Below are 288,358 nucleotides of genomic sequence, written 5' to 3' on the forward strand. Positions count from 1 at the left end.
ACGGCGGGGGGGAGGGGGGGTTCTTTTCCTTCCACTTCCTCCTCATTTTCATCAAGACTCTGCTTTTAACAGCTTCCACTTACCTTTTGGTTTTTTTATTCCCTACCTGGGTGGATATCCTGTGCCCTCTTGCTAAGGCTTTTGATAAATAGGATCTTCCCTAAGGGCAATTCGTAAGCAGAAAACTGTTTTCCCATGCTGGGCCCCCACCACTGCTTTTTCTTGTTTCTATGGTAAAACCATCTTCAGCGTACATAATTTTGACTTATCATCATCTGAATGCATGCATAAGGGCTGCCTGTTGTTTGCTAGATGTTTCATATGTGCATATCTTATTTCCCAACTAAATTGTAGGCTTCTCGAAGGCCATGATCACATCTCCTTTATATTATTCCCAAAGTCTAATACAGTGCTAACCATACAGAAAGTAGTTTTTGAATGAATGGTACTATAAAGATCTGTGATTTCATTATGGTAGACACCTACGAAGGTATGGATGGGGTGAGATCTACATCAGTGGAAGGAATGTGAACAATGAAGATGGAAACCCACTTACACTTTGTTTCAAGAATTGCTGTGACCAGTTGTCTGGAGAGGACCCTTTCTGAAGTTACTTCAGCTGGTCCTTGGATGACAACATTTATATTTGAAGTCTTTCAAGCTTGGTATGACCTGTAAGAACTTGTGCTTTGTGGTATACATAGCCTTAGAGAAACTGGGGTTTCCTACAAACCACAATGAGGCACCAGAGAATAATATTTATGGAGGATGAAATAATGAAAGGATAAAGTTTATTAAGCTTTCACATTGTAATGCAGATTAAAGTACCCTCCCAAGGAGCAAGCATGGAATGAGCCTATAGATACTAAAACTTCCTCGTCTTAGTCACTTCTGTGGAATCACCTGCTTAAATCAGATACTGAACTTGTCAATTTGGGACAATGCAACAGACTCTAGATAGTCCTTTAGTCTGTCATCCTGGTGATAACTGAAGCAGGGTTGCATCAGATAGGACTGACCACTAACCCCGGAGGAATGACTTGCTCAGTGTAATTTAATTTACTCAGCCCCTACCTCTGTCTTACTTTGACCTTCTAGCTGGCATCTACAATTTCCCACAAAGTGGGAAAGAGTAAGGGCATTTGGTGCCATCCTCCTAGGTCCCCTGAGCACATGACAGTTAAAGACCATATCCTGTTTAGGTTTTGAGCTGCCTTTTGTGTGTGTTTTTCCTGATCTTAGGTAAATGAGCATTGATCACAAGATGGACATGTCCAGGCTTGGAAGTTCAAGACCTATGCAGTCAGAATAGGCAGGAAAATGAAGGGGAAGATCAGAAGTCAGAAGATTGTGGTTCAAATCCAGACTCTCCCACTTAATGCTTGAATGATATTAGGGAAGTCACTTAAATTCACTGATCCTTGCAATCTATCCTTCCCTTCCAATCTTTCCTGTGTAACTTGGAAGTTCAGAGGCCCTGGATTCTTTGATTGGAGCTGTCCCTTGATGTGTGTAACATGAATGCCAAGGAAAGCTTTGTATTCCTTAATGACTTGCATGTCAGAAAATATCTAGACTAAGGTATGACCAATATGGTCCTTTTGTCAATTTCACTTCATCCATACAGTTGCTTCACAACTAGTGAAGGAAATGTTTCAATTATTCCATGTCTGATTTGGTCACCTGTACATGGTGATCAAATCACAGTGACACAGGCAGCTTCCACCTGACATACTCTGAATACTGTGGCCTTATACAACTTTTCCTCAACTCTTATTCAAACTTTAAATAATTTTAATTTTTTCTGCTTCCTTTACTCCACAGAAAATTCTTTCAGGATAACTGGTCTGGTTCCTAAGGCCACTACTTGAAGACTATCCTTTCTGGTTTGCTGTTCCTCAGTCTTAAGATGAAGGAGACTATGAAGTTAGGCTATTCTCTCTCCATAATAGTCCATCCACACTACTGCAACTCATACATAGGCAATCCTTTGCGCTTGTCTCTAAGGAGATATGCCAAGGATCCAATCTGAAAACTGGGCTCCACACATGAATTAGGAGTAAAAATAGACCTCAGAGTACAAGAAGAAACAGGGCTGTGATGATGACCTGACAATGTTGATGATAAAGTTTCTGCTCTTAGCAGATTGTAGCACTTTTTACCTCTCATTGCAGTATCCCATTCCACAGACTTGTCATGGACTCTGGGTACTGTCTATTGTCTAGTTCAACCCTGTTATCTTACAGAAGAGAAAACTGAAGCCAATATAGGAGACATGGCTTGTCAATAAATCATAAATCTGTTATATTTGTACATGTTTTATTTCTCAACTAAATAATGATAGTTCATAAGAAATTATAAGGAGGGACAGCTAGGGAGTACAGTGGATAGAGCACCAGACCTGGAGTCAGGAAGACTTGAGCTCAAATTTAGTCTGAGACACCTACTAGCTGTATGACCCTAGGCAAGTCACTTAACCTTGATTGCCTCCAAAAAAAATCGTAAGGGAAGAAACTGTGACTTCTTTTTGTATCTCCTATAGTTTTTGTAACATTGTGCCCTTCACACGGTTGGATGAATGAATGAATGAATAAATGAATGATTTTTTTTTCCGCCCTGCCAAATAACAGAAGAAATAAATCACCAAATCTCATAGTTGGAAAGGATCGCAACAGCCACCTATTTCAACCCTTTGTTGTGTGGTAAAAATTATTTGTGGTAAAGATTAATGTCACAGTTTCAGCTGAATCATTTGGGAGGGGCCACACCTGGCCCACCCCGAGGTTACATAAGCTACTGAGGTCCAAGGAGAACTCTCCATAGGCAGCTTTTGAAGGAACTCCCCTTTTGGGGGAGGGGAGATTGAACGCTCCCTGAAGGGAGACAGGCTGCTTCCAGAATGCTATACGTCTTCCAGAACTCGGTCCTTTTCCTTCTTGGCCCTTGCACTGCTGGAATGTTCGCTTTCTGTCTGGCAACTCCCCTTGAGGTGGCGTGTTGGCTGTTTTGGTGGTGCAAGGAACTGTAGACTTTCAGGTTTGGTGAGCTAATTACAGAAAACGCTAAATTCCTTTGAACCAGCTTAATTGGGAATGGTCTGGGCAGTGAATAAGTTAAGCTTAGAGTTAAGAATATTTATCTGTATTTCTATTTTCCCATTTCCTTATCTTTGATTTTTATTAGTTTCACCTTTGTTGTTTAATTAATTCCCAAGTAATAAAATCTGATCTTTTTGTGAACTAAAGCTTAGAGGCTCCTTTCTTATTGGCCTGGGAGAAATATCTAAAAAGGGCAGTTCAGAGCAGAGGGAGAACCTAAAAGTTCCTTCATATTTTTGGGACCCCAATGTTAAGATGAGTCACCCAAATAATGCTTCATATATCAAATTTTGGCCCTTACAGTTTAAAAAAGAATCTCCTCTCCAATATACCTGATAAGTGGTCATCTGACCTTCACTTAAAGCCCCCTGGTGTAGAGAGAATCAAACTGAAGTGCCCACCACCCTGATAGGGTCCTTAGAGATGTGTCTTGTCTTCTCCTTCAGGCTAGCTTTGCCCCATGTAGAAGCTCTAAAGTTAAAGTAACTATTTTAAAAGATTCACAGGGGCAGCTAAGTGGCACAGTGGATAAAGTCCCAGACCTGGATTCGGGAGGACCTGAGTTCAAATACAGACTCAGACACTTGATACTTACTAGCTGTGAGACCCTGGGCAAGTCACTTATAACCCTCATTGCCCTGCAAAAGAGAAAAAGAAAAAGAAAAAGAAAAAGAAAAAAAGAAAGACAAATATTGTGCACTGGGTTCTTTTTAGTGTAGCCTTTAGCAAAGCCATAGAAATAGCCCAGCCCAGCCTAACAGGAAGAATGATATAGATCTGTTATTGTTAGTTACAAGACCCATAAGTCACTAATCACGCAGTGTACCTTGTACACAATGATAACATAACTTGCCCCCCACCCCGGTTTTAAGCAGGGCATCCAGCTACACTCAGAGAATTATGATCTCCTGGAAATGTTTTTTTTTTCCTGTTAAAAGGAATTAGATGTTTTAATACAATTATGTTTTAAACAGATATCCAGTTTAGTCATAAAAGTTCTATTAACAAAGCATTCTTTGAGATTTGATTAGACTGATCTTCTAGAAGCAGGGAAAAAAAAAAGCTGCACTCCTGGGATTGGGCTGTAAATATAGGAGGAACACATTATATCTTTGTAAATTAAAACCCAGCAATATTCTATAAGCAAATTTAGATTTATTTCTATTTGGGTGCAGGGAGGAATAATGGAGGTACACATTCTTCATAAGCACAATAATGTAATGATCCAAGGGATTTGATTGAAGTACTTTTTCTTGAACAGCCAATTCAAAACTGCCTACTGAAAATTCCTCTGTCTGGCAAGAGAGTGTGATGGGAAGAAAACATTAAAGATTACATTTATGAGATATGAATGACTCATTTCTCCCCAGAAATCCTTCTGACATTTAAAACTTTCCTCAACGTCAGAGAAAAATCCATCTTTACTTATATCAGTGATTGGCTCTTCAGGTCTAAGTGCTATCAATGAATTATTTAGATTTTATATTTTAAGACCTTATATCATGACTAATTTTCAGGTTAGTTCATGCATTTTTGGAAGGGAAACAAATATATTGGATAGTTTTAAGACTTTCTTTAAATAATGTGAAAACACAGTTTCTCCTACCTTAAGTGGACTTGTTTTAGGTTTGTGCATATATAGGAATGCCCCACTCCACCCCCACCCCACAGTTGATTTTAGAAACCCCTAAGATGAACTAATAGAAGTACATGGAAGATAGCAGAAGAAAGAAAGTCATGGCTGGGCTATGATCTGCATTATCTGAGGGAATTACCACATCAGTGACATCACAGATCTTTCTGAGTACTTGAGTTATCCATTTGTCTGGCATACCTCCTACACCTAAATTCTCTTCTAATGCCTCATCATGGCATGGATCTGACCTTGCATTCTCAAATGATATATTAGCAGAGCCCATTCTCTGGACAATCTTGGAAAGGATTCAAGCATTACCTAGAAACAGATTGAATTTACCAGCCAAGGACCAGCCAGCCGACTGAGAAGCATATGACCAGAATGTGAGCCACCTGGTTGGGATTTTCTTCATTATTCTAACAAGTCAAGAATTCTATCTATCTATCTATCTATCTATCTATCTATCTATCTATCTATCTATCTATCTATCATCTATCTATCTATCTATCTATCTATCTATCTATCTATCTATCTATCTATCATCTATCTATCTATCTCTAAAGACCTACTCTATGGCAAGTTAGTCCCAGGTCAAAGACCTACTGTACACCCCCAGCTTCGCTACAGAGATGTATGCAAACAAGACTTGAGGGCTTTGGGAATAGACACCAGCAGCTGGGAGGAGATGGCCAAGGACGGTGCCCGATGGAGTTCAGTACTCAGGAGCAGCTTGCATGAAGCTGAGATGGGCCTCCAAGCTCTGGAGGAAGAAAAATGAATGAGAGGCAGGAACCGACAGGCAACAGAGAGCACAGTTTTCCAATGTCCTCATTGTGGCTGGAGCTGCAGCTCCCGTATCGGACTGCACAGCCACACTGTGGCCTGTGGCTCTTCTAGGAGCTGATCCATAGTCATCCACGACTGGCAGAAGCCTAATATATATATATATATATATAATATATATAATAAATATATGTATATATGTATATTTATATGTATATATGTGTGTATGTATATGTATATATAAACACATATATGACTATATATATGTAAACACATTTTTTAAAAACTTGGCTAGAGACCCAACTTAATAAAATAACAGAGATTAAGGAAGAACTGGAAGGAGAACAACAAAGAGAAGGAAAAGATCTGTAAAAACTATGCTTTGTAAACTTTTTTTTTAACAAACCAATACAATTCAGTTTTTAAAAAATCATTATCACAAGCATATTATGATGGTGAGGGAAGGTATGATCATGTAAGTTTATCTGAAAAAAAATCTAGGAGTTTCCACCGGACTTCATACAACTAAAACATTTAATGGATTTTTAGGTTACATTGAAAGGCATAATGTCTAGGACTAGGGAGTGTTTATTCCCATTATACTCTGCATTGTCCAGACTACATTTGGAGTACTATGTTCAGTTTTGAGTAAACATATTTTGCTAAGGTCATTACTAAACTATGATGCTTTCATTGAGGTACCAGGATGATGAAAGTCCTTGGGATTATACCATATAAAGATCATTTTAAAAGACTTGAGATGTATAGTCTAGAGAAAAGAAGACTTAGGAGAAACATGACAGTCATTTTAAAGTATTTGATAGTCTGTCACATGGAAGAGGGATTAAATTTGTTCTTTGTCCTAAAGGGAAAAAGTAGGACAATGGGTAAAAGTTGTAGAGGCAGTTTTTGCCTCCTAAATTCCTAACAATTAGAATTATTCCTAAGTGAAGTTGGAGGTATTGGGAAGTATTAGGTTTCCCATCCTAGAGGTTTCTTTAAATTTATTTATCTATTTATTTATTAATAAAAGTATTTTATTATTTTCCAGTTACATATAAGGATACTTTTCAACATTTGTTTTCATAGGATTTTTAGTTCCAAATTTTTCTCCTACCCTCCCTTCCCTCCCTCCTCCCCCAAACAAAAAGCAATCTGATATAGGTTATACATGTACCATCACATTAAACTTATTTCTGCATTAGTCATATTGTGAAATAAGAATCTGAGCACAATGGAAAAATCTCAAAAAAGAAGGAAATAAACCATAAGTAGAAACAGTATGGTTCAATCTGCATTCATAATCCACATTTCTTTTTTTTTTTTTTGGATGTTGAGAACATTTTCTATCATGAAGTTCTCTGAAATTGTTTTGGATCGTTGCACAGCTAAAAAGAGTCAAGTCTATCACCATTGTTCATCACACAATGTTGCTGTTACTGAGTACAATGTTATCCTGGTTCTGCTCCTCTCAGTCAGCATCAGTTCATGTCAGTCCTTCCAGGTTTCTCTGAACTCATCCTGCTCATCATTTCTTTTTACTTTGGTTTTTAAAAACTTTGTGTTCTAAATTTCTTACTTCTTCCCTCCCTCCTTGACCTTCCCTATGAAATCAAGCAATTCAACATAAGTTATACATTTGTAGTTATGCAAAACAACTTCACATTATCAGGTTGTAAAAGAAAATAGACAAAATACCTTTAGAAAGAGGAGCTAACAAATAAAATTATACTTCAATCTGTATTCAGATACTATCAGTTCTTCCTCTATTGATGGTGTGCATTTTTCATACTTCCTTCTGATATCATCCTGCTCATCATTTCTCTCACTATTACTATTGTTAACTGTATTACCCTCAATCTTATTTCTTCCATTTGATATTTATTCTATTTTCTCTATTTCTTCACCCTATCTCTCCTTGAAAGTGTTTTGCTTTTTACTGCTCCCTCCCCCAGTCTGCCATTCCTTCCTTTGTCTCTCCTCCCCACCATCTCCTTCCCCTCTCACTTTTGCTCAGAGAAAAAGTTATTACTATACTCACTTGAGTGTGTATGTTATTCACTCTTTGAGCCAATTCTGATGAGAGTAAGTTTGACTCACTCCTTCCCCATCTTCACTTCCACTCCATAAGCTTCTTTTTTTCTTTTATTTGAGCTACTTTGCCCATTCCGCCTCTCTGTTTCCCTTTCTTCCAGTGCATTGCTCTTACCCCTTACCTTTATTTTAAAGATGTCATTATGGGTCAGCTAGGTGACACAGTAGACAAAGCACCAGCCCTGGACCCAGGAGGCTCCAAGCCCAAATCTGGCCCCAGACATATGCACCCCACCCTGTCTTCCCCCCCAAAAAAACAAGCATAAACAAAAAATAAATGCTTTACAGATATCATCCCTTCATATTCAATTCACACCTGTGCCCTCTTTCTAAGTATATTCCTTTCAGTTTCCCTAATACAGAAAAAGTTCTTATGAGTTAGAAGTATTATCTTCCCATGTAGGAATGTAAATAATTTAATCTTTTAATATCCTTCATGAATTCTTTTTTCCTGTTTACCTTTTTATGCTTCTCTAGAGTCTTGTATTTGAATGTCAAATTTTCTATTCAGTTCAGGTCTTTTCATCACAAATGCCTGAAAGTCCTCTTTTTCATTGAAGTTCCATTTTTCCCCTGAAAGATTATTCTCAGTTTTGCTAGGTAGGTGATTTTTGGCTGTAGTCTCAATTCCTTTGCCCTCTGATCCTTTAATGTAGATGCTGCTAAATTTTGTGTTATACTTACTGTAGCTCCACAGTATTTGAATTCCTTTTTTCTAGCTACTTGCAATATTTTCTCCTTGACCTGGGAGCTCTGGAATTTGGCTAAAATATTCCTGGAAGTTTTCCTTTTGGGATCTCTTTCAGGAGGTGATTGGTGGATTCTTTCTATTTATATTTTACCTGCTGCTTCCAGTATATCAGGGCAATTTTCCCTGACAATCTCTTGGAAGATGCTGCCTAAACTCTTATTTTGGTCATGGTTTTCAGATAGTCTAATGATTTTCAAATTATCTCTCCTGAATCCATTTTCCAGGTCAGCTGTTCTTCCAAGGAGTTAATTCATATTGCCCTCTATTTTTTATTCATTTAGATTTGCTTTACTGTGTCTTGGTTTCTCATAAAGTCCCTAGTTTCCATTTGTTCAATCATAATTCTTAGGCAACTATTTTCTTCAGAGAGCTTTTGTATCTCCTTTTCCATTTGGTTTTTCATGCTGTTGACTTTTTTCTCATGACTCTCCTGTGTTGCTTTCATTTCTCTTTCCATTCTTTCCTCCTCTTCTCTAAGTCTTCCTTCTATCTCTCTTACTTTCTCTTCAAAGTCTCTTTTGAGTGCTTCCATGGCCTGAGACCAATTCATATTTTTTCTTGGAAGCTTTAGATGTTGCAGCTTTGACTTTGTTATTATCTTCTTCTGAGGGTGTATTCTGGTCAACCCTCCCTCAAAGAAGCTGTCTATTGTCCACTGTTTTCTTTGCCTACTCATCTCAACCTGGAAGCAGATGTCTGATTGAAATCCAGTTCTCTATGGTTGGAAGCTTTGCATGCCTGTGCCCTTCCCCCACTGGGCCGCCACCACTCGATTTGGCCCACTGTTTCAGAACCAGGACGCTTCACCCCAACTCCAGCAGAGATCACAGCCACTTCACCCTGGTCAACCACCAAACCCCCTCACTGGTCCGTGAGCCAAGCATCAGAAGAAGCCACTGGTGCTGAAGACTTAGAGGCCCTGGAAGCACAGTCTGTTCCAAGCTGTGTCCCACAGGCTGAGCTCCTCTCTCATCCTAAATAGCAGGTGATCCCAGTTGCGGTCTTTGACTGGAAAATAGTCTCACTCTGTTCTTATGTGGGTTAGGCTCCTCTGGGAGTTGTCTCATAATATTATTTATGGAGTGTTTGGATTATTTATCGGAAGCTTGGGGAAGTCACAGCCTTTCCTCCACCATCTTGGCACAGCACCCCCATCCTGGAGGTTTTTAAACGGAATGAAAACTCACCAAGGAAGTTTTAGGGGATATTCCTGTTCAGGAATAGATTGAACACAATAGACTCTGAGGTCCCTTCAAACCCTGATTCTGTGATTTTAGAGTCTTTGGCCACAAAGTAATTTCTCTTTCCAAATATACATCCTCTTGAGCCTTATAATGTTTACTTCCCATTTTTCATACATGTTGTGAGGCTCAATGGGATGCCTTACTGTAAGTGCTTCTGATATCTGAAGAAGAAAGCAATCCCCATTTATTGTTGCTTTACATTATCCCACTCTAGTCATTTGGTACTGCCTTATTCAGGCCTATTTTCTACTTCTCACCCTTTTTACCCAGTAGTCTTCTGATTCCCATTGGCAGCCAAATAACAACCTGCAATGATACTTCATAATCCTGGGAAGGTTGTATGTGTTAAAAATTTCAAAGAGTCTCCAGAAAGACTTAGATAAATTCATGAATTATTGACCAATCCACAATGGAATATTAAGGGCAATTAGGAAACTTAATCAGACACACCCCTTTTCTTTTGAAGTCACTGTTGCTTCAGGCAGAACTGGATTCAGAGGAGCTTAGATCAGAGAGTCATGGCATTTCTTATATTTTCACATTCTATGGATTGGAACGATTGGGAAATTCTGTATTAAGGCATCACATCAAAAGTATAGGATGTTCATTCTGTTTTCTAAAGAAGGAAAAGGAGACAGAGGAATATAGAGAAAGACAGGCACAAGACATATGGAAATTCTTCAATGATTATTCACCTATATAACCATAATGGAAAAAAATGTGGATATAATCAAATGAGGTTCTTATTATTGTTGATGTTGTCCCCTCCTCTGAAACATATTTGTTATATAACTGAGGGCAAGTCACTTAACCTGTCAGAATCCCAAGGCAATTCTCAAAGACTCAATTATAGATCAAATACAGATCTACACTTGTAGGAAGAGTTTCCTCCCAGGGTTCTTCCTACACAGATGAAATCTCACATCTGGACCACAACTCTATACCCAAATCAAATTCATTGCTTTAAATTCAAAACTGTGTCTTTCTGGTAAAGGCCTCATTAATATGCTTTTGAATTTTGAATGAAATCAGCAAATGGGGGAAAAAATAAGACAAAAAGAGGAGCTGCCAGTTGATTATGCTTTCAAGAGTGTGTGAAACCTCCCCCTCCTCTATCTAAATCCATAGGGCTTCTTAATTCAAGAGGTGGTCCCTGGGTAATGGAGTTCTCTACCATAAAGGGATTAGTAAGGAACTGAAGCAGATTGCTCTGTGATGGGGGCTTCATGGAGACTGAGCAGGTACTGTATAAGCAATTTCAGAACTTGTGCAAGAGTGCTGAGACTAGCAGGGAGCAATTAAAGTTTGGCCTTAGTAGTTGACCACTGCCTCTAAGAGGGGTGAGGGGGAAAATTATGAGTGGGGGATTGGGGGTTGGAAGGGAAGAGGAAAGTGTGTTGGAAAAAAAGAGGGATGCATTTATCTCCCCAAATCCTTCACTTGTGTGATGGGTACCAAAGTACAGCTGGGTACTACAAGCTTTTTAATTTAAAAGCTAAGGGATTTGATGATGACAACATTCTGGGAAGACTTTAAATCTGAATGTATACACTCCAATCCTGAAAGAGTTGCCTTCTAAAGGCTGCCAAGGGAAGCCACACAGTGAGTGCCCTCATCTCTGTGACCTTAGGCTCAGTTTGGGTGTGTCTGCATTTGTGGTGCTGGCTGAAAGTCAGAATGCTGTTTCTTTGGCTCATTCCTTGAGGTCTTAATTCTCTTGCTCCCAGAGAGGGGCAGCATAACATAATGGATAACTAACCAGACAAAGACCTGGGCACAAATTTCCTCTGACACATCCTGGCTGTGTGACCCTGGGCAAGTCACTTAATTTCCTCAGCACTCTAGGCAATTAATTCTCTAAGACTATTATTTATGGGGGCAGTACCAACCTGAATTCAGAGAGGAAATTTGCTCATTTGAGAAGTCATTGAATCAATGAAATCACACATATAATCCCTATTCTCATCCCAGGGTTCATGGAACTGGTTAATAACAAACTACATTTTCAGTGTGTTAGGACATTATTGCAGGGTAGCTCCAATGAGATCTTTAAGAAGCAGAGCAGAGGGAATGGACTCTTGTTCAGGTTGATAAATGCATCGGGAGCCCCAGGTACTCACAGGACACAACTGGCTGCTTCTATTCTTCCTTACTCAGACAGAAACTCACTCTCCCTTTTCTTACCCCCTCATAAAGGGGTGTGTCAAAACCAGCTCATAAGAGAAAGTTAACTATTAGGTGTGAGCATTTGCACAGGGAAAATGGAAAAGGAAATGGCAAACACTCCAGTGTCTTTGCCAAGAAAACCCCAACACACACACACACACACACACACACACACACACACACACACACACAACTGAAAAATTTATTTCCCAGAAATTGGCAAATGCTACAAATTAGGACTTGAGTTATTGTTTTGTTGGTTGTTCAGATTTAAGAAAGTGAGGGAGAAAAGATTAATGACATGGCTTGAACTAGGAGCTGGATGTTAAATATTTACTAGCAATCCCCCTGGAGGAGGCTTGTGAGACAGGACAGGGTAGCATCTGCAGACATATTGAGGGTGCCTTAAATAGCTCTAAGTACATCTCAGGCTTCATTTTCTTGAAATTGTGGGCAGGAATGTAATGGCCTAAGAATAAACCTATGGGCCCTAAAATAGACAATTGCCAAAGCTTAGACAACATGACTTCATTGCTAGCTAATGGAATTTATTCAAAGCTTGTTCTGGATTAACTAACTGGGCCAAGTTCCTTTTTACCATTTCATTTACATTCTGATTTTGAAAGTATATTAGAACAAGTACAAAAGGGTGGGTACAGAAACAAACTTTGTGGCACTGACTTCCTCACATGTTCAGAGATGATATTTGTTAAGTGCTTTGCACAGTGCCTAGCACATAGCAGGCACTATATCAATGCTTATTTCCTTTTCTCATACACACTCCCAATCAGCCAGGCTGAAAGTTGCTTTTTGAAAATTTCTGGTAATTTTCTCTTTTCATTAAGAGTCAGAGTTCCCCTTTCAGCTAGGTTTTGGAACTCATCCCTCAACCTGGGGAGGTCTCTCTCTGCCTAAGTAGATTGGTTTAATGTGAACCTATGGATCAGAAAGGAGCTGGAGATGATTTAGATCATACTTACAAAGGAATTTCAACAGTTCAGGGAAGGGACTTTACAAAAAGCAATCTACATAGACCAGCTGGTGCTTAAATTGCTTCTTAGAACATTTTTAGGTGTATAATGTCTTATAAAACCAATTACAGTACAATTGGTGGTACTTTGCACTCATTGATGTTGGGGTCAAGGTATAATGTTTTCTACTGTGGATGATCAGCTCAACACAAGCTTGGAAGGTTCTACTACAGGCTAGGCACAAATAGTCCTTTTGAGCAATTGGGATTGAGATGCCTCTAGATTTGTGCATCTCATGTTTCCTTTGTGCTACTATGATTATATTGTGTTCATAGAGCACAACACCTTCTTTGATGTGGACATGCCATTCTAGTCAGTCCTCTGCAGCATCTCCCATGTCTCATAATTGTTACTAATGTTGTTCAGAGAGACCTTGAGATGTCTTTGTCCCATTTCTTCTGACCTCTGTGTGAGTATTTGCCTTGTGTGATTTTCCAGAAAATTCTCTTTTAGATAAACAGACATTTGGCATTCAAGCCGCTGGGCCAGCCCATCGAAGCTGTGTTCTCTGCAGTAGAGTTTGAATGCTTGGCAGTTTAGCTTGAGAAAGGATCTCAGTGTCTGGTACCTTATCTGGACAGATAATCTTCAGAATCTTCCTAAGACAACTCAAATAGAAGTGGTTCAATTTTCAGTCAAGGAACTCGCAAACCGTCCAGGTTTCACAGGTGTAGAACAATGAAGTCAACACAATAGTTCTGTAGACTTTCAGTTTGGTATGGAGTCTAGTACCTCTTCTCTCCCATACTTTCCTTTGGAACCTCCCAAATGCTGAGCTAGCTCTGGCAATGTGTGTATCAACCTCATCATTTATGTAGATGTCCCTAGAAAATATACTACCAGGGATAAGGGAACTTATCCACAACATTCAGAATTTCTCCATTTGCTGTAATGAATGACTCCACATATTGGTGGTACAGTCTGGCTGGTGGAGCATCTCTGTTTTCTTCTCATGTAGAAGAGGGCCTGGTGCCAATTCCATCCCAGCAGAAATTTACAAGTCAAGGGGATCCACTGCTCATACAGAAGCTGAAATATTCTGGGTTACATGACAAAAGAAGCTTAGCCTCCATTGTCCATCTCTATAAAGGAAAAGGAAACAGGTTGTTCTGTGACAGTCACAGGTGGGTCTCTCTCTTTTTTTTTTTTTTAGTGAGGCAATTTGGGGTTAAGTGACTTGCCCAGGGTCACACAGCTAGTAAGTGTTAAGTGTCTGAAGCCGGATTTGAACTCAAGTACTCCTGACTTCAGGGCCAGTACTCTATTCACTGCGCCACCTAGCTGCCCCCAGGTGGGTCTCTCTTAATCATTGCTGGCAAGATTCTTGCCAGAGTCCTCTTTAATAGGCCAATCCTTCACCTGGAAGATGGTCATCTACTTGAGAGCTAGTGTGGCTTCAGAAAGGGCCAAGGAAGGGTCAACATGGTGTTTGCTGCCCAACACCTTCAGGAGAAATGTCTAGAGTAGAACAAAAGTCTGTATACAATGTTTGTCAATCTGGCCAAGGCCTTTGATACTATCAATTGTTAGGGCCTGTGGAAGATGACAGCAAAATTGGTTTGCCTGGAGAAGTTCATCAATATGGTATGCCAGGTTCATGATGGCATGCTTGCATGTGTTCTAGATAAATAATGATGCTCTCAGGAGTGTGTGGTAAAATAATGGAATTTGGGCAGATGCCCAGGGGTCCAACTTGATTGACTTGGTAGTGTTTGAATTGGGTGTGAATGAAAAACTACTAAGTACCCACTTAAAGGGGATTAGATTTTTGACTCTCGGTCTCTCTCTGGCCTTGGAGGAGCATTTGGAATGGACTAGAGACTGGCTGCTGACTCCCACAGAAATTACGGACCCTTGGTGGTGAGTTAAATCCAGCCCTTTAAGTGAGCTAAGCTGTGAGTTTGGGTTTTGAGACAGCCTTTGATAAAGCCAAGGAGATTATCTATTTTCCTTTTTCCCAATTCCCTTGTCCTTGACTATATTAATTTCACCTTTGCTGTGTATTTTATTCCCATTAAATAAAACCTGATTTGTTTGTGGAAAAGAGGCTGTTAAGCTTGGGAGAAATAACTAAAAAAGACAGTCCAAATGGGAGGAAGCTTTGGACCTAGAAGTCCCTCATTATTTTCTGAACCCCAATATTGCTCTCCCCATATTAAATTTGGCCCCTACAGGTGGCTAGGTGGCACAGTGGATAAAGCACTGGCCCTGGATTCAGGAGGACCTGAGTTCAAATTCAGCCTCAGACACTTGACACTTACTAGCTATGTGACCCTGGGCAAGTGTCTTAACCCTCATTGCCCTGCAAAAAAAAAAAAAAAAGAATGATGCTTTCATGTTTTTCCAGTCACCAGTGGAATAAAGCAAGGCAGTGTGCTTGCTCACATGCTTTTTAACTTGATGTTTCCACAATGTTGTCAGATGCCTTAAATGAGGATGAAAACAGCATTGAGGTAAGTTATTTAACTTGAAAAGACTATAAGCCAAGAGACCAAAGCAGAGGGAGAGTTAGTGTGCAAATTTTTGTTCACAGATGACTGTTCACACTATGCAGCCTCTGAGGCTGGGACACAACAGAGTATAGATCTCTGCTGCTTGTGCTAATTTTGGCCTTACAATCAACACCAAGAAAACAGAGGCCCTCCACCGGCCACAGTACATTAAGTAAAGCCAAGAGGTCATAGTGAGCCCTTCCTAAGGTATTCCACAAATATCCATTTTTTCCCTCTTCTCAATCAGGAATAAGATGTTGCCAAGGATATCATAGAGGAGTCCAGTTTGTACCAAGAATATTGGAAATGTAACTTGGGAAAGGAAATTTTTCTCAGCTTTTGTTAGTCATATTTCTTAAAACACTGACAGTGTATTGATACCCAGGATCCTTCTGTAGGAAACAAAAATAGATGAAAGGGGTCATTATAACTATAGAAGATGCTGCCACCACCATTGTTTACAGTGGTGATATGTACACCACTGATGTATAACAAACTGTTGAATTGAACAGAATTCATGAGTCAACAATAATAGAATAATAGAACTGCAGAAATCATGAGGACCTTAGAGTTCAGCTGGTCATTTTATATTCTACCCAGTATAGAAACCTGCTTTTCCTGACAGTATTCTTGACAGATACTGAATGGTTAAAAAATAATTAATAAACATCATTGCCACAAAAGTTGAAAAGTTGATGGAATATGCTGATTATGACTTTCTACTCTACACAGTGATACTGTGTGAAAGAGGCCAGCTAAAATTTGGAAACAATGTGACATAGTGGAAATGGGGCTGACTTTGAAGTCAGGAAGACCTATGTTCAAGTCTGTTCTATGATACATACTGGTTGTGTTTGGAACATGGTAGATACTATATAAATATTTTTAAATTTTGTTAGCTACTCTAAATTATAGAGGAGTTGCTGACCTATGTTGACAGGAGTCTTTACACTGGGAGTTGCCTTTCTGTTGTTATTGTTCAGTCATTTCAGTCTTGTCCAACTCTCCATGACTCCATTTGAAATTTTCTTGGTAAAAAATACTGCAGTGGTTTGTTATTTCCTTCTCCAGCTCATTTTACAAATGAGGAACTGAGGCAAACAGGGTTAAGTGACTTCCCCAGAGTCACATAGCTAGTATATGTGCAAGGTCAGATTTGAACTCAGGAAGAGTCTTCCTGACTCCAGACCACTCTATCCACTGAACCACCTAGCTTTTAAACAACAACAACGACAAAATACCGGGAGTTCCTTACAGTTTTGAAATCATAAGTCCAGAACAGAAAAAAAATCTATAAAACTTATTAAATCTCGGGTATATTACCTACTGGGCCTTTTCCAGGCAATTAAAACATAGTCCTTGATCTTATAGTAAATGAAGACTTCTTAAAGTAGTATGAGTATGAAAATGAATGAACAGGAATGGTTTCTTCCTTTCAGCAATTCACCCAGAACTTGGTCTTCCTCTTTCTCATACTCCACTTCAGTCTTAGGCCTTTCAATCACTCACTCAGCCAATCAACAAGAATTTAAGTCCCTGCTATGTCTCCCTCTGCTGTCTCTAGTCATTTGTGTCTATTACTACCATATTCCTCCCTTTCTTGCCCGTAAGACTCATTGCATCTTACCTTTCTTGTATCCCATTACCTCAGCACTATGTTCTTTGTGCCTTCCAAGGTGTCTGACAAGCCATGCTATGAAAGCAATGGGAAGAGAGTCAGTGCGCTTCAATCCACTTTTTGAAAAGGTAGATTTTTAATAGTGGCCATCCAGAGATAATGCTCCCATACTTGTTGTCAGATTCCAGTTGAATGAATAATGGAGGAAAATTAACCAAAGTTATCATTTTGACAGCTGGCTCTATGAAAATGAACTAACCACTATAATTACATAGATATAACTAAAGCATGATTGTCTTTTATTATTAAATCTCTCTCCTAATCAATGGTATTGGCCTCCCTAGGTAGGGCTATTTCCTCCCTTTCATTATGTCTTAAAATTCCCATGGTAATTTCCATAACTTTGTAGGTATAATGAGAACATTTTCCCACTTAGCCTTCACATTCCCTGTTCACTTTGTTCCCTGGTGGTACTACAGCTTTTGGGGAGGTTAAAACCTGCTATAGCCATAAAGACTTGCTGCCACTGTGATGAACAGCTAAATGTACCATTGTAATAAGATGCTCTTCTCTATAGATCTCTCAGTCATAGCTAATGTACCTTCTGTGGTCTATCAGCTGTGAAGAATATTTCCTGCTATATAGGCTCATAAAGCAAGTTTTTCAAATACCCAGGGTACTGTTAACATTTTCCTAAGTTAGGCTCCAGCCTCTGAAACTCTTAGAAAAAATATCTCTACTTTCCATTCTGGAAATATATATATTCTTCCTGAGAAAAGGTATATTGTACCTGGAACAATCCCTTCAAAACAAAATAATTTATCATTAAAAAATTAGGGGGCAGCTTGTTGGCACAGTGAATAGAGCACTGGCCCTGGAGTCAGGAAGACCTGAGTTCAAATCCAGCCTCAGACACTAAATACTTACTAACTATGTGACCCTGGGCAAGTCACTTAACCCCAATTGCCTCACCAAAAAATATTAGGATAAAATATGTGGTTTTAACATTATGCTTTTAAAAAGCCACACTTCCAAAATTTTATTAGCAGGCACCTTCTTTTGTTTTTCCATCATCATGTCAAAAGATCATTCACCCAACGACTCTGGACTGCTGGCTGTTTTTTTTCCCCAGGAAGAAAAAAAGGTATCTACTGTTAACCATGAATGACTAGCTAGACTAGTATAACTCAGTAGAGGAGAGCATTTGGGAAACTACTGGATTCATGTGAAGGTAGCTCTGGGGCACGTACCTTTTCAGTTACTCCTTAGTCTTTCTCCCTTCTATTCTGTATGCAGCACAGGTGGGTTGGGACTCATTTTTCTGAGCAGTGAAACTGTACAAGTCTTCATCTCAGCATTTTTCTAAGAATTATAAATCAAAAGTTTCTTGCTATAATGAAAACTAAACTTTGTTTAAACTGTGAGAAATTATGGAAGCAGAAACATTTTTTGGTAAATCTTCATCTAGGAACAGGATGAATTCGAAAACAATTTTCAAAAGAATAAACTATCTGGTGTCAACTGAATTCAAATGTATAGAATTGTACAAAAGGAAGATAATAAAGATGAATGCAGACAAATTATGTGTCCCGTTAGTCAAGAATATGTTGACATTGATTGGTAGCGGAGACTTAACATAATACATTGAACACCAAATGTTGACTTGTGCTTCTGAATAACTCTTTACATTATCTATTATCAACAATTATGTTTTATCAAAACCCTAAACAAGAGATCAGAAGCAAAACAAGACAAAATATCAAAAGCATCTTTGTTATATTTTAGCATGCATCATCTAAAAAAGTATTAGGAAGTTAATAATGGAAATATCGTTGTTCAGTGTAAATGAAGTAATCAGCGGTTTGATGTAGTGAAAAGAATGGAGAGGACCTGAATTTGTAATCTTGAACCTCGCTGGGACTCAATTTTCTTAAAGGTAAAAAGGAAGGCAATTGACCTGGATGACCTCTGAGGTTCTTTCTAGATCTTAAGGCTGTGATCTTGAGAGTTCCTATGCTAGAGGCTTCTGATATTTGTAAAAGGAGAAATTAGTTTCCATTATACACATAATGCCTTCCTTGTATAATATGTTCAGTCCTCATTCCAGGAAGGAAATGTTGAAAATGCTGTTTCACCGTCAACTGTGTCCCAATATTTTTTTGTTGGTTACTTCCCAAGTATTGACAAATGGAGGACTGCTTAATATCTCTTGTTATCTATTATACAACCCCTGAAAAAAATAAAGGCATGATGGTATCAATATCCATGGATTTGTGAAGGATTGCTTGGAACTGCCTATTTCTCTAAGTAGATGAAGAAGGGCTACCACATTTGAAAATGAGCTACTGAAAGGAGTTATACAGTGAAGATCATAAAATAACCTCTGTCTTTCAAGACAGGTTAATTTTTATTTCATTGGACAAGAGTAAATTATATCCTGCCAAAGAAAAGGAAAGAGAATGGGTAATCTCCTCAGTTCTTCCTAGGAATCTGGTTAGAAAATCTCTTTTAAAATTTGGAAAAGAGATATTTAAACTATTTTCAGTTGTTTTTCTCAATGTAAAACGTGATTTTCATTGACTTGTTTTATTTTATTTTGTTCTATTGTTCTGTTTTGTTTTTTGGAGGGAAGTTGGGATGTTATGCTGTCCCCCTTTGAAATTGTATGTTTATATTTATGAAGTGGATTTTTCCATACGTGGACTGATAACGAGATTTGTTTTTCACAATACTGAAAAAAAATTCTATTAAGCAGCAGCCTGTGTATTCTTTGGCTTGCTCTGTAATAACATTCAGTGTCCATTAATGATATACTTCTTCCTCCTGAAGCCTAAGGTAATGTTCAGAGAGGGTACAACTTTTATAGGTCTGAAGTGGGCATGGGTATGTCTGACTATTATCTTCCTGTACCACAGATAATTATAGACACATGCACTGTTGCTGGGAAAGGGGAAAGGGTTATAGGAGTAGAGAAGACTTTGCCAAGTGGATTCTCTCAGTGCATTCCCATTCTGCTAAAGTGTCCATTCAATATAGAAGAATTCAGGGAAAGGATCTAGTGCCTTCTTTTTCAAAATTAGCATTAGGCTTAAGTCAGTTGATCTGGATCCAAGAGTATAATCTAATTATCAGGGCGGGCCAGATATGCTATTACTCTGACACCTAATTTGTGTCTGGTCTTTTTATTATCCCCTTAGAGCATTGGAATGTAAAGCTGAATGCAAACAGTATCTCTAATTATTTTTCATTAGATGTGGTCGATGATTTTCACGAAAAAGATAAACTCATATGTACAAATGATTAATTGCTATCTTTGGCAGAGAATTTTGGAATATAAATGGGTGTAGGGTTTTTTAAAAAAATATAATCTATTTCTATCATCCTCCATTTTCCTCCTTCCATTGTTTTTTCAATGCATAGCTTAATCTTCAAGTTTCAGTTCTCACCTTTCTGCCTCACTTGAGTGTCATTTGTTCTTATTGGCAATAATATTAATTTGAACAATTGTAGGACTTGTTAGTTTGGTATACAAATGGTGTTGGCAAATATTAAGTGTTTCATTTATAACTATTTGAAAGTTATTAAGTAATAATGTGCTTTATAATAGCACGTGGTTTTTAATTTATTCACTAATCAAACCTGATTCTTCTAATCAACAATTTCAGAGTATTTCTTAAGTACCCACATGTTCATGTTTATCTCCTCATTTCTCCAAGAATTATACACCGAAATTTATTATATGCTTCAAGAGGTTTAGAAAAGTAGAAAATTCACAAGTGATATTAGTTAACAAAATTTCCCAAGGAATAAAACTGCTGGCTTTTGAAAGATGTGTTGTTGTTTTTCTCTTTCATTTAATGAATGGCTTCAAGTTCATCTCAGCCTAGCATGGCACCAACCTTGGGTTATCAAGGCTTTTGGTAGTAGAATATAAGGTCTGGCAAGTCCTACCATGTTGTAAGGGTTATATGTACATGCACCTGGCAATGGATTGTATGCCTGTTCTCAAGTGCCAAAACAGGTAAGTTGGTGAAACTGACTTGTCAATAAATGATTGACCACCAGGTGGCCAAGTTTTTCAGCCATAGCAACTTATGAAGACCACTGCTTATGACAAAGAATGATCAACATCAGCATTTGTGGAATCACAAACTTTTGAAGCACCGATGTTAATAATAGGTGGTCATTATAGTAAACTAAAATAAAACTTTTCTTTTGGGGGGGGCGGGGCAATGAGGGTTAAATGACTTGCCTAGGGTCACACAGCTAGTAAGTGTCAAGTATCTGAGGCCAGATTTGAACTCAGGTCCTCCTGAATCCAGGGCCAGTACTTTATCTACTGTGTCACCTAGTGTCCCCAAAATAAATCTTAAAAGCTGGAAAGATAATTCTTTCAGGAAAAAGTTTACTCACCATGAAGATCGTTAAGATGATTAATGAGATATAGAGCTCCCCCCAAAATAAAAGTCAGTAAAGTTAATAGAATTGCTAGTTAACAGAAGCCAATTTGTTCTCAAAGATAAGATCAACTAGAAATGTCTCAATTATTTAAGACATGTAGCATCTCTGTCAGCTTACTGATGTGAAAATATAGGATATTTCACACACAGAGATGAAAATTTAGCTCAATTCAGTGACAAGTAGTTTTTAAGGTTAGAAAGCATGTCAGGTGAAATTCTGCACAATGACCCTGTGTCACCTCCAAATATACACTATGCTACCATATAATCTGAGGAAACAGAGTACTTGCAGAGTGCATACAAATACACAGCTGACTCAATTATTTGGTAGATTCTTTAGTACATGTCTGTAACCACCACCTAAGATCTTTCTCTCTCAGTTGCAAAGCTGAAAAATTACACGTAGTGCAAAAAAAAAGTTTGGTAAAAATATATTTAAAACAAGCAAGAAAAATATTTTTGGCTGTAAGGATCAGTTTCTTCATTGTATCCACTAATAACATGTAAATTATATTTCAAATGATTCCAAGTACCAACTTATAAAAAGATGCCATAAATCAGAAAACAAAGAGCAGAGGGACTTTTTTTTTTCAGAAAATGTATTTGCAATTCCATTGTTCATATAAAAAGCATAAATTTTAAAAAGTTCATATATGTTTTTAGAAGTGCTGTGGTTTCACCATTCATTGCAACTACATTCCACAATGCTGTTTCAAAGGTCCACAGTGGATCAGCCTTACATTTTCATTACACGGAAGTCACTCTCATCACAACCTCCCCCGAGCTGTTATCTTCTGACAAGTCTTCATGGGGCCTCATTCGATTGAACAGGTGTAACAGTACATAGCCACACTGAAATCTCGGTGAGGTTAATTGGGTGGGGTGAACTAAGTTTCTATTTCGCAAAGCTGTCAGTGGCAACCATAATGTCCTACTCGTTGAAGACTCTCCTCGGCTACTTTCTTCTATGTCTGTGGCTTTGTCGTAATTTAATACATCCCAGTGCAAATTAACCGCCCTCCAGCGTTTAAACACTCTGTAAACTGCTGCCCCTTCATGAACAATGAGACCTGAAATCCAGGAAAAGAAAAGGCCAAGTTACAATCCAGAATTTAGGAGCATGATCTTAATGGACAAATATGCAATTCAAAGTCTGGTCAAATGCTCTGTTCCCCAACCTGGCCAAGGAATAGAGTGTTCTTACCTAGATAAATATTGTGGTTCATAGGAAATTCTCTTAAATACCGTGAATAGATTACCACAAAGAATAAGAATACAGGAAAATACATTTTACTAAGAAGAGAATGAACCTAAGTATGACTTTCTTTGATGTCTCAGTAGGCACTTTCGGGTCTTTCATCTCCTTTGGGTCATCATTATGAATGTGCAATATCATTATATAACCTTAATTAACTACAATGTTCAGGGAATATGAGCAGCTCTGATTCCACTTTGCATCTGTTACTCTGCCTGGTTTCAACTCCATGGAATATGCTGCTCCTCCCAAATTAAGCTCATTACTTCTAAGTGTACCACGTGGCTGCTAGCAAACCCTGAATGACACCATCTCCCTGAACCTCTTTACAGGGCAGAGGACCAAACTCCTCCACCTTCCTTCATAGAGGCCAGAAAACAGACTTTAGATCACTTCACGCTGCTCTGCCTAGTTACAACTCTATGGAAGATGTCCCAGGCTGGGTACCCCCTGGTGTCCTTTCCCCCTTCCTCTTTCCTGCCTCCTTTTGTATGTTGTCTCCCCGTTTAGATTATAAGCTCTTTGAGGGCAGGGTCTACTTTTCTTTTTATGAATTGTATACCCAGCACTTAGCACAGTATTTGGCACATAGCAGGCATTTAACAAATATTTATTGGATTGAATTTGATTAGTTAGCTGAATACTCTAGTTGCCTAACAGATATTTTTTTCAGTTTCTATTGCTGAAAATCTTTCTACAGTATATACTTTCCTGAGAGAATAAGTACTATAAAGTGAACATAATTTAATCTTTCTTTGGTGGAGTGAGACTTTTGCTCATCTCAGGGTTATTATTCTGAATATCCATTTTTCATTATGTAGAACCAAAGCTATGTGAGGGAGAGTAATGGTCAGCACTCTAGAGGAGAATTTGAAGACCTGGATTATAGTCCCAACATAGTCACTAATGACCTGTGCCACCTTGGGTAAGTTAACTCAAACTCTCTATGCTCCAGTTTCCTATATATAAAATGAGATGATCTCTCAGGTCCCTGCTAGTTTCAATGGTTTAGTTCATCTATACTAATGCCAGCACAGGTCTTGGAAATAGTGCTGTTGAGTAAATTCCTCCCAAGGGCTTCCCCAAGGTTTGTGTCTATAGTCCAAATCATGGAATCCAACAAACATTTACTGAGTATTCACTTCATGCAATTCATTGGCCAATGGTAAAAGATCTACATAAAATGCATTGTAGAGTTGTTACTCTATGGGTGATTTATTGAAAACATGGACCAGAACCATATTGGATAAGAAGGCACAGAGGGGATATAATTTCTATCAATACAGGGAGAGTATGAATTGGTTAAAATTTCAAACGTTGCCAAGTACTACATTCAAAGGGCTATGCTAAAGGCTGTCATAAATTTCCTAAAGCATACATGTGCAGAGATGCTGTCTAATAGAAATTTAGAGTTAAATCAATTTTTATCATTTATGTCCACAAAAATCTATCCAAATATCCATGAATATCAAATGATGGATGTCTCTTCACAAACAATTAATTTAGGAATCAATCAACCAAACCACAAGAACATGTGTTTTGAAATGGCTACTATGTGCCAGGTACTGTGCTAACTATTGGGAGTACAAAGAGAGACATGAAACAGCCCCAGACCTATCTGCTATTGAGGTACAGTAGATACCAAATCTCTCTGGGCTGCCAATCTGACACCAAAATACCCTGGTAAAAATTTGAGAATTCAGTTAAACAGTAAATTGTGCCAAATAATTTTTACTCATTTTATTTTACATCAGATTAGTAAAAAAAAAAGTTTTTAAACCAAATTGACAGGATGTTTCAGTGTCATAGATAGAAAGCCTGATTCAGAAAAACTGGCTTTTAATTGCTACTTTTATGAATAGTGTATTGAATTATCCCTTAGAGTTATTTAACCTTTTGGGTTTAGTTTGATCCCCACTAAAATGGCAGCTCTAATAAGGGCCCTTTGCCTTCACCAGGATGGTGATAAGGCTAAATTAGAATTCATCTGCCTATTATAAGGCACAGAGGCAGAAACTATATAAATGTACAATGGTATTCTTAATTTTTAAAAATTGGTACTATGCAATGAGTAACATTTATTCACATTTGACAAAGTAATTATATCATGAAATAGATAGGTTCATTGTGGGTACTTGCTATGATTAGGAACCATTCAATTGGAGCCCCCCTCTGATTTTGTAGGACTCTATGATCTTCTATTGATTTCCTGGGCAAGGACAGAAATCAGAATAATTATCTACACTTTAAGTCATTTTCTGGCGCTACCTTTCCAGCAGCTCTTTTCTAAATATGCAAGTCTATCAAATGATGAGCAACAAATCCCATAGATCTTTAGAGTACATTTAAAAATTAATTTGAAAAGAATCTCCTATTTGAATCTCTCTTGAAAGCACAGTCCTCTGGAAATTCTGGGTCTGTGTTGCCTCCCTTTAATTGCATTTTGAGATATTAGTGGCATGTTTAGTTTTCACAAATACTTTCCATTAGTATAGAGACAGAATCTTTGCAGTCTAGAAACTTCTAATTTACTAAAATAAGGTCAATGTCAAACATATGCTACATAGCCTTTCTCTTTTCTTCCTTTTTTGAGTTTTCTAGGAGCAGACACAATTTTTTTTTCCAACTAACATTCCAGAAAACATGGCATGACCCCTGTGACCTCTAAAGTCTAAGGGACAGGATTCACTTCAATATAACTTCTAGAAAGAGAAACTGGTTTGTTTGTATTTTATTTTGTTTTTCAAAAAAGCACACATTAGCAACATTGGTTACTGATAATGAAATCTCATTGTGAGAGGGGGAAAGGCTTGTGGTAGAGGAGAAATCGCAATCTTTTTGCCTTGTGTTTTCTGGACTTTTGCCACAATCACACCTTAATATCTGCTTATAAGAGATGGGTTACATGTTCAGAAAATGGCAGCTCCTCCAATGTGGTATTCTTATCATAAGATCACATATCTAGAAGCAGAGGAACTTACAAGGCCATCTAGTATAACTTTCATTTTATGGATGAGGAGCCATAGAGATAATAAACTCATTAGAAAAAAAATTATACTACAACTTTTTTGTATGGTGCTAGTTATATAATAGCATGAAAGGCTCATTAAGACTCTGCATATACTGTCCCCAACTTAAGAAAAGCATTTTATTGCCCTCTGGAGTTTTCAGTTCCATTATTCCCCTTGCCAATGCCATCTGATTTGATTATCCTCCTCAGAGGTATGAGCTAAGATCTCAGCCTAGAGAATCATTTTTAAAACTAACACAGTTTTAGCAGTAAATAAATCTCATATCATTTGAATACCAAAAAAGAGCTTGTTTATAAACTACTTGTGCCCCGAATTATGGGACAAAGCATTTGGCATGAGATTGAGTCTTACACAAGAGCTAGAGATAAGATAGTGACTAAAAGACGAGATAGGGGGAGCAGCACAGCATCATTTACATAAATTCATTTCAAATTCCTAGCTCTCTGATTGTCACACACCGTGCTAAGGAGACAGTCCAAATACATGTAGAAAAGAACAGAATTTATTTTTTTACTTCATCTGTACTACTAACTTACTTGTTAAACAATTTTGTGGACATCACTTTATTTCAGTTTTGTTAAGTAAATACTTCCCCAAGATCAATAGCCTGGATATTTCTCAGAAACACTGAGTATTAGAGCTTGGACCTTTAATCTAATATACTCCTTCCTTTTCTAGGTGAGGAAACAGACCAGAGAGGCTGAGGGCATTTCTAGTATCATGGAATAAGCTTCTTTGACTTATTTGTTTGAAGACATTCAGAAGAATGATTATGATATGCTATTAGATATGTTTTAGAATTTTAGAACCATCTTGTTTTATCTGCAGAATTTCAGATAGGTGAGAAGGGCTGGCCTATCTGTACAAGCACAACATGGACTGATGAGACTGTCAGCTGTTAGGTATAGCCTCTTCCAAGGCAATAGCTATACTGTAGCCCCTGTCAAGTATTACATTGGAACACAGGCCCCCTAATGAAACCAAGTACAAGCTAAAGCAATTTGAGAAAGAAGGGCCCATGGGAAGTCCAAAGAACTCTGGGCAACTGCATACAATAAAAGGACCTTCTCTGTGGAGGTACCCAGGTTTTCTAGGTATAGATTGGGATACAAGATGTTCCCTTGTCCTGAGATGAAGAATATGGTGTCTTCTGTGCTGTGAGTATATATACAGTGTTGGTCACTATTCTTGGCAATTCCATAAGTACCTATGCTACATATTTATGTAACATAGATTAGTAATAACAATAATGATAATATTTATATAATGCTTTATTTAAGCTTTGCAAAGCATTGTGTATATATCAATTCATTTGATCTTCACAACAAACTCATAAGGTACTGGTACTAGAAAGCATTTCTTGTTTGTTTTTTTGCAGGGAAATGAGGGTTAAGTGACTTGCCCAGGGTCACACAGCTAGTAAGTGTCAAGAGTCTGAGGCCGAATTTGAACTCAGGTCCTCCTGAATCCAGGGCTGGTGTTTTATCAACTGCACCACTTAGCTGCCCCCACTAGAAAGCAATTTGAAAGGAATGAGTAATCTATTTCATGGGTTAGCTGTGGAGACTAGGAAAGTCACTTGGGAATCAGTCACATATGCTGGATCCCCATTATAGACTCCTTCATTTCTGCTGAAGTGGTAAAACACCGAAGAGCCCCTATAAGCAGACTGACATAAAGTAAGTAAAAGACTCGTCTTTGTTGCCTGGCGAACTACAATGCAAGCATTCACTTTTTTTTTTTTTTCTGTGAGAGATAAAGAGTTTTCCAGCTAGTAATCTCAGCCACCAGCACCTTTCATGGATATATCCTGTGTTCCTCATCAAGTCGACCACCTCTCACCCCTGACCCCTTTAATGCTCAAAGAGGTACAGGTAACACCAGAATGAGCACAACGATAAATTTGTGTGAATTTTTTGATACGAAGGAGATAAGAGGCTACCACACAAGTAATAAAGTTGACAAAAATAGAGCTAGCTACCTGAAAGTGGCTATTTTTAAAGCTAGTCCAGCTTGAGCCACACTGCAAGGATAATGTGTACCAGTCACCCTTGCTTGTAGGAAGCAATATGTCTCAGCTGTTTATCACACAGAATCAGCGTGGTAAACATATTACATCATCAGTACATCTAATTTCTATTTGTCAAAGGATGTATCGATTTCTCTACTGGTATAATAATAATAATAATAATAATAATAATAATAATAATAATAATAATAATAATAATAATAATAATGGCTAGCATTTATATAATGCTTTAAAGTTTGCAAAACTCTTTATAAATATTATATCCTTTTATCTTCTACCTGGGAAGTAGGTACTATTATTATCCCCATTTTACTATTGAAGAAACTGAGGCAAAGGTCAAGTGACTTGCCCAGGGCCCCTAGTAAGTGTCCGAGTCTGGATTTGAACTCAAGTCTTCCTGATTCTCGGTCCAGCTTTTTATCCTCTGCAGATTTCACTCCTGATGCCCAACACTATCTGTGTGGCCTAGACCAAGTTACTTAATCTCTCTGGGCCTCAGTTTCCTCATCTGTAAGAGGAAAGGGCTGAACTAGTTAAAACTATGAGATCCTTTCCAGGTCTAAATCTATGACCCTAGGATTCTTGTAATTGCCACGTTTAAAGTAAAGAAAACTACTCTGGGTCTCCCTCTCATAGGCTACTGTGACATGTGAGCATCATTCAACAGATTTATATTGCTGGGGTGGGGAAGTGTGGTTGAAGGGAAGTGAATGTGCTTCACTCTGATGCACAAGTGTTCAAAGGAAACCTTTTAGGGGGTGGAGCCAGCACTTACATAAAGATATTGATTTTGCTATACCTCTTAAGCTGTTGGAGACCTGCTTTCTTGTATGAACTTCCTTATGAATTGGACAAAGCAAACTTAATGTTCAACTGCTAGCAACCTCCTTGGCTAGAGAGGGTTGAAAGGAATAAGCTCTCTCCTCCTTCTGACCTACAGGGTACACTGCAGTGTCCTCCTGAATGAAAAAGAGAAGCAGAATCGTGCTTGCTCCTCACAGCTTTTGATCACCAATGAAAATGCAAAACCTGATCTGAATGCAAGCAGGGTTCTGGCTCTAAGAACTCAACAAAGCACATATTCTGCAAATGAATATTTTCTGGGATTGAGGCTTATTTGTGTTAGACCATTTTATTTTATCTGTCCACCCTAGATGGATTAGCCTAGAGCCCATTTCCTAGAAAAAGGTGTCAGTGGACTTGTCCTTGTAGCAAGCAAAGGGGGAACAGCTGTACTTAATTATCTCTTACCTCTTCAATAGCTGAAGTGTCTGGCCCAGAGTCTCAGGATTTGAGTATAACATTCTTTAGGGCAAATCATACATATGTACATTATTGGTTTCTTTTGGGGGAATATTTTAACAGATCTCAATTGAAATGTCTAATTAAAACTCGTAATCCTTGCAGCCAACAGGGGACCACCTATTTGTTTGCCTTGTCTTTCAGGTTTAGGGTACTGGGAATATCTTCAATAATATATGGACTATACAAAAATACAGATCAGAGACTACCATCATATATAGAGCTTGGAAAGGTGGGTAGGAAAGACAGGTAGCACCCCCCTGGGTCCTGACACACAAAAGGGAATGACTGATGAGGACTGCTTTTTAATATGTTTTCTAAATACATGTCTGTTTAATATCAGAAAATTCTATTCTATGTGATATGAGATTTTTATTTTGTTTAAGTCAAGTTGTATGTGTTATAGTGAAGACTCTCCCTGGTAGAAAGTAAAAACCCAGGTGGTATGATGTTCCAACTTTGTCCAGCACACACAAATGCCATGTCATAGCTGCAATTTTGCATTTTTCTTATTTCTTTCCTGGAACAAAAATTCTTCTGTTCATTTAATATCAGTGAGATTCTTTACTTCAGGTCAGGAAAATGGGAATCAAATAGGATACACAATTATCCAGACTTGTTTGCTTCTTTCATGATCTATTCACCAAGTCCACAGCTGAGACACGAGTACTTGACACAGATAACTCTCATCAAAACAACCTTTTGCCAATCAAGGGCTGTGGTTTCTGGTGCAATGAGTCAGATGTTTTCCCTTCTCTTCGCTGATATGAGCCATTGTTAGAAAACATTCCTTTCTGTATTAGCATAGATGAAAGCTTTTGAGACTGGACAGACCAAACCACATTACCCCTAGGTTTTTAGAAAGAAAATATTCTTCATCTATGTCTATAATTATATAAGTATCCACTGAGACCTTGGGCGGGTGTTTCCTGTAAGCCTAAATAGGTATGTGTTCCTTTGCCACACATTGCCATTCTGAAATAATATCCTGAGAACAGGGCTGTGCTCTCCTTGGCCAGAATGTCTGAGTCATCCCAGGCCCTTGCTTCATGTATTTAGAGAAATTTCTACAAAATTCTTTTACAGCCGAAGAATATTAATTTACACTAATAATCTTAGTTCTTGTAAACACGTCTGAAACATTTAGATATCTCTCAAGGCCCACTTCTTGGGAGGTAAATGAGAAAACAGGTGGCTCGCATTCTAAAGCCTTGTATTCCCCCTGTTAGTGTTTCCAGCTAAGAAATGTTCCTGACCAGTTGAAGTCTTACAGGTGAAGAATGTTCATTGAGCTGCATTATTACCAATATCATTGATGCTATTAAATGAATGATTCCTCTGGAAACTGACCATTTGGATACTATCAGCTTCTTTATCTGCAATTTTCCTCCAATAAAACCACAATTTGTAGAAATTAAACTACTGACTTTTCACTGGTTCAAAAAGTTCTAGTTACAGAAGAGAATGAAGGGATGTAAGCTGGAGTTATAAAAAGATTCACCTTTAAAGAAATGACCCAAAATGTTTAGCTTTTAGGGAATCATCTCTCCTGTGCCCTCTTGGATGATGTCAGAATTCTTCTTCAGACATAGATTAAAGCTACTATAATAAAAAGGCACACTGTAGTATTTTTCAAGAGAAAAATGTCCTCTTCAATTGATAGATTTGTACAAGCTGGTCCCCACTATCTTTCACAAACTTATGATAGGTTTTTATAGTTTGAGACTGTCTACTCATACTCAAGAGACTTGCTAGGGAATTCTAGTGCCATCACTTCTACATCTTTCTTCTTCCCTAACCACTGCTTTAAATTCAGGTGAAACTAACCCCTTTCTAGGTTAAAAAAAAAAAGTTAAGGAGACAGAAAAACTGCAATTTCAGTAACGTCCACAAAATTGGGAAAGAACCCTATGCCTAGTCAGATTTGGCCTCCTCTATATTAAAAACTTTTTAAAAGAAATGAATATTAATTTCTTTAATAAGCCTTGAAAATCAACAAAGCCATACCAGAATGTAAATGCTGCAAGGGAGGTTTTTTCAGGCGACCGCATAAGAAAATCATTCAGTCATTAATAAGTTGAGAAACTAAAGAAATGGTGAACCTAGTACTAGAGATTAAGTTCTAGACTCAATCCCCTTCTCTCCCAGGGAATAAAAAGTAACAAATCAATGGTAATCCAATGAGATAATGACCTTTAGAGAAATTAATAAGCATACTAATGGAGGCACATAAAATCCTATAATTTATAGCTCAGAAAAAAAAAGGATTGCAATGACTTCCCAAAACAGGTAATTGAGATAAAAATCTCGTATTACCATTATATTTTAAATAACAAAGAACACTCTCTTTCTGTGCCCTAAGGAGACTTACTATTTTGAGTTCCTTTTGCAGTCACTGGGAAGGTCTGCTGCATTCAAAATTCAGGAAACCTTTAGAAATAGAGAACTGCCTAACACAATCACTATATTACTGTTGTAAGGTTCTGTAAGATAACCTTTCCATGTAATATTTGGGGCATAGGAGTCCCACTGACATTAGGTTACAAGATCATTGTTACATTTCATGGCCTGTGACTGCACTCAAGTTATATGGAAATACATGAAATAAAGTGCTATTTGTGAGTGTGGATAGATGATAGACACAGATATCCATCTACAAAGAAATGTTTATAAAAATAAGTAGCAACACCTGATAATACAATATAAAACCAATTTTTAAAAAAACAAACATTTCATCTAGCACAGTATCAAAAAGTAAAGGAACACATAAAATGTATAAACTAATGGTTAAATAAAGCCTACAACCTCTTATGATAGATCCTTCCAGCACCTGTCAGGTCTTCTTATTTGTTAGCTCAGAGTCTGTACAGATATTATGAACCTGAAGAATAGTCTCTATCAGGAATGCTGGCCTCTATCATTGAACTCAAGTGTGTGTGAGTGTGAGTGTGTGTGTGTGTGTGTGAATATATATGTAATGTATGTATATAATTAAGATGAAGAACTATTATTACCAAAAGAACACTCTATTCCCCTAAAGAACCTAACATTGGAAGAGTTTGAAGCTCCTCCAATGGTAAGGCCTGCTGTGTTGGGGGGTGGGGTGAGGGGCAGGGGAGGCAGGGTTGGGGGGAGTGGGGTGCTTGAGTGTGTATGTGTATACACAGCAAAGACTAGATCTGCTAGTAGCCATAAAAAGATCAGATTTAGTAATCTAATAACAACTACAATTTAGCCCAATTTAGACCCTTTTCACACCTTTTGAGGGCAAGCCCTGAAATTTAAGCCAAGGGTTTAGGAGCAATTTGTCTGTTCTCTCTGCAACAGCAAGGAGCTGTTGTTCTAAAGAACACATTGTAGTGATTCGTGGAGCCAGAGGAAGATCACTCTAGGTAACTTTCCTGAAGGGTCTGACACATGCCCTTAAAGCCCAGTGACTTTTTCCTCTTGACTGACCTAACTACAGACTGGATGATATCTGGTTAGGGATATTGAAAAAGGGATTACTGTTCAGATGCAGGGTGGGCTGCATGGGCCCTGGGGCTCCTTCCAACTCTGAAATGCTGTTCTTCTGTCCTTCTAGGGGTCAATACTAGACAGATGCAACAACCACTCATCTCCTACCCTCTGCCTTTCAGACCCCCACCCCACCCCAGGTCATGTTCTCTGGAAAGCCTCCTATACCTAAGCCCCAATTTTGTGGACTTCCCTTACTAGTTTTTAATGCCATTGTTTCCAAGTGATGTTTAGCAGGTAAAAGATGGGAGTCCATCTCTTAAAACAAATAATTTTATATTGGGCAGAAGAAGAAGATCAAGATTAGCTCTCATCTACCCTCTATAGCTCTTTGCATGTACTTATTTACATGTCTCTCCCATTAAGACTATCAGCTTCTTAAGGGCAGTGAGTGTTTTTGCCTTTCTTTGTATCCCCAATACTTAGCACATCGCCTAGCACATAGTAGGTACTTAACAAGTACTTTTAAATTGACTGGATTTTTTCTGGTGATGTCGATTCAGAGACTCCCACTCTTTTCTGAACATGAGCTACTTGTGACTTCCCTCAAGTCTTAGGAAGTGTGGGGAGATGTTATGCGATATGTAGATGTTTTGGGAGGCCCTTGAAATTGTAGGAGTTTGATGTCTGTGGCTGCTCAGGAACCCAGGCAAGGGGGATGGGCTAGAGTTCCCTGGCCTCAGAGGGCTGCCCTGGTGGGACATGACCTTGCCAGGAGGAGGTGCTAGGAGGTGCCATCCCTGAAACAGAACCTCTGTCTGGAAACATAGACTCCCAGAGGACTGGTTGCTGCTGAGGCCGTCTATCTCACCCTCATAAAAGGGCTCTTGATGTTGGCTTCCAGTGAGGCGCTGAATCCTGAGAGTCTCCCAATCTTTCTGCTCAGAGCCGTGAACAGCAACTGCGATTGCTTCACCAGTAAAAAAAACATTCTAAATTCAGAAGTGTTCAATACATTTCATATTCATTCTAATTATTTTGTAGCTTGAAAGAAGCCACCTCCAATGACCCAAATGGTGGAATACTTAACAACCTTTCCCAAAGGCTGATCTTTTATTTAGGAGGAAAAGGGATTTTTTTTTAATCTTTTGGTGACTTTGAGGGACCATTTCTGCAGCAAAGGAGGTCATCCAAACTCTTTCTAGTGACTTTCCCCAAGAAATCCCCTTTTTGATGGAACTTGCTTAATCCTTTTAAATCAATCTCTATACAGTATATCAAATTTCCACTTCCAGGGCCAAGTTTCCGGGCCTCCCTGGCTTTTGACTCCTAACGAAAATCTCACTTTCTACAGGTAGCATTTCCCAATCCCTCTTTCTTCCAATGCCTTCCCTCTGTTAAATTTTGTTGTTGTCGCACATTTATTTCCCTGTTGTCGTCCTCATTAGATTGTAAGCTCCTTGAGGGCAGGGACTATCATTTGCCTTTCTTTGTATCCCCAGCCTTTAGGACAGTACCTGGGACAGAGCAGGTACTTAATAAATACTTAGTGATAACTGACTAACTCCTCTCTCTCAAACTGTGTTCCTGTCTCTCCTCCTGTACTTTTTAGCTTACAATGCCTCAGAAAGCTGTGCACCCTGGAAGCTCCCTCCAGCTCTGGACTTCCTACTTAGGAAGTTCCTTCCATCTTTGTGTTCCCTCCCAGAACAACTTAAGGAAGTCGCCCACGTACGTCTTCATTCTTCTCCAGGCTGCCTCCTGGCCCTTCTCTTGGGCTTGCTCTACTTTCTCTTCAAGGTCCCCTTTGGGCATTCTTCTCCCTCCTCCTAAGGCAGCCAGGTGGTGTGGTGGATAGAATGTTGGAATAGTTCAAATCCAGTCTCAGACTAGCTGGGCAAGTCACTTAACTTCCATCTGCCTCAAATTACTCAACTGTAACAGAATTTAATAACAGCACCTACCTCACGGGGCTGTTGTGAAAATCACATGAGACAACATTTGCAGTGTGCCTAGCACAGTGCCAGGCACATTGCAGGTGCTACATAAATGTGTATTTCCTTCCTTATAGCTTGCTTTTATGTATTGTCTTCTACCAAAAAAAAAAAAAAAAAATCAAAGCTCCCTGAGGGAAGGGACTTTCTGGATTTTGTATTCCCAGCTCTTAGCACAGTGCCTTGTACAAAGAAAGACCTTAATAAATGTTTGTTGACTTGACAAGAACATTTTTCTAGAAAACTGACAGGCTGTAATCACATTTAGTGATCTGAGTTAATGTACAGCCAATAGTCATCACCAAGCCATCCTTCCCATGCTTCATAGGCATTATTAACAGGAAAGGATCCTAAGACCAGAAGCCACTAATAGCATTTATAATATTTAACCTTTTCACCTAAACCCCCAATCATTCATAACAAAAATGTATTGAACACTTTCTACGTGCAATCCACAGTGCTATATGTTTCAGGAGATGACAGGAAATGTTTAGAATCTATTTTCGTGGATTAAATAGGCCCATTTTTAATGTATTTTCACAGATGATCCACAAGAGTAGATAATGTACAAATCTTGTTATTGTTGTTTGGAATACATGCTATGTTGTGTGTTCTTTTCCTTAGCACTAGATACTTTCCAAATTATGTTTTGTTGTAGCTAATAACAACACAGGGCTGCATTCTCTGAACCATGGGAAGAAATGTCCTAGGAGCTACTAGAATTAAGAATTTACCATACAAAACCTACAGACAGTAGATAAACTATATGTAGATAATTAATGGTTAGATGGATCTATAATTAGATGTGAAAAAAGCTTTCATTACTTGTCCATGTATGATGTTCTCATGTTCCCAAAGAGCCAAGAAATATGTATTTTCATTCAATGATGCCAGGTACTATGCTAGTTTCTAGGATATAAAAGAGAAAAAAAGAGGTCCCTCCCATCTAGGAACATACCTTATGACTAGATTTTAAGCTGTGTGGTTAGAAGGTTAAAATCATGCTATTTTCATTTCTTTGCTATTAAAATAAAACAACAGATGCTGAATTATCAAAAACATAAGGCAAATGCTGACCCTTTAAAAGGTCAATATTCATGTAAATGTGGCCTATGACTACAGAACGATGCTGTGTTTACTACTGGGTGCTGAAATGCTCAATATGTTTTCCAGTTTGTGCATATCCTTAAAATAGATTTCTTATGCATCCCCAAGTAGCCATGGCTGGATAAATTATGAATTATTTTAAATTGATTTTCAAAAAGGCTGCAATATATGCCCATAGTGTTTTGCATGGATTTCATTAAACTATGAAAAGTCCTATTACAACTACATAAAACTGTCTCTTGATAAATATGACTTTACTAGAGGGAAATTTTTTTTAGTTTATATTACAATTAGTGTAGAAAGGTAGAAATATCTCAACCTGATTAACTTCCTAGTACATTTAAATCAAGTAAAGAGGCCCATCTTTTTTTATCTCTTAATCCCTCTAGCTTAAAAAAAAAACCCAGCATGAAAAATTCAAGAGGACCTAGACAGATATTTTTATCACTGGGAATGGGTAGGTTTCCATTGATCACTTTCTGTCCTGACCATTTATTCTTTAATTTCAGAAATAAGGTAATTATTGCACATGCAATAATAAAAATCTGTAATTTAGCAACAGAACCTTATGGAAGCAATTTTTCTTAAAACAATTTTAGGAAGGACTTCTCTGCTAAAGATAAAAAGGGTCAGTGATGAATCCCATCAGATTTAAAATACATATGATAGAAGAAAGTGACCTAAGCTTGGCCCAAGTATCTTGGAAAATAAGGGGCATTTGAGCAGCAGAGCCCTCATGGAAACCTCTCCAAGAACTCTTATCAATCCTCCTTAAGTCAGTCTTTATGAGAGACTGACAGAAGACAAAGCTGAAGTGTTTGGAGAATCAAGCAATTCTTAAGAAAAATTCAGGGGGCAAAATTAGTAAATAATAATAATAAATATTAAATAAATAAATAATCAACTGATTTTGTATGGCAACCTATGGCAAATTTCACTTTTCCGGTTCCTTGGCAGTCAACATCTTCAAGCACTAGCTTTGTTGACATCTTGGCTCTTAATCTGAAATTCCAACACTTAACTAACAGCCATTTTTTCTGCTCTCAGGAAGCTTTAAGAGAGAATAGCTCCACTTTAAGGCTAAAGGTCTACATCATTAAGTCTGAATGATGTTCCCTACTCCTAAAATGGAGTACATTACGAGGATGATTTGAGCTGGTCGAGGATGAGAAAGCCAAACTGCTTTCTGAATACTATGTCAGTTCCGCAGTGTAGATTAATACTTTGATTTAAATTAAATTCCCTGAAGACCATACACATTTACATTCTAATGTGAGTAGTACTAAAATCAAATTGAATGATACTTAGATTTTCCTCTTCTTTATCCTCCCACCCTTGCCATTCCATTGAGAGTTCAGATAATCAAGGGTTGGCTATTTATTTGCATTGCAATATACTGAAATTGAAAGCTTACCTCTCATAGTGACTACCTGTGTAGCTTTGGACAAGTCACTTATCCTACCTGTATCTCAATTTTCTTATCTATAAAATGAAGGGGTTTTTCTAGATGGCCTCTGATGTACCAGGGAAGTGTTTAAGGGTCATTTTCTAGAAAATATTCTTCTCTCTGTAGTGATCAATCAAAAACATCTTTCCACTGCTAAGTACCCCCAATATTCTGAAATGGGTCCTCTTCTCTTCCCTTTCTCTTGGTGATCTCCTGGGAATCTCCTGGGAACCGAAGCGTTGAGTTATAATTTGGGGGCGGGCGGGGCAACGAGGGTTAAGTGACTTGCCCAGGGTCACACAGCTAGTAAATGTCAAGTGCCTGAGGCCAGATTTGAACTCAGGTCCTCCTGAATCCAGGGCCAGTGCTTTATCCACTGGGCTGCCCCAGTTTTAATTTCTAATAAGATGACTCCAAAATTTCCATTCTGCTCTCATCTCTCTCTTCTAAACTCCAGTTCAATATCAACTTGCTAGACATCTTCAGCTGGATGCTACATAGATATTTCAAGCTCAACATGTACAAAACAGAACTCATTCTCTTCCATTATTGGTGTAGGACCAATGACCCCAGTCTTATTTCCTTTGTTGTAAGTCTGTCGCTTCCTTCTTTTCATTAGTAACAGATACTAAGGCACCGGATGGTAAAATCGGAGGTTGTATGGACCAGGTAGGCCAAACCACCACCATCTGAATAACAAACTCTTCTTTGTCATTCAAAGCTCTGCACATTTTCACTCCAACCTGCTCTAGACTGAGTTTACAATACTTTATGCTCCAGCAAAACTATTCTACTGGCTAATGCTTGTCCACAATATTTCATCTCTCACCTTTGCACCTTTGCAGAGTGCTCCTTCTTTATCACCAAATTAAAAGTACTTGGCATGTCTTCTAAAATTTTCTTCTTTGTGTAGATGCTTCCCATCTAGCTCCCCAGTGTAATTATAAGTTCCTCAAGGACAGAGCCTATTTTGCTTATGTCTTTGTATCTCCAACGTCTAACCAGTGACTGGTACATAGTAAATGTTTTTTTGGTTTTTTGTTTTTTTTTTTTAGTGAGGCAATTGGGGTTAAGTGACTTGCCCAGGGTCACACAGCTAGTAAGTGTTAAGTGTCTGAGGCCAGATTTGAACTCAGGTACTCTTGACTCCAGGGCCGGTGCTTTATCCACTGCGCCACCTAGATGCCCCCATAGTAAATGTTTAATAAACTCCTGGCTGATTAGGATTAAGTATCAAACCGATCTCCCTCTCACCCAAGTCTGAATTCTACGAAGCTCTGAAAACACAGATAATCTTAGTTGCAAACATCCATCTTTATGTGAAACGGCCAATCACTTCTGCTTTCTCTCCCTTCAAATGTATTGCTTATGCCAGTACCAGAGAATGCGAGCACCTTCAGGGGGAGGGCTATTGGACTTTTATCTTTATATCTCCAAGGTACAAATGCCTTGCACATAGTAAGGATTTAACAAATGTTTGTTAAATTGAACAGAATACCTTCAGGTTTTTTCAAATCTACAAGGTCACACAAAGTTTCATTCTCAGGCCTAATTTCCTTTCTACCTTTAGCTTCAAAGTCCATAATTATTTATACTTTTTCATCTTAACTAAATGAACTGAATATCCAATCAATTTAAGCTGGATTAATGGAGAAGACTAGGCAAGCAATGGCATACTAAGGGAGAACTGCTGCCCTTTTATATGGACTTCTGGGAAACTTCCCTCCAACATAGGAGTTGAAAGCAAGATTTTGCTGCTGTTACTCTTTCGCTGGTACTGATGCTTTGAAAATTGGAGGAATTGAACAAAAACTCAACTAAGGTTGGAGTGAGAAAAATCAGCAAGTTCCTACTGAAGTGGTCACCTTGCTTATAATGATAGCCAGCTACTGGGACTTATTTCATAAGCCCCAGGTAATAGTATTATGCGCTTAAAAATGATATATTCCAGTCATAAAAAGACCTCATAAGGACATGAATTATCTATTTCACTGTCTACACTAATTAATTCAATTGTATTATTACTTTTCAAATGGTAATGGTTATTGATCTAGCCATACTTGAATGGCTGATCAAAGTCAGAGGATAGTATGTGTCTACGAAACAAGGTGAAACTAAATGCTTAGCGGCAGCTAGATAGAGCATTTAATAGAATACTGGGCCTGAAGTCAGGAAGACCAGAGTTCAAATACAATTGTATGATCCTGGGAAAAATACTTAGCTTCTGCCTCAGTTTCCTTAACCTTAAAATGAGGATAATAATAGCACCTAACACCCAGGAGTTGTTGTAAGGACCAAATGTGATAATATTTGTAAAGCACTTGGCACAGTGCCAGGCACATGATAAATATTTGTTTCTTATCTTTCTTCCTTCTTTCACAGGGAATTTAACTTAGGACTCATCAAGTTTCTTCTCTAACTAATTAAACTAAATCATCACAGACTTTAATGCTAAAATATTTCTTGCTCTTTTGGACATCAATGCCCAGAGTTTAAAAGACTACTTTTAACCTCATAAACACATCATTATCAAATTTCATTGAAGAACAACTCTTTTATCTTTGAATATCTTTCTCATTTAGTTATCTGACATTTTTAACACAATTTAAGCCCCAGATTGTGTGTATTTCTGTGTGAGGGGATAGAAAAGAATCCCAGTGTTAGCAAGTTATGAGATACTTAAAGATTAGAAAATATATATGAACCACAGATTGTGACCTAGAAAAGTCGGAGATCGCTTCTTGAAGACTCTGGTCCACTGTGGTACTAAAATTAAGACAAAAAACAAAGACAAACAAAAAAAAATCTTTGGCCTACATTAAAAAGGGCCCTGAAAATAAAAACAAGTGTGGCATCCTTGCCCTCCTTCTTCTGAACAGGTATAGATACCCTCTATGAGGCAAAAAAATGAGGGCATTTTTCATTGATGGCAGAACTGTAATTCTGAGGATATGCCAAAGAGGTCATTCCTACTCTTCAGATTTCTTGTTCCTGCTGACCTCAAATTATAAAGACAACTCTCTGAGCTCTGAGGGAGGATCCCTCCAGCCTATGAGTGCCTGGTCTCCTGTGCCAGCCTGTGTGACTGGGATGGAGCTGCTTCTTGTTTGTGTCTTCTCTTCCCTTCCTTTAGAACACTATGAGTCTCAAAAGGTATCTCACATCTTCCCCCACCCAAGGCAATCAATCACCAGATCAGATTCAGCAAAAATGGCAACAGTGGTAGCAGCAGACCCACCAAGATAAAAAAGAGTTGCCCACAGAGAGAAACCACCAAAAAAATAAAAGAGTCCCCTTGGGATTCATCAGGGCATATTTAATAGAAGTGATACAGAAAACAGCAAATGAATAGCCCTGGTGTAAATGTCCAAAGGAAGCTCATATATTAACCTGCTAACTGATTATGATCAGTCTATGATTTGTTACTGCTTATCACTCCTTTTCCATAACAGAATAAACCTTCCTTCTCCATACCTGATTCATTTTTGCATTCTGGGTAGCTTTTTACTTTCCCCCCACTCACTCAATGGAACAGAATGCCTTAAATAAGAGCCCCAAGTGGAACCATTCCTCAAGAAACGTAGGTGAAGGTGAAATTGGAACACTGGAGAGCTTAGTTCCTTATGGAAGACAGGCAACCCCAGAAGAAGGAACCCAACATAAATGGAGAAGGTAGGTAAAGGAGATGGATTGGAGAAAGAAGGTTGCCAGCCCTTCTGGCTTCAGCCTAGCTGTTCTTGGCTAGCCTGTTTCCTAGACAAAGAGTATTCTATCCCTGTAAAAAAAACTATGGTATGTCTGTATCTGGAATGCTGTGTGCAACTGTGGCCACTGCATCTTCAGAAAGCTATCTGAGAAATAGAAAAAGGCAACTAAAATGATTGAGGGAATGCAGTATAAAGATGTGAAAAAACATATAGCTCTTGGGTCTCAAAAGAAGTCTAGGAGAAGATATGATCAAAGTCTAAAACAACTGTGAAGACTGGAAATAAAATGAAGACGTCTCGGCTCACTAAATTCCAGAGGGCACTAACAATGGGACCCTCCTGGAAGCTTAAATAAGGTCAGTTTAGGACAAATTTAAAAAGCAGCTTGTAAATGCAGAAAACTCATTCCTCCCAAGAGTTCTCATGGAGTCAAAGAAATGTGGTGCGAGAAGAGATCATTTATTCCAACCCCATCTTTTTATAGACAAAGAACTCGGGCACAAAGCACAAAATGACTTACACAAGTTCACACTCCTAGTAAGTGATGGATCAGGAAATAAAACTCGTGTCTGCTAACTCTTGGTCTCATATACCACATGGCATACACTGAAATATAAATAATGTAAAGAAACAGTTGAGATAAAGGAGATAGAGCCACAAGAGATTTCCAAAGGAAATTGAGATGTTCGTGGAGTTATCATAAACAAATTGGAGAAGCATGGAAGAGATTACCACTTACATTTATGGATAGAGGAAGAGGTCGTGACCAAACAATAGAGAGGTTCACAGGAGGTAAAATGGACACTTTTGATTAAAATAAAATTTTATAAATTTTTTCACAAACAAAACCAATGTAACTAACAACTAGAGAAACAGAAAATTGGGGGGAAATGTTTGCATCAAGTTTCTCTAATAAATCTTTCATTTCTAAATTACATAGAGAAATGAGTTAAATGTATAGGATGAAGAGGAATTCCATAGCTGATAAATGGTCAAAAGATATGAATAGGCAGTTTTCAGAGAAAAATATCAAAGTTGTAAATATCCGTATGAAAAAAATGCTCCAAATTAGAGATGCCAAACTCATGGCCTAAGTGTAACCTGAAGCAGATTAAAACATAATTGAGAAATATGTTTAAAAACATGTAAAATGCAACAGCAATGTTAATATGTGGTTTTCTAAGTTGATTGTCAACCTATAGGGATCTTCATCAGGGTTTAGTGGCCCCTCATTTCTATTTGAGTTTGATATCATTGCTCTAAATCACTACTGATTATATTAAATTAAATTAAATTAAATTGTAAATTAGACAACTCTGAGGTACTACCTCACCCTAATAAGATTATTTAAATTGACACCTCCTCCCCCCCCCAGCAAAAAAAGGGATAATTACTATTGCTAGAGGGACTATGGAAAAACAGACCAGGACTGCATTGTTGGTGGAGCTGTGAATTGGTCCATCCATTCTTGAAAGTAATTAGGAACTACACCCAAAAAAGCTTTTCAATTGTGCATACCCTTTGACCCAGCAATGCCACTATTAGGTATCTGCCTCAAAGAAAAAGGAAAAGAATCCATACTTACAAAAATATTTATTGCAACTCTTTTTGTGGTAGAATAGAATTGGAAAATAAGGAGATGCCCATCAATTGGGGAATAATTAAACAAGTTATGTTAAATGAATAGGATGGAATACTATTGAAATGTAAGAAATGGTGAAGAGGATACTTTCCGAAACATCTGGGAAACTTGTGTGAACTGATATAGAATGGAGTAAGTGGAACAAGGAGAATCGTTTATATAATAATAATAATAATATTGTAAGGACAAACTGCTTTGAAAGACTTAGAAACACTGATCAATACAACCACCAACCACAGTTCCAAAGGACTCATGATGAGAAGTGATATACTCAGACTGCTCATTAAAATATATGATGCTCTCTTCTTCTGCCATTTCAAATCCAGGTCTATATAACATGCCATTGTTGTGACTCCTTCTCATTGCCACCTGTCCCTGGCTGACATGCCTACTGCCATGGAGGACATGGATGAGTACTGCAACATGGAGGAGTTTGCTGACGGCTCCAAAATCAACAAGAGCAGGAACCAGCAGGATGATGATAAATGTCTATTAGACAGCTAAGCAAGAAAGATCTCAGTATCTCTCTCATTTAAGACAGGTTGTAGACTACACAATTAAAAGAGATCATGGAAAGCCCAGAGGATTTGGATTTGTGCTTTTCAAGCATGCTGCTAGTGTTGAAAAGGTCCTGGAACTCAAAGAATACAAACTGAATGGCAGGATGAGAGACACCCCCCACCCCGGCAAAGGGTTAATGTTTTAAAAGGAAAAGTGCCCCTCAAAAAAGTATTCGTGGGTGGACTGAACCCAAATATATCTGAAGATGAAATCAAAGAATATTTTGGAGTATTTGGAGAAATTGAGGATATTGAACTTCCTATGGACAACAATAACAAATGAAAGAGGAATCTGTTTGATCACATTCACAGACAAAGAACCAGTAAAGAATTTATTAGAAAACAGCTATCATCAAATTGTTTCTGGGAAGTGTGAAATCAAAGTTGCCCAGCTCCAAGAGGCATACAGAGCACCAAGAGGAACAACCTAAAGAAGAGAGGGCCACTGTGGCTGGTGGCCAAGGTGGCACTAGGGCTCGTGGCTGAGGTCAACAAAGCATGTATGACGAAGCATCCTGAGGGGGTGGGAATCACCAAACAATTACCAGCCATATTAAGAAGTACATGGAGAAACAGGTGCAAATGCTAGAGCAACTTATCTTGAAGAATGACAACAATGAATGAAGAGTGGTCTTCTATTCATCCAAGATGACTATTTTGCAAAAGACATTTGTGTACATGACACAACTGTGTCCAATTGTATGTAGATGCCGATTTTGATTTTTGGTTTGTTTGTTTTTATTTTGTCTTTGCCATCTGTTAGGACAAATGTGGTTTTGGATCTATACAAATTTTATTTGCATAATTTCATGTTAAATGGATCTCAAAAATAAATTACTTTGTCATTTTTTTCTATTTCAGGCACAAAATATATCTGTAAATACATAAGTTTAAATAAGTAACAACTGAGGTACAGTTTATTTTCTAGAGTCATAGACAGTGGGGAAAAGCAGTGGTCCTTTATAAATCGTGAGTAGCAAACTTTGCTTTAGTTGACTAATTGCCTAGAAAAGGATTCCCTATGCTAGGGATTCTTGTCCATGTTTAAAATAACCACAGCTTGTACTGGGCAATCAAATAATATTTCTCTCCCACGTGCAATCTTTAGATCTTTGAGATGAGACATTAATTTAGCATGTTATGAATAGCTTGAACTGTTTCTATTAGGCCACAAACACTCTTATTTTTATTTTTAAGCAGAGTACCTTTATATTAGACACCATAACAAGGCATAGTTAATAACTGCTTTTATGAGTTGACAAGATGTTCTGAGCCTATTTGTAAAAAGAAAAAATCTATCATGATTACTTGGTTTTGCATTGAATAAATCTGACTCAAATAGGCTATTTTTATATCCATTGAAACTGGGTTAAAGATTAATATGGGCAAGATTTTCACTGCAGAATTGAAAGTGAATGATTTTTACTTCAAAATAGTGCATTATGTCACTGACACTGACAAACCATCAATGGCTATTTCCTGTTGGAATATTTATTTGGAAAGTTTTAGTAGCATTACGGTTTTTGTCACAAATGTTTTTAGAAGTCACAGAAGCAAATGGCATTAATTCATCTATAGTTTTGTACTCTAAATAAAGGTTATTTTTCATTAAAAATGAAACATGTTGGGGGCAGCTAGGTGGCACAGTGGATAAAGCACCAGTCTTGGATTCAGGAGTACCTGAGTTCAAATCCGGCCTTAGCCACTTGATACTTACTAGCTGCTGTGTGACCCTGGGCAAGTCACTTAACCCTCATTACCCTGCAAAAAAAGAAAAAAGAAGCTAATGGAAGAATCTGTTTTTCATAACTATACATATTTGTAAAGGGACTTGTTTTTCTTGATTTCTCAATAGGCAGGGGAGAGAGAGTAGAAAGGAAAGAATTTGGAACTGGAAATAAAATTGAATTTTGAAAAAAATTAAAAAGCAACTAATGATTTCAAAAAAAGATGTTTGTGGAACAGCTCTCTAACCTTTGAGAGATATTTCAAGGATAAAAACTATGTTTCCCCAACATATCTTTGTTGAGCCATGAGGCTGAACACATCTGGCAAGTCTTGTGGTCATAAAGTGATTTAATGCAAAACATTACTTTTAGAAATTCTTTTTTTTTTTTTGGATAGGCAATTGGGATTAAGTGACTTGCCTAGGGTCACACAGCTAGATAGAGATCCACTGCCCCACCTAGCTGCCCCAATTTTTAGAAATTCTTAAAGAAAACCAGCAAAGTAATATTACATGAATCAACAATAAGATACATTTTAAGCCACTATTTTTTTTTCAAAATTTTAATCCAAGATATTTAATTTTATAACAATAATTATTCTTTCTCAGTGTCTTAGGGAGAATCAAAACATTTTCCAGACATTAATTATGACATTAATTAGGGAAGGATCAAACAGCATTATCCTTATTTCATAGCTGTTGCTCCTGAATCAATATGCCATTTTATTCATTAACTGCAAAAAGGACTAGATAAATTTAAGACTGCTTCAAAGCAGTTCACCAAACAGTATTTGTATTTGCACTTAATATATACACATATGTATATATAATTCATATGTATATTATGTATGTGTGCATACATCTATAGTAACCACCACTGCATCAAGTAAATGCTGAAATAATATTCTGTTTCTAACTAATCTTTTCACTGTGAAATTCAGTAGCCCATGTTAGTCCTCATGCTATTTGCCCTCTTGGCAGCTTTTGACACAATTTAACTCCTCTTGGATCCTCTCTCTGTTATTGCTCTCTCCTGGTTCTCCTCCTCCATGAAATCCCCTTATCTGACCATAATCTGATGACTTTTCACCTCTTCCTCTGCCTTCCCTGACATAATCCTACTCTTCATCCTCACCCTGATCTCCAGTCCTTTGATCTTCTCAGGTCTCTCCCAGGTCATCTCCCCTACACTAACCACTCTCTCCTCTTCCCATCTTGACTCCTTGGTGAATCAATTCAACTTCTCCCTGTCCTCTCTTCATACTGTCCTCCATATTCCCTGTCCTCTATCATACTGCTGGTTATTCCCAGCCCAGCCTCAGCCTTAGATAACTCCCACAATCCATCACCTTTGTACCTGCATATGTGATGCTGAACAAAGGTGGAGAAAATTACCCTCATTCTCTCAGCTAAGAAACTTGCCTCCTATTTTACTGAAAAAATTTAGACCATTCACTGTGAACTCCCTCTTTTTCCCCTCTTCTTCATCTCCTATCGCTTAAATGCCTTCTGTCACTCTTTCCTCCTTTACCCCTGTTTAACATGAAGTAGCCTTACTCCTTACCAAAGCTAACCTCTCCACTTGTTCAAGTGATCCAATTTCATCCCATCTCCTCCAAAAGACTGCCCCCTCTGTTTCACTTATTTTCAATATCTCCCTCTCTACTGGCTCATTTGCTACTGCCTACAATGCCTACAATGCCCCTCTCTCCCCAATCCTGAAAAAGAATTCTTACTTGATTCTTCGATCCCTAAGTATCATCCAATTTCTCTTCTGCTCTTTCTAGGTAAACTCCTTGAAAATACTGTCTGCCATAAGTGCCTACACTTTGTTCCTCTCACTCTCTTCTCAGCCCCTTACAATCTGGCTTCCAGCCTTATCACAACACTGAAATTGATATCTCCAATCTCTTTATTGCCAAATCCAAACCTCATTCTCCTTGATGCTGTTGATCATTCTCTCATCTCTCTAGGCTTTAGGGAAACCATTTTATCCTGGTTCTCAGCCTATAAATGTGATTGCTCCTTCTCTTTTTCGTTTGCTGGACTCCCCCCTCCAGATCATGCCCTCTAACCATAGGTGTCCACCGTTCTGTCCTGGGTCTTCTCTCCCCCCTCCATACTACTTCATTTGATCTCATCAGTTCCAATAGATTAATGATTATCTTTATGCTGATGATTCTTAAATCAACCTTTCCTGTCCTAACATCTCTGCTGACTTCCAATCTGTTATCTCCAAATGTCTTTCAGACATCTTGAACTAGATGTCCAGTGGACATTTTAAACACAATTCCAAAACCAAACTCATCTTTCCCCCTAAATCCTCCCCACCTGCTACCTTTCCTATGATTATAGACGACAACCCCATCCTCTCAGTCCCTCAAGCTTACAATCTAGGAATCTTCTGGGATTTCTCAGTATTTCTCAACCTCCATGCACAATCTATTCCCAAGGTCCACTGATTGTACCTTTATAACATCTCTCTAAAATGCCTCCCTTCTGACACTACTCTTACACTGACACTACACTGGTGCAGGCCTTCATCACCTCTTTCCTTGATTACTGCAAAGCCTGCTAGTGGGTCTTCCTGTCTCAAGTCTCTCCCCACTCCAGTCTATTCTCCATTCAGACACGAAGTGATTTTCCTAAAATGCTGGTCTGATTATGTTGCTCCCTTACTCAATACAATTACAGTGGCTTGCTATTGCCTCTAGGAGCAAATACAAAATGCACTGTTTGGCATTCAAAACACTTCATAAACTAGTCCCCTCCTACTTTCCAGTCTGTTTTGTTTTGTTTTGTTTTTAGTGAGGCAACTGGGGTTAAGTGACTTGCCCAGGGTCACACAGCTAGTAAGTGTCAAGTGTCTGAGGTCAGATTTGAACTCAGGTACTCCTGACTCCAGGGCAGGTGCTCTATCCACTGCGCCACCTAGCTGCCCCACTTTCCAGTTTTTTTACATCTTGTTCCCCAATATGTATGCTTTGATCTAGTGACACTGGTCCTTCTGGCTGTTCTACAAGTAAGTAGGGGTCCCCCATGGCTGGAATGCTCTACTTTGACTACTAACTGGCTTTACCTCCTAAATAAAATCCCACCTTCAACACAAATTTTTCCATAACCCTTCTTAATTCCAATTCTTTCCTTCTTTTAATGATTTCCTATTTATCCTAGATATCGCTATGTATGCATGTACATGTGTAAATATGTATGTATGCATGTATGCATACATATACATATACATTTGCATGTTTTCTCCCCTATTAGATTGTAAGCCCCTTGAAAGCAAGGACTGTCTTTTACTTCTTTTTGTACCCCCAGCACTTTTCACGGTGCTTAGCACATAGTGGGCAGTTAATCAATATTTATTTAATTGGACTTAATTGTCTTAAAGCTCCACCTCAGTCTATCTATAGTCCATCATCAATTTGATGTCCTGTTGTCCCCTAAGCATTGGTGTCCTCCAAGGTCTCCTTTGATGGTCTCATGTAGCCCCATCTCTCTCTCTCTCTCTCTCTCTCTCTCTCTCTCTCTCTCTCTCTCTCTCTCTCTCTGCTATTTCTTTTGCAGGGCAATGAGAGTTAAGCAACTTGCCCAGGGTCACACAGCTAGTAAGTGTCAAGTGTTTGCAGCTGGAATTGAACTCAGGTCCTCCTGAATCCAGAGCCAGTGCTTTATCCACTGCGCTACCTAGCTGCTCCCCCTCCCCTGCCATTTCTCTCTTGAGCACCTATTCTGTATAGCCAACTTGATAACTCCATCTGAATGTTGCATTGACATTTCAAGCTCAACATGTTCCCAAGAAAATTCATTTTCTTCCCTCTTCCAAATCTACCTTTGACTCTTCCTTCACCCTGAACTCCTACAACCAATCAGTGGCCAAGTCTTCACAAGTCTCCACAACTTCTCTCTCATCCATCCTCTTATATCCACCAACTTTAAAATACCATGACCTTGACAACTACAACAGTCTCAACATTGGTCTCCCAGCTACTTGTTTCTCCACTTTCTATCCTACACATAGCTAACAACATGTTTTTCTAAGGCCCAGGTCATCTTTTTAAAAAAAAGTACCTACATACATAGCTATACCTCCAGAGCTACAAATTCCTCAGCCTGGCATTCAAAGATCTACACAATCTGGTTCCAACCAGCTTTTCCAGGCTTATGTCATATTATCCCCCCGTGTGAAATCAATGTTCCTGCCAAACTGACTGGCAATTGTTTCCTAACTACACTCTACTAATTCTCATCTCTGTATTCCATACCTGGGATGTAGGCACTTTTTAATCTAAGCCTCTTAGAATTATTAGCCTCTTTCAAGGCTTTAATCAGGTGAACCAGGAAGCATTTCCTGGTCATCAAAACTGTTAATGCTTTCTCCCTCCTCATATTACCTCATATTTACTTAGCTTTGTCCATGATGTTTCCCTTCTCTTTACCTCTCCCCGCTTACCCCCAGTAGAACAAGATCTTTGTGAGCAAGGATGGTTTTTCATTTTTAACTCTTAAGGCCCAGTGACTAGGACACAGTGCCCTTGCTTATAGTAGGTATTTAATGATGCTTGCTAAATTTACTGAATTGAATAATATCACAAATACATTCCTCCTGTGGCAAAATGCTTTGCTACTTAAATCATGTCTAATGGTAGTTTCTTCTTTAGCACGTGACAAATAGGATGTTAAAAACCAAACCTTGGACTAAAAGTGTTACCATACCTCCAAGCCTGTATTTTCACTTCAATTTATTCCTCAATTTGCTAATCTTCATTTGTACATAGTACAACTCTTCTTAAAAGGAATCCAGCACAAGAGGTTTGGGTTATTGCTTCTTTCCAGATTACTGCCACTGAATTGCAATGTTTGCAGTGATTTAAATCTTTTCTATTGGTTTTCTTTGTGCATGACCATAGTCTGAATGCCACCTATTAAAATATTAAAAAGAGCCTCCAAAATATAATATAAAATTATATTTCTTTGCATTTCCATTATTCTAGTGGTGAAGTACAGTTGATAAAGTAGTGAGCTATAGAAATAGCTCAGAGATTGAATTTGAACCTAATCCACAGAAGTATCACAAGAAACGTTAGGAACAGAAAAAGGCCATCTGCTGTACAGGCCTGCTGCCTTTTATGGATTATCTCTCCTCTACCTCCTTGCAATTACTCTCTAACCTTGAATACCCTTCTCCAGAAACTGTTGAGCTCATTCTTCCTTTAATCATTTCTCTTGGAACGCACAGTTCCATTGCCATTTAGAAAATGCAAACCCATTTATAGGAACCAGATAACAGTTTATTGAGCCATTTATCCATTTATCAATCTATCCACCTATCTATTTCAATCCCGTAATATCTAGATCCTTGACACTTCCACCAATAAATTAATATCAAGAGAAAGTCAAACGATGGAAAAGGTGAACAGACATGTCATCAAATATTTAACAAAGTCCTCAACAACCAGAATGTGTCCATTTTGAAAATATATAACCAAATTCCTACCCAAATAGCTGCCTTTTTAAAGAAATTATTAACTATATTAACTATTTGGCACTAACGATTGATAACTCATTGATGGCTAGCTGGATGGTTTGAACAGTATCTTTCATATATGTAAAGAATCAGAGCTTGAAAGGAAGCCTTTAGGAGGCTAATTAATGCCCTTTCTTCAGCCTTCAGATGGAACTTCATTGTTTCCCACGCCAACATAAACAGATAGCATTCCATTTCCCCCCATGACCTCCAAAGAATCAGGTTTAACTTCACTCTGTAACTTCTCTGATAGCCTTCATTGTCAAAAAGTTTTTACTTACAGATGACCTAAGTCCCTAATGTTGAAGTTGAAGCTCATTTGTACTTGTCTCCTACTCAGTAAAAATGAAAAATAGGGGCAGCTAGGTGGCACAGTGGATAGAGCACCAGCCCTGGATTCAGGAGTACCTGAGTTCAAATGTGGCCTCAGACACTTAACATTTACTACCTGTATGACCCTGGGCAAGTCACTTAACCCCAACTGCCCTGCAAAAAAACAAAAAACAAAAAAAAACCAACCCCCAAAACTGAAAAATAACTTGTCAGACAACTTCTATATTAACTTTGGAGATATTGCTAGAATATTAAAAAGCAACAGGCTTCATGGTTCATGGCAGGTTTTCTTATGTTTCACAACTTTCAAAAAATTATTCCATATAATATAATTAAGGCTGCTACGTGGTGCTGTGAATAGCCTCAGACACTTAGTAGCTATACTCTGAGCAAGTCACTTAATCCTGTTTGCCTCAGTTCCTCAAGTGTAAAATGGGCTGAAGAAATGGCAAACCACTCCAGTATCTTTGCCAAGAAAACCTCATATGGGATTATGGAGAATAGGACATGACTGAAATGACTCAACAACAAACAATAATAAATGATAATAATCAGCTATTTTAACAAAATATTTTACAAGTACATATATCATGTGAATACATATGAGACAGAGGTTGTGGTTTCAATTTTCTTGCCATTTTTTCTCTGAATAACTCTGGTTTAACCTTCTGCCAGACAAATATTACTTTCCTACCTCTTTAAAGGTGTCTTTGTGCCTCTCCTTGCAAGCTTCTCCCACTTCTCCATATTTCTTTAAGATTTGGAAGCCGGCAGATTAAAATGAGCATATGGAGAGACACTAAATGTAAGATAATCCTTTCCACATTCAATGCTTGTTTACTGATTAAAAGCACACTTGATTTTGCTTTAATCCCTAATTACAGGACTGACTCAGTTTAGCTCAGTTCCCACATATGTCACTAAGTTCTCAGAGCATCTTACACGTATTAAGCCATGTGTCAGACAAGCAGACAGACTTTAGTACTTAATAAATGTTTGTTGATTGACTGGCTTCTTCTGAGTCACAGGATAAAAAGAATCTGTAGCAAGTGCTTCAGCTACTTAGTGAAATCCTTTCAGCTTCCACTGGCCTAATGGGGATGCATTCACTTCCCCTCTAAGAAGGAGTATCGTGGAATCCATAATACCAACCAATATCCCCTCCAAACAGGAAGACACTCAAGACAACCTCTCACTCAGAAGATGACACTGGTGGCTTGCTCTCATTGCTCGATGTTCGGAAGGACTGGAAACAGAACAAACTTCCATTCAAAGGCTTGCTTATTAAGATCATTTTTCACTCTAAACAATTTAATTCAGTTTGATAATGTGATCATTTTAGGAGCACTAATATTTAAATTGATTTGAAATGTCAGACATAGTGGATGCCATTTACTCTAAGGAGACAGTATCGCTTATTGGCTAGAGTACTTGACTTAAGTATTGGAAAGATGTGGGTTCAAATCCTACCTCTGAAATCCACTAACAAATACACTAGACTATGGTCAAGAGGCTTAGCCTCTCTGAGACCAAGTTCCCTTATATGTAAAATAAAGGGTTTGGCCCAGACAACAACAGGTACCTTTGAGCTCTAAATCTAGGATCCTATGAACTTTTATTACAGACACTTACTAGCTATGTGACCCCAGGCAAGTCACTTAACCTCTATTTGCCTCAGTTTTCTCATCTATAAAATGGGAATAATAATAGCACCTACCTTCCAGGTTGTTGTGAAGACCAAATGAGATAATAATTGTAAAGCACTTAGCAAATTGCCTGGAACATTGTAATAAGCACCACATAAATGTTAGTTGCTATTATTAATTATTAATACAGTAATACTGGCTTGCAAGTTCAGTGAGGTCAGCAATCTTGCCTTATTTTTTTAATCTCCCATGGTACTTAGCATGGTATCTTGCATATATATTAGATGTATAATAACTCTTGAATAAATGAATGGCCTTAAATAGAGGTTCACTCTATTTTGAACTATTTTATACAGATTTATGAGGCTGCCAAGTGAAATAAATAATATTTTAATTGTGAATTCTTTCATATTTTTCAGAAGTTTCAGAATAATTTAGTGATATATGAATCTGATTTATCAAAAGATTTTGGAAAGTACTGCCAATATTTAAAAAATGCTGAAATAATGAAAGTGTTTACTCCCAAAAGATTGATTCTTCACGAAAATAACAATAATTGCTATATTATTGATTACCTGCCAAACCGTGCTTTCAAAAAATTACTAAACACTTTATAAAATATAAAATCACTTATTTTATATTACTAATACTTATTTTCTATTATGTTTAAAGTTCAAATTATTAAAATACTGGATTGAGGAATTAAAATGTTTTCTTAGGACAACCAACAATTTTCATCAGTTATTTATATCACAAGAAATAGTCTTTTGAAAATTGTGAAATGTAAAAGAAAAACCTCTTCTGACCCATGAAACTGATTGGTTTTTAGTATTCTAATAATATTCAGAAACTGAAAAAAGATTCCTATTTGGGAGGTTGGGGAAAGAAAAAAGTAATTAAGTTAAAATACTGGTGTTGAAGAACAGGAAAACTCCTCCTTTAATAAAAATGATTCTGCAAACTGTCCAATCAATTCAGTCTTCTGCATTGAAAGCAAAGTGCAGTAATTCATGCAAGGGGTAACTGAACTGTTCAGGTAGTGACTGTCCAGTTTAAAACTTATCCATCACCTTTATGTCCCCTTCCTTTGACCATATCCATGAGACAACAGGGGAAAGGAAATGAAAGAGAATTACCACTGCTTTTGTAGCTTGTAAGCAGCTCACTGGTTTTGATGGGAGAGAAAGTAGAAATTAGTTAAAATGAGGCTTGAGTGGAAACAGTAATGTAAGTGACCAGAAAGGGTTAATGTAATTCACTTTCTAAAGCTCCTAGATCAAGGATATATCAACACTCTAAAAATGTTCATTCTATATGTTTTCCATTATCAGCAACTGAGCTGATAACTGATAACTGAATCTTTGGGGCCACACTGAGAGGGGTCTAATATGCATGACTGGAAAATTACAGGTAGCCATTTAAAAGTCTCATTTTAACCAAAAGTTTCAACCTCATTCTCCACCAAGCCGTTTAATTTACTAAATAGTACCTTGTGGCTTGAAAAACTAATAAATCTTTCCTAGGGTGTCCAATAATTTCTGAGAGTAGCTTATGCCATAGGAGAACCTGGCTCAACTCATGAAAGACAACCCCATTGTCTCCCTAAATAGTATCAAAGTCCCATTCAAATCAGTTAGAGCATATAAAATATATGAAAGATGTCATTATCCACTGCTATTTCAAAATGGAAATCCTTGTCCTAATATTATCTATCCGTGTAATGGTTTCTTAGCCTACCCATTATTTCCAAAATGCTTCCCTACTCTACCCTTTATTTACAAAATGGCAAACACACTTCTGAATATTATGTTTTTTTTCAAGGGGGTGGGATGGATGAACCTAGGGAACTATTTGTTCTACTTAGAAAAAAAATAATTCTATATTATTTCCTTTTTTAATTTTTAAGTTTTACATTAATAATATTTTATTTTTCCCAATTACATGTAAAAATAATTGCTATATTATATTCAAAAAAATCTCCTCTTCCCCTCCTGCCACCCTCAAATAAGTTAATGACCTGAAGAATCAAGAAAACGTGAATCAGAACACACTGCTGTTGACATAATTTGAAAAAAAAAAAGAAGAAAAGAACAAATATATTATTGACAGTTTTCAAAGTTTGATGTCATAAGCTTACCTATGCACACTAGATCCATAAAACCATACATCCCATAGCAGATTTGGAAGAGGATGTCCTTCCTTTGCCACACCGCATAGGGGCTGAAGGCTGACCACAGAAGCCAAGTCACACTTGCTATTAAGAACAGTGATCCTAGGATTACAGCAATCATCTGAACTTTCTCAACCAGTGTTATAGAAATGCTTTGCCACTAAAAGAAAAACAGAGGCATGTAAGAAGAAATACTATTTTCACCCCCTCCAAAAAAACCCACCAAAAACCCAAAAAATATTTTCAGCTCTGTATATGTCTTGAAAGCCTAGACCACTGCCAATAGATTTGGCTTCCAAATGTATGGTGCTGTTTCATCAAGATTAGAATGGAAATAGATAAATTGATTAAGATGAATGAATTTCTTCAACTTCATTATTTTCTGTAATTTACCAGTCTTCAGGAGTTAGTTTCATTATGCCCCAGATAGTAGTACTACATAGCAACAGCTCAGAAATATTTAGCATCTGGGAATCACATCTATTATCTTTCACACATGCATGAAATTAACTACTATGAAGATACATGAGGACTCCACTATCTGCACTTCATCTTGCTTTTCTCAAAGTGCCTGGATAGAGGACAAAATGCCCCCTTTGCTTTCTGTTTGAAAAACAAAAATCAAAGGAATAAACTCCACAGGATTAGCCATGGAACGATACTTAAGCTCAATGTTTCCCAAATGAATTTGACCACAGAGTACTTTGGAGGTTGCACTATAGACAGAATACAAAAAAAGCACTGGGCCAGGGCCAGCAGTAGAATTTGGAAAAGCCCTGTAAACAAAAGGAATTTGGGCATATTTTGTGCAAGCCAAAGGAAATTAAGCCTAATTTCATATTAGAAAAGAATAAGGCACAACTTTTTGATAACACAATTTTATACTGAGTTTGGGAGGGGAGGCAACATGAGCACAGCAATTTTCCTAGGGGACCTTATTTATGTCATAAAAACTGTTTGGAAAATGTTGTTTTTGTGGAACACAAAATGATACAGATAATCCTTGAACTCTAAGGCTTATTTTGTTGGCTTATTTTGATTTTCTTCAATCCAATGTAATCAAAGATTCTATGGAGATCAACTGGGCAAATTTTTGCAAGTATCTAAAATTTGTAGGTATTTGAATGGTTATTGAAACATTTAAATTGTATTAAAATAGTTGTTCTTTTTCTGAGACTACATCTCCCTATCTTGACCAGATTGGAAGAACAGTCCACTCATGGGCCCCATCCCACCGCTAATCAGTACAGAAGCTACAGTCTGATCTATTTCTGATCTGGGCCACTTCATCCCTCCTTCTGCAGCCTGGTGGCCCCTCCACTCATAAGAGTTCCCCATATTGATGCCAGACTTAGTACAGATAGTAGAATAGCATTAGTCCTACTGCAAAACTCAGAGTCCCTGAACTCAAGTGATCTGGGAGTCCCAGCCTCACAGTAGTACATTAAATCCATGTGTGCTTCACCACACCTAGCTCAAGATAGATTTCAATGAAAAAATAATACATGTGTTCTTAGTAACAGCATTTGCCAGTAACAATAGCATAAATGATCAAGAATCTGTGAAGGGCACTATCCACTTTAAATTTTTAATTAGTCATGGTCTCACTTTTATCAAAGTGAGACAGAAACACATTTGCAATTGCTGTTATGATTTGATAGTAACTAACCCAAGGCCCCAAACCTGCAATCTTACAACACACTATGAGAAACAACTTAAGTTGCTATATAACAAGGACCTTCCAAGAGAATTAATAATAAATGTTTCAAAAAAACTTTACTTTTAATAAAGTAAATCTTAAAATAATTGGTCTAAGTTAGAACCATCCGAATTTCCATTAAATATGCTACTCACTAGCTGTATGACCCTGGGCAAGTCACTTAACCCTCATTGCCCCCCCCCCCAAATGCTACTCACCTGTACCAGTCTAAGCTAGTTTGCTGCAGGCCTGACTTCCCTAGAATATGTTACCATCCCAAATTATTCACCTACATATACATATGCATATTTACATGCAAAAGGCATTATGATATGATGGACAAAGAGCCAGCCTTGGGGTTATGAAAACCTGGGTTCAAGGTCTGCCTCTCACACATACTACTGGCAACTCACTTCAATTTTAGACTAGTTGTTCATCTGCATTAGTGGAGGAATTTTCCTTATTAAGCATTCTCTACACTGATGAAATCACAGGTCTAGTTAAAAAAATAGAAATTATAGACAAAGGTATATGTATATACTATGTGCATTCACATAAATGAAGAGAGAAGAGACAGGAGAAAAGAAAGTAGAAGCATGGTCCCTGCCTTCAAGGAGATATGTGTGTGTGTGTGAATTGATTTTTTTAAAAATTGTAATAATAAGAGCACTTTGAAATATTTCATATTATAAGCAACTTTACTTTACTGAGCCATTGCTTTAAAAGTGCTAAAATTCGGGGACAGCTAGGTGGCGCAGTGGATAAAGCAGTGGCCCTGGATTCAGGAGTACCTGAGTTCAAATCCAGCCTCAGACACTTGACACTTACTAGCTGTGTGACCCTGAGAAAGTCACTTAACCCCCATTGCTCCCCCCCCCCAAAAAAGTGCTAAAATTCTATCAAGGCATGAATGTAATTATACTAATTTTTAGGTAAGCCAGATGGTAGTATCATATTAAGTTTTCAAAAAGAAGTTTTGTTTCTTGAGATGAAAAGCATTGGATTTTTTTGAGGCTCTGTGAGCAAAATAGGTTAGAAAACTGACTTTTAGTTTACAATTACAACTTTCTAATCTTTCTTGGTATCCTGGGAAATGGTAAGAATTCTGTTTGAAATATGACATGATCAGAAGTATGGTATACTAAAATAACCATTATCGGAATGGAAGGGCTCTAGTCTGCCCGATTTCTGACATATCTCTTGCAAACAAATAAATCTTCTCAAAAAGATAAGAATAACGATTATTTTAAAGGCCCAATGTAAGTTAATTCTTTTCATTAATATTTATAATTATAAGAAGCTTCCTTTCATCACACTGCTTTGGAGAAATTGAATTAAATTTGTTTTTAAAGTCAAATGTATTGTTATTCTGTTTTAATAAAATAGATCAACATATTAAAAACAGAACTGGATGTAGATAGGGAAGACACTAGCATTTCATACTTTAGGCAAGTCATCAAATTTCTGGGCCTTTGTTTCTTGATCTACAACATGAGAGGACTGGACTAGTTCATCTGTAAGGTTTCATGCAATTCTAAAAACCTCTGCAGAAGAAACATTGCATTTGGAGTCACAAAGACAAGAGTTCTAGACCCATCTCTCCACTTTTTTAGTCATATAACATGAGGCTAGTCACTAAGCATTCTAGGCCACTGTTTTATCAACTATAAAAAAGAGCATAACAGAATCTCAACTCACTCTCTTCTTCACAGAACTTTTAAAAAGTGTTTTGTAATTCACAAAGTACTATATGAAGGCCATTATTCTATAATAATGTATCAGCTTTCACTGCAGCAATGGTTAGTTTTGGGGGCTCTTTTATTTTGTTTTTTATTTTGTTTGTAAGTCTATTAAGGATAGAATGCCCCAAATTCACAACTAAATTGCTGAATTTTCTATTTTTCATAACTTGAGCAGTGATAAACATAGATAATATGTGTTGTAGGACAACAGGGTGGCAAGGCTCAACCCGAGTTTGTGACAATATAAAGAACCACTGAAGGATAAGATCTGAGTTTGAATCCTGACTAGGACTATTACTAGTTGTATGACCCTGAGCAAGTCACTCAACCTAAACTTCCTTATCTATTAAACAGGGATAATGCTAGTACCAACCTCATAGGGTTTTAAGAACCAAATGATATTAGAGAAAGTGATTTGCAAAATTTAAACACACTACTTAAGTGCTAGCTGTTATCATTAACATTGATAATAATTATTAGAATGGGGGATCACCATGGTAACCATTTAGATATTTGAAGAATTGTTCCATGGATGAGGCTTTAGACTTGGTCTGCTTGGACCCTGAAGACAAAGGCTCTACAAAGGGCAAAAGCTGCAGAGAGAGATTTTGTCTTACTGTAGTTTCCTGATAACCACAGCTATCCAGAGGGGAAATGGGCTGCCTCTGAGGAGGTACAGTGGATAGAGAACTGGGCCTGGAATCAGGGTGACTCATCTTCCTGAGTTCAAATCCGCCTTCAGACACTTATTAGCTCTGTAATCTTTGGCAAGTCACTTCACCCTGTTTGCCTCAGCTCCTCATTTGTAAAATGAGCTGAAGAAGGATATGACAAACTATTTTAGTATCTCTGCCAACAAAACCCCAAATGGGGTCATAAAGAGTCAGACACGACTGAACAACAACAACTAAAAAAGTACAGCCTTAAAGCAGGGCTGTGTACCCCCTTGTTGGAAATGTCTTACAAGGGATTATTTATCAGCTCTGAATTAAATTACATGGTCTCTGAGGGCCCTTACATCTTTTAGTTTGTTTCTGTGATCAGAATGGACAAATAAGATGGACAAATCTGGTAGATTCCTAAAGATTAGAAGGAATTCATTGAAATGTTAGAAAGACAAGTCTTATGGGTATGGAAACATACAAATAAATCTGAATACTACCAACGTGACTTTCTTTTATGAACACATATCATTTTGATGTTTTTTTTTTTTAACATGTTAGCTATCCCCACACCTTTGTCAACATCAAGCAAGCTTTTGTATATTCTTCCCATAGGAATGACCCTCATTTTAAAAGATGGGTAAATGCCCTACTATCCTTGTCCTCTGTAGTCATACCATTATATACTGCAATCAACTATCAATTATATGTGCCAATGCTTAATTAGTATAGATTTAATAAAATAGTAGATAACCTTCCCAAGGTTTTCTTCTCTGTACCAGTAGCAACTGATTTAAGTTTGAATATAAGTTTGCAGGAGTCTTCTGAATTCTGAAACCAAATATTACCTTCTTTCACAGAATTTATAAACTGCTAAACGTTATAGCATGCTTTGACATAAAAATATATTTACATCTCTTCAGAGACATAAAAAATGAAAGATGGAGAAGGACAATAATTTTGTAAATAATTGCCAATATTTCTTTTTTTTCACACTCAGATATTTACTGCCATTTTATATTCCCACAAAATCTACTACTTTTCATCAGAAATCACTGGAACTAATGTTTTTGAGCTTGGAGAGAACAACTGGGTCACTTTTGGGGAGGCCCATTCCTCCTTTTAATGTAGAGCACTTAGCATAGTTTCTGATAGCATGTGCTAGTTAAATATTAGTTATTATTATTATTATTATTATTATTATTGTTAGAATTACTGACCATGAATTTTCAAGTTTTCTCACTCAGTGAATGCTTTAACAGCAATAATAGAAACATGACTTTAGCTCATAAGTTGATGTGTTTTTCCATATAGGCATTTGTATGTCAACCTAATTTGAAAATGTGCAATAGATACAAATTCTTTTTAATTAATCCATCCATCTTTGTAATGTTCATGTCTGATGCTGAGAAGTTCTGCTCTTGTCCAGGAATGAAACAACTTCAAAGAACTATTCTAATCTTCATTAAATATTATTCCCTTGATAGATTAGATGCACCAACTCTTTCTTTCAGCTCCTACTGCATACTGGGATGGTTGTTTGGGAGGGTAGTAGGAGCAGTACATGGACAGGGACTCTTACTCAGGTAAAATCTGTTCAGGATTTGAAGTAAAAGAGGCATCATCATGATCACCACCATCATCATGGACACTGCATTTTGTGGGTTACAAATTGCTTCCAAGGTAATGATCCTGTGATGGAGCAATTACAAACAATATCCTTTTAGAAGAGGAAACTGAGACTCATAGAAAAGTGACCACATTATTTTTTCACATCAATAAGGGCAGGAGGGGTTGCTCACACTTTAATTCTTGAGCATTAGTCACCTTAAAAATGTTTATTAAATATTGTTGGTGAGAGGAAAGGTTAACACTGTATTGCTCTTTTTTTCTTCTTCTCCTGCCTTCTCTGTCCCCACACTATCCTAGTTCTTGGGTCTTACTCCACTTTGCTTATAATTTTCCTTTTTCCAGCCTCTAAACAATGGGTGTTTTCCAAAGTTTAGTCAGTCAGTCCTGGCCTCTTTTATTCAATAGCTACTGCTGTATTTTTAAATCCAATGGGAAATTTCCATTTTGACTTTTCATCATCACTATGTATTAAAAGTCCAACATGGGGCAGCTAGGTGGCGCAGTGGATAGAGCACAGGCCCTGGATTCAGGAGGACTTGAGTTCAAATCCAGCCTCAGACACTTAACACTTACTAGCTGTGTGACCCTGGGCAAGTCACTTAACCCCAATTGCCTCACTAAAATTTAAAAAAAAAAGTGTCCAACATAAAATATCTTCTCCTCAAACCATCTTCCCCTCTGGGTCACCATTTCTGTTGTACCCCCTTATCAGCAAAGGAGCAGGTGGGAAATAGAATTTTTCCCAAGAGGATCATAGCTGTAAGGAAGCACCTACTCTAAAATGGTGAGTGGACCCTCCATCAAACATGTCCAGCACCTGGCTCACCTCTGTGCCAACTAACCCTGCTGAGGGGAATATGGCAGGACAAGGGGGGACTAAACTATCATTGCCAGTCTGTCAGACTAAGAACTTCTGTCTCCTTGATTTCATTTTCCACATAAAGACATCAAGTTCTGATGGCTCTCCTTTTTCCTTTTTCCTTTTTCCTTGAATTCACTCCCTTTCTTTCCATATAACCACCTTGTTCTAAGTTCTCATTACTCTATCCTCTATCTGGGCCATATTCCTAAATGTTCTTCATGTTTCCATCTCTCTTCTCTAGCATCCCACCTTCCTGTTAAGATTTAAGACTCTCAACTGGGGCAGCTAGGTGGCTCAGTAGATAGAGCATTGGCCCTGAAGTTGGCAGGACCTGAGTTCAAATCTCACTGCAGACATTTAATGCTTGTGTGACCCTGGGCAAGTCACTTAACCCCAACTGGTTTAAACATCTTGGGTCGTCTCTAGTCGTCTTGATGTATGTATATTTTGCCACTAGATCCAGATAGCTCTGGAGAAAAGAGGATGGTGCCTTTGCACATCCCTGCCTCACTTAAATCCAATTCACTGCAAGTCATATCATCACCCCAGTGTCATGGTCCTCTTCTAGAACAGAGGAAAAACAACAACACCACCACTCTCAATTTACTCCTAAAACTAAATGATAGGAATTTCAGACAAATATTCTATCAGAGATGTTTCCCTAGACTATTTCTGAAGGGTCCTTATCATTTCTTACTTGATACCAGAAATCATATATCACATATGAACACCCAATGGGAAATTACCAAATTTAGCTATAGAACACAGATTCCTAGAGGGAAGAGAAATATAAACACAGCTCTTGGGTTACCTATTCAGAGATCAAGTATCATTGACCTAGGGAAAATACAGAGTCATAAACTCTTAAAAACAGGGAAATTCTCTTCAAGGGGTCTTGGCAATACAACCACCCTCTTCCAAAACTCCAAACTCATTTGGATCTGAGTCACTTTCCTAAGGAAACTGTTAAAATTTATAAACACTAGCATTATAAGTCCTCTCCTTCCTCCTTAACTCCCCTACTACCCACTATTCTGATACATCCATAAAATGGAAATGCCAACTCAACTGTCATCAAACTAATCCATCCCCTTTCAAGATGCTGACTTGGCTCAAAATTCTCACACTGCTCATTGGCCTATGGGAGTCCTAACACCACCTTCCAATGTAGCTTGCATATTGATAGCAAATTAATCACCCTAATATAAAGCCTTGATCACATCGGCCTTCTATTCAAGAAACTGTAATAGGTATCTATTGTCATACTAAGCCTAAGCTCCCCGGCCTGGCATTCATGCTCTCTGTGAGTGAGATTCTACCCTATCAAGCCATCCTTATCCACAATAAAAATAATTAATATTATTAGTAACAACAACGGCTCACACATGTTTGCAAAGGCCTTTTCTTCCAACTCAGTAGAGTCCTACACTCTGCCCTGTTCCCCACACAAACCCTGCTTCACTTCATTGTCTTATTTTTCCCCTTGCATTATCATGCTCATTCCTGCTTCCAGGATTGTTATTAACATGACCCCAAATGAACTCTTTCTTTTTCTTTTCCTATCCAATCCTACTCACCCTTCAATAGCACTCATTTCAAGGCCACCTTTCCCCATGAAGGTTTCTCCAACTGGTCACACCTACACACTTTCCTCAGGTCTCTGAATACTAGTTATACTATTCTGTACACATAATTTATCACTTAATTATCTATATTGTACTATATTATTCTCTGGTTATTTCTTGTGCATTAATCTTTTCACAGTCACATTATAAATGTCTTAAGGGCAAGAAGCATGTCATGCTTTGGCATCTGGCTCCCCAAATCTGATGATTATTAATTGAATTGATGACATCTTCAGTATTTGATGCTGTTGGCCACACATCCTTTTTTGGAACTTCTTCCCTTGGCCACTATGACAAAATCCAAAATTATACTGGTTCTCTTCCAAATTTTCTGTTTTCTAAACCCTCAGCCCTCTGCTCTACTCTCTCAACACTCCCCCTAAAAGAATTCATTTATTCTTATGGTTTCAATTATCACTATGCAGATGACTCCCACATCACTATCTGGATGCCTCCCAAATCTTTATCTTCTTCCTGCATCTTCAACGGCCAAATGAATATTCCTACCTTAATGTCTGTGCCTCTGTCATCTCAAACTTGCTATATCTAAAACCAAACTAATATTCTTCTTTCCAAAATCAGTTTTCCCGTCTGACTTCTCTGTTTCTTATCCATTCAACCAGTCAGTCAGATAGTAAACAAATAATTATTACATGTCTATTATGTGCAAGATGCATGCCTGCCACTAAATCAGGGGGACCATCTTTCTCCCAGTAACCCATGATTGACACTTGAAATTCATCTTCAATTTATCCTTCATCATGGCTCCTATTCAGACTACAGGATATTAATTCTTCTTTTGTACTAGTAGCTCCTCCTGGGTAGGAATACGATCTATTTCTTCTTTTCCATTGTCACTACCCCCTATTTACATCATATATCCTCATACCTGGCCCATCACAAAAATTTCTGAGTATTCTTCCTGACTACAGTCTCTCTCTCTCTCCATCTTACACACTCCCTTGCTTCCCAATTAATCTTCCTCAAAACAATTCTTCCATCATGTCATTGCCCTATGGTTGCTCATTTCCCACATACTTAAGTTCAGATTTTGCAGTTGGCTATCCACATCATATGGACCTAATTTAACTATCCAAACTACCTGTCACTACTTCCCAACATGAATTCTGTAGTATACCTAAATCTTGCCTCCAAATCCTTTGCTTATCCACTTCCTTACTTAACATGTCTTCCTCTCCTTAACTCTGCCTTTGCGGATGCTTTGAATATCCTTGGTTCCCAATTAAAAAACTTCTTCAACTCCCATGAACTACACCTTCGGCCTATCTCAACCATACACATTTGGTCAGTGTAGTACAATGGAAAGGACCTGCTGTATAAATCAGGAGAATCTGGGTTTGAATTTTGCCTCTGTCACTTACTACCTCTGTGTGACTTTTAGAAAGTGACAGATATTAATCTGCAAGCCTCATTTTCTTCAGTTGTAAAATGAGGAAGTTGGATTATATGATCTCTGAATTACCTCCCTTACAACTCTAAAATTATTGTTGTTGTTCAGTCATTTCAGTTAGGTCTGACCCTTCATGATCCCCATTTGGGGTTTTCTTAGCAAAGTGGTTTGCCAATTCCTTCTCCAGCTCATTTTACAGATGAAAAACTCAGGCAAATGACTTGCCCAGGGTCACACGGTTAATAAATGTCTGAGGCCAGATTTGAACTCAGGTCTTCCTGACTCTAGGCCCAGCACTCTAGAATCTAGAATGTACATCTAAAATACATGATTTATAACCCTGATCTTGTCAGTCTTTCCCTGTCACAATTGATAACTTTAAAATTCCTTTCTCTGACTATTAACCACCAACCATTTCAGCTCTCCTAATGCCTCACCATTCTCAAATGTATTCTCTATCTTCCAAATAACATCTAGTCACTCCAACCCTTAGTTCTTCCCTAGGAAATCCTGCCTCATTTATCTTCTTTCAAAATCCTAACCCATTAATTAACCAGACTTGAATACACTCCCCTGCTCAAGAAGCTTCCATGGTTTCCCATTGCCTCTATAATGAAACACAAATTTCATGGTTTGGCGTTTAAAACCTTTCACAATATGGCTCAAAACCATATTTTTCCAGGCTGACTACATGGTCTCCCTCAATGCCCCACCCCTTAAACTATACTTTAGTCAAATTGACCTTCTTGCTATTCCATTTCTGCCTTTGTGACATCACACATTCTATTTCCTATCAGTGCAATGTTTTGCCTTCTTATTTCTGTCTTTGGGAGATCCTAGGTTAATTCATGTCCAATGTCAACTCCTTCAAGAGCTCTTTCTTGATTCTACCAATTCTTATTCCCCTCCCCCAATAATTTTGAATGTATTTTGCATATATCCTATACTTATATATCTGTGAACATGTTGTATCCCTCCAATAGAATGGAAACTTCCTGAAGGCAGGGGCTGTCATTTTCTTCTTGTTGTTATTTGTATGTCCAGCACCTATTACAGCTCCTGGCACATTGTGGAACTTAATACAATCCCACTGCTTCTCCTTCTGAAAAGTCTTTAAGAGCTAGAACATGTCCCCGATACTCCAGGAAGTGTTTTTTGACCAGCCACTCAAATCCATGGCTATTTTTCTCTTCTGAATTCAGTGCCTAAAGTACTGATTTAGCACTTAGCATGTATTACCTTGAATTACTTACAATCTTTTCCTCTTGCCTCTTGAACAGGGTTATAAATTCTAACTGAAAAATTATGGAGCAGTGGGAAAGTGCTGGATTTCGTTTTTTAGTTTTATAAGGTCAAATGCTGGCACTGTCACTTACTACATGCATGGCTTCGGTCAAATCCCTTAGCTTCTTTGGGCCTGGTTTTCCTCAAGTGTGAACTGATGGAGTTGGATTAGATCATCTAAATTGGGAGTTCTATGATTCATAGAACTTTCGACCATCTCCACTGCATGCCACCTACCATCCAATAACTATCACTACTTATACCTCAAAAACACCTCCAAAATTTGGACTGTGACCTTGAGGAGGATGGGCTCTGATAGGTGACCTTTCACCTTATCATACCCAAAACTCCACACTACTTCCTGGCCATCTCCCATCCATTACTCTTCATCCACTCTCCTCCTCCAGCCAGCTCCTCCTTAGGTATTGTCTTCCCTAATTAAAATGCAAACTTCTTGGGTTAAGGGAATGTCTTTCCATTATTTTTATACCTAGGACTTAGCATATTGCCTGACACATAGTAAATGCTTAATGAATACTTTATACATCTCTTATCTATCTTTTTTGGTTAGGGTTAGGAGTGACAGTAGCTTTCTCCAAATATTTTGAAGGGCTAACTTGCAGAAGATTTATTCTGCATGGCTCCAGAAAGCAGAACTAGATGAAATGGGCAGAAGGTACAAAGAGGCAAAATTAGGCTTGAAGTAAAGAAAAACCTCCCAATAAAAAGAGATATCAAAAAATTAGGGGGCAGCTAGGTGGCACAGTGGATAAAGCACTGGCCTTGGATTCAGGAGGACCTGAGTTCAAATCCAGCCTCAGACACTTGACATTAGCTGTGTGACCCTGGGAAATTCACTTAATGCTCGTTGCCCTAAAAAAAAAAAATTGAAAGGACTGCTTTTGGAGAAAAAATGCATTTTCCTTTACTAGAGGCATTTAAGCAAAGGCTAGATGCCACTTGTTGGGTACTTGTATTTGCAAATTGTGTGACCCTAGGCAAGTCATTCAATCTCTGCCTGCCTCCGACTTATTTATAAAATACAGATACCTCTACGGGCTGCTGAAAGGATGAAATGAGATTATAGTTGTAATGTGCTTTGCAGACCTAAAAGCCCCATAAAATGCTAATTGTGATGATGATGATGATGGTGAAGAAGAAGATGAAGATGATGAAGATGATGGTGGTGGTGGTGATGATGATGATGACGACAATTCTTGTTCAGGTGTGGTTTAAACTAGATGGACTCTGTGGTTCTTTTGAACATGGAGATGCCACAAAATATTTTGTTGTTCGGACACTATCTAGTATGTAAAGAAAGGCCAATCTGCACTAAGATAGACTTAAGCAAATGTACATCAGTAGGAATCTGGTAACATTAAGCTTGTGGGCTTTGTGGTTTAAGGTCCTCTATTACTCTAGGGGAAAGACTTAGGTAGAAAATTGGAAGGACATCGTGATCATTATAGTTGTCAAGCATTGTTGTAAAAATAAACTCAATGATGCACTGTTTACCAGTAAGTTTTGTTCTTAAACATGGAAGGCAGGTGAAAATAAACAGTATTACCCTCATTTTCCATGCAGGAAGTGAGACCCAGAAGGTTGAAATCAAAGGTTCAAGATCAGACAAGAAACAGATTCTCAGCTTACATGTCACAGTTAGCACACATAAGCTCTAGGGGAAGCGAAACTTCTTTCAGCCTCCAGAACACCATTTGTAACGCTGCTGTTGTTCAGTTATCTGAAAGAGTTAATGCACCTTCCCCACACACTACCTAAATTCCTCTCTAAAAATAACATATGCTCTGGACAAACTGAGCTAAGTACTGCCAAAAAGTAGATTCATTCTGTCCTTCAGTCCAGTGAGCATTAAATCATGCAATCTATAATACTGTTTCAACTTTGTTTTTACAGAAGGGAGGCCAGATATGAATCATAACTTAATAGATTTGTAGTGCAATGATTTATACTGCTCAGTAGTGACAGGTGGGATTACTCACTAGTGTCACAAGAGAGAACACCTGCTCCTAAGAAATGGCCTCCTTCGAAAAATGTGTTTAGCTTCAATCTATTCTTTAGGATGTTTCAATTGTGTCACTGAATTAAATTGTGTCACTGAAGGAGGACTCTAAAATGCTGGCTGAAAACATTGCAATATGTAATCAATTTGACATGTGGATACAACATTCAGTTAATTAAATGCCTATTCTCTATTGTGCCATATTTATATACAGCATACTAAGAGTGATTTCACGGTTTGGTATTAGACTGCTCTGCTAGAAAAGCACTAATCAAAGCTTTGCTGAAAGACAGGGAAGGGGGTAAACTTGCTTTGATTAAGAAAGACACAATCCATAATCTTCACTTCTGTAAAAGGGATGATTTTGCATTTCTCTTATATGTAATTAATGCTATGATAGCCACTCAAAAATCTGCATTGAGGATATGTGTGATGATGGCTAATACAGATGTGTCCACAAAGTGGTAACTAAGATGATTTTTCCAGCACTAAGCTCCCTTTTATACTCATTTCTCATTATCCTCAGGCAACGGCTTGGTTCAGACTTGCATAGGAATCCTCCAAGGGGACAAATAAAAAAAGAGATGGAGATGGAGATCCTGAAGTAATATCCCCTTGCCTGACTTATTTTTCACTAAATCCTTCTTCCTGTAACGACAGAGAGGAACAACATTATCAACTGCAGGCACATCGGTGTTCTGATATGTGGGCATATTATCCTTCGTGGAGCTGAGTCATTGGAGATTCTGAAACTTACTTGAAGCTAGACAAGCTCTTCCTTCTCCTTGAATTGAGGGTGCCTCAGATACAAAATATCCAGCATGCCCCTTCTGTCAGGAAGTTTCCAATTTTCTCAATAATAAAGGCTGCTTTAATTTTGAACTAACTGGTAGAAGAACTAGTCAGAGCTGGAGAAAGGTTAAAATTACAGGGTTGTTTTTTTTTTTAGCAAAAAAGAAGTTTTATTATTTTCAAGTGTTTACAAAAACTCAAACTAAGTTAACAAATCATTGCCAAGTAGAGGTTTTTAGAGGACCCCTCTTTAATGGGTTTGGATAAGAATGATTTGCAATTAAAGCTTTAGGTATTTTCCACATAAATGGGTGTTTTTGAAGTATTTAAAACTCTATTCCCTTAAGCAGTTTAAATAGCCTTCCCCCTTTTCATCTCTCCTATATTCATAATTTAGTTTTATTCAGAGAGAGAAAAAAAGTAAACTGCCAAACTAGCAAACTTTCATAATTAACGACATGAACTTAATCAACAAATACTTTCTAAGTACCTACTATAGTAGGGTCCCATGGGGGACACAAAGAAATGTAATATTTTTTTTCTTCAAGGGCATTAATAATCTAGTTGGCATTATGAAAAAATTATGTCTAAAAGACTTGTAACTATATAAAGCAGCATTTGTTGAATTTTGAGTGCTACATAGGAGGAAGAAAGTGGTATGAAGATGAATCAGGGAAGACTTGATGAAGGACATGTGACTCAAACTAGGCCTTCAAGAGTAGAGAAGATTCAAAAGCAGAAAGTGAAGTAGGATTAATGAAAGATACACTCAGGACACCATAAGCACAGCAACTTGGCTGAAGTAGTGGGTTGTTGGATGATAGTAATGTGGTTTTATTGCGTTAGTAAGATTAAATATGTATTATAGTGCTCCAGAATACCTAAAAGTTCTTTAGACATCTTCTTCAAGACAATCATGAGGTTTGAAAGAAAACCTAAAAGCTTTACAAAAGCAGGTGTTCTTCATTACTGTCTATATCACAAGGGAAAATGAACTATTCACTGAAAGTTATTATCAACCAATTATTAGTCACTGAGGTGATTATAACACCCACTGATGAAAGTCAAAACCTATGTCATCATTGTCTTTGGCAATCTCCATCATGAGAACAAATCCAGATGAAATTTCTTTGCATTACAAGTTTATAAATGTGGACCTCTCTCTCTCTTCACTAGCTCAGTAAAGACTTCCCTCTTGAGGTGGTGTTCAAAGGACAAAATAGAGTCTGAGTTCATTTGGATTCAATTCACCAAATTTTACAAAGTTGAATACTGTGCGTTTTGTGTGAAGTACATGATAGAGATGAGACATAGTCTTTGCCTTCATGGAGTGTACATAAATGATTTAAGTATGAGACATATTGACCACACTAGAAAGGTATAAGCAAAATCCCCAGTAAGTTTTGTGTTGTTGTTGTTTTTTGGGGAGAGGGGCAGTGAGAGTTAAATGACTTGCCTAGGATCACACAACTAGTAAGTGTCAAGTGCCTGAGGCCAGATTTGAACTCAGGTCCTCCTGAATCCAGGGCTGGTGCCTTATCCACTGTGCCACCTAGCTGACCCACCCAGTAAGTTTTTTTTGTTTTTTTTTTTTAGTGAGGCAATTGGGGTTAAGTGACTTGCCCAGGGTCACACAGCTAGTAAGTGTTAGGTGTCTGAGGCCGGATTTGAACTCAGGTACTCCTGACTCCAGGGCCGGTTCTCTATCCACTGTGCCACCTAGCTGCCCCCCACCCAGTAAGTTTTAAGGGAATACTGCTTGAGGGATCAGGAAAGGCTTTCTCCAGGAGGTCTTACTTTAGTGAGAATTTAAATAATGGGTAAGAATTGAATTGGAGGGGAGTATGGAAAGGAAATAGGAGATCATTTACATTTCCCTGATTAGATAGTTTGAATGTTTCCTCTTTTGAAAACTGCCTATTCATATGTTTTATCTTTCTGTGGAATGGATCTTATTAATAATTTTTTTCTAGATTTAACTGTCACATTTTTACCAGAAATGCCTATTGCAAAGGTTTTTTTTTAAGTTAATCTATTTCTTTGGCTCTATTTCTCTTATTTCTTATTCTGGATGGATTATTTTTACTGAAGAAAGTCTCTGTTTTTATATAATTAAATTCATCCATTTTGTCTCAATGTCTTGTATATAATGAATGTCTGTGATTGTTCACTTGGCAATTGCAAGAAATGTAATATTCTGTTTTACTTTAATTTTTATAATGCATTTTCAAATATTTAGTTTGGGAATTTATTGTGGTATATGGTACATGATGACCACTATTCATTTCACTGCTCTCAATCCCCCATCATTCTTTATCTCTTATATCCACAATCAAATTATTCTTTGCCTCTTTAAAAAGATATTCCTCTTAAAATTTTTTCTCCCTCTTGGCCATTTATGGTGATTTGATTATTACTCAAAACAACAACTCTAAAACACACTATCTGTGAGACCCTAGGAAAATCACTTAACCTTCTTAGTCCCCCAGGAAACTCTCTAAGGCTGTAAATGGCAGAAAAGGTACCATCTGCCCTGGTAAAATTTCTCACCAGGAGCTCCCTATGCTAAAGAAGGTTGTTTTATTCCTAAGCCTCAACACTACTTACCTTGAGCAGGTTGTTCATCCAACACTTCTGTCACTTTGTTGTATTGTATTATGATTGCAAATAGAAAGTTTTAAATCTAAACAACATTCTTGATATTTTCCTATCCCTTGAAAGGATTTACAATGAATCAATAATAGTTATCAAGCGTCCTTTGGATTTAAGTTAATGAAATTCTGCAACTTGGTGGAATTTCCTATCAGCTAGGAAGAGTGCTGCAGAAGAAAACAAGATTGGTCTATCCCAGCCCAAGCATCCTCAGCTGTGTAGTAGAGCTAAAGTCAATTCTGTGTCTACTTAAGTCTGGTACCAATTATGTTAAACCCCTTGAAAAGGGAGATCACCATGTTGCCTAAGGATGGGTAAACCCATCTACGTTGAAAATGATACAGGTCAGAGCTTCCCTGGCAATCAGTAGTAAGATTAGAACCATGAAGGGCTGCTACACTTCCAGACTAAGTAAGATTGGGAGATCCAGTCAAAAACCAAAAACGATTCTGAAACTAGACCAGCTCTTTATAAACTCATAAAAAGTCTTGATATTATTAAATGATTGTCTATCATTATGCTCAGTTTTGTGAAGAGCTGGTGTGGACACAAAATTTTATTTCCCTGATATTCTATATATCATATTCTAGTTTTTGTTTTTTCTCCTTACTCATCCTAAACAAAAAATCATGTCCAATTTAATGTGCATTGGTAGATCATGTTTTTTCTTCTTGGTCACCTGTCAAATGGTCTCCTTATCATTAGATTCTCCAAGTAAAAAACTGATGCATTTGAGTGAGTTGCATCTGAGGTTCATCCCATTAAATTTTGTTGATCTATTCCCTGTCCTTTTATTTTAATATTTTTGATAAATTTTCTCATATAATTTTCTGAAATAGACATTGGATTCTTCATATTTTTTGTAGAGTCTAAAAACTCTTAGGACATCTCTATAAATGCTGTACTCAATCCACTACCTTTTCTTATAAGCAAGTTAAAAGTATTCTTCCAGTTGTGTTGTGTTTCAACTCTATCTTTTTGATTCCTTTGCTATTTCTACCATTCTTTCTTCCAGCAGAGTATTTCTATTTTTCAACATATCAAAGCCTGAAAATGCCCACAGAGACTCCAAGATGAGTTCTATGGTGACTCAAGAGAGATTGGACCAATAAGTCACACAGGGAAAAAAATGAATGAAACATGTTGATTACCTTAGCTATTATATGCAGTTAAGTAGACAATTCATTGAGTTCATCCCCATAGATATGTACATACAGATATCTTGGAAAGATTCTGAAGATGGATAATGATCTGGACCAAAAATTGACTTGAAGAATAATAGAATGAATTGTGTTTGGTAAACTGTGTGTTTTCAAATAATCCTAAACAGCTATCCTACACAGAAACATATATTTTAACATAAATTCTCCTTGTCATTCTTTTTTTTTTTTTTTTTGCGGGGCAATTGGGGTTAAGTGACTTGTCCAGGGTCACACAGCTAGTAAGTGTTAAGTGTCTGAGGTCGGATTTGAACTCAGGTACTCCTGAATTCAGGGCCGGTGCTCTATCCACTGTGCCATCTAGCTGCCCCCTCCTTGTCATTCTTAATTACTACAAATATTGTAACAACATGGATCTCCCAAAATGAAAATTGTTGGTAATGGAAGTATATAGTGCCCAACATATTACCAATGATGAACAACCCAAAAGAAATGGTTGAAAGAGATATCATGTAAGAAAGGTACTTTAGAAAGAGAAGTGGGCTGGATATGTAGCAGCAGTGAAGGATAATAAATGAATAGCCAGAGCGCTATATAAGTATCCATGAAATGTGAAAAGATATAAAAGCCCTTTTGTATATGGCATAGATCCTTTAAGGAAGACTCATGCAAGTTCATGGACAAGTATCATTCAAGATGAAAAATCATGGATTCTTTGTACTTTGTACCAATGAAAGAAGTCAACAATGAGCTCATGGATTCATGGAAGTACACTGATGTAATGGGCATGAGTAAACTTTTGCCAGATGATGTATTTATGATATGCAATGGTAATGGATACTGGAGAGTGTAAATTTTGGGAGGAAAAAGGACTTGAGTGAAGGTGGTGGCAGGGAGGGGACAGAATGGTGTCCTAAACATCACTTATCTCTCTGTTACTTTATATATTGGATTTATGCCAGGAATTCTGTGCCATATAGGTATGGCCTCAGGAGAATATATCAGCACATTAATTTAGTAGCAGGGTATGGCAGGACAGACCAAAATCCAACAAAGCTACTGATTCCTAACAAGAAGTACAGGACTAAGCCAAAGAGAAGTCACTGGGTTGCCTTAGAACAGTAAGAAGCCTAGGAGTCAACTAATGCTACATGTGAATGATTTTGACATTGCCTCTCCTTGCCAGAGAGAGAGAGATGAGCTTTGCTTTCACTCGGTTCCTGACCAGGAATTGTTGGTTTCTGAACTTCTGGGGTTTTTCTTATGCCTTCTCCTGGATATGTGTCATGAGCCAGTAGAGTGCACGCTGGATATGTTGACATAAACCTGCTTTGATATACTGTTGTGATTTGATTAAAGCTTTATATAAGTATATCTTTGCATGAGGCTTTGAGCCAAGTACACTAATGGACGGGAGAAGTAAGTGGGATGAGCTTTGAGCTTTGATGGAGTGACACAGACATGACCCCCTAGATTAATGTAGGAACAATGAAAGCACTCATGAAGCGGCACTGCCAATGGATGTGTGACATCTAGATGCTTTGAGAGTCTGGGAAAGTCACAGGGAGTTGGGTAGATTATCCAAAAAGCCCCCTGGTGCTAGGTGATTTTTTTTTTTTTTAGTGAGGCAATTGGGGTTAAGTGACTTGCCCAGGGTCACACAGCTAGTAAGTGTTAAGTGTCTGAGGCCGGATTTGAACTCAGGTACTCCTGACTCCAGGGCCGGTGCTCTATCCACTGCACCACCTAGCTGCCCCCACTAGGTGATTTTTAATTCATTGTTTGGCCCTTTCATTGTCATAAGGTCACTCCTATCTTTTTATCAAAAACCATTGCTGATCATGATCTCAATTCAGGGCAATTTGATGATGTATCAGTTGAATAATACAGTTAGTACTATGTAGCTGTTATATCTCATGATCTTATGAATGAAAAGTGCATCTATAACAAATATATACACTTATTACTATACATGTTTTATATTATGTACAGTCATATGTTATATAATGTATTTTACATGTTCATATGCTATTGCAATAGTTAATGTTATTACAAACATGGGCTCCCTGTGTATTCTATGTTCAAGAACTTGAATAGTAGGTGTCATCAGAGTTATATTAATATGTGTTCTCCACAAAGGGTTAAATGCACCTTAGCTAAAGGATTTCAATGAAAATTTAATCTGAGCATTGTTGTCTTTTTAAATCTACTTTTTGGGTATTGTTTTCGCTACCCCCCAAAATCTGGAAAATCTTGGCTCATTTAGACAATGTGCTTTCATATCTTTGAGTATCGATTGTCACTTTGGTGATTTAAGGATCTAAATTCCACATATATAGAGATCAGCACAATTTGTGTAGTATGTTTTATAAAATCAATATCAAAGCATTTTTCTTTTGGTAATTAAATAGTGTCAATTGTGGATGAAATGTTAAATATATCTAATTTTTAATGACAGATAATTCTTGGGGTCAGCTAGGTGGCGCAGTGGATAAAGCACTGACCCTAGATTCAGGAGGACCTGAGTTCAAATCCAGCCTCAGACACTTGACATTTACTAGCTATGTGACCCTGGGCAAGTCACTTAACCCTCATTGCCTGGAAAAAATGACAGATAATTCTTGGATTAATGATTATTTCATTCTTCATCAATAATACTACTCTTTCTTCAAAAGGTCAATAAAAAATTAAAGGAACTGCTACTGTGGGCCTGATAGTGTTCAATAAATAAGAAAAGGCTGTTAAAGTAGAAATGATGGAAACTTTAAGTAAGGTGAGCATAGCATCTTGGTGTTTATTAAAGGAGGGAGAATTTTCAACTTAACTTGCAGTAATTTGGTTGACAAAAAACAATTTTGAAAGATGAAAAAAAATGGAAAGTTGTATAAAGAAACTGTTATCAATGCCAGGAAAATCACTGAGAACTTAATTTTCCAAAAAAGAGTGTAAGACATGGAAGCAAGAACGTATAACTGAGGATCAGTACAAAGGAGAAGAATTCTACCACAACTCTACCATAAGAGTTAAGGATCAGAATGAGGCAATTCTGTTGATTCGTTTTAGACTAAAAGGGGCTTCCTTAGCTATGTAAGAAGAAAGAAGATCAATCAAAGAAGGACATGTATGGGATAATGAAAATAATGGAACAAAACTACTCGACTCTTTTACTTCAGTTTTCTTAAGCAAAGCAAATGAATTATCTTTGGCTTCAGAAGAATAGCATAAAATGGTTAACATGGAATTGAAACTTGAGGATGTGGTACAAGAAGTATCTAATTGACCGCAGTTCAAGTTGTCATGCCTGGTTGAATTTTCAGGGCAAATGTGATTACTGAACCAGGGTCAACGATCTTCAAGAGACTGGGAAGAATAGTATAAATGACACAGAACTGGAGAAGGGTAAATGTCTTTTATTTTCAAAATAGGGAAGTGAGCAGAATCTGCAAGCTATAGATCAGGAAGTCTGAATTTTAAATGTACTACTTGAGTAGTTTATGATCATTTATAAAAGGAAACACTTATCACTAAGAGCCAACATACCCTCATTAAGAACAGATTATAACAAGCTAAACTCATTTCTTATTTTGACTCTAAAATTGTACTGATAAGTCAGAGAAATGCTGAGATCTCCAGTGGAGTAGTCAGGAAGCAATCCTTGGTCCTGTGCTATATTTTTATCAATAATTTGAATGAAGATATTGATAGAATTTTTATGAAAATTTCATGATACAATGTTGGAAGGTATACATAGTCAATATACTCAAAGACAGAATCAGGTTCCACACAGCTTATGAAAGTTTAGCACAAAGGGCTGAGGGAGCCTGGTTCTGGACAAACTAAGTCAAAAGCGCAATAATCAGAACTAGCCTTCTGTGGGAAATGAAAATTGTATTTAATAACTAACTGTATTAGACCAAAGTTTTCCCCCTTTTCTACTTCTTCTTCCAGAAAACAACCAATTTGGAAAATCTCTTTTAAAGATTTACCCAAACCCAGATCTAATCAGAAAGTAAAAGAAATTCTAAGTTTGGACTAATTGGGTGTATCCCTGCTCATTGTGTTTGTTCAGACAGGTGTGGGGAAATGCTGATTCTTCCTTTTGTCAAGACAGGTGCTATGGAAATTGATATCTCTTTGACCAAGATTTGGGTGACGCAAGTAATATACCCCTAGACTCTCATTTAATATAGCCTACCACCCATTGTGTTAACCAATCAGAGTTAAGTGGCACACTCTCCTCTTTGAAAAGCATATAGTCTGTGAGCCCACCACCATTAGGGGTCTTTGGTATAAAAGGGCTAGCCAAATGACCATTCTTTTTTTTTTTTTTGGCGGGACAATGGGGTTAAGTGACTTGTCCAGGGTCACACAGCTAGTAAGTGTCAAGTGTCTGAGGCCGGATTTGAACTCAGGTTCTCCTGAATCCAGGGCTGGTGCTTTATAGACTGCGCCACCTAACCGCCCCTGTTCTTTTATTAATAAGTGTGCTGAACTTATTAACAGAATGAATAAATTACCCAGAAATTATGTGTCTTGAAACATTTTAATTGCCACACTTCCAAGGGGCAGAGCCCTGGGTTAGGGTCAGGGGAGACTAACATTCAATAAGTACCTGGGGGCAGCTAGGTGGTGCAGTGGATAAAGCACTGGCCCTGGATTCAGGAGGACCTGACTTCAAATCTGGCTTCAGACACTTGACACTTACTAGCTGTGTGACCCTGGCCAAGTCACTTAACCCTCATAGCCCCGCCCCCCCCAAAAGTACCTACTGTACACAAATGCAACATAATTGATATTATGGAGGATACAAAGATAAATAATACCCATATCTTCTGCAATATGCTTCAATATCAATCACAGCTGGATGACAAACATTTTTAATTCCTATGAAAGGGTGAAATAAAATCAAACAATATTATCTCAGTTTCAGTAAGGAGATGAATTCTATTTCATTAAAATATACAAAGAATTGACCCACATGTACAAAAATATTTATAGCTGCTCTTTTTGTGGTGGCAAGCAATTGGAAATTGACAGGTTGCCCATTGATTAGGGAATGGCTGAACAAGTTGTAGTATATGAATATAATGGAATACTATTGTGCTGTAAGAAACAATGAGCAGGCAGATTTCAGAGAAACACGGAAGTACTTGCATGAACTGATGATGAATGAGATGAGCAGAACCAGGAGAACATTGTACACAGTATCAACTGTATACTTGATTCTTCTCAGCAATACAATGGTCCAAGATAGTTCCAAAGGACTCATGATGGAAGGTGCTCTCCAAATCCAGAAAAAAAGAACTGTGGAATCTAGATGCAAATCAAACCATACTATTTCTATTGTTTTTTGTTGTTGTTGTTTTTCTTTTCTGAGGTTTTTCCTTTTTGCTCTGATTCTTCTCTCATAACATGACTAATGCAGAAATATGTTTAATGTGATTGTACTTATATAACCTACATCAGATTACTTGCTATCTTGGGGAGGGGGGAGGGATGGAAGGGAGAAAAATTTGAAAGTATAGATCTTATAAAAACAAATGTTGAAAACTATCTCTAAATGTAACTGGAACATAATAAAATATTTATATAGAAAAAATGAAAAGAATTACTTGAGCCAAGATAGATATATTTACCACATTAATTTTTTTAATCTATACAACATAAAACAATATAAAAGGAAAAAATTAAAAATGGAAAAATATAGTAAAGATAAGATTTTAAAACTCAACATTTAAAATATATAAAGAACCAATAAAAATTCAGTGGTGACTCACAATACACAATAAATAGATGGTCAAAGAATATAAACCAACAATTTTCAAAGAGACAGGTTTTAACTCAGCTTGGGAAAATTGGTAGGATGTAGGTAAACAGACAGGTACAGGGGAGAGGAGAATGTATTCCAGGAAAGAACAAAAGTAACATAGGTTCTGAGGTAAGAAGGAACATGGTACATTCATTGGGCCAGGAATTATAAAGGAGGCCATATTTACTTGACAACAAAACAGTCATTTAAAAAGGCTTTTGTTTGTTTTTTTAATCAATACTGTTTTTTAATGTGATACAAAGTGGTTTTATTTCCTTTACTGATTAGATCAATTCATTTTTAGACTGAAGTTGCTTATTATTTTGTTATCACCGAGACATAGCCCAAAAGTTACTTTGTGATTCCAATTCATAAAAATAAATCCTTAAATGCAAAAACTAGTATTCTATTAGGTTTATTTAGTTTTGTTTGTGAGTGTGCATATGTATGTATGTATGTGTATATATATAGACACATACACACATATATATGTGTCTCTTTGTGTGCATATACATGTGTATGTGTCTATATGTGTGTGTGTGTGTGTGTGTGTGTGTATCAGCTAGGTGGCACAGTAGATAGAGAAGAGATCTGGACCTGGATTCAAGAAAACTCATCTTCCTGAGTTCAAATCTGGCTGCAGATACTTACTAGCTGTGTGATCCTGTACAAGTCACTCACCCCTGTTTGCCTCAGTTCCTCATCTGTAAAATGGGCTTGAGAAGGAAATGGCAAACCACCCCATTACCTTTGCCAAGAAAACCCCAAATGGGATCACAAAGAGCTGGACACAACTGAAATGAATGAACGACAAAAATATGTGTGTGTGTGTGTGTGTGTGTGTGTGTGTAAGGCATGAATGCCTTAAGTACATGTGTACTAAACACATGCATATATGTAGCCAAAGTGTATATTGTACACATATACATGTGTGCATACATTTGCATGTGTGTATATACATATAATGTCTGCATATTTGTACTTAAGGCACCCAAGCCTTGTGTACAAGGTGCCTTGTATCTATGCACCCTACGTCTGTCTCTGTGTGTGTATATTTGGACTTAGGGCACCCTTGTCTTTATAAAGAAAGTATTGAAACACAACTTTATTCTTCTAAAACCATCCAAAACATCCTGTATTTTCTGGGAAAGCAAACCCCTACTAGGTTCAATGTCTGTCACACATCATCTCATCAGATTTTATATTACATTACCAAGTGACTATAGACTAAAAATGCATTTAATAATGGACGATGTGTTCAAAGGTGCTGAAGACAGACTTTGACTAATGTACCAATACTTTAATGGACTTGGTGTAAAGCAATTTCTAAATTTTTGTTGTCCTGTAGGCTACATGGCTGCTTGTGTGCACATTATATCTTCATTTATTAAATAAATGATAGTTAGAGCAATGAAATTTGAGTGGCAGAGAGGGAACTGTTACTGACTAGAGGATGTCCTCTTTATATAGAATACAAATACTTTCTTGGTTATAAACTGTAGACGTAACCCTAATGTGAGCTGCATAGCCAAGGTAAACAGAGCATCGGTGTTGTCACATAGCAATGCTGTACCATGTCTTGGGATCATGTTTCTTTTTATTGTAATGAGCTAAAGTCAGAAAGATATCCTATTGGTCTCTGTGGAAAAATGACCCCTTTATCCTTCACTAAGTACCGGAAAGAAGCAGATGGGTGGGTGCCCTGATGTCTGCAAGCTTTGGAAAACTGCTGAGATGTGAATATTTGGTTGTAACAGGGCCAAGCACATTGTTTAACAGTCCAATTTTCCCCTGGGCAAGAGCTTTCTGACAGAGTTATCAGACCTGGAGCTCTAGAAGAACTTCAATGGCTATTTGGAGGGGGAGAGGTGTCCTTCCTTCAGACAGGAGAAAGTAGGAAATGGAACAGGCTCCAGGATGAAGTGTGTACCCACCTACAGTCCCAGAAAACATGCCAGCCCAAATACTTGTGGTTAGTCTTCAAATTAGTTTGGAATAAAACCTAGACAATTTAGAATCTTGTACTCCATACAAGATTCCCACTTTCCTGTATTGCTACTGGTTGGATTTTCTTTCTGTTCTTGCTTCTGTTTGACTAAAAGAAATGGTGTAACTCAGAGAGAGACGCTGGAGAGGTAGGAGAAGGAAGGCAGGAGAGAGAGGGAGGGTGAGAGTGTCCATTCTGGCCAACCCTGCCAGCTCCAGAGAGCTGGGAGAGAATCTGAGCCCTAGGAGTAAAAGGATGTGGTACCAACTTCTCCTCCAGGATGCTCATGTCCTTATACCCACCCTTCCTCCTATGGGCAAGTTTTATTACAGGCAGAAGTATATGAGACAAGTAATTTTTTCCAAGGTTCTCACAGAAGATACTGTCTGCATTTTTGTCTTAGAAAATTTCTGTAAACTTGTGACTAGACTAGTTGAATCAGGGAAACATTATGAACATAGTAAAAGCTGGATTTCAGCAAGACATGTGGCTGTCTCTCATGTTATTGTAGATATGTCAGAAAAAAGTGGACCAGGTGCTATTGTAATTAGGTACATTTCAGAATTGGTTTAGCAACCCTCTCATGTACTCATCAGGGGATATTTTTTGTGTCTTACTCCCCTACTAGATTGTAAAGTCAATGAGGGCAATGTTCCTAGCACAATGTCCTTTTATGCACCAGATACTTAATAAATGTTAATGAAAGAATGAATAGAAAAATGGATGAATGAGTGTTAATTTAGAGTGAGATTTCTGGTGACACACCATGGGACCTATCTTCTTTCCTGGTATTTTCAACCCTCTTAATAAATTATTTGGATGAAGACATAGATGGCATACTTATCAGATATGATAATAGCATACAACTAGTGGTGACAGCTAATATATTGGATGACAGAATTAAGATCCCAAAAGATACTGACAGGTTGGAAAGAAGGGTTGAGTCTAATTATGTGAAATTTAGCTCAAGACACCAAGGAGTCCATGATCTCATTTATGTGGATATTCACTCCACCATGACAAATTGCAATTTATCTACCTTTTCTCATCATCTGAGATTCTTAGTTATATACTTTAGTTCCTCTACAGAGGATTTTTTCCAAAATGCCAGAAGCTTTCCTCTAGTTACTGTCATACATCTGTAATGATTGGAATGATGCCACCTACTGGAGACTTGCTGTGGGAAAGCTCCACCATGAGGAAAATGCCTCAGAGGCATTGTGGCTTTTCCTTGGCGTCAGGAAATGACGTTTGCTCATGGGTGCTGTCTATCAAGGCTACCAGCCAATCAACTTGAGGAGCCTCCTATGGTCTGGGAGGAGACAGGAAGGAGGAAAGGGGGCCTGCGCAGAGAGCACTGGGCCTTTTGGCTTCCTGACTTGATGGTGGTGGCGGCAGAGGACTTCACAGGAAATTTGAGGAAAGATAGGAATGCCAGACTGTTAGAATTCTGTTCTCAATCGTTTTCTTTCTATTTTCCAATAAACCCTTAAAAACCTAAACTTGTTTTATCAGTGATTTTTAGTCAGTTTCCCCCAAACTGGGGGAACAGATTAGAATCCACATTTAGAATCTTAAATTACACACATCACAGAGACCAGACCACTGCTTTTGAAAATTGCCTATTTCCTTGATGATGTCATCTAGGCCATTGAAGTCATTTTAAACCTTTTCCACTTGCAACCCCTTTTTGCCTGAGAAATGTTTATGCGACCCTGGCTATATAGTTATATAAAGTAAGTATACATAACCTTTTATTGTTACCAATTTTTTGTAACCCCCCCCCAACCTTCAGTTATTCAACCCATAGTTTAAGAAGCTAGGATTTAGACTCGTTTTTTGTTTTGTTTTGTTTTGTTTTGTTTTTTTAGTGAGGCAATTGGGGTTAAGTGACTTGCCCAGGGTCACACAACTAGTGTTAAGTGTCTGAGGCCGGATTTGAACTCAGGTACTCCTGACTCCAGGGCCGGTGCTCTATACACTGCGCCACCTAGCTGCCCCTTAGACTCGTTTTTAATGGCTAAGAAATTGCTGGCAATACCTACCACACATTTCTCCATCTCCATTGTAGTAATATGCTAGGTTGTATGTGTGAAATGACAATGATCTGAAGCTGACCCCTGATAGGAAGGCCCATATTTTAGACACCAACACCGTCCTGGTAATACTATATGGATTCAAATTAAGGAACATCCTACCTAAGTTCATTTATTTATTTAGTGCCTTACCAATCAAACTATCAAAACAATTTTATAGAGCTAGAAAAAATAATAACAAAATTCACCTGGAAAAACAAAAGTTCAAGTATATTATGGGAATCAATGAAAAAAATATGAAAGAAAGTGGTCTAGTCTAGCAGTACTAGATCTCAAACTGTATTATAAAGCAGTAATTTTCAAAACAATCTGGTACTGGCTAAGAAATAGAGAGGTAGATCAGTGGAATAGAATAGATAGAAATTATGCTATCATAAATGACTATAGTAATCTAGTATATGATAAACCCAAAGATCCAAGCTTTTGCAACAAAAACTTATTATTTGACAAAAACTGCTGGGAAAACTGGAAAACAGTATGGCAGAAACTAGGTATAGATCAATATCTCACACTGTATACTAAAAGAAGGTCAAAATGGGTACATGATTTACACATAAAGGATGTGTAAATACCACACCATAAACAAATTAAGAGAGTATGGAATCATTTATCTGTCAGATTTGTGGCCAGAGAAAGAATTTAGGAAAAAAGAAGTTATAGAAAGTAAAATAAAATGTAAAATAGATCATTTTGATTATATAAAATTTAGAAGCTTTTGCACAAACAAAACTGATGTAACCAAGATTATAAGAGAAGTAGAAAACTGGGAAAGAATTTTTGAAACAAATATCTCTGGTAAATTCCTCATTTTTCAAATATATAGAGAACTGAGTCAAATTTATAAAAATACAAGTCATTCCCCAATTGATAAATGGTCAAAGGATATGAACAGGCAGTTCTCAGACAAAACAATCAAAGCTATCTATAATCATATGAAAAAATGCTCTAGATCACTATTGATCAGAGAAATGCAAATTAAAACAACTCTGAGATATCACCTCACACCCATCAGAGTGGCAAATATTACAAAAACAGAACATATTGGATGTTGATGAAACATAGTATCTACCTCCAAAAGAAGAACTGATATTGATGGAACAGACTGACGCATGTTATTTTTCACTTTCATTTTCTTTTAATCAAGTTTTTTGTACAAAATGACAAATATGGTAATGTTTTATATAGTCATACATATATAACCGACATCTGATTGTTTGCCACCTTGGGGAGCGGGGGCGAAAGGAAGGGAGAGAGAGGGAGGGTTAAAAATTGGAACCCAAAACTATAAATAAAAATGTTTATTGTTAAAAGAAACAAACAAACAAATTAAGGAACACCATGATCTCAAAAAAAATAATGTGGGCAACCAATAAGCTTGAAAGTAATATTCAGGAGGCATAAATGAATTATCCTGAACTTAGATTCAATAAAATTAAAAGTGAAAAACCCAAGGGATATAAATATGGCTAGATAGCAATACCTATGCAAAAGACTTAAATGCTTTTATGAATGGGCAACTCACATGATTTCACAGACTGACATGGCTGCTAAAATCACTTATTAATATCTTAGCCTATATTGATAAAAGTATAGTATTCACAATGAAGATGATTAAAATGCTCTGGTGAGGATGATAGAGTTCTAAACTGTCTCAATAGTCGATAATAAATATGTATTAAGTGTCTACTATGTGCTAAGCACTGAGCATATAAATATGAAAAAATAAAGTCCCTGCTCTCAAGGAGTTTACGGTCCAATGAGGAAAGGCAACACAAAAAAGGAAGTTGAAAAGCAGGAGAGGAAACATGGGAAAAGGTACAAGATGCAGGGGCATGGAGGAGAAATCAGAGAGGTCCTTGAATAGAAAAGCCAAGTGAGAGATGAGCACACAAAGCAAAGTACTTACACACAGTAGGTGTTTAATAAATGTTTTTTCATTCATTCATATGCTATAATAAAACGTGGAACTCTTTAATGAAGATTTCTCTGCTGTGCTATTGGATTGGGAGCTAAAAAGCAAGAGGGGATGGGGGCAGGGAGAAAAGTACCAGATGTGGGGGGACAGAGGAAGAGTCAGAGAAATTCCAGAATGATACAGCCAGGTGAGAGATGTCTGAGCTGATCTCCCTCCTTAAATGGAAGGTTTGGGGGATTATGGCTCCACCAATCCAGGAGGGCAGAGTACAGTGATTAGGGGAGTACTAAAGATGATGGGATCTCACAAGATGGTAAGGTTTTCCCAGTAATGAATTTCCTGGGCCATGGTAGAAAAACCCGAGAAGTCTCAGAGAAGTGAAGTTTGGTGAGAAATATATCTGTGTGTTAAATGGGGACATTAATGGATTGATATACACCTAGGTAAAGGTGACCATGTTCATAAGACCCCATCATATGCTGGCTGAAGGGACTTGGGGTTTTTAGCCTAGAAAAGGAAAGAAATGGGGAGATATAGGAGGAAGATCAATGGGTAGAAGTAACTGATTAAATTATTTTCATCTAATACCTGGAAGAACTTTTTAACAATTAGAGGCATCCAAAAATGGTGCTGCACATTCTCTATACCTTGAAGTGTTCAAGAAGAATCACAATCCTTTGAAAGAATCATCAAGGGAAATCCACATATCACCACAAGGTTATGCTAGATCAGTTGGTTTTTTTCTCCAAACCCAAAGTATAGTACATAAATGCTTTTTTGTTCCTTCATATACTATAGTAAAATATGTGAACTGTCTAATGAAGATTTTTCTGCTGTGCTTTTGGACTGGGAGCTCAGAGAGCTGGGACCAAGAGCCAGGAACAAGGACATGAGGAAGAAAGGCATCAGCCAAAAGGAGAGGAAAACAAGGAATCTTTCTAAGTACCTAGAGTTTAAAAATGAGGACCACTAATAGTAAATATTTATAGACCCTTGAAAATTTGCTGTCACCTCACAGCTGGGACACTTGGCTAGTGTTTCACATTTCAAAACAACAGCAAACTCCAGCGAGGATGAGCCCAAAAGTCACTGTCCACTGAGCTCAGCCGTTAGGGAGCCTCAATAATTAGTTAAAATAGGAAGTTTCCTCCTTCTAACCACAGACCAAATGCATTCCTCCCTGATACAAAAGCCTTAGTACCCACTTCCCCAGAAGCTACCTCAAGGTGTCCTAAGGTCTTTAATATAGCTCTCCACATTCCTTACCCCATCTCTGACTCCTACTGAATCAAGGGATTGTTCTGTGCAATTTGGCTTAGTTGCAAAAATTGCTAATTATGATTGGCAAGGTGGGCTTCAGGCAATAGAAGAAGCTATAGATGAGATCAAAGAAAAGCTTAGTGCAATAGAGAGCTGAATTTGGAGTCTGAGGATCTGGGTTCAAAAATTTTTTTTTTAAGTTTATTTATTTATTTTTGCAAGGCAATTGGAGTTAAGTGACTTGCCCAAGGTCACACAGCTAGTAAATGTCAAGTGTCATAGGCTGGATTTGAACTCAAGTCCTCCTGACTTCAGGGCCACTGCTCTGTCCACTGCTCCACCTAGCTGCCCCTGGGTTCAAATTTTAACATTGATTTTTACTAATTGTGTGACCTTGGATCATGTCATTTACCTCAATGGGCCTCAATTTCTTCAACAATAATAGTAAGGAGGAGTAGATTATATGACTTCTGAAATACCAGACAGTTTTACACTTAGCTCCTAGAAACTAGGCCTCCATCAGTCTTGGCCAGTCTCCTACAGGAGGGAAAAGGCAGTATAATGATGGACCTTCTGCCCCCAAACCAACTCCATGTCCAACCATCTGTGTGATAATGAACAAAACTCTTAACCTCTCTGTGCCTTAGTTTCTACATCTATAAAATGAGAAGGCTGGACTAAATCATCTCTTAAGTCCTTTCAATTCTAAATCCTTGGATCCTAAACTGCTGACAAAGTATTACATCAGTTTTGTTTATCTATGCCTTTTCCCATTCTAATTTATTTTCAGGAGCTCCTCTGACTTTCCAAATACATATCCCAACATCCTTGCTGATACCCAAAGTTCATTGAATTGGGGAAATTAAAATTTTATACTTGTCCTTTAGGAGATAAAAGATAAAATTCAAAAACATGACAAGTTAAATTTTAGTGTAGGGTTACATTGTTGAACTTAAAGTCAAGAAAATAGAGGTTGAAATTCCACTGTGACACTTCCTATATGACCCTAGGCCAGTCACTTAAAAGAAGAGAAGAGAACAAATATTCATTAAATACCTTACTATTTGCTGGATACTGTGCTAAACACCAATAGCCCATTTGATGCTCAACCATGCCAGGTGCTATTATTTATCCTCATTTTACAATTGAGGAAACTGAGACAGAGATTAAGTGGCATGTCTAAGGTCACACAGTGTCTGAGACTCGATTTGAACTCACAACTTCCTGAACCCAGGCCTAGTATTCTATCCACTTCACCATTTAGCTGTCTTCTAGAAAATGAGCATTAACTAATACTTATAGAACATGCATAACAGAATTGTTGTGAAGATAAAAGAAATAACATGTAAAAAGTGCTTCACAAACTTCAAATCTTTAAAACACTATGCAAATAGTTCTAATTACTGAAAAAGCTTTAATTAATGGGTAATCAGTCAAACTCTAAGTGCAAATGACTAGTCATATATTCCTTCCCTATTGTGTTAGGGAAAAGAAGAGCAAAAAAAGATCTGAGAATAAATGCAAAATACAAATTATCTCAGCTTTTCAGGATTAAAGAATATTTCAAAGGGACAGAGCCAATATGGCAATATGACCTTCCAACATGATCAAGATAGAAACCTCCAAATAATCCCATAAGACAATTACTGGAGCACCAGAACCCACAAAAGGACTGGGTGAGATAATTTTCCAGTCAAAGACAGGTTAGAAGGTCGGCAGAAGGGGGGTCTGCTGTGCCGTGGTGGAAATGTAGCCCAAACCCACAGGCCTTGCTGACACAGATCCAGACCAAGACTTCACAGACACAGATACAGTTCCCGGCAGGCCCTGCCAGAGAAAGAAACCCCCGGAGACTGAATCGGCTGCAGCACAGGGGCCTTCTGGAACTAAGCTCATGGTCAGGTGTGTAATGATTGGAATGAAGCCACCTACTGGAGACTTGCTGTGGGAAAGCTCCACCATGAGGAAAATGCCTCAGAGGCATTGTGGCTTTTCCTTGGCGTCAGGAAATGACATTTGCTCATGGGTGCTGTCTATCAAGGCTACCAGCCAATCAACTTGAGGAGCCTCCTATGGTCTGGGAGGAGACAGGAAGGAGGAAAGGGAGCCTGTGCGGAGAGCTCTGGGGCTTTTTGGGTTCCTGACTGGATGGTGGTGGTGGCAGAGGACTTCACGGGAAATTTGAGGAAAGATAGGAATGCCAGGCTGTTGGAATTCTGTTCTCAATCTTTTTCTTTCTATTTTCCAATAACCCCTTAAAAGCCTAAACTCGTTTTATCAGTGATTTTAGTCAGTTTTCCCCAAAACTGGGGGAACAGATTAGAATCCACATTTAGAATCTTAAACTACACAGGTGAGAGGGCTGAGTGGTTTGCCAGGGGGAGATTACAGGGTTCTCTGCTGGTGCTGACCTGCACAGGGAAACAGGAAGCAGTCTTGAGTGGCAGTGGCAGCCCAGCTAGGGGAGGGACTCAAGCTCGCCAGAGTTCTCAACCTTAGTGAAACCAAATTTTGTTTCCTGGTTGGATAGCAAGTAGGCCTGGGGTTACTTACAGACCAGAGAACAGGCCAGGTGAGTGAAGAACCTGCCTCTCCTTAAATTTTACCAACTTGGAACCCCTGAAGCTGGGGATGGTGCATCTTGGAAGCAGTGCCCTCACTTTAAGAAGGAGTTAAAAGTCAAGAAATAGGCTTGTGGCAAGATGAGCAGCAGAAAAAGATGCAGCTCATAGAAAGTTTCTTTGGTGATGAGTAAGATTGAGGTACACCCTCAGAAGAGGATAGCAACAGCAGGGCTCCTAAATCCAAAGCTTCCAGGAAAAATACGAATTGGTCTCAGGTCACAGAAGTGGTCAAAAAAGGACTTTGAAGATAAAGTAAGAGTGGTAGAGAAAAAAATGAAAGAGAAATGAGAGTGATGTAGGAAAGCCATGAAAAAATGTCAACAGGGGGAAGCTAGGTGGCACAGTGGATAGAGCACTGGCCCTGGATTCAGGAGTAGCTGAGTTCAAATCCGGCCTCAGACACTTAATACTTACTAGCTGTGTGACCCTGGGCAAGTCACTTAACCTCAACTGCCTCACTAAAAAAAAAAAGTCAACATCTTGAAAAGCCAAATGGAAAAGGAGATACAAAAGCTTCTGAAGAAAATAATTGCTTAAGAATTAGGATTAAACAAATGGAAGTTAATGGCTTTATAAGAAATCAAGACATAATAAGGCAAATCCAAATAAATAAAAAATAGAAGGTAATATCTCCTTGGAAAAACAGCTGACCTGGAAAATAGGACTACCTGAAAATCATGATCAAAAAAGAGCTTAGACATCATCTTCCAAGAAATTGTCAGGGACAAGTACCCTGATATTCTAGAAGCAGAAGGTAAAATAGAAAATGAAAGAATCCACCAATCACTTACTGAAAGAGATTCCAAAATGAAAACTTCCAGGAATATTATAGTCAAATTCCAGAGATCTCAGGTCAAGGAGAAAATATTGCAAGCAGCCAGAAACAAACAATTCAAGTACTGTGGAGCCATGGTCAGGATAATAGAAGATCTATCAGCTTCTACATTAAAGGGCCAGAGGGCATGGAATATGATATTCCAGAGAGCAAAAGAATTGGGATTACAACCAAGAATCACCTACCCAGCAAAACTGATTATAATCTTTCAGGGGGAAAAATGGGACTTCAATGAAAAAGAGAACTTTCAGGCATTTGTAATGAAAAGAACTGAATAGAATAGGAAATTTGACTTTCAAATACATGACCCTAGAAAAGCATAAAAATGTAAACAGGAAAAAGAAATCATGAGGGATACTAAAAGATTAAACTGTTTACATTCCAACATGGGAAGATAACATTTCTAACTCATAAAAACTTTCTCAGTATTAGGGCAGATGATAGGAATAAATTTAGACAGAGCGTACAGGTGGGAATTGATTATGAATGGATGATATCTGTAAAATATTTATCTTTTATTTATCTTTTTTTTCTGAGGCAGTCAGAGGTGGGTGGCATGCCCAGGTTGCGCATTTGGTAAGTGTCTTGTGTCTGAGGCCAGATTTGGGCTCCAGTTCTCCTGGGTCCAGGGCAGGTGCTTTGTCCACTGTGTCACCTAGCTGCCCCATCATGAAATCTTTAAAATAAAATTAAGAGGTGAGAGTATTATACTGTGAGAAAGGAAAAGGGAGAGGTGAAATGAGGTAAAATATCTCACATAAAAGAAGAAAAAGCTTATGGAGTGGAGGGAATTTTAGGGGAGGAGCAGTGGAATGAATGAGCCTTACATTCATCAGAATTAGCTCAAGGAAGGAATAACATACTCACTTAAGTGGGTATAGCAATGTATCCTGCCCTGTGGGAAAGTGGGAGGAGAAGGGAATTAGAGGGGAAAGGTGAAGGAATGGAGGCCTGATTGGGAGAGAGGCAATTGGAAGCAAAACACTTTTGAGGAGGGATAGGTTAAAAGAAGATAGAAAATGGAATGACTATTATAGGGAATGAATAGGATGGAGGGGAACAGAGTTAGCAATAGTAACTGGGGAAAATTTTTGAAGCAGAGGCAAGAACAATGGAAGATGAGGATGAGAATGATGATGCTGATACTTGCTTTGCTGGACTATTGTGAAGAAAATTCTTTGTCAGGTATAAGGTACTATATAGATGTTGGCTATTATTGTTGTTTCAATAATCAACCTAATGGGTGTTTTGTAAGGAAATCCCCCTTTAATGTACTATATAAACGTAGTCTACTATTTTTAAAAAAAGATGAGCAGGATGCTATCAGAAAAAAAACCTGGAAAGACTTACATGAGCTGAAGCAAAGCGAAATGTACTGTATACAAAATAACAGCAATATTATAAGACGATCTCCTACAAATGACAGTTATTTTCAGCAATGCCATGATCTAAAACAACTCTGAAGGACTTATGGAAAAAAAATGCAATTCATCTACAGAGAAAGAGCAGATGGAAGTATATTTTGTTGTTGTTGTTAGTTCCTATTTATAAAGGGGTTTTTTGTCTGAAATGTTTTGCATGACTGCACATGTATAGCTTTTGTTAAATTGCTTGAGTTCTTAAGGGGAGAGGGAGGGAGGAAGAGAATTTGGAACACAAAGTTATAAAAATCAATGGTACAATTTGTTTTTACATGTAAGGTAGAAAAAAATTCGAAATTAATTAATTGAGAACAAACAGAATATTTCAAACTGCAAAAACAAAAAAGTGCATTTTTATAAAGTAGCTTAGTTATAAAGGAATTTATTGCATCATCTCTCAATAATATCAGAGTCTGTTTCCACCTACATAAAAGGTGATCAATAAATATTCTTTGAATGAATGAATTTTAATGGGTTAATGGAAGAAAATTTGCTGAACTCAGATTCAAGATGCCAGGATTCTAATCTCATAAATTCATGCCATGGAGTACAAGGTTGAGCACCTTAGGTTGGTGAATGATCCCATCTGGACCCCATTCTCCTATCCCCCCTTAAAAAAAACCTCTAAACATAGTATAATATATTCATATCAAATCTGTAGGTATTTTTTCCAATTTTCTCTTTTTCTAAAATAAAGGTAAATATTTATTGCTCAAACAGAAAAAAAATCATCTTGAATTTAGAAAAATGTTTCAAGACATAGAATATATATATTAAATAATCAATTTGTTCAAGTATAGTTTATATTTCCTCTCAGATAGCTATTTAAAGAATGTGTGATTTCATAGGCATAGGTAGTCCCTCTATTAATGCAAACAGCAACTCCCTCCCCCACCAGATATAATGGTTTTATGAGTTGTCCTGGCCAAATGTTCATCACTTGGCATAGGAAAACATATACATGGACATAGACTATAGACATGCATATGCAAACACGTATCTGGAGAAGAAAATGGCAAACCACTACAGTATCTTTGCCAAGAAAACCCCAAATGGGGTCACAGAGTTAGACACAACTGAAACAACTATACAACTATATATATATATATATATATATATATATATATATATATATATGTGTGTGTGTGTGTGTATGTATGTATATATGTATGTATGTATGTATGTATGCATGTATGTATACACACACACACACAGTATATCCATTCAAAGATATCCTTTTTTAGGACTCCAGTCTCTGTATCAAGGAGCATTCTGAATTGTTTTTTCTAACTGAATGATATAAAAAAGGGATTGCTTTTTCTAATCAGAATGAAGTCCAAATGGCATTTAAATGAGGTAACAAAGGAAAAATGATAATTTCTCATCATCTCAGTGTTACATGGTCCTTATGATATTTTTCACATTACAACCTCCAAAATTCTCTCCCATCTTTCCAGTGTTGTATACTAAGAGAGGGCCTGGGATTTTTGTTGTTTACTTGTTTGTTTAAAGAAAGCCATTTTCTTCTTTCACATAGTTTAATGAAATTTAACAAACATTATCTAATGTTTACTATGTGCAAGATCCTGCGCTAAGAAATGGTTAATGTCTCTTTGGTTTGTTTTTGTTTTTGTTTGTGGGGCTATGAGGGTTAAGTGACTTGCCCAGGGTCACACAGCTAGTGAATATCAAGTGTCTGAGGCCAGATTTGAACTCAGGTCTTCCTGAATCCAGGGCTGGTGCTTTATCCACTTCACCACCTAGCTGCCCCCAGAAATGGTTAATATCTAGTGTCATAAATAAGAGCATCTAATACTTTGGTTTGAAATTGAAAGTTCTGGTTACACATATAATAGACAATTAAAAAAAAATATAGAGTAATACTGAAATCTTGGTGGTGTTTAATATTTTTTACTGACTAGCCTAATTTGGAGGGGACTGATCTATGGAGGACTAAACTGGGGACTTTTGACTATTTGGCTATCTGACTGCTATTAATTTAATGTGGGTCGTTTATAAAGTTCCACCACGTTGCTCTACTCCCAAATTGATAAGCAAAATATTAAGAAGGTTCTTATCTAAATAATCAAAGTAGAGTTTATTTATGAGATACTATTTAAAATTAAGAATACAGGGAAATAAAATGTACAACCTGACTGCTTTCCTGCCGTCTCTTTCCACTGCAGCTCTTTCCCACCTGCTGTACTTCGAACTTCTTGAATACAATAAGGGCCTTAGCAGCCTCCGACCTCAGGGCACGTTACACTTTCCCTGCTCAGCTACTTTCTTCTAACTCCGCCTGTACCCTTTCACTTTGTAAATCCCCCTGCTTCTAACTTTCCTCTCCTCCTTACTGCCACCGCTGAACCCGTGTTTCTCCCTCACCGACCTTCTGTCTGTCTGCTCCGTCAGTCTATGCTTCAGCCTCTCTTTTCCCTGCTCCTAGTCCTTCTCATCTTCTCCTGCGTCCTTGTAGCCCCGTCTCTAGTCCGATCCTCTCTAATCTCATCAGCCCCCGTACCTTGTCCGAACCCCCTGCTGTCTAACCCCCAGGTCTATATATACCTTTTCTTCTCTCCACTCAAATCTCAGGGCTTCCTGCACCCCCACAGACCAAGCTCATCCACCAGCCAGGGCTGTGGCTGGTGGGGGGTGGGGTGCTGCGCTCCAGCCTCACACGCCCCAGCACAGGCCATGCCAGAGCCCAGCATCTCTCAGATACCTCCGCTCAGGGCAGAGGGAGTTGGGGGCTTTTTTTCCCCAGCTGTCTGACCTGGCATCTTATACGGCTTTATGGCTCAGCTGAAGCAGAGGGGGAGGGGAAGAGACCCTGAGGGCCTAAGGCTTTCTAATCTCAGCCTAAAGGTGGGGTCCCCAAATCAAAATAAATTTCCACAGTGGGAGGGGGCAGGTTTTATGCTTTTTTGCAATGGCTGCATCTGGGTCAAATGCCAATATTTCCTACCTCTCTTGAATTCACTATTACCATCTTAAATAAGACTTCTTTAATATTAGTAGTTTTGAAGTGATATTCTCCCTTTTTAGCCCAGAGACACCCACTGCCTTGTCCCACTGCGGTCTAAGATCTAATAAAGCCTTCCTATACTTTTAAAAAGATACTTAAGAATTCTATGATTTCTTGCAGAAATTCTTCTGCAAACAAACAAAAAAGTGTTAAAATATGCACATAAAATGAGATGTGTTTGCCTTGTTTTCTATTTTAACAACTTCTTTTGGGCTACTAGATTTACCAAAGATCATTTTAGTTACAATTTTTTAAGAATAAAAGTGACTTTACAGAATTGACAATCATTTATCCAGCTATCTAATAGGCTCCACTTATTTATAGCATTTTACTACACACTATGTCTCATGCTGTTGCAATTATTTCATCTTTTAACACTGCATGAATTACTTGCCATCAGATGAGTTCATGAATAAGATTATGAGTCTTAACATAGCAGCACCATTTTTAATGGAAGTTAATGTTGGGAGACTGTAAAGGGCATTTTCCAAGCAGAATAACATGGGACTGAAGATTAATTCAGCCTGGTTATTAAAATAGAATTTGTGAACCTAATTTAAGCCATTATATCTATAACAAGTGTACCACTCATTTTTAATTTGTTGATTTGCTTCATAACTTTAAGTTAGACGTATGCTATTTTCACATATATCTCTAAATTTCTTATTTTGAACTACTGACTTACTGTTGTGACAAGAAACACTGTCAAGTGAAAGCTGAAATTGCATTTTCATAAACTCATGAAAAAAGAGGTCTGAATCAAAGTGAAAAAATGAGCTGATTAGTGAATCTGAGTTAAGCACATCAGAGGGAAGAAAAACCCAATAGCAAAAATGTAATTTCATGCAAAGATAACACTTTCCTCCAAGAAATATGTTCTGCATTAATTCTTACTGTTCACCTAATAATTATCAGTTGGAACATCAAGTATGGAGGGGTGAAGAATTTGCTTTTGTAAAACTGAGAATTTGTTAGCAAAACAATGCAATGAAGTACCTTCTTTGTCACTCAACGGAAATTTCCTATGATTTCTTTATAAAAGAACAAAAAAGTTTTGGGTTTTTTCTATTTTAACTTTTCTTTTTTGTGGTTTTGTAGTTATTACTCTTCTACCATACATATTACTGAAAATAATTAGAGATACAACTTAGAAGTCAAAGTTTGGGGTATGTATAGTTGCATAAATAAAGTTCTTTGAGGTGTGTATGGGATTTTGATGGTATGTTACATTGGTTAGGTTATGTCTTACTACTACTCACCTCTTTGGTTGGGTTACCTTTATATCAATCAATCAACAAACATTTCTTAGGCTCCTGTTATGTGTTATGCTCTATGCTTAGGTGCTGGGAATACAAATCCAAAGAATAAAACAATACCTTCCCTCAAGGAGTTTACATTACAATAGTAAAGGTAAGTACATAATGAGATTGTCCAAATATATACAAAACAGATAGTTAGAAGGTAGTTAGACAGTAAAGGCATTAGTTGTTGGGTAGAGGCTGGTCAAGTAAGGCTTCATGTAGAATGTTGTACTTGACTGAGTCCTGAAGAAAAAGAATTCTACGAGGGAAGACCCAGTAAATTTCAAGTACAGAGGAAGAACAGTCCAAAGACACCAGTTGCTTCCTTCTCCTGCCATACATTTATCTATAGGATAATAACCTTAGACCTGAAAGAGACCTTAGAAGCCATGTAGCTCAGAGGGGTCAAACTTAGCTGCCAAATCTCCCTCTCCTCCAATGTAATTGGAATATATTCTAAAAAATAAAAATATGACATGAATAAGGTTACTTTGTGTTTTACTTGGTCAATATGCCATGGATGGAGATCCACTTCTATTTGAGCTTGACATCACTAACCAAATCCCTCATTTCACAGAAGAATAAACTGGGGTCCAGAGAGGTTAAATAATTTGCCCAAGGTCACACAGATAATTAGGGGTAGAGGTGAAATTAAGAGTCAGTTCCTCTTTCTCCAAATCCATTGTTCTATTCAGTGTACCATGTTACTTCATTGCTCTGATAATATCTTCTCTACCACTTCTGCCCATTTCTTCTCTAGCCAAATGTTTGAGCCTATTCACACTCATCCTGTATCATTCCATTGCCCTTCAATAGCCTTCAATTTTCATTCTTCAGAAGCTGTAATACCACATAATTCACAACCATAAGACATCACAGGAAGAATACTGGTGTTAGAAAGATGAGATTGGCATCATTAAAGGATACATCACAATTTCCCAAGTATAATGTGACTTGCTCTCATTTCTGTCGGGCCAAATACCTTGTTCATCCACAGTGTCTATTCAAGATACTTATACTGCAATTATCACTACACAATTATATACTTTTGTGACTTCATTTAAATATCATGTTATTGGCTGTCCATACAACTCCATGTCATAGTCTGGGAGGATAGTTAGACCAAACTCCTCTGAAAGCTTATGCGTAGCTGTATGTAAAACAAATACAATGTGATTGGCAATGGATCTTTGTTTATAGGGGATACACCATGCAGTAGAAATTAAATTGAACTTGCAGTCAAATCCTCTTGGGTTTGAATTGTAATACCAACATCTACTGGTCATGTAGACATAAACAAGTGACCTAACTTCCCAGAGTCTCAGGTCCCTCACGTGTAAAATGGGGATAAAGAAACTTATATTATCCATTTCACAGGGCTGTTATGCAACAAGTTACTCTGTAAACCCTAAAGTGTCATGGAAGTATGTATTATCACTCTTACAACTGACGTAAAAAGCCTGGACTATCAGCATCAGGAGGAAACTGGCATATGGTCCCTAGACACATGTTCAAAAATTGCATCAGTCAATAGGCAATAAGCATTTATTAAGTGCCTACTATTCACCAGGCACTGTGCTAAATGCTGGGAATATAAAAAAGATGAAACAATAGTAAGAGAGCTCACAATCAAATGGGGAAGACAACAAGCAAACAAGTAGATACAGAATAAATAGGAAGTAAATAAGAGAAAAAAGGAATATTAATTCAGCAACGCCATTTCTTATGTATCTACTGTATATACAGGAATTTTCAATAAGCTTAATCTAGATTCCAAATTGGCTTACAAGGATCTCTGTGTAGCTTTCTCTGAAATCAGTCTGAAGCACGGGACCAGGAAGACAAGAGATGATGCTCATATTCTACATATGGATGAAAATCCATAGAGATGAATTAAAGTTGGCCAACTGGAACATTTCGGGGAAGAACTGGGAGAATGACAGAGAACTAGACTATGTAGAAATTATCCTACTAGCAATTAGAATTTCAGAAAATTTTTTAAATTACAAATTAGAAATACACAGAAAAGTCCTGAAGAAGACAAATACACAAATACTGTAACTATAGTAGGCACTTCCAGGCAGCTAGAAAAGGAGCCATTGGAAAGTAATGAATAAATAAGGGCTTAAAAAAAAGTATATCGCTACAGCTGTTCTACTGAAAAATATCTTACTTAATATACAGCTGAAGTTTACTAGGAAAGAAGCAATAAAGCTTTATGGGTATTGTTCTCAAATGTTCTCTTTCTGTAATATATAAATAAATTATGGGAGGTTGTACTGAGTTGTAGTATGATTCATTTGGGATGACCTGAATTGTTAACACCTGAAAAGACATCCATTAAATAAGTTCATTCTGAAACTAACTGGAAAAATGGTAAGGGTGACTCCAAAACGAAACACAATTTAAAATTTGAAAATGACTACTTTGGAAGAAAGGAAAACAGCTTCGCCATTTGCCCTCCTGGGCCCAGTGTTCATCGATGTCGTCCGAATGAAACATGTCGATCTAAAACCACTGCTAAGCACAGAGTTGAAGATAGTTCTTCAAGATGACAAAAGACCCTTAGCTATTTAGGAGAGACTTCTTTGAAGTCAACTGTTCCCCGAAAGATCATGTCCCAACTTGAAAAGTAATCAGAAAATGAAATTAAGGCACAATCATCCTAGATGCTATTTGAGCTATGATCATCTCAGTTACCAGAGCCATAAGACTTTAAGCTGTTGAGTTCTTAAATTGTTAGAGGATGCCTATTCATGAACACCATTATGACTAAAATATCCTAAAGTCCTATCAGCCCACAACAGAACATTTGCTTTATAGACTTGCTGACAAAACCATTTAACTGTCCCAGAATTCTCAGTTTATTCCAATGATTATTCCTCTAAGGCAAAAACCTAAAGGCTTTACATTTTATTCCTCCTATTTATAGTACAAAAAAAACCTCAACCCACAGAATTCAAATAAACAGGCAGAATGCAATGAAACAAAATGAACTAGCTTAAAACGTATTACTAAATAAACCTTCACAAATTGCTTCCCATAGATTTTATGGCTATACATATGCTGTTAAGCATATATAACTCAAGGATGGTTCAGCTCCAGCAGATAGCAAAAATCCACCAAGAAGAGATGCTGCCTCTGGACCCCAATGTCAGATATGGGTTATCCTTGGTTTTAGTCATTTCTAAATCCTAAATTGGGCAGCGAGATGGCATAGTGGATACAGTGCCGGGCCTAAAGTGAGGAAGGCTCATCTTCCTGAGTTCATATCTAGCCTTAAACATTTACTAGCTGTATGACTCTGGGAAAGTCACTTAACCCTGTTTGTCTCAGTTCCTCACCTATAAAATGAGCTGGAGAAGGAAATGGCAAACCACTCCAGTATTTTTGCCAAGAAAACCCTGAATGGGGTCACAAAGAGTCAGACACAACTGAAACAGCTGAACAACAACAAATCCAAAGTTCAGTAGGTTGTGGTGAAAATAGTAGGGCTAGCTATTAAGTCAGAGGACCTGAGTTCAAAACCGGTCTCCAACTCTTACTACCTGTATACCCTTGGGCATTTGCCCATTTATTTATTTAACTTTACAATAATTTAAATTTAATTTTACAAGAATTTTATTTAACTTTACAATCCTGTATCTAAAGTTTCTTTTTCAGGAAAATGAGGGGATTGAACTAGGTGGTCTTTGAAGTCACTCCTACCATATGCTAATTCTATGATGCCATGCTTTTAAGTAGCCTTAGGGGTTTATCCAATCACCAGGGACTTAGCCCTCCAAAGAGTATGCTTCGGTACTATAGTAAGAGGTAGATATAATAGAAATCACTATTCAATAAGTATGTTTCCAAGAAAGAAAATTCTTCTAAATCCCAAAGTAGAGCTTCCTTCTAAATTCCAAAGTTAGTGATCAGGCTGATTCTCAGGATCACTGCATTCAGCAGAATAATCTTAGGAAAATTATTAACGTAGCTTAGAGATCATCCTGTTATAAGGGTTCTTAACCAGAGATCTGTGAACTTGTTTTTTAAAATATTTTGATAACTGTATTTCCATGTAATTGCTTTTACAAAGAGGCCCATGGCACAAGAAAGGGTTAAGAACCTCTGATCTCATACAATACCCTAACTTTATTGATAATATATGGATGGATGGATAGGTGAATAAAGCAATAGTAAAATAGTTAAATGCTTACTATGTACCAAGAAATGTGCTGAGTGCTAAGGATACAAATACAAACCAGAAAGATAGTACTTGCCCTGAAGAAGCTGACAATCTGATGAGAGAGACAATACTTAAAGGGGAGCTAGAAAGGGCAGGACAGCATGGCACAGAGCTGGTCCTTAAGTGTCATGGAGGCCTGGCTCCAGGCAAGACAAAAAACATTTCACCTATCAGAGCTTTGTTCTAGACAAGATAAAGAGACTGCACCCATGAAAAGTTCAGTGACATACCCAAAGTCACTAACTAGTTAGTGGCTGCCCATTCTTAAATCCAATTCAACAAATATCTATTAAGCATCTACTTTTGATAGGTGTTGAGATAGGATGCAAAATGAAACTACGGTTATCCCTTCCAGATCATGACTTTCCCCATCACAGCTTCAATATATCTAGGGTCAGCATAAGAAATCAAATGGGGATTTTGGGGGAGTTTTTGGAAGCCAGATGACACATGAAGGCCCATAGATGACACAGAGCCTATTACCAAATACTTAACCCAAATTTTATAATAAGGTGTTGTAAATACCCTATAAAAGAAAAAGAAAAAAATTCAGACTTCTTCTCTGGTATGAAGGGAGGGTCCAAAGATATTATGTGCATGCAGATTTTTTTCAGATCACAGGAGTGCTGGGCCCTTAAGCACGCCCCCCACCTCCACCCCTATGATATGGAAGGCATAACTGTAGTACCTTCCCTCAAAGGGCTTATAATCTACTAGGAAGATGCATTTATATATGATTAAGTTAAGATAAAGTGTACACAAAGTTATTTCCTATGAGAGAGAATGCTATTAACTAAGGACATCTACAAAGTACTCATGGAAGAAGTTGGACCTGCACTGTGTTATGAAGTCAGCATGAGTTAGGTGAGGGGGAAGTGTGTCCTAAAGAAACAGAGGCAAAGGATGGAATGCTATCTATACACAAGTGAGAGCTCACAGGCTGGTTCAGAATAGAGTGCAGGAAGCAGAGCAACATCACTTAACCAAAAAATAACAATAAAACCCTGAAAGGATGAGTGGGAGCCATATTACAGAGAGCTAAGAATTCTGTATTTTCCCCTCAGACAATAAGGAAGCATAAAAGATTTTGAATAGTTAGGAAGGTGACAGCGTCAGTTTATTATTTCAAGAATACCACTTTAGGGGGCAGCTAGGTGGTGCAGTGGATAAAGCACTGGCCCTGGATTCAGGAAGACCTAAGTTCAAATCTGGCCTCAGACACTTACTAGCTATGTGACCCTGGGCAAGTCACTTAAGCCCAATTGCCTCACTAAAAAAAAAAAAAAAAAAAAAAGAATACTGCTTTGTGGAAGGCGGTCACTTCCTTTCTCAGTCATAGAGGCAGTTGCTGGTGTAGTAGATAGGGTGCTGAGCCTAAAGAGTTCAAATCCAGCCTCAGACACTTAGAAAGTGTATGACTCTGACCAAGTCACTTCAACTCCATTTGCTTCAGTTTCCCCAACTATAAAAAGATGATGACAATAGCACCTACCTCAAAGGGTTCTTATGAGGATCAAATAATATTTGTAAAAAGATTTTAGCATAGTGCCTGGCACATAGTAGGTGTTTTATAAATGCTTATTCCTTTCCAATCTGCCATCCCCTGGAATTAAAACTGCCTGCTTCCCTTTCCATTGCCATTGCTTACTAATTTCTCCCCTAGGGCTTCTCTTTTGGTTTTGGCCCAATGCTTATTATTGCCCTAATTTTCCTCTTCTCATAACAATGCCAACACTTATTCTCCAATGCTGTGCCCTCTCTTATTTCTCTCTAATTAGTACATTCCTGACAAATCTCTCTTCTTTACAGTATTCAAGTCATTCAATCAATCAACAACACATTTAGGTGCTATGTGGTAAAGATGGCCCCAGGTTGGGTGAATAGAAAGATGAAAATGATACAGTTCCTGTTTTCAAAACAATTACATTTCACAGGGGAATACAAGTATTTATACACACATATGTGTCCTACATGTACATATACAAGTGTATATGTATATGTATATATAAGATGCATAAAAGCAGGTGCAAGGAAACTTTAGGTGAAAAGACTCTAACAGTTGAAGTTCTTCTACAGAAAGTGGTCCTTCCCAGGTTTAAGAACTCATGTACTCTTAGAGGGAGAAGTTTAAAAGGAGAGCATTCCAGGCATGGGGAACAAGCAGTGACAAAGTATGAAACCGGAGATGGGAGTATTACATGTGAGAAATAGCCCACAGGCCAGTATGGATAGACAGAAGAGTGCACAGAGGAGAGTGATGGGAAAGAGGACTGGAAAGATGGGAAAGAACCAGATGGTGAAGAGCTTTAAATATCAAACCCAGGAGTTTATATTTGATACTAGACATAATAGGGAGTCATTAGTGTTCACTGACTAGGAGAGTGATGTGGGAAGGCCTGTCCTTTGGAGAAATTGTTTTGACAGGTTTGGGAGTCGGGTGGATTGCAGCAGGGAGAGAACTGAAGCAAGATAACTGATTAGGAGGCTATTGCAATAAACCTAAAGGTGATGAGTGCTTGGATGAGAACGGTGGCTGTGAGAGTGAATGGAAAAAGGAGACTTGTGTGATAGATAAAAACAAGATTCAGCAAATAGTCTTATACATGGAGTGATGGAGTGAGAAGTCAAGAAGAATGAGATTTAGCACATGGAAATCACTGGTTACTTCCAAGAGGACAATTTCAGTAGAATGATGAGGTCAGAATATGGGTTGCAAAATGTTAAGATAATAAAACTATTAGAAATATAGGCATCATGGGGCAGCTAGATGGTGCAGTGGATAGAGCACCGGCCCTGGAGTCAGGAGTACCTGAGTTCAAATCCGGCCTCAGACACTTAACACTTACTAGCTGTGTGACCCTGGGCAAGTCACTTAACCCCAATTGCCTCACTAAAAAAAATTTAAAAAGAGAAATGTAGGCATCAGTTGTAAGCTATTTTGGCTTGGTTTTTTAGAATAGGGAATACTTATGGCTCTGTGGGGAGAAGAGAAAGAAATAGTAGAAAGGAAGAGACTGAAAAATAGAGAGGAGAAAATAGGAGAGGAAGATAAGTTTAAGGTTTGGCCTTGGCAAGGAAAAGGTCCACCTTCTCATCAAAGACTAGAATAAAGAAATAAAGATGGGTGATGAAAGGGCTATGAAATGAGAAGGAAAGAGGAAGAAGCTCACAGCAAGCAGTGTAATTTTCTTGAGGTCTTTACCTGAGAGGTTGAGCATTGGGACTGCTATTGAAAGCTTGAGGAGAAAAGCTCTCAAACATCCCCTGAGGAGAGTGAGATAGACAGACAATCAATTAAGGAAGAGTAGGACATCTCTGTTGCAATGACAGCCAGGAGGAGATCTGATACCACAACATAAATTAGTAGTGGACTCAACATAGTTGTGAGAGTTCCTCCAGCCTCCTTCATCAGCACACAAGGAGGAACAAAGGAATCATATGATGTAAGTAAAGCAGGGCTGGGGTTTGGCAAGGCATGAACAATGAAAGGACAAGACTGCAGGAATTTGCAAGTAAAGAGTAACGTAAGTTGAATTGGTTCACTAATGAATCAAGACTGGAAAGGGAAAAGAGAATATTAAGAGGAAGGGTATTCACTTGGGAAAGTACTGAGCGATAGAGGGACTGAAGCTCATGAGAGAATGAAGAACCGATTTGCTTGATGCTTTCCCTGTTGCCTTTATACATGCTCAAGTCTCCTTCACCATTTAAAAAAAAACCTCAGTGGATGATACTTTTGTTGTGCTATCATTCGATATCTCCACTCCCTTTCTTAGCTAAACTTTTAAAAATTTTAATATACTTTATTTTAACATTCATTTTTTAAAATTTGGAGTTCCAAATGCTCTCTCCCACCTATTAAGAATGGCAAGCAATATATCAGTTATACATGTGAAGTCAGGCAAAATATATTTCCATATTAACCATGTTGAAAAAAACACAAGAAAAATAAAGGAAGTAAAAAAAATGCTTCAATCTGTGCTCAGAGTTCATAAATTGTCTCTCTACCTGTGAATAGCATTTTTCAACATCAGTCCTTTGAAACTCTCTTAGGTTATTGTTGATCAGAGTAGCTAAGTCTCACAGTTCATCACTGTTACAATATTGCTGCTGTTACTACATACAATGTTCTCCTGGTTCTGCTCACTTTACTTTTCATTGGCTCATCATCTAAGTCTTCCCAAGTTTTTCTGAAACTATCCTGCTCGTCATTTCTTATAGTACAATAATATCCCATTACAATCATATACCAAAACCTGTTGAGCCATTCTCCAACTGATGGGCATCCCCTCATTTTCCACTTCATTGCCACCATAAAGAGTTGCTACAAATATTTTTGTACATATAGGTCCTTTCCCCCTTTTTTATTTCTTTGGGATACACTAGTAGTGGTATCCTCAGCTAAACTTCTTGAAAAAGCTGTCTACATTAGATACAATCATTTTTTATCTTGTTTCTTCTGAATTCTCAGCATCATTTAACTGTAACTGCTCTATCCAAAGCTATCATTGATCTTTTAATTGCCTTTACTCAATCCTTGTCCAACCTGGCCTTTCTGCATCATTTTACACTGTTGATCACCTTCTCCTCCTGAATAGTAACTCCTCTTTGGGCAGCTATGATGCTGCTTTCCTTTGAGCAGATTGGGTCATATTTTTAGACATGGCCAATGTGGGATTTTTTTTTTTGATTGTTCAAGTTTGGAAGAGAGGTTTTGTTTTTCTTGCTTTCTCAATGGGACAGGGAGGGATCAAAGGGAAGTATAGATGAGAGAAGGCAGAACTTTGTTGGAAAATATTTTACTTTTAAAAATGAATTGGAGGGCAGCTAGATGGCGCAGTGGATAGAGCACCGGCCCTGGAGTCAGGAGGACCTGAGTTCAAATCTGGCCTCAGACACTTAACACTTACTAGCTGTGTAACCCTGGGCAAGTCACTTAACCCCAATTGCCTCACTAAAAAAAAAATGAATTGAGTGAATTAAAACTGGAACCTCACTGTTAGGGCTGTTAAATGACAGGTTAAGGAGTCTAAATTTTTCCTCCTTTAGAGTTTCTTCTTTCCCTTCTGTAGGGAAGAGAAGGATCTTGCAGTAATTCTCTTGTGTTCTCAATTTGAACACTTCTTCCTATTCTCTGGTGGCCTAATAAAAGGAAATCACTCTTTCTTTAGTTGGGTGGTATTATGTCAAGGTATGCCCACTCATGCTTAGAGAGGATATTGATATATAATTTAATTTTATCCTCATTAAAAGAATGCTTGTTTGCCTGTATCAAAGTTATTAAAAATTATACCCTCACTTGGTAGAGACTATTGTAATCGTTTAGGTGAATGCTAATTAGGATATGAATAAGGGTAGTAGCCATTTAAGTGGAAGAAGAGATAAGTGTGAAATATGTTATGAAGCTAGAACTGAGAAGACTTGGCAACTGATTGGATATAAGGGGTAAGACAATCATTCCACCTTGTATCAGCTGTCCTGCTGGGTTTTACCTCCACAGAACAAGATGCCCCTCCCAAGATAAGCTGATCACTTCTAAATTCATGGCTATGCTGCTAACTTAAACCTTGACTGACTTCACCTCCCTCAGCCTCCTCAACCCTCTGTTTAGAAGACTGGAGGGCAGAGTTTCTACCTCCTTCCAATGCCTTCTTTTATAAAGGGTAGAAACAGGACTCTCAGATCATGCCACCTTGCATCTGTTGCCCTGTCTTCTCCATGAAACAAGATGCCCCGGTGCCAGATACCCCCCAATGTCCTATCCCTCCCTGCCTTTCCTGCCTCCTTTAGAATATAAGCTTACTGAGGGCAGAGACTTTCTTTTTATTTACTGTATGCCCATCATTTAGCACAGTGTTTGGGATATAGTAGTTGCATAATATATGTTTAATAGACTGAACTAGAGAGGGAAGAACCAAGGATATTTGGTGTTGTGAAATTCGGTGATTGGAAAGATGGTGTTAAGTGAAGTGGTTTTGTTTGTGGGTTATTTTGTTGTTGTTGTTTAAGAACCTGGAATACCTGGCAATAATGTCTGAAAAGATCAGGAGGCCATTTCAGTCTTCAGGGTGAAAGGGGATAAGGGCCTGAACTAAGGTGGTGGATGTATGAGTGGAGAGGTGACAGATAGATGTAAGAAATGATATGGAGATGAAATCAATATAACTTAGCAACCAATTTAGCATGGAGGGTGATTGAAAGGGAACAGTCAAAGATGACTCAGAGGGTCATCAACCTGGGTGACTGAAAAAATAGTGGCATCACTAACTGAAAGAAGTTAGGGAGTTTATTTGATTAACTTTTCTTAGAAGGCTCTGTGGGAGGATTACATGTATATAAGTTAACAGTGGCAAAGGAAAGGTGCCCCTCAAATCAAATATATGAAACTCTCAGCCATGAAATCTGCAAAAGAATAATGAAAATACATAAGAAAATGTTATTTTGAAACATAGATTATAAAGAGTTGGAAGGAAAAGGATCCTTAAAGAGATGTATTTACCATCTAATTTTACCAGTGATGAGTATAATTATCAAATCCAAAGCAATAGTTAAGCACATACATGTGTTATTTCTCTTTTTTTGCACCTATAGTTTTAGCTAACATGTTTATTTCCTCTTTAAATAGGAAAGATTTTTCCTACCAATATCTGTCCTCATGAACTTAAGAGAAAACAATACCTATGTCTTCTGAAATCAACAGGTATATTAATATTAACCCTTTGCACACACAAGCTATTATTGCAGAACAGTCTGTTATTCTGCTGAAGTATTTCTAATTTTAGCATTGCCATTCAATCCTGCTACCATAGCAACATAGACCCTGCAAATTGTTACATGCATTTCATGCAACTGACATACAATGATGTGGTACTGTTGAAAAAGTATTCTCTCTTTGCCCACACACTGTTTTCTGTATTCATATTTCAGAATTGATAGGTTTGTTCAAATGGGTAAGATAAATTTGATCCTATTAAAGTTATTTACCAGCTATATTTAAAAGCAAAAGATTTTGCAAAGGATTGGAGATTTCAATATGGTTTTTATCATTCTTACTATGATATGGATATTTATTTGGTTACATATTTTTAGTAATTCTTTTTTTTCCAGTAATTCTTAGCCAAAAGGCCGAGAAATATATGTTTGCCAAAGGCATTCTCTAGCATCACCAAACACTCTGCATGAGGTGCAAAAACAAATGAGAATTTCTTATTGCTGGTCAGCTTTTCCAAATGTTTCCATTCACAAATAACACACTGGGCAACACATAAAGTCCCAGAATAGGAAAGAACACAACAGAGGAATCAACAGTAATAATTCATTGGAAAAAAATATAGTGGATGAAAAATATAGATCGCTTATGTAATTGCATATAGCTCAATAGGCTACCTTCAATATGAGTTGATATAAAGGTGAAAAATAATGCAAGCCCTAGCCTACAGGATCTTGTAGTCAACTAAGGAAATATAACATGCACCCAGAGAAGATTACCTAAGGTAGAATGCAATGAGGGAAAAGGAGAGGAAAAAACAAAGTGTCCTGGGGAAATCTGATGAAGGAGATCAGTTTTTCACCTGAAGGGATAAGAGGTGGTACTGTGGAAGATGTAGAACCTGAGATAAGCCTTGATGGAAGAGAACAATTTTAACCGGCAAGATGAGGAAAGAGCATATCCAGTCTTAGAAGATGACATCCTGGGGGCAGCTAGGTGGTGCAATGGATAAAGCACTGGCCCTGGATTCAGGAGTACCTGAGTTCAAATCCAGCCTCAGACACTTTACACTTACTAGCTGTGTGACCCTGGGCAAGTCACTTAACCCCCATTGCCCTGAAAAAAAAAAAAAGAAGAAGAAGACATCCTGAGTTTAGGGGGGAAAACAGGCAAACTGTGTGGAATAAAAATTATGCAAAGAAGAGTACTGTGAAATAAGTCTTCAAAAAGTGAGTTAGAGTCAGACTGGGAAGGGTCTTATATTTTATCTTTTTGGCAGCAGGGAAACATGAAACATCTCTCTCTGATCAGGAGTACAAAAGGGTATGATTTGTTCATTAGGAAGATTATTTTGGCAGTTGCATGGAAAGATGAATGAATGATAATGATAATAGCTAGCATTTATATAGTGTTTTGACTTTGGCTAAGCACTTTACAAATATCTCATTTGACCTTGACAACAACCCTAGAGAGTGCTATTATTAACCTCAGTATCCTTATCAGAAAACAAGGATAGGGGCAGCTAGGTGGCACAGTGGATAAAGCACTGGCCCTGGATTCAGGAGGACCTGAGTTCAAATCCGGCCTCAGATACCTGACACTTACTAGCTGTGTGACCCTGGGCAAGTCACTTAACCCTCATTGCTCCGCAAAAAAAAAAAAGGGGATAAGAGTCACACACCTATTAAATGTTTGAGGTTGGATCTGAACTAAGATCTTTCTGATTCCTAGAGCAGCACTCTCTCCACTGAACATTGTAGCCACTGAACTTCCCAGATGATAATATCAAACAGGCCATGGTATATTACCCATGAAGGCTTAGGAGCAAGAAGCAGAACAAAAGTTATTTTAGAATGTATCAATGAGGGCAGCTAGATGGCGCAGTGGATAAAGCACTGGCCTTCAGAATGACATGAGTTCAAATCTGATTCAGAAACTTGATACTAGCTGTGTGACCCTGGGCAAGTCACTTAACCCTCATTGCCCTGTCCCCCCCCCAAAAAATTACATGTAGAATGCATCAATGGCCAGAAAAAAAAAAAAAAACAGGTAGGCTGGTCATGGAGTAAGAATGAGTGACAGGGGGGTGGCTAGGTGGCGCAGTGGATAAAGCACCAGCCCTGGATTCAGGAGTTCCTGAGTTCAAATCTGGCCTCAGACACTTGACACTTACTAGCTGTGTGACCTTGGGCAAGTCATTTAACCCCCATTACCTCGCAAAAAAAACAAAAACAAACAAAAAAAGAATGAGTGACAAATGATGAACGAACCCTGTGACATGCTCTGAGATACAAAATAACAAGAGGAAGGTCTCTAGTGGGAGGATGGAATAGCTCTTCAATGATGAACTTACGGTGAAACATACAAAAATTAAACTGGAAAGGAAGGGTAGCAATCTGTTTCAGTGGAGGGCCTATACCCACAATGCAATCTTAAATGTATCAAACAACTTCTACAAGAATACATGCATGCTCTTAAATAAGCCTAAATCAAAGATAAAATTGTTTCTCAGAATCATGCCTTGATGATGTCTGGAAGTCCTGTAAATTATTTGGCATGTGCTGTTCTGTTTTTGCAAAGGGTTGGTAGAAGGTGGATGACACAGTGAGCTCTGGGATGAGCCACCTCATTCCACAAACAAATGCTCTAAAAAAGAATATTCAGAAATATAAATTTGAGTCCCATTAATAGTAATCCTGACGACAGCATTTGGGAAGATACGTAATGAAACAAATGATACAGTACAAGCAAATTCATGGCCTAGAGAGCCATAAAGGCAGAGAGTAGGGAAGCTCCAGGGTGTCAGAGCAGGCTCAGCATGGAGTCAGGGAAACTGGATTTGAATCCAAGCTCCTTTTCTATGGAGTTGTGTATGGCCTTGCAGAAGTCACTCAACCATCTTTGAGTCTCAATTTCCTCATTTCTAAAAGTGAGATAGCTTGTATTAGCTATACATAGAGACAATGTAAGACTAAAAAAAACCCCAAACAAACAAAAAAAACCACACAACCCTAAATCAGGAGTTCTCAACTTCAGGCCCATGAACTATAAAAGAAAAATGTTTTGATAACTATTTTAATACTTGCCTTCCATTATTATCCTACAGATTTTATTTTCAGCATTTAAAAACATTCTGAGAATAGGGTCCATATACCTCACCATATTGTCAACAGGGGTCACTCAAAAAAAGTTTAAGAATCCCTACATTAAATGGAAAAGGCTCAAATATGAGCTGTTTTTGCTGTTGTTGTTGTTGTTGTTGTTAGAAATTGACAGAAGAAGTTAGGGATACCAAAAATACAGACCTGACTTTTTAAGGTTATTACCCTGGAGGGCAGTCATACAATCTTATGAAGCATCATCCTTTAGCTTAACTATCAGAAAAAGATTATTTCCCTATGTTTTTACCAGGTATCACATTTTCCATTGCTATTAAAATCTTCTTTGGTTCAGTGCCTGATGTGTTTGTGTCTGGCACGGTTTCTTTCAGGCTCTGAACTTGAGGGCCCATTTTAAATTTCCATGTGGTTATGTAATGGTGGCTTTTTATTTTTTAAGAGGCAGCAGGATCAAATGAACACTAAATTAGGAGGCAAGAGATCCAGGCTCCTCTATGACCTGGATGGATGACTGGGTAAGTCACTCAACCTCTTCAGTTCAAAGTGTCATAGACCTAGAGGGAGAAGAGATCCTAAGAATTGATGGGGCCCCAGCCTCCTCATTTTACAGATGAGGGCACTGAGGCCCAAAGAGCTTAAAGCACTTTCTCCTAGGTCACATAATAATTTAACAGAGCAGAGATTTAAATTCGGTTCCTCTGCCTCCAAGCTCAACATGATCTCCACTTCAATGTACTGCTTCCCTGTCTTAGTTTCTTGATCTGTAAAGTGGTCAGGGTTGACTATTCCAAAGTCATGATAATTACATGATTCTCTTTTACAGCCATGAGAGGGTTTAGAAAATTTATTAAGGAAAGTTAGCACTGGAAAGAACCTAAGAGACCACAGAACCCAGGGGTTCTTACCCATTTTCATGCCATAGACCCCACTGGCTGTCTGATGGGGCATATAGACTTCTCAGAATAATTTTTTTGTTTGTTTTTGCAGGGCAATGAGGATTAAGTGACTTGCCTGGGGCCACACAGCTAGTAAGTGTCAAGTATCTGAGGCTGGATTTGAACTCAGGTCCTTCTGAATCCAGGACCGGTACTTTATTCACTGTGCCACCTAGCTGTGCCCAGAATGATGTTTTTTTAATGCAGAAAATATATGGCATTACAAAAGATACCAATCACATTAAAATAAAGATGTATTTTTTCCATCCAAGTTCACAGAGTCCCTGCCATCTAGTCACAGACTGCTCAGGAGCCCAGGTTAAGAAACTGCTTTAATCAGACCCCCTTATTTTAAAGATGAAGTTATTGAGACCTGTCAAATGACTTGATCTAAGTCACTCAGCTAATAAATGGAAGACCTGGTAGTCTTCTTACTCAGAATCCACCCTGATGCCTCTAGGTTACTTTATGTCTTTCTAAAGTCCTCCATTGATTTACCAAAGTTTGGAGACAATCCTGGAGTCTTGTAGACTATGTCAGCAGAACACTGACAAGTCTTCATGTATAGATCTAAGGATAGGCTGCAATTGAGGACTTAAGTCTACTTGAGCAGGGAGAATTTCACCCCAAGAGAGGCTAGCAATTAGGTGAAAATTTCTTTTGCAATAATAAATCATAAAGTCCATCTTCTAAAGCATAGAAGAATTGCAATCAGCATTGGAGGAAGCAGTGCTAACACTGATGAAGTTACAGATCTTTTGAAGTGCTAAATAAATCAAAATTTATTTCATATATATGAATGTGTATATACACATACATATACATATATTCACATATATATTTTATTGAGTATATTTCATTCTATAGACAATGATGGAGTATTTATGAATTAAGAACAATTTCTAAGAGTTAAGAATAATGATGATAATGGCACAAGAGGGAAAACCATCTTAAAAGTAACTTTAGATGTTGATAGCAATTTAGGCCCTCCTAGACTTTAGTTCCATGTCACCTGTACTCTGTACATCATCACCCCTTCCTGGAACCTTAGAGCATCCTGCCTACCCTGAGAACACTGTAGGCTCTTACACAAAGAAAATATAAAAATCGTTTTGCCGTATCTCAGCCAGAACCAGGCTTCCTCATCATTTCTTAGCCACCATCTCCAAATCATGAACATTCTACCCCACTGACTCGGTAAACACCAGCCCCCACTTGGTATATTGTCTTCCTACATGTTATTAATAAGCTCCTTGAGGTCAGGGGCTCTATTTCTTGACTATTTGCATTCTCAGTGTTTAGCAGAGTGTCTGGCACACAGTAAGTATTTAATAAACGCTTTCTATATCTGAATTTTTTTAAAAGGAATTTGAGTCAGAGGTTTTCCCATAACTTTTTATCATGAAGGAGATTATGTGAGAGAACTAAAAACTGATCCAATAAGTTGTATCACCAAGTTCAAATGAAATGACATTCCAAAGAACTGCTTACAGATAAAATAGCTTGTTTCTGCAAGAGTTAGTTTAGCCAGAGTTCAGTCTAGAAGATAGGGAGAAGGATGCTTGAAGTACCTGATTGGTGTTAAAATGCTATGATTTGACAAGTGCTTAATGCTACCAGGAATACCAGTGAAAGATGAAGGGACCTGGACCAGAGCAAGACAAGAGTAAGTGACAGCCCAGCAGGAAAGAAGGCAGTTTGAAGAAATTCCCCCTTTTGAGCTTGACAAAAAAGATCTTAACACCATCATTTTATATTTTGGAAATGAGAAAAGAGAAGCTTGTTTCCAATACTTATTCAGTGGGTCTTTGGGGTTTTTTTGTTTGTTTCTTTCTTTTTGGGGGGCAGGGGGTTGGCCTACTTGTTCTTTTCCTGAAGCTGACAAAACAAGGGGGAGGTGACAGGGTAAAACTCTTTTTTCTTAAGAGGTAGATAAAAAGAGAAATGAAGAATTGTGCTGTTCATGAGAGCAAGGCTCTGGAGACCAAGAAGGAGCAAGGTAGACTTCACAAAACTCCTTACTAACAAGATAAAGAGCTGGAGAGCTGCTTCCCAGGAAGCCGGGGTATATTTCTTGCCATTGATACAAAGGAAGGACAGGGCTGAGCCCATTGTAGGTGCTTATAATGCTCAAAGATTGATTGTCTTGTTGACTGAAAGACTGAGGAGGTTGTAAAAGATGACAAAGAGGAGATTCCATTCCATCTAATGCAAGAAGACAAAGAAGGTTTAATCCTTGCCAGGAAGGGAAAAAAGGCTTCTTGCCAGGTACCCAAGCCAAGTGTGGATGGAATCATTTATGAAATGTTTGTATAGATGTGATGCTATGTAATATGAAGAAACATGAAGAAAGAATCCATGACTGCTGTGCTTAAACTGCTAGGGGAATAGAATTGATTCTTAGCCTGATGTTCCTTCTATTTTTTTTTTTCAGATGACAGGCAGCTGGGTAGCCCAGTAGATAAAGCACTAGACCTGGTGTCAAAAAGACCTAAGTTCAAATCCAGACTCAGATACTTCCTAGTTCATGATACTAGGCAAGTCATTTAAACTCTGCATACCTCAGTTTCCTCACCTCTAAAATGGGGATAGTAATAGTAATACCTCCAAAGATTAAGATAAAAATGAGATAATGTTTGTAAAGTATTTTTCAAATCTTAAAGCACTCTATGAATTTTATAACTCTGTGGTCCTTGGCTCACTCTCCTGACCACTCCCCTCCCCCACCCCCATTTCTGGTAATAATACTAGCAGGCCCTGAAACTTAAAAGCAAATTTGGCTCTTCCCTTTCTATCACCTCCATGCATCCAAAAAAACCAACAAGACCTATCACATTTCCAGTTAGGAAATATCTCTCCAATAGATTCCCTTTTTCCTAGCCCCACTATCAACAGTCTTGAATGCCTTTATCACCCCTGGCCTGTGCCGCTGTCTCCAAATGATTCTTCCCAGACTCTCTCCCCTCTCCAATGTATTCTATGCATTACTATCAGATAAATCTTCTAAAATATCATGCTATCCCATCCCACTCCACTCCCAATTCGGATGTCTTCACTGAATTAAAATTACCTACCAAAATATAAATTCTGGGGGCGGCTAGGTGGTGCAGTGGATAAAGCACTGGCCCTGGATTCAGGAGGATCTGAGTTCAAATCCAGCCTCAGACACTTGACACTTACTAGCTGTGTGACCCTGGGCGAGTCACTTAACCCCCACTGCCCCACAAAAAAAACCCAAAACAAAACAAAACAAAAAAAGTATAAACTCCTTTGCCCAGAATTTAAGGCTGTAGCTACAAAGATTTCACTCATTGGTGAAGTCATCTCCTATACCTGGCATGTTCTCCTCAGAATCTCCACTTTGAAAATTGTACGACTCTTTCCAAAGAAAACTAGATGTGACCTGTGTCATGCAGCGTTCTCTGATCTTCCCAGACAGAAGCCACCTCCCCCTCCTCTGAACAACTATACCATTTTGTTCCTTACTTTCACATTCTACCTTGTATTATGGAATCTGTAGTTCTTGTTGACCCCACTAGAATATAAGCTTCACAACAAGAAGTTCTTGCTTCTTTGTAACTCATAGAAAATAGCACAGTGCCTTATAGGGAGAGGATTAAATTAGAAAAAAGATAAGAAAATTATGGAAAGAAGGGAGGGAGGGAGGAAGGAAGGAAGGAAGAGACAGAAAGGAAGGGAGGAAGGGAAGGAAGAAAGGAAAGAAAGAAAAAGGGAGGAAGGAAAGAGGGAAGGGAGGAAGGAAGGAGCATAAGAAGAAAAACTATTTGTAGAATGTAATGAAGTAGTATAGCTATGAATTCAACCAGAGCAGATATATGTGAAATTGGCCTGAAATAGGTACATTGGTCCACTCTGATAAGTTTCCATTAATTTTTTAGACCAATTGCTTAGATATATAATATCAGTTGTTGTTAAGTTGATTAGTCATGTCCAACTCTTTGTGACCCCATTTTGTATTTTCTTGGCAAAGATATTGGTATGGTTTGCCATTTCCTTCTCCAGCTCATTTTACAGATGAGGAAACTGAGGCAAATCAGATTAAATGACTTGCTCAGGGTCACACAGATAGGAAGAGTGTGAGGTTGGTTTTGAACTCAGGTCTTCCTGACTCCAAATACAGCCTATCAACTGCAGCACCTAGCTCTATCCATAATTTCAACTTATAAGTCACATAATAAGGGGAATAGAAAGTCTGGATTTGAACTCAGGTTTCCTCACCACCACCACCATCACTAAAATAGGCTGATGAGAAGGGGGAAGAAAAGGAAGGGGATGGAGTAGGGAAGGAAAAGGGGATACAAGAGCAAAGGCACTGTGACAAAGGTGCTGGAACAGAGAGCAGGGGAACAGAGAAGTATAAGAAGAAGGTTCAGGGGAATAACATCAGTAAACTCCATTAATACAATTGTATGCACATTTTAGGAATAGCTGGGTGACTCAGTGGAGCTGGGCTTGGAGTCAGGAAGACTCATTCATCTTCCTGAGTTCAAATGTAGCCTCAGACACTTACTAGCTGTGTGACCCTATGCAAATCACTTAACCCTGTTTGCCTCAATTTCCTCATCTGTAAAATGAACTGGAGAAGGAAACGGCAAACCACTCCAGTATCTTTGCTGAGAAAACCCCAAATGGGGTCATGTAGAGTCAGACATGACTGAAAAACAATTGAATAGCAACAACATGAACATTTTAGGGTACCTAGAGTTTGAACCTCTGTTCCCAGGTTCATCCTCTGTTAAATATTAGTCTATTTAATTGAACTTATTGATTTATAAGGGTATTTTCTATGTTTATACAGGAAAGTTTATGGTCCCATGTGGCCTTTTTAAGACTGATTCCCAAGGGCCACAAAAAAGAAAGTTGCAGTCATATTTTTACTCAATTCAATAAACACTTAAAAAGCACTGTCTCTATTTAAAGCACTGTGTTTGGGGGCAAAGGCAAGATGGTAGAGAAAAGGCAGGGACTTACCTGAGCTTTCCCAAATTCCCCTCCAAGCAATTTTAATTAAAAAAAAATAATGTCTTAAAATGTGGAATGGCAGAACCCACAAAATGATGAGGTGAAAAATTTTCCAGACCAAGACAACTTAGAAGGTCAGTAGGAAAGGTCTGTTGCACTGGGGTGAGAATGAAGCATATTCCAGCAGAGGCTGCTCTGAAAAAAAAATGAAAAGAAAAACAAAAAAAAAAGAAAAGAAAAGAAAAGAAAAAAAAAACAGCAGTAGGCCTTGGGGTGACTGAATTTTCCATAGCAGCAGCAGATTACAGAGCTCTCTTTCTATAGGTAGTAAGGGGATTGGACAATTGGTCAGAAGGAGATTAGAGGGGTCCCAGGACTCTGTTGCACTGTGCATACATATATATGGGTCATAGTCCTGGGTGGCAATCCCCGGGCAAGGAAGAACACTAGTATACCAGAGCAAGGCATCCTAGTCACAGTTCCAGAGTGGAATACAATATTTATGGTCACTCACAGACCAAAGCACAAGCCAGGAAAGCAATGACCACACTTCTCCCTATATCATGCCACCAGGAAAGAACTGAAAATTTATAGAACCTTGAGAACTGGCTCTGAGAGCAGCAGCAAGAAAGGCCTAAAACTTGGGATAGTACTCTCCCCCAACCCTGGGAGCCCAGTCCCACTTTAATGTAGAGTTAAAACTCATGAAATAGGCTGAGAAAATGAGCAAAAAACAAAAAAGAACCTGAGCACAGAAAGTTACTTTGGTGACAGGGAAGATTAAAAACAAAAACTCAGAAGAAGACAACATTGTCAAAAGTGCTACATCCAAAACCTCAAAGAAATATGTGAATTGTCCTCAGGCCCAAAGAGAATTTCTAGAGGCACTCAGGATTTTAAAAATCAAATAATAGAGGTAGAAGAACTATTCAGGGGTGAGGGGGAAGAGTGATGCAACAGGGGGCAGCTAGATGGCGCAGTGGTAAAGCACCGGCCCTGGATTCAGGAGTACCTGAGTTCAAATCTGGCACCTGGGGAGGTAAAGTAAGGGAAGACTCCATGGAAGTGGTGGCATATTTGGTTGAAAGGGGGAGTAGGAAAAGACTTAACATTTTCAAAAGTCCATTCCAGACAATTCACAGAAATGGGAAAGAGCAGTGTGAGCTCTGAGGGACAGAGGGTATTCCAATTTGACTGGGACAAGGAGTATGTGAAGGGTATGAGCTTAGACTGGATGAATAGGTTGGAATCCTGTTGTGAAAGAACTTGAATAACACAATCTAATTTAGACACTCTGGATTTGAAGTGGAACATTTGGAAATACAGGAAGAAGAGGCTGAGAGGAGGGAGAATCACCAGAGAATAAAGTTCATAGAAATGATAACTGAAGCCATTAGAATATAGTAGTAGTAGTAGTAGTAATAGGTCTCCACTAGCTGCAGACGACCACAGATCAGCGCCTTGAAGAGCCACAGTCCACAGTGTGGCTGTGCAGTTTGATAAAGGAGCCGCAGCTCCTGAGTGATTTATAACTGGTAACTGCCGCATTCCTTGTTGTATCTACCCCATGAGGAGTAGCTGGAATGTCCTCTCTGTGGCGCTGGCCTGGGCGGATCAATATGGAAAACAAGCTGTTGCCCATGCAGCACGTTTTCCCCCTCTCCTCTCTGCGACATTGGTGGATCCAAAGGAAAGGCGGAGCCAGTACAGTTTGGCACCAGTGCCCCGCAGGAGTTGCCAGAGGGATGTGATGTCCAACATCCAACTGCCTAAGGGACTCTGACTCCTGATTTTTCCTTGGGGTTAACTCCCGAAGCCTTTTCCATATATGGGTATAGCTGCAAGGCAGGGGAGGTTTAAAATCAGGGTTCCTTCCCCTAGGTGGGTTGCCTGCCAAGGCTAATGAGCCCCACCTGCCCAAAGCGAATGGTTTTAAGGCTCCAGTGACTCGTCTTCGCTCCTTCTCCTGTTAGTGGAAACAGTTCCACCACGAGAAGGCCAGGAGTTGGGCTTCGGTTGTCAGAGGCTATTTGAGATGCACGCTATTGGAGCATTTTATAGAGAGTGGGAGATTATCCCCACTCCCACCCCAGCATGACAAACCGACATCTTAAAGCATAATTTTTATACAAAGAAAGAAGATGGCCAAAGGTAAAAAATTGGGGGCGTACCTATGGTTAGGGGCATGAGGAGACTGAGGAGTAAGAAAAAAAATAGAAAGATCCTAGAGGGATGAGTTATTTAAAATATTGTGGTACTAGGCTGGATTTAGCTAAAATATATTGCTACTTATAAATTAATGGCTATTGCACCCTTTTAGGTAGGAAGCATTTATTATTAAAGTATATTTAATATTAGTAGAGTATTGACTGTGTGACATTTATTTAACACAAGCAGAAAACCCCCCAGCACCATTTTGTCTCTACATTACCTATTCTTTTCTAAGTTGAGAGCACGCACCAATCAGACAGCCTTCTGAGACTAGAGTGCCAGCCCAGAATGGGTTTGCCTCATGATCTGAGTCTTTTTCCTCTTCCAATAGAAGTAGCTCTTACAAACTGATCAAAGCTAATAGACTAGCATCATTCAGTTCCATTGGTTGACATGACCTGAGGGTGGTCCATATTAAAATGAGCTCTAGTGTGATGACATCAAGGTCTAGTGGGAGACAGACCCCATTGCAGAGCAAAGGCACATTCAGATATGTGTGGTTTTAATCTCTTTACTTCACCGAGTTTTTTCTCTTTTGTACCTTTGGACTGGCTTTGAAAGAGACCAGATAAAGTTTCTGAAGTCAGGGTAAAGAGAAAGCTGACTAAGACTGGGTCCCTGTGCCCCCCCCCCAAGAAATCCATGATTAATAATTATTTTCTCACAGGCAGGAGGAAAGCAATGAGAGTAAAATGTAGAAAAGCCATGGAAATAGCAGAGGTAAGGGTAGTAGAATTCACCTAAATTCAACAAACATTTATTAAGTTGTTTACTTGAATGATCAAGGCACTGACCACCATGTCAAATGCCACAGAGATGTCAAAGAAGAGGACAAAGTAAGGACACTGTGTTTATTGTTAAGAAAGTCATTAGAGCTGTTGAAGAAAGCCATTTCCTTAGGGCACAGAAACAAAACCCTTCATTGCATTGGGTCAAGCAATGAAAAGGCAGTGAAGAAACAGAAGCAATGTGCCTCTCACTTCATAGCAGTCAAGACAGTTTTTCAGACTCACTGATTGAGAGATTAAAAACATGGCTTTCCTGTGGCCACCAAGCAAGGATAACTGATTTTTAACCTAATATTCCTCACAGAATTATACGATAAAATCTGAGCTAGAACTTAAACTAAGTATCATTTTCCACAGTTACCATGCTATCAACCATGCCAATTTTCAGTACAGATGAGACCAAGGTTTGATAAATCAGATAAAGTATCTTAACACAGATCTATCAAAAATTGAACTTGTTTACCTCTTTCAGGAGAAATTTTAAATGCTGAAATTCCTTAAAAAAGCATAAGTATGGATATACCAATTCTACCCTTCAAGATCAAGTGATGAAAAAAGTATTTATGACAGAAATAAACACAGTCACAGAAATCATTTGAATTATGTGAAAACTGTCATGGATAGTTATGTCGGAAATATGAAAACACACATAAAGATGGTTTTTTGCCAGTGGCAAAGTTGAAGAGTATCAGAATGACAGTCACCATAAATAATCGACCTTAACTTTCAGGTGTTTCAATCCACCAAATGAAAAGCACCTAAAGCAACTGTCTACAATTTCAGGCAGTATATCAGAAGGATTTCAGGTTTTCCCCTGGCTCTTCTCATGTTTTGATCTCATAAAACTGAATAAATCAAGTCTATATGTGAGCAGAAGACTTTTTATATATAACTTAGGAAAGATTCATGCATCATCATGAACTATTAGTAGACTGGTGCTACAGACTGAGTAATTAGTTATTTTCAAAGATTATCAATAGTTCACTAAAATGGACTACCTGGATTTGCAGAGTAGATTTCAGGGGATCACAAGCTACCAACCAGCGGAGCACAAAACTTGATAGCTTAAACCAAAGATTCAATTGTTTGAAAATAAGGCCCAGAATCACAGAATTTTAGGGTCGTATCAGACCTCAGCAGTCCTCTAATCTAACCCATAAAAAAGTGAAATTCCTACCACAACATACCTGGGAGATGTGCATCATCCCACCCCTGCTCAAAGACCACCAGTGAGGGAAAATACAGTCACTCTTCAGGCAATCTATTCCATTTGCTCCAATAACTAGAACATTTTTCCTCTTTGTAATTTCCTCTCATTGCCTTTGGTTTTGCTTTCTGGGGCCAAAAGGATTATATTATCCTCAATCGTGATATTATTTGTTTTCCCATCTAACCTTTCCTGTTGACTCTACATAAAAATAATTTATCTTTCAAATTTCACATAGCATTTCATTTAGAAAGTACTCTGAATTCTTCTCCTACTTAATATTCTAATTTGTATCATAAACTTACTTGGATGCTCCCTTTTTCATTTGTAAGTATCTTGCGGGCAAGGGGTTATATTATTTCTTCTTTATATACCCAGTGCCTAGCACAATACCCTAAGCAGGGTTGGTGTTTAATAAATCTGTGTTGAATTAGGTTGTGTTGTGTCCAGTAATTACAGACTGAAATGAATAAGTTCTACAGGAGTGTCATGCATGTTTTAAGATTTCTTCAATGACCAGGTGAGAAAATAGAGGGTACAAGTAATAGCTTCTTGTCTGGCATCTTACAGAGAATTTCAAAATTCAAAACAGCCTCATTAAGTTGGTGAAGTGCTTAGAAATAAACAAGGCTACATTCAATAGGAACCCATGCTGGGTAAGATTACAGTGGATAAACCAATTAGGAAAATGCAATGTAGGGAAATGATTGACTATGTACAAGTATGTCTGAAATAGATCTCAAGATTAGTAGACCCAGAAATTGAACATGAATTAACAAGCTGGTATACAAAGACAAGCACAATACTGGAGCATAAAAACAGGGGGGCAAAGTACAGTAATAATTCTAACATGGTATGGGGACTTCCTGGTATGGGAACTCCCTCTACCAATGCAAATCATAACTGATCCAGGAATAATTAGCTAAATCCAAGGGCACCATATATATGAGTCATATAGAAGCTATACAGCCATCATTTGTCAGAGGAAGGACTAGAAATCAAGTCTTTCTGCCTCAAAAGCTTAGGACTCCATCCACCATGCCATAGAACCTCTATTGGATTCCTACTCAACTTAGACTCTTACTAAAGTAGAATACATAGTTTTTGGAAGTATAATTTATTTTTAAAGGTTGTTCACAGGGCAGAAACATAAATGATGGAACCTTTTGACAAACTAAGATTATTTCTTCTGAAGATGAAAAAACCAGGGGTGATGACAAAGTACACTGCAAATATATAAAGAATATTTATATAGTAGTGACTGCAGGTGCAATCCAGTGAAAAGAGTACCAGCCTAGAATTTAGAAAACCTGGTTCCTTGTCTCAACTCTATCATTAACTAGCAAAGTGACCTCAGGCAAGTCATTGAAACTCTGGGCAACAGTTTCCTATTATGTAAAATATGGGGATCAATTATAGGATTTCTAAGATAACATTTAAGGGTAGCTAGATGGCACAGTAGATTGCTGGGCTTGGAGTCAAGAAGACCTGAGTTCAAATCAGGCCTCAGACAATTATATCTGTGTGTTCCTGGACAAGTCACTTAACTCTGCTTGCCTCAGTTTCCCCATCTGTAAAATGAACTGGAGAAGGAAATGGCAAAGAACACCAATATTTTTTGCCAAGAAAACCCCAAGTGGGGTCATAAAGCATTGGAGATGGGTTGAACAAGATGACATTTTGCTCTAAAATTCTATGGTTCTGTGTGTTGATGGGTATTGACCATTTCCAGTGGGAAATTTTAAAAAATATTTCAGCGAGGTAATAATAATAATGAAAGGTACCATGGTGTAGTAGATAGAGAATAAGTCTTTTCAATTCAGAAAAACCTGGATTGGGCAGCTAAGTGGTGAAGTGGATAAAGCACCGGCCCTGGATTCAGGAGGACCTGAGTTCAAATCTGGCCTCAGCCACTTAACACTTACTAGCTGTGTGACCCTGGACAAGTCACTTAACCCCCATTGCCTCTCAAAAACAAACAAACAGAAAAACCTGGATTTAGGTTTTACAACTAGCCCATATTAGCTGTGTTACCATGAGTATGTCATTTAACCACTTAATATCTTGGACAAATCCATAAGACTGCAAGAAACAAAAGAGTTGTCCTTATGAATTCATGTAGGGCATTTCAACACTGTGAATTCCCTCCGTTGACAGAATTATAGGTCTGGACAAATAATAATCCTAATAGCTCCCATTTATATAGTACTCTGAACTGTTTATTATCACTTTAGATTGCTGCAATAATCATTTGATATACCTTGCATGATGTCATTGTCCCCATTTTAAAGATAATAGGTTAGAGAGGGGTTAACTGATTTGGCCATAGCCTCACTGTATCAGAGTCCTGGGAGTCAAATCCTGGTCTCCACATGACAAGAGGATCATAAGTGTAGAGCTGTAAAAGACCTCAGAAGAGGCTAATCATTCTGCAGATAAGGAAATTGATTCTGCTCTGCCCAAATGGTTTTGAATGACATTGAAGGGAGTCACACCCATGCCTTCTGACTGTTTCTTCTACAAATCCCTCATTCAATCAGGTGGGTCCTCATTGCTACATACCAATCCTTTTAGTCTTCACTTTTAAACTCTGCCTCCCCACAGAGGTTATTTTAAACCTCTTCTCTTCTCTTCTCTTCTCTTCTCTTCTCTTCTCTTCTCTTCTCTTCTCTTCTCTTCTCTAATTTCTTATACCACCATCTCCCTCCCTTTAGTCTCTATCCACTCCAGGCCATTCTGTGTTCAGCCACCAAAGGGATTTTCTTAAAGCCCAGGTCTGACTCCATCATGACCTGCCCCTACTCAGTAAACTCCAGTGGCTCCCAATCATCTCCAAGTTCAAATACAAAATCCTGTTTGGCATCCAGAGATTTTCATCACATAGCCCCCTCCTACCTTTCCAGTCTTCTTATATCTTACTACCTATCACATATTCTTTGATCCAATGACAATGGCATCTGGGCTTCCATGAACAACTCACTACATCTTTGGGCTCTGGGGATTTTCTCTGGCTGCCCCCTCCCCATGCCTGGGATGCTCAACCTCCCAATCTCCACCTCCTGGCTCCCCTAGCTGCCTTTAAGTCCCAACTAAAATTCCATCTTCTACAAGAAGCCCTTCCTAGCCTCTCTAAATTCTGGTGCCTTTCATTCTTTTCCTATTTACTCTGTACACAGCTTGTTTGAAGTCATTTTTTTGTGTGTTGTCTTTCCCATTAGATTGTGAGCTCCTAGAGGGGAGAGCTGTTGTTTCTCCTTCATTCTGGAAGAGGACCATGACAGATGTCATGACTTACAATGAATTGGATTTATTAATTTGTTTTCTTGTTTACTTTTTAACTTCTTTATTTGTTTGCTTGTTTATTGCCCGGCAGTGAGGGTTAAGTGATTTGTCCAGGGTCACATAGCTAGTATGCATCAAGTGTCTCAGGTCGGATTTGAACTCAGGTCCTTCTGAATCCAGGGCTGGTGCTTTATCCACTGCACCACCTAGCTGCCCTAGTGGATTGGATTTAAGGGAGGAAGGGCTATGCAAAATCACCAGCCTTGCTTTATCCTATGGAGCCATCTGGGTCCAATGGCAAGATGTGCTATCAGGATGACTGGAGATGGCATCAGATGTTTAAGGCAATTGGGGTTAAGTGACTTCCCCATGGTCACATAGCTTTTAAGTGTCTGATGTGAGGGGCAGCTAGGTGGCACAATGGATAGAGCACTGGCCCTATATTCAGAAGGACCTGAGTTCAAATCCAGCCTCAGATACTTGACGCATACTTGCTGTGTGACCCTGGGCAAGTCAATTAACCCAAATTGCCTCACAAAAAAAGAGGTAAAATTTGAATTCAAGTCCTCCCAACTTCAGGGGCAGTGCTCTATCCACTGCACCACATAGCTGAGGGCAGGGACTATTTTTGTTGTTGCTGTTCGTTTCTGGTTTTGCCTTTCTTTGGGTTCTAGCATTTAACAGAGTTCCTGGCATATAGTAGGTGCTTAATAAATGGTAGTTGGCTATGATTATAAGAAACTCAAAATCAATATGGTGAAACAAGGTCAGTAAATGCATTCTGGAAGTCATTGACAATCCATTTTTTTGTTCTCTCTGGGCAATGAATTACCATTTAGCTCCCCTTAAAATGCAATTTATCAAATGGCTCCATAGGAGTCTGTACAAGTCTCCTTGTGAGATCTTTCTTCCTAGAGCATGGTATTAATCTTGAATTACCTTTATTATCAGGTCCTAACTGCTACCATAATAACAGAGAACTTTCTAACTCCATAAAATCTTTAAATATTTTTTTTTCTTAAAATACAATTGGATCAAATGGTGAAACCATCAGGTACTGACTTTTCTCTGAATCTTGTCCCATGATCCTATTCCTTCTCTTCCCCCTCAGCTGTCCTCACTGAAGAAGGACTTTGGCTGCTGGTTAAAACATCCTTCTTGGTTCTTAATCAATCCAGATTGTTGCAAACTGTTTATCTGGCATACAGAATCATACAGAACTAGAATTTCAATAGTAGCTTAGCCAAAGGAACTGCATCAGAATAGTAGCAGCAAAGTGAGAAAGAAGCCTGTTGAGCCAAAGTAGGGTTACACAGAGTAGGGTTGTCATCCTCAGATGAGAAATGAATGAAATTGTAGTCACTCATCCAGATGCTTTCTCTGTAGTGAAAGCTTTTGGATGCATGGAAAATATGGGGTTTCAAGGGATGAGTTTTCTCTTTTCATTTGGATTTCTGGTGTTGTGCATACATAATAGAAGACTGTTCTGATGAGTTAAGATTTGTGGCAAAGGAAAATGAGGACCAAAGCACTATGGGTAGATATTGGAAGGAAAACACTGGAATACCACCCAACCCCTGTCCTGCAATAAAACGAGAATTCAAAATATCTATTCAGTTTTAAATAGAAATTTAGTAGAATGCAACCTAATTGGGAGGAGTGTTTAAAATCAAATGTCATAAAAAAAAAAAATACCAAGTAAGGTGACATCATCCAAGCTCTCCTACTAGGATCTTCTTCCTGCCCCCTCCTTGTCTTGATTCTCCCACCTCATCCCAGTACCTAGTGTCCTATTCTAGCTTTTGTCCTCCCCAAAACAACAATAATTACCTTTTCTCTTTCTTTTTCTTCCCCCCCCCCCAATTCCTCCATTCAACAATCTTGCAAGGAAACTGATAAATTGGCTTCATAAATGTTGATACAATGCTCTTCTTAGTAAAATAATTATTTGTCTTTTTTTGTCTGTACTTGTAATTTCAACAGGGTAAGGAATTCCTAGTATAGAAATCTGTTTCTATCTGTAAGCTAGGGTTTCTTGGGGACACTGAGGGGTTACATAACTTGCCTATGGTCACACAGCTAGTATGCCTCAGAGACAGGATGTGAATTCAAACCTTCTGGACTCCAGGGCCATCCCTATAACCATTACACCATTATGCCTCTCTTGGGAACAATACCTTAACCCAAAAGGCTGAATGTAATAATGTTAGTAGGCTAGTGACAGAGATATTTAAGAATAAGTGAGGATTTTTAGAGCCCTTCAGATCATATCTCAACACTATCTAGTCTACTTGTTGTTAGGGCCAACTCTCTATCTATGTAAATGCCATATCCATATTAATGAAATTGTACGTAAACCTCTAGTTCCTTCCTATACTTTAAATCATATCAATAACTAAAATATTATGCAGTTCATTAGGTAGCCGGTTAAACTCAGATGTCAACAAGTCCATTCTGAAAGAGAAAATGGTTTTGATGACAGGGTTAAATATATCAATAGAATATAAAAACCAAACAGGTGGGATAAATTATTCTGTGGGGGGGGAAAAAACATTGGCTTCTCAACACTTTTAAAATATATATTTTAGCAAAGGTTTGGAAACCAACCTTTTTATCCCCAACACTAGGGCTGACCCTTAGCTCTTACAGCCATCACATACATCCAAATAGGTTTTCTCTCTCCATTAATGTTATTGACACTCTTCTTTGCAGGTGAGTCACTGTAGAAAGCTCATTTCCTAATGCGGCCCATCATCCTTAAATAGCATTGCCTAGTGCTTCATTTCCTCCCATCTCTTCCACTTTCATCAGGTGAGAATTAGGGGAAACATTGCCATGAAGCATTTTGTATCATGAACCTTTGGATTTTTTTTTAATCTCAAGCCATTAGTTTTCACATTACCCAGGAAATACAAGAAATAGCACCATAGCATCCTGTTTCGTTCATTTAATGGGGCTGTGAAAACCAAATTTACTCTAATTTTCAAAGACAGAGGAAATGACTTGATTTTCTGAATAATCAAAAGTATTAAGCAATAAGGTCAATAGCATACAGAGATCATGAGAAACCAATGCTCTTCTTAATCTTACTGTCTAAATGCCAAAACTCATCTCATTTCCACTTTATTAAAAATAAATGGTCAGGCGATGTGACTATATCCTGTTACCGTGGCAATTTTTTCTATTATATCAAATAATGAGTATGAATATAATAATTTTATCTAATAGATGTTGGTGACTGCTACTCATTAGTCAGCTATCATTAAAATCACCTACAAACAAATCTCTGTATTTTAATTCCTAGCCAAATAAAGGCTTTCATTTGCTTGGCACATTTTTCCCACTGTTGGCTCAGATTTCCCCTGCAGGAAATTGTTTTAAATAAAGCGCAGCCTCTAAAGTCACTCAATGTTACTCAATGGAGACTAAGATCCTTACTTAGAGGATGCTGGTAGAACAGGATAGTCAGTAAATAGGATCGTTTTAGAGTCAGCAAAGACCTAAATTCTAATCTGGTCTCAGATGCTTACTTGCTGCGTGACCTAGGGCAAGTCACTTGACCTGTGTTTGCCTCAGTTTCCTTAACTGTAAAATGGGGGTGATAATAGCATCTACCCCCCAAGTTTGTTGTGAGGACCAAATGATATATATATAAAAGACAATTAGCACAGTGCCTGGCATATAGTAGGCATTATGTAAATTCCCTTCCCTCTTGCCCTTGCTGGTCTCTTTTTCACTTCTACTCATTGTTTTAGTTGGAGATTATACCAAGAAATCCTGAGTTCTAATCTTGACTCTGCAACTAAATCCTTCTATTTTAGTAAATCATATTACCTACCTGGGCTTCAGGTTCCTCATATATCAAATGAGAGAAATTAATTCTAGAAGCCATATAAAACAGTATTTTTTTAGGAAATAGATCATTTGTAGAGGAAACTGTCAAACTAGAACATATCATCTTTAAGGTTCTCCTAGATCTTTAAAAAATAGGATTCTGAACTGAAACTGAAGCCCAGAACAAAGTTAGCCCCTCAAAGTTTTGGTTTTAGAAATGGGAAGAAGTGGGAGAAGCTTGCCATATGGAGCTAGGCTGCATTCAAGTTGGGTTGGTAGCATAAAAGCTAAACTGGGAGCACAATCAATACTTGCAATTTAGCTTTTAAATGTGAAATGATTTGAAAGCAGGCCAGCCATCTCAGAAATACTGTGGCAAAAAGCAGCCAGGAGGGCTAGAGAAGCTCTCCATTGCTGTAAGAAGTGCAACTCCTGCCTTCCATTAATAGCACATCAAAGGAAAAACTATACTTCCATTCAGTTAGTCTATATGTTAAAAAGCTTCCGGAAAAGAGGAGAAACTGGGAGGGGGGCGCAGAATAGGGCTTTCAAGCTTTATTTTAATGTGACAAAATTGGAAGTAACTCAATACTTGTTGGTTTAATTTCCTAAAAGTAAGGGGAAATTTGTCTAAGAGTACTTGCATCCATTTCAGTATAGAAACCATAATATCTAGGGTAACTTTAGAGAAGGGACATTTGTATGGAAAGCTGTCAAGATAAGACAGATTTAAATAATAACATTTAGAGAGCATCCTAAGTTGTATCTCTAGGGCTTTGTAAAAAAATAGTCTTTTTTTTCTCATTGTTTCTGAGTAGACTGGGAGTTAAGAGGTATTGGCTTTTGGAGTAGCTAGGTGGTGCAGTGGATAGAGCACTGGCCCTGAATTTAGGAGGACCTGATTTTAAATCCAGCCTCAGACACTTGACACTTACTAGCTGTGTGACCTTGGGCAAGTCACTTAACCCCAATTGCCTCACCAAAAAAAGACAGAGAGAGAGAGAGAGAGAGAGAGAGAGAGAAATTGGCTCTTGTCTTAAGTCTGCTACTAATGAAAAGTGTGACCTTGGGAATTTCACTTACCGACTTGGAAACAAAGTTCCTTTCTCTGTAAAATGAAGGCCCCAGCTAGGTGATCCCCAACATCCTTTATAATTCAAAAAATTATATTCCTTACTGTAACTGTGCTGATAATTAGTAGCTCACAAGTCCAGAGCCAGTAATTATTTTAAAGAAGCCAACAATTAAGACATTTTATTGTTATATAATACATTCTGCGTATTCTATGTAGACTGTTACGTGAGTCCAGCTGTTTTCATACAGTTATAAAATGATAAATGTTTTAGGCTTCCCTTCAAGGCTAACTTAATGTCTGTACCATTCAGGATGGCTATGGTTTCATGGCGAAATTTCTATCGACCCCATTTATATTCAACATATCTCTTTTTGGAGCCAATTTTTTTTTGTATGGCTCATCTCAATACAATATTTGTTTAAGGAAGTTATGTTTAAGGAAAATTTCCAACTTTTTTCCTTCACTTCCAACCAATCAGTCAAAAACATTTACTAAACATTCCCTGAGTATAGAGGAATATACCATGTGCTTTGGGGAGATAAAATTCGATTGGACATTTATTAAGCATCTATTAGGTACAGGGAGCTGACATAAAAACTTCCCCTGGGGAACTACGTATATCAAATAAGAATTTGTTCAAAATGAAGACCAGCTTTAAAAGATTAAAGTGTTGACAAAAATTGGTTGGGTTTGGGGATGGGGAGAAGTAATTCTTGTTAGAGCTTTCCAGACTTCTTAGACTTTCAACACAACTGCAATCCCACCTTCTACAGGAAACGTTTCCCAATTCCTCTTTAAATCTAGTGCTTTCCCTCCATTGATTATTTCCTATGTAGTGTAATGATTGGAATGACGCCACCCGCTGGAGACTTACTGTAGAAGAGTTCCACCCATGAAGCGAAGGTCTTTGAGGGCAAGACCAGGAGTCTTTTCTTTGGCTTCAGGAAGTGACGCAGGCGAGTGGGAGGAGGAAGGAAGAGACTGGCGCTCGCTCTCGGGCTCTCTTTCCTCTGGACTCTGGTGGAGAAGGGAGCTAGAAATGTGCTCTCCCTTTAATAGATAGGAATCTAGGCCTTTCTCTCTCTTTACCAAATTCTTATTCTCCTTAATAAATGCTTAAAAGTCTAACTCTTGCTAAAGCTTATAATTTATTGGCGACCACTCATTAGATATTATAGACAGACTAGCTAGAATTTTAGTCCTTAACAGTAGCCTATATATAACTTGTTTATACATATTTGTTTGGTTATTGCCCCCCCTCCCTGGACAGTGAGTCAGCTATTAGAGGGTAGGAAACATTTTTTTGCCTCTCTGTATCCTCAGTGCTTAGCAAAATGACTGGTAAATAGTAAATGCCTAATAAATGCTTATTGACTAACTGGTTAGGATCTAGATTGTAAACTTCCTGTAAAGAGAGCATTTCATGCTGCAAGAATTCCTCAACAATAGTTTGTGGAATGAATGAAGGCACCACTAAGTTGTACTATTTTGCAGGCAGATTCTAGGTTAAACAGGCTTTGGCAGGCTGGTCTGGGCGAACATGAATCATGTTTTCCATGAAAAATCATCTGATGTTCCAAATGATCAACTCATGAAAATTTTTGAATCCCAGAATCAGAGAAACACCATCAAACCCATTCCCCAAATTTCACACATATCCTTTATAAGGTGAAGATATGCTTATACTATCAAGACAGCTATAGCCAAACACAATTATGCCAGGCTCATTACCAGCTTTCAGATTCTCTTCATACTCTTCTCTCAACCTTCGGCCTAAACAACTGCCACCGTCAAAGCTTGGCCTCCTGTTCACTCTACCTCCACAAATCCTTCCTTCAGGTCACACAAGCCCACAGCAACTTCCTCCATCCCTGGCTTCATATTGCAGTGTGTCTACCTCACTCATTTTGGCACCTGTACAGGAGGCCTCTTTGGGAGATGAGACAGATGTGTTAAAGTGTCAAGGGTACTGTGGGTGCAGGTTGTAAGACTGTGGTTTGAGTTGGAACTCTATTCCTTTCCACATAAATGGCCAGGTCTGAGATGGTAAATGTGTAACAATCAGCTGTCGCGAAAACACACACACACAGACACACACACACACACACACACACACACCCCATACTTTTAAGTTTAATTGCAATTAATAATACTTTCTCCATCATTTTCTGAAGTCTGCATAGTCAACAATACAATAACTTAAGCATTAACTTTTGCATGCACTAATTTTGGAGTTATAAATGCTCACATTGACAATCATCTCCCCAGCAGATACATGCTGGCTCCAGAACACCTCTCTACCTATTAGGAACTCAGAAAATATTTGATTAATGAACTAAATAGGGATTCCTTGCAATAGGAAGATTACTCTAATAACCTAAGAATAAGAATTCTATATACTGATAAGGAAAAACACAAAAAAGGATATAGTTTTTGGTTACACTTTATATTCCTGATTCCTGTTGAATAATCACATATTTTTCTCAAAGATAGTATGAAATGTGTTTAAAGAGACTGATTCTAACTACTATTTTTTTAAAAAGACTCTTTTCCAGAATTTAATTTAGGTCACTTAGGTTACAGAGCAATCTGTTGTATTGTCTTAAATGTCTCACTTCTCTAAAACTTCATGGCTAAAAGATATATTACATTGCCGGTTAAGCAACTATATCTATATCTATGTACATATACACATGTATATATACATATGTATGTGTAGATATATGCATATACTACATACATATACATACACACACATATATATATATACACATAGCTATATTAATTTCTACATCCACTTAAATAACTATGATTAACTAGAGCCTAGGTTCTTAAACTGTGGGTCATGACCCCATATGGTGGTTACATAACTGAATATGGTGGTTGAAAAAAATTTGGCAGCAGTAAAAGTTTTTTTATTTTATATATGTATGTATATACATAAAAATTTCTCAGGCAAAAAGGGGTCATAAGTGGAAAAAAGTTTAAGAAGCCCTGAGCTAGAGGAGCAATTTTGACTTCTGACCTCTACTCTCTACCCCAAGGGTTCACACTTCAGGAAAATGAAAACTGATGGCCAAACTATGAACACTTGAGTTATTGGGAGGCAGCTTCACCCAAAATGGGGATTGGTGATCCTTAGTCTGAATTCCTAAGGAAATTTGACCCTTCCCATTTAGAGAAAGGGCAACTAGGTGGTGCAGTAGATAGAGCACCAAGACTGGACTCAGAAAGATCTGAATTCAAATATGGCCTCAGACACCTAACCTATTAGCTGAGTGACTCTGGGTAAGTCACTTAACCCTGTTTGCTTCAGTTTCCTCATCTGTAAAATGATATGAAAAATGGTATGGAAAAATAACTGACACTTGTGAATACTCTTTCACCATCAGTAACACTTTAGATCATAGGATCAAGCTGAGAGGCCATGCAGCTGCACCCCCTTCATTTTACTGAAAATGCAGCTCAAGGAGGTTAAGCGACTCACCCAAGGTCATACAAGGAGCAGAATCAAAGGTGGTAATTGGACACCGGTCGTCTGACTACAATTGGATGTTCTTTCTACTCCCACAGGCTATAATCTACTGTGAGGGGCAATGGGAAATATGCTTTCACCATAAGCACGAATACTCATGGAATTGAGAGCCTAGACAATCATGTGCCTTTATACTACTGTGATTTACCTTCCACAGAATAACTAATATTTATATATTTATTGTTTTTAAAAAATTTTGCCATAGTACATTATAGCTCCTAGATAGGGAGAAAGAGAAGAAGAGAAAAGGAGGGGAAAAGAGAGAGAGGAGAGACAGAGACAGAGAAAAATACCACATTCCCCTAAAAGCATCTTTGATCTTAACACTGGTCCTCAGACAGTAGGTCCATTACCAGATCTAAGCTCAAAGTCTTCTGAGATTGATAGGAGTTGACAGTTGACTCTGCTCATAACATTGACTCATAACATTCAAGAATCATGGGTAACCACCAGACCCCAATAAAGTTTCAGAGTACAACCTTAGTCTTAAGCAAACTGGGTCAAATTTTAGAAGCATGTATTCTTGTCTTGTCATGTTGGGCCAGAAATAATTATTTATAGTAGGTAATATAAAGTTGTAAATACATGGATGGTTCTCACTACAAAAATATGTCCATTTCCAAATATATCAAAGACACTAAATATGAGGTTATAAAGTTTCAGCACTTTCTCAAAATTATGCAGAAGTACCTTTTAATGAATCATAATTCCAGGGACAGTCATTCCTATCTTGAATTGGCTCTTATTCAGTCCTCTAATTGGACAAATATTAACCTTTTAAAAATACTAAGATTTATTAGGAGCTGATAGTTCATGTCCATCTTCAAATTATACAGAACTAACTATTTTTTTCGGTCATTTCAGTCATGTCTGGCTCTTCATGACCCCATTTTGGGGTTTTCTTGGCAAAGATATTAGAATGGTTTGCCATTTCCTTCTCCAGCTCATTTTTGTCAGTACATTGTAGCTACTGGGTGGGGATAGAGGGAAGAGGAAGAATGAGACAGAGAAAGGGATGGAAAAACAGAAGAGAGGGAGAGAAGGGAAGGGGAGAGACAGACAGACAGACAGAACTGAGATAAGGAAACTGAAGCAAAAGAAGTTGTCACTTGCCCAGGATCACATAGCTAGGACGTGTCTGAGGCCAGATTTGAACTCACCCCTTTGACTTCAAGACAGGTACTCTTTGCATAGGGCCACCTAGCCACCCTAGAACTAATTATGCTACCTTCAAAATCAATCCCTGTTGTTGTTGTTGTTGTTATATTTCAAAATAGTGTCCTTTAGAAAGAATGATAAACAAATAGTTCTACCACTCAAATAAGAGACTGGATACCGAGAACTACAAACAGTTAAAAAAAAAAAACAAACTCAATGGGCCTTAACATTAAACAATTATTTGAAGGGGAAAAAAATGAAAATGTTGAGTGCTAAACATTGGATTTTGGTAGTCAGTGAATTTAGGCTTATATCTTAATGAGTGAAAACAGATTCAAATGTGAAAGACCTTTGGAGTAGAAAGAATATAACTTAAATTACTAGAGATGATAAACATTATCTAGAAAAAGTATAAAAGCACCAAATGAATAGATCTCACAAAGGCAAATTGCTCTAAATCTGCGTAAATGTGCACAATGATGGAAAAATAGAAAACTCATTCAACTGAAAGGGCCTTAGATTTTATCTAGTAACCCTCTTTTATAAATAAGATAAAGCACACAGAAGTCGTGTGATTTGTACAAGGTCACTTGGCTGGTTAATGTTAGAGCCAGAACTGGAATTCATGTATCCCCATTCCCTATCTTTCCACCTATATGATATAGACAATCAGTAAATAATTGAGTATTTTATTGATTGATTGACATTGGAAAAGTGACCTAATATGTATCCTGTCTAACTAATCTGCTTCCCCAAAGGTTCATGGCTTAAGGAATTCTGTGAGAGTTGGGAATTGAAATATTTGGTTGTTGTTTATTACTCATTTTTCAGTCATGTTTAATTCTTTGTGATCCTTTTTGGGGGTTTTCTTGGCAAAGATATTGGAGTGATTTGCCATTTCCTTCTCCAGTTCACTTTACAGATAAGGAAACTGAGGCAAATAGGGTTAAGTGACTTGCCTAGGGACACAGCTAGGAAGTGGCTGAGGCTAGCTTTGAATTCAGGTCTTCCTGATCTCTAACCACTGTGATACCTAACTGTCCACCACTGAATTCTACACCAAGCTAAAATGAACACCCATTCTTTGGATTTATAGACTCAGCCCAATGCAACTTTAGTCTTGACTCTTTTCAGAGAGATGGCTAGGAGTATAAACACAGAACAGATTTGGAAAGTCTTCCAGTGGAAGGTTTGTGATCACTTGTTGGGGATATTATAGAGAAGATCAGCTCCAAGTTAGATTAGATGTCCTCCCAAGTGTCTTATTGCTATGAGATACTGTGATTCTATCAAGGGACAAAGTGGTGGGGGAAGGGATGTGTATGAATCCATTATGAAAACTGGGACTATAAAAAGTTTAGAAAATGTGAGAGAAATAAAAGGCTTGGTGACAGAAACATAACAGAAAAGAGGTTCAGAAAGGAAAGAGCAGTATGTCAGGAATGGTTTCTAATTTGAAAATGGTTTCAACACTGAAAATTTTCTCTACAACCACAAAAACAAATATGAAATTCCAAAGAGATTTTGAATTAAGGAAATCATGAACTAGAGTGAAACAAGAAAATCTATTTCAAGAAATTGAGAGGGTTTTAGATCTAGAGCTGAAAAGGACCACAGAAGCCACCAGAGCCATTCTTCTTATTTTTACAGATGAAGAAACTGAGGCCCAAGGAGATTAAAAGGCTTGCCCAAGATTATACACACAGCAAGTTTCAAATCTAGCTCCTCTGACTCCAGAACCATTTATCTTTCTTTAGACTGTACTATGCTCAAGGGTAATGAAAAGCTAATATTCAGGAGTGGTTACTGATAGCTAACCATAGGCCAGAGTAGTTATATCAAATAATGTCATTCTATAAAAGTTTTTACATGAAAAGAAAGAGGGGAGAGAATGTGTCAAAGAATCACAGAATATCAGATTTTAAAAAGGACCTCTGAGGCTGCATAGTCCACACCATACATTTCCAAGAATCCCAAGTACAACATCCCCAACCATCACTCAACATAAAATAATAACACTGATACTTACCTTGAAGGATTATTAGCAATAGCTAACATTTATACAATATTTTAAGGTTTGCAACATAGACTATGGAAATTAACTCATCTGAGCCTCACATCAACCCTGTGAGATAGGTGATTATCCTAGTTTTACATATAAGGAAGCTAAAACCAAGAGTGGCTAAGTGACTTATCTCAGGTCTCACAGGTGGTAAGCGTCTGAGACTAGATTTGAATTCCAGTCTTCCTAATTCCTAAATGCAGCACTTTGGGTAAACAATGGGATCATGGAAGATGACATATTAAAGTACTTTTCAAACCAGAAAATGCAGCCATTATTATCATCACCATAATCACTATTAGTTCTATAAACTCCATATTCTTTTCACAAGCACAGATCGCAATCTGTGCCTTCTTAGTCTCTGAGATGCTTGTTCATGCCCTTCCACAAATTATCCATGAACATTCTATCCAACATGCTAGAAGTCATCCTCTGGGTTGTTGTCACATTTTGTATATATCAATGCAAGTCTCAAGTTATACATCTTATCCATCAATCTTAATAGCATAATCAACCCACCTCATTTTGGGGACATATATAACTTTGTTAATGTCTTCCAATCACTTTATCATTTCATGTAATTGTAAATATTGTCATAACTACCCACCGTAATTAATACATATGTATATATGCATATGAATATATCACTTTTCTTCCATCTTTGTGTTAATGTAAACATTTTAAGCTTAATTCCTTCTTGATTCACAAAGCCTCCTCAAAAAGAACAATAAATAATATTGTACCTAAGAGCAACAGGAAGGCAGAGTGTTCCAAATTCCATTTAAAATCTGGGTCCTTTATGATAATTCATGGTTTTGAATCTGAAATAAGGTCTCTTTCTAGACCTAAAGGCATTTCAGGGATGAGATTAAAGCAACCAAAGAGATGACCAACCCACTCTTCAGATAGGGAAGATATTTCAGGAGATGAGGTAAATTTCAAGCAATAATCACTTGAGAACTTTTATTAAGTCATCAAAATATAAATGAAGATTAATCCATTTATATGAGTAGATATGGAAATAACAGATGCTGAAAAATTCCATCTACAACTAGCAAGATTTAGGATGCTTGTGATGGGCAGAGTATAGCGGGGAAAGCACAGAACTTGGATTCAGCAAAGACAGTTTATGGCTGTATGACAATGACAGTTACTTAATCTCTCTGGGCCTAACCTCCCTTCTAAGTGGTGAAGAACCTGGAGTCAGAGAGACAGGTTCAAATCCCAACTCAGACACTTACCAGATATGTGATCCTGGGAAGTCACCTCAACTCAGTTCCTCTGATTCCTCACCTATTAAAATGAGAGGATCAGACTTGAGGGTCTTTATGGTCCTCTCTGGCTCCATGATCTCGTAGGATGATGATACCTTCATGGAGTAATTATTTGGAGGTAAAATGCTAGGTAAAACTGAACCAGCACTGACAACTATGGCTACAATTTGACCACTAAACCTTTTTCTACCTCCTACTGCTTAAAAATTCTCTTTGCAATGTAAAAGTAGATTTGGGGGAAAATAACAGGGACAGATATCAGTCTCCCAGACTCAGCACCAAAAAAGTTGCTTTCAGGGTGTAGAAGAAACTACACTACTAATCCAGCTACTAATGACACTTGGGCCGCTCGCTAGGTGGTGCAATGGATAGAGTGCCAGCCCTGGAGTCAGGAAGACTCATCTTCCTGAATTCAAACCTGGCCTTAGACATTTACTAGTTGTGTGACCTTGGGCAAGTCACTTAACCCTGTTTGCTTCATTTTCCTCATCTATAAAATGATTTGGAGAAGGAAATGGTAAAGCACTCCAGTATCTTTGCCCGAAAAAAATCCCAAATGGGATCACAAAGAATCAGATACTACTAACAATGACTGAACAACAACAACGACCATGACAATAACAACAATCCCTCATATTAATGGTAGGTTATAAGGGTCCCTTCATTTCAAAAATTAGCTAGTGGAAAATACAAAGATATAAACATTTCCCTCTCTTCCTTGCATATATTCTTCGCAGAAGCTACTCATTTTCATAAATTGTTAACCAAAAACTGAACTTGTACTTTACAGTTTAAAAAGCAATTTTACTTACATTGTCTTATATTAAATAACTAAGTGGCCCAGTGAATAGAGGGTTGGTTCTGGAGTCAGGAAGACCTGAGTTCAAATCCAGCCTCAGGCACTTCCTAGGTACAGGACCCTTAAACAAGTTATTTAACCTGTCTGCCTCAGTTTCCTCATCTGTAAAATGAGAATAATAACAGCACCTATGTCCCAGGTTTTGGTGTGAGGATCAAATAAGCTAGGGAAAGCACTTAGAAAACTTTAAAGTACTACACAAGTGCTAGCTATTTCATTATTATCCCATTTGAGCCACATATTTTTATCTGTTTGACATTAAATGACTTGCCTAGAGTCACACAGCTAGTAAGTGGAGAGCTAGAATTCCAACCCAGGTCTTCTAAGTCCAAAGCCTCGCAACTTCCTACTGTGCCAGAAAAGTATCTCCTATAGCACAGCCTCAGTTAACACATGGAAATGTTACAACTCGGGCTACTATAACGTTGGTGTATGACTCTTCCATAACTTCCCCGGTGAAACAAAGTCCAAATGGATTTGCAAGCTCTTTAGGTCAAATACCAAAACCCAAGTGTAGAACTGATGGAAAATTCCCACTTGAATTATCAAAAGAGTAGAGGCAAAATGTTCTTGGCCATAATTGCCTCAATTTTCTACTTTATAAACACAGCCATAGTAAGATCTGATATTACTAATGCCTTACATTCCTACAGCGCTTTGTGCTTTTTAAATTGGTTCCCAGCCTCTACTCTGAGATGTAATCCTTGGTTTCCAGAGTTCTGGATCTAGTGGATCTGATGCAATCTGATTACATATTGGAAAGAAACCCAACGTTCCCAGACTGCATCAGGTCCACCAGCATAGAAGAAAGCAGAGACTCTCTGAGGCACTTAAGCACTGACCTACAATGCCCTCCTCTCATCCTTACATTGCCCCTGTAAAGTAGCTCAGGCAGATATTTCCCTCATCTTACAGATGGCAAAATTGAGGCGGAGAGAAATCAAAATCCTTGCCCAAGGTCATCTAGGGAGTCTCTAGTTGGACTGGAACTAGAAATTGACTTCTAACCCAGGGGTTCTCCCACCAACATAGGCCAACTTAGCTCACCTGAATCCTGCCTAGCCTGGTCTACCTTACCCAACTCAGCACAACTCAAATTGAAGCAAATCCAAGTGAACTGCATGGCAGACATTTCAATGGACTAGCCCATCTTCTTGATTTAACTATTTTCAGATAGTCTCTGTGACAGATATCTTTCTTTTTTCTTACATACAACAAAAGTTTGGCAATGTGGACAGGGTGCTAGGCTTCTGACACTTGCTAGCCATCTGACCATGGGCCCCTGACATCTAGGACCCTCAGTTTCCTCATCTTTATCATGGGATTCATAACATCTGGAGCATCTGTAAGTTATATGAGGTGATAGGGTTATATGAGGATCAAAGAAGATAATATACTTAAAATTCTTTGCAAAGTTTAAAGCATATATACAGGATGTCCCAAAAGTCTCAGTATGGTATTAAGCTAATAAAGGTGGGTGACAGAGACAGAGACAGAGATGCTGATGATTTAATAGCATTTAGGCTTATTGTTGCTGTTGTTCAATCATGTACAACTCTTCATGATCCTGTAGACCATACTATCCATTAGGTTTTCTTGGCAAAGATACAGGAGTGGTATGCCATTTCTTTTTACAGAGGATTAAAGCAAACAGAGGTTAAGTGACTTGACCAGGATCACACAACTAGTAGGTATCTGAGGCCAGATTTTAACTCAGGTCTTCTCAACTCCAGGCCCTGTTTAAAACTGTACTAAGACTTCTGGGACACCTTGTATAAATGTCAGTTATTATTATCTCAAGCATGGCTAGCCCAAGGGACATTAACACACATAGATGCTCAAACCTGCATTAACTCACACTCCCCAAATTGTTCTGACTGCCCTTAAAATAGGAAATTATTTTAGTAACTGAAAACAAAACACAGTAGGATTACCATCAGATAAAAATAAATGTGGGCCTGGACAAAAACCCTCTCCATCACAGACTGTTGTGCAGCCAAGTTGTCTTTTATTTTTTAATCCATGAATAAAAAAATGTAATAATATAAAAAAGTACTTATAAGCTCCAAAGACATTAAATATTTGAGAATTTAAATATAATTTAATTAATGGATAATTACTTCTCATAGGGAAATTCTTTTTGATTAAACATCTAGGAGAAATCTCTTTTATCAGATTTAGACATGGTAGGAGAAATTATCACTCAAAATTTTCCGGTGCCACCCAAACTCAGACTATACCTCATCCATGATGAGAAGTTGGGCTCAGATCTCTCCCCTATCATAGAAGCATCCCCCATTTGCAAGTTAGTACTTCATCAGATGTCAAGGCCATGTCTTCAGTCTAAATTAAAACTGTTTCTACAGTCTTCAATATTTCCTTAGCCCTCAAGGAGAATTCTAAACTCATGTCAGTGTTCATCATGAAAGCTTATAAAAATGGTAGAAATGAATGTTTTAATCAGCAAAATTAAGTAGAAACTTATTAATGGAACAGGCATTTCCCATCACAATAATAATGGAACTAAATACCCTGTTATGGTGAAATCTTTTCAGAATTTGGCCTGACCCTCTTCTGTTCTATAGCTGTGTTAAATTAAAATAGTGTCTATTTTGCTTAAGGTTCAAATGGTGAAAGGATATTTTTAATCATTTAAAATGAACTTTATATTATGACTTTTTATTTCAAAGAGTGTTTCTCTGCTGCTAGATGGAATGGATAAAGACACTGGGGCCTAGAATTACACTTGGATTTAAGCTAAATTAAAAGTATTCCATGTAAATGTAAATTTCAATAAAACAGGGAGTTTGGACTATTTTTATTAAACATCTCATTGTACATGTACCTATTATATTCACTCACTATGAACTCACAAGTCCTTTTTTATTTCTAAAAGGTGACCCAGTCCTGGTCCACCCTCCCCAAACACTAATCGATACCACTCATTATCAAACTCAAATGGAAATAGTGTCACTAAATCATAAGTAAAAATCCCACCTGATAACATACTGACTTCGTTTTAAAATGTAATATTATTTTTATTCTAGTTTTATTTATTTGGTTAAATATTTCCCAATTACATTTTAACCTGGTCAATCTAGACTTGTTTGAGGCCTGTGTTTGATACCTCTGCTGTAAGAGACTTTGAAAATGGGAAGTTTAATTGTCTTTCCCCTGCTAGGATGCTCCTCTCTCCAACCCATCCCAACATGTGTATGAGAGAGAAGTCAGCGAGCACTCTAAGCATAGACTTTGTCCAAATTTATGTTCTTTATAGCTATTTGTACATCATTCATGTTCAATAAGTAATAACAAGTCATATTTTGAATGCACTTAACTTCAGGGATAATTTTGGCTTATTGATCTGAACAGAATGTATAAATGCTTCCAGACAAGTGGCCTGATTATATTAATTATCTATAAATGCTCCATGCTTGCAAAATGAAATTGCATCTCCCACTTAGGACAAGAAAAACCTATATATATCTGCTGCTTTTTCTCATTTTCTCTGCTTGAAACAGTTACTACCATGGAACAGGGTTTCCCACCAGTGAGTTATCCCCAGGAGATGCCCAGCACCTCAATAGTTAGAGCTAATTAAAGTTCTACTGGTTGTTAACCAAGTACTTAAGCAGTTGGGTAAAAAAAAAAAACGTCTCCCTCCAGCAAGCTGACTTGCCATTAGAAGAACAATAAGTGTAATTAAAATGTTATTTTCAAATACAGTTCATAAGTTTTACGTGATGAAAATTGTTTCTTATCACATACACTTTAAGAGTGCTGCCCTGAGCATTTTTTAAAAGGCTATCTCTGAACAAGAGAAGACGATGGAAAGCAGGCAAAAATGAAACACTTTTTCCTCTTACAAATAACAATCTTCAGGGCATCTAGGTGACGCAGTGGATAAAGCACTGGCCCTGGATTCAAGAGGACCTGAGTTCAAATCCGGATTCAGACACTTGACATTTACTAGCTTGTGTGACCCTGGGCAAGTCACTTAACCCTCACTGCCTCGCAAAAACAAAAATAACAATTTCTACTTTACCTCATTTTAATTGAACTTTAATTTTTTTAAAGCAACATGAATCATAGCTCACACTATGTAGCATTTTAGGCACTACAAATTTCATTCTATCTCTACATATGAGGAAACTGAGGTTCACCGGGGTTAAGCAACTTGCTCACTGTTACATGACTAAAATTGTAGATTTGATGTTTGGTCTGAATGCAAGGCTATTTCTCTTTTCACTCCACCACGCTAGTCCTCTTCCACTAAAGCCCCAGTTCAAGACCTTGTTGTTGCCTAACAAGGGTCCTGAGAGTTCTCCAAACCTCTGCCTGTCAAGCTTCAGCTCTGGCCAGACTTGTCAAAGAGGAAGGGCTTTTAATGCAGGCCTTGACAGAAGCCTTTATGTGTCAGAGGTGAAAGGCTTATCCAATAATGAAATTCACTAAATCATCTACTAAGATATGGAAGGGCTACAATCCACATCAGCAAAGGCATTACCCAAACCAAAGAATTCATGTCATAGGTCCTTGATATCTACTAATGCCAAGATCAATCATAAGAAGCAATAATGCTACTGAAACTTTGGTTCAAGTCATTGATACAAAATTTTGCTTTAGGCTTTATTTCTGGATATTGGGTGAAATTAGAAATATATCCAATGATATTGCTTCTGGTATGTTTGCATTATAGCATAACCACTCCATCAAGAACTCTCTTCTTGTACTTATCATGCCTTTTTAAAAAATCATTTATTCTTTAATGATTTACAATTCAGTCATTCTAACAATCTATCAACAATGCAAAATGATAAACTTTTGGGGACAAAGGGGAAAATTCTTTGAAAAGCTGGAATAAAGAAAATATAGAAACCAACTCTCCGTCATTCTCATTCCTTCAAGAAAAGAAAGACATTAAGAGATAATTGAGGGAGGGGAAGAAAAAATGATGCTTTTGGTTTTTCCCCCCTTTGAATACAGTGAAGCCTAAATTCCAAAGCCTGGTTTAACAACTGAATTTTTAGACCATCAAAATGTGGAGAGATCATTAACCCAAAGAAGAGAAATTATGCAGTCAAATGTAAATAGTGACATCACTGTATTCACTATTACAACACTAGAGGGTGCAGTTGCATAGTAAAGCTCTTTGGACATTTAACTGGGGGAAAAGAAATGGACATTTTGATCCTTGTTCATATCTATAATTTCACTAGGCATGCACCAAGATGCTTTATTTTGAAAGGTTATAAACTTTAACAGATAATCTAAACTAGATAACTCCCTAGGCAATCAAGCAGAAACATGAAATCCAGACAAGTGTTCAATGGAGAACACTTATTCAAAAATGATCCATTTCCTCCATGTATGTGTGCTCATAAATATAATGTCTTATCCTCATGAAACCACAGTTACTTTTTATCCTGAATAAAAGATCTTAATAACCCACTTATGCTTATGGCCTTTAAGAGGTAAAGTTTTAAGTTACAGTTGACATTTCCTATTAAATTTGGGAAACTGATTATTCCATTTTGGTTGACTAAGTAGCATGAGCTCAAACAAAGTGTCTCCACCTTATTAAAAGTCCAATGAAAAAAAACGAGACCTCAACCTTCAAGTTTCCTCTCTATTCCTATTTGCTGTCAATGGCAGATATATAAAAAAGATAAGCTATGCAGTATTCCACTGTGCTGATTAACGGAAGTCATTTATTTCAGGAAAGAATTAGAAGCCCAATTGTCAAATTCAGTAGTTCCCAGAGGGAAAAAAAATTAATATATTTTTAAATCATTATGTTTTCTTGGTGGACTGAGATACTCTTTAAACCCCAATTGTGACCTCAACAAGGATATGACTTTGTAAATAATTGTCTCGAGTATGTATTCTCCAAATAACAACATGCAAAATAATCTGCTTTTTCTTCCAGAATTCCATCTGACTTACATTCTTGATGCAAGTTAATTGATGTCTTCCTCATTTAAAAATTAGGAATAATAACACTTTCAATGTCCATCTCATAATTTTAACATAAATAAAACACTTTTTAAAACAGAAAACTCTAAATCAGATGTTCTTAGCCTTTTTTTATATATATCATGAACTCCTTTGGCACTCTGATGAAGCCTATGAATAGACTCCTCAGAATAATGTTTTTAAATGCATTAAATAAATGCTATAGAAGTATAAAGCACACCAGTTATATTAAAATACAGTTAATAGATTATTTTAAAAAACAAGTTCACAGATCTCAGGTTAAGAACTCTTGTTTTAAGTATATGTAAATTATTATTATTAATTTGATAATACCTGAGGAAAAATGAAAATCTAATTTCATTCTGGACTATGATTAGAAGTAGTTCCAATATAACCCTAATTTTCTTCTTTGGTTTGCTAATTATTGTAATGATAAACTAATAATAATTGCATATGGACATAGAATGGTATAGAGATAAGAGAGAGTTTGCTATGTAGAAACTCCTTTAACCAATATGGTTTATTAACTGATCAGTGATTCCTTCCTCCATAGTAAAAAGAAAGGGTTAGGCTAGATGGTATTTGACATCTCTTCTAGTTCTGCATCTATAATTCTTTAATCCTTATGATCTCAGTGAGTTACCTGGGGCATGCAGAAGTTAAATGATTTCCCCACGCACACACAAAATCTTGAAAGGAGGCTTTTCTGACTCTTCAGGTCAGCCCATTATCCACTATAGCATAGTGTCTCCCAATAAACAACTATAATAGTTAAAACAATCTTATTTCCAATAAGACTGATTTAACTGAGTAAAATGGCTATAATCTATCTGGAATTATGCTGATAATAAATACCATCATCATCATTATCATTGTATAGATAGAAAAAGTAGTATCAGACAATGTCATAAAGCTCAACATTGATCAAAGATTCACCACAAAGTGTGGATAAATACAAGCACCAAATTCATTTGTCCATAATTATTTTTTCCTATTGATTATCAAATAGTGTTGACAGTATTGGGGGGCACTATACCTATTATTTCATTCTCTTCTCTACATTCTATCTCTTCAGAAACTCCCATGTGTTTAATTATCATTGCTATGTATTTATCATCTCACATAGATCCATATATCCAGCCCCAGTATCTCTCCTGAACTTTAGTCCCATAGCACCATGTGTCTATTGGGCTTTTCAAAGTGAATATCTCGTATTCATTTCCAATTCACCATATCTAGAACTGATATGTGTCTGCCCCAAACTTTCCCCTCTTCTATCTTCTGTCAAAAGTACCACCTTCCAATCTCCCAGGTTTGTAATTTCAGAATTAGCCATGGATCTTCACTCTCACTCACCACATATATTCAAATCAGCTGGAAAAACTTGCTTTTTCTACTTCCTTTCATATCTCTCACATTTGACTCCATCTTGACACTCACAAAGCTTCCACTTTGGTTTAGGTCCTCATCTCCTTTCACCAAGATTATCTCAATAGTCTCCTAATTAGTCTCCCTGTCTCAAGTTTCTCATCATTCCAATACATCCTACACACAGCTGCAACATATTTTTTCTTTAAAGCAGTCATCTGACCATGTGACTCACCTATTCAATTAATTCCAAATGGCATCTTATTGCCTCTGGCATAAAATATAAATTCCTCTGTTTGGCTTTTAAAACCCCTTATAAGCAGGCCCCAACCTTTATAAGCTGGCATAGGTCTTGTCAATTACCTCATCTCTACAAATGATCTGGGTCCTCAGTATCTTATACTAGTAGGCACTGAATAAACAAAAAGTATTTGCTGAATTGAAATGGGATGACCCAAAAGAAAAATATAATTAAGTAACCTAACAAGAAGGTTTTGAAAAAGAAAGAGAAGTTTAGGCTGTGGGAGACCTTTAGTGGGAAATTATGAGAAAACCAGACTGAACAAGAATAATGGTGGATACTGTTTGGGTCCATGAACAGCAAGATATATAGGAGGAATGAGGCCTAGAAGCTAGAGCAAGAGTTTTAAAGGACAAATGTCACCAAAAGAGCAGAAACAGCCTTAACCATATTGGTGAAATTTATATTACTTAAACTAACTGGGGGAGTTTTGTGACTAGAGGGTGCTTAATAAATACTTAGGAGCCTGGATTGGGTTGATTGGATCAGATTGGGGATGAGGGGGCCAAAATGGAAGGAACAGTGCTTCAAAAGATACAAATCCATAAATACCTCTAGAGAGTATGATGAGGGGGGGGTTACTTCAAAGTCAGTTCAGAGCAGCCTGAAATCTACTGGAAGAATCTTTTAGGGAGCAAAGGACAAGAAAGGGGCTTAAAATGGACCCATAATCAATCAGACCTTTAGTAAAGGGTTTGAAGGGCAGATCCTTGAAGTATGGCATGGGATCTATGACAGGAATTTGGGGATAAGGAGATAAAAAGTTTCTCTTACAATGTAAGTGCCTAACATCTAGAGATAAATTTGGGAAAGAGATTTAAAGGGACTGGAACTTGCCAAAAAAGAAAGCACCTTGAGCTAAGAGTTTGGGAAACTTTAACATGCAAGCTAGAGAGAACCAAGGTCAAAAGACAGCAGGGAGATCTATTAAGAAAGAGATCAGACACTCAGGGAAAGAAAGGAAAGATCTAACCTTAGATTCCTTATAGATTTGCATAGAATACAAGAGTTAGCTTTCAAGCCTTCTGTAATTTTGCATTGTGGAAATTTATTTTGATTTGGGGACCCTGCCTCTGGACTGAGATTAAAAAGCCTGAGGCCCTCACGTTTTTTGTTTTTTCTTTGTAAGAGGAGCTAGGGACCCTCCCCATCTGCTTGGCAGGGGGGGGGGGGGGCCTGAGCCGGGCTGAACTGTAAGGACAAAAAAACCCCAGGCCACAGCGCTGCCCTTGCACACAGAGGGGAGGCACAGGAAAACCCTCAGAGATGCTGGGGTTTGCTTCACCCACCCACCCCCAGCTTGGCCCCGGGAGTATGGGCTCAGCTGGCCCTGGGGGTAGGCAGCCCCAGATTTCACCTGAGAGAGAGTTAATAAAGAGGGACACAAGAGGCACTGAGGGGCAGACTTACAGAGGTTGGGAGAGGCCGGAAGATTAAGAGAACAGAAGAGGATGCTTGAGGAGGTTGGAGAAGACAGTAAAAAGGGGAGGCCAGAAGATTAAGAAGACAGTAAGGGAGGAATGGCCAGAAAGGGGGCTGCTACAAGGACGCTAAGAAAGCAAGAAAGGGACAGAGAAAAGGCTAAGAGCAAGGAAAGAGGCAAGACAGAAAGAGGCGGGGAGGAATGCTGGAAGACTAAGAGAAAAGAAGGAGGTCAGTGAGAAGAGAAGGTAGAGATGCTGAGGGAGGTGGATAGACAGAGCAAGGAGAGGTAAGAGAAGAAGTGCTTGAGGGTTCATCACAATAGTACAGAAAGGGGGTTCACTAAAGAGACTGAGGCTACAGTGGTGAGAGAGAAGTTAAAGAGTGAAATAAGGGGCTTGCAGTTAGGAGAAAGGAGCTCAGAAGTAAAAGGGGAATTGGAGAGAAGGAGAAAAAGAGTGAAAGCTGGAGAAAGCTGGAGCATACTCTAAGGCAAGAGGTGGCAAGGGCCCTTATTGTATTAAAAGCAGACAGGTTGTATCATTTGCATTTCTTAACCCTTATCTCTTACATTTATTTTTATAAATAAATTCTGCTTTGATTATTTAATTAAGAGGCTTCTTAATCTTTTGCTTATCAATTTGGGAGAAGCAAATGTGGTGAAACTTTATAAATGGCCCATATTAAATTAATAGCAGTCAGATAGCCCGCTAGTCAAAAGTCCCTAGATTAGTCCTCCAGTTAGAATAGGCCCTGCAGTCAGATTAGAGCCCAGTAAACTAGTTTAAAATATTTTTACATATGAATGGCGACCCCTGCAGAACTTATGGCCCAATTATAATTTTCCAAAGTTATAATTTTTCATATAATTATAATTTTCCATATAAGTACAGTTTTATAATTTTTCAGATTAGATTAGAGCTAGTTAATACATTTTTTTACAGCATCTTTCCACTTTTTATTTCATATTCAAGGGTGAAGTTGAAACCTCCACTATCAGAGGAATGATCCTATATGAGGGAACATAGGAAGTCAATTGTCAGACAGTCACAGACACCTTTTGATAGCTATCACAGAGTGGCAATAATGTTTCCTACCTCCAATCAGAAAAACCACATAGCATTTTTTTTTCCTTTTCAGAAGGTAAATGGAAACAAACAGCACAAATTGATGTCAAGAGAGTAACAAGTTTCATTTAAATTTGATATGTTATCAATTTGTCAGTTCTGGAAGTTATTATTATAATAATCATCTTTTCAGAAGTTCATGAGTATAGTATACATAGTAGTTTAAGATTTACAAACTTTGTTTTGTTTTGTTTTTCCTTATAACAGCCTATTAAGTTTTGGGTAAAACAAATGAGACTGAAACATAGGATGCTTACAACCAATTACATGTGTTTTTTTTTTCTTTTTTGATATTTTTCCCTTTTGTTCTGATTCTTCTTTCACAACATGACTAATGCAGAAATATGTTTAATGTGATTATACATATATAATCTTAATAGCTAAACTATAGAGAGACAAGGCAAAGAAGAAAAAAAAACACCTTTGGCCAATATTCCTAATGAACGCTGATGTAAAAATGTTATAAAAAATATTAGCAAATAATCTACAGCAACATATTAGAAAGATTATACATGATGAGAGGTTGAATTTCAACCAGGAATTCTGGGTCAATTCAATATAAGGAAGACTACAAAATAATAAAACATATTAACAACCTAAAATTTTTATAAAAAAAACTTTTATCAATAGATGATAAAAACACTTTTGACAAAATGCAACACCCATTTCCATTTTTAAAAATATATTAGAATTCATAGGAATAAATGAGTTTTTTCTTAATATAGTAAATGGTAACCACCTAAAACCAAAAACAAACATTCAATCTGAGAAAATATGAGACCTTTCCATGTGAGAATCAGAGTGCCATCCCCTGCTGAGAGGGACATTGTGAGAACCAGGGCAGCTCCACCCTGAGGAGAAAGCATGTGACTTGGCATCTGGAATCTATAACCGCCTGTAGTCATGTCAATCAAAGCTACCAACCAATTAGCTTGGAGCTGTGTATGGAGATAGCCCTACTTCCTGTTTCACAAGGGGCTTCTGGGAGAAGCCCCTGAGAATGGGTCTCTTTTTGTCTGGGACTTTCGATGTGGTAGCAGAACTTCAAGTGTTAGGTAAAGAGAGGTTTTCTCTCTAGCTATCCCACATAGATCTAAGCTAGGGTTTTCCATTCTATAAGAGATCTCTTCTCACCCTCTCTCTCTTCACTAACTTCTAATAACAATTTAATAAATACTTTAAAGCCTAAACTCTTTCTGAATTTATTAGAAATCTTAGCCAGTTTCCCTCAAAAAACTGGGGGGTGCAGGTAAGGACACACATTAGATTTTAAACATCACATCCAATAAGATGGGGAAATAGAGCATAGATACCCATTATCATCATTACTATTAACATATTTCTATAAATATTAGCTAAAACAATTATATAGGAATGAGAAATGGTGGGAATGAGTATAAGGGAAAAGGAGTAATTACTGCTTTTTGCAGATTATGTAATAAATTAAAGAACACTAAACTGTCAACTAAAAATTAATTGAAACTATTACATTTATCAAAACTGCAGGACATAAAATAAATTCACACATCATCAGGATTCCAATATATTACCAATAAAACCCAGAAGAAGGCAATAAAAAGAGAAATTCCATTCAAAATAACTACAAAAGATATAAAATATTTGGAAATCTTTTTTTACCAAGGCACTACCAGGAAATATATTAATCCAACTACAAAATACTCTTTAAAAATACAGACATAAGTAACTAGAAAAAATATTAGTTGTTCATGGGTAGGTCATACCACTATGTATTCATTGTCATAATATCATACTACTAAAGGATTATTTTCATGGCTAGAAAAAGTAATAATGTTCACCTAGAGAAACAAAAGGTCAAGAATCTCAAGGGAAGTCATGACAAAAGTGGGAAAGAAACGGGCTTAAGTGTACCAAATATCAAACTATACTACAAAGTAGTAGTCATTAAAAATTTTGGTACTTATTAAAAATAGAGAGGTCAATCAGTAGAACAGATAAGGTACAAAGTATACCCCCAAAAATATACATTGTAGCATAATTTTTTATAAACCCAAAGACCCTAGTTACTAAGATAAGGACTTACTAACTAGAGAACATGATGAGAAACCTGGAAAGTAGTCTGGCAGAAATTAGGTCTAGGTCAATTCTTCACACCATATACCAACGTGAAGTCTAAACAGACACGACTTAGAAATAAAAGGTGAAATCTGATGTTAACTAGGTGGACATAGTGTTGGACTTGGAGTCAGGAAGTCCCAAGTTTAAATGTGACCATAGCACCTTAGTAGATGTGTGACTTTGGACAAGTATCTTAACCTATATGCCTCAGTTTATAGCACCTACCTCCCATGGTTGTTGTGATGATAAAATGAAATAATGTTTGTAAAGCACTTTACAACTCTTAAAGTACTATATAAATGCTAGCTATCATAAATAAAATAGACATACATGAAATACATTTGTGGGAAGTGTAAAAATTCATGACAAAATAAGTAACAGAGAGGGTTCACAGAAAATAAAATGGACAATTCTGTTTACATAAAATTTTTTAAAAGTTTTGCATAAATAAAACCAATTCAGCTATAATTAGCAGAAAAACAAGTAAATGGGAAAATCTTTGTAACAAATTTATTTTGGTGAAAGCTTCATATCTAGTGTGTGCAAGTGTTTGTAATTGATAGGAACAGACAAATTTTCTAAGGAAGAAATTGAAGCTATCAACAAAGATTTTTAAAATGTTCGAAATCACTAACAATCAATGAAATGCACATTAAAGGAATTCTTTGTTTTTACCTCTAATCCATCAGATTGGGAAAGTTGATGAAAAAAGTGAAATGACAAATGTTGGAGGTTCTATGGGAAAACAGGCACACTAATAATGCACTATTGGTGATGTAAATTGGTGTAGTCACTTTGAAATTTGTAAAATTTGTAAATAATTGGAGAAATATGACTTGTTCATGCATGGGTAGGGCCAATATAATAAAATGCTAATTTTAAACTAATTTATAAACAAATTAATTTATATGTCAAATGCCATCCCAATTAAATTATGAAAAAAATTACTGAGAAAAAAAGAATAAAAAAATTTATTTGGAAGAACAAAAGTCAAAACTATCAAAGGTACTAATAAAAAAAATACTGTAAAGGAAGATTTAGCACTACCAGATCTTTTTCTTTCTTTTTAATAGTATTTTCCCAATTACATGTAAAGATAGTTTTCAACATTTGTTTTTGTTAGATTTTGAGTTCCAAATTTTTCTCCCTCCCTTCTTTCTCCCCTCTCATGAAGTCAGCAAGTAATCTGATATTGGTTATACATTATAGTCATGTTAAACGTATTTCCACATAAGTCATGTTATGAGAGAAGAATCAGAACAAAAGGAGAAAACCTTGAGAAAGAAGAAACAAACAAAAATCCAACAACAACAAAAGTGAAAAGAGTGTGCTTCAATCTACATTCAGACTCCATAGTTCTTTTTCTGAATGTGGAGAACATTTTCCATCATGAGTCCTTTGGAATTGTCTCAAATCACTGTATTGCTGAGAAGAGCTAAGTTTCTCATAGTTAATCATCACACAATGTTGCTGTTACTCTTTACAATGTTCTCCTGTTTCTGCTCACTTCACTCAGTATCAGTCCATTTTTAAGTCTTTCCAGGTTTTTTCTGAAATCTGCCTACTCATCATTTCTTATAGCACAACAATATTCTATTACATTCATATACCACAACGTGTTCAGCCATTCCCCAGTTCATGGGCAGCCCCTCAATTTCCAATTCTTTTCCACCACAAAGAGAGCTGCTACAAATATTTTTGTACATGTGGGTCCTTTTCCCTTTTGTATGATCTTTTGGGGATATAGACCTAATAGTGGTATTGCTGGGTCAAAGGATATGCAATGTTGTATAGCCCTTTGGGCATAATTCCAAATTGCTCTCCAGAACGGTTGGATCTGTTCACAACTTCAGTAACAACACATGAGTGTTCCAATTTTCCCACACCTTCTCCAACATTTATCATTTTCCTTTTTTGTCATAATAGCAATCTGATAGTTGTGAAGTGGTACCTCAGAATAGTTTTAATTTTCATTTCAATAGTGATTAAGAACTTTTTTTCATATGGCAATAGATAGTTTTAATTTTTTCATTTGAAAACTGCCTATTCATATCCTTTGGCCACTTCTCAGTTGGGTAATAATGTATTCTTAAAAATTTGATTCACTTCTCTATATATTTAAAAAATGAGGCATTTATCAGAAACACTGGCTGTAAAACTTGTTTCCCAGCTTTCTCCTTTCCTTCTAATCTTGGTTGGTTGCATTAGTTTTGTTTGTGCAAAAACTTTTAAATTTAATGTAATAAAAATTATCCATCCTGCATTTCAAAATGTTCACTATCTCATCTTTGGTTATACATTCTTCCCCTCTCTTTAGATCTGACAGGTAAACTATCCCTTCCTCTCCTAATTTACCTATGGTATCAGCCTTTATGTCTAAATCATGTACCCATTTTGACATTACTTTGTTATATGGTGTAAAATATTGGTCTATGCCTAGTTTCTGCCATACTATCTTCCAGTTTTCCCAGGAGTTTCTGCCAAATGGTGGTTTCTTATCCAAGAAGCTGGAGCCTTTGTATTTATCAAATAGTAGATTGCTATATTCATTTACTTCTGTGTTTTGTGTGCCTAAATCTATTATACTGATCCACTACTCTATTTCTTAGCCAGTACCAAATAGTTTTGATGATTGCCACTTTGAAATACAGTTTTAGGGGGCAGCTACTAGGTGGCGCAGTGGATAAAGCACCGGCCCTGGATTCAAAAGGACCTGAGTTCAAATCTGGCCTCAGACACTTGACACTTACTAGCTGTGTGACCCTGGGCAAGTCACTTAACCGCCATTGCCCCACCAAAAAAAAAAAAAAGAAATACAGTTTTAGGTCTGGTACAGCTAGGTCACCTTCCTTTGCATTTTTCCATTAATTCCCTTGATATTCTTGACCTTTTGTTCTTCCAGATGAATTTTGTTATGATTTTTCTAGCTCTATAAAATAATTTTTGTCAGTTTGATCTTTATGGCACAGAAAACATAATTTTAATTTAGGTAGAATTGTCATTTTTGCTACATTAGCTTGGCCAACCCATGAGCAGTTGATATTTTTCTATTTGTTTAGATCTGACTTTATTTGTGTGAAAATTGTTTTGTAATTGTCTTTGTATAGTTCCTGGATTTGCCTTGGCAGGCAGATTCTCGAATATTTTATATTGTCTACAGTTATTTTAAATGGAATTTCTCTTTCTATCTGTTGTTGCTGGGCTTTTTTGGTCATATATAGAAATGATGATGATTTATATAGGTTCATTTTATATCCTGCAACTCTGTTAAAGTTGTTAAATGTTTCAAATTGTTTTTAGTTCATTCTTTAGGATTCTCTAAGTATACCATCATATCATCTGCAAAGAGTGATAGTTTTGTTTCCTCCTTGCCAGTTCTTATTCTTTCAATTTCTCTTTATTATTAATAAAGCTAACATTTCTAGTACAATAGTACTACAAGATCTTAAACTATATAAGACAGTAATTATCAAAACTATCTGGTATAGAAAGGTAAAGCAATGAAACAGCATAGACATACAACTTATAGCAGCAAATGACTATAATAACCTTGTGTTTGACAAGTGTAAAGATTTAAGTTTGGAGGATAAGAATTCATTATTTAGCTAAAAATGGGAAAATAAAAAGCAGTTTAGAAGAAATTGGGCTTGGACCAATATTTTACACCATTTACCAAAATAAAGTCAAAATGAATACATGACCTAAATACAGAGAGATATTATAAGAAAATTTGAAGAACATAGACCATATTACCTATCAGACTTAAGAATAAGCAAATAATTTATGAATAATTAAGAGATGGAGAGCAACTAAGATGCAAAATGGATAACTTTGATGTCCAACAATTTAGGGAATGGCTGAACAAATTGTGGTATATGGTTGTGATGGAATACTACTGTGCTATAAGAAATGATGAGCTCAATGATCTTAGAAAAACATGAATGGACTTTGCATGAAATAATGAAGAGTGAAATGAGCAGAAACAAGAGAATGTTGTATATGGTAACAGCAATATTGTTTTAAGAACAATTTGGGGGGTGGGACACTGGGTGGTGCAGTGGATAAAGCAACAGCCCTGGATTCAGGAGGACCTGAGTTCAAATCCAGCCTTAGACACTTGACACTTAATAGCTGTGTGACCCTGGGCAAGTCACTTAACCCTCATTCCCCACCCCACCCCCAAAAAAAGGAACAAGATATTTTGACTATTATAAATAATCAAATTAATTACAATGGACATATGAAGGAAGATGCTATCTACATCCAGGGAAAGAATTTATAAACTGAAGTATGTACAGAATGGTTTTATATGTCTATACATATTTCTGTCTAATGGTAGCCATCTCTAGGGCAGGGGGAGGAGGGAAGGAAAGAAAGGTGGGGAAAGCAAGTTACATGGTAATTTTATTACATTTTTTAAAAGGAATATCAAGTTATACATAATAGATTTACAGTTTCAAGTATGATCATCTTTTTTCTATTCTATTATGTTATAGAATGCTTGTTTTATTTCTAAAGTTCAGAATAAAATGTTTTTTTAAAAACTCAGAGATACTTCCCTAGCATTAAAAATGTTTTGTACAAATAAAACAAATGTACCCAAGATCAGAAGGAAAGCAGAAAACTGGAGGGGGGCGGATTTTACAGACAGATTCTCAGATAAAAGTCTCATATCACAAGTATATAAAGAACTTGGTAAAATCTATAATATGAGTCATTCCCTAATCGATAAATGGTCAAAGGATATGAACAGACAATTTTCCAATAAAGAAATCAAAACAACTTATAGTCCTGAAAAACGGCTTTAAATCATTATTATTAGAGAATTGCAAATTAAAACAACCTCAAGATATCATTTTACACCTATCAGGATTGGCTAAAATGATTGAAAGGGAAAATGACAAATGTTGGAAGGAATGTGGGAAAATTGGGAGACAAATTCACTGTTGGTAGAACTGTGAACTGATCCAACCTTTTGAGATCAATTTGGGATTATGTCCAAAACCTATTAAACTGCCTATACCCTTTGACCCAGTAATACCACTACTAGGTCTGTTTCCCAAGATGATTAGAGCAAAAGGAAAAGGACCTACATTGCTAAAATATTTATAGCAGTACTCTTTGTGATGGCAAAGAACTGGAAATTGCAAGGATGTCCATCAATTGGAGAATGGCTGAACAAGTTGTGGTATATTATTGTTTTTTTGTTTTTCTGTTTTTTTAGTGAGGCAATTGGGGTTAAGTGACTTGCCCAGGGTCACACAGCTAGTAAGTGTTAAGTGTCTGAGGCCGGATTTGAACTCAGGTACTCCTGAATCCAGAGCCGGTGCTTTATCCACTTGTGGTATATTACTGTGATGGAATACTACTGTACTACAAAAAAATGATGAACTCGATAATCTTAGAAAAACATTGACTTTCATGAAATAATGAAAACTTAAATGAGAAGAGCCAAGAGAAGGCTGTGTGTACTAGCAACAATATTTTTTTAAGAACAATTTGGTATGACTAAGTCAAAGGACCTATGAAGGAAGAAGACACTATGTTCATCCAAAGAAAGAACTGATAAACTGAAATATGTATAAAATGATTTTACATACACACATATTTGTGTCTAATGTTAGCCATCTCTTGGGGGGGGGGAGTGGGGAGAGAAGAAAAAAAGATAAAAAAATTTTAATTAACTGAGTTGGGCTGAGAGGATTGGGGGTTGAAGAAAAACATTAACTTTAGATTCTTTTATAGAGTTTACCATAAATGTATTTTTACGGTCAAAAAAAGAAAAGAAAGCAATTTGTAGCTATGCCCAAAAGTTACTAAACTTTTAAGGTATATTTGAAATATGTTCAAAACAATTTTCTGGGCTAAAAAATGCCTATACTTATTCCGTGATACCACATTAATAATTTCTGTGCATTAAGATTAGCCTCACAGGTATTAAAAAATTATTAGTATTTCACCATACAGATGTTTAGTCCAGTAAAAACTCAAACATCTTCTAAATAGATATGCATATTTGTTCCCATAATATTCCTCTTTTCCCCCAGTATAATTATCATGTTATAATTGGGAGAAGCAAAGAAGAGCAGGTAGAATGGTAATTGAGAAAGGCAAAGGACAATCATATGGCTGCCCATATCCTGGCTCACAACCACTCTTGGCAACTTTCAATCATCCTTGAGATTCATACTCTAATTTACTAAAGAAGATGACTCATCCAGAATTATACAGTAATCACCGGCAAAGATAATTAGAATCTAAATCTCTTATCATTTCTTCTTTCTTCAATAACTCAAGTTGCTGAATTTTTTTCTTAATAGTTTAAGATTGCTTCAGTAGATACTAAATGTGTTTGGTGAAGAAAGGAATAAAAAGGAAGGGAAATTATTTGTAAGCTTGAGAAGTGGTGTTTACATGTAAGGTTTCCTTCCAAATTTCAGTCTTGGACATAAGCATGTTTCTCTGACAATTTCAATAAATCTCAGAAGAGGGAGGGGTGGGAGTGTGAGTGAGATTTTCCCCATCCCTTAGTTATAAGAGATTCACCATAGTTATAACTGATTTGATTAAGATAATAATCAATATATTAGCTAAAAAATTGTGATTAATTCTATTTAATATAGATTGTATGTGGTCAAAAGGTTAAGTCTTTCCTCATATTTCCTAATTTTCCAATGTCAAGCATGGGGTAATATCACAAGATCTAGTAGTCAGCAATGCTATATTTTAATAACCACAAGTGACATACTTTCCTATAAGAGTTCACGCTGCTGACCAGTGGCTTGACAATGACCCACCCTATTGTTATCATAATGCTGTCATTTATGGTCATTTAGGTAGTTCCTCATATTTCCTAAGAATATGTTTTAATTTTAGAAGCACAACTAATGATATAATGCTGTACAAGTGTAACTTTGGAAGGGTATATAAACCCATGGATTTTGTCATTCTGGGTCTTTCAAGTGCAATGCCTGGATGACTAGATTTATTGGGAGGCTAAAACCCACTCAATAAACCTATTGGCTTTGTTGGGGGACTAACCCTCTCTCAATAAACCTATTTGCTTCAGCCTGGAAACTTTGTTGTTTTTGTTCTTCCGTCGGACTTAAAAATTTTCCCGACAGGAGGCCATCTAGCCCAAACCTTACTTGGAAAAAAAATCTCCTCAATAGCATATTTAAGAAATTGTCATCTAATTTTTGCTTAAAGACCTCCAGTGAGGGAGGGCCCATTACATCACAAGGCTGCCCATTTCATGCCCACTTAACAACTTCCACCGATTGTTCTTAGGATCAATTCAAAACAAGAAGATATGAATAAGCACCACAGATATAAAGCAAAATAGTCCTGGGCAACATTGAGCTAGAGTAAATTCTACTTTAGGGATACAGAATATAAACAAACATCTGTTGTACCAGGCAGAACAAGTATAATCCCTCTTACTTTCATATCATTGAAGACACCACATTCCCTCTTAGTCTTCCCTTTCCCAAATCAAATATCCTGAGTTCTTTCAACTAACCCTAATGTCCCATAATCTCAAACCCCTCATATGCCTTGGCACACTCTCCACCTTATCAATAATCCTTCCTAAAGTATGATGCCTAAAACCAAACACATCACTCCAGAAGTGCTATGACCAGGGCAGAGTACATCAGGACTGCTCTCTCCATCTCAGCACACTCTGGACATAAGAGCATAACTACCTGAGCCCAATTAACAAGACCTATGATACTGAAAGAACTGACCCCAGTGAATACTGACACCCTGGAACTGATATTTGAAAGACAGTAGAATTGTAATACCAACATTGTGTGATGAACAATGGTGATAGACTTGGCTCTTCTCAGCAGTGCAATGATCCAAAACAATTTCAAAGAACTCATAATAGAAAATGTTCTTAACATCCAGAAAAAAAAGAACTGTTGATTATGAATGCAGATTGAACCATATTGTTTCTACTTTTGGCTATTTTTTTTCTTTTTTGAGGTTTTTCCCTTGTGCTCTGATTCTTCTTTCACAATATGTCTAATGCAGAAATATGTTTAATGTGGTTGTATGTATATAACCTATATCAAGATTGCTTTCCGTCTTGGGCAAGAGGGAGGGAAGGGAAGGTAGGAGAAAAATCCTATGAAAAGAAATGTTGAAAACTATCCTTGCATGTAACTGGAAAATAATAAAATACTTTTATTAAAAAAGAAAGAAAGATGGTAGAGCGGTAGAGCTTCCACTGGACTGAAGATGGGCAGATGTCCCAATTTTTTATTTTAAAAAAGGAGACACAGGAATATAGTCTGCAAGGTGTCTGTCATTGAGATTTACTTTGAGCAACAGTTTTAGAATATGTTATCATCATAAGCATAGTTATAGCACACCTAGAAAATATTTCAGTAATACAAAAAATAGGGCTTCAAAGAAAAGAGGACATATCAGAGTGACCTTATCTTTTACTAGACATGTAGGTCTGGGGACTATCATAAATATAGTTCACCTAGAATTCAGAAAAAAATTATTGAATAAAGTTTTTCAAGATATCCATGTAGGCAAGATGAGATTTTTGATCTAAATAACATCATATAGATTTGAAACTAATGACAGGACCCAAAGAGCCATTGAAGGATCAATTATTGGATGATAAGTCCACAGATATGAGCTGGAAAAGGCCTCACAGATCATGTTCTCATTGTTCCTTCATTTTACAGATGGAGAAGAATAGCGTGGGCCCAGTGAGGTTAGGGAACTTAAGATAGTATCATAGGTAGAATTTTTTTTTTAGGCAATGAGGGTTAAGTGACTTGCCCAGGGTCACACCGCCAGTAAGTGTCAAGAGTCTGAGGCCAAATTTGAACTCAGGTCCTCCTGAACCCAGGGCTGGTGCTTTATCCACTGTGCCACCTACCTGCCCCTGATAGGTAGAATTTGAACCTAGGCCTTCTGAATCCAAAGCCAGTCATCTTTGCATTGTACTAGTAAGGAGGTCTGCAGTTGAATGTCCAGAGATTCTAGCTTTCATGCTGTGGCACTAAGCATTTTTTACAAATTATTTGGACAAATACATAGATATAGTAAAGGCATATTAATCTGCACTGACATAATGCTAGGAAGCATATGCTGGATGACAGTCAGGATGCAAAAACCTAGCTCAGCCTATGCAGCCCTATTAGTGTACCTCTGACACCTGGCTAGAAGAATTCAACAAAAATTTAACAAAATATCAGGCATTGGGTGTAGTAGCCCTCCTTACCCAACAATAATTTGTTTTTTATCCTTTTTTCTGATAGCTCATATTTTGTCTTGACAATGGTTTGGTGCTTTTGGCTCCAAAGGGGCTCAGAAAAGTTACCAAAGCAGTTAGGAAAATATTTAGGAAATGCCAGTTTCCTAAAGAACAGTAAGGGATGGGGCAGCTAGGTGGAGCAGTGGATAGAGCACCAGCCCTGGAGTCAGGAGGACCTGAGTTCAAATCTGACCTCAGACACTTAACACTTACTAGCTGTGTGACCCTGGGCAAGTCACTTAACCCCAATTGCCTCACCAAAAAAAAAGGTGGGGAAAAAAAAGAACAACAAGGGAAATCTTGCCGATATTGCATATGCACTAGTGAAATTTGCTTTGGCAATACCTTTGTTCAGTCTGCTTTAATTCCAATTTGGCTTCAAAATGTATTGTGTCCAATATATTCATCTATCAAAATTGCAGTAAAAAAGGGAGTAAGTATATGACCTTGAGCAAATCACTTACTCCCTCTGGATCTCAGTTCCCTCATCTGGAAAATTAAAGGATTGCACTAAAATAATCAATCAACAGGCAACAAGCAATGAAATACCTATTTTATATCAGATACTGTGCTGGGGACTAGAAACAGGAAGACAAAAATGTAACCATTCTTGTTCTTAAGAAGCTTGCATTCTATTGGGCAGGGGTAACATGTACACATAGTAAGTATATAGAAAATAAGTACAAGGCTAATTTAGGGAGGCAGGGGGAGCAGGCAAGGCTGAATGTAAAAGGTGGTCATTTTGAGAAACTTTTTAATGGAAACTTGGAACTCTAGGAGGCAGAGGTAAGGAGAAAGTGCATTAGATTCAAGGTAGACGGCCAACAAAAGTCACAGAGACCAGAGGGCTAAGACAGCAAGACCGTCAGTTTGCCTGTATCAGAGTGTGTGAAGAGAAACAAGGTGTAGACATCTGTAAAAGGTATAGGCTGAAGCAAACAGAGCAGTTGGTATTTGATCCTAGAAACAATAGGGAACCACTGGAATGTTGCAAGGAGAATGACAGGATCAGACCTGTGGCTCAGGAAATTCACTTTAGCAGCAGGAAGGAGAACCGAGAGGTAAAATAACAGAACCGGAGGAGCTGAGCGACAGAAGGGAGGACCTCAGCAGCTGTCCAATCCAAACCATACCAGGAAGTAATCCTCCAAATATGATATTCAGCAAGGAGGCACATGTCTTCTGCCTGCCTACTTCCAATGAAGAGGAAATGTTTTCCCTTTTGAAAGAGGCCATTCCATTTTTGAACTGCTCTAATTGTGAGGAGGTTTCTCACAACTTCTAGCCAAAATTTGCTCCTTGTAACATCCACTCATTGCTCTTGATTCAAAAGACCCTAGAATCAGAGTAGCATAAACCAAAAGATGAAAGGGCCTTTAAAGCCAGCTAGTATAGCCCTTCATTTTAAAGTTGAGGGAAATGAAGGGTAGTGTGAATTGTCCAAGAGTAAGAGACTTGTCCAAGGTCACACAAATAGTATGTCCTTTGAGGTCAAATAGAAAAAAATCTAACTGCTCTTCAATGTGCTAGCCCTTCCAATATCTAAGTACAGCTATCCTGTCCCCCTCCCTGCAAATTCTTCTTTTTTATATTTTTAAATTTTATTTTTCCCCAATTATATGTAAAAATAATTATTAACATTTTTTTTAATTGAGCTACAAAATCTCTCCTTCCTTTCTCCCCTTGCTGAAAAGGGAAGCAGTCTGATACAGGTTACACATGCCTGCAAACTCTTCTCTGGGATAAACATCCCGAATTCCTGAAAGTGATCCTCATAAAAATGGACTCAAAGCCCCTTCCCTTGCTGGTTGCTGTTCTCTGGATGTGGATCATCACCTCTCCACATACACCCAAATTCCTGGAAACTATGCCTTTCAATACATTTGTAAATGCACATTTATATTTTGCTGTTACATGATGACTCATACTGAGCATGAGGGGTTTTTTTAAGACATACTGCTGTCTATCTACTTGTGAAATTAATTTTTTGAATCCAAACATAACTTTACATTGATTACAAAGCTTCCATAATTTCTTCTTTTTAGATAGTCCTTATTGTCTAACCTAACAATCTTTCTTTAGATTCTTACTCTGTCAGCTAATGTGTTAACTATCCCACCCAGCTTTGTGTCATCTGCAGGTTGGATGGACCTGCCTTGATGCAAATCCTCGGGGATATTCCTGCCATGTTGCCAATCAACCACTACTGAATGAATACTTGCTTTGAAGCTGGCACAGATCAATAAGGACACTACTGCAATGGTTTAAGTGAGAAGTGGCAAGGGCCTAAAATAAAGTGTTGCTTATGTGATCAGATAAAAGGGGATGATCCCTAATTTCCCTTCCAACTCTGAATCTATGATCCTGTGATCCAGAAACATAAGAAAAGGAAACAAAAACACCTATATTCATAGGTGCTCAATGTTTAATGTCACAAATTCAGAAACAAAATGCCCAACATTGGGAGAGTAGTTAAGTTAATTATATTCTTGGGACAGAATGATGCCATAAAAATAATAATTATGAAACATTAAGAGATATAGAGACCTACACAAACTGATGCAGAACACAATCAGTGAAACCTAAAGTACATATACCTTACAATTTGATAGGAATGATGGGAGAAAGGTAGGTAGAATGGGAGAGAAACAATAGAAGAAGAAATTCAAACAAACCTTAAAGAAGATGGGGGTGGGGCAGATCATTCGCTCCTCCTCTGCTAAATGCTAGGGTTTTCAAGGAAGATTTTATCCTTCAAAGCTTCTGTTTATGAATTCTTGCTGACAGTTAAATTTATAATTTAAAACATATTTTAAGTAGTCGAAAGGCTGCCATGTAGAATAATAATAATAATAATATTTATACTGCACTTTAAGGTTTGCAAAACACTTTACAAATAGTATCTCATTTTATCCTCACAACAACCCTAGGAGTTAAGTGCTATGGTCATCCCCATTTTACAGATGAGAAAACTTAGGCAGACAGAGGCTAAGTGACTTGCCCTAGGTCATACAACTAGTAAGCAGCTAAAGTTGGATTTGAACTCAAGTCTTCCTGACTGCACTATCCTTGGAGTCACCTCACTGCCACCTAACTATACCTGTACATGATTAGATTGACTCCAAAGGGCCTAATTCAAAGCAGTGCATAGAATTGCAAAGAGGCAACTTTAAGATCAATGGGAAAGGAGGGAATGCCAGACAACCACTGTGGAGGGGATGATTCTTGTCCAGGTCTTCGTAGATGGCCTACGAGGGCCCTTCCAACTCAGAGATTCAGTAAAGCTGGTGCTTTGTGTGCTGGTAGAGAAAGTTATTGTTTTAATGTAGGGGAGGTAAAGGAATGTGGGTTTTTGTGCTTGTGGCCTCAGGGAAAGATGTGTCCTTTCTGAGTCTGAAAATGTTGGAAGATGAAACACACCAGTATTTATGTAAACTCTGGGAAAACACATCATAGAAAGCTAGTTAATATTCCAATAGGGGAGGGGAATGAAAGAATTTTCCAAAAACATCTTGAATTTTCTCCTTTCCAGAAAATAAACTGAAGTTCCTAACATTCAAGATACAACTTATCCTTCTAAAATTCCTTGATAAGATCTATTCCACAAATTGACCCTGGACATTCTGGATAAATTCCTCAAAACATGTCCTTGCTCCTTTTGACAACACTGCAAATGCATAGGTATGAGAAAAACGAAGCGGGGTGGTGACCTCTAGCACAAATGCAAGGCTCAAAATAGTAAAAGCATGACCAGCTGGTAATGGGAGTAAGTCAGATGCATCTAGAAAAACAACAGGCCCAGGGCTAGCCCCTCATTCTGTACACAGCAAGTTCTTAATTTCTTATAGAGGATTATCCTAAGACTGAAAGTAAAGCAGAGAAGTACTGAGAAGTAAAACAAGATTTCTTCCAGATAACATGCATTTTTACTACAATAAAAAATCATGGACCAAGTTTCCTTAGCCAAAAATGAAATACAGGTGGGGGCAGCTAGTTAGTGACGTGGATAGAGCACTGGCCCTGGATTCAGGAGGACCTGAGTTCAAATCCAGCCTCAGACACTTGACACTTACTAGCTGTGTGACCCTGGGCAAGTCACTTAACCCTCATTGCCCCCCACACACACACAAAAATGAAATACAGGTTTGAAATTATTACTTATAAAATGTGGACCAAAAGAAACAGGTTATGACTATATTTTTCATATTGGATATAGGAAAGAGCTTCTGAGTTCTTTAATTTCACTTCACCTAATGTATAAATATTTCCAAGCCTTTGTCACATTTTTCTTCAAAACTGCTTCCACAATTCAATTGTGAAAATTATACTCTTGTTAAAAGTTCATTTATCTAAAACACTTAGGACAGTTTTTGTTCCATGAGTTTGGCTCACAGAAAAGTCTTTGTTGAATACTCAAGGACACAAAGTGGATAACCCACAAGGCAGTGAATGGGAGAGGCAGTTTGTCCTTTGTCTTTTCCATCCATTTAGCTCTAATTGTGAATAATCTTCTCAAAAGTCAATGAAGTCCCAGGTCCTTCCTCTCATTTTGTTCTAAGAGTCACCTCATGCTACACTCAGAATATCCAAAAATAGAATTAATACTTTATGTTGCTCTGATTCTTTTGCAAAACATCACTCAGCTCACAGGAAGCCACACACCAGAGCGAAGTAGGGGATGCACAAAAGGAAATATCCCATTCTCGTGCTTCATTTGACTATTTTGTAGTAGTTTCTTCATCAGTGAAAAGTGGTCCAAAATGTCACCTAATTTCTAAGCATACGACTTATCAAAAAAAAAAGTCACCTTGTTTTCATTCAGGTGGCAGATTTCACACCTAGAATTATATTCTGCAGACATTCTTAACAGCTCAGATATGCCCATGATCATACAGTAAAATTTCTAACAAATTATTCAAACTCCCTGAACAAATGCTAGATGAAATCCTTCAACTAGTGACAACCTCAAGAAAGCAAATATGACACACATGGGTAATTCAGCATTCACTGATTCTTATTTCATGACATTTTCCCTTTTGAAAAGAGCAAAAATACCTCCCTAGAACCCTTTTTTTAAAAAACTCTATGAGTTTTTCTTTTATAGATCACTCTGTCAAACCAAAATTTTCTTTTCTATGATCTTTATAGCCGAGTGTAATGGCACTAAAATATGATCTTTTTTTCTGTACAAGTCATTTGTTCTTGTCATCTATCCAACAGGTGTCATCAAACTTACATTTTGATGATATCAGAAAACAGGTTCACCCCACCCAGTTTCCAACAACAAAAGATGAAGTAAAGTTAGTTGTCTGAAAAGTGAATACCAACCAAAACTATGACCTACATCCATAGTATTCTTAGTCATGGCACTGGTACAATAATGCCCAGGTTTCTGGACAGGCTTCATGGGGCAACGTTTTTTAGGCCATACCTTCCTATTTCTCCTGAAATACTTCTCCCTGGTATAATAGAAAGTACACTACATTTGGTAACAGAACTGCCTTCACATCCTGGGTCTTTCACTTACTAGCTGTGTGATTGTGGATAAGTCACTAACATTCTCTGAGACTATTTCTTGACCAATGAGAGAATAAAAATATTTCCACTAGCCATCTAACAAACAGACTTGTAGTGTGGAAATCACTTTATAAAATGTAAAGTGACAAAGTATGAGTTGCTATTAATAAAATTTAAAGGCAATTTAAGTATCATCACAATAGGGATCTAGAGTGCTTTAATGTTTTCAAATCACTTTACATACATTCTAATTTGATCCTCACTAAAACATTACAAGATAGGTACTGTTATTACCTCATTTTATAAATGAAGAAACTGAAGATAAAAGATGTTAAGTGACTTGCCCAGGGTCACAAATCCAATAAGTGTCTGTGGCAGAATTTGAACCTAAGTGTTCCTATGTCTAGCATTCTAGACTCTATGCCATGCTGCCTCCTAAAATAATAGAATCTCACAGTCTTAAAATAATACAGTCTCCTTACAGGGTGTATCAAAAATTATTCCTAGGGAAATCTGAGAAGTTAGTGTTTGAACACTTTAAACCAGAAGACTCAAAATATTTTAATTTCATGGAGAAAAGGTAACTTACTTTGGTCAAGAGGTCAAAGGTTGGGTTGATAGCTGGAAGTCACAAGAATAATAACATTTACAGAAGAATTTCCTAACAATTAGATTTATCTAAAGATTTGATGTGTGTCCTCAGACCCTGGTGGTGTTTAAGTGGAGGCTACCTGACCATTTGTTGGCAATACTGGAAAAGGAATTCATGCTTCAGGTAAGGAGCCCTGATGTCTCTCTCGCTGGTCTTCTAAGATTTGTGCTTAGCAGCTCACTACAGAACACTAAGTACAGTAAAGAGAGATTTGCCCCCAATATTCCTAAAGACTCATTCTGAGATGTAACCATTTCCAACTTTCCCTTCTAACTTGATAAAATCTGTCTCCAGAGTCTCTAGAGTGATACTGAATGTAACCTTGGCACAGATTTATTGAAATGGTTTCACAATAAAGGCACTAATGTACAAACCATTTGGAAATTGAAGTGTCATGATATGACATTTTAAGCTAAGCCAATTGACTTGGCTTTAGTTTCTTCATCTGTTGAGATATGGAAGATTGGACCACCTAACTCCCAAAATCTAATTTGATAATGATACAATATAATCCACTGGTCCTATTCCAATTCTTTTTTATGGTGTGAATCCTCAAAGGATCCAGCAGAGTGTGAGCTCCAGCAGATTCAAGCTAATAGCAGAAAAGATTTCAAATATAGCCCAGGTGATAGAATATACTCATCCAAGGATGGGCCTGGCTAAGTACTCAAAGGCTATTTACTAGTTGGCTGCTTGGTAGATTATTTCTTAGCTATAGCAACTGCCCAAGACCATCTATTAAGATCCAGATGGGGTGAGATCTGCATGAAGGGACACTCTGTCAATCAATAAGTATTCATTAAATACGTACTATGTGCCTTGCACTGCGCTAAGCTCTGAGGATACAAAAAGAGGCAAAGAGTCTCTGATAACAAGGAGCATAAAATGTAATGGGGGAGACAACATGCACACAAATATGTACAAACAGGCTACATATAAGCTAAATAGAAAACAAGTTATATATAGGATAAATAGAGACAAAGCACTGTAATTAAGAGAGGTTAAGGAGGGCTTCCTGTAGAACTTGAGATTTTAGTTGCAACTTAAAGGAATTCAGGAAGAACAGTAGGTGGAATGGAGGAGGGAGAACAGTCCAGGTACAGTGGACAACCAATGAAAATGCCCAGAGCTGAGAAAAAGGAATGATCAGGAGTCCAGTGTCACTGGATCAAAGTGTCACATGGGAGGAAGTAAGGTAAGACTTTAAAGGTGGGAAGTGGCTAGGTTATGAATACCAAACAGAACATTTTTTATTTGATCCTGGAAGCAATGGAGTTTAATGAATACAGGGGTGAAATGATCAGATCTGCATTTTAGGAAAATAAATTTTGTGACTTAATGGAGGATGGATTAGAATGCAGAGAGACTTGGGCCAGGAAGACCCACCAACAGGCTATTAAATAATCTAGGTGGGAGGGTCTGCGCCAGAATGCTGGCAGTGTCAGAGGAGAAAAAGGTGTATTTCTGAGAGATGCTGCAAGGGTAGAATTGACAGGCCTTGGTAATAGATAACATATGGAGGATGAGGGATAGTGAAGAACCCAGGATAACTACTATGGTTTCAAACTGGAGTGACTAGGAGGAAGTATAGCCCTCTATAGTAATAAGGAAGACAGGATGAAGGAAGGTTTTAGTTGGGAGACATGATGCATTCTGTTTTGGACATATTGAGTTTAAGATGTCTACTGGACAACTAGTTCGAGTTGTCTGAAAGACAATTGCAAATCTGGGCTTGAAGGCCAACAGAGAGTACAGAGTACACATGCTAATAAAATCATAAATCCTTAAAATATTGAAGCACTTCAATATATCATTATATATAGGTATCAAATAATAAGTGTAAAATACAGAAATAGAAAGCTACTTTTTAAATTTTTCAATGACCTGAAGTAGATCTACATCCATAGAATGCTAACCTTTTAATTAAATTGACAGCAGACTTTGGGAAGAACTAAAATGCAAGAGAAGATATTATTTAGCCAGAGCTAAAGATGCTCTATCTGCTACAGCTTCTTTAAGCAGCAAAAATCTGCTTTTCTAATAGTTTCTTGCTTTGATTACCAGTCTTTTATAGAGTTCAATCCTCTACAGAAGGTGAGGAAAAAGGATTTAAATGGAAAAGATGACCTAAGGATGTTCATTGGGTCAAAATAGGATGTGGATTAGAGTTGAGGAAATCTTTGTGTCAAAGAGGAAGTTATGGCCACTCTGAAAAACTGGCATCTCAAACTCTTTTTAGGGTAAAAACAGATTTATGGAAAATACTATGATATTATAGTTAACCTATGTTATTATTTCTATCTGTTAATCACATAGAAGTTCATATAGAAAAACATCAGGCCACTACACAAAAGACATTGTATACAAGAATACAAAGCAAGATGGTTTGATTATTGTGCAAAGAGAAATTTACTTATTTAATATAGTAAAATATCATTTTACTCTAGGAACTGAAATGCAGATTAATGGATTTTGAGAATTAGCAAGCAAATGAACAAAAATAATTTTTAAACAGGAAATTGCCTTCTGATGTATATGCTTCATTTATTTTTATTTATTTTAATTTTCTATGGAAATATTTCATTAAATCCATTTCAATACAATGCCTAACATTTTTCTTCAGTAATGTAATCTTGGTAATGAGAAACTTCACTACAGCCTACAGCTATTAAAATTTTTCTGGAAATTTAGGTTAGATTAACCATCATTTTTATAAAAATAATCAAATTGTCAGATCGGCATACTGAAGTTTAATATGGCTCCACTGGATTCCAGTTTTGAGAAAAGTATAAAATGCAAATGTTCAAAGATAATAAAGCACTCAACTCTCTGATGCTTTACTTATAAATAACAATCAAAATTTAAATTATTTTCTGTTGATTTTAAGCTCATCAACTACTATATTGGAATAACTTAGACATTTGGGGGCAAAATAAAACAACACTTCCACCTAAGCATCATTTAGTGGTTTGGGGAACTTAATGAAACTTTTAGAAACACTTTATAATAAGGGCCTATTGTTAACCTAATCACTTTATAGTCTAGGATTGTATAAACAGATAAAACCATCAAAAATGCATTATATTATATGGCATATAATGTCATACTGAGATACTATTATATCAATTTTAATTAAAAATTAAAAATAGAACATGATGTACTATAACTGAGGGGCAGTTAGGTGGCACAGCAGATAGTATGTCAAACCTGGAGTCAGGAACATCTGAGTTCAAACCCAGCCTCAGACACTTCCTAGCTGTGTGACCCTAGGCAAATCACTTAACCTGTTTGCCTCTGTTTCCTCATCTGTAAATTGAGCTGGAGAAAGAAATGGCAAACATGTTAGGATTCTGGACCATGTTACATTCTGCACTTTTCTTCAACCACAACTCTAGCATATTTGTATTTATTTTACCTTCAACCTTAATCTAAGTTACCTTTCTTCTCTTCTTCTTCCTCTTCTTATGTTTATATATTTTCTGTACTTTTCTCATAACAGCCATTTGATAATATAAGTCTCATTGGATACATTCTTTGCCAAGAAAACCCCAAATAAGGTCATGAGGAGTTGTACATAAACTGAAAAACAACCACCACCAAAATTGTACAGTAATATTCATTACCATGAGATATATCATTACTGTTGTATTAGTATATAGTCAAGGAGGAAAGGGCTACAGAACATACTATAAGTCAGTTTTTAAAAGGGAAACAGGAAAATTTCTGATTTATAATCTACCCAAAGGCCTGTATTATGTAACCAATAGCCTAACTTCAATCCATTCATTTATCCAAGAGTATTCATCAATAATGCTTTCATCTGTCTTGGTGCTCTAGGTGAAGTGAGAATTGGAAGGATAATCAGGCTGCCATATTGTTAATGATGTTTGGAGATCACACTTTCAAAACTTTGAAGCGTCCCTACTGCACAAAGGTAGGTGCAGTCAACTGAAAGACAACATGACATAATGGAAAGGGGGTTAGAGCTGGAATAAGAAGATGTATTCCAGTTCTAGCTTCACTGCTTACCAACTCTGTGACTTTGGATAAGTCACTAACCATCCTGAGTCAAAGTTTATTCATGTATAAAATGAGGATAATAGACTCACAGAGTATTAGAGTTGAAAGTCTCAAAGTTGGGGCAGCTAGGTGGCGCAGTGGATAGAGCACCGGCCTTGGAGTCAGGAGTACCTGAATTCAAATATGGCCTTAGACACTTAACACTTACTATCTGTGTGACCCTGGGCAAGTTACTTAACCCCAATTGCCTCACTAAAAAAAAAAAAGTCTCAAAGTTAAGTCTCAGTGTCCAGTTAGTCCAACCCATACTTCAATAGGATTCCTTCTATAATATACCTGAAAAATAATTCTCTAGGTACAGTGATTAAAAATCTCCTGGTTCCTCAAGCAATTCATTGTACTTTGGGATAACCTTACTTTTTAGGAAGTTTTTTTTTTCCTTTACACAAGTTTAAGTCTGGTTTCTACAATTTCTCTACATGGTTCTTTGCCCTCTGGATTCTATCAGAACAATCCAAATCTCTCTTCCACATGAGTCTTGAAAGTATGTGAAGAAGGCTATCATGTATCCAATGAGACTTATATTATCAAATGGCTGTTATGAGAAAAGTACGGAAAATATATAAACATAAGAAGAGGAAGAAGAAGAGAAGAAAGGTAACTTAGATTAAGGTTGAAGGTAAAATAAATACAAATATGCTAGAGTTGTGGCTGAAGAAAAGTGCAGAATGTAACATGGTCCAGAATCCTAACATGTAATATTGTGGTTATCCACCTCTCTCTGGAGGGAATTATTCTGTAAGCATAAATATATATTGAATCACCTAATTCTTTTGATAACTTAAGTCTAGGCATTTACATTTCACTGGGTTTCAATGATGTGTAGCAACAAATTCCCATAGGAACTAGTCTCCAAATATTCTTGGTAGGTCATATTTTGAACATTCTTTAATTGGTCTGCTATACAAAAGGCAAATAAAACTTTTTCTCAATTGGAACAGCCATTATATTTCGAATTTCTCACAAAGGTCTCTTATCAAAACAACTAATATATGTCTTCATCTTTATCTGTATCGAAGTGTCTATATTTATTTTATTTTTCAAAATCTAAATTGATGCAGTAATTATATTTTGAGTATTAATACTAATCCTATTTAAATCTCAAAATGGAATATAAAATTAATGAATGAGCAAGAATATGCGACATGAACTTCAGTCAATTTATAGATTTTGGTGACATTATAAATTAAACTCTATTATAGTTTAAGAATTTTACTTTCAGTATTTTTCATGTAATATGAATACTTATCAGATATTATTTAACTACTTAAATAATGTCTTGAATTGGTAATATGCATATTTATTAGATAACATCTATTTTTAAAAAGCCATATTCCCCAACATACACACTTAAACATAAACATGCCAATGGTAAATTACTCTACAAATAGAAGATTTTTTCAGAGTAAATGATGTACAAGATGCAGGGGCCATCATTTACTCTGTGCCTATGGCTCCATGGGGCAGCTAGGTGGCACAGCATATAATCTGTGACCCTGAAGTTGGGAGGACCTGAGTTCAAATATTATCTCAGACACTTACTAGCTCTGTGACCCTGGGCAAGTCATTTAATCCCAATTGTCTTAACATCTGGGGACAAATCCAATTTTCCTGATGTATATCTTGCCACTGGACCCAGATAGTTCTGGTGGAGAAAGTGAGGTTGGTGATTTTGTACAGCCCTCCCTCACTTAAATCCAATTCATTGCAAGTCGACATCACTCTGATGTCATGGTCCTCTTCAAGAATAAAGGACAAACAACAACAGCCTATGGCTCATTGTAATTTATGAATTACTAAAGTGAAATAATAAGGCTACATGGCTGCTTTTCAACCTCCTCTACAATTTGAAATGTGGACCATCTTCTATTATCTTCTGCATATCCTTTAACTTTTGACCCCTGAGGCTAATGACTAAAAAAATTGTTCTTGAGATTGAAATACAATTAATTCCTGTGGAGCCAAGGTGACAAAGAAAAGGCATCAACTCATCTGAGCTCTCCCCAAAACCCCTCTGGACACCTTTAAATAATGCCATAAAACAATTCCTGGAGTGGCAGAACCCCCAAAAGGTCAAGGTGAAATAATTGTGCAGCCAAAGACAACTTAGAAGGTTGGCAGGAAAGGTCTGCCACACCAGAGTGAGAGTGGGACACAGTCCAGTACAAGCCATGCCAGTGCAGACCAGGCCCCAGCAAATCAGGAGCAGGCCTTGAGAGTCACTGAATAAGTACTATTAGCAGCTGCTTCTGGAGCTCTCAGCCCACTGACAGTAAGGACATCAAACAACTGCTCAGAAGGAGATTACAGAAGTCTCTTTGCTGGCATGAAGGCAGGACTCTGATGCTTTGTCCATACTCAGATCTGGGTAGCAGTCCTGAGTCACAGTCCAAGGCAAGAAGGAGCACTAGCACATCAAAGCTTGTGGCTGCAGGGAAGCAGGAACCCTTGTCACAGTTCCAGGGCCCAAAAGAGTGCTTGTGGTCACTCATAGGCCATCGCAAACCAGGAGAGTAGTAAACACACCTGTCCTTAGTTCATGCCATCTTGGAAGAACTGAAAACATACAGGTCCCTAGAAGTATGTCTGAAAATAGCTGCATAAGACCACTGAAACTTAGAACAATTCTACCTCCACCCTGAAGCAGAACTTCATTTTAACAGAGTTTAAAGTCAAGAAATATATTGGAAAATGAGCAAACAACAGAAAAAAATCTTACCATAGAAAATTACTATGGTGACAAGGAAGATTAAAACACATGCTCAGAAAAAGATAACAAAGTCAAAGCTCCTACATCCAAAGCCTTCAAGAAAAATGTGAATTAGTCTCAGGAAATTAAAGACCTAAAAAATAATTTTGAAAATCAAGTAGGAGAGATAGAGGGGAAAATTGGAAGAGAAATGAGAGTAATGCAAGAAAATCATGAAAAAAAGAGTCAACAGCTTGGTAATGGAAACACAAAAAAAAATTGAAGAAATAACACCTTAAAAACAGACTGGGCCAGGGGCAGCTAGGTGGCGCAATGGATAGAGCACTGGCCCTGAATTCAGAGGGACCTGAGTTCAAATCCAGCCTCTTGACACTTACTAGCTGTGTGACCCTGGGCAAGTCACTTAATCCCCAATGCCTCACCAAAAAAAAAAAAAAAAAAAAAACCAGACTGGGCCAAATGGTAAAACAGGTATAAAAATCCATTGAGGAGAAGAATGCTTTGAAAAGTAGAAATGGACAAATGGATAAAGATATACAAAAGTTCAATGGAACAAAGAACTCCTTAAAAAGCAGAGTTGACCAAATAGAAAAAGAGGCACAAAAATTCACTGAAGATAAACCTCCCTAAAATGTAGAACTGACCAAATGAAAAAGGAGGTCCAAAAGCTCACTAAAAATAATTCCTTAGAAATTAGAATTGAACAAATGAAATCTAATAATTTTATGAGAAATCAAGAAAAAAACTAAAAGAATAAAACATAGAAGACAATATGAAATATCGCATTAGAAAAACAACTGACCTGGAAAATAGATCCAGGAGAGATAATTTTAAAATTATTGACTACCTGAAAGCCAAGATAAAAAAAAAGAGCCTAGACCTCATCTTTCAAGAAATTAACAAGGAAAACTGTCCTAATATTCTAAAACCAGATTGTAAAATGAAAATTGAAAGAATCCACCAATCACCTCCTGGAAGAGATCCCCAAACAAAAATTCCTAGATATAGTATAGCCAAATTCTAGAGCTCCCAGGTCAAGGAGAAAATATTGCCAGCAGCCAGAAAGAAACAATTCAATTATTATAGAGCCACAGTCAGGATAACACAAGATTTAGCAGCTTCAACATTAAAGGACCAGAAGGTTTGGAATATGATATTCCAGAGGACAAAGGAGCTAGAATTACAACCAACAATCACCTACCCAGTAAAACTGAGTATAATCCTTCACAGGGGAAAAAGAAACATCCAATGAAATAGACTTTCAAGCAATCTTCATGAAAAAAACAAATAGAATAGAAATTTTGACTTTAAAATACAAGACTCAAGAGAAGCATAAAAAGAAAAATGGAAAGGGAAATCATAAGGGATTTATTACGGTTAAACTGTTTACATTCCAACATGGGAAGATGATATGTGTAACTCATAAGAACTTACTCATTATTAGGGCAGTTAGAAGGACAGAGGGCAGAAGTGTTAAGTTGAAAATAAAAGAATGATATCTGAAAAAAATAAAATTTGGGGGTAAGAAAGAGGAATCCATTTGGGAGAAAGGGAAAGGGAGAAGTAGAATGGGGTAAATTATTTCACATAAAAGAGGCAAGAAAAAGATTTTACAGTGGAGGGGAAGATGGGGGGAGGTAGGGAGTAATGCATGAACCTTACTCTTATCAGAATTGGCTCAAAGAGAAATGACATATATACTCAATTGGGTATGGAAATCTGTCTTACCCTACAGGAAATTAGGAGATTAAAAAAAGGGTGTGATAGAAATAAGGGAAGCCTGAGGAGGTAGTAATCAGAAGCAAAATACTTGAGGAGACACAGGGTGAGAGAGAGAATAGAATAAATGGGAAGGAATAGGATGAAGGGAAATAGCAACCATAACTGTGAAAAAAATTTTGAAGCAAGTTTCTCTGATAAAAGCCTCATTTCTCAAATCTATAGAAAACTGAGTCAAATTTATAAAAATAAGAGCCATTCCCCAATTAGTAAATGATTAAAGCATATGAACAGTCAGTGTTCAGATAAAGTAATCTCTATCTATAACCATGTGAAAAAATTCTCTAAATCATTATTGACTGGAGAAATGAAATTAAAACAATTCTGAAGAACTACCTATTAGATTGGCTAATAGGACAGAAAAGAAAAAAGACAAATGTTGGAAGGGATGTGAGAAAAATGAAACATTAATGCATTGCTGATGGAGTTGTGAACTGATTCAACCATTTTATAGAGCAATTTGGAACTATGCCCAAAAGACTATAAAACCATGCATACCCTTTGACCTCACAACACCAGTACTAGGTCTGTATCCAAAAAGAGATAAAAAACCAAAAAGGAAAAGGACCTATATGCACAAAAATATTTATAGTAGCTCTTCTCTGGTGGCAAAGAATTGGAAATTATGGGGTTGCCCATCAATCAGGCAAATTGGGCAAATTGTGTTATGTGATTGTGATACAATACTATTCTGCTATATGAAATGATGAGGTTGCTCTCAGAAAAACCTGATAAGACTTACAAGAGCTGATGCAAAGTGAAATGTACTGTGTACAGAATAATAGCAATATTGTAAGATGATCAGTTATGAATGACTTAGTTATTCTCAGCAATATAATGATCCAAGAAAACTCTGAAGGACTTAGGATGAAAAAATGCTAGAGAAAGAACTGATGGTGTCTGAATATAGATTGAAACATACATTTTTTCTTTCTTTTTCTTGAGGTTTTTTTGGTACTATCTTTTCTTTCACAACATGACTAATATTTATTCTGTCTGAAGAAAAACCAGAGCATACAATATGACTAATATTGAAATATGCTCTATATGACTACATATGCATTACCTATATGAAATTGCTTGCCTTCCCAATGATGGGGGTGGGTTGCAAGGAAGGGCGAGAATTTGAAACTCAAATTTTAAAAACAGATGTTAAAAATGTTTTTACATGTAATTGGGAAAAAATAAAATTTAAAAAATGATTTTAAATTGGGGGGAGGAAGAAATACAATTAATTTATCCAGATCCTAAAGGCATATAAACTCTACTTGAGAAATTTCATGAACCCCTTAAAGCCTCTAGGATACTAAAGAGTTTAAAAATTTCCAGTGTTCTAATGGCAACCCAATGGCCTGAGAAAGTTAATGACCTTTATAAGTGTGTAACATATTTCTATAAATTTACTCATTAGCACAACCTGAAAATTAATCACTACACAAGTACATTTTAGCTCCAAAACTGCATTTTCTGTTTTACTAAAAATAAACATGGATGAGTAGATGTATGTGTGTATAGGTCATCTGCACATAGTTGTTTTTATGTTGTCTCTTCCACTGGACGGACAGTTCCTTGAGGACAGTGACTATATTTTGCCTTTCTGTGTATCCCCAGTACTTAGCACAATGTCTAGTATATATTAGGTGCTTAATAAATGCTTATTAACTATGTGTATATCATAGGCATATTTTATATACCATAATAGGGTTTATCCTATATAGATGTAAATGAAACTAATACTAACTAAAATCGCATGAGTAGGTTTCTAAAATTTGTTATCATTAAAGTCTGAACAAAATAAACAACATAAATAATTAATACTAGCTATCAATATTAACAAATATTTTCTTCCTTCCTGTATTCTGTCTCTTAACTCCAAATAGAACCAAATGTGAATTCATAATATAAATTTTAACTTCAAATATGAATATATCATATAAATCATCTTGAAAAATACAATTTCAGAAACATGTATTCCTATATTAGCATTTAAGAGTCCTTGGTATTTATTTACCTTTAGACCATCACTGGTCAAGTACAAATAGGATTTGAAACTAATCCAAACAACAAAATGGCAGAAATTCCCTATATATAATACTTTAATTAATATACTAACTGTAAATATAAATATCCAATCTGTATCCTGATCATGTGATATGATTTTATCTGTAATTTTTAGTGACCTTCATTGACCCATCTATCTTGTACCCAACTGGCTCAACAAAATGTTGATTCTAAAAAAACATCTCATTTTGTATCTCTCTTCAGAATGATAGCATCACTTTGTTAGAATTTTTAAACATAACATATATGTTCCTGGATAGTTTGAGAAAATTCCTGTTTTCATTCCTTGCTTCTTAATCATAATTAAGTAATTGACCCCTTTCCAGTCTTCACTTTCTCCTTCCTTTCCCTTCACATTTCTTCTGTGTTTTAGATTCCACCCTTCTTCTACCTGGTCAACTATTTTTTTAACTTTCTATATTGGCTACGTACACATTTTATTGATTCAATATATATTGAGAGTTTTGTGGTTGTTATTTAGGCCTGTGATTTCATTGGTATAGAACCTTACTCATTGACAGGTTATAGTTTTAGAGTTATCAGGGTAACTGAGTAGTTAGGTGACTTGCCCATGGTCACACAACCAATGTGTGTCAGGACCCGAACCTAAGTCTCCCTGAGTTCAGAGCAATCCTTCTATCCAATGAGTCATGCTTCTTCTCATTGTCTGCATTGCACTGGAGCAAGAAATGGTGCAGCTGAAAGTAAAGGCATCTGAAACTGATCAAATTTTTTTTAAAAAAAGGCCAAGATAGAACGCATAGGAAGAATTAAAGTAAGGCTAAAAAGATCTCAGATTATTTATTTTTAAAAGCCTATCCCAATCCTTCACAGAACTACAGATTGATTTCCCCCTACTCCTCTCTCTTTTTCCCTAAAATAGAGCATATTGAATATTCGAATTCTTAGTTTATCAAAAATTTCACAGATCATGTCACATTAAGCTTGTGTGTTTTAGACATTGATAATGTAATATTTTACCAGTAAGAAACTAATCAATCTAGGGAACCCAATTGGTTAAAATATCATATCAGCCTTTCAAAACCTAGATGGAAGAACAGTATTATACAAATTCAAAAATTTGCCATTTTACAAAATAAAGTATACACTTGTCTAGCAGTACTACTTCAGAAAATAAATATATCTTAATTTTTTTTACCTGGCAAGGTTTTTTCATTTTAATTGCTATTACATGGTATCTATAACAGCAGAGCTCACAGGTCCATGACCCTCTTTCACTGATCCACTTTAATAGGCATAGCTGATGTGTATACCGAACTGACCCATCACATCGGCAAGGATTTAACAGTTCACCCTAAAAATAAAAGAAATTAATATTAATGTAATGGTGGTGTCTGTATTTTGTATATTTTTTCTTTTTTATTTCTGAAAATAAGTATCAGGGTCTACCCAACTAAATGAATTTAAAACTGCATGCTTTGATCAGAATAGCCATAAAATCTTACCCAAAAATACTCTTCCAAAAATATTGATAACACTTATCACATAAATGTTCTACTAAGATACAAAATGTCTACAACACATAACTTCCAATGCCCTTGGGGGAACAGCAGTACTATTAAATCTCTTTAATAACTTTTAAGTGGATGGTCAAGTGCATTTCCTCTGCAGTTATTCTTAATCATTGCTAAAGAAGAAATGCATGACAACCCAGAGAGTAGCTTACAGTAGCACTATGCTTTTATTTTTTTCTAGACTTAGCATCATAAATATCGACTTAATGCACTATATTATTGAAAGCCTGTGTATTCCTGTGCAATTTCCTTACTTTTTAAAATATCTAAGCTAATGTCGTCTCAGACCACAAATTTCTATTTTAACTTCCTTTCATTCACTTAGTTCTTTTCAAAAAATTTAATGGTTTATGCTACATTACTATATATTGTTTCAAAATATTAGCAATTACTGAAGCATGCACTTTCAATAAAAGATGTCATTGTTATCTTCTTTAAAACATCAAGGATTATTACTCCACTCCAGGGCCATAGGAGCTTCCTCTGTGTTTGAGATCCAAAACTACAGAATTTAAAATGATACAATATTTTGTTTATGTGTTCCACCTGTTTTGTTTATATGTTTTTGTTTATGTGTTAGTATTGTGAGACTGTATACCCTCAAGACACTTCTACAGCAATATGTAAACCCAAGAACATGGTCATTCACAAAAATCTCTTTGGCATCATGAAGGCACCTGAGGAATGTGTAACCCCCAAATCTTGGGGCGGAGAGAGAAGAGAAAACGCAAAGCTAATGGAATACCCTCATTGTGTACGAGGAAATATGATAATGTGTATATCTGCCTCCAAAATAAAAAGAAAGGAGGGAAAGGTAGGGGAAAGTGATGAAAATACAGAATCCTTGCTTTTCAGAAGGCCAAGTAAAGAGATAACCAGAAGACTTGTCCATGGTGCTGAACATCTCCTCCTAGCTCGCACCGGGCGAGGGAGCCTCTGGATTTCTGAGCTTGCAGCCACCTGTCTAGGAGCTCCCAACTTAGCCTAGAGTCCCGATGCGGGTGAGTTAGAGTTCAGGGGAGCATTCAGTAGTGGGTAAGGTCATCAGTGAGTAGTGTCCTTACCTGCTCAGCCCCCTGAAAGCAGATCTTGCAGATGGGCTGGTGGTGTTGGTGCTGGTGGTGGTGGTGCCCCGTGCGATGGTCACTGCTGCTGCTGCTACTACTGCGGCTGCTACACACCGAGCGGGTCTCTGGCTGTTCAGAGGAGCCTGGTCCTTCTGCCTCCCTTCCTACTCTCGCAGCCTGCGGCTCCTCCGAGTCTTTAATCACCGCCTCTGGAGGGGGAGGTTCAGAGAAGCGCTTTGGACCTTCCCCAGAGTCTCCTGCAGTTGACGGATCTTGCTCGGCCGAAGGAAGCGGGAGCAGGAGCGGGAGCTGCGGCGGCGGCGGGGGAGGCAACAGAGGCGGCGGCGGGGGAGGCGGCGGCGGTGGTGGGGGCGGCTGCGGCGGCAGGTCCTCTCCTGCTCCTCGCCGCGGGATCTCCTCGGCCAGCGGCTGCGGCTCCTCCTGCCTCGGAGCCGGTCCCGGCGGCGCCTGCGGGGGCGGCGGCAGCGCGAACAGACTGGGCAGCGGTGGGGTCAGCGGCGGCAGGTAGCGCGGGGGGCCGGCCGCAGCGGGTTCTCCGAGGGGCGGAAGCGGGGGTGGCTCTGGGTCCCCGCTCTCTGCCCGGCGGCGCCGGCCGCTGTTGCCACCCCCCAGACTCATGGTGTCCTCCCACCTGCCAGCCCAGGTCGCTGGCTCCGCAAGGGGATGGGGACGAGGACAGGGACGGGGATGGGGACGGGGATCAGCTCAGAAGGGGAAAGGAGCGGATGGGGCGGGAGGGGCAGACCTCTACGGGGAGAAGGGAGAGCTTGAGCTCCCCGGGTGACCTCGTACCCGGTTGGGAGTTGGGGGTACGGGAGGGTGAGGAGGGGAAGAGGGCAGGCGGGCAGGCTGGCGGGCGGGAGGGCGCCGGGCTCCGCGGCGGCTGCGGCGGCTGGAGAAGCGGCTCCTCCTCGGAGCTGCCGGCTCTGGTTTGGCGGAGGCGGCGGCGCTGCCGCTGGATTCGACTGCGCTCGGGAGCCGCGCGGGCGGGGGAGGGGGAGGGGGAGAGGGGCCGTGCGCGGCCGCCGGGGACTGGGGGAGACAGTGGAGGGAGGGGGGATGGGGTGAGTGTGTGTGTGTGTGTGTGTGTGTGTGTGTGTGTGTGTGTGTGTGTGTGCGTGTGTGCGTGTGTGTATGTATGTGTGTGAGCGTGCGCGCGCGCCGGTGGGGGATCCCTTAGTCGGCTCCGCGGACCCCGCCCCTAGTGCAGCCCAAGTCTATTCCGGGAGTGGATTCCCCTTCTCCGAATGGAGTGGCACTGCGGCTTTCACTGGAGGGTAGTGGGAGATAGAGGTGGGAGAGCGGACGGAAAGGCGGAGGGACTGGAGGAGGGCATTAAAAAAGGGATGGAGATGGCAATGAGAGGGAAGCCCTAGAAGAAGGGAATGGGGCGACTGGGGGCGGGGCAAAAGGAAGGGATGCCAGACTACCGTTATCCCACGCGCGCGTGGTCTCAGCCAGGGGGCGGGGTGGAGAGGTGAAGTGCTGGGGGAAAGGACGTGAGGGGCACAGCACGTGGGCAGTCGCTTTCTACGGGGTAGAGAACTGGGCGCTAAGCATTGAGAGGGGTGGCAGGTCAGCATCCCGGGTGCGTTTTGAAAAGCTCGAGGAATAGGGGCAGCGTAAGGCTCGTGGGAGTGGGGTAAGGTCACGAGGACTGGTGGAGCCGTTACTGACATTGCCCCGGAGTCTCCCCTCAGTCCTCACCTGCCACTACTATTCCCATTCTACTCACATCTGCTCCCAAGAGAAGGAATCGCTCAAGCCAGGCCCTCTTGGAGTTTCACATTCCCAGCCTCCCACTCCTCACCCCCGCCCCCTTCTCCTACTGCCACTCCCAATTTTTCTTCCCCCAAAGGTGGGAACGACCTTGCGGTTGGAGTTTATCTCTGCAAGAAATTCTGCAACCAAATGCGGGTACCTCGTGGTTATCCAAGACTGGGTCTATACACCCCCACTCTCTGGTCACTTTCATCTTCCAAGAGCAAAGGACTCAACTGGGTCTGGTGAAAGGAAGCTGCAGTACCAGATGTCCTTTGTTATCCACACCCATAAACCTAAATAACTTAGTAGCGACCTAGTCCCACAGAAGCCCAGAGCAACTAATCTCTAGGGAATAGTCACCACTCAGCTTTTCAGGATTAGTTTTTTCTTTCGGAACTTTCTCTTTCAACTCGCCAACTCATATCCTGCAGCAATGATCTAGACATTGATATTAGACTAAATTCTGCTCTTACTTAGACAAAGCAATCGATATAGAGTAGTTTCCAAATGAATCCAGTGTGTGTGCAAAGGCATGGGACTTATATATTGCGATAATAAGTAATTCACCCACCTTCTAAGAACCCTGGTAACATTTGATCTTTTGGCCTTCATTATATTTCGACCCTGTATCATAATTTAATGGTCTTTTCTCACCCAAGAAAACTTTAAAATCATTCAGGGTAGTGTCATCTCATACTCACCTATGTATCCCATCTCAGTCTAGCTCTAATATTGTACCTTGCATATGTGCATATCTATAGACACACATATACATACACATACATACACATACATACACATACATACACATATATATACATATACATATACATATACACGAACACACAAATTCCGTGTGTATATAGAGCCTACTCTACCGGGGAAGGGCTAAAGGGAATGCCCCCTACTTGGTCCATACTCTATGCCCATCTATACACACTAGTACATATGAGTACATTATTGGTAAGTGACATTCTAAGGAGACTAAACAGAGAATCACTAAGCTAGAGATCGTGAAATGCTATTGAGGTAAACTCTGATTTTAAGTTAGTTTTTAGATTAAATGTCTTGGCATCAAGGAACACATGCATTGCACACTCAGTCCATCCAGTGTTTTACAGAGTTCAGGTGTAACGGGTGGGAAAAATCAGGGAAAGCGAGGGGGGAATAGAAAAGAAAAATTCAAAAATGTTTTATCACAGATGGTCCAAGTGAAATTGTTTGCAGGAATGTCCTCAAACTCCCTCAGCTTATTTTGTATCTTGAAATGGCAATCAGCAATCAAATTTCTAAAAGACTCTCCCTAATGCCCTAGTAGCTTATTGTTATGGGGGAAATATAGTTGTAAATAGTTTTTCATTTTCAGTCTTCACCTGTCAAAGTCACATTCCATAAGTCTGTAAATTGTTGCAGTCCTTAAGATAATTATAAGCTGATTCTAGTACTTAGATGAGAAAGTTTATGAATTTGTCATAATATTTCCTAAAATGTATTTCTTTATGACTTGTAAATTTCTACTTAGTGATACAATATATACATACATTTTTTATAATAGCAAAGAACAACAGGATTCTGCATAAACAAGGCAGAATGACTCAGACTTAATAGCATAGATGAAAAATGTTAAGGTGCTAGACATTTCCTCTCTAAGATGATTGTTTCTGAAACATTAGTCAGTAGGACAATAGAAACCTAAATTTCAGCTACAGCCTGAGTAACAAAAATACAAATTTTTTGATGACTCCCCAAAGATGAAAAAAAAAAGTGTTTGTTTTCATTTGTTCTCTTCAACTAATCTAGTAAATCTTCAGAGGCAAAGTGAATATATTTCTATGTAACTGACTCCTTAATCCCAAAAGTTCAAAGTAGTAGAGCAACAAGAAAGAATGTAATGTTAGATAGCTGAAGACCTTAGTGGAACAGGTGATAGAAAAAAGTAGACATGTCATGGTCTCAAGGACAACCAAACCATGCCATATAAGGACTAGGTGAAGGAATTGGGAAGACATAGATGTCTCAAATCTTATCTCTGCTGCTCATTGCCTAGGTGATTTTTAATTTTTTTTTTGGGGGGGGGGAGGCAATGAGAGTTACGTGACTTGTCCAAGTTCACACAGCTAGTGTCAAATGACTGAGGCCAAATTTGAACTCAGGTCCTCCTGAATCCAGGGCTGATGCTTTATCTACTGTGCCCCTAGCTGCCCTGTGATTTTTTTTTTCAGTGAGGCAATTGGGGTTAAGTGACTTGCCTAGGGTCACACAGCTAGTAAGTATTAAGTGTCTGAGGCCGGATTTGAACTCAGGTACTCCTGACTCCAGGGCTGGCGCTCTATCCACTGCGCCATCTAGCTGCCCCGCCCTGTGATTTTTAATAAGTTTTCTCATCTGTAAAATGAAGAATTGGACTAGATTATCTCTAAGGGTCCCTTCTTGCTCCTATTCTATGATCTTCAGACCAATTTGAAAGATTGCCATGTGGAAGAGGGATTAAACTTATTTTGCTTGGCCCCAGAAAGAATTAGGAACAATGGGTGGAAGTTCATAAGGGGAACAGTTTTACTCGATATAAAGAAAAATATTCCTAACAGAATTGCCCCAAAGTAGAAAAGTCTGCTTTGGGAGGTAACAAATCTCTGAAGTGAAGCCAGAGGTTGTCTCCCCCATTAAACTATATGCTCCTGGAAAGCAGGGTCTGGTTTTGCCTGTCTTTGTATCCCCACCACTTAGCACAGTGCCTGGCACACAGTAAGTGCTTAATAAATGGTTGTTGATGGTCAAAGGATATGAAAAGGCAATTTTCAGATAAAGAAATCAAAGCTATCTATTGTCAGAGGAAAAAATGCTCTACCTCACTACTGATTAGAGAAATGCAAATTAAAATAACTCTGGGGTATCACCTCACACCTATCAGATTGGCTAATATGACAAAAAAGGAAAATTAATGTTGGAGAAGCTGTGGAAAATTTGGAACACATGCATTGTTTTGGGTTTTTTTTTTGTTTTGTGTGTGTGTGTGTGTGTGTGTGTGTGTGTGTGACAACTGGGGTTAAGTGACTTGCCCAGGGTCACACAGCTAGTAAGTGTTAAATGTCTGAGGCCGGATTTGAACTCAGGTACTCCTGACTCCAGGGCCAGTGCTCTATCCACTGTGCCACCTAGCTGCCCCTGAACACATGCATTGAACACTGATCCATCCAACCATTCTGGAGAGCAATTTGTAACTATGCCCAAAAGGCTATAAGCTGTGCATACCCTTTGACCCAGCAATACCCCTACTAGGTCTGTATCCCAAAGAGATCATAAAGAAGGTGAAAGGACCCACATGTACAGAAATATTTATAGCAGCTCTTTTAGAAATTGAGGGGATGCCCATCAATTTGGGAATGGCTAAACAAGTTGTGATATAGGAATGTAATGGAATAATATTGTGCTATAAGAAATCATGAGCAGGCAGATCTCAGAAAAACCTGGAAAGACTTAAGTAGACTGATGCTAACTGAAGTGAGCAGAACCAAAAGAACATTGTACACAGTAGCAGCAACACTGTGAGATGATTAGCTGTGATAGACTTGGCTATTCCCAGCAATCCCAATCCAAGACAATTCCAAAGACTCGTGATGAAAATGCTCTCCACATCCAGACAAAAAAAAAAAACTGAACTGTAGAATCTGAATGCAAATTGAACCATAGTTTTCCTGCTTTGAGTTTTTTTTTCCTTTTTTGGGTTTTTTTTTTCCATTTTATTCTGATTCTTCTTTCACAACATGATCAATGTGGAGATGTTTAATATTTTTGTACGTATATAACATGTCAGATTTCTTTCCGTCTTGGGGAAGGGTGAGGGAAGAGAGGGAAGGAGAAAAATTTGGAGTTCGAAATCTTATAAAAACAAATGTTGAAAACTATCTTTACATGTAACCGGAAAAAAATAAAATACTGTTAATATTGGGAAAATAAGAAGAACAAGGAAAAGAACAACCATTAAAAATGCTTGTTGACTTGATTTAAAGGTCTCCAAGTACAGGTTAAATAACCACTTTGGACACTGGAAGAAGATTCCTGTTTTTGTTTTGTTTTTTGTTTTTGTTTTTGGTGAGGCAATTGGGGTTAAGTGACTTGCCCAGGGTCACACAGCTAGTAAGTATCAAGTGTCTGAGGCTTTATTTGAACTCAGGTCCTCCTGAATCCAGGGCTGGGTACCACCTAGCTGCCCCAATTCCTGTTCATTTTTATGGGTTGGACTAGATAATCTCTGAGATCCCTTCCACATTGGAGATTTCAGTGATTCTGTGATCAGATAAAGAATAGTAGGATGTCAGCAGGCTGTTGGTAACAACATAATAGCAGGTATTCGAAAGCACCTACCTCAGCCAATTGAAAATAAATGAGGAGAAAAGTGATTCGATCATTTTAAGTAAGGGAAAATGAGCAGGAGTCATTTGGTAAGATTATTTTTTAAATAAGGAAACTAAAAATAATTGAATGCTTAAAAACTTTCCCTTTCCCCTCAAATGAAATAAAACTAAATGCCAAAATCATGTCCTTTCTCAAAGGTAGTGTTCAATATCCTTATGCCCTGTAATACCTTTAGAGGTCCCTTGATTCCCAAGAGTACCAAAGAAACTCTAAAGGATCCCATATTACCATTAGAGGTCATATCAACAAGGATTAATTAAGTGCTTATTAATATTAGGCACTGGAAATGCAAAAATGAAGCAATCCTTGCTCTCTAGGTGCTAATATTTCTATCAAATATACTTCTTAAAATATGTTCTGAATGATCCTTTGGGATCAGCTTTGGGACTGTTTAATTGATTCCCAGAGTTCAAAAGGTCAGAGGTCCCCTCTCCAAAAAAAAATAGGGAAGGTTCCTGAGGACAAAAGCAATGACTTTGTTGTGTTGTCAAATATCTTCAGAATGAGTCTTTCAAAGTGCTTTCAGATTTACCCAGAAGTCATTTCCAAAGGTATTCCACAGACATATGTCAACATTCAACCATCTTAGCCTCCAACAAGTATAAGACAAATTTCTCCTCATTGCCTCTGACCTCTTGGGGTGGAGAAGTTAAGAGTTCAAAAAAATATTGTGAAGAAAAAAGAAATGTGCTATGAAAACAATTAATTTTATAAAGTGACAAAATGGAGATTCCTGTTTTGCACTCTGTTACTCAACATATAATGCCAAAATTAAGGGTATGTTTATGTAATATAAAATGATCAAATATCAATCTTTTGAGCTCCTATTTTACCCTCCCCAAAAAAATCCCTAGAAACACAACCTGTTAGGTAAAAAATAACTGATTTTTATTTTTTAATTTGACATCAAAATAACTTAGTCTATATTTTTTTATTCTTCAAATTGGCTAGTTGGTTAACTGATAAATTAGCCAAATTATAACAATCAACTGAACACAAATCAAATAGCACCATTAAGTACCTATCACATACTATATGCAAAGTGCGTGATTCTCCCTCATTTAAATCCAATTCATGTACAAATCAAGACATTATCCCATGATGTCATTGGTCCTCTTCAAAAATGAAGGACAGGGGTATCTAGGTGGCACAGTGGATAAAGCACCAGCCCTGGATTAAGGAGGACCTGAGTTCAAATCCGGCCTCAGTCACCTGACACTTACTAGCTGTGTGACCCTGGGCTTAACCCTCATTGCCCCACCAAAAAAAAAAATTAAGGACAAACAAAAATATAGGGAATTTGTTAAAAATTGAATAAGGCAAAGTCCCTAACGATCTTACATGGGGTAGTGCAAAGTCCACAAATAAGTCTTGTACAAGGAAAAGTTCTCTAAGTCCTTTAATGAGGCATAAGCAAAGTACTCTGGGGATTCAGAGTAGCATATAAACTGGACTTTCAAAGGTGGCTGTGATTCTAAAAGTAGAGATTTAGGAGGAGGAGAATCCAGCTGAGGTGGGTTGGGACTAGATAGGAAGATTCTGAATGTTGTGCTAAAGAGATTTTGAGTAGGGAAACAAGATGATCAGAAAGAAATCTTGACAGCAGAGATTGGGATTGGAGTGAGGAGAGACAGAGGGCAGAGAAATCCATTACAATTATTAATTGTAATAGTCCAGATGAAAGGTAATGAGTGCCTTAATCAATTAAGGGTGGGAGATGGGGATAGCAAGGATGGCATAGATATTAGAAACATTGTGAAGGATTTGGTGACTAGATGCTGGGGGTGCATGAAGGAAAGGAAATTTAAAGGAAGATGCATTATGCAAATGAAATCCAAGTAGTCTATACTGTTCAAATTTGTATACTCTCTAGACTAATGATGTTAAGGACTTAGTTGATCCTTATATGCTTTTCACAAGCAAAAACTTGTCTGACCTATGGACTACTGTACTCCACTTCCACCCTCCAGGCCCATCCCATACCTATTCATCCCTAACCCCCACTTAACCAAAAATTCTCCAGTGGATAAAATAATTACAGTGGATAAATAATAATCCAGTGGATAAAATAATTGACTGCTCCCCTAATATTCACCTGATGCAGTAGATAGAGGTCAGGGCCTGAAGTCAGGAAGATTCTTCTTCCTAAATCCAAATCTGGTCAGTGACACTTGCCCAGTGACACTGAGCAAGTCACTTAACCCTGTTTGCCTCAGTTTCTTGATTTGCAAAATGAGTTTGAAAAGGGAATGGCAAGCTGCTCTAGTATCTTTGCCAAGAAAACCCCAAATGGGGTCACAAAGAGTCAGACACTGCTGAGCAACTCTGTTCTCTACATTATTTATCTTACCCCTGACCTACTTCAATTCTGCATTTCTCTCAGTCCTCCTGTCCTATCCAAAACTTTGCTCAAGTTCTTCCCCAGAGATGAAAATACCAACGAATCATTGTCCATATGCCTGCAGTATTTGTTACAGTAGAAAACACCATTAATATCCTCCCCAACAAGAACAAAAATATAGGCCTCCCCAATAGCATATGGTATTTTAAACAATAAGAATTGCAATAGTTTATATTCCATTGAAATACAGTTATATAGGAAGGGATAAGTACAGCCAAAGCAGCATTTACTTTTAAAGGAGCTACTAATTTTAAACCCATAAAAGTTGCTTTTTGCACACTTCCCACCCAATTTGTTATTGCTTACAAATAAACCATGCATCAAACATGTGCTGAAGTAGACATTTTTAATGTTTCCCTCCATACAATGTAGCAATATATTAATATTGTAACTAGATTGAATATAACTTAGAAATTTGAATGTCCTTTTAGCTTTTGAAAACGAGATCCTACCTTTATAAAGGACAGCACTTCTAGGTTAGTGACCAGAAAATATTCATGGAAAGATGTTCTTTCCCTCTCTCCCAGCCACTCCCTACACAAATACACTTGTACTCAAAGCTCTAGCTTATTTCTAAGGAATCCTTGGAAATAATGAAGATTTTAAAAAAAAGATCCTTGTTTTCAAATATGCTGATCACCTTGAAAGAAAGGCAGGCACCAAGTTTATATACTTTTATATGTAAAAGCCTGAGAGGCAGTGTGTCTAATGGATACAGAGCCAGAAAGACCTGGGTTCAAGTGTTGCCTCTGATCCTTCTTGCTATGAGACCAGAGGCAAGTGACTTAAATTCTCAAAGCTTGAGGCAGTTGTCTAAGCCTATATATTGCAGAGAAAATGCCTACCTATGTTGAAAGAGGAGTTTCCTAACCAAATTCTCTTTACCAATGAATTGTTAAGTCTAGTCCTATATCCTTCTGTGTAAAAGGTATGTAGATTTAGGAATATATATATATATATATATATATATATATATATATATATATGTTTTGTATAAATATGTAAAGCAATCTGAGACCCTTCAGAAGAAAGATGGGATATATGTGTGTGGGGGGGGGCATGCACACACACCACACACACACACACACACACACACACATACACAAACACACTTTGAGGTATAAGTTATGGAAAAGGTATTAAATCAACTAACTACATGGGAAGTTGTAAACCTAATTGAAAAATTGTATATAAATAAATATTCAGAATTTGATGGCATCCACCCAAGAGTTTAAAAGGAACTCAAGGGTGAAATTGTAGAACTGTTGGTCAAAATGTAATAGTCTGTCATTATAAATATCCATTCTGCTATAAGACTCAAGGAATGCCTGTCATCAGTCCTTAAAAAGAACACCAGAAGAAACCTTAGGAACTAACTGGCAAGACAGCACAATAAGTTGGTAGCATATAAAATAAATGGTAGGATAATTGAACATGTATTGGAGAAAAAGAAACTTGTTTCATTCTTTGTACTTGTAAACACAGTGCCTTGTACAGTGTCTGCCACATAGTAAGTAGGCACCTAATAAATACTTATCGATGTCTATGTTGTGGGGAAATTAATGGGGGTTTGAGGTAGGGGTTCTTAGGAATTCCTCTTTAAAGAATTATACCCCTTGCACACAAATCCAATTAGAATAAAATAATATTTTATTTAGGCATTAGGGAAAGGAAACCAGGAGAGAAGGTATGGCACAGAGGTGTATCTTTCTGAGATACCTTTCTCCTTGAGGAGACAGACAGATACTTTTATAAAGGACAGATGGTGGTCTGATGGGGTGATCATCTGACTGTGGAAAGTTCCCTTATGGGGGAGGACCATCCGCCACTGGTGGTGGCTAGGGGAAGTTGGGTTAGGAGTGGTTTTAGATCTCTCAAGCCATCTCTCTCCCCTTCACACCACAAAGGCAGCAGTCACACCTAATCTTATCTCCCCAAGGGGTGGAGGAGATTAGAAAGAAGGGGGGTAGTCCTGGAGCTAACTCAGTCTTCATCTGGTGACACTTATCTCTTTAGGTGTGTCTGTCCTTCCGTTTAGTTTCTCAAGGGGAAGGATCTTTGATTTACCCCAGAAAAATTCTGAGGTACCCAGGGTCCCATAACATCTATATAAGGAAAACATGAAGCACCAGTCTACAAGGATTTTTTGAGGAAGTAATTAAGCATGTGGACTAGCTAGAAATAAATGGGCTTCATAAGTGTAACAAAATTTTACCAGAAAAAAATCTATTAAAAAATATACTAGGTCGGGGCAACTAGGTGGCGCAGTGGAAAGAGCACCGGCCCTGGAGTCAGGAGTACCTGAGTTCAAATCTGGCCTCAGACACTTAACACTTACTAGCTGTGTGACCCTGGGCAAGTCACTTAACCCCAATTGCCTCACTAAAAAAAAAAAATACCAGTGGGGGGCGGCTAGGTGGCACAGTGGATAAAGCACCGGCCCTGGATTCAGGAGGACCTGAGTTCAAATCCTGCCTCAGACACTTGACACTTACTAGCTGTGTGACCCTGGGCAAGTCACTTAACCCTCATTGACCTGCAAAAAAGAAAAAGAAATAAAAATACACCAGTAAGGAACAATGGAATTGAGGGCAACATCATACCATTAACAGAGATTTGGCTTTGATCAAGGGAAAAAAAAGTAATGGTAAATAGATAAGTAGAAAAGATAGGAAAATACAAAATTCTGGTACCCTATGGATCTGTATGAAGGTTATCTTTATTTAACATGCTTATAAATGATCTGGAAGATAGAGTATGCATAGTGAAATCTCAAATTTTGTACCTGACACTGAAATGATTAAAAAATTCTGAGAGGAATGGTTACTTGGTAATTTAATCATTTCATTAATCAGGCCAGCTCTATTAATAAAAGGATGGTCATTTGGCCATCTCTCTTAAACCAAAGATAGCTCAGTTTATATGGCCTTTGAAGAGTAAGTGTTCCTCAGGGGTGGCAATCAACTGTGATTGGTTAACACAATGGGAAGTGGGCTAAATTAAAATGAAGGTCTTGGGGTACATGACCAAATCTTGGTGAAAGAAATATTAATTTCCATATTACCTGTCTTGAAAGAAAGGGAGAATTAATATTTTTCCTAGACCTGTCTGAGCAAACACAATGAGCAGGAATACACCCATTAACCCAAACTTAGAATTTCTTTCACTTTCTGATTAGATCTTGGCCTGGCTAAATCTCTACAAGAGATATCCCACACTGACTGGTTTCTGGATGAGGAAGTAGAAAAAGGGGAAAACCTTGGTCCTGATTCAATAATTAGCTATTAAATATAAGAGGAATGATCAATTTTTCACACACTGTGAGAAAGTGTGTTTCCATTCTGGCCCTCATTCCAGAGATTAGTCTGCATACTTGGCTGGTGTGCTTTTTTTGCCTCAGAGGATAATGGCCTCCAGTCCACCTAATACCCTGAACGAACCTTGGCATGAAGTATGTAAGGAACCCTGCCTTTGGCTCGGTATTAAGGTTCATTCTTATGGCTGGTCTTGTTGATCTGACCCCATACCTAGATGTCTTAACCTCTTATTTTCTCATTTAGGGCCCTGGTTTCCTGAGCCTTTATTATGTAGGCACTTGCCTAAGTCCCAGAGCCTCAGTTACCTAGGTTTCTACGATGAGTTCTTGATATCAGTTACCTGGACTCCCATCTGCAAACTCTTCTTTCCTGGCTTTGACCTCTACCTGGGCTGGTTGTCTTGTTGCCCCCAAAGTTCAACTAATATAAAACATACTTCAAAAATCCTTGTGGGCATCACTACATTAAACCACTCTACAAAAATTGATAGACATTTAATGACTCTTGGTCACCAGAAAAGTTAAATTGTATTCAGTGTTGAGAAGGTAGTTAAGGGTAAATGCATTTTAGAAATATTTATATCCAAATAGTTTTTTTTTTAATTTTTGTATCTAAAGGAGTACATTTCAGGTACAGAGGCTATCACTTATATGGAATATCTCATTCTGCAAGGATGCATATAAATAATGTGTTTACTACTTTACCCAATAGATAGTGAAGTTATGGCACTCATTACTCCAAGAAGTCGTATGCACTGAAAATGTAATTAAGTTTAAAAAGTCTTTAGATAAATTCTTGGCTATATATCTATAATGCTTTATCACAGCTAGCTGGCACTTAATAGAGTAAGCGAGGATTTGGGTAACATGAGAGAAAACCATAGCTTCTCTCTCCCTCCTGGATTGACCATCTACCTACCTTACAACACAGTGCTTAAAATTCTCACCATTAGAGTCATTTCTTTGAATAAGTGCATTATCTCCCTAAAGCCTTTGTTTAAAAATGCATATATGTTGGTACCTGAAACATTATCACAGATAAGCTTGTCACTTAATAGATAACAAGGCACTAAGAGAATGGAGCACAGGGCAAATGAGTTTTGATTGAATGAATAGAATTGATAAAGACTTAAGTATAGGGCAGAAGCCCAAGGAGATCAGGTTTGTTGAGACTCTGTTGTGTGATGCATAGAAACCAAGGGGGAAGTATAAGGAATTATATAAATTATGACAGGATATAAGTGCTCTAAAGCAGAAATCCATGCCCTGAGAAAGAAGGAAGGTATCAGAGAAAAGCTAAACATACTATCAAATGGTATTTATAGGGAGCCCTAAATATTAGGGAAAATTAGAGACTTTTGGAATAAACACCCCCTCCCCGTCTTTTGAAGTGATATAATCCAGGATAACTACTTGTGCTTTTCTATAAAATACTGGTTGGTATTACTCTCAGAAACAGTTCAGTTATTTGACTTGTTGGACAACTGATCTGACCCAGCATGGCAATTCTCAGGTTCTTAATGGAAAAATAAATTAGAAGATACAACAAATAACATAAACTTAAAAAAAGAAGATTAAGTGATAAAAGAATGATACATTCATATGTAAGTTTAAAATTAAAGTATAAGATACATAATATAAAAGTCACTTAGGGAAATAGCAAAAGTGGTCAACAATTAAGTTATATAAAACACTGTTATAAAGGAGAAAAAATGTAAAACCAAAGGATTTGATGAGAAAGTAATTATGATCAAAAAGGACTGGTACACAAGATAAAAACTTTCATTTAAAAGAAATGGAAATAATGAAACAGTGTCTCAAAACTAATTAGACACATTAAAATATGACACAAACTTAAAATTAAAAGGCAATTAAATTAAAATTGATAAAAAGTATGCAAAGGTAACCCATACGAACTGATCATGGCCTCTTCTTTTGAGCTTGTCTTTCATCATGTTCAGTGTTTTGTGAATATGCTTCCCACTGATTTCAAGGGAAACTGGGCTCTTTGGATTAATTTTGCAGGAGGAAGGAATTACACAGGAACAAATAAAAATAATCCTAAAATTTACATTCTGTATTCTCCTAGAAAATGGAGATTGTTTTGTTCTATAAACACATTACACTCCATACTAGAGAACATTGAAAGATTTTAGATCATGGTAACAATGATATCTATCTAATTCTTGGGACATAACGGTAATGGTAGTTCTTTTTTAAAAAAAGGGAACATTACAACAACACAGAAAAGTTATCTAACAAAAGAGGTTTCAAAAAAATCACAGTGTAACAACTGCATTCCATTCAACATTTATTAAATTTTCACTATGTGATGGTAGATGCTGAAAATAGAAATATGAAAGAGAAGGGAGCCTGTTCACAAATTACACAATTTTAAATAAATGAGAAATAGAGATGCATGAGAGATTTAAAGAAGTAAGCTTTACTTGTACCTGGGAGAGAGCAGAAACCATGTGAAGGGGAAAGAACCTTAGCTAGGCCATGAACAAAAAGGAAGGATTTGAAATGATGGAGATGGATGAGTGAAAAGGTATATTTCAGTCATGGAGAACAGTGTACCCATGTGCACTGAGATGGAAAACAAAAGAAGGGGTAAAATTCTAGAAAATATTATTAAATATATTGGGAAGCATGACCTATTATTTAGCTGGGGTATTCAGTGTGCATGAAAGGAAATATCATGAATTAAGCCAGAGAAAGGAGTTAATATTTTATTTGGTAGGCAGAGAGCAGCCACTAAAGAGTTTTCGGGGGGGTTTTTTTAAAGCATGAGAATGACATGTGCATTAGGAGCATTACTTTAAAAGCAATGTGAAGGAAGAATTGGAGAAGGGCAAAATGCAAGTAAGACTAATTTGGATGCTATAATAATAGTCCCGAATAGAGGTAAGAGGGATCTGAATCAGAGGTAAGGTAGCATACTACCCTGTAAAGTTGGGGACAGCTACAAGAAAGATTGCTAAGGTAAAATTAGATCTACCAATTAATTGGACATTGCAGATGCAGGAGAGGGAAGAATCATAAATGACTCAGAGCTTTAAAGTCTGAGAGACTGGGAAATATCGTTTGATAGTGCCATCAATAGAAATAGTAAAATTAAGATGATGAAGATTTTTTGGGTAGGAGAAGAAAAGATGACAAATCCAGAAGTTTGAGATATTGAAGCAACATTCAAATAGAAATGTCCAGCAGGCAGTTTAGAGTATAAGCTTAGAGCTCAGCAAAATAGTCAGGGTTAATGATATAGACTTGGGACTCACCTGCATGTAGGTGATAATTGAGGGCAAGGAGATAGATATGATTTCCAAGAGTATATGTAAAGACTGGGGAAAAAAGGATCAACAGTGTTGTTGTTGTTTGTCCTTCATTCTCAAAGTGGACCATGACATGAGGAGGTGATATCATGACTTGCAGTGAATTGGATTTAAGTGAGGCAGGGCTGTGTAAAGTCACTAGCCTCACTCTCTCCTCCAGAGCCACCCAATGACAAGACATACATTAGGACAACTGGAGATGGCCCTGGATGTTTGAAGCAACAGGAGTTAAGTGACTTGCCCAGGGTCACACAGCTAATAGTGTCTGAGGCTGGGATTTGAACTCAGGTCCTCCTGACTGAAGGGCCCGTGCTCTATCCACTGTTCCACATAACTCCCCTTGGTGGATCAACAATTAAAGCTTAGGAGAAGTCTTATGCTGAAAAGATGAAAGGAGCACAAGAAACAGAAAACCTAAAAAGATTTGCCTGAAAAGTAGGAAGAGAACCAGGAGAGAACACTTTCATGGAAACCAAGTATGGTGGGAAAACAAACCCAGGTAGGCTCTATACCATGAAGTTAGGTTAGTTTTTTGTTAAGAAGTATTAAAACTGTCCTTAGCTTTAACTGGCTCAGAGTACTAAGGTTTCCTGGTTACCAAGGTATACAAAGCCATGGGGAACTCAAGATGGCCCTTCATATTTGACCACCTGACCACTAAGGGCAACAAAGAGGCAAAGGAACCATGCCCAACTTAAACAATATAGTTTCCTCACTGAATATTCTTGATATCCTTCCTCTGCTAATGCTAAATAAATTTCTTTTTGTTAACTTTTAGATCTTCTGTAAGTATGTTATTTCATTTCAGTATTAAACCTAAACTACTAGGGGACCAGTTTGACTACCACACCAAGGGAGAAAAAAAATTGAAGAAAGTAAACAGTGACAGATACCTAAAGAATCAAGACTGAAATAAAGACATTCTAGGCATCATGACCAGCATTTTCAGTCTGTTCAACCCTAGCATTTGTTTTGGGTCTGTTTCTGTGTTCTTTCAAGGTAAAATAATAGTGACAGAAAATATATTTCATGGTTTGTTATTGGTGAGAAAGAGGAGACATCAAAGTTATACTACCCTCAATAGTCAAGCATTTGCCAAGTCTTATCTAGCATACCACCAGAACACCTAGAACAGGGCTTCTTAAACTTTTTCCACTTTTTGCCCAATAAATTTTTATGTGACCCCAAGTATAGATATATAAAATAGGTAAACATAACCTTTCACTGTTGACAAATTTTTCACAACCCCCACATTCAGTTTATGTGACCCATGGGATCTCAGCCCATAGTTTAAGAAGCTAGGTTCTATAAAACCCATTTTCTCTCCACTCAAATAGCAACCACCCTAGCTCAGGCCCTCCTTACTTCTTACTTAGATTATGATAATAGCTTCCTAATTGGTGTCCCTACTTCTATCCCATCTCCAATTCATCCAACACAGCTACCAAATTGCTATTCATGAGGTGTAGGACTGGCCATGTAACTCTCTTCAATGTCTCCCATAGGCTCCTCATTACAAAACCTTCGGTGACTTCCCATTCATTGCCTCTAGGATAAATTACAAATTCCTCATCCTGATGTTTTACTTCTCAAGTTTTTTTTTTTCATTCTACTCCTTTTCACACATTTCTGGCCATTTATTAGCTCTTCTACAAACAGCACATTCTCTCCAAGCATTTGCACAGATTATCTCATATTCCTGGAATGTGCTCCTTTCTCATACCTGCCAGTGCAAATACATAATGAGAGCCTGGAAAGGGGTAACAAGAATAAGAAGATATTGCTAGTACAACCATAGTTGGGGATCATAGGGATTATAAGCACAAGAGGGAATTATGAGGTCATCAGATTTAGAGTTATTTGTCATTTTATAGGACCCCCTCATTTTGCAGTTGAGAAAATTGGGGTCCAGAGTAGTTAAATACCCATGTCTCACAGAAAGTAAGTGTCAGATCTGGAATTGGGACTTAAGTTCTCTGTCTCCAAATCTAGTTAGTGTTCATTCCTTTGTACTATGCTTCCAAGGGGGGAAAAAACTTGTCAGCCATAGCACATATGCTAGCCATAGGTTTTGTCTAATTCATTTAAACGAAATGATATTGAATGGGCAAGGAGAATCTAGGGTAAACAGAACATTGTACAGTAAGTCAGTCTGTAGCTTCTCAGTGACATCCAACAGACTTGTTTATGTCTTGGGCTTTGGCCATGTACATGAGTCAAAGCCAGCCACAAGTCTTTGTGTATGGAAGTATAAAGTACACATCTATAAAAATATATAAATAGGGGCGGCTAGGTGGCGCAGTGGATAAAGCACCGGCCCTGGATTCAGGAGTACCTGAGTTCAAATCCAGCCTCAGACACTTAACACTCACTAGCTGTGTGACCCTGGGCAAGTCACTTAACCCCAATTGCCTCACTAAATATATATATATATATATATATATATATATATATATATATATATATATATATAATTTCAAGACAAAGTAATACTAACAATATACTAGGTATATTTGGGGGGTGGGGCACGGCAATGAGGGTTAAGTGACTTGCCCAGGGTCACACAGCTAGTAAGTGTCAAGTGTCTGAGGTCAGATTTGAACTCAGGTCCTCCTGAATTCAGGGCTGGTGCTTTATCCACTGCACCACCTAGCTGCCACCTAGGTAGATTATTTAAATAAGAGATTATCAGTTATATTATTCTAACATTACACACATTTTTAATAACCAAATTTTTCTAGATTGTTGTTTATATGTTTCCCTTTTCCTCAGTTAGTCCTACCTTCCATTCCTTTACCTTGATACTATCTTCATAGTCTCACTCCCCTCATTGTGTCTAATAAATAACTGATATCCCTTCAGAATATAGTCTTAGCTTTTCTCCTTTTTTTTTCCCAGTACATAAAGCGAAGAACTCTAGTCTTCAGCAAATCAGATCTTGGAAAATTCCGATTATTAAACAGTGGAGAGGAAAGGGTCCATTTTACAGAATGTTTCAAGTAGTTAGCATCTCTGTGACTACATTTCTACTTTAACTCCCATCCTTAGTACAGCTCCTGACTCATTGACATACCGCCCCCCCCCACCCCCCAGAGATTAAGACTAAGATGGAGGTCTTTCCTGAAAGGCTGCCAAACAGAGTACAAAGGGTAAGGATACATTGATTCTTAATTCCTCTCTTTAAAAAAGTAAGGGTTTTTTTTTTCCTGATCTTTTCCACAAGTATCCTTCTCTTCCTTACCCCCTCTTCTCTCTCTCTCTCTCTCTCTCTCTCTCTCTCTCTCTCTCTCTCTCTCTCTCTCTCACACACACACACACACACACACACACACACCCTACAGTTTTTGACCTTTAGCCTAATAATAGTGTCCGCAGTAGTACAGTTTCAGTTCTAATTTGAGCATAAGGTCAAGGCTAGAGGACTAGGAAGACCCAGGTTTCTGCCTCTTATATTTATTAGTTTACATGACATTGGATAAATCATTTAACCTTTATCTGCCCAAAACCATTCCCTATTACTTGCCTTCTATATACTTACTGGGTGTTCTCTATGCCAATAGAAATCACTCATTCTTTAGGTATTTCATTAGAATCCCAGGTAAAAAGTAAAACATTTATATCAAATTAAAAATAAGTGACTGTAAGAAAGAACTATTAACTAGTGACATAAGTTCATTTGGCAGTAAAAAACAGTTTTGAAGAAGAAGTGGAAGACACCAAAAATTTACCGCAAATGCACAGCTCAAAATGGATGACACTGAAGGAGCCTGCCTGGGAATGTGGATGCACAGAAAGAACCCCAAAGTCTCTCTTATTGGATTATATTCCTATTTCTTTCTCACAAAAGTCTAGCCTATGGTCTTTGCTTCAGAAATATAGACCTACTCAAAACACCTTCAGCAAGTAGCTATGTTGATCATAATTGTACATTTTCCTTCATTTCAATTTTCTTTATCACTTTCATTTAACTGCATTTTTAATGTCACTTCATCGGGAGTTTTGCCTCAGCTGTGACTGCAGGACTGAGTTCATAATGCACAGTTAATCTGTGGCATTTATTGAAATAATTGCTTAAGATTTTCAGAGGATTAGATTTTTATGAGTAAGACTTGCTCCTTATTTTGCATCAGCTAGGATAAAATTACAAAGGTTTTCAAGCAATTTCACTCTAAATAATAAAATTAATAATTCTCTAAACCCCCAAAAGAAATATGTATCATAAAGATAGGCCAAACAGCCTGATATTTCTTAGACATTTATCCAGTGAAAAATACACATCACTAACAGAGTAGTCCTTGTGTGAAAATTAAGTAGATGACCATGATGTGAAGCAGCTGAAAATTCTAGTTCTCAACCTAGGCTATATAGCTATAAATTAATAACATCTGGATTAAATTTAAGCCTCTGATGAATTTGTTTAACATGAATCAGAGCCCATTATGAATTGGCAAAACTGCTTTCCTTAATCTACAAACTGATTACCATACCCTCCATGTGCAATGATCAGCCCTCTAAAGAAAGATGTCCTATGATGATACCAAGGTCACTTGTGTATATTCTCAAAACCAAATAATACCTAAATGAACATTTGTCCCAATGATCCTTTTGATGACAATACTTGAAAACCTTGGGAGTGAGACTTCAGAGATTAATGTGCTCGCCTCCTCCCCTCCTCTCCTTATCACTAAACAAAGGACAGATATCTTTCTCTTTTTTCAATTAACAAACATATATATTCTCTCTCTCCCATTTCCCCTCCCAATTGAGCAGGAGAAAGAAGGAAGGAAAGAGCAAGTTTTGGTATATGATTGTGATAGAATATTACTGTACTGTAAGAAATGATGAGTTTGATAATCTTAGAAAAATATGGATGGACTTGCACATAAAGAGCAAAATGATCAGAATCAAGAGAACATTGTATACTGTAACAACAATATTGTTTCAAGAACTGGTTTGAATGACTGAGTCATTTTGAGTATTATAAATACCCAAATTAACTACAAAGGACCTATTAAGGAAGATGCTATCTGTATCCAGAGAAAGAACTGATGAATGGAAGTATGTATAGAATGGCTTTACATATACATACACACACATACATACATACATACATATTTATGTTTAATGGTAGCCATTTCTAGGATGGGGAGGAGGAAAACAAAAAGGGGGGAAGTTACATAACTTTATTACATATTTAAAGGAATAGCAAGTTGTACATAATAGACTTGCATTTTCATGTACAGTCTTCTTTTCTATTCTGTTATAGAAATGCTTGTTTTATTTCTTAAGTTCAGAATAAAATAAATATAATTTTTAAGAAAGAACAAAGGAAGGAAGGAAGGAAAGAAATAAAGGAGAGAAAAGGAGGGAGGAAGAACCCTCATAATAAATATGCAGACTCAAGCTAGCCATGTGCAAAAATGTCTCATTCTGCATTTTGAGTCCATCACCTTTCTGTTAAGAGGTAGAGATCTTCATCTTTTATTCTCTGGAATTGTCCTTTGTCATTATATTGACCAGGCTTCTAAAGCCTTTCAAAGTTGTTTTTCTTCATAAAGTTGTTATTGTTTAAATTGTTCTCCTGATTCTGATTACTTCACCTTGCACAAGTTCATACAGGTCTTCCTCTAAGACTATTCATTTTGTCATTTCTTTTAATGCAATAATATTCTATTATATTCATATATCATCATTAGTTTAGCCGTTCCTCAGTGGGTGGGTGCTTGTTTAGTTTCCAGTGTTTTGCTATTATTAAAAGAACTGCTATAAATATTTTTATATGCATGAGTCCCTTTCCTCTATCTTTGAGCTCTGTGGTATATAAGCTTAATAGTGATATTGCTGGGTCAAATGGTATTCACAGTTTAGTGACTTTGGGGGAGCAGTTCCATGTTACCTTTCCAGAATGGCTTGACCAATTCACAGCTCCACCAACAGTGCATGAATGTGATTCATTTCCTTACAGTCCAGCCAACAATGGTCATTTTTGCCAATTAATGAATTCTCTTTGAAAGAAGGGTTGTTTATAGAACACGTAGTACTAAATTGATAAGTTCATGAATATTTTAACTTAATATAGATATGAAAATGCATCAAAGTAGTTTCTATGGCTGGAGAATTTTGTTTTTAGTGTCATCCTACTTTGGAAAAGCAGATTATCAAACATGGGTAGAATATAATGGCCTAAAATTCCATCAAGGAAGTTGACCAGAGATAGTAATTCTATGTGGGAATTCTTAAATGACATTTCTTAATATATGTGTGTGTTCTTCAGATTTATATCAAATATATATGCATATATATGCACACACATACATATACATTTTTTAATCCTGAGAAACATCAGTCAAGAAATAACAAAAATAGTATTATAAGGGCAGCTAGGTGGTACAGTGGATAAAGCACTGGCCCTGGATTCAGGAGAACCTGAGTTCAAATCTGGCCTCAGACACTTGACACTAACTAGCTGTGTGACCCTGGGCAAGTCACTTAACCCACATTGCCCTGCAAAAAAAAAATAGTATTATAATTCTCCTGCAAGAACTAAAGATTATCAACAAACACAGAGATGTTACTACTTTGAAGGAATTCGTTGACATCAAATTGAAAGCAAGAGCAGGAAATGCTGATATGTAGAGTAGAAGGTTATGGTCAACATTTCCAGGAAATGGGATAGGAGCCCATAGCTGATCACAAGCTAAACAACCAATATTGATTATAACTCTTTTTTTTTTTGCTTTTTATACCTTTATTCATGATAATGAATAATGAATTTGAATTTCCACATGTAAGTTGTGTGTATTGTCAATGTAGGGTATGAGTCTACCCACACTGGTCTTTTTAAATGAACCTCTTGTATGCATGAGTAGATATTTCCAGTTTCTTTTGTCTCTCCCCAAGGCAGATGAATTCCTGCCTTTTTATTCTTCTGTAGGGTCTTGTATTTGAGAGTCACATTTTCTATTTAGCTCAGGTCTTTGCTTCAAGAATGCCTGAAAGTCCTCTCTTTCATTGGAGTCCCATTCTTTCCCCTGAAGGATTATACACAGTTTTTCTGGATAGATGATTCTTAGTTGTAATCCCAGTTACTTTGCCCTCTAGAATATGATATTCCAAGTCCTCCAATCCTTTAATGTAGACGCTGCTAGATCTTGTGTTATCCTGACTGTGGCTCCATAAAACTTGAATTGTTTCTTTCTCACTGCTTGCAATATTTTCTCCGTGACCTGGGAGCTCTGGAATTGGGCTATAATATTCCTGGAAGTTTTTATTTTGGTATCTCCTTCAGGAGTTGTTTGCTGGATTCTTTCAAATTATATTTTACCTTCTACTATTAGAATATCAGGGCAATTTTTTCTGATAATTTCTTATAAGATGATGTCTAGGCTCTTTTTTTGATCATGCCTTTCAGGTAGTCCAATAATTTTCAGATTATCTCTCCTGGATCTATTTTCCAGGTCAGTTGTTTTTCCAATGAGATATTTCACATTGCCTTCTATTCTTTCATTCTTTTAGTTTTGCTTTATTTTTCTTGATTTCTCATAAAGTCATTAGCTTCCATTTCCTCAATACTAATTTTTAAGGAATTGTTTTCTTAAGACAACTTTTGTACCTCCTTTTCCACTTGGCCACTGTGGATTTTCAAGGCATTCTTTTCCTCATTGGCTTTTTGTACCTCTTTTACCATTTGGTCCAGTCTGTTTTTAAAGGTGTTATTTTCTTCAGTATTTTTTGTGTCTCCTTTACCAAGCTGTTGGCCTTTATTTTCATGATTTTCTTGTATCATCATTTCTCTTTCCATTTTTTCCTCTACCTCTCTTACTTTATTTTCAAAGTCCTCTTTGAGCTCTTCTATGGCCTGAGACCAATCATATTTTTCTTGGAAGCTTTGGATGTAGGAGCTTTGACTTTGTTATATTCTTTTGGGAGTGTATTTTTATCTTTCTTGTCTTGTATTTTTATCTTTCTTCCTAGGGTCAGCATTTTTTTCTTTTTGTTCATTTTCCCAGCTTATTTCTTGACTTTTAACTCTTTGTTAAAGTAGAGCACTGTTAAGGGGCAGCTAGGTGGTGTAGTGGATAAAGCACTGGCCCTGGATTCAGGAGGACCTGAGTTCAAATCTGGATTCAGACACTTGACACTTTCTAGCTGGGGCCCTGGGCAAGCCACTTAACCCTCATTGCCCTACCAAAAAAAAATTAATTAAATGAAAATTGAAAAATAAAGTAGAACACTGCTTCAAGGGTAGAGGGCACCCTGACCCAAGCTTTAGGGGCTTTGAGCAGTTGTTCTCTGAGCTACTTCTAGGAATTTATAAGTCCTTAGTTCTTCCAAGGTGTTATGATTTAAGGAGAAGTCTGTTCACCATGCTCCTGGTCTGTGCTCTGGTCTGCAATCAACCACAGGCCTGCTTTTCTGCCCTGGGACTATGGCCAGAATCCAGCTTCACTGGGGCTGCAAGTTCTTAAGTGCTTGAGCTCCTACCCCACTTGGGACCACCACCCAATACTGTGACCCGATTCCAAGTATAGGCAAAGCAACAGAGTCCTGGCTCAGTGCTGACCGATGGTTCAACCCCCTTACTGTCAGTGTGCTAAGTTCTGCTGCTGATTCAGAGGCTCCTGAGGCCTGTTCCTAGTTTGCTGGGGTTGGGTCTGTGCTAAGGCTTGATCTACCTGTAACTCTTGCTGTAAGTGTGTGTCATAGCCCTGCCTGCTGTTAAAGCTGTCATTCTTACAGATAAGAAAAAATGTATATTAATATGTTTATATGCATTGTAGACTTTATACAAATTCTGTGAATACTATTCCAAGAAATGTCAAGTTGTGGAAGCAAAAATAATTCCTTATATTGTCAGGTTATACATGTGATTCTGTATTCCATGTTGATGAGTACTGTCAAACTTGCTAGGAGATTTGAATGTGATATTATTTTAATATTACCTAATAATGCTCGCTGGCATTTTATGATGTTTGGATATTCACAATAGACTACAGTTCTTCATAAATATTACTAAACAATATTTCCTTTTTTATTAAAATTTTAGATACCTATAATAATGAATAAAGACTATGTAAAATGTTGGAAGTATTTTCAGAAAGATAAAGGAATCAGCTCATTGCCAGATATGTTTTAAATCATCGCAATATATTGGTTCATAATAATAATAACAAGCCATGCATTTATTATTATATCCTTTTTTTTTACGGAAAACCTCTGAAACTTTTAGTATAGCCCAACCTCAGAAAAATGATTTGTTATTTATTATTATAGTCACTCATTTTAAAATGTTTTGAAAAATACATAATAACTTATGATTTCAGGAATTCTCAAGAATAATAGCTAACAATAATAATAGCTAAGTTACATATTGTACTTTCTTTGTGCCAGACACTGTGTTAAGCATTTTACAACTTTATCATTTGATCCTCACAATAATCCTGCCAGGTAGGTGAGATTATTGTTCCCATTTTACAAGTAAGAAAACTGAGGTGAACAGATGACTTGCCTGGGGTTACACATCTATTGTCTGAGGCCACATCTGAACCCAGATCTTCCTGATTCCCAGACCAATGCTCTATCTACTGCACCTCATAGATCAAAGCTTCTTACACTGTGGGTCATGACCCCATATGGGGTTACATAAAAGAATATAGGGATTGTGAAAAATTTGGCAACAGTAAAAAGTTATGCATACCTATTTAATATATCTCTATACCCTGGGTTGCATAAAAATTTCTTGGGAAAAAAGGGGTTGCAAGTAGAAAAAGTTTAAGAAGTCTCGTCCGAGATGCCTCCTGGAGTTCCTAGGAATTCCAATTTCTCATTCCAGAAACCCAGAGATTGATGTCTTAGAGACTTTGGAAACAGGAGCCAAAGAGATATGAGAATCTCTCAAAAATTAAATTGTAACAGCACGGATGAGTAATTCCAATGTGGATACCATAAATACATACATACACATGTGTACATACACATATGTACAGATAGATAGATAGATAAATAGATGATAGATAGAGAGAGATGATAGAGACATAGGTAGATAGATTATAGAGAGATTAGATAGATACATAGATACATAGAAAGATACATAGATAGATACATAGATAGATACATGGATAGATATAGATAGATACATAGATAGATATACACTCTGTTTATACAACATATATAGAGTTTCCAACAAGGCAACAAGCAACTGTCGTTTTTCTATAGTGGTTAATGAGTTCTGGTTCACATCAGTCTTTTTATACAATCCTCCTTTTTCTTCCGCATTAGAATTACTTGCCTATGCTGTGATACAATTTCATTTTTTTTTTTTTTGCAGGGCAATGAGGGTTAAGTGACTTGCCCAGGGTCACACAGCTAGTTAGTGTCAAGTGTTTGAGGCCGGAATTGAACTCAGGTACTCCTGAATCCAGGGCCGGTGCTCTATGCACTGCTCCACCTAGCTGCCCCTACAATTTCATTTTTGAGAGATCTCCAGCTCTGGCTATTGTTTCCAAATTCTCAACAGATATAAATCTTTGGCGTTCTGGAATGAGAAATTAAAATTCCTAGAATTTCTTAGGAATTCCTGAAATCATAAGTTCTGCATTTTTTCAAAATAATTTACATGTATATATGTATATCTGTATATCATAATGTATATAGTTTGGGTTTTTTTACATGGTTCTCCCACTGAAATGTGAATACTTCATGGAAAAGCACTGTGGTTTTTGCCTTTCTTTGTATCCCTAAAACTTAGCACTATACCCAAAACATAGTAAGCTTGATAAATGTTGTTTGACCCACTAGATGGCTGAATAATAAATAAAAGCCACTTTAGACAAATTGTTACCTCAGAAAATGTGAAATGGATAAAACTAGAGATATTCACTGTTGCCATTTCTAAGGGAAATTTTGGACGTGATATGGTCAATGTTGGCTTTGTTAGGTAACATATTTTATATTACTCCAAATATGTAGAACAATTAAAATTAAATTTCTTATTATTTAATACAAGTGAACCTCATCTAAGTGCTTTCCTGATCCCTTTATTCCCCAAAACAACCTTATATTTATTTCATATATTTTTTCTATACATGTTGTTTTCCATATTATAACTACAACAATGAAGCCAAGTGGGCCCAAAATAAATTTGAGCCAGCAAGCATTTGACCTCTTTTCCAAGGACAGATACATAGTAGCTGAGGCAGCACAGTATAGAACACAAGCTCATTTGCAAAATAAATATATTAAAGAGCAGGATGATAAGTAGTAACTTTATAATAAAAGATGAAAACAGTAGTGAAGAGAAAGCCAGCCCACAGAGAGCTTAAAATGAAATAAGCTAAGTCGAGATCATTTTGAATTTGTCAATGATACCAACATCAACAGTGTTTATGACTAAAAAAGGACTTGAACAGAATTAGGCAGCAACAAGGAAAAACAGATGGAAAATCTATGTGCTGTATTTGTATTGTTATTTGTGAAATATTAGTATAACTGTAGGAAGTTCTAGCATGTTGTGTAAATACCCCATGGAGGGTTTATAGAAAGGCATGGACAAGAATTCTCATAGGATAAGAAGTTTTGGATGGTTTGTGATCTGGACATATGATGGAACTATCACCACCAGTGAAGTCATAGATCCATCAAAATACTGGTACATATTGTAAACAGAAAAGCATATATGAATTACTATGTTAAGGATCCATTGAAAGAATTCATAATTTCTTGAGCTCCTGATTTCAAAAAGTTACTGGGTTTAGATTGGTTTTCACTTTATTAGCAGGTAAGAACCCACATTCAATGTTTTATTGAATGAATAATGAAATCCATGTTTGAATTATTCCCTGAAATAATGACATTTTACTATAAAATTAATAAAACTGTCTTCCTTTGCCTACTGTTCAGTGCTCATCCTTATACGTTTGTTCACCTGGGCTATTTAGAAGCTATGCTGAAAAATCTAGAATAGGAAAAATATGGGTTTCCTCCCCTCTGCATGACCCATATGTCTCACTAATGATACTCTATGATGTACCAGTGGGGAAAAGGGACTCAGTGGAGGTTCCCTCTTAATTAATAAGTACATCCCATTTTAATTGTTTTACATGCTTGGAGTAACATAAAATGTGATCCCCAGTAAGAAAATCATTGACTAAATCTTCAGTTTCAAACAGCTGACCAATAATATGATACAGTAATATTTGAGCAGATGGTTAATTGTTTTTATGCTACTGCAAAATGTGTTCATTCGAAGAATAAAACTGCTTTCTGAATAAGAATATACATTCATCCAGTAGTAGACATTTTTGTTGCATGTATTCCAGCTTATAGTTGAATGTTTGAATATCATAAAAGCCTTCAGCATTTAACACTTCTAAATGGAACATCCTTAAATATTAACATGTCAAATTGCACTGTTCATGAATGCTCGTCTCTCCCCCACACACATACCTTTACCCCTATGTTGAATCTCCCCTTCTTGTGTTGTACACACATAAAACATCAGTAATGTGAGGAGAGGGGAGGAGAAGCAGAAAGAGGAAGGGGGGAAAGAAGGGAAGAGGAAAAGAATACAGACAAAAGAAAAGCAAAAACAGCCAAAGTTCTCACACTGTCATCCCCCCCCCCAAAAAAAAAACTCTGCCAGTCTCAGTGATCCCAGTCCTTTACACAGGTAGTTAGTTATTCATTGCCTACTAATCCAGTCTCTAATACAGTGAGAAAGTTCAATCATTAATAAGACTTGAAGGAGAAATATCTTACTACCTTCAGTGTTTACCTGGCTTCTCAGCTGACACTGTAGCTGGACATAAGATCATGGAACTAGACCAGAGCTCAGAGGTTATCTAGCCCCACCCCCCTCATTTTACACATAAGGAAACTGAGACCCAGGAAGCTTAGTGGGTTGCCTACATTCAGGCAGATAGTATTAGAAGACAAATTCCAACCTGTGTCCTCTGACCTCAGAGGCATTACTCTCCACTGTGTCAGGTGCTCCCTATTACTGGCTCCACACTTGAACTGCTCAACCTTCTGGCTTCCCTATCTCATGCCCTTTTCCCCCACACTTCTACTGGACTCACTGGCACTGGAATTAAACAGCTGTCCCTATGGATACATATCTTCCTGTCACCAAACCTCTGTAGGAGGAAATGCAGGTTGGGTGGAAAAGTTCCTGACTCCATAGCTAGTTCTCTTCCCTCTCACTTTCCCAGCTCTTTCTCTTCTTCCCCATCTCTTCCTTTCTCCATGATTTTCATCCGGTCACCTCCATCTCAACTTTCTTGGGAACATCATCACCTGCTGAAGGTCATACAGAATTCTGGCCATTGTAGTTTGCAGAGAAAATATGCTATTTCCCCAGTCAAAGAAATGGTGGCAAACTGGATCTTCATCATAAGGCCTCTCTCTACTTAATCTGCAATTGTTTTCTCTGGCTTGTCCTGAATAATCCATATCCCCATTCAACCCACAGTATGCCTGACTACTAGTAACTCCAAAAGCTTCTTATACTTTATAACCACAAAAACTGATCCCAATTTCATTCAGCAAACATTCATTAAGCATCTGTTACATATTTTGTACTATGGTCAGTGAGGACACAAAGATGAAAAATGGCTAGTCATGGATGTCAAGTAGCTTATAATTTACTAGAAAACAACTCATAGTTACAAAGTGCTCTGTGACATAGAAAAAGTGTGAGACATGGTTTCTGAGGAATTATTTTATTAATTATAGCTAGCAGATAATAAAAGGGGTCAGTGGCACTCTCAAATGCCAAAAATGGGATCATGGTGACTTTTTGCTGCTTGTATGCCCTAGGAAGAATAGGTCTCCCCAACAGACAGCAATCAACTCTGATTGGTTAATAATTAATTAGAAGAATGAATATTATAATCAAAGGTGGACCTATTCTAATGAGGGGCTACTCCATGAGTGATTATGTTGCTCTTATTCCCTGACCACCCCACCCCCAGCCTTGGGCAATCTAGACAAAGAATCTACCTTCCCTGCCCTTCCCCCCTTCCCCCCTTCCCAGTAGAATCCAATAGACCTGAATTCACCCAGAATAGATTTTCTTTGTAAGGTTTTTTCAGTTGGGTAGGGCAATAACTCCACCTAGATAAGATGGTTTAAGGGGAGTAAATTTGGGACAAGGTCAAAAACCTCCTTGAAAGACTGGACTTTAGGGGGCAGCTAGGTGGCACAGTGGATAAAGTGCCAGACCTGGATTCAGGAAGGCCTGAGTTCAAATCTGACCTCAGACACTTGACACTTACTACCTATATGACCCTGGGCAAGTCACTTCACCCTCACTGCCTTACCCCCCCCAAAAAAAAAGACATCTTAGAAAGACTGGACTTTGAATGAGGAAATAGGAAAAAGACGCAAAAAACCCTTGGATCTCCTCAATAATTAGTTATTTAATAATCATTTTTCTCAGCTCTAAGATTTGACAAAGCACTTTGCTACCAACAACTCCATGAGGTGATTGACTAGTACAAGTATTAACAGCTGTCCCCTCATTTGGGATGCCCAATATTCTCTTCCCCACGTAATAGCAATTTGGCTTTTTCTATATCTCTCTCATTTTAATAAAGGAACCATAGAATGGAGATGCAAAAAGAGTAGTGTTCACCACCATGTCTTTAGTATGCTAATTGATCATTTCTTTGAACAAGCAAAATGGTGGTTACAGTAGAATCTATCCAGGGAAAAATCATTTTGTGCCAGTTAGAACAGTTTGATCACTGCCTGAAGCTGTGGAAACTGGCTCATTCCATTATAGGTGAGGCTTTTTTCAAGGGATGCAAAGTTCTAGGTTTGCAGCAATGTTTTATCTAGCTACTTATCTCAGCTTCTGCTTGCGATGAAAATTTAATTGGGTATCTTGGAACAACCAGCTCTGACTGCTAGTCCCTAAATGACTTTCAGTGCTCAACAAAGTCTAAGAGAAGAACAGCATTTGAAGGAATATGTAGATATGGAAGTTGAAACCTATACCAGCTAAAAGTGCATTTCCCATTTTGTGCCATTTTGCTTACTGCCCACCCAAAACCTACTTAGTCAATTTCTTTAAATTATATTAAATATTATAATCTTTAATACTCTTGCTGATTTATGCACCATCATAATTTAATGATAAACAGTATTTGAGGACAGAAATTTCTTACTATTCTCCAGAATTAACAAAATTTGACTAGTTTTGATTTAAACATAAGAGTAAATAAGATTACTCCACTCACAAATTGCTATATATTTTTATAAAGAATCCTCAGTTTCTGCATATGTAAGAGGTTGATCTGAGATTGTGTTCTAATTTTCTTGTTAAATATATAACAAATTGCTGAGGCTCAGGAATCTGATTTTGTTATTCATTGTGAAATGAAGTAGGGTGCAGTCCAAAGTTTGCTGTTTGCTTTGGGTTTTGATTTATTGAGTGGTTTCAGACAACCTGGAAACAAAACCAAAATTTCTATGTCTAAATTTACAAGGAACAGAACTGAAATCATTCAGTGAAATACACATATATCAGAATTAATGACCCCTATGCACTCATGTTTATTTTCTGGGTTTCTGGGTTGGGAACTGCAAGATTTTTACTTTGGGCCTCACAACCTATTCTCTAAATGTTTCATGATCTAAAATCTACAGGTCATTTTCATTGTTGTTTCTTATATACATCTGCTGTCAACTATTCATTCATTCATTCATTCATTCATTCATTCATTCATAAAACATTAAATAAGTACCTACTTTGAGGGGCAGCTAGGTCGCTCAGTGGATAAAGCCTTGGCCCTGGATTCAGGAGGACCTGAGTTCAAATCTGGCCTCAGACCAGACCTTGAGATTTACTAGCTATGTGACCCTGGGCAAGTCACTTAACCCCAATTGCCTCACCAAAAAAAAAAAAAGTACCTACTTTGTGTGAGGCACTGTGCTAGGCAAAAAGAGTAATATTCGAAATAAGATAATCTGGCATCTTCCTGAATAATTAAAATAAGAATCTTAAATGCAGTACAATCCAAACCAATAAGTACCTAGTTCTTGCCTGCTATGATATTCTTAGTTACAAGAAACTCTGAAAAATGTCAAATGTGCTCACTTAGACTGACTTAAAGAAATACTTGAAATGAATTCTTCAACTATGTAGTGAATTCATTCATGTGGGAATTTATCCCCATTTGTTTATTGTACAATTTATTGTCGTTGTTGTTCTAGATGGACCTGTGGTTTCTTTGGTCCAAGGAACTCCCAGGTCTAGGTGTAAATTTGATTTCATTCATGTGGAAACTCTACTTGGAATTTGTCTGGAATAAATGGTCTTAGAGAGTTATGCTGGGCACTGGGAGAGGCAGGGAGGTTTAAGCAACTCACTTGCCCAAAGTCATATGACTATTATGTATGTGGTAAAGTCTGAAAGATCTGAGTTCAAATTCTGCCTTTGGTCCTTAATAACTTGACAAATCATTTAACCTTTAAATTCCTCAGCCGTGTTCCTAGGGTAGTTCCTCTACCATGTGGCTCTTTGCATCTTGGGCAAGCAATTTTTTTTCTAAGTCTCAATTTTTTCATTCATAAGAGGAAGGTAATAATGACTTCATGGAGATTTTATGAAAATATGATGGATTGAAAAGGTTTTTAAAAATCAAAAAGCCATAAAAATTCAAGGTACTATTATTACAACCTGGAAAAGCAAAATTATAATTTCAGTTTAAAATGTTATTTATTCAGAATACCCAATGATGAGTTATTGTTTAGTAAGTAGACTATAGGGCTAAGAGTTAGGAGGACTGAGTCCTACATTAGATATTCACAATTTTTCTTGGCTTACCTCATGACCTCAAGCAATGTTTCTGTCTCCCCATTTATCCATATATAAAATAATGCCAACACCTCTAGTTTCTTATAATGGTGAGTGGTAACACCTGCCAAACAATGAAGATTTTTAAAAAAGAAACTTTTAAAATTAAATTAGTATAAATTGAGTGCCCTTTTCTCTGGGTCTCTGCTTTCTCTAATACAAGAGGAAGATGAATGTTCCTATTTCCCTGTAAATACACAGGAAATTCCCTGTGAGGGTATAAGAAAACCTTCCAATCTGTTGGTGAAAGAATCAAATTGATTTTAACTTGTATCAACATTACTCTTGTCCTCCTTCTCCTTTTTTGGGCTCTTCCTCCCTCCCACTTTCACTCTCCCTCTTATTTGAATGTAAAATAGTGATCCTGGCATAAAAAGTAAATTCTGGCTCTGTGTCTAAGTGACAAGCAACAACATCTGCTTTTAGATCCACTTGGTGCCTTTTATTCTTAACAACTATATTAATATCAATTTTTTGCCATCTTTGACAAAAGAAGTTTTGCCACAAGACTTTTTTTAACCATTGTTGACTCTAGACAGAGTAAAAATGCATCATTGGACAATCTTATTTTTCAGGTGAGCAATCCAGATAACATTTAGAAAACCTCAAAAAATAGATGCTAGTATTATTTATAGGTTACTTTCCAGAACAAAGGAAGGGACAGTTCCTGTCCAGTGGAACTGCATTCTACAGACAAAATGAAAAACAGACAATATAGACAAGCCATAAACACAAGTCAGAAGGAGGACAGCTTCACAGGTGAGATATTATTGACTTTATGTTTCATTTTTCTTCTCTTCTTGATCCTTCTTCCAATCCTTCTCCTCCTACAAAGTGAATCTTCAGTGAAGGATTAACATCAAAAGTCTTGGTGAAATACTATTCTAAAGACAAATTTACCAGAGAGTTTTTGTTGAGCAGAATAGAAGTCTTTTTTTTTTCCCTTCCAGGAATAAAGAACGTTGTAAGAAAATGGTGGTGGGAAATGGAATATGGACAATAAATCCAGGCAACTTTTTTTAAACCATGTAAGGAAGAAAATAAATATTCAAATGAATCTGTCATCCTGATTGTTCCTTCCAACCATGGAGACTAAACCTATCCATGTCTGCCCTTCCTGTGGGATTCTTACCTGTGTCCTTTCATAAATTCTCCCCAAAGGGGTCCCTACCCCCCCAACCTGATAAAGGCGTTCCTCAAATTCTCCCCTTGTCATGAGAATCACAATGATATTCCACACCTGTGCTATCTTCCCTTCCCTCAGGTACCATGTGAATCATTTCCTTCCTGAACTTGGAACTAAAGGAAAAATAAAACTCTAGGGTAGAAAGAAAAAAAAAATAGGCAGGAAGTCAGTAGGCCCAGATTCCAGCCTAACTCTATCACTTACTTTATGTAGCCATGAGCTACTTCTCTTAGACTCTGATTTCTTATCTATCGAATGAAAGTGTTGGTTGGACCAGATGATTTCCACAGTTCTTTTCCTTCTTTCTTCCTCTGACTCTGGACCTGTGATTTCATTGTTGTAGGGGAAACTACCTATGTAAACTCTGTCTACTGATGCAGGAAAGAAATTGCTTCGTAACTCATCTTCTTAATTGTCAAACCCAAGGACCAGATGAATGAAGCCCTTTGACCCTTCCCTATTTTTCCATGCTATTTCACCTTCTTTCACTCAGGCTTCACTTGCCTTCATAACCACTATTTAATATTTCTGCAGACACCACCATGGAATATATTTAGTCTCCTGGGAGCCCGAGGAGGTTAAATGATATGTCTGTAATCACCCAGTCAGTATTTCGGAGAGGCAAACCTTGAATGGAAGTCTTTCTTATTCCAAAGCTGGTGCTCTATGCCCCCATTGTCTCTCTCCAAGTCTCTGTGCAACTGTGAGGTTCTTTTTTCTTTTCTCTTTTTTGGAGTCAGTTAAGGTAAAGTGACTTGCTGAAGGTCACACAGGTAGTAAGTGTCTGAGGCCAGGTTGAAACTCAGGTCCTCATCTGGTACTCTATCTGCTGGGCGACCTAACTGCCTCAGAATTGTGAAGGTCTATGAGCCTGATATTCCATATCTGTATTTGCTAAAGTTTCATGGTTCTCTCATAGTACTAATAGTACTTCATAGCCTCCTTTTCTTCAGTGTTCTGGATACAAGGGAAATTATTAATTAGGTAGCAGCTTGCTTTGATATTCTCAGTTTTTCTACGGTGGCATGACTTCTCCCACTTCAGGCACTCAGTGTCAACACCACTAATCAAAATTTAATAGAAGAAAGTTGTCTGTCTTAGTGTGGATTTGAGTGTGTTACCTCACCTGAAACATTTTTTAATGTTTTCATTGAGACATGAAAGATATTATTTAGCTCTGGTTAAAAATATTCTAAGTGAGCAGTGCGTTGGAGCACTCGAAGCTGCCGTCGTTTCGGCGGGACCGACCGAAGGCCGGCAGCGGGGAGGCAGCGATGGAGCCGGCGGGGAGCAGCGGCTCCTCTTCCGTGTACTCTCAGGCCGCCTTCGTGCTGAGTAACCTGGCCGAGGTGCTGGAGCGCATCCTCGCCTTCCTGTCCACCCAGGCGCTGCTGCGGGTGGTCGGTGTGTCCCGGTTATGGAAGGAATGTGTGCACCGAACCTTGAGGACCCAGCAGAGTGGCCTGGATCTCCACAATGGAGCCTGGGCCCCCAGAGATGCACTCGCTGGTCCAAGTGTTAGCCAAGGAGCTTGAGGCAAGTGATGGTCAGCCAATCAAGAAGCACTGCATTTCCAATAGTCAGTCTTTACAGACTGAGCATTAATTCTCCTAAGATAATGGCATCTATCTTGGGTGATTGTGCTTTAACTTTGACTCGTTTCTTCTTGATGTGTTTATTTGTGACATGGTTACTATTAATTTCATAATTAACCTTTTAAAAACAGAATTTTAAGTATCAGGGAGCAATTGAGAGAAGTATTTGGGGAACAAGAGGCCTTTTTTTGGAGGCTCTGTAATCATGTTATATCATCAGCATTCTCCTTCTACGGGTGGTTGGCCCTCTCCAGTAATCTGTCTATGATGTTTCTGAACCGTTAGCAATCTGTCAAGTTGAAGGAGATTTGGGGCCACTATTTTCCCAGAGTCCAAGTTTTGCTGTTCATTTTATACGTGAAATTTCACATCTTGTTACATACTCTGGGGTCGGGTGGAGGGAACCAACTCAATCTGTTTAGGGAACCTTTTGTTGGATCAGGACAGAAACAAACTCCCCGGCAACTGTATTATTTTTAAGTCACGAAAAAGCAATTAATTAATTAAGGTCTCTTGTTAAATATCCGTGGCACAAAAAGACTTGTTTATTTATATAATATCTTATTAAATATGCAAGATCATGGCACTCAGGTGAAGGGGTGGAGAGAGCTAGATGTCTGAAGATGGAGACATACTGATCAAATGAAATATGTATGAAACACATTGCAACCATAAAGTGCTATATAAATGTTAAGGATTCTTATTATTATTGAAAGAAGGGATATGTTTATGAGTCTAAATGAAAGAGGTAGCAATATTTTTAAAAAATATTTAAATTCTTCCCAAAGAAGAACTTTGAAATAATATTCAGTTTTACATTTTTAAAACAATCTTACTTTTCTTGCTGCTCATCCTAAGACTCATTTAAGGTAGAGAAAATCATATAACAATAAATGTTTTATTTCTTGATCAATAGAGAAAAAGTTTCCTTCCAATCTTTTGTTGATTAACTAAGGTATCTGGGTCTTGCTAAATGTTTAGCTTACATTTCATTTGCACTTAACAGTCATGTTGCAAAAATGGAAAATCTTAGTTCCAATTGTCAAAGATCAACACTGCATAGGGTCCCTTTATCCCTCCTTATTTTTTCCATTCCATTTTCTCATCCCTTGCTCTGGTTTCACTTGTTGCCATAAACACCAGACTCTGCCACTCTAATGCTTCTGTAGGCATTACCCTAGAATCCATCATGTAAATGACCAACCCCCCATTCCTTACCCAAGCCAAATCCCTAGTTAACCACCACCATCTGGTTTCCCTCCTTCTGCTATCTAGCGCCTGGGTTCCAATAAAGAAAGCTGATACTCAGCACATATTTATAATGCATAACGTGATTTCCTTAATCCCATCTCCTCCCATTTCTAGTAGTCATTCCCTTTCTGACATGTATCTTGCTGACTCCTCAAGCGTTAGCCCTTTAAGATGGATCCTCAAGTTTCTGCCCTTGGCTCTCTCCTGTCTAAACTCTCTTGTTTGGGCATTTCATTTATTTACATGGCTTAAAATATCACGCCATATAAAAAGATGAATTCCAAACATGAATTCTGGGCCTGATCTCTTTTCTGGCCTTGAGAACAAATCAGTTTTCGAGGCTTATTGATTCTAATTCTTCAGCTACTGGCCCATTTCCTTCACTTCTCAAGTACCTAAAAATCTTTGGGCCTTTGCCCAATGCCTCTGCTTCCTTACTAACCACTATCTTCTAAATTCCTTATCACTAAGCTCCATTGCCAGAACCACAGGCACAGGAAACAGGGTATCTTGAGTGAGGAACAAAAAGAAGGCCAATTTGTCTGGATCACAAAACATGGGAGGAGGAGGAATAACCACTGAGCCTGGAAGAATAAGTTGGGGTCCAGTTGCATTGGGCTTTAAAAACTAGGCAAAGATTTTGGTCCAGAGGCAGTAGGAAGCCACTATAGTTTATTGAGTAGAAGAGTAATGTAGTCACATCTGTATCTAAGGAAAACTGCCTTGCCTGAAATATGTAGGACAGAGGGGACTAGGAGCAGAGAAAGCAGATTGTAGGAGTAATCTAGCAAGAAGGTTAGTCAAAAGATGAGCAGCACCAGGGGGACAGTGGATCTTCAAGCAGAGAATAGTATAGGGTTGAAATGGCTATCACTAGGGTCAAGATTAGAAGGGAAAGAAAGTGAAGTCAGAGCAGAGCTAATGGCTTAAGAAAATACTGAGAGTGGGGCAGCTAGGTGGCCCAGTGGATAAAGCACCAGCCCTGGATTCAGGAGGGCCTGAGTTCAAATCCGGCCTCAGACACTTCACACTTACTAGCTGTGTGACCCTAGGCAAGTCACTTAACCCTCATTGCCCTGAAGAAAGGAAGGAAGGAAGGAAGGAACAAACCAAGAGATTGAGAGTTAAGTGACTTGTCCAGAGCTATACAGGGAGCAAATAGTAAAGCTGAGATCCTTGAGAAAGCCATCCATAGTTGGGCCCTCCATTTTTCCTCTCACTCAATTCGAAACCCTCTGAAATCTGGTTTCTGATCTCATTGTTCAACTGAAACTGCTCTCTCCTACATATTCTCTCCTATGTGTTACTAATGATATCTTATTTGTCAAATTGAATGGTCTCTTCTCAATTCTCATATTTTTTTGGGAGGGGGGCAATGAGGGTTAAGTGACTTGCCCAAGGTCACACAGCTAGCAAGTGTCAAGCGTCTGAGGTCAGATTTGAACTCAGGCCCTCCTGAATCCAGGGCCAGTGCTTTATCCACTGGACCACCTAGCTACCCCAATTCTCATCTTTCTTGACCTCATCTATAATCTTTGACATTATCACCTTCTTCTTCTTGATTCTCTCTTCTTTTAAGAGTTTTCTTAACAGTGCTCTCTTAGTTCTCCTATCTCACCTCACTTTATCAGTGTCTTTTGCTGGATCTTACTCATTAATCATGAGTAATACTCATTAATCATGAGTATACACCAAATGCCTGTCCTTTGCCCTCTTCTTCCACTATGCTATCTCCCGTGGTGAGCTCATCAGCTCCCATCGATTCAACTGTCACATCTATGAAGATGATTTTCAGTTCTATTTATCCAGCCCTAAGTTTTCTCCTGATTTCCAGCCTTGCATCTCCAACTGCCTATTGGACATTATGAACTGGATTCCCATATACATCTTAAACTCAGTATATCCAAAACTAAACTCATCACCCAAAGTCTTCCTTAGCTCTCCTGTTACTATCAAGAGCATCATGATCCTCCGGGCACCCAGGCTTGCCACCTGTGTATCATTCTCAATCCCTTCCTCACATTCACTCAACATAACCAGTTGGTTTCTAAGTTTGGCCATTTCTACTTTCCCTCCCTCTATTTCCCCTTCTCTCCTTTGACACTGCCAAAGGTTCAGGCCCTCATCCCCTCACAACTGGACTAGCAATAGCAGGCTGGTTGATCTCCCTGCCTCAAGTTTCTCCCCACTCTGGTCCATTTTCCACTCAGCTGCCAAAGTGATCTTCCTAAAGCACAGGGCTAACAGTGTCCCCTCCAGGGGCAGCTAGGTGGTACAGTGGATAGAGCATGGGCCCTGGAGTCAGGAGGACCTGAGTTCAAATCCAGCCTCAGACACTTAACACTTACTAGCTGTGTGACCCTGGGCAAGTCACTTAACCCCAAATGCCTCACAAAAAAAAAAAAAAAGAGGGGGGCAGCTAGGTGGCGCAGTAGATAGAGCATCGGCCCCAGATTCAGGAGTACCTGAGTTCAAATCCGGCCTCAGACACTTAATACTTACTAGCTGCATGCCCTGGGCAAGTCACTTAACCCCAATTGCCTCACTAAAAAAACAAACAAACAAAAAAAAAAACCAGTGTCCCCTCTACCCACCCACTTGAATTCCAGTGGCTTCCTGTCACCTCCAGGATCAAATATAAAATCCTCTGTGTGGCTTCTAAGGCCCTCCAAGGTCTGGTCCCTTCTATACCTTCGCATCCTTTTTTCATATTTTACTACCCTCCACATGCTCTATGATACAGAACCACTGGTCTTCTTATTCCTTGTACATAACACCCCCATCTCCCAGCTCTGCCTTTTCATGGGTTGTCCCTCCTGCCTAGACTACACTTCTTCCTCACCTCTGCCTGCCAACTTACCTGGCTTCTTTTGAGACTCACTCAAATCTTAGCTTCTGCAAGAGGCCATTCTTAATCTCCCCAGATTCTAGTGCCTTCCCTCTGAGATCACGTCCCATAAGGGGCAGTTAGGGAGCGGCTGGGTGGTGCAATGGATAGAGCACCAGGCCTGGAGTCAGACGGACATGAGTTCAAAGGGCAAGCTACCCTAGAATTTTTTACAAGAAAACCACAAATGGAGTCACAAAGAGTTGGACGTGACTAAATCAACACAACAACAACAAAAATATCTTGGATGGACACAGCAGTTTACATGTTGTCTCTTCTGTTTATGTGAGTTACTTAAAGGCAGAATCAGTGTTTTGCCATTATATCTCCAACACAAAGCACAATGCCTGCTACACTGTAAGCAGTTATAAATACTTAAGCAGCTAAATGGTATAGTGGATAGCACGCTGGACCTGGAGTCAGGAGGGCCTCAGTGCAGATCCAGCCCCAGGCAGTTACTAGCTGTGTAACCTTGGAAAAGTCACTCCACATCTGTCTGCCTCTCTTTCTATATCCATCAAGTGGGGATAATAATACCTCCCAGGGTGGTTGTGATAATAAAACAAGCTATTTGCAAAACATTTAGCAAACCTTAAAATGCTGAGTAAATGATAGCCATTATTATTGTTGATGATAATCATTTGAATTCTAGTCACTTTGAGTTCTACAAACACCCACACTATCACTCTCCTGCCCAATAAACTTCAGTAACTCCCTATTGATTCTACAACAAAATACAGACTCATCAGATTGGTTTTTTTTCGTGTTTTTTTTTTTTCGGGGCAATGAGGGTTAAGTGTCTTGTCCAGGGTCACACAGCTAGCAAGTATCAAGGGTCTAAGGCCAGATTTGAACTCAGGTCCTCCTGAATCCAGTGCCAGTGCTTTATCCACCATGCTACCTAGCTGCCCCCAGATTGGTATTTAAAGCCCTTCATAGAATTGCTCTAGCCTATCTTTCCAGACATACTTCACATTATTTACCTTTTGTATTCTGTGTCCAACCAGTTCACTTGCCCTGTTCCCCAAACTCAACATTCTATTTCTCACATCTCTATCTTTCATGGGCTGTTCACCCTGCCTGGATTACATGACTTCTTTTTTGTTTTGTTTTGTTTTGTGGGGCAATGGGGATTAAGTGACTTGCCCAAGCTCACACAGCTAGTAAGTGTCAAGTGTCTGTGGCTGGATTTGAACTCAGGTACTCCTGAATCCAGGGCCAGTGCTTTATCCACTGCGCCACCTAGCTGCCCCCATTACATGACTTCTTAATCTACTTCTTAGATTTCCTCACTTCCTTCAAAGCTTCCTTTTCCCATGGAAAACATTTCCTGATTCCCCCAGTTGTTAGTGTTATCTCCTTCCTCAATTTATCAAGAATAAACTATTTACATGTTCTATCTTCCAAATAAAATATGAGTTTCTTGAGGGCTGACATAGTTTTTCATTATGTCTTGTATCCCTAGCACCCAACATAGCACTTATCACATAATAAGTATTTCATAAATGTTCATTAAATTATATTGGATTGGATTTATAGAGATTAGGTTTGGGGTAGCTCAATAATGTCAGTATCCCCTTCATCTTTTCTCAGGCATAGCCCCTAAATGGCTCTGAGAGGTAAGCATTTGCTATCTTGCTCAGGCTCCAGACTTCCATATCACTTCCTGGCTTTTCCCTCGCCATGGACCTATTCTTCTGACTATCTTTTCCACCCCACCAGAATCTGGAGCTCCATTCCCAGGGTCCCCTAGTTCTGATAGGTGAGTTTTCACCTTATCTTGCTGTAGTCCAGGCCTTAACAACATTTTCCAGCAGTCTTCTCAGCAAGGCCTCTCATAGGTATTCTTCCCTACCTCCTTCCCCTTCCCCCACTTCCCAGCTTTCTTTTTGTTGTTCATTTGTTTCAATCGTATCCAATTCTTCGTGACCCCATTTGGGGTTTTCTTGTCCAGTATACTGGAGTGGTTTGCCATTTCCTTCTCCAGCTCATTTTATAGATGAGGAGCTGAGGCAAACAGGATTTAGTGACTTGCTCAGGGTCACACAGCCAGAAAGTGTCTGAGGCCACATTTGAATTCAGAAAGATGATTCTTCTTTGTTCTAGGTCCAGTGCTGTCTCCATTGCTCAACCTAGCTGCCCTCCCACCCTTTCCAGCACTCTATTATATGTCACCTTCCCCTATTAGAATATAAGTACCTTGAGAGTGGAGACTGTTTGCTTGTATTTGTTTCTCAATTGCTTAGCAGAATCCCACGTCTTGACTATATCAATAGCAGAGCCCGTATCAACAAGTCAACTGACTTTTCTAGAGGGAAATCAGTGAAATAACAGTCTAGTAATTGTCCTTTATAGGAGGAATGGCCTTAAATCTTTATGACAGGACTTCTGATTTAGTATAGTGTCCCATCTCATTCATTGAACAGATAGCTATTGTGTCTGTTGTTCTAGGCATTAACTTTCAGACAACTAATGGGGTTTTATAGTCTGACCATGGTCTGGGAATTACAGCAAAGACATTGAGACTTTTACCATCTACCTCATTTTCCTTACATATAAAATGGAAATACTCTTCAAATGTTGGTACTTGACTCTAGAGGAGTGAATGATCCTGAACTTCCATGATGGGTTATTAACTCTCTTTTTGCTTGGCTAATACAATCTGTTTTTTCATTAAAACTAGAAGCAATAATCCAGGCACTCTAGACTTCATATTTCATCTCATCTCTCAGCACCAGATCTAAAGTATGTTCATAATTCTTCTCAAGGCTTCTAGTTTATGCCTCACACTTTGATTCTGTTTGTGTCTAGAGCTCATTTCTGTGATTGTCATATGAAGAATTATTTTGACCCCTGAAACTTTGGAGCTTTTCACAAGCTGATTTCACAGCTTGTATTCTCTTACCAACTTTTACTGGATCTTCTCCCTGAGAGAGCACACAAATAGGAACCATAGGGGTCACTTTTAAGGTCTGATCTGATTTAACTTCTTTATTAATGATCTGGAAGGAGAAAACACCATAATAATGAAATCTGATTCTAAATTGGAAGTTGTTGCAATGACAGAGAAATAAATTGGGTAGAAAACCACAAAGTACTGAAATTCGACTTGGCAAGTTACAAACTAATATATTTGAGAACTAAACAGAATTCAAAATACAGGCTGTCAGTGAATGAGTGAAGTCAGTCAAACATTAATGTCCCAAACTGCCTGAGGGTAATGACAGACAGCAAAGTTAATCATGCGAGTTAGTAACACTTGCTATGGCCCAAAAGGATGAAAATGGTCAGTGCAAGCAAAGAACAATTGGAAAGGAAAATATAATGATTTCTTGAGATATCACCTAGGATTCCGTGTTATGTATTGGGATGCCTAAATGATACAACTCAATTAGAAAGAGTTCAAAGTAGATCATCAGGGGATGAAAGAAAATGAAGAAATGACCTTGGAAAAAGTAAGCTGAAGAGGAGATTAAAATAAGTAAATATGAATAGATTGGCTTAGCAACTATTAACAAGCATGGGATAACAGTCTACAAATATTTGAAAAGTGAAAATACTAAGGAAGATAAATAATTATTTAACATGAATTTCTTGATTTACATTTATTTGATTTAGACAGGATATTGACTTTCTGTTAATGATCCTTACTAAAGGGGGCTTTAAAAATATTCTCTTGAAGGGCTAAACATACTACTCCATAGCCTCTATCCTAGCAGACTCTCCATGCAAAGTGGCCTATTGCCTCCCAATACCATAACACTATGGACTTTCAGAATCAGAAGGCACTTCAGGGTCCATTTATCATGAGAAAGACCCCACCCCTTTATCATTTACCTGATGGTAGCAATCTAGTATTTGCTTAAAGATCTTAAGAGAGGCCTCATTCCTTCTCAAATAATACCAATAGCAATAATGTACAGAAATAAATTTAGTCTTGCTTAAATTTTACTGAATTAGGTGAAAAGCAGATGGTAAAGTTGAAGTTGTCACTGGCAATGATTATATTTTTATGAGATAATAAAATATAACTACTGAAAAACAGAGATTTCACCTTTGTAAATACTGAGTGCCTTCCTGGCCAGATGACTTTTCATTGTCAATGTGGTAAACAACTTAAAAAAAAAAAAGATAAAATATAGTCCACACAGCATCATCTGGGATAATAATGGAGAACAAATAATGCAAAACCTCTAAAAATCCAAAAACAATTTATATTTGGATTTAGTATTGAAAAATTTTTAAATCAGCTATTTTCCGATTACACAGATTGAATACTCAAACTTCAAAACTGTTCTGTGATCTCATCAAGAGTTCCTTCCACAATGCAGATCACAACCTATCCATGCTTGCTCATTTGTATAACTCTTTCGTATGTCCTCCTAAAAGTTTACCACATTGGGTTCACTCAATATGCTAACTTTTTTCCTGCTTCAAGAGGGTCCTAGTGGCGCATGTACTTCTGGTTATGCCCTTATCATTCCTTGCTCTCAGGACATGATATCTTCTCTTTCTTTCATATACTTCTTTGATGACATCCTTTACTTCTTTTTTTTGGTGAGGCAATTGGGGTTAAGTGACTTGCCCAGGATCACACAGTTAGTAAGTGTTAAGTGTCTGAGGCTGGATTTGAACTCAGTTCCTCCTGAATCCAAGGCTGGTACTCTATCCACTGTGCCACGTAGCTGCCCCATCCTTTACTTCTTTAATCAAGCAAAACAGGATTCAATGTTGGTTGTATCTAAAAATGTATTTCTTATTCTTCATATTAGTTGACCTTCTCTCTCTGGCATGAAATGGGCAGTATTCTTTATTGGTCCTCTGAAATCATGATTGATCATTCACTTGATCAGAATTCTTAAATCTTTCAAAATTCTTCATCTTTACGATATTGGTGTTATAGTATAAATTGTTCTGGTTCTGCTTACTTTGCTCTGCATCAGTTCATATAAGCACTTTGTGCCTCACTTTTTATACTTTCTCATTCGGCTTGGGATTGTCGCTATTTCTTCATATATCATATCTCCCTTTATGGTGGCTGCTAAATTGTACAGTGGACAGATTGCTGAACCTGGAGTGTAGAAGACCTGAGAAATCAAAATTATCAATAATTATATGAAAAAATTCTCTAGATCATTATCGATCTGAGAAATGCAAATTAAAACAACTCTGAGATATCACCTTAGGCCTATTAGAGTGGCAAATATACCAAAAATGGAAAATACTGGTTGTTGGAGGGATTGTGGGAAAACTGGGACGCTAATCCTCTGTTGGTGGAGTTGTGAAAAGATCCAACCATTCTGGAAAGCAGTTTGGAATTATGCCTAAAGGGCTGTAGAATTGTGCATCTCTTTGATCAAGCAATACCATTACTTGGTTTATATCCCAAAGACGTCCCCCAAAAGAGAAAAAGAGCTATTTGTACAAAAATATTTATAGCAGCTTTTTGTGGTGGCTAAAATTTGGAAATCAAAGGTATGCCCATCAATTGTGGAATGGCTAAACAAATTGTGGTATATGATGGTGATGGAATATTACTGTGCAGTAAGAAATGACAGGCAGGATGACTTCAAAAAAGCCTGGAAAGACAGTATGAAATGATGTATTGGGAAGTGAGCAGAACCAAGAGAACACTGTAGACAGAGACAACAATATTGTTCAATGAAGAACTGTGAATGACTTGACTATTCTCAACAATATATTAATCCAAGATAATCCCCAAAGAATATTGATGAAACATACCATCCACCTCCAAAGAAAGAACAGATATTGATGGAACAGACTGAAGCATGCTGTTTTTCACATTCTTTCATTAAGTGACAAATATGATGATGCTTTGCATGATCATATATGTATAACCCATATTGGGATTGTTTGCCACCTTGGGGAAGGGGGAGGGAAAGGAGGGAAGGAGAGATAAAAAAAAATGTGGCCTCAGATACTTACTAGTGTGTGACCCCAGGCAAGCCATTTTTTAATTTTTTTTTTTTTGGTGAGGCAATTGAGGTTAAGTGACTTGCCCAAGGTCACACAGCTAGTAAGTGTCAAGTGTCTGAGGCTGGATTTGAACTCAGGTTCTCCTGACTCCAGAGCAGGTGCTCGATCCACTGTGCCACCTAGCTGCCCCTGAGGCAAGCCATTTTAACCACTGTCTGCCTCAGTTTTCTCATCTATAAAATAGGAAAAATAATAGCAATTTCCTTCCACAGTTGTTGAGAGGGTCAAATGAGATAATCTTTGGAAAGTGCTTTGCAAACCTTAAGGCGCTATATAAATATTATATTGTTGTTCTTAGTATCGTTGTTGAAGTCATCTAAACTAAAAACTTCAGGAAGGCAGGGACCATATCTGATTCTTCAATGAATCTCCAAAGGTGCCCAATAACTGTATATAGAATGACAGGTATGAACATCCCTTTCAGACTTATGCAAAGCACTAGACTAAATGGAGCTGGCCTTTTTCTCTAAGTTTCTTTCTTGCATTAACACCTTTCTTGAGAGTACTGCATATAATGAAGCCATGTTGGTATGAATGGCCTTTCCAGGAGTTGAAAGCTTGCTTTGTCACTTTGAAGCTAGAGATGGCTGCCTTCACTAATGAGGCTGAACTCATTCTTTTTTTCCAAGTGAAAACCACAGCTCTACTGCCTATTCATCTGACCTGATCTTCTGAAATTTAAAAAAAGGGGGAAAAAACTACTTTGTATCCCAAATACTTTCTCCCAAGAAAAGAAATGAACGATGACATCATTCTAGAATTCATCCATATATGACAATTTCTTTTTCCAAATTATATTCTCTCCCCTACCAAACCCCACCCTGCCCCAATAATAGCTTTCGGTTGGTTCCTTCAGGGATATTACTCCTTGGTAATAGATCAATCATTTTTTACTTTTTCTCCTGTCACTCTATTTTAATGCCACTGAAGTACTACCCTGGCTGCTCAGTTTTAAACTGTTTCTAGACAATTACCCCCACCCCACTTAAAGTAAGTAACATGATGCTCTGCTCTGATACCTTAACCAGGTGAGAACACATCTTGATTGTTCATTTGGTGTAAACAGACCCAAACCCCTTCATTGAATCAGTTAATCAATCGTAGGCTTTAGTCTAGATGTAAAGGGTCTTTGATCTATTCCCATGTATTTGAAAGCCACTCTGGGGACCTGTATAAAATACCAGTGAGCTAGCTAGAATTGAGCCAGGAGAGAACAGTTCTAGTCAAGCCCCTAAGAAGGAAATGGGGAGTAGGGGAGACCTCAACCTTGCTCTCAGTCTCTCCTCCTCTCCTGTTGCCACCATGACCAGAGTAGGACCTTGTGAACTTGAGAGTACTGGAGGACTTGGACTTTTTCATTGGTGTCTAACAGTGTCCCTTGGGACACTTGGGAGCTGGTGATAGTATCTGCGTCCAGTGCCAAGGATATCCCGGACTTAGAGGAAAGACAAATTCAAAGCTCTATGAGGATCCTGAAATAAAAGCTATGGCATACCCAAGAAGATAATCTTGAGGACTCCGCAAAAGGACATCCAGGAGCTATGAGTTATCTTTTTTTCACGTACTCTCCAAATTTGAGCCCACTTTCCTCTGGATTCTGTATGTATTGATGGGAAAGGATGTTACAGACTTTGGGGAAGTATGTTTTGTACCAACCGTCCTTACTATATAACCTTAATTATTATTCCTTTCAAAAAACTAATTGTCTGCCTAACTAATTGATATCAACTAACAATGGGGGAGAAACATACTTGTGGGGACTCATGAGATATAGCATTAAAAAAAGCACCTGCAAACCCCTCAGTGCTACTCCTCAGACCCTAAGGAGGACATGATAGGCAAGTTCTATTGTGTGACTCAGCCTGCTCCTGTGAGTGTGGGTTGGGAGTCCCCCTGGTGCATGGGCAGCATGTATATGCATAGCAGAAGCCTTAGAACATCATTCAGGCAATTGAGGATCAAAAATTCTTTCTGTGGAGAATGAAGGAAATCATTTTGAGATTCAGATGCTTGAATTAGCTACATAATTACCTCCATTTCTCCACCTGACTCCCGCTGACTGTGGAGCACTAAGAAATAATATATATGTTTTTTAAATATAGTCATTTATTTGTCCACTGCTTAGAGACTCCCCTGGCAGTGTCATGGAAGCTGTCCACTTGAAGCTATTTTATAGGAATCTAGAAGGCAGGATCAGCCTTGGTATAAACCTTTTAGGGCTGGAACCCCAAAGCAGTTAAATGATGCTAACTGTATAGACTCTGCTGTATTTGGACCTCACAAAGCCCTTTTTAATACTTTGGCAATTCACCAATCATACACTCTTGTGTTTTGTACTTATCTTTTCTAAGTATCCTCTTTCTCACCCTACTGGATTGTAAGTGTCATGACAGCAGGTATTGTGTCTTCCCTAAACTTTTATCTTGCTTTGGAGCTAGGTCAGTACTCTCTAAACCATATGCAATCATTAAAAGCTTTTAAATTCAGTCTTATTGAATCAAACTCAAACCCTCTCCATTCTCATGGTAGTCCCTTCTTTATATCTCAGGTGACATTTCTTTGCTTGTTCTTCAGACTCTGTTGACTGTGGTACTGATTCATGCCTCTGGTAGGAAACTATTTCTTGCCTCTGGCTTCTCAGATTTAGTATATGATGTCTTCTTGAGTAACTGAGTTCTGTTCCTGTACCTCTAACCCAATGTTTCCAGCCTTTACCTAAGCAAATATCTTTGAGTGTTGTCTTTTCCTTGCTTCTTTTCCTCCCTTGAGTGTGTGGTGTTTAGTTCAAGAGTTTATAGAGCTTGGACTTCTAGAGAAAAGAGGAACTCCTATCCTGGGGGAAGACAAGAATCACCCAAATCACTCCTGAATCCCTAAGATCCCTTGGGGCTAAAGACACATCATGGGGGAGGGAGAGAGGGAGGGAAGATTCAGACTTTTATACCACCAATAACTCAAAATAAGTCACCAGTGACTTATCCAAGACTTATCAGGGAGGCAGTGTGGCCTAGGGGATAGAGTGCTAGCATTGGAACCATACCAGCCTCTAATAACACATATGGGTCATGCAACCCTGAACAAGTCACCTAAACTCTCAGTGCTCTACACAACTCAATGAAACTATAAGTTGCAGAAAAGACATTAGCCTGTATTGGTAATAAAAGCTAACATCTTTTTAGTCCTTACCATGAGCCAGGCATTATGCTTAGCACTTTACTATCATCTTTAATCATCATCTCATTTGATTCTCACAACAACCTAGGAGGTAGGTGCCATTATTATGCCAGTTTTACAGATGAGGAAACTGAGAGGTTAGGTGACTTACCCAGGGTTATACCCCAAGGAAGTGTCTGAAGTTGGATTTGAATTCAAGTCTTCCTGATTCCATGTCCAGGGCTCTAGGGTATAGTTCCTATCTCTATTTAGATAGTGCCAATCCCATGATAAAGTGCTTTGCAAAAAGCACTATTTAAATGCCGGCTATTTCCTGTGTGGTAAAATAAGGACTGTCCTATGGGATATCTATTTCCTACCTTGGATGTTTATATGCAAGCTGGAGATCGTTTTAGTTACAGCCATGAAAACCGAAATATGAGCTATATTTGGAAATTTTCCTCTAGCAAACACAGGGTGGGGGCAGTCAGCCAGAGAGAGTTCAACTTAACATAAACTTAGTTTGACTTATTGAAAGAAAAAAGAATGTCAACATGTTTTCCAATTGCATGTTTTATATATATGAATCAAACAAGCAATTACATAAAGAAATTGAATTCTTTCCATTATCAAACATGTAGCTGACTTTCATTTCTTAACTAAGAAAAAGAAAAAAAAAAGAAAACTTTAGATGCCCCATGGAGGTTGTTGCAAGAGAACTGGACTCATATTGCAGACATGTGAGCACATATAGAGTTTGATTTTCATGTTTGGGCAGGCTCTGTTGTAAAGTAAACCATTTTTCTTTGAGAACAGAGTTGACCAACTTAAACTCATCCAATAGTATTTCATTTAGTCCTAGGGAAGCAATAGCAAAAGCAATAAAAATAAAAAATTTATCATCTTCAGGGTGCTTTTCTGAGTCCTGTGGTATCCTCCTCCTTGCTTAGGAGTTTGATGGATAGAGCTAATTCTTTACTTTTCCTGGATTAATTTAGTTAGTAGAACAATAATTCCACTCTCCTTACCAGTGGAGGTGATACATCAGTAGCCCTTCAGATCCTTAGTGGAGATTTCTTTGGGTAAAACAATGTTGTCTGCACAGGAAAAAAGATATAGTAGTAGAATCTTAGATTGTCTAGTTTTTACTTTTGGCACCATCAGTGATTTTATACTTGATTCAATTCAACAAATATTTTGAGCACCTTCTCTGTTCAACACATTCTGCTAGATTCTCAGGTTACAAAGATTTTTTTAAGTAAAGAAACCTAGTCAAGATTATATTCTAGAAAGAGAGACAGAGTATACATAGATAAATGTAATATAATATAGATTCAATGAGAGCAATGGGCTTAAGGAAAAATTGAAGAGGGAGAAAACAATTTCCGCTGGGGGAAATCTCTGCAGTTACAAGATCAATAGCACTAGACCTATCTACGTCCTAATTAGCTTATGTAGATTTTAAATGCATATATAATCTTTATATATTAGCATTATATATAAGCTTTATGTTTTAACATTATAAAGATTATGAATTAATATAATATATATCAACATTTATAAAGATTATAGAATATATGTAAAGAAAGTCTAGGACAGATTTAAACTTTTGCTATTATTGACATTACATCATGATGAGGTTTTATATTTCATGTAATTGAATTTTTTGGTACATCAGGATTTTTTAGATTTTTTTTTTTATGCAAGTGGGACTTGTTCTTTGTAAATAGGAAATCTTATTTGAGTTTCATGTCTTTGGCTATGTAGGAGTCCTAAAAAATCTTCTTAGATAAAAATGCCTTATTTAACAAGTTTATTACTATTAAATATAATTTAAAAGTGCTTAATGAACATAACCTTAAATGTCTTTATCTGAGATGTATTTCATTAATGTAGGAAGAAAAGGTTGGAAAGTGTGATTTCAGTTATAGAATGGAGAAAATCAGTTTCTTTATTTGAAAATCTGCGTCTTAGAATTGTAAGATTGGAAAGCTCTTTAAAAGTCATCTAATTAAACTCTCTACTGGGAAGATAAGGAAGTCCCTATCATTAGGAGCCCATATCATTATTTTTTTCCAATCACACCTGGTGACTAAGTGTTCACCATGTCATCGGGGGAAGCTAGGTGGCACAATGAATAGAGTGCTAGGCCTAGAGTCAGGAAACCATTCAGTCATTTCAGTTGTATATGACTGTGACCCCATTTGGGATTTTTTGGGCAAAGATACTGGAGTAGTTCAACATTTCCTTCTCCAGCTCATTTTAGAGATGAGGAAACTGAGGTAAATTGGGTTAAGTGACTTGCCCAGGGTCATACAGCTAGTGTATGAGGTCAGATTTGAACTCAGAAAAATGAACCTTCCTGAATTCAGGCCCAGTGCTCTATGCACTATGGTGCCACCTAGCTGCCCAAAGGTACCTATTCCCTCCCCCTAACCTTTGCTCTCCTGGATTAAGCTTCAGATGCTTAATTAGTTAATTAATTAGTTCCTTCAACTAATTGGCATGTGACATGGTTTAGTGTCCCCTCGCCATGATGTTTGCTTTCACCAGAGATGCTCCAGCTTATGAATTATTTCTTAAATGCGGCACTAAGAACTAAATCAACTTCAGATGTGGTTTGGCCAGTGAACACACAGGAAGACTTCTCACTCCCTTCATCAGCACCCTCTGCTTCTCATAATGTAATCTGGCCTCATGGAGAGAACAAGTTTTGTTGGTAGAATATTCGAGTCCGGGCCCTCAGACTAATAGGCCATGTGGCCGGGCACCAGTCACTCCAACTCTCTGAATATTTTCAGTTTCCTCATCTGTAAAAAAGGGAGAATAATCCGGTACCTAGTTCATGGAGTCATGAGAATCAAATGAGATAATGCATGGGAATCTCCTGGTAAACCTAGGACTCCATAGAGATGTAAAAGGAGAGACTCACAGGCCACAGTGTCCGTGACCCCCAAAAGGGAGGAATGTCCATAGCACAAGAGGGAACTGGGTGCTCTGGGGAGCAATTGAGAGTTATCTTTTCTCCTTGCTGTGAGTCACGTGAAATGTGCCCAGAGGGAAGGGGAGCCTTACAGATGAGGGTTGCTTATTTCCTTGTGAAAATGGGAAGTACAATTTCCTGACTGTCGGAGGGGAGCAGGGGAAAGGAGGGCATTTGGTGTTGGCCTTCATACAAGGTTTTATTAGTCTTTTTGCTTGCCAGGGAGATGAGGATCCTTAAAAGAAGCATGCACCATTTCTAATGTTTCCAGGAGAGATGCTAGGTGGGGACAAAATGATCTTCAAAGATTATGACTGGGAGAGGAGCTCATGATGAACCCAGTTTTTGTTTTGTTTTGTTTTGTTTTTGTTTTTGTTTTTTGGAGGCAATTGGGGTTAAGTGACTTGCCCAGGGTCACACAGCTAGTAAGTATCAAGTGTCTGAGGTCAGATTTGAACTCGGGTCCTCCTGAATCCAGGGCTGGTGCTTTATCCACTGTGCCACCTAGCTGCCCCCTTAAACCCAGTTTTAAGGTCAAAAAATCAGGATTAGAAGGGACCTTAGAGGTTATTTAGGCAGCTAGGTGGCAGAGCGGATAGAGTGCTAGCCTTAGAGTCAAAAAGACCTCAGTTCAGATTCTGAATAAGTTACTGTGGGGCCCTGGGCAAGTCACTTAACCTTCTCAGTTTCTGCTGAGAGGATCTCAGTTTCCTCATAAGTAAAATGCAGATAATAATAGAACCTACCTCTCAGAGTTGTTGTGAAGATCAAATGAGTTGTTTTGTATGGCACTTTAGATGTAAAGTGCTATATGAATGTGAACTATTATTATTTAGTCCATTCCCCCCCCCCTCCTTATTTTATGGATGAGGAAAATGAGGCCTAGTGACTTGCCCAAGTCACATAGGTTGTAAGGGGTAGATCTAGAATCTGAACCCAGGTCCTCCAATTTATCTTGTATATACCTAGCTTGTACATAGCAGTTTGCATGTTGTTTTTCCCTTTAGTCTGTGAGCTCCCCAAGAGCAGGAACTTTTACTTTTAACCTTTCTTTGATTCTCTAAGCATTTAGCACAGTTCCTGGCAAATAGTAGGCACTTAATAAATGTTCATTGACTGCCTACTCCTGACTCCAAATCTAGCACTCTTTCCACTAAGTCCATTGTGGGAAAAGCTAGAACCCTATTGATATATGTTATACCTGGTTACAGTTTCCTGATTTCCTCCTTTACATATAGCCTTTTAAGTTCAGAATTCATTGGGTGCTCTCTGCAAATTCACAATTATCCTTTAAAGTGTTTGTGCTTTTCTCGTGCATTGGAATTCCATATGATTCTATTAGAAAAAATTGTTTTTAAGAGTATTCCATCCTTATTGAGCCATTTTCCCTTTTTGGGTCTCAAATCATTTCTATAATTTCTCTAAATGTTTAAAAATCTACTTTCTTAATCTAGGTAAAACATGTCCAATATTCCCAGATTCCATTTCAGAGATCCAGAACAACAATTCTCTTACCCCTCATTCCTCCCTCTACCTTCTGAGAGAAACTGTCACCAAGGCAGAACAAAAATATATCAACCATTCTTCTTTGAGTAGAATGAGAGGCCCATTAGTTAGACAGTTCATAGTTCAGTTCTCAATCTCCATCACAATATACCTTGCCTCTATTTCTTTTCTTGTGAGCTGATCATTGGTTTCCTTCATCCAGCTTAGCTGTCTGTGGTAGACTCCCCAAAAGAAAAATTATTGCTGATTCTCTTTCCTTTGATCTTTACCCTGATGCTTTCTACCCTGATACTCCTTCAGATTCAGAGATTTCCACACAACTGACCATCTTCTTAACATATAGTGCTACTTTGCCACTTCTTCAAGCTTCTTTCAGATCATTTTATTTTTGACAATCTTTGTGCAAGTATACCTAATTCAGTTGCTGCAATAAGACTGTAAATATTTTGTTCCCCCCTCCCACCCCCACAGTCTATCATAGACTTCCAAGGTTGGGCATAGCATGAGGCAAACCTGGATTTATTTGAATGCTCTGTTGTCTCACATAGATCCAGCCAGAAGTTGTGGGGAGCAGGCTTACAGTTCAAAACATTATCTATTTGCAGTGATGGCCTTTATATTTCCTTAGGTTATTTAACCTATGTAACCACATATAGTCAGTGCTTGAACTTTCTTCATATACTTGCTTTTTCCTGGATCTTTAAGTAGGCCAAATTATTTCAGGTGGTTTAAGATTTCATCAAGAATGCTTAGTAACATTCCAAGGATTTGTGCAATTAGCATCATGTCATTTGCTAACAAGAGCATCTGGATGACTTCTTCATCTTTACAGAATTCATCTTTAACTTGGACATTACACTTGATTTCCTTCATGACGGTGCCAACTCCCTTGGTGAGCATATATCTCCCAGTTTTGTTTCTCAGATGATATTACTGATCAGAGAGTTGACAAACAAGGTTCTCTCTGTTATGTCTTTCAAGAAATGTTGGGGCAGCTAGGTGGCACAGTGGATAGAGCACCGGCCCTGGATTCAGGAGTACCTGAGTTCAAAACGACCTCAGACACTTAACACTTACTAGCTGTGTGACCCTGGGCAAGTCACTTAACCCCAATTGCCCCGCAAAAAAAAAAAAAAAGAAATGTTACATAATTTTGTTGGATTCATGGGAGATTATTAGAAAAGAGCTATTATAGTAATGCTTTGATTTATAGAATTAAATGTTCTTAAATAATTATTATTTAATAACAGCAATAATGTATTGTTAGCATTAATAACCAACAGTATTATTCACATTAATAATATTCAACATTATTGATGAACATTAATAATATATTAATAATAACATTATTTAATGATAATTTTGTTGTTGCTATTGTTCAATTGTGTCTGACTCTTCATTACCCCATTTGGGGTTTTCTTGGCAAAGATACTGAAAAGGTTTGCCATTCCTTCTCGAACTCATTTTACAGATAAGGAGACTGAGACAAACAGGGTTAAGTGACTTGCTCAGGGTCACAAAGTTAGTAAGTGTTTGAGGCTGGATTTAAACTCAGAAAGATGTGTTTTCCTGGCTCCAGGCCTGGTGCTTTATTCACTGTGCCACCTCGCAGCCCAATAATGTTCTTAATAATCATTAAAAATAAACATCAAAATAGGATATTTCCTACGTCTTTCAGTCAATTGTATGACTATAAAGATGTTAGTCGACAAACATGTATCAGGGATAAAAGAAAAGCAAAACAAAAACCAAATCCAGCCCTTTCTCCTAAGAAACATATATGCTAATGAAGGAGACAACGTATAAATAACTAGGTACATACAAGATATAGACAGAGATAGAAGGAAATTTGAAAAGGAAAGTTATTGATAGCTGGGGGAATGGAAAAGACATCCTGCAGGAAAATGGGATTAGATCTGACACTTGAAAGAAACCAGTGACACTCAAAGGTGGAGGTGAGGAGGGAGAGCATTAGAGGCCCTGTCGTCAGAGATAGATTGTCATGTTCAAGTAGGCTGGTGGAGCTGGATCACAGACAGGATCACCGTGTGGAGGAAAATAAGGTAAAAGGATTGAAAGGTAGGCATGGGCCAGGCTTTGAGGAGCTTTAAATGCCTAAGGACTTTATATTTGATCCTGGAAGGAATAGAGAGCTACCAAGGCTATCTATGGGGGGAGGGGGATGTGAGGTGTGATGTGGTCAGACCTATGCTTTAGAAAAAAATCACCTTGGCAGCTGAGTGAAAGATGGATTGGAGTTGAGAGAGACTTGCTACAAGGAGACAAATTAGAAGGCTGATGAAGTAGTCAAGGTGAGAGGCGATGAGACCTTCAATTAAAGTGGGGATTGAGTAAATGGAGAAAACATCCAGCCTGTTCCCTCATCAAGGATCCCTTCATTTTATGGGCAGTATACTCTGATAAAAATATAGCATAGATGGGAAGGGAGGTATATTGTTCAGAAGTTATTGATGATCTTAAAAACACCTTTTCTAGTGACAAGTCATTTGTCATTTAACAATTTATTTAATGGGTCAGAAAACAGTCCCAGAAATGTGGAGGTCACATGAGTAGTAGTACAAAGGCAGAATTTGAACCCATGTCCTCTGACTCTAAATCCTGTGTTTTAAATGCCCCCTTTTTCCTCCAATTCCCCAATCCCCCCCCATAAAAATTTCAAGATGAGTTTATATTCTAAATATAAACTCCCCCTCCCCCCAGTGTTGTTCTGGGTTGCCATATCACCCCATTTGGCAAGTAAGTCAAATGTTTGTTACCTACAACAGTGTTTAAGCTCTTTTTGTCTTCTCATTTCAACTGATCTATTTCAATTAATCTTCTGTATGAAATTATTAAAATCAGTGTCACTCTCCTTTCATCTAATCCTATCCTACTTACTGGTGTCAATACCTTGTTTAAGTAGATTAAGTTGGAGTTTTTTTAATTGCATGCTTTATCTTTATCTCATTTTTATTCTTCTTTCTGGCATTAGTTTTGATTTTGACAATTCACAGATCCAACTTACGTAAACAGCTGATTCAGCAATGACTCACACATCAGTAACAAGTCATTTTATATCTGTTAAAACACAACAAGTTCCATGTTTAGTTACATTATCAGTACTCACCATATCTAGCATCACCTGATTCTTTTCCCTTAATAAATGCTTAGTGATTGATTACTTTTTTCTAGTGAAGGTAATCATAATGTATAAGCATGAGACTTCCATGTAGTCTACAAATCCCTCATCTCTCACTCCTTACTCCTGATCCTTAGTTTCCAACATATTGTTCACCATTCCCACCTATCCCTCTCTTTACTTTGAGGTCACTGAGTACCAACATATATGTTAATTTCATTTAGAGGGTTTTAAAATGAATCCTTGATAGAACACCTCCTGCAACAAATGTTACCTCATAAACTTCAATTATTTTCATAGTAGTCTTTTAAAAAACACTTATCCAACAGCATTTCAATTTGAGATAGCCAAATGTTATATGAAATTATGTTTCATGTTGCCTTTGGACATGTGATAAAACCACTTACACCAACTCCTTTATTTGTCTCCTAAAGCAGGTTTCTTGAGTCATCATTCCATTTAACTACTACTTCCTTCTCTCTTCTGATTTCATTTATAATAAAAAATGTCAAGATTTAGTTCAAATGTGGCCTCAGACATTTAAGATGCGTGAACCTGGAAAAGTCACATAACTGCTTCAGTTTCCTCATCTGTTCAGTGGGGATAATAATCACATCTGCATCTCAGGATGGTTGTGAGGATAAAATAAGATGACAATGTAACCTTAAAGCTCTATATAAATGCTAGCTATTATTATTATTATTAATTATTGTTATTATTACTATTATTTCTTTCAGAAGTATTTCTATTCATTGACCATTACACAAAAATCTCAAATAGAATATCAACAGCTTCATTAAATTTTATAAACAATCAAAAAAATTGTGATGTTTTGCACCCTGTTCTCTAATTCCTGCCAAACTGGAAATAGTCATTTGAAATGGATTTTCCCCCCACTAGTTAGAATAGTCAAAGAACTCATTACCAAGTGATTGGACCTGTAAATGCTTTGCTAGGAAAGCAGAGGGTCAGCTCCCAGACCTATACTGAAAGCTTTTCTAGACTGTGAGAACTTGCCAGAGTTTGTGTTCTCCTGTCAAGATTTTCGAGAACCGAGGACCATCTCCATGCTACAATGAAACAATGGAGTTGAACTTTGAGTGGGTCATACATTCCTAAGTAAAAATCCTAAAACTAGCAAGGGTCTTTGGTTTTGGGTTTGTTTGGTGTTTATGTTGTTGTTGTTTTAACTACAGAGATCTAGGGCTTAGACTTGCAGGACCAGAGTAGAAAAAACAAACAGCTGAGCTTTGCCAACATTTCCCTACAAAATAATTTAAAGTAATGCCTCAAATAGAATTCTGCAGTGGTTGAACCAAAGAAAAGTTCAGGGTGAAACATCCTTCCAGCACAAGGAGGCTGGAAAGAGAAAAGTGTGACATGGGGGTGGATGGAGGCTGACCTGAAGCTGATCTGAATGAAATACCAGTGATGTGACTAGATGGTGGCTATAGAAGCAGCAGCAGCTTTGGGAGTTCACAAGTCAGAGATAGTAAGGGGATCTGGAAACTGGTCAAAAAGATACTATAGAGGACCCCTATGTTAGCACTGGACACATGACCAGAATGCTATTTGGCAAATTCATTCATTATCTATGCCCACTTCTGGATCATAGTTGAAGAGCAGAGAGAATCATTTTTGGTCAAGAGAGCAGTAACCCTGAGGAGCATGAAATCACAAGGGTTGAGGGACCTTGAAGAACAGTATAATTTCTGGTCCCAAGAAATCAGAGGCCCTTTTCAGAGCACTGACCAGGAGAGCAGTGAACATGCCTCTCACCATATCATAAAACTCTGGAAGCACCAAAAACTTCTTAACCCCCAGAACTAACTCTGAACAAAAGCAGTGAGAAAACGCCCAAAGCTTGAGACAGTGCCTTTCCCCTGTCCTACTACTGAGAACAGTGCCCAAGATTTATGTAAAGTTCAAAATCAAGAAACATAGTGGAAAAATAATCAAAAAACAAAAAGGAACCTGACTATAAAAATGTACTTCGGTGATAGGGAAGATCAGTGCATAAATTGAGAAGACAATGAATACAAATATTCACAAGCAAAGCCTCAAAGAAAAATAAAAGGTGAATTGGACACAAACCCAACAAGAATTCCTGGAAGAGCTAAAAAAAATTTTTCAAAATCAAATAAGAGAGGTAGAGGAAAAAATTAAGTAAAGAGAACAAAGCAAGAAAATTATGAAAAGATAATAATTTGGTAAAAGAGGCACAAAAATACTTTTTTAAAAACCCAACAACCTTAAAAAATAAAATTGGACAAATGAAAAAAGAGGTACAAAAGCTCACTGAAGAAAATGATTCCTTAAAAATTAGAATTGGGCAAGTAAAAGCTAATGAATTCATGAGATATCAAAAAATAATAAGATGCAAAGCAAAAAAAATGAAAAAAGAAAAGAAAATATTAAGTGTCTAGTCATAAAAACAACTTACCTGGCAAATTGAGGAGAGATAATTTAAGAATTAAGAATAATTTAAGACTACCTAAAAGGCATGATCAAAAGAAGATCTGAGATATCATATTTCAAGAAATTATCCAGGAAAACTGCTCTGATATCACAGAACTAGAAGGTAAAATAAAAATTGGAGGAATCTACCAATCACCATTTGAAAGAAATACCAAAATGAAAATTCCCAGAAATATTATAAACAAATTACAGATCTCCCAGGTCAAAGAGAAAATATTTCAAGCATCCAGAAAGGAACCATTCAAATACTATGGAGCCACAGTCAAGCTCACACAAGATTTAGCAGCTACCACCATATTCCTGAAAGCAAAAGATCCGGTATTACAACCAAGAAGAACCTACCTATCAAAATTGAGTATAACTGTTCAAGGGAAAATATGGATATTTAATAAAATAGAGAACTTTCTGGCATTGCTGATGAAAAGATCAGAATTGAATAGAAAATATGACTTTCAAACACAAGGCTCAAGAGAAGCATAAAAAGGTAAACATGAAAAAGAAATCACAAAGGACTCAATAAAGTTAAACTTTACCTTTCTATATGGAGAGATGGTACATGTAATTTCTAAGAACTTTATCATTATTAGAATATCTAGAAGTATTCTACATAGAAAGAGCACACAGGAACAAACTGATTAGGTTGGCATGATGTTAAAAAAAAAAAGGATAGGCAAGAAAGAGAGATGCCTTGGGAAAAGGGGGAAGAAAGGAAGAGTGGAGAAAATTATCTCACATAAAAGAGGTACACAAGGCAGAACTTTTATACTGAAGAGGAAAATGGCAGGGATGGGTGGAGCAAGCAACACTTGAACCCCACTCATAGCTATATTGGCTCAAAAAGGAAAGGTATAGATATAGATATATGCATATAAACACATGTTCAATTGGTAAAAGAAATCTATCTAACCCAACAGGGAAACAGAAGGAGAAGGGGATAAGAAAAGGGAATGGGGGGTAAAAGGGAGGGGAAATAAAGAAGGCATTGGTCAGAAACAAAACAGACTTTAGAGGAGGGATAGTATAAAAAGAAAGAGAAGGATAAACAGAAGAAAATAAGATGGAAGAAAATGCACAGTTAGTAATCATTTCTGTGATTGTGAATGGGATGAACACACTCATAAAATGGAAGCAAATAGCAGAATAAATTAGAAACCAGAGTCCAACAATATGTTGTTTACAAGAAACACATTTGAAACAGAAACACACAGAGTAAAGGTCTAAGGTTGGAACAGAATCTATTATGCTTTAGCTGATGTAAAAAAGGGAGGGGTAACAATCATGATTTCAGACAAAGCAAAAGCAAAAATAAATCTAATTAAAAGGTATAAGTAAGGAAAATGCATCTTGCTAAAAGGTACCATACACAGTGAAATAAATCAATGATACATGCACCAAATAGCATAGTATACAAATATTTAAAGAAAAAGTTAAATGGATTATAGGAGGTAATAGTCAAAACTACTATTGGGGAAACCTCAACTTTTCCTCTCAAAACTAGATAAATCCAACCATAGATTAAACGAAATAATCTAATCCAAAGAGAATGACAAAAATGAAACAACATACCAAAATTTAAGGGATGCAGCCAAAGAAGGGCATAGGGGAAAATTTATATCTCTAAATATGTACATCAATAAAATAGGGAAAGCACAGATCAATTAATTGGGCATGACACTAAAAACAGCTAGGAAAAGAGTAAATTTTAAAATCCCCAATTAAACAACAAAATGGAAATCTTGAAAAACCAAAGGAGAATTGATAAAACTGAAAGTAAAGAAAGCATTGAACTAATAAATAAAACTGGAAGCTAGTATTATGAAAAAAATAAGAAAATGAATAAACCATTGGTTAATTTGATTTTTTAAAAAAAGAAAGAAGAAAGCCAAATTACTAGTATCAAAAATGAAAAAGGGGGCCCTAGGTGGTGCAGTGGATAAAGCACCAGCCCTGGATTCAGGAGTACCTGAGTTCAAATGCAGCCTCAGACACTTAACACTTAACTAGCTGTGTGACCCTGGGTAAGTCACTTAACCCCCATTGCCCCCGCAAAAAACAAACAAAAACAAAAAAACAAAAACAAAAAGTGAAAAGGATGTATGCACCGCCAAAGATGAAGTTAAAGCAATTATCAGGAATTATTTTGCCTAATTACCTACCAGTAAAACTGACAATCTAAGTGAAATAGATGCATATTTACAAAAATATAAACTACGGAGCTTAACAGAAGAAGAAAATGAATACTGAAATTACCATATCTTAGAGGGGGGAAATTGAATAAGCCTTAAGCCCCATCCAAAATCACCAGGACCAGATGGATTCACAAGTGGATTCTACCAAACAGTTAAGAAACAATACTATATAAACCAAATTCCTTTTATGACACAAATATGGCTTTATTACCTAAACCAGAGAAAGAAAACTATAAACCAATTTCCTTAATAAAGTCCTAGCAAGGAGATTACAGCAATATATCACAAAGTTCATACACTATGAACATGTGGAATTTATACCTGGAATGTAGGGCTGGTTTAATATTATGAAAACTATCAGCATAATTGACCATTAATAACAAAAAGAACAGAAATCATATGACTATCTCAAGAGATGCAGAAAAGGCTTTTGACAAAATACAATGCCCATTACTATTAAAAATACTAGACAACACGTGAATAAATGGTCTTTCTAAAAATGATAAATAGTATGTTTCTAAAACTAAGAGCAAGCATTATCTATAATGGAGATAAATTTGAAGCCTTCTCAATAAGATCAGGGGTGAAGCAAGGATGTGCATTATAACTACTATTATTCAATATGGTGCCAGAAATGCTAGCTATATAAGAGAAGAAAAATTAATTAAAGAAATTAGAATAAACAATAAGGAAACAAAACCATCTTTGAAGATTATTTGATGGTATACATTGTTAACAAAGTTACAGGAGAAAAAATAAACCCACATAAATCATGAGAATTTTTATATTTTACTAACAATCCAACAGCAAGAGGTAGAGAAATTTCATTTAAAATAACTGTAGACAATAAGAAATACTTGGAAATGGTTCATTTAGTTGTTTCAGTTGTATCCAACTCTTCATTACTCCATTTTGGGGTTTTCTTGGCAAAGATACTGCAATTTCCTTCTCCAGCTCATTTTACAGATGAGAGAACTAAGGTAAATGGGGTTAAGTGACTTTCACTCACAAAAGTCAGTCTTCCTGTCTCCTGGCCCAGCCTTCTATACACTGCACAACCTACATGCCCTAAAAATAAACTACAGAGATCTAACTCCCATTCCTCTTGGTTTTTTTCCTCCTTGAGCATTTTCCCTGAGCTGTCATAATATTTTCATCAATTGTCCTTCCATCAATAACTGGCAAATTAGTAAAATATAGTTCTGTTCTCAACATAATAGTTTCTATTTAATAATTAAGTGTCCACTCTGTTCTATGTACTTAAGTGTGTGTAATTAATATCCACTCTGTACTAAACTAGGCTTTATGGGAGGGCTTCTTAAAATTTTGTGTCACAGACCCCTTGGAAATCTGGTGAAGACTATGGACAGACCCCTCTTTAGATTACTGTTTTTAAATACATCAAATTTAGTATTGCAAAAGAAACCAATAAATGGATACAGTTATCTAACCTTTTTTTTAAAAAAAAAAAAAACAACAAGTTCCTAGACGCCAGGTTAAGAACTACACTCTAGGGATACAATGGTAAAGTAAAACATAGACCCTACCCTCCAGAAGAAGCATGACTTAGTTGTACAGAGGGCAAAATATAAACTCTTCAGCCCCACATTTAAAATACTCCACAGACTGACTCCTACCTGCTTTGTTGTTGTTCAGTTGTGTCCAATTTTTCATGACCTCATAAACCATATAGCATGCCAATACTCTCCTTGGGATTTTCTTGGCAAAGATATTAGAGTGGTTTGCCATGTCCTTCTGAAATAGGTTAAAGGAAACAGAGGTTAAGTGACTTGCCAGAGTCACACAGATAGTAAGTGTCTGAAGTCAAACGAACTCAGAAAGATGAGTCTTCCTGACTCCAGGCCCAGGGCCCTATCCACTGAGCCACATTAGCTGCCTCCTTCTCTCACCATACTCATTCTAAGACTCCTTTGCATGACTCTATTTTCAAGCCAAACTGTCCTACTAGATATCCTCTAATTCAGTGTCCCAACTCTGTCTTTTTTTCTTTTGGGTGAGCATTGTTTCAACCTTACTCTCATCAGATTTGTTTCTTTCTTTTTTTTTCTTTTTTGGCAGGACAATGGGGGTTAAGTGACTTGCCCAGGGTCACACAGCTAGTAAGTGTCAAGTGTCTGAGGTCGGATTTGAACTCAGGTCTTCCTGAATCCAGGGCCAGTGCTTTATCCACTGTACTAGCTGCCCCACGCCCACCCCAGCTCTGTGTCTTTGACAGGCTGTCCCCCTTAACCAAAATGCTGCTCTTCCTCCCTTCTGACTCTAAGAATCGCTTTCTTCCTTCAGGGCTCATCTCAGAAACTATCAGCTTTAAGAAGCCTTTCATGATCCCTTCAGTCTTATTCTTCCTCCTGAAATTACTTTGTATGTATTTATCTGTGTTACAGTGCCCCGACTCCCAAGTAAAATGTTAGCTGTTTGTGAGGGCAGGGTCTGGGTTTGTTGCATTAACCTGGAAATTAAGGAAACAATCAATATAGGAAAAATAAGGTCTTTAATCGGGGCAGAGGAACTATAGCTCATGGTATCTCAAAACTAGGAATACCCAAAGATGGGAACAGAGGACAGGGTTTTAATGGGGTAACAGAACAAAAAGATTGCTCCAGAGTGACATATAGCTAATTAATGTAAATGAACCTTTGACAAAAGAAATAATAGAACAGCTCCTAATTTAAGTATAGGCGTTACTGACTCTAAATAGAAACTACTTAATGCAGGTGGACCCTTTTTACATAATAACATAAAGTCCAGGGAGTAAGGTGGGGAACATTGGGAGGGGATAAGTTGCTTGGGGGAAAGTCCATAAGTTCAGCAAGAGTCTGGAAATGACAAAGACAGTCAGCCCCAGGCAATTCACTTTCCTGGGAAGGAGGGGACTGGGTGGGGAATCAGTTCTCAGTAAATTTTGTAGTTTTCAGTTGTGTTTTTTATTTGTTTGCTTCATTTGTTTGGGGTGGGGGGGAGTCTTTGTGTCCCCAGTGGCTTGCAAAGTACCTGGCATACAGTACCCACTTAATGAAAGTTTGTTGAATTGAAAGCTATTGATATATTTTACAATCTGGAAGAGGGAAGTGACTTTGGCCTTCTTGATGTCACACAAGACTGATGCTAACTAGTGAGAACTACAAAATTTACTGAGAACTGATTCCCCACCCACTCCCCTCTTTCCCAGGCAGGTGAATTGCCTGGGGCTGACTGTCTTTGTCATTTCCAGACTCTTGATGGACTTATGGACCTTCCCCCAAGCAACTTATCCCCTCCCAATGTTCCCCACGTTACTCCCAGGACTTTATGTTATTATGTAAAAAGAGTCCACCTACATTAAGTAGCTTCTATTCAGAGTCAGTAACTATACTATACTTAAATTAGGGGCTGTTCTATTATTTCTTTTGTCAAAGGTTCATTTACATTAATTAGCTATTTGTCACTCTGGAGCAATCTTTTGGTTCCCTTTTGTTCTGTTTTGTTCTGTTACCCCATTAAAAACCCTGTCCTCTGTTCCCTTCTTTGGGTATTCCTAGCTTCCGAGCTTTGCAATACCACTCTGCCCCATTAAAGACTTTATTTTCTCCTATATTGATTGTTTCCTTAATTTCCAGGTTAACACTAGGAATTTTCACTGGCTGACCCTTTATGCCTGGAATGTTCTCCCTTTTCATCTCAGCCTCCTGGGTTCCTGGTTTCCTTTAAGTTCCAACTAGTTCCCTACTAGAGGAAGTTTTTCCCAATCTCCTTTAATTCCAGTACTTTCCCCCTAGTAATTATTTCCTATTTCTAGCTTATTTGTACATATTTGTTTGTTTGTTGCGTTCCCCAACCCCAACCCCAAGTAGACTGCAAGCTATTTGAGGACAGGGATTAACTTTTGCCTCTTTTGTTTCTACAATGCTTAAACACAGTTCCGGACACTCAGGAAGTACTTAATAAATCCTTATTGACTGACTGACTAGCAGTAAAGGTTTTTGCTTTGTTGTTTAGTCATTGTAGTCATGTCTAACTCTTTGTAATCCCATGTGGGATTTTCTTGGCAAAGATATTGGAGTGAGTTGCCATTTCCTTTTCCAATTTATTTTGTAGATGAGAGAACTGAGGCAAACAGGGTTAAGTGACTTGCTTAACTTCACACAACTAGTAAGTGTCTGAGGCCATATTTGAACTCAGGAAGATAAGTCTTCCTGACTCCAGTTCAGACATTCTATCCACTGTGCCCTGGAGGTAAAGGGACATATATCATTATAGTCCAATTTGAATGTAATATGGACAAAGAACAGAGGTAACAAAGTGCTATCAGAAATTCACAGATAGAGAAGTTTCTTCCAATGAGGGGCAGAAGTGGGATGAGAGAGACCAGAAGTAGGATGAGAGAGACCAGGGAAGGTTTCATTGAGGTAAAGGTGCCTGGAATTTGAAAAAATTGGAAGAGTTTCAATTATGTAGATATGGGAAGGTGACTACAGAGAGTAGCTCTAGGAGAGACGGAGATCTTAAATAAAGGTATGGAGAGAGAAGAGATAAAGAAGGGATAGAGAAAAGGTAAGTGCTCCAACTTTGCTGGTATACAGAGTGCTAGAAGGTGAGAAAAAATGGTGGGAAATAATTTGTAGGGAACTCTGAGCCTAAAGAGCCTGTACTTTCTTTCCTAGGCAAAGGGTAAGAAGAGAAGATGTTTGAACAAATGACTTAGGTGATCAGAACCATAAATTAGAAAAAAAAATCACATTGAATGTCTTGGAGAGAATGGAAGTAGGGAAACAAGATAAAATAAGCTTTAAAAAGTACCCTTTTGACCCGACATTATAAAGTGTGAAGTAGGGAACTGCTAGGTGGCGCAGTGGATAGAGAGCCGGCTCTGGATTCAGGAGGACCTGAGTTCAAATCCAGCCTCAGACATTTGACATTTACTAGCTGTGTGACCCTGGGCAAGTCACTTAACCCTCATTGCCCTCCAAAAACAAACAAACAAAAAACAAAAACAAAATAAAGCCTGAAGTAGAGTATTGGCAAAAGGAGTAGTAAGGAAATCGAGGCACCATGGTTTCATAGTTAAAGGGCCCTGGTTTGAGTCCTGATACTGCCATTTAATACATCTGGATCTGATGTGGGCAGGTCATTTAATCTCTTAAAGCCTTGTTTCCTCATCTGTAAAATGAGAAGATTGGACTCAATGACCTCTGAGGTCCCTTCATGTTCTAAATATATTATTCCAAGATTTGAGAATCATTAAAAAAAAATCAGACTTAGACTTATTCACAATATCTTTCAGATATAGTAGAGGTAAAATTGATTGGATATATAGGAGAGGTAGCTTAGGCAACTGGATGAATAGTGGTGTCATTAACAAAAAGTATTTAGGAGGAGGGCCCGACTTTTGAAGGAAGGTTCCGTTGGTTTCTTTAGTAGAGTCATCATTTCATTGGTTTCCTCCGCTCCTCTGGAATTCCCCCTCCCCTCCACCATCCTTTCTCATACTGTACAATCCTCATCTGTTTCCCCATAAATCATCAACAGAAGAGATACTTAATGGCTTGGAGACCTTTCTCTGGATTAGTTTACACTTTATTTATTTAACTGGTGACTGCTACTTTATTAAACAGGTATCAATAAATCCAAAGGATATGTGGTCAATCTGGCAGATGATAAAATGCCCCTGGCTTTTTTCCCCACTGAGGTTAATTATCGCATGTTGTTGCTTTTTTCTAATACATTTTTGATGTGCTGAGAGGTTCCCCTTGATGATTATGGTTAAACTGACAAATAATTTGGTTGAGAATAATGCATCAGTTCACTGACTACAGCTCATTATTAGACCATAGTTCCATGTGTGAATAAAAGAAAACCTTGTTGCATCTATCTTAACAGAGACTTGAGTGACTCTGACAGTGGACCATAGGTATGTCTCCAGCTTCATTTGGCTAGGCTGGCCTGAGACTGATTTTGTAAAGCATCACAGTTATCTCCATATCTTCACAAATTTTGTTTTGTACCTAACAAACTTTATTTGACTTTTTTATGCCAAAATGCACATAGTAATCAGGCCTTTGCCAGAATGGCAATAGATCAAGCTGTCTGACTAACATTAAGAAAAGAATGAACAAGAATAAATAGTGGAATTAAAACCAAAAAAGCACATTTAATTAAGGAATCATTACCTTCAAATTTGTAAATAAGATGATGTAAATTAATCTTTTAAATATTCCTTTAATTGGATTTTGGGAGATAATTAAAAATATTACCACTGCCACTAAAAATAATATTCTAGTATCCATTTTTCTGATTGGAGTTATCTTAGTACACTATGGTTCACTGACTATTAGGTTATTATTCTACATAAATTGGGGCAGCTAGGTGGCACAATGGATAGAGTGCAGGTCCTAGAATCAGGAAGACCTGAGTTCCAGTCCAGCCTCAGAATTTATTAGCTGTGTGACATTGGGAAAATCATTTAATCCTGAATACCTCAGTTTTCTCATTTGTAAAATAAGCTGGAAAAGCAAATGGAAAACCATTCTAGTATCTTTGCCAAGAAAACTCCAAATGGGGTCATGAAGACTTGTACATGACTAAATAACTGAACAACATTCTACATAATAGTCAGGGATATAAATTCTATCCAGGAAAAAAAAATATATATATATATATATATAGTGTGTGTATGTGTGTGTGTGTGTGTATATATATATATATATGATGTGTGTATATGATGTGTGTGTGTGTGTGTGTGTGTGTGTGTGTGTGTGTGTATATATATATATATATATTCTCCACCCCCCTAGGCAATGAGGGCTAAGTGACTTGCCCAGGTCACACAGCTAGCAAGTGTCCAAGTGTCAAGTGTCTGAAGATGGATTTGAACTCGGGTCCTCCCGAATCCAGAGCCAGTGCTTTTATCTACTACACCACCTAGCTGCTCCCCATCCAGAAAAAATATTAAACCATCTTCTAGTTCCTTGTCAGCAGGGATTTTTTAAAATTCACTGTATTTGTATCCCTAGCATCTAACACAGTGTTTGACACATATTAGGTGCTTAATAAATGATTTTTGCTTGATTTATTGATTGATATAACCAAGCTGTACTAATATGACATTAGCAAACAAATGGTGCATAACAATACACTCGTCAAAAAATCTGTATCTCCTGACTTATTGAATGTTTCATCCTTGAATCCAAAAGGGCATATGAGAAATTCATGTATCAATTTGGATATACAATTTCCTTAATGTTGTTATAAAATGTCTCTCTTTCATCTCCTCTAACAGTTCATTTCTTTAAGAAAATTTCATGGTATATAACAGATAGAGAGCCAGCCTTGAACAAATGGAAATTTAAGTTTAAGGTCTGTTTCTGATATGTAATAACTTGGATAGCCTGACAAGTCTCTCAATGTCCCCAAACAGGCCCCTAAAAATATAATTTGCAAATAGTTACTAATTTGCATTGGTATGGGGAATTTGTTTACTAGGAATTCCCTCCACCAGTGAAATTACAAATTCAGTAGTGTACTAATATAATGGGTTTTATTTTATATATCATTATGTCATTATCCATTATGTGTCATAAACTACCATATTTTTCTTGCCTTTCTTAAGATAATAATACTTTAGATTTTTGAAAACTGCTTAAAATGATTTTTATTTCATTTTTCTTCTGCATGGGCAAACATCTTCTTAAGGGCAAAGCAATGTATATAATTGCCACAAAATGCAGTTCCTAATAGTTTTGTCGAGAAAAATGCCCTCAGCTTTAAATTTTTTAGTCTTGGTCTAAAATGAATATGATTTTATTTTAATGATAAGAACAAATTTATTGCAGTCTTTTTTTCACTAGAGCAGAGCTAAAAATGGAGAAAATGATAGACATCTATTTGGATACAATGGAAAGGAAATTAAACCATGTTTTTTATAAGATTGGGTTTTCAATGAACATTTCTCTCTCCTCTCTGAATACAAGTGTGTTACAAATATACTCAACTAGATATGAAGGGGAAAGCATTGACACTCCCTTCCCCATGTCCCTTTTCACTATTTGCCTTCCAATAGCTTTGATCACTTCCAGAAGAAAGAATAACTGTGTGATAATAGTTGGTATAAGCAAAGGAAGAAAGCATATACTTGATTTGAATAGAGGAATATCTACTGAAATAGCAGTTCTTCCCAAAACATGGCACTTTTCTGAACTAACATTATAGTTACTTAGTTTGGATCGAATGGCATCATTACTCACTTGTGAGATGACTGATTCTAGATGATCCTTGTATTTACTGTCTAATATTGAGAATTTGGGAGCCCAAAAGGGTAGGGTACTATTTCTCTGTTCCTACATATATGTATGTATTTGTGTGTAATTCTATGTATGTGTAGGTATAATTATTCTTAAGAAAGGGATAGAAAATATCCAACTATAATGAAAGTCATCCCAGGAAGTACATATATATATATATATACACACACACACATACATATGAGTATGTAAATATACATATGCACACACATATATGTACTTATATAATTAAAATATTTATGAAACCAAAAGCAAACATCATATGCAATGGGTTTTTGCAGAAAACTAGAAGCTTTTCCAATAAATACAGGATTAAAGCAAGAATGGCCACTCTCCCCACTTTTGTTCTATGAATTTTAGAAATGCATTTACTCTTTTTTCCTTTAAAATATTATTTGGTTTATATATGTGTGTGTGTGTATACATACATATATACATACATACAATTTGTTATATAGTTATCTCTGGGAGAGGGAAGGAGAAATACTGGGAGACTTTTCAGTTATAAAAGAAGTGATAAAAATTAAATTTTTTAAAAAGTTATATTGAGGGGAGAAATTTGAGTGGGAAATTTTTTTAACGAATATAAACACATTTTGGGAGGGGTGGAACTAGACCTGAAATTTCATTGGTATAAGGAAGTTAAAATGAGGAAAGCCCTTCCATTTCTGCAGATCTGCTTCTAATATACAATTTATAGTTTTAGAGAGTTGTTTTGGACAATGAGAGGTTAAGTAGCTTCCCAAAGTCACACAAGCAGAATGTATTCAAGGCAGGACTTGAACCAATTTGTCCTAACTCCAAGGTCAGATTTCTATCCTCTACACTACATTGCTACTCATAAACTTGTAAGCATTGACATTCTGCCTTATCAGTTGCTCTTTTTTCAATCTTTTGTCTGACCCTTTTCAGGAAGAGCACACTTTCCTCCTTTTAATAGGAATTTATTATCAAAGAAATAACATGTTATCTATCTTTTGGGAGATTCTTCTATATTAGATCATGCCTAGAATAGTGCCCAAGCCACCATTCGTTTATCCATGTTTTTATAGTTGACTAAATATTATATTTTCGTGAAATCCCTGTTTGTAACAACTTTCACTTAGGATCCTTGAAAATCCTTTCCAGGATTATTAACATGTTTCCCTTTTCCACTTTTAAAAAAGTGGCACTCAAATGTCTTGCTAAAGCCCCTTAGTATGTACACCAACCTAATTATAGCAGGAAGTCATGCTCTCTGAGCCCATTAACAACCTATTTCATCCATCCAATGAGATTCCAGATTAAATGGGCCACATTCTCAGGCTAGCTCAGCTATTTAGTCATCCACAAAGAAGCATCTGCTTGGGAATGTTGGAGGACACAGTATATGGCCACTCCTGTTTCCAAGCCTTTTTGGAATTTCTTCTCATCTCCCCCTAACAACCATAATCCTTCTCTTTTAGAATTAATTTGCCCCATGAAGCTATCACAAACTAACATTCTCACTATCTAAATCAATCAATCCATCAAACTTTCTTCAGCAAGGCCATTAACTGACCTCCCCCACAAACACACATACACACATATACTCTTTTTTTTTTTTTTTTTTTAGTGAGGCAATTGGGGTTAAGTGATTTGCCCAGGGTCACACAGCTAGTAAGTGTTAAGTGTCTGAGGCCAGATTTGAACTCAGGTACTCCTGACTCCAGGGCCAGTGCTTATCCACTGCGCCACCTAGCTGCCCCTGCGCCACCTAGCTGCCCCAACACATATCCTCTTAATAAAAACTTTCTCCATCACAGACAGGGGCCATGCTTTTCTGCCTCGCATATTAATTTGTGCTTGTGCTGACTCTCCCATTTGAACATAATGGCTATGAAGTAGAGGCATCTATTTTCCACATAACTCCTCAAGCACCCTAGTACAGTATGGTGTTCTACACATAGAAAGGCTCCAAAACCAAAAATGTCCTAAGTATACTTGATGAGAACATAGTTAGCTCCTTGAGCATAGGGATTGGTTATCATCTTCATCTTTGTCTCCTGGGTGCCTAGCCCAATACCTTTTGTAGGCAGGACTGTAACAACAGTGTGCAGGGTGGGGGACCTTAGAGGAGTTATAAAAAACCTTATAAGTCTCACCTATAAAAAAGACTTTTAGTAAATGATTAATTAAATTGAATTAACTGACATGTAAACAAAGTAGCTGGTATTCCAGTGACTGAAGGGCTTATATTGATTTCTAATACCTGGGACATGTCCTTTATCAAAACTGAAAGTGCTACCCTTAGAATACCTTTGACATGGGACTCGGGTAGCAAAGTGTGCACGTACCAAGAAAAGCACTGGCCTAGGGTCAAAAGCCCTGGGTTCTAGTTCAGCTCTATTACTAACTGGTCTGTGATTTGCCACAAGTCACATAAGCTTTCTGGATCTGAATTTCTTCTCTTAAATGAAAGCACTATCCTAAATGATCTTTATAAGGTCCCTGCTAAGTCTGTTATTCTGCTGTTGGTCTCCAATTACTGAGAGTTGTGACTAGATTTTGTGATGTGTGAGTTCATTTGGAGGAGGCTGAAAAACTTCCATGAGTGAGAATGTCCTGACGTAATTGTTTGGCAGACCAAAGCTAATAATTTGTTGTTAGCAGCATTAGATATATCTGGATCTGTGAGTGATCCAGAAGTATGATTATATCTTGGAAGAGAACCTGCACAAAGCAACAATATACTCTTTTGATTTCTAGCCAGAAGTTAAAGGCATAACATCATAGAGAGTGTATCATGACTACCAGAACAAATCATGATGATTTGCTATTGAAATTTTCCTTCTTGAAAAAAATCTTCCACCAGGGCAATAGCTGATTTTAGAATGTGACCCAATAGAATTAGAAACAAAATACATTTTAAATAATCAAGATATATTGAAGGCATCATTTTGGTAGGAAAAAACACAATATGTATTTTTGGCCTCTGCTAAGAACTGAAAAGTGAGTTCATTTTATTTCTATGAACAAAAAATAACAATTGAACAATTAATCTAAAATAATTAATTCTAAGTAAATTCTGATTTGCATTCCATTATCAACCCTCTTCTTTCTTTGGCCTGTGTTTACCTGGAAGTTGTTGCTTTTATTATCTTTTTTGTTTGTTTGTTTTTTTGTTTTGTTTTTTTGTGAGGCAATTGGGGTTAAGTGACTTGCCCAGGGTCACACAGCTAGTAAGTGTTAAGTGTCTGAGGCCGGATTTGAACTCAGGTACTCCTGACTCCAGGGCCGGTGCTCTATCCACTGTGCCACCTAGCTGCCCCTGTTGCTTTTATTATTGAGGTAATTTTTTTTTAGGAACTGAGGTGGAGGGGAACATCATTTGGAAACCAGAAAAATAGACACACTGAAAATTATAAACTTCCCTCCATTGAAAAGCAGAATTAGAGGTTGCATGTGTACATGTCTAGGTTCCAAAATCTCAAAATTGCTTTTGTATTTGAGTTGTACCCTCTTCCTGCCACTTCAGCTTCTAGTTTGGCATAGTGACCCTTGGGTGGCTTTTGCAATGATTGGCAGTCCAGTGATTAATTTGCTTATCAGATTTGGGGCCATGATGGTTACAGATTCACAAAATCTCAAATATGGAAAGGGCCTCAGGAGCTATCTACAGTGATCTATACCTGATTAAGAATTCTCTCCACATCAATTGAGGAATGGCTAAACAAACTGTGGTATATGATTGTGAAGGAATATCATTGTGCTATAAGAAATGACAAAGAAGAGGATTTCAGAAAGACCTGGAAAGACTTGTGTGAACTGATGTATAGTAAAGTGAGCAGAATCAAGAGAATGCTGTGCACAGTGAAAGAATTATTGTTCAATGAAAAATTGTGAATGATTTAAGTATGCTCAGCAATACAATGATCTAAAATAACCCTAGAGGACTATTGATGAAACATACTATCCACCTCCAAAGAAAGAACTGATATTGGTCGAACACAGACTGAAGCATGCTATTTTTCACTTTCATTTTTTTCTTTTATTCAAGTTTTCTTATACACAATGACTAATATGGTAATGTTTTACATAATTATACATGTATAACCTATAGCTGATTGCTTATTGCCTCAGGGAAGGGGGAGGGAGGAGAGGGAAGGAGGGATAGAATTTGAAACTCAAAACTTTAAATAAAAATGTTTATTTTTTTTTTTAAGAAAAGAATTCTCTCCACAAGGTTCCCAACAATTGTTCATACATCTTTCCTTTTCTTTTTTTTTTTTTTTTGGGTTTTTGCAGGGCAATGGGGGTTAAGTGACTTGTCCAGGGTCACACAGCTAGTAAGTGTCAAATGTCTGAGGCCGGATTTGAACTCAGGTACTCCTGAATCCAGGGCCAGTGCTTTATCCACTGCGCCACCTAGCCACCCCTCATACATCTTTTCTTAACCTCCAGTGAAAGGAAACCCACTACCTCCTTTGGTGGCAATTATAGTTTCGAACAGCTTTGTTAGGAAGTTTTTCCTAACATTGAATCAAAATCTGCCTATCTACAACTTTTAAACCCATTAAAGCTGTCACATAGTTGTTTATAGAGTTGTAGCCTGAATTAGTTAAGGTAGCTTCCAAAGGTGGCAAATTTATAAACAAATATAGACAGTATTTGAGAAAATATTAGAAGCTACAATGTTATTTTCCCTTTTCTTCCAGACTGAAGGGATGTAGCTATTTTAAGAGATAAGAGAGATCAACAATATTTCTCAGTAATTAATTTGTTTAAAATTTTCTTTTAGGCTTTTGGTGCTTGCCAAATTCTCTTAGGTTATATTTTATTTTTAAAAAAAACTAAACAAAATTAAATCTCTAAAGCATCTCCTTCTTCTCAGTGATAGTACCAAAATAATTTCCCATTTCCTAGTCAACTCTAGTAAAATTCCCTATAGCTATCCTTGATTATATTCACCAAATTTGCTGCCAAATTTTCATGTGTTTCTTAATAGCCACAGATATTTGCTTTATATATATATGTGTGTGTGTATGTATGTATGTATATATATATATATTCATGTATGTATATATAGCTATATGTGTGTATGTATGTATGCATATGTGTGTGTGAACAGGCCAAACAGATTTTATCAAAGATAGATTTTGGGGGAAAGAGTGGCATATAATCAGATCAGTGAGACTGTGATAGGTTCCAAATATTATGTGTTGAGATTCAAAGTAATAAATTCATGGAGCTAATCCCAAGGGTTGAAGAGGTGATCATTCTTTCCTGCCTATTCCCCAATATTTAGCAAATGTTCCCTAAATGAATACTGATGATACACTTACCCTTTTGTACCACCACTAAAAGGAGAAAGCAAATCCAATGAATATCATGTACATTTCAATGAGGTTTGTTCTAAAATGTGGTACAACAAACAAAATCCTGGATGGAGGGTAATACAGTCAACATAAGTACTACTAGGACCCCCTTACACGTTTCCAGTAGGGACAGGAGAGTAAGTCCATGTTGTCTGTTCGATTCCTGGTCCTAAGGCAACCATTGGTATACCAAAATAAGCACTAATATCCATATAAAGGTCACAGGATAACTTTTCACCAGCAATTGCAACTTGAGAATGGATGATGGGAGGCATACTATTGTGGAGAGATTCTCAAAAGTAACCTAAAGATAACACACATTCAATAACCTTGTGACATGGATATTATTTCAAGGCAGTTCAGATACTAATAACTCACCTAATAATAACTTTGGAAGAAATTACTGTTATCCTAGAATGGGGATACAAAGACCATTCATCTTTTTTGCAAAAATGACAAAGAGCAAATGTCCTACTGAACTTTTAGAGTATGCAAACTATGAGATGACAAGAGACTTACTTCAAAGAAAACAACACAACCAAAAAGAATTGCAATTAATTATACTTAATACAAATTTTCCCTCTATTTAGGAAAGGAATCTCTTAAAATGGGGGGGGGGGTTATATTCACTTATGTTTTAAGCATATAATAAGCAATACATGTATCTAATAACACACTTGGCCCATCATTTAGTCTTACTTGTAAAGATAGAAATTCATATACCAATGGAACCTCAAGCCATGAGGTCAATAATAAAAGTAAAATAAGTCAATGACCACATAGGATACTATATAAAGTTAGAAGGAAGAGACAAAGTGACTGGCAAGGAGAAGGCAAAGGAGCCAGGGAGTTGAGTCAGGAATGAGGTGATATCACACTTATCCATTTCCCACTTGATGACATCAGTTTTGTTTCTAGTTCTTTCATTGTTACAAAAATTTATGCCATAAATATTTTGGTGCGTACAGTAGTTTTCCTTTTATCATTGACATCCTTGGCATATATGCTCAGAAGTAGGTTTTCTGGGTCAAAGGCTCTAGACATATTAATCACCTTTCAGTCCTCAGATTTAGAACCTTACTTAACATTGTCCTCAATGCCTTATTCTCATTCACCTCACATATGCAGTCTAGGTTTTTCTATAACCTTGTTGGTTGTAGTTTCTTTTATTGACACTCATTTTTTTTTTTGAAATGGCTTTCTTTGAGGTGATTAGTAATAGCGAGTGAGGAATGTAATTATAGAGATGTAGGCCTAAAGAAGGTCTTTGCTGCTGATATGGAAAATGTCTGGTGCGTTGTCCAAATGGAAGAAAAAGGCAAACCCTTTAGATGATGAGATTCACCAGGGGAATTCTGTTTGTGGCTGACATTTTACTAATTTTATTGTTTGTCATGGTGCTACAAAGCCAAAAATGGAACAATCCCTGCCCTCAAGTACCTTACAATTCTATTTGGGAGGCACAACATGAACATGGAGAAAGGAGAAGGGAGAAAACAAGAACAACTGAGGGAATCAGAAAAGGCCTTTTCATAGGAAATGATACCTGAGATGAAGCTTGAAAGAAAATAAGTATTCTAAATGCATGAGGAATTATCTGTGCGAATGTATGGAACTGGGAAATAATATGTCCAGTATGGCAATTTAGACTAGACCAGTTTGATTAGAATAAAGAGTACAAGAAAGGGAATAATGTGAAATAAGGCTAAAAAAAAAGTTGGAGCCAGGTTGTGGAGAGTCTTAAATACCAGGTTAAATCACTCATATCATATCCCATGGTCAGGGGTTTTTAATCTGCACTGGACATTTACTCCTAGAAGACTCTCCCTCCTGAGCTCTGACTACTGACCTCTCTGCCTTCCTTTAGTTCCAAACTAAAATCCTACCTCCTACAGGAAGCCTTCCCCAATCCCTCTTAATTCCTGTGCCTTTCCTCTCTTAATTACTTCCTGTTTATCCTGTATATAGTTTACTTTATGTATATTTGTTTGCATGCTGTCTCTCCCATTAGATTGTAAGCTCCTTGAGGGCAGGAACTGGTTTTTGCCTCTTTTTGTATCCCCACCATTTAGCACAGTTTCTGTAACACATTAGGCCCTTAATAAATGTTTATTAATTGATTATTTTGGAAGCTGTATGGGGGCTCCATTAGAAAAGCACAATAAAGAGAACTCCTCTCTCTCTCTCTCTCTCTCTCTCTCTCTCTCTCTCTCTCCACCTCTTCTAACTCTCCCCACCCCCACCCTCACTTAATACAATAATATTTCTCATTTATTTAACAATTTAAGGTCCTTTCTCACAACAATCATGTGAAGCAGGCAGCACAGGAACCTCCCTTTTACAGATGAGGAGACATTTGATTTGACCATGGTTATAGGATTTAGAGCTGAAAGAGACCTAGGTTAACATCCACTTGAAGCCTTTTGTTTTACAGATGAGGAAACTGAGATCCACCAAGGTGGAGTCACTTTATCAAAGTTCACATAGAGAGTATATGTCAGAGCCAGGATTCTAACAAGATCTTTTCACTCCTTGCACAATATTCTTTCCATCACACTGTTCTACATCTCATTCGTGAAGCATATTCACCAGCTGGTTAAAGTGAAATTTTATGTCTTGTTTCATGTTTGAAGGGTTGTGAGTGAGAATGAGAGGAAATAGATCTTTGCTCATTAAAAAACAAATTAATATAAACATGGTTGCACTCACCATCTAACTACCTAAATGAAAACACTCTTCCCTGTATACCATTTCACTGTATAAGTTTGTTACTCCTAATAGTTTTCTTAACCTGGAGTCACTGGTAGATTTGGAAAGTATTTTCATTTGGATCATTGGTTGATCCACAGTATTCTTCTGATCTACACTTGAAACAAATCTTTATGGTCAAGCAAAACTAATTCCTCACATTGGTCACATCAGAAACATAAATTTGTCTCAGTCTGCACACTGGGTCTACCCTTCTGTCAGGAGATGGGTAGCATGTTTCCTGAGTCCTCTGGAATCTTTACTCATTATTGTGGCAATAAAGTTAAACTACTTACATTTCTAATAAATAAATAAACTGTTTATATTCCAAATAAATAAATAGACTAATCCATAGCCCTTGGAATATGAGCTATTATAAATATGAGAGTTATTATAAATATGAAGCATTTGCAAATGTAAAGTTTTCTTAATCTATAGATTTCCTTATAATTAAGTGGCAGACATAGAGTGATATATTCCTTGGTTCTAATTTTTCAATATATCTACTTCAGATTTTCTTTTCTGAATAAAGAGCATATAAAAGCTTCATATTTGGCTCTCTCATTAATGTATCATTTAACCTAGTAAGAATGTATCATGAGGCACATTCCAAATAAAGAATTTGTTCAACATTCCAAATAGGATCTCACTCAACTTTGTACTGGTCTGTGGTAGATGATAAGACTTATGGTATTTTTTTTTCATTAATTGAAATTGTTTTTCTACTTCCAATATTTACTTCTATTTCAAAAGCATCTTCTAGAAAACTGGATGTTTCCATAGATAGTTCTGATTCCCTGATTCTGAATTCAGATTCAAAATCTTTTTGATTCCAAAGATTTCCAAAGCTATACTAAAAGGTTTTAAATTAGACTGACATTGTTTAAGATCAAGTGACATGTGGAGTGCTAAATATATCACAGAAATTATGCTATTTTATCCTTATCAGGATTTCTTGCTCAAAACTCCTAAATCATCTCTTGCCTGTTTAGAAATAATCTATAAGTTTTTACCATGGTAAGGGCTAAATTTCTAACTAAATTCCTCATAACCTTTTTAGAGGTATAAGAGAACTTCAGATTATCTAGGGCTACTCCTTCTATATAAAAGAGGAAACTGAGTCCCAGAAGGATGAAGTGAGTTGCTCAAGTTCCCACTGTGTCATTTGAAAATTTATGAGGGTGCCTACCTCTGTCCCAAGTTTTAGGGAACTTAGCTGGGGTTTCTAATATATTGTTACTTAGAAATTAGAGGCTAACCCCAATTGCCTCCCCCCCCCCAAAAGAAAGAAATTAGAGGCTATGGCATGAGTTTTGGGCATTAAGCATTTATTAAAGCATACTTAATATTAGTAAAGAGAGAGAGCCACAGCCCAAAAGTTCAGAGGGGAGAGAAAAGGCATGGCTGCTCCCTCCAGCGTTCCCAGGCCAAGAGAGCAAGCAACAGCATAAGTTCCCTATGGGTCCAGAGGAGAGGCAGCCCTTCTACACTGTTTAAAGCTAATTGGCTAGCATCATTCAAATCTATTGGTTTACTGGACTTGAGGGTGGTCCATGAGCAGTACATGTTGAGGTCAGATCCCAGAGGACAGACCCTCTGAGGGACAAGGCTTTCAGGTAGGTGTCTGTATTCACCGTCCAAGGTCCAACTTGACTGACTCTGGGCCGGTCTTAAAAGTTCAGGCAAGCTTCTCCAACTTTGGACCTTGAGGTAGGAGGGCCTCTAGGCCCCCCAGAACCCCATTATTTTCTCACACCATGGTTAGATAATCGCAGAACTAGGATTAGAACCCATGGTCTCTGACTCAAAATTCAGTGCTCTTTCCACTATCCCATAATTCCTATAGTAATTCTTACTTTCCCATCTGATTCTATAAAGCAATTGCAGATTTAAATGATAGGAAATGACCATCATAAGTATTAGACTTTAGGAATTTGGCTATTAAAGAAGGGCAGGAGAATATTGTATATGGGCCCAAATCTTTCTAAACCTTGAGCTTCATTTTTCTTCTTTAAGAAAAGATGTTGGGGCAGCTAGGTGGTGCAGTGGATAAAGCACAGGCTCTGGATTCAGAAGGACCTGAGTTCAAATATGGCCTCAGACACTTGACACATACTAGCTGTGTGACCCTGGGCAAGTCACTTAATACTCATTGCTCTGAAAAAACAAAAAAACAAAAAAACAAACAAAAAAAGATGTTATAAGTGTGAGAATCAGAGCTCTGCCCTAAGGGAATGTAGATCTAGAAAACAGGAAGCAGGACTGTCCACACACACACACACACACACACACACACACACACACACACACACACACACCTCCAAGATAATTGGCTGGTAGCTTTGATTGACATGACAACAGGTGATTCTATAGACATGATTCCCAGATGCCAAGTCACATGCTTTCTCTTCAAGGCAGAGCTCTGATTCTCACACTTATACAGGAGCAAAAATAGACTATGTCAATCCAAAAGATGTCAATTCAAATCTATGTTTAAAATAAGCATTAATGACTTCCTAAGGAAGGCCCTGTGTGCTGTTAAGACCATGGTTTATACAAAGCTATGCCCCTTAGTAACAAAGACAAATGAAAAACCTGACAGAGTTTCTGAGTAATTAATAATCAATTTATTAATTAAGCTAACTGATGAGCAATAAATTGATGATCAGTGGTCATCATCTCGGTAACTAAAACAAAACTAAGATCACTGAATGATGATTTCCAAATACCTTTGGAAAAGCAGGTGACCCTGACAAGGGGAGATCAACCCTGATTGGTGAAGGATTAATGAGGGGGTGGACTTTCAAATAAGGAGATGGTCTGAAAGCCTGGTTTGTTCATGAGTTCCAGCAATCTGGAAAAAGGAATTCATCAGTAGCCAAACCACCTGTTGGATTTTTCTTTCAAGGGCTGTTACCTTAAACCCTGATTAGGGGGACAATGACATGAGTTTATTTCCTAAGGGCAAGAATTCACCTAGATTAGATTCCATTTTACACACTAAACAGAAGGTAGTTGGGTAGGAAACTGCCCAAGATCACAGAGCATGTACCCAGAGGATTAGGGCAATCTCATCAATCAGCAATATCCTTTAGAGACTGACTAATTGGCTTACAGGGGCTGCTTCCTGAATGAGGAAACAGGGAAAAAAACAATACTAATTTAATAATTAGTTTTTAATACAATAGAAAAATAATCACTTCTCTCATAGCCCAGTCTGGGTAGCAGCCACAATTTTTCACCCATATGCACTCCTTAGGATGGAAATTCCAATAGACACCCAGTTGCCTCAGGGTTATGCCCATTGGTAAAAGTCACAGCCTAGGTATCTGTAGTTATCCACACCCCACATCCACCCTAAGAAATTCAGTCAGAGAATGTCTAACTCTTTGGTAGATAATTGTAGTCCTTTTTTTATCCTCTCTTTTCTTCAGTTGTGCTTCTTCCTATCTGGCTTTGACTGATGAAAACTTTCTCTCCAGATCCTCTGTAAATATTTTTTAGAGAACTGAGAATATTTAATTCTCTAAGAATATCTAATAATCTAAAGAAAATTGGTTTTACCAAAAACACAGGAAAAACTTAATGGATGAAAAACACATATTGCTCACATGTTAGATGGGCACCAGTGTTAGATAATGTTCAGGTCCCAGAGTTAAATAAGAAGAGGAGATTGAGCTGGATCTCATTTAGGGAATTTTGCCATACTTGCAATAATCCTAAAATGTTTTCTGCCATGAGAGATCATCTTTTTAACCCTAATATTTTCCCAATGACATTATATGGTCAAGAATCATGGAATACTATAATCCACTGAAATACAATTGCAGGTGATCTGAAGGACAATAGGGCGTTTATGTGGTACAGTGGATAGAGTGCTGGGCCTGGATTCAGGAACACTCAACTTCCTTAATTCAAATCTGGCTTCATATATTTACTAGCTGTGTGACCCTGGGCAAGTCACTCAACCCCGTTTGCCTCAGTTTTCTCATCCATAAAATAAGTTGGAGGAGGAAATGGCAAACTATTCCAGTACTACTACTTTGCCAGGAAAACCCCCAGTGGGCTCACAAAGAAGTAGACATTACTGAAAACAAATGAACAACAACAACAACAGGCAATGAAAAGACCTGCAGCATGTACAGGTTGACTTCAGCATATTGATGGTGTAAAAGGAGTGGTGTAAAAGACATCATCAAGGACATGAATGACAGGAAGAAGAGAGTGGAGGAGGTGGTCAGTCACACCAAAAAGGCAAATGATAATAAATATAATATCCTAAGAGGCTGCCAAGAAAGATCTCCAGTGCCTGGGGCATATCTTTTATGGAAGATTTACTGAAAGACTTGGACAAGAAAACTTCAGTACAAGAAGATGGGGATGAGCTGTGATGGTAGGGGTGGAGTGAGTATCTACACCACTGATGTTACCCATACATGAAAGTACTAGAGTAGATTCTCGTCTCTGGAATAGCTTTGAAATTACTTATAAAGTCTAGTCTGAATGTAGAAAACATTTTCTTTTTCATACTCTTTAGTTAGCCAGAGCAGGTAGGTGATGCAGTGGATAAAGCACCAGCCCTGGATTCAGGAGAACCTGAGTTCAACTCTGGCCTCAGACACTTGACACGTACTAGCTGTGTGACCCTGGACAAGTCACTTAAACCTCATTGCCCTGCCAAAAAACAAAAAAAGTAAACATGTTCTTTGGTTAGCATCTGGTCGGCCTCTTGAATGCCCATCTCCCCACATCCATGGACAGCAGCTGCTGCTATTCCTTATCACACGAACCGTAGTGAACACATACTGATCAAGTATTGCCCCTCACTCCTACAGAGAGGAAGTGAATCTTCAGAGACTTATAAAATTCTAGAACTACAACATTAATATAAATACTAAACAACTCATGATTAGATTACAAAATTAACAGCAGCAGTCGTAAGCCCCCATTCATTTTTGATTGTCTTCTACATCAAAATTAAGATCCTTTGCAAAGCTCTGAATCAGTTAATTGGATTATAAATGTCACTTCTACTAGCCATTAGTTGGTACTTTTAGTTAGTATCCTTAGTGCTTTTATAAATATAAAATATATATGTAGACTTCTAAAGTTCATATGGTGACTCATATACACTTTCTCATTTGGTCCTCACTTTTATAAACATGAAAGTACTAGGGATATACTTAGCTTGAGTGAACAGGTGAATTGGAAAGGGGGAAAAGCCTTACTAGAGGTGATATTTATACTTCAATTAAATTATTATAAATGTGCTAATTTCCTTTTATATTTACAAAAGTACAGACTTCCCTGTATCTATGTGAATACGGGCTGCATTCTGTGTATTACCTCACCTGACCACAGCCAAACTGAGCAGTCTTTGAGACTTTCCCTTTTTTATTGTCTTCCCCTTTCATATCTTAACATGCACTTTGATTCCATTACATTGCCTGTAACAAAGAGGTTCACAGCTAAGGGCCTCTTTCTAAACACGTAGAAACAATATGGTATGGTAGATAAAGACCTAGACTGAGTTGTGAATACCTGTACTTGAGTTTTGCCTCAGACACTTCCTAGATGTGTGACTTTGAACACATCACTTTACCCCTCTGAGCCTCAGTTTTCTCATATGTAAAATGGGGGATAATATTACATATCTCAAAGGATTGTGAAAATCAAATGTGAGCATGTATTTTGGGCACTATGCAAAGTTGAGAGTGCTACATAATGATGGAATCAATAAGCCAGATCTCCCAGCACAGCAAAGAAACAAGGTTCTTTCCAAAGAAAGCCCTAAGGAGGATTTCTACTGCAGAGTTTTGTAACATACCTATTTTGACTCCACAATAGCACCAGAGCTCTTTGTTTAGGCCTAGATTTTTCTATTAGCTTATTAGATCGTAGTTAAAAGGTATTTACTGCAGTTGCTTAATCATATTTCCAGTATGAGTATTAATTTTGGATTTCATTTTAGAAAGCATTATTACTAAGTTAATCTTGTTGGACTTCATTTCATTCGTCTTATGCAACAAATTTAGAAAATCAGTGGGAAAAAAATTAAATCAGCTTTATAAGAACTCCTTCCCAGTGGTTTAATCAATTTCAAGGTCTTCTAAACAATTTGATAAGGAAAATATTTTCCTTCATTCAGGCAAAGCATATTTAAATTAATCATTATAGAGATGGTGTTGTTAACTCTTCTAAACTATTTCCAGAATATTCTGGATATTCTAATATTCTGGATATTCTAATATTCTAATATTCACAAGATGTGAGTCAGGGAGTTTACCCTGACAGCCCAGACCAGCTTGGCTCTACTGCTAGGGTGAGGAAAGACGACTTATTTACACTCCAGTAGTAAAAGCTGCCATCGCTTCAATCCACAGCTGTTCCCAAATTCTCATGTGACAGTTATAAACAGAAATTCTTTTTTTTCTTCATATGCATTTAGCACCAAGGTTATGACCCCCTTTTTACAGAAGTAGGTCTCTTACCACAGTTGTTCAATCCTAAGAGTTGCAGTGAGTGTTTTCTTCCTTCAATACTTTAATCAACCCTTGATTTCATCCATGTGGATACTCCTTCTGTCAACCTTTAGTAGATTTGTTAATGAGTTGCTGTGACCAAATTAAGGTTGTCATCATAAGTATCAGCATCATTGTTATTATCATTAGGCAAATGTTGATCCTTCTTAATAGATCCTTGAATGTTAAAAAAAAAACTGATTCTGATTAAAATAAACTGTTTTTAAGATATGGTGGTATAATGGAAAAACAACTTCTAGGAATCAAGAGAGAGCTTACACTGAACTTTTCTATAAGATCAGCCCTCAAAGAACAAATGGACCTTGTAAATTTTGAAGAAAGGAATTGGGAAGTAAAGTTGCTTAAAGGCAGGTTTCTTATTTTTAAGTGTCAGATTTGATACAAAGAAGAACTCATTCATTGGAACCACCTGTGTCTGGCATTATCAAGATCTTAGTGAGCTATTCTCAATGTTTACAATATTGCAGCACCATTTAAGTCTATGAGGGTCAGAGAGGAAGATGACATTATTTAGCAATCACCTTCAATTTAGGCAAAGTTTTTCTCCTCACTTTAACTAAGTTTATAATCAGTGCTTAAAGGTCAAGTAGTCAAGAGAAAATGGAGCTAGAGGAAGAGCCCAGGCTAAGCTGTTCAACTACTGATTAGAGAAATGAGAGATTTTTACTATTTAAGGGTAAACAAGGCATCCTCTCCAGGGTTATGAGAGTGAGATGAAACTTTCATTTTTTGGAGACTGTATTATTCCTGATTTTCAGCCATACAGTATTACTGAAAGTTTATACTGTGTGTAGATAGAAAGATGATGGATACATGATAGATGAAGAGACAGAGAGAGACAGAGAGAAAGGGTTTGATCAAAGAATCTTGAGATCATTAAAAACCCTTCTTAATTTCCTAGAGATAATGCAGCCTTTTCTCCTCCTATTGAGTTGTGGACTAAGTTCATTATCCATGTTCTTTCTGACCAAGATATATCAACTAAATGAACAGTTACCCATCCAACTGCATTATCAGAATCCATCAATAGACATTCCTCATCCACTTAGTTTTTCAAGCATTATTAAGCTCAGAATAGGCGCTCAATAAATGCTTGTTGAATGATTGAGTAAATAATCTCACTTAAAAGGTTGGGCAATCAGCATAATGTCATGGATAAACAGGAGCACCATTCATAAGAAATCTTTCATCCATTTGGACTCTGTACTGCACATCCTTTGTGATAATGGCATATAAATTTGATGAGCATGTCTCATATACTTAATACCTCATTGACAGAGGCTGACAAACAATCAACTCTGCTATTATATCTTTCATGCAATCTTGTTGGATTTTAATAATCAGTCAACAAGCATTTATTGAGTGTCTACTCTATTCCAGGCACTGTGCTTAGTACTAGACATACAAAGAAAAGGGGAAAAACAGTCCCTGCTCTCAGGAAACTTGCAGTCTAATGGGGGAGACAACGGGTCAATATATACAAACAAGATATGTAGAGGATAAATTGGAGACAGTCTCAGACAGAAGGGACAAAGTCTGAGGACCGCTAGGAAAGACTCATTGAAGAAACTTGAACTTTAGTTGAGACTTGAAGGAGGCCAGGGAAATTGGAGGCAAAGATGAGAAATTTCAATGAGAGCTAGATTATTGTAACATTTCATCTTAGTCATGAATTTGAATACTTTCTTAGACTCAAATACTTGAAACGTTTCAGGAATGATAGAAAAACAAAAGATTTTAGTCAGTGGAAAACTTTTGAAAGTTTCAGAATTGCTTCTCCTCTCTCCACCAATAAAAACTCCTATTCCTGATCTCAGGTAAATGTTAGATTATCTATTTAAAGAAACTTGGGCTAAGGCATAAATGAATAAAAAGCAAAAATTTCCTCCAAATAATGATTTTTTTGCCCTCAGAGGGGCATTTTTAAAAATGAAGATGTTAACATAAATGAATGAAGCATTAATTGAATATTATAAAAGAAAATTTTGAACAGAGGTAGGAAAGGGGGATTTTCTATTGCCATTTACCTTCTTTTGTAAACCCCACATTGACCCAACAGACTAGAAGAAAAACCTACCGTTGTAATACCCAATAGATCTGGTCTTTATATCAAAGTAGAAAACCCATCTGGGCTCACAATAATTGAGAATCAAAACAAAAGCATATGCATATGAATGACCCAGGAAATTACTTATGTTCTATTCTTTGCTAGTATAGACTTTGCCTTATAGATTCAATCATTTATTCTTTGTGTAAAGCTAGTAGCTCCTGTGCAGGATTCCTTTTATGGTATCTTTCCACATGGAGATGCTGCAGATCCTATGTCCTGGAGAATCATGATGTCATGTAATGGCATTGCTTTGGGGACACTATGTAGCATGTGTTGACATTCTAAAACTGGGCTTTGGTCTGTCAACCATGAGGTTAGGAGAAGCTATTTTTCAAAACTGACTGTGTGGCTGACCAAAGTGAGCCTTGGCTTTGGCCTTTCAACCCCGTTCCTTTGACATTCTATTCCTGGCTGACCAGTCTGGTGAGGACCAATGCCTTGGGCCCTCTCCCCTGAGGTCATGATATAGTTCCATGAAACAGGACATGGTCCCTGACTTATGAAATTGTTCCTTTCCTTTCTAAGTGAAGAGATTGGCACCTCCAATTAGGAAAATGAGTGCCCAGACTTCCCAGTTCTGGGTCTTCCATCCAGTTCAGCATCAGTGCCCAGAGGGGTAAGGAGTAAACTTTGGAATCTATCCTAGCCTATCCTAGCTGAGATAAGGACTCATCCAGAAGTCACGTTGCATCTAGATGTAAATTTGGAAAAACTAATGCTATCTAGTAACTAAGAGTAAGGTTCCTTGATACTGTCGGGAGAGGGGAACAGGGTGGAATATTTGTGCACTTATTCTTGCTGTCTTTAAGGTAAAAATCCCTTTGTAAAAACTAAATGATATTGAGTGGTTAAAGGGAGCTGGGGTACAACTCACAGGCCCCCAAAAGTGAGAAGTAACATAGGCAGTTGGGGCTTGAGACAATATCAGTAGAGTAAGAGGTACTCCCATCTGCTCCAAATTATGATAGAAGCCTGAAATGCAGGCATGGCAGGCCTCGCTCTGACTGAGTGAGGATAGAGTGTACACTCTATAATAGGAAAGGAAGAAAATCAGAAAGACACAAGAAGATAGCTTGGACAAGCCTTGTTCTTGCTGAGGAAGCTTTCCATTGAAACCACCTACCTTTCCTCAGGTCCATTGTTCTAGTCTGGCTTTTCCCAGTACCCATAACTCTCCAGGGTTCTCTGTTTTATCTTTACATTCTTGAAGGTCTTGCTCAAATATCAGGAATGACTGTGATTCACTCAAAACATCAACTGGAACAAGCTGGGACATTGCCGGGAGGTCAGTGGCCATGCCAACCAGCTCTGCTAAGGGAACACTTCACATACCTTTGAGTGCTAATGATTCCCCCTGGAATGAGAATGCTAATTCTAGAAATTAAAGCTTTGTTTAAAATGATTTGAAATTGAATGAAATGCTTAACTCCTTCCACATCTTAAATATGTACCATCAACTTTCTGTCTGAAAATTTGATAATGTTTTCAAGAACTCCTTTGGCTGATTACCATTAATAATCTCTATTTACCCTTACATCAAAATATTTCCTTTTCCTTCATTTTTCGAGTGTCTTCATCCTATCTGTCTTGGAAGTTTGTTAAACTTATTAAATAGCACTGTAAATGTCACTTCAGTCTCACTGAATGCTCATAAATCTTGTGGTAAACATAGACAATCTGAACTGATTTTTCTTGTTTCAGACAGATGTTAAAAGGCAGATGAATTGTGGTCGTTTCATCCAATATGCAACATTTTAAAAACTCATTTTGTGATTTGTCTCATTTATTAACAGTTCTGCTTTCCTTTTAGTATTTCTTCCTGTCTCCCACTCTTTCCCCACTGCAAGATGTTAGGAAGGATGTTTATATGTCATAATTGCTTTGGTTAATATTAATATTCTTGTTTTTTCTATGATTATCATTTCCCAGTATCAATCTTAGTGCATTCTTTAATTGTCCTTCTAGTTCCTAGTCCTCTTTGGTATTTCAGTTCTTCTATCATGATATAAATCTGTAATGGAGAGAATCTGAGATATAAATCTGAGCATAATCTATTTATTAGCAAGGCTAGTGGTTGCCAGTAATAGAAGTTAGTGGCCCCTTGGTGTCCAGAGACATACCTTACAATTAGAGCATCTTTTTACATAGTTTGGTGGTTACATAAGGTCCAGTGAAGCTGTGATTAATCTATAAGAATGGTGAAGGGTGGGCTATACATCTCACTGACTGGCAAGAGGGGTCTGCAGAGTCTATAACAAAAGGGAAAGCACAGAGTTGAGTGACACCCTCTGAAAATCCTATAAGAGATACCAATTAACTCTGGTGCCTGGTACCCAGTGCCTGGCAAAACATCTCCTTACCAGGTTGACTCTTTCACCACTTATCTTCCTTATCTACCTCAAGACATAGGACTAACTGGAATCCCTTAAGATCTGGACACTGAAAGAAAGTCATTTAGCTCTTTCTCTGTTCCTCTGTATTCATCATGTTTGTCATTTTTTATAACATATTAATATTCTACTGCATTCATGTATAGCAATTTGATCAGCCATTCCCTAATCCATGGGAATCTACTTTGTTTCCAGGTCTCTACTACCATAAAAATTGTTGCTACAAATGATTTATTGTATATTATACCTCTTTTTAAATCTTTTTATTATTTTGGTCAGTATATATGCCTTTTTGGAGTGTATTGCCTTTAGATCAAAGGGATCATTATCTGGATAGAGAAGAGGTATATATTATGAAATGTAGGTATTTTTTAAAAAGGTGTCAATAAATTTAATATTAAAAAAAAAAAGATTTGGGTGCCTGAGCTCTTTCAAACTCTACCACTAAGGCCTTCCCAAATAAATTAAAACCCAGTTCACAGATATTAGTTTCAATGATTAATGAAAAACTTAATAATCAATCAGTAATCATCAATTCACACTTCATTATTTCAAAGATCTAGAATAAATTTGTGTGAGTCCCTCCATTGATGCAGATTGCAGCCCATTCATGAGGTAGTAGATCATCTTTAGGTGTTGCTATGACCAAAATTTTTAAAATCATCATCTGACATTGTATCCTTCAGTGACGAGTCATTCCAAACTTAGCTAAGTTGGTCCTTGGATAACAGAAAGACACTGCCACAACGGACAGACTTGTCAGAGTTTATACTGCATTGACACAGCCTTTAAGAACCTATGCCGGGCAGCTAGGTGGTGCAGTGGATAAAGCACCTGCTCTGGATTCAGGAGTTCCTGAGTTCAAATCCGGCCTCAGACACTTGACACTTACTAGCTGTGTGACCCTGGGCAAGTCACTTAACCCTCATTGCCCCACAAAAAAAAGAACCTATGCCAACATCCATTAGACATTAATGATATTAATATCTAATGAGATATTAGAGTAAAATATTAGTGGAGAATATATTACATTATATATGGCATATATATACATCAACATATGATGAATAAATTTTTGGGTCACAATGACCCATGAAACTGATCAAAATATACAATGGTCATCTATCTTGTGTGGCCTCTTTCTGCTTCCATAGTGATAGGGGCAGCATTACTGAGAAGGTAGCAAAAGACACTAAAAATAAGTTTTTAGGGGGCAACTAGGTGACCCAGTGGATAAAGCACCAGCCCTGGATTCAGAAGGACCTGAGTTCAAATCTGGCCTCAGACACGTGATACTTATTAGCTGTGTGACCCTGGGCAAGTCACTTAAACCTCATTGCCCTGCAAAAAAAAAATTAAAAAACAAAGAAACAAAAACATAACAGTTTTTAGATTGCCTAGAAACAATCATTTAGCTCTTGATACTTGGAAAAAGAGTACCAGTTATAGAGTCAGAAGACCAGGGTTGGAGTCCTGATTCTTTCTCTTTTTGGTAACAAATCTCTCTGAACAGTTTCTTCATTTTAAAAAGTAGAAAGGGGGCAGCTAGGTGGCACAGTGGATAGAGCACCGCTCCTGGATTCAGGAGGACCTGAGTTCAAATCCAACCTCAGACACTTAACAATTACTAGCTGTGTGATCCTGGGCAAGTCACTTAACTCCAATTGCCTCACAAAAAAAAAGGTAGAAAGGAGATAATATTTGTTGTAGTTTTTAAAATGCTTATACTCCTTATCTCAAGTCAATTCAATAAACACTTTATTACTTTACAGTAATTTATTATGAGGATCAAATGAGATATTGAATTAAAAATAACAATGAAATGCTATATAAATGTGAGCTATAATTGCTTGGATATCTGTGATGTCAGTGCTATGTATTTTATATCTCTCTATATATGCATTTTCATCCATTGGGACTCATCTATTTCTTTTTGTAAATGATTCACAGAGCATCTCCCACAATTTACAGAAAGCCTCTCATCTTGTTAAAAAAAAATAACTTGGGAAGACGGCTAGGTGGAGCAGTGGATAAAGCACCTGCTCTGGATTCAGGAGGATCTGAGTTCAAATCTGACCTCAGACACTTGACACTTACTAGCTGTGTGACCCTGGGCAAGTCACTTAACCCTCATTGTCCCCCAGAAAAAACCAAAAACAACAACAACAAAAAATAACTTGGGGACACCCATGCAGTATTCAGTCTATTCTTCTGTTGTTCCTATTCTCAATATGAGTGTTGCTCCTCCCTTTCAAATTGTTCATGACTTTGTACCATTCCTTGTGAACACATCTTACTTGATCGCATGCTGTAGCCTACTTACACCCACAATGCAGCTTTCCCTTGTTCTTTAGGCAACCTGAAACTTTAATTTTTCTGGTATAATGGATTTAAATCACAGAGCTTGACCTAAAGTAAGCACTTAATACATGTTTTTCATTCACTTCTTCATATAGCATCATCAGGAGAATATTGAAGTTAAAAAGAGGTGCTGGGGATAGCAAGCAGTTTGGCATCACTGAATTGCTATAAATATCTCAAATACATATTAATCACCTATTATTCAATTATGGAACTAGCTCGTCATCCACCTGAAGTGCTTTTTCAAGATTTATGTACTGATAAACTAAGTCGCTCCTACTTCTTCAACCACAAATCTTAATTTGGGAAACGTGGGGGTTTTTTCCACACTTTTTCTATTTTGGTTAGAACAATTTCTTTCAAATGACTGTTTCATTGAGGAGACTTTCTTGTTGTTGTTCATCCTTTGTTTTCAAAGAGGACCAGTGATATCACAGGGTGATGTCTTAACTTACACATGATTTGGATTTAAGTGAATCATCCAAGTCCAGTGGCAAGACAAAAGTCAAGACAAGCGATTATGACCTGGGATGCAGTCTTGGAGTCTTCAATGTCTGACCAAGTTCTAAGTGCTCCACAGCACCTACTTCAGTCACCTTTGTGGCTATTGGAACAAACATTTCTCATTTGCCCATTCCACCAGGACGAGTCTTCACATGCTTGGGGTAGGTATCTCCCTAACTCCCAACAGATTTGAGGCCTGTTGATTACTCTCAACCTGATTTAGCCCATCTGCCAAGAAGGTAGCATTCCATTGGAACACTGCCCAGAACATCAGGTTTTTGTTATGTGTTTGTTTTGCCTGGGGCACTCTTGCCAGCTGGGCATGGTGGCTCTGACTAAAGAGTTATCAGCCTGCCTTTATTAAAGAAAGATTTTAGCTACCATATACCCAGCAGAATGAAGCTGAGATGGTGGGAGTAGCTCTAAAGAGATAAATACGGCAACAGAGAATACAAGACCAACAGAGGCCTACAGAACAATGTGCTCACCCAGTGAAACCAAGAAAGCAAACAGCAAAGAAACTGAACCCAAGAAGAAGCAGGTTTTGTTAGAGCAGCATGATGATATCACATACAGAACACATTCAGAGTCCTGCAGTTTCAGAGGCCTGAATCACTCTTCTAAATGTGGGGCCTCACCCACAATCCCTGCTGGTGATGATATATACACTTGTGGAAGGTTCTATTGCAAATCTTCTTACTGTGCTATTTCATTGAATGCCTTAATTTTTTAATTAATTGAACCTTCCAGTTGACTAGAGAAAAAGTAAACATGTCAGTGAGGCTATTGTTTTGAGTAGAGTATCTTCAACCTAGGGTAACCATTCTAGGGACTTCATGTGTGAGAAGGGGGTTCCACAAGCATTACAAAAGTAGTATATGAAAAAAAGTAGGGAGCAGCTAGCTGGCACAGTGGATAAAGCACCAGCCCTGGATTCAGGAGGACCTGAGTTCAAATCCGGCCTCAGACACTTGACACTTACTAGCTGTGTGACCCTGGGCAAGTCACATAACCCCCATTGCCCCGCAAAAAAAAAAGAAAGAAAAGAAAAGAAAAAGAAAAAAAAAAGTAGTATATGATAGTGGCAAAGAGATCCAGGTGTGATCCAGAAACAAGTGAAACAAGGGAGATCACTTTCAGTGGCAGTGATCATGGAAAGCTTCAAGAAACAAGGCCTTGAAGGAAGAGATTAAAGATTTCAACAGGTGGAGTAGAACATCCATTACAATATGACATCTGGCCTGCTTGAAAACATAGAGGCAGGTCCCTAATTTCTGAATATTCAGAGGAAGCTTAGTTCAGATGGTTTCAAGGACAGCATGAGGGAAGTATCTCTACATTGATAACAAATGGATCCATTCAAGATGGAATAGGTTTTTAATGCTGGTTCCTGAACTAGATGAGAATGGAAAGTCAGGTCCAGAAAGGAGGAAATAGTCGAGGGTTTTCTGTCTTCATTGTTTTCCCTGTGACACTATAAGAGTTTACAGGGAACAATCAGGGATCAGTGGATGTCTCAGTCCAGAGGACACCACTTAGAAATATGAGCGTCACATCAGCCATGTCTGAATTGTTCACATTCCTGATGAGGGTGATTGAGAGAAGGACTGAAGAGGGCTGATGGAATGACGGTAGAAAAAAAATTGCCACAAGGCTAATTCATGGCTTTGAACTGATGTTAGAGGTTGTACAAGCAGAAGGGGAAAATGGCATTATTACTAATAACATGAGATTTTTATCCAATGATCAAAAAGATTATATACTATTTAAGGAACTCAATCACACCCACATTGACATTTTTTCACTATAAGGAGGTAGGAGATCACATAGCAAGATATGCAGCACTGGTGCTCCTAAAATTAAAACAAAACAAACAAAACAAAAAGCCTCTAGCTCATAAAATCATTTAAGATAAGACATATAGGAGTCACAATATAGATGGTTCTAAAGAATAGCTATTTCAATGAAATAATAGTCAGACTCTCATTCAACACAAAGCGCCATGTCTGGCCACGGAGCATAAACGGCTAGGTCAACTCTCAGAGCCCTTGATGTCCTTTGATTGTGTCATTGCCCTACTCTTGGCCTCTCTCCACTGGTCACATCATGTCTACTGAGTGTGAGAAAATAATGCGTTTTGGGGGTCCCAGAGGCCCCCCACTCCAGGGCCTAACTCTGGAGTCTTGCCTGACCTCTTTGAAGGCCAGCCCAGAATCAGTAAAGTTGGACCTTGGACTCGAATAGAGACAATAGAGATTAAAACCACACCCACCTGAAAGCCTTTCCCCTCAGAGGGTCTGTGCTCCGGACTCTGATCTCAGCATGTACTGTTCATTTTAATATGGACCACCCTTAAGTCCAGTAAACCAATAGATTTGAATGATGCTAGCCAATTAGCTTTGAGCAGTGTGCAAGGGCCGCCTCTCCTCTGGACCTCAGGGAGTTTATGCTCTCTCAAACACTATCTTGGCTGGGACGTTGGAGGAGGTAGCCACAAGGCCCCCTCAAGCTCTCTCTCTATCCTAGGTAATGTAGGGCTTCTGAATTTTTGGAGCCATGTGCTCTCTCTTTACTAGCATTTAATATGCTTTAATAACTGCTTTAATGCCAAAGACTTGTGCTATAGCCTCTAATTTGTAAATAGCAATATATTAGAAACCCCAGCAAAGTTCCCTAAAACCTAGAACAGAGATAGGCACCCCCATATATTTTCTTTTTTTTTTTAGTGAGGCAATTGGGTTTAAGTGACTTGCCCAGGGTCACACAGCCAGTAAGTGTTAAGTGTCTGAGGCCGGATTTGAACTCAGGTACTCCTGAATCCAGGGCCGGTACTCTATCCACTGCGCCACCTAGCTGCCCCTACCCCCATATATTTTCAAAAGACACATTGGGATGTTGTCTCCACTGTGCATGATTAGTAGAATGTCCCTCTGTGGCAGGGGTTCTTAACCTGGGGAGCTTTGACCCGGTTGTTTTTTTCTTCTTAACTTAGTTAAGTACATTTCCTTTATAATCATGTATTTTATCATATATACTTAAAAACATTATTCTGAGAAGGATCCAAAGACTTCACCAGACAGCCAGAGGAGTTTACCTTTAGACTTCTGAAGGAGTGTTCATCTCTATTATTAGGCAGTATAAAGGTCAAACCTTCTATCCCAAGGGTAACTATTGAAAGGCCATGGGGGACAGTAAATGGAAGGAAATCAAAGGTCTTAAGCCATGCTATTGACAAGTTTCAGTAAGCATATGAATGACTGAAAGGGAAAAAATGAGGACTAGAAGTAAATGAAAACTAGACACCCTGAAAATAATATGCCACTAGCTACATAGTAAGGTCTTTAAGTAATCAGAGAACATCAACAAAATAAAAGTGTATAGACATAACCTTCTTTAAAAGGCAGTTAGGGGCAGCTAGGTGGCACAGTGGATAGAGCACCGGCCCTGGATTCAGGAGGACCTGAGTTCAAATCTGACTTCAGACACTTGACACTTACTAGCTGTGTGACCTTGGGTAAGTCACTTAACCCTCATTGCCCCCCCCCCAAAAAAAAAAGAAAAAAAAAGAAAAAGCTGTTAGATACCTCAGTGGCTAGAATACTGGAGTACTGACTAGAGTCAGAAAGATGAGTTCAAATACTGCCTTAGGCAGTTAATATCTGTAGGACCTTGGGCAAGTCACTAAGCCTCAGTTTCCTTACCTGTAAAATGGGAATCTATGTAAAGCACCTTATATTTTTTTTTATTTCATTATCACAGTAGCCCTGTGAAGTAGGTGATATTATAAAATATGAGGCAGCTAGATTGCTCAGTGGATAGAGCACTGGGCCTGGAGTCAGGAAGACCTGAGTTCACATTTGACCTCAGACACTTACTAGCTATGTAACCCTGGGTAAGTCACTTAATGCTATTTGCCTTAATCCACTGGAGAAGGAAATGAAAAAACACTCCAGTATCTTTGCCAAGAAAACCCCATGGACAGTACGGCCCACAGAGTTGTGAAGAGTTGGACTTGACTGAACAACAAAATTATAAAATATGGGAGGATATATTATAATTTTATTAGCTGGAAGGGACCTGGAGGGTTTATTTAATCCATTCACATCACTTCACAGATGAGAAAGCTGAGGCCATGACACATGAAGTGAATTGTCAAAGGCACACAACTACTTAGTGACAAGACAGGATTAGAACCTGAGTCTCCTGAGGCCCTCTCTAATGCTCAGTTCTAGCATCTCAGGCTCATGGCACCTCAAGCATCACCACTAATAACGAGATGGGCTAACATTCTAAAGTGGAAAGCACTATTAGCAGATTCATTAATTACAATTATTTATACTTTGCTTGTCAAAAATAATCTCAAACATAATATATTTATTGGAGCCATGATTTCCCTGCTCTGTCATCCTCCTTGGTGAGTGTCAGGAAGGTGCAAGTTACTTCAATTTGATACTTGAGAGAGCATTTCAAACAGTCTAGCAAGGACCTGGAAAGGTCACTATTTCCTCTGAATGGCAATTGGAATCATCATATCTGCATCTTAATTAATCAGATAAGGCAGGGTTAGCCTGGAGAAGAGACTTGATAACTATCTTTTAAGTATTTGAAAAGCTATCCTGTGCAGGAAGGATTGGATTTGCATTTGAGTATAAAAAAATCAACTTCACAATTATAAGGTGGGAGAAGCATAGAATAGGCAACAGTTGTTTATATATATATATATATATATATATAACAGCTAGGTGGCACAGTGGATAGAGCACTGGCCCTGGATTCAGGAGGACCTGAGTTCAAATATGACCTCAAACACTTGACACTTACTTACTAGCTGTGTGACCTTGGGCAAGTCACTTATCCTTCATTGCTCGCTCGCGCGCGCACACACACACACACACACACACACACACAAGATATGGAACAGTGGGGAATGGCCTGATTTGAACTCAGGTCCTCCTGAATCCAGGGCTGATACTTTATCCACTGTGCCACCTAGCTGCCCTCAACATTCATTTTTTATAAGATTTTTGAGTTCCAAATTTTTCTCCCTCCCTCCCTTTCATCTCCCCTTCCAAAGACAGCAAGCAATCTGATATAGGTTATACATGTGCATTCATGTTAAACAAATTTTCACAGAACAAAAGGAAAAAAAAACATGAAAACAAAAACCAGAACAGTGAAAATGGTATGCTTCAATCTGCATTCAGACTCCATAGTTCTTTTTCTGCATGTGGAGAGCATTTTCTATCCTGAGTCTTTTGGAATTGTCTTGGATCATTGCATTGCTAAGAAAAGTTTAGTCTATCACAATCATCATATAATGTTGCTGTTACTGTATACAATCTTCTCCTTGTTCTGCTGACTTCACTCAGCACGAGTTCATGTAAGTTTTTCCAGGTTTTTCTGAAATCTGCCTGCTCATCCTTTCTTATAACACAATAGTATTCCATTACATTCATATACCACAACTTGTTCAGTCATTCTCCAATTGATGGGCATTCCCTCAATTTCCATTTCTTTGCCACCACAAAAAGAGCTGCTATAAATATTTTCATACATTTGGGTCTTTTTACCTTTTTTATTATCTCTTTGGAATATAGACCTAGTAGTAGTCTTGCTGGATCAAAGGGCATGCACAGTTTGATTGCCCTTTGAGTATAGTTCCAAATTACTCTCCAGAATGGTATTCAAAGTTCACAACTCCACCAACAATGAATTAGTGTCCTAATTTCCCCATATCTTCTCCAATATTTATCATTTTCCTTTTATATCATATTAGCCAATCTGATAGGTGTGAGGTGGTACCTCAAAGTTGTTTTAATCTTTATTTCTCTAATCAATAGTGATTTAGGGCATTTTTTTCACATGACTATAGATACTTTTGATTTGTTTGTCTGAAAACTGCCTGTTCATATCTTTTGGCCATTTATCAGTTGGGGAATGACTTGTATTTGTATAAATTTGACTCACTTCTCTATATATTTGGGAAATGAGCCTCCTCAGTTTAAAAAGGACATTGATACACTGGAAAATGCCCAAAGAAAGGCAATCAGGATGGTGACTGGCTTTAACACCATGTCATAGGAGGACCATTTGAAGGACATGGGCATGTTTAGCCTGAACAAAACACAGAGAGCACATGACAGAGGTCTTCAAATATTTGAAATGCTCTTGTATAGAAGAGGGCAATATGAAGCTTGTTCAGTGTGGTCTCAGAAGACAGAGCCAGGAGTAATGGGTGGAAATTGTCAAGAGGCAAATCAATATGGTGCCAGAAAAAACTTCCTAGCAATGATAGCTTTCAAAAGGCAGAAGAAGAAACAAGGGTTCCTCCTCTTTGAAAGCCTTTAAACAAAGGATAGATAGATGAGTCAGCTAGGTTATAGTGGATGTTCCTTTGGTGCATGAGATGAACTAGGTAGCCACAAAGGTCCTTTCTAACTCAAATTCTGTATTTCTGTAATAAAAGAAATTATTTTCTTTCATAAGAGGACTACAGCCAAGGCCTTAATCTTGGGAGAATAGGGAGATTAAGCAACTACAGTGGATGCCAAGAGACTAAGAATGGAAACTGCCCTGAAAGGGTACATTGGCGTAGAGAGAAAGAGAGAATTAGGCTGAATTTTTGTACACTCTGGAGAGAAAAGACAATGACATGGGCATAAACTACAGGTTTTCATGTTAATATTCATATTAACATGATTAGCTGCAGACATGATTATTTTTATGACTGTAAATACCTGCAAACAACTCCAGTTAGCAGGAGCAGGGGAGAACAGCTGTCTACCTGGAGAGAATAGGGCTCAGAGGAGTCCCTCAAGAAAGCCTGAGGAGTTGGGCCAGGCTATTAACGGCCCCACCAGTAAAAGCCAAGTAGAAACATTAAAAGCAAAGTTAGATTTAAATAGTCCATCAGTATTACTAAGCATTTACATACTAATGAATGTTTAATAGACATGTTAATTTGTTGTTGAAAAAAAAGGAGGAAGCAAATTAGTACAGTGGGAAGAGAGCTGAATTTATTATAGTCAGAGAATTGGGGTTCAAATCTTCATTACTTCTACTTGGGTGACCTTGAGGAAATCACCTAACTCATTTGCGCCTCAATTTCCTGATCTCCAAAATGGTGATAATGATAAGGCACCAAGCCTTACTGCATTGCTAAATCCAACTATTTGGTATGCAATGTTAAAAAAAGTTGAGATTTTTAGCATGTATGTAAACTGTGGAATTCCCAGGGCAACATGAGAAAATCACAATTTCCATTCTGAGTCTCTCTCCTTAAGGATACTGTGATTGGCTTTGTGCAAACAGAGGATTTAATCAGAATGAATTGGAGATGAGTTCTAATTCATATTGTACAAGCTCTCTCACCTCCACTTAACAAGGAGCTCTGTTTGGTCCTGATACAAGAGGGACAACTACTAAGACAGTTAGTCTTTATGTCACTTTCTCCTGTCCCCAATATGTGGTCCTCAAGCCAGGCAGGAATGTTAAGCTACTTAACCTGTCTCTCACTCTGTGCTGGACTCGATACCAGCTGTTCAAATGAAGTGAGGAGAAATCGAGCTATTCTAGTTCCCGTTGTCTTCTTGATATTTTTTACCCTCAAGAAAGAAACACTTTCTTGTTCTGTGAACAAGATGGCCAAAATGGAGCAGTGGAAAGAAGCCTGGATTCTATCTATATCAGAGAATCTAGGTATAAATTCTGGACTGGTCCTTACCAGTGGAATAACTTTACACAAGAAGTCTTTTTAGCTGTTGCCAACTAAGTGATGAAGTGGTTAGACAGCTGAGCCTAGAGTCAGGAAGACCTGATATCTAATTTGACCTTGGACTTTCCCTGGCTATGTGACCTTGAACAAGTCACTTAGCTTCTATTTCAATTTCCTCCAATGTAAAATGGAGCTAACCATAGCCCCTTCTTCCCCAGGTTGTTGTAGGGACAAAATGCAGGAATATATGTTAAGTGCTAAGCACCAATGCCTGACACAGTCAGAACTTTAATAAATGCTTCTTCGTTTCCCTTTCCATTTTCCTCCCCTACAAAATGACAAGGATGAGACAATAGATCCCTTCACACTCTAAATCCTGGGCTCCTACTTCATTAGGCTAGAAATGAATTGTTAGTCTAGATTAGTACCATCTTTTGAATGTCTTCAACTCTCCAACCTCCCCTTGCTCATGCCTGCTAGGATAATCTTTTTCTAATACTAGTTCTTTCATGTCAATCCCCTCATCAAGAACATGGGGTGATTCCTTCTCCACTGTATATCAAATCTAAACTCCTAAATGTGGTATTCGAAGTACTTCTTCAACTCTCATACAGACCCCATCTCATCTCACAGCAGTCCTAAATATTGAGTTAGCCTTTGAGTCAGGAAGACCTGAGTTCCAATGCCGCCTCAGCTGTGGGACTCTAGGAAAGTTAAAAACCTTTTTGAACCTTAGTTTCTTCAGTTGTAAAATGAGGATAATAATAGCACCCACCTTAGAGGGTTGTTGTGAAGATCAAATGAGATAACATGGAAAGCTCTTTGAAAACCTTTAAGTATTATGTAATAATCTACTGACTCCCAAATAGGCCAGCCTCTGTTTACTGTTTCCATACACAATTGAATCATTCCCCTGGTCTTACCTCTATAATTTCCCTTGATTAGGAAAGAAAAAAATTTCACAAGAATTAATGGAAAGGTCTGAAGCTCCTTTTTCAGGTGTTATGCTTGGTTTTGCTTCAGGTTTTTTTTTTTAAAGGAGGATATTCTCCTTATTATTATTGTAGCTAAGCAGCATTGATTCAGCTGTCCAGCCATGTGAATAATAAGTTGCTTAATTTACCTTATTTTTCCCTTTTACTCTTCACTTTGTTGGTCAGTCTGGGTATAGTTTTTCTAAACAGTTCTGTCCACTGAGGTTAGATGACTCTACTGCCTGGAGAAAAGGGAGTTTAGCAAACCCATTAAAATTCTAAAGAATGTTAACCTCCATCCACATAACTACCCTCATGAAAGCACATTTGTACTTTAGAATAGGAAAGTAGAACACAGTCAACAATTTGGTATTAAACTTTATATTGACAAAACCATTTCCCACCAAATGACCTCTTGAATTTCAGCTTTCTGAATGTGGAAAACTGTCGGAGCTGTAGGTGCACATCTATAATGTGTTCTCTTGTACCAAATTGCCTTTTCTTTAAAAAAACAAAAACTACATTGTTCATTCATAGGATTTCTGTGTCACAGAAAAAATACTTCAAGGATGAGTTTTATTCAACATTTGCTCAGCTTAATTTTCTCTTCCACCTAGAAGAGTCAGTTTGTCATGATGATCTTCCCCCCAAAAATGCTTGAAGCATTTTTTTTTTTGTTTTCTGAGGAATGCTCATTAGGGCTACACAAACTGAAAAGGAGTAGGGACAAAAAATACTCCTGAACTTTGACAACAAGACTTGAAGTGGGGCATGCAGTAAAAGGTGCTACCTTCCATACCCTGAATCTTGATGCTTTTCCTCTTCATAATGACTCTACCCTAATTTAGTGTCTAACCCACCTACCATTTGGGCAGAAGAAGCAGCAGAAGTGGAGGGGATAGAAATAAGAGAGTTAGGAAGGAATAGGAAAGGGAAAGAGGGCAAAGGAAAAGAAGGGATGTAGAGGGGGAAATGAGTGTTGTCTTTCCAAAGCAGGATAGTGAATTTAAAGTAACCAGAAGAAAAGCACAGCTTCAAGCATACATAGATACAGTGTGTGTGGCTCCTTTTTGCAGTCACCTCTCCTCTACTTGGGGCTGAATGATGTATCTGTCTGTAAGGAAAACACCAATGTTCTCTTTTCTCATTTCTTTAAGTCTCTAATATTCAGTACTGGCTGTAGGAGCTACAAAGTAGTCTTATTTTCTTGGGGCCAGAGGAGGGACCAAGACTAATATGTATTGCCACTATTGGGGCTTATGCAGACACCAAGTGATTTTGACCTTAAGGCATGGGGTGTCTATCCTGGATCCTCCAGTGTCTTAAAGACCTGAAACCCAATAACCCTGAAGATAAATGCCAAAGAAATCAAGTAACATTTCTTTACCTTGTAATTTCATAAATCCCACGTTCTTGTTCTTCAGAAATGTTGAGTTTTCCAATATAGACTTCAGGCCTTTATTTCAAGAGCATACAAGGAAGTTATTGTTTTATTAGCAATTAACATTTTCATAGGTTCACCAATTTCTAGCTGCTGGAAGGGTCCTAGAGGTCATCCGGGCCAACCACCTCATTTAATTTGGGGCAAGGGGAGGCCTTAAGTATGACTTTCCTGAGGCCATACAAGTAAAGGAGACAGAACTAGAATTTGAACCTATGTCCTCTGAATCCAGAGCCAGCATTCTTACCACACATTCTATTCCAAATTTCATCCAAAGAACAGAATAAACACCAAACCTTCTCTGTTTTTGTTCATCATACCAAACTCCAAGCAGAAGAAGATTCCTCTTTGATTTTTATTTCAGAATGAGTCTACTTATTTACCAAATTTTAGCTCCTCAGTCATCACTCTCATGTTTAATCATTTATTTGAATGAATCATATCTCTGACATTTTCACCATGTTACAACTGTGATTCCACACGTAATAGATAGCTTCCCTACCTTCTTTAAACTCTCCTTCCAGTAAAAAATTCTTATTCTTAACATTACATCATACCATCCCCATAAACTGCTTTCATAAGGTTAAGGTATCTCAATCAGTCAGTCAACAAACATTGATTAAGTTCTTATATCCAGGTACTGTGCTAAGTGCTAAGGATACAAAGAAAAAGGAAAAACAAAAAATATGCCTCCTGCCCTTAAGGATCTCACATTCTAATAGGATAGACAAACATGAAAATAACCAAAATATATACAGAGGAGATGGACAGCAACCTCTGAGGGGATTTATTGAACTTAATGAAAAATTTTATATTAATTATTTGTTCTAGGTCATGATTCCTCATTGTTGTGTTGAAATGAAACATTGCACACTTCCATTCAGCTTGATTCTAAGGAAAGAGCATTGAATATAGAGTCACAGGACCTGAGTTCGAATCCCAGTTCAGCTCCATACTATCTATATCATTAGTCTCTAAAATGGGAGCTTTGCTGACCTGGCCGCAAAGCATTTCTGATCACCCAATCAGAAGAAATGAATGTGACAAATACAGTAACGTATAAAAAGCATTAAACGAACTGATTTAAAGTGGAGTGAACTAGCTAAGGAAACAATATACACTATGAGTATAGCAATATAACTGGAACAAACAACCATGAAAAAAAAATTGAAATTGAATGTTGCAAAATTACAAAGAATAAGCTTGATCCCAAAGAAGAGATATAAGAAGACAAATCTTTTATAGAGGTGGGGAGGACCATGAGTGTGGAACATTTCAGAAAATGTCATGTTTTTTTTCTATGAATTGATCAATTTTGCTGATGTTTCTCATTTCTTTTTTAAATTGTTATTTTTTCTAAAGCATGGCAAGGGAAAAGTGAAAGAGATACAGGGGGAATTATGCAAAATTTAAAAAGAGTTATCAATAAAAGTTTTTTCTTTCAAAGAAAAAGAAAAAACTAATCTCCCTATTGGTTTGTCTGCCTCAAGACTCTCCCCATTCTAATCTAATGCCAAAGCAATTATTGTAAAGTACAAGGCTAATTTGTTATTCTTCGATTCAATAAACTTTATTTATTCCATACCAAATAAATTATAATTTTATATTTTCCTTTTTAATTTCTATTTTTGTATGTTTAATAAGGTATACAATTATTAGCATGGTAGCATATGTATATAATTTAAAAGTAAATAAATATACATACATTGGGGTGCATGCTTGAAAGATTTTGTATCAATAGGTATATTGGAATCAAAAACAGTATGGCAAGGGGCAGCTAGGTGGTGCAGTGGATAGAGTACCGGCCCTGGAGTCAGGAGTACCTGAATTCAAATCCGGCCTCAGACACTTAACACTTACTAGCTGTGTGACCCTGGGCAAGTCACTTAACCCCTGCCTCACTAAAAAAAAAAAAAAAAAACCACTATGGCAACTACTAACCAATATGGCCTTTAGTAAATTACTTAAGTTATCTGGATGTCCACTTTCTTTTGGTAAGATAATGGTGTTAGACTGCTGTTTGCTCTTTGTTCTCCAAGAGAACCAATGACATCAGGAAACTGATGTCATGACTTGCAGTGAATTGGATTTAAGTGAGGCAGGGCTGTGCAAAGTCACTCAGCCTCACTCTCTCCTCCAGAGCCATCTGGGTCCGGTGGCAAAATCCAGGTCAAAATGACTGGAAATGGCCCCAGAAGCAGCAGGATAACTTGACCTCTTTTTTTTTTTTAATTTCTGAGCAACATCGTACAACATTTTATTAAAGCGAAAGTAGAAGAGAAAGTGGTGATTACAAAAGCCAGAATAACTTCATCAAGAATACATCATGGGGCAGCTAGGTGGCGCAGTGGATAAAGCACCAGCCCTTGATTCAGGAGTACCTGAGTTCAAATCCGGCGTCAGACACTTGACACTAGCTGTGTGACCCTGGGCAAGTCACGCAACCTTCATTGCCCCACTAAAAAAGAAAAAAAAGAATTTGGATGTTATGGGGCAGCTAGGTAGCTCAGTGTATAAAGCATTGGACCTGGATTCAGGAGTACCTGAGTTCAAATCCGGCCTCAGACACTTGACACTTACTAGCTGTGTGACCCTGTTTCCCATTGTTTCTGGTCGAAACAATGACCCAATGCAGCTTGGGCTGGGAGCTATTATTGGCCCAATCAGTGAGAGCCAGAGTGATTTGGGTTTAAGTGTTGGTCCTTAAAAAGAATACTAGCCCATAAACTCTAAGATATCTTGTGAGATTTCAGTGATCAAAATTTATATTCTTTTGGGCAGAGCACCTGCAGGTAAGGATAGGATTCCCTATGTGAACAGAGGGAAAGGAGGGAGGGAGAAAAGGAGGGAAGAAGGAAAGGAGGGAAGGAAGGGAGAAAAGAATGTCAAGCAACTAGTACTACTCAAAGATTAGATTTGAGTGGGGCAGTGCTGTGCAAAGTCACCAGCCTCACTCTCTCCTCTGGAGCCATCTGGGGCCAGTAACAAGATACACATCAGGACAAATGGAGATGGCCCTGCAAGGGTTTTGGACTAAATGACCACTCACATACCTTCTGGCTCTAGATCTATTCTCTTACAATCCCATGGCTATGATCTACACAGATGCCAGCATGGGCTGCCTCTGCTTCTGAAAGTGCTGCCACTTGTGCAGCAGGATGAAAAACTGTCTTTGATCCCATGTCTCCTGCCTTTTCCTGGCCCTCATTCCAATGGCCATCTCCTCTCCCACTCCTTTTCTCCCTTTTCCTCTAGCCCCTTTCCTCTCTTTCTCCAGGACCTCCTTCCCCTTTGCCTGTAAACATATTCAGCTTCCCTGAGCCTCAAAACCAAACCAAACCAAATACCCCCTGCCCTTGACCCTGATGCCACCTCAAGCTACCATCCCATCTCACTCCTTATCATTCTGTACCATTCCTGTGCTTTTATTTTTTTCTATCAACAACCCTTGATTAAAATGTTATCTTCCCTCTCTTTCTGCTGTCATTCTTTTGAATTGTTGAGGCCTAGACCAGATACCATATCCTCCTTCTCTGATCTCCCTAAACAGTTGTCCCTTTCTCAGATTCATACTTCTGTGTACCTCTTCTGTATACAAATCATGGTCTTCTGCACCTGTCTTATCTGTCTAACTAGTGGTAAATGACCTGAGGGAAAAGATTATGTTTATTCCTCTCAGGATCCTCCAGGTCCTAGCACAGAACCTTGTACAGTGGCTACTGATTGAAATGAATGGAGTAATTTTAGGGCTCCCATGATCACTAATAGCCATATCTGTCACATTTCACCTGGGCTCCATTTATAAAATGGGCTTGTACCATGTTGGAGAAGGATTTAAAAAGCTTCCGAACTCCAAGGTAGACCTTTTTCTCTTATAAAAGCTTGTTAATGAAAATGTAGTAATAATCTTTGTGGTTCCAAGGGTCATATAATGATAGATTTTAGAATTAGAAAGGACCTATGAGACCAATTAATCTAATTCCTTCATTTCACACATGAGAAAACTGAGTTTATTGAGGAGCCCAATTAAACTCAAAAGAAAATCTAGTTTGATATAATTTATTATTGTTATTATTAAAAATAATCACATTTATATAGAGTTACATTACAAATTTGAATTGCTTTACAAATATTATTTCATTTTATCCCCTCAGCTGCCCTAAAAGGGAGGTGATATCATTATTCTCATTTTACAGTTGAGGAAATAGAGGCAGACAGCAATGAAGTGACTTGGCCAAAATCACGCTAAATTTTAATTCAGGCCTTCCTGACTTTAGTTTCAGTGCACTACCCACGGCACCACCTAGTTGCCCACTGTTTTATGGTAGCAACTATGAATGGGGCAGAAAGAAAACATAGAAAAAATCATTTTTATTTTCATTGCTTTCCAATCATCACCATTAAATATTGCTGTTTGTTTTGTTCAAAAGAGAAAATGTCACTAAATGACTACTAAAATAAAAACAAATGCAATACCTCACAGGGCTAAATATATAGACAGATAGAATTCCTGATGAGTCATAAATATTCATAGCAACATTGAATTTGACATATCAGTGGAGAGCAGCACCATACCTAATCAGGTACCCTGTTGATTAGAAGAAATCTGTCTTGACTGGTTCTTTGGAGAAGGTAAAAACCTCCCTGATTATGTGTAGTCAATTATAGAGGTCTATTTGGGGAAAAACAAAAATAATAATCCATTTCCCCAGAGACAATCCAGTTATTCTCTAAAGTATAAGGTTTGCTTTCCTGAGTTATCAATCTGACCTTTACTTAAACCTCTTTCTTTCTTCAAAATAAGAGCAAAGGCTGAACTTCATTTCAATCGCATGCAAATTTAGAGCCAAAGAAAATTAAATTCTTTGGTTTGGAAGGCCTGAGTGATCAACTTATTTTTACAATTACACAGGTTCCTACAATGATGCAGGGATCTACAGAACTGATGAAGCTTAATCATTCACCATATTTACTCTGCTACCTTTCCTGAAAGCTATGCTGCTACCCTTACTCATAGCTAATAGAGGTCAGGCTCTGGGTTAATAGCTTGCAACTCAACCTTCATTAAGTCATTCATTGATCATTAAAACATCTTGAAAAGGCTTTGTGTGGATGTTTTAAAAGTGTCAATATATGGAAACTTGCTATACTAAAATACTAATAATATTATTTTATGATGGTAAGAAAATGTTTGCATAAAGATATTAACATTAATCTTGATTACTGGTTTATTTCTCTCAACTTGAATACATGAGATTATTTATCTTAAGAAAAATTCCAGAAATCTTTTGGCATATGATGCTTTTAAGCAGCACTAGGACATCCTGACCTAAGATCAATTATTGCAGGCTGGTAAATCAGTAGGCCCAAAGAACAAAGCCTATGAGACTAGACTAGGGCTGATTGAGTAGACATTCTCTGGCCCTGAGAAATTCTGGAATGTCCAATGGGTCAGGCTAAGCTGAGTGATCTCCAAGAGTCATAGGGAAGTAGCCTAATTTCAGGTGCCTGCTAAATTCTGATAGACTGGGGGGGAGGCGGGGAGGGGAACACAGGTAATTGAATATGAATTAAAAATGAGTTTCCCCTTAACCCAGTGGACTGAATATGGTCTCCTTCAATTGACTATTTCCTCTACCACTCTTTTTCTCACTTTCCTTCTAGCTCCCTCACTCTTTCTCCATTAGCCCCTTTGCCTATAAACATAGTCAGCTTCCCCAATCCTAAAGAAAGGGGGGGTGGGAATCCTGCTTTTATCCAATAGAAGCAATATCATGTACATCATGCAAGTCCTCTCATTTTACAGATGAGTAAACTAAGGTAAAGAGACTTCTCCAAGGTCACACAGGTCATTAGTAGGAAGGCTGATATTTAAACCCAGGTCTTTTACTTCCAGAACCAGTGCCCTGTGTACTAAGCTATGCTGCCTCTTAACTTCTATCCATTCTTCCTATTTGTGTCCTTATCAGCCAAGCAAGAAAACATCTAATCTCTCTCCCACATGAAAGCTCTTTCATTACATCAAGATCACTAATATATCCCCCCAAGTCTTTCATCTTCATATCATGCTGCTCAACCTCCTCTGGATATTGTCCAGGTTGACAATGTCCTCCTTGAAAAGGTAACTGAAAGATCTATATGTTATTGAACCAAGGAAAAATGCAGTGGGATGTCTTTGTTCTTAGATACTATGCTTTTCTTAAAGACAGGGAAAAAGTAACACTTGTTCTGAAAATGTAAGTTTGTTCCAGAGTGATTGATTTAATAGCAGTATGTATATACATATATGTGTGTATAAATATGGTACTTTACATATATATGTATCTCCATCTATCTATCTATCTATCTATCTATCTATCTATCTATCTATCTATCTATCTATCTATCTATCTATCTATCTATCTATCTATCTACTGGTATAGTAGTTAGCTGTAAGTGGAGCAAGGTTGGTCCATACCTACATATTCCACCTATCACCTACCTTCCCTGGCCATGGGAACTAGAGTACAAGCCAAGCAACAACCTGAGGCCCGAGTATTTATGTATTCCTTAACCATTTATCACATATAAAACTGTGCTTTTGTTGTTTATTAGGTTCCTAATTTTTTTTTGTAAATAGTATCTTATTTTTCCAATTACATGTAAAAATACTTTTCAACATTCATTTTTTATAAGATTTTGAGTTCCAGGTTTTTCTCCCTCCCTCCCCTTCCCTCTCCCCAAGACAACAAGTAATCTGATATAGGTTATATATGTACAATGATGTTAAACGTATTTCCACATTAGTCACGTTGTGAAAGAAGAATCAGAACAGAGAAAAACCATGAAAACCAAAAGCAAAAAAGTAAAAATAGTATGATTTGATCTGCATTCAGACTCCATAGTTCTTTCTTTGGATGTGGATAGCATTTTCCATCATGATTCTTTTGGAATTGCCTCACATTGTTGTATTACTGAGAAAAGCTAAGTCAATCCTAGTTGATCATCTCACGACATTACTCTTACTATGTAATATTCTCCTGGTTCTGCTCACTTCACTCAGCACCAGTTCATGTAAGTCTTTCCAGGTTTTCTGAAATTTGCCTGCTCGTCATTTCTTATAGCACAAAGATACTCCATTACATTCATATACCACAACTTTTTCAGCTATTCCCTCAATTTCTAATTCTTTGCCACCACAAAAAAGAGCTGCTATAAATATTTTTGTACATGGAAGTAGTTCCTATTTTTTAATTTGTCACTGTCATTTTTAAATGTTGTGTCCTTTACCTCATTTCCTCCTATAAGTCCTGTAGTTTTCATTCCTTGAGTTTATATAGCTCAGTGATGCTTTGCAATGCATATGCTGAGTTGTAACAGAACTGACTACTAGACTTGTGATTTATTTGATTATTAGGAACTCCCAAGAGTCTTTACCATGCTTCTCAGCACTTTCTTTGATACTTATGGTTGTAGAAAGCTGCCTAGAGCTCTGAAAGAATAAATGACTTGTCCAGGGTCACACAGCCAGCATGTGTCAGAAGCAGGACTTGAACCCGGCTTCAAGGTCAGCTCTCTATTGACTACACCATACTCCTTCTGTGCTTCTCTTAATACAACTAAATATGACATTTCAATTTTTGGCTGAGAAAAACCTAGCTCTTTTTCCCCCATTAGAATGTGGAATGCCCATGACTAGACATTCCATTATGTCTAATCACACGACTTATCCTACATGAGTCAATTTTTTTTTAAACTGAAGTGTAGGGTTTGACATGAATCCTTACTTACTGCTGTCATCAGGTTTCACATGACATTCATTCATTCTCATGAGGCTCTTTTTTTAGATCTAAATTATTTAGTTCAGCAGATTATCCATTTCTTCCCACAGGAAACAGCATATGGTGTTGTGGAAAGAGTCCTGGATAGCAAAGCAGAGGACCTGAGTTAAAATCACACCAACCTCTTACTACTTGTGTCCCCAAGCAAGCTACTTAAATTCTGTGGTCCTTAGTTACCTAATCTGTAAGATGAAAGTGTTGGGCTAGAAGACCACTGAGGTTCCTTCTGGCTCTAAATTGAATTATCCTATGATCCTATGTCATCTGCAAATTTGATATACCTATGTCTTCATCTAAACCATGTATTAAAAACAAAACAGAAGCAAAAGTTAGTTTCTCACCTCCTAACACCATCCTACCATCCTACTCTTCCAGAGTGAACCTAGAGATCCCACTGATTTTATAATGTTCTGGGACATGGGGGACAGGGGTGTATCAGAGCCATTCCAGAAGCTGGACATAGGTCCACCACCATATTGTTGTAAACTTTCTGAATCCCAAAGTCCAGGTTATTTTGCTATTGTTTACATAGTGGAATATTTCAGAAATCTCTTGGAATGGCTTTATAACTTAAGAAATATGTCAAACTTTATGTGAAAAGAATATTTTTTTCCTTGCATTGAAAAATTGGTCATATTCTGTAGCCATTTCTTATGCCATTCATCTGAATGAGACATGACACATGCTTCTGACATGTGCTGACTGTGTGACCCTGGCCAAGTCATTCATTCTCTCAGAGCTCTAAGCAACTCTCTAATCCCAGTATAGTCAAGCTAGGTTTCTGTACTTATCCCTGACAAAATTGCAGGGAGCATTATCCCATTTCTACCTTATGCATGCTTCTTTTGATTTTCTCATTTTTTCTCTCTTTCCTCTTTCATTTTTTTTTCTTTTCTTAGAACCTTAGAGCAGTTATGAAGAACTTGGAGATTTTCAAGTGTGGGGAGGTCATAACTTTTTTGTGTCATATCTCTTTGGCAGTCTGGTGACATCTATGTATTCCTTTTGAGAATAATGTTTTTACATGCACAAAATATGTAGAATTCTCTGAGGTATTATCCCATACCTGTCAGATTGGCTAATATGACAAAAAATAAAAATTATAAATGTTGGAGGGGATATGGGAAAACTAGGATGCTAATAATGCATTTTGGTAGAGTTGTGAACTGATCCAACCATTCAGTAGAACAATTTGGAACTATGCCCAAAAGGCTACAAAACTGTGCATACTCTTTCATCTAGTAATACCACTGCTAGGTCTGTATCCCAAAGACATAAAAAAGGAAAAAGTATCTATTTGTACAAAAATATAGCAGCTATTTTAGTGGTAGCTAAGAATTGGAAATTGAGGGGATGCCTACTGATTAGGTGATGGCCAAATAAGCTGTGGTAAAAGATTGCGATTGAATATTATTGTGCTATAAGAAATGACAAGCAGGATGATTTCAGAAAAACCTGGAAAGACTTACATGAACCGATGTATGGTGAAGTGATCAGAAACAGGAGAACATAGTACACAGTAACAGCAATATTGTAGGATGAACTGTGAATAACAGCTATTCTCAGCAATATAATGATCCAAGACAATTCCAAAGGACTTATGATAAAACATGCTGTCTCCAGAGAAAGAACTGATGTTGTCTGAATACAGACCAAAGCATATACTATTTTTCTTTCTTTCTTTCTTTCTTTCTTTCTTTCTTTCTTTCTTTCTTTCTTTCTTTCTTTCTTTCTTTCTTTCTTTCTTTCTTTCTTTCTTTCTTTCTTTCTTTCTTTCTTCCTTCCTTCCTTTCTTTCTTCCTTTCTCTCTGTCTGTTTTCTTATACAAAATTACTAATATGGAAACATTTTACATTATTGCACATTTATAACCTATATCAGATTGTTTACCATCTGGGGGAGGGAAAGAAGGGAGGAATAGAATTTTGAGCTCAAAACTAAAAAAAAAAAAAGATGTTAAAAATTGTTTCAACATGTAATGGGGGGGGGGGAGTAAGGATAAAGCATCAGCCCTGGATTCAGGAGAACCTGAGTTCAAATCCGGATTCAGACACTTGATACTTACTAGCTGTGTGACCCTTGGCAAGTCACTTAACCCCCATTGCCCTGAAAAAACAAACAAACAAACAAACAGAACAAAAAAGCTATGTAATTGGGGGAAAATAAAATATAATTTAAAAATAAATAAAATGACAGGAAGAGACTTTAAAAATAAAAAATATAGAATTATAAAGAAAACCAATTATATTGAAATAATTATATATGTATGTGAACTTGTTTTTAAAACATATACATATATGTATGTATACATGTGTGTATATATACTTGTGTGTGCATATCTATATATGTGTGTCTATCTATCTACATGTGTGTGTGTTTTAAAAAGCAAGTTCATAGGCCTGATCTAGCCTGACTTCTGTTATAAATGTGGGAATCCTCTCTTTAAACACCTGCTGAGGCAACTCACATTCACATAAGGCAGTACATTCTAATTTTGGACAGATTGTATTATTAGAAAACCTTAAGATATATTTCTGGTAACTTCTACTCACTGGCCCTAATTTATCCCTCTGGGCAACACAGTGAAAACCTATTGCTCCTTCTTTGGCAGTACAGGTTTGGCAGAGTGGTCAACTCAACAGTGGACCAGGGATATAGTATTTGCCTATTCAGATAACTTTTTACTAGGTCATCTTGTTCTGTTTCACTGACAGCTCTTCCAATCTGTATATTCATAGAGAAATAACTGAGTCTCAAGTCTGTAAGGATCCTCATGAAATCATGGGGTCCAACTACCTATTTTTAGAGAAAGGCAAAGTATTTTTTTGAATGAATGAAGAAACAAATGAACTTAGATCAGACAATTACATGGCCTTTGTCAGCACCCTATTTTAATGATTTTATACTCCTTTTCTAATTTAGTATATAGAACCTACTATGTACCAGGGAAGTGAATAAGCATTTATAGAGCACATACTATATACCAGGTAGCATGCTAAGCACTTTTTATACATCTCTCATTTGATCCTCACAACAACCCTGTGCGGTAAGTGCTTTTATTATCCCTATTTTCAGTTAAGGAAACTGAGGCAAATAAAAATTAAATTACTTCCTAAGGTCACATAGCTAGGTTTGATTGGAACTCCAGTCTTTCTGATCTTGGGTCCAGTGTTCTATCTACTATGACACCAGCTACTTCTAATGAGGCACAAGATTTCACTGATCATTACAATATCTTTGTAAGGTAGGTACTATAGATATCATTATCCCCAATTTATCTTGTTGCTGTGTT

The 288,358-nt window shown here is 37.7% G+C and overlaps 2 protein-coding genes and 1 pseudogene across 2 annotated transcripts; 1 reads left to right on the top strand and 2 right to left on the bottom strand.

Annotated features, from left to right (window-relative positions):
* Positions 1 to 21,850: 21,850 nt before the first annotated feature.
* On the bottom strand, positions 21,851 to 177,224 carry MARCHF11 (membrane associated ring-CH-type finger 11). The gene is made up of 4 exons (XM_043977003.1): positions 176,352 to 177,224; positions 174,912 to 175,067; positions 54,277 to 54,469; positions 21,851 to 22,443 (listed from the first exon to the last, which is right to left on the bottom strand). The coding sequence occupies exons 1-4, from the start codon at positions 176,991 to 176,993 to the stop codon at positions 22,121 to 22,123; spliced, it is 1,314 nt and encodes a 437-aa protein (XP_043832938.1). The 5' UTR covers positions 176,994 to 177,224; the 3' UTR covers positions 21,851 to 22,120.
* Positions 42,702 to 43,461, top strand: LOC122735449 (annotated as a pseudogene).
* On the bottom strand, positions 177,123 to 178,054 carry LOC122749185 (formin-like protein 14). The gene is made up of 2 exons (XM_043995411.1): positions 177,806 to 178,054; positions 177,123 to 177,407 (listed from the first exon to the last, which is right to left on the bottom strand). Exons 1-2 carry the CDS (start codon positions 178,052 to 178,054, stop codon positions 177,123 to 177,125), a joined length of 534 nt encoding a protein of 177 aa, XP_043851346.1.
* Positions 178,055 to 288,358: the final 110,304 nt, after the last annotated feature.

The sequence above is a fragment of the Dromiciops gliroides genome, chromosome 1 (genome assembly GCF_019393635.1).
Source record: "Dromiciops gliroides isolate mDroGli1 chromosome 1, mDroGli1.pri, whole genome shotgun sequence".
Lineage (NCBI taxonomy): Eukaryota > Metazoa > Chordata > Mammalia > Microbiotheria > Microbiotheriidae > Dromiciops > Dromiciops gliroides.

Coding starts and splice junctions, on each gene's coding strand:
- LOC122749185 (XM_043995411.1), bottom strand. CDS start 178,054: ATGTCAGTAACGGCTCCACCAGTCCTCGTGACCTTACCCCACTCCCAC. Junction 177,408..177,805: donor CACGCGCGCGTGGGATAACG/GTAGTCTGGCAT, acceptor TGTCTCCCCCAG/TCCCCGGCGGCCGCGCACGG.
- MARCHF11 (XM_043977003.1), bottom strand. CDS start 176,993: ATGAGTCTGGGGGGTGGCAACAGCGGCCGGCGCCGCCGGGCAGAGAGC. Junction 175,068..176,351: donor GCTTTCAGGGGGCTGAGCAG/GTAAGGACACTA, acceptor TTTTATTTTTAG/GGTGAACTGTTAAATCCTTG. Junction 22,444..54,276: donor TATGGATCTAGTGTGCATAG/GTAAGCTTATGA, acceptor CCTGGATTTCAG/GTCTCATTGTTCATGAAGGG.